We start from the raw sequence: 231,047 nt of genomic DNA, 5'->3' as shown, positions 1-231,047 counted from the left end.
AATCATAAAAGGCTGTAAATTTTATTCAACAAAGTAGCAGGAGACCGTCAGCATAATCATATGCATGGCTTGACCAGGTAAACCTTAAGGGGGATTTAACTCGGGTTTGCCTCTCACAAAAGGTAGATTTTTTCAATAGTGCGAGAAAGATGAAAGGTAATGTATTATGCGCGTGCAACATGTGTATTCATATTAGGTATTTGTGCAGGGGTCATGTACAATGTAATACACCACTTCATTAATCAATATCAAAACGAAAATGCTGAAGGGAAGAGTCCAGATCCTTATATACAGAGTGTGTAAATTATGCAGTTGTATTTTACTGAATGCTTCTTTGTGCTAGCGTTAAAAGATGTGTACATCTGTTAGCGGCCCACAATCTCAAGAGATGTTTGTTAGATTGTGTTCTGAATTGTTGGGCATGCTTGCAAGATCCACCCAGCTGTTATCTTGTGGACTACGAAATACTTGATCAATTACAACAAATTGATTTACAATTACTGAATTCATGATATACCCGAAAAAGTACCGTCAAATGTGGGAAAGATAATGTGGGAAGACATCCAGGCTTTTTCTCTTCAAAATGGCGATATTGGCGCAGAAGAAAAATCATGTCTAACTTTGCTTTCCTTGCAGGAATCATACCACAATGGATTCTCTCTTGCCACGATAAACCAGGCTCAATTAAACAAATCTTCTGACTTCTGAAATTCATCTGATTTATTTTTTCCTTTAGTCTCAGCAGTTTTCAGTGAATTCATCCGCAGCTGTTGTCCATATTCTTTAAAGGATCGTATTGTTTTGTCGTGCGTCCTATTTGCCGAAGAGCAGAAGAGTTTATCAAAGATGACACCTGTCACTGGTTTAATTTAGCGTTGGTGATAAAGAGTGGGAAAGATGAACGTGACGATAAGCGTTACAAATGTGTCATGTTCTTCCCTTGCTTACGTAATGGATCTAATTTTGGTTTTTACCACTTCAACCACGTCACAAGGCATGGAGTACGAGTGGTCTAAACGTCAAAATTTAGCTAATCAGCGTCCAGAAAAACGGTGCTACTAAAATAAGCTTAAAATAGAGTGAAGGGGGTACTGGAAGCTGAGGCAAACTACAACCTATACTTATTCCCTGACTCATCCAAAGACCGCACAATTGTCATGCCCAATTACTCAAATTGGTAAAGCAGACAATCTGCTAATTAGTATGGAATTCTGCATATTATAGTATACGATGTGTGTCACAAAATTAGAATGTAGTGCTTTTTTCACACACACCTTACCTCTCATACACACACACACACACACACACACACACACACACACATATATATATATATATATATATATATATATATATATACAGATAGATAGATAGTTCTATAGATCTTTATATATATTTGTGTGAGTGTATATCGGAGAAAGACCAATGCCAGTCATTACTGATTTTCGGCAATGCTAGGAGCAATGATTTCCTGCCAATACCTACTAGCAACATCTTACACTGTATTTGTCACTATTTGACACATCATTGTAGTCGTCGTCGTCGTCGTCGCCATCATCATCGCGTGTATGTATCACCGCTAAGCAACCTGTTCGGTCCCTGTAGCCCAGAAGAATCTGAAACTTTTTCAATCCTCCCACTCAACCCCCCTATCGTGTATACCATCCATCTTGTGGAAGTAGCAAGCCCGGTCCATGTTGTTCGTCAGCCACTTTCTCTGGTCTAGTGGATATTGCCTCCGCATTCCGAAACTGTAACGCTACTGTTTACCATTGGGAACAGCGATCAAAACAACAACAACAACAACAACAACAACACACACACACACACACAACAAAAAACATGTTCGATGTTCGAGTTATCACGTTTGATGCATATGTATAGTTCAGTCGTATCACAAAACATCCTACCATATAAAAATTCCACCATAAAGCCACAAATATAAGGAGATATCACTAATTCTCTCAATAACCATAGCTGTTGGTGGTTTATTCTAGAAATAATTTTTAATAAAACTATCCTTCATATTTTGTATATTTAACAATAATTAACAATGGTTATACTGATTAACAGTATTACTTTGGTTGTTTCTATCCCTAACTCTTTTGAAGTACTAAGGCTGGGTGTTTCCTTTTTTCATCTGCAAATGGTAAATAGTGGCATTGAGGTCTCCAGATCTAGGCTTGCCCTGTGCGAGCATTCACCACGGACAAGATAATTTATTCTGATATCCCGGGTCTCTTTCAAGCTCGGGATATAAAAGACAACATTTGGTATCTGTCCATACTGTGGTAATGATGCATACTGCTGTGTTGTGGTTCTCCTGTGACTGTGAGGCTGTCCTGATGGATGAAGTAAACCAAGTCATTAACAACGTCACTACTGTCTTACACTTCACATTCATGAAGCTCTTAATTCTACAGAGCTGTGGGAACTTTGGAGCCAAAGGAAGTGGACCAGTCTGACAAGGACTACGTACATGCTTTGTATCTTTAGCTAATGATCTGTGTGACAAATAGCTTCAAGTGATAGCCAAGTACAACTATCATAGATAGGGTAATTTCGTTTGCACGAACATGCTAGTTTTGATGCTTTAATCAGAGAACCTTGGATATCGCATGTTCTCTAATCAGAGAACCTAAGTTGGATGGTGATACTACTGAGTCGGATACACTGAATATTCGGAAGTGATGCCTTATGGGGGGGGGGGGGGGGTAGAGTTGTTATGGCATTCCGTCGCCAGCTACGCATGGTCTTGGCTTATTTCCATATCCACCTTCCGTGCCGACAGATACGGTCATTGCCACCAAGGCAGTATGGATGTAACCTACGGGGAGCACCGGTAATAGATCTCCATCCATGCCAGAACTCTTTTTACCCTGCAGACAATGGGCATCGATGGCAGAGCACACTTTCATAGTCAGTCATCGCTCAGTGATGAAGGCAGGACTAGGGCGGTGTGGGCAGCACTAATCGTTGACAAGGGAAAGGTGACGAATCCATCGTGATGAGAACTGTCTTATCTATTTCTGGTACAGGATGGATGCGTCGAATCGGCCAGTCGACACCGCCGAATGTTTTTCTTCTGCTTGTCATTTCGTCGTTCAGTCACCGTGAGGCTGAGGAACCCTGGTCCGCCGTAAATCTGTCAAGTGGCTAATTACTCTACGCCTAATTAAGTTGCTCCCTTCCCCCTCTTTCTCCTCTTTCTATCTCCCTAGAGCCGCCCTAGCTCTGCCTTTAGGCTCCTCTTAATTGAGACGAACTGACAGACTTGAGTGACACGGGATTCTGACACAGGCCAACATAATTCAGAAGCATTTGCTCGAACGACTCAAATTGATCTCCATCAGTGACTACGAGTGCCAGTCCGCTTTCTCAAGCGCAATCCTGCTTTGCAGAATCCCTTTGTATCCCCGTAACCCTTGATTGTATAGCCATACCGTATACCATGTAGTTGGAAAATGAGCTGCACTAAAATACACGAACGCACGAACCCATTCATCTCACCACTGAAGCAGCCTCAATTGTTTATCTGTGCAGATAGCTTGCATTCCTTTAATCGAGTATTACAAGTGTATTCCTATCGGACATCCCTGGCCTGTGTTAAGGCTGGACAGCCCCGGCTGAAGTTAAAGCTATAAATTGATATTTTGAGGGGAAATTTTACCCCAAGCAAATGTGTAAATACAGTGAATTAATGAACACATCAGTCATATTTGGCGAAAGATTTGGGACGAACGGACGCACGAAAGAACAGAGGTACGGATGAAATAATACCTTCGACACCCTTTGGGATAGAGACATGTTATGAGTGAAACAAGAGTCCCGCCAGTCTTGCGCTCATCCGCTCACACTTCGCCTTCATGACACTCTGAGGCAAACTGTTTACAAGAATCTTGATACACAACTGCATTCGGGGATTGCAATATAGGCCTCTTGGGCAATCAACATCCTGGTAATCATAGATTTGGGGTTTATGGGCGGTGCTACGGGCCCTACTGGAGGCACCGATCACCATTTGTACAAGCTTTTTTTAACCCCCATTGATGATTCCTGCCAAGTTTGATGAGCAAAATCCAGTCATCTGTATACAGTGGACTCCCGTTATAACAAAGTCCGCAGGACCGGCAGTTTTCTTTCGATGTATCGAAATTTCGTTGTAACCGAACATATAAACAGTAAAAATATATAGAGTAGTTAATGTTGCGGCCTGAATTTTTACTTTGTTGTAACCAAAATTTCTTCATAACCGTGTTCGTTATAACGGGAGTGCACTGTGCTAAAAGACAAAAGTGGAAAGTTTATGTATGATGAACAAGACGGACAGACGGGCAGTGCACAACAGCTCACTAAATTGAGCCATGCGGCCTATTTCTGAGCTTTCCAGGCACATTGCATGCTTACTACCGTCAGGAAACTTTCAGGGGGCATTTTGCAACAGATCACATGTACAGGACGTATTTCATTAGGCAGCGTCATGATATGGCGGTTTCCCTGGAAATGCGTGACTGCCACCGATACTTCAAAGTCGATCTGCCTTTGTAACATTTCGACACAACAATCAACACCTGTTGTTATCGCACAGAGTGCAGGGCGACAGTCATTGCATTGTGTGTGTGTGTGTGTGTGTGTGTGTGTGTCTGTGTGTGTGTGTTGTGAGTGTGTGTGTGTGTGTGCGTGTGTGTAGGTGTTTGCGCGCGGGCTCGTATGTGTATTATGTTGGTTGTTGGTTGTGTGTATTATGTTTTGAATTGTATTCATATTGTTTTTGTTCATGTTACATCCAGAATGGGTTGATTCATGACGGATTTGAATGAAATTAATAAATATCAAGGAAAAAAAAAATCAAGGATCTTTGGTTTTACACGTTTGGGGGGGGGGGGGGGGGGTGGGGGTGGGGGTGGGGGAATATGTGAATATCTGCTCATGTGTTCACCTGAGCATTCAAGTAGATTTATTTAAGTGTACTCTTTAAGACAGGAGATATTATGTTTGTTGATTTATTTGGTTTTTTCAAACAAAGTGGAATGTAAAGCGAGGAATGAAATCGAAATAAAAAAAAATGAAGAAAAAAAGGTATGGTGTATGCATCTTTGCATTTGGGCATCAATAGAGACAGGAGACCCGGGGAGGTGGGGGGGGGGGGGGAGGGTAGTAGCGCTCACCTGAGTGTCGCAAGTTCACTTTCCATGCAATCTAGACCTACCTAAGACATGATTGTAAGAAGAACATACCAAACTCGGAAAGCTGTAGGGGACCCTCATGGAGGCAAGATGTCCATTCGTATATTCTATCACACTGGAAATAGTAAGCGTCAATTTTTTTAGACAATTTTATCATGCGTCCCCCCCCCCCCCAAAAAAAAAGAACAATAAAGGAAAATGCGGAAAGTACCCCCAAGTATGGTCCCCGGCCCTAAGGGGCCACCCTAAGTCTGTCATAGACAAACTTGAAAGTAACTAACTCATGAACATCGTATTTACTCACAGCATGCAGGTTTTTATAGAAGATCTTTCAAGGATTCCCTAATTTGGTTGTTCTGGGCCCTGTTTCATAAAGCTGTTCGCAAAGTTACTCACGACTTTACGAACGACTTAAAGGGGAAGGCTAGTAACTGATCAGTAGGAATCAGTGGAAATGCTGGGAGATGATTGTTCCAATCCTTATGGGCTTCATTCAAGAGTTCATTGTATATCTATTGTTGTGTGAAAATGATTTGCTTCAGAATGGTCTCATATTCAAGTAATGTGCAGTTTAATGCTTCCAGGTTAGCGTCCCTAGTCAGTGACGGAGCATTAATCTGCACATTACTTGAATATGAGACCGTTCTGAAGCAAATCATTTTCACACAACAATAGATATACAATAAACTCTTGAATGAATCCCATAAGGATTGGAACAATCTCTCCCAGCATTTCCAATGATTCCCACTGATCAGTTACTAGCCTTCCCCTTTAAAGGGGCAAACCAAGTGGGTTTCCTAGTCATTGTTAATTTCAATAGCTGAAGTTGAAATTTGCAGATGATATTGATTATTCTTTCATGTTGATACACGTTTTTGGTTAAAAGTGTACTTTACCCCAATGTAGATGAAATATTGACGTACAATCGTACTTTGTTAAAACGTAAGGGGAAAAAATGGGCACACATATTGACACTTCATATTCCAATCGCTCGTAAAGTCATGCGTAACTTTAAGAACAGTTTTGTGAAACAGGGACCAGGACTTCCTGGGGCCCCCGAAGTACAGTGCATGGCGCCCATTTTGTGCTAAGATACATTCTATCATCCTAGCAATAAAACCTACGACCAAGTTTGGTAAAGATTTTTGATCATGTGCCTTCAAGAAGATGATTTGGTCCCATTCCCCAGGGCCCGAAGGGGCACAACGATTCTTCATGAACCAGGCAGCAGAAACTGAAAGAGAGCAGAAGAGGGTACTTCGCATAAGTATCCTACCTGACTTATGCTGGCTATGGTGACCTCCTTGGTTAACATTGATTTCGATCCCTCGCAGATATTCTAACACGTTTTGCAAAATCACTCTTAGCAATCTGCTTAGCATCTGCAAAATACCGCCATCTCTTGTCACAGTCCTGTCATGTTGAAACTGGTCGTAGTCTATGAAAATGCTCATCATTTGGCTTTACCACGTTGTAGAACAGTTACATCGGTCCACTGACTCCACAGTTCCCTCTCTAGTTATAGTCTGCTGAACTCAGTTACCTGAAATTACTGTTCCGTGAATGTGAAACATACCATTTTCTCTTTTTTTCTCTCTCCTTCTCTATTTGTCTCTCTCCGGCTATTCGTCTCTCCGTCTGTTTCTTTCTCTCTCTCTATCCATCTTTCCTTTATTTCTCCACTTTTTCTTTTCAATCTTTTGAATTGCAGAAAATTTCCAATTTAGGCCCCTATCACTTATCACGGTTTCCTATGGCAAAGAATTCCATGATTTAGGTTTAATCCATCAAATCGGAATGGTTAAATGTACAGTGTATACTGTTATTAGCAATAGCTTACATCAGTCTTCACTTTTTTTCTTCTTGAGAATGTAGGTCGCGGTATCCACATTTTGATGACCACTACGATATGCTTTTCTGTTTTTTTTTTCCTTCTATTCTCTTTTGCTGCGAATTTGGTATTTCGAATTTGTTGTTACTTCAGCTTCATTATGTGTGTGTGTGTGTGTGTGTGTGTGTGTGTGTGTGTGTGTGTGCTGTAATCGTTTCCACGAAACTGTCAACCGAGTATAGTTTCTGATCGCTTTTCCTGTTTTTTTTTGTTTCTTGTGCTTTACATATATATATATATATATATATATATATATATATACACACATATATATACATAAACATATATACATACATAAATATATATATATATGTATATATATATATATATATATATATATATATAAAACGAAGAATCAAGAAATAAACTAGTAATGCATTATTTCGCCAATAAGAATAGACTCCTGAAGAAGGTGGAGGCCACCGAAAATTTGAGTTGTTCAATAAACTCATTCTTATTGGCGAAATAATGCATTACTAGTTTATTTCTTGATTCTTCGTTATATTGGAGCCAATACGTGAATTCGCAACATATATATATATATATATATATATATATATATATATATATATATAATTTATATGTATATCGCTTCTGTCCTCTCCTTATCTTATTCGCTTTCACACCCGTCTCCCTTGTCCGACCCCCTCGATGTTTCCTCCCCTTTGTCTTTCTCCCTTTATTTTTTCAATACTGACAGCCATGATCTGGTGTCTTGCGTATTACGATGTTTGCACCATGTCTCGGTGTTGTAGTTTTTCTCGTCTTTAATTCTAATTAATCAGCTGTCGGTTGAAATTAATTCCAATATCTGTGAATCATTGTAATTGTATGTAACTGTTGGTATCCTAATGAAAATATTCATCTATTTGTAATATTCTCTTCAAAAATTTTAAGATATGAATTGTATATACACCAAATTATATATGAGGGTATGTGCAATTTGCCTTCTGTCATTGTTCTTCTTCTGTCGTAAGAATAGTTAAACTTGTTATTATCAATTTTTATGATAACGTAATTGGAATATTATTCATTTGTATTTATTTTTCAATTTTTCATATTTTCTGTGTGTGTGTGTGTGGGGGGGGGGGGGAACATGAAATATTTTCGGGTTGATGTGTCGAAAGTTTTTTTTTCCCCTCAACATAAAGTTTTCATTTTACGGATGTCCTCCAATGAGTATCTTTCATAGTATTTGGGAAAGAATTTGGTAATTGGCATCATGTACACACTTAAAGGCTCTTTTGAAATTTTGATGTGAAACAAAACATGGTCAGTCATCGCACTATATTTGACCTAAATTGAAATGAATATCATCCAGTCATCGATATACTTAGCTCTTTCACTTCTAGTGACAGAAAAGAAGATATTTAAACATCCCTTAATTTCATCGCTTTGAGTGTTTCCCCCCCCCCCTCCAGAAAAAACTTGAAGCTACAGTCTGACACTCGCCAAGTAGTTACGGGCACAGGCACGCAGTACGTAACGGGAAATAGGACCTTACTTTTATAGTTCAGTTCAATTTAGGTCAGTTCAATTTTATTTTCTAATTTCCATATTGTTCAAAGGAACAACACATTCTTTGACATTGATACAACAATTACAAGAATGCAATGTATAGCCTACAACCAGATCTTTGGACTTCGCTTTACAAAATTAATAACGTCCTAAACACAGATGTTAATGGCCATGTTATGCTACAAAGCTATATCAAAAAGTGACAGAAATAATGATGGGGCCTACATAAAAGCTAGCTCGTAAAACTGCAGGTCCCAAAATTCACGGAAGTGAAAATTACGGAGAACGGATATGAATGACTTGAATAACTAAACCATTCCAATAATAAAATTAGTATAAAGAATGGACTTGTATAAACCACATATTTCTTCGACTTTTCTGTTGAGTAAATCAATATGCATTTCGTGATATGTGATAAGAAAAATGTACTACATTGTAAGATATTAGATTGTCATATATTTTTCTCAGCCAGCATCCGTTTGTTAAAAAAATAAAGCAGTACAGAGAAGGTAGATTGTGGCATATAATACACAACAATTATACGATACCTAGTATTCATTGACGAAGTGATACGTATTAGTACGTTTATTGCGTGAAATATTTACATGTAACAAAATAGGGATTTTCTTTCGGTGCCATGAGGGTGATATCCCCTAGAGAAAGTACTCTTAACTGTGAATATCCAACAGTTTATCTCAGCCGATGTCCATTCATATCGAATATACTTCATTGCCCCATGATAGCGAATCTGATTAAGGCTGTCATTTTTGGTGGTAAAACCTGCAACTAGTGTACTATAGGTGATAATGATGCTTTCCTATTTTTTTTTTCATTCAGATCTCTGCAGTTCATCATTATTTACAGCAATCTTACAACAGCCATGATCGTAAACTGATTGAAAATCTTGCTTTTCCGAAAGACTTGTTGTCCTGTCACAGAGGGGTCAGAAGTTCTTTTTTTCCCATAGGAAGATGATGGTCTTTCCGACCTTGAAACATATGACTCACTTTGCTTTCTTTTTTGTGTGCTTCTCACCTTTTCACCTGAAACACATTTGCATGGTAAATTCGGGAAGACTTAGCAAATTAAGTAGTTTGAATTTGTTTCGCCTTTGTGTCTATACAATTGGTCATATAAACCAAATTACCTGCGTCTCTCAGGAACAATTTGCCAATTTGCTGTTGCTTTGGAGGGCCATGTTGGTATTCTGCAGATTCAGATCTGCCTGTAAGGCTGCCCTGTATCGATGTATAGCTTGGAGCCGGTGGCAGCTCATCGAGACAGAGAGGCATTCAATAGGTTAATGAAAAGGGCGAGGTTCTACGACGTTCTTATGTCCTTGCAGGAGTCATTGTATAGCAAGGCTGGTATATTCGTTAAACATCAGCTTCATTTCCTAGTCATATACTGTGGATGTGCATGTTGTGGATATCCTGTAGATATGCTGTGATCATCACTTTTGACCGTCCTGTCCGTTTGTCAGCAGTAACTATATGCGTTTTGCCCGGTAATTGTCATGTGGCTATGCCGTGGGTATGCGTGCGATGTGCTGTACATAGTCCTTCTATCCGTTCCGTTTCTTGCAGCAACGGACTTTACAGGAGGCCTAGCGGATCGAAACGCATAAAAAAACGACAAAGAATAGTACAGATACAGGAGAAAACGTGCAACTATAGGACAAGGGTTGGATCGCGCTATCCGTTTCTGACGGAAATCACCGGAAAATAAACGTCAATCCAAAGGATATAAAGGACATAAAACGCGATTTAACGGATATCAACGGATGCCAAAAATTGACCTTTGTTTCCGATGCGTTTGCCTTATCCGGCAAAGTGTGACAGGGGCATTCATTACATCAAGCGGCTTTACGGTAAAGCTACAATACTCGACGTACCCCGCCTTGAGAAACAGAGAGCGCTAATACCGCTATAGATACAAACATTATACAACGGAATGCATTCGGATATAAATAACTGGCTGCATAAAGAAACAAGGCTAGTTAACAAATTGCATTACGTTTCCAGAATATTCATTACTGACAATTTTATGGCAACGACATTTTGTTAAAGTTAAAGAATGTTCACACCGAACGATGAGAATGTATAATAACAGCAATAAAAACAGACTGCCGAAAGTGCAAAGAGGTAAATAGTTAAAATATCTAGGATCATAATTATCATGACCATCACATCTGCAAACCCCATGTCGTCGAGGTAATTGTTGTTTTATTATTATTACCACCATAACTATTAACGTCATCGATATAAGCATCAGTCATAATTATGATTTCATAATGAGTTTCATTGATACATACTACTTAACGTACACGATTTAATGATACGTTTACATACATGTAAATGCAATACCACATGTTCTAAACAAAAACATTTTAATCACAATAATACCTATTAAAGAAAATATATCATCTATATCTTTGTGTATATGCAGAATGGATTAGTGCGCACCCTTCCTTATGAGAACATTCTAGCGACTATTGAACTGCTATTTTTTGACAGTTTTTTTCTCATCTTAAATATATTTCAAATATTTTTGCACAAACAGTGATGATCAACTGTTTAACATCATACAAAGAACTTAACTCTTACCCTTATGACAAGAGTGTGTTGTTCTGTGCACATTAATAGTTAATGTAACAATATCTGTATTCCGAGGCATGTACTATAATAGTCTACAAAAGAAGGTCAAAAGTGATGACAAGATATATACTGTATTTTTTTTTTTAGTTACATATCCTGGTTTATGTAGTCGACGTTCCCGTCACGCTATCACTGTATCTTTTATATCTTTGTGTGGTTATGTATAATCTACAAGAATTGTATTTACTAGTCTGTTAAACTGTTATTTATATTCTATATTTGTTTGTACTTCCATACCCCGAGAGGGGGGGGGGGGGTCGAAAGAGTCAACAAAATTCTACACATTTTACAAATTCTTTAAATCGTATATGATACTGCTAGTACAAAACCAAACCACATCAGTTGTTGCTTCACAAAGATGAAAGGAATGAAGATTTCAAAGAAGGTACAGGTTGGATATCACATACTTCAAACATTCAAAAAAACGGGAAACATAATAAATGTCATGTACTTATAGTATTTGATTGGTGACTTTGTTGAAGAGTTGTGATGCACAAAGATAAAGGTAACTATGTCATGCATGAAGAAAGGTGAAGAAGGTGCAAATCAAGTTGCAAAATTACAGGAAACAACTCAACGATGGGATAAACAAGTAAACAAGACAGGGAGAATCAATACATCATACATTTCTTTAACTTACAAAAGACAAAGGTCTCGATAGTCATCAAGATCTGGGACTGAACATAGAAGAAGCATTAAAAAAAGAAAAGGGAGTAGATCAAAAGAAGCAGAAGAAGGAGGAAAACCGTCATGTCCATTTAGGAGACAGAGAAGGTCTTACGAAGGATGTACAAGTTGTCCTGGGTACAAAACGCCAGCTCCGCGGTCGAAAGCTCAAGCAGGTGATACCAATGATACCAATGATCATTTCGTTGACGAAATGACTGATTTCGTAACGAAATATGCCATGCGACATTTGGCGCTCTATACAATTTGTCCATGGTTTAAACCATGGTTTCAATTGTACCACCTTCGTGAATTCGGGCCTTTGTGCTTTTCAATATGGATTCGTTTATTTTATTCCCAATAGATATTGAAAGATTACTGCCTTTATTGTCATTTGGGGTTATAAGTTTTGTTCGCGTGTTGCAACTTATAAGCGGTAAAAACAATATGAAACACAAGGCAAGTGTTAATTGGTCTAAGAGGAAAGGTCTTAAGCTGGTTCGAGTCTTATTTGAGTGATCGGTACCAACTGGTGTGTGTCAATGAAGCAAAATCTGCTCAAGTTCACCTCAAAAGCGGAGTCCCCCAAGGATCTGTAGGAGGGCCCTTGCTTTTTTCTGTGTACCTCAGTCAACTCAGACATGTGTTACATAAGCACTCTGTTAAGTACCACTGTTATGCTGATGATGTGCAGTTGTATACATCTTTCGTACCTGGTCAAGAAAACACTGTATCTGCTATAAAGAAGCTTGAAAAATGTATTGAAGATGTTATAGCATGGATGCGCTCACACTCACTCAAAGTCAGTAATGCAAAGTCTGAATTTATATTGTTTGGTTCTAAGGCCCATCTGTCAAAGTCTGGAGCATGTGTTGTCAAAGTAGGGGACTCATTAATTCAACTGTCAAACAAATGCAGAAATCTTGGTGTTACTTTCGACTCTACTATGTCTATGTCATATCAAGTCTCTAGTATCTGTCAGTCTGTACGATACCAATTGCGTAACTTGGGATTTATCAGAAAGTACCTCACTCAGTCTAGTACAGAAAAGATAGTGCATGCACTTATTACTTCTCGTTTGGATTTCTGCAATGCTCTACTGTATAACACGTCAAAATTACAACTAGACCGCCTTCAAAAGCTTCAAAATAATGCTGCCCGTGTAGTTTCATTGTCACCTACAAGAAAACATGTAACGCCCTTACTTATCTCTCTACACTGGCTCCCCATTCATTATCGAATCATGTTCAAGTTACTGCTATTTGTTTTTCATTCATTAAATGGAACTGCTCCTCACTACAACTGTAGTTTGATTACCCCTTACAATCCTTCTAGGCGCCTTAGGTCTTCAAACTCATCTCTACTTGCCGTACCACAAACTCACAATTCTTGGGGTGATCGATCATTTCTGTATGCTGGCCCATTCCTATGGAATAGACTTCCACACAACATTCGCAATCTGTCCTCTCTAAGTGAGTTTAAGAGCTCACTTAAAACTTGGTTATTTAGACAAGCTTTTTCGTAAACATTTCCTTTATTCCTTTTCTCATACCTCCTTTTCACTGTTTTTTTCTCTCTGCCTCTCTTTCTTGCGCCATGAGCATCTTTTCATGATGGATACCGGCGCATTACAAGTGTTCATATTATTATTATTATTATTATTGATTGTGTCTCGCCCATTTGCGAAGAAGATTTTTTTTTTCAGGTGCTGTTCGTTATTCCGAAGGTTCGTTGATCCGAAACACAAACCCCCTATACCTGGAGGTTTGCTAACCCGAAAATGAAAAAGGGTTCGTTAATCGAACATTTGTGGCCTTATTCCGAAGGTTCGTTGTTTAGAAGGTTCGTTAATCCAAAAATGAAATAGGGTTCGTTGATCCGACATGCAATCATAGGGTCCATAACGAACCTTCGGAATAACAAGCTTTGTTTCATTTTCGGATGAACGATCGAATCTTCGGAATAACGAACCTTCGGAATAACGAACCTTCGGACTAAAGAACCTTCGGAATAACGAACTTTCGGAATTACGAATTGTAATCGTTTTTTTTTTTTCTTACTCCCGGAATTTCATTGACCCCGCCTATGACCTTTGATCTTGTGATGACCTTCAACTTCCCAAGGGACATTTACCAGCCAAGTTTGGTCACAAACTGACATATTGATCAAAAGTTATTATCCATAATCGAAACGCGCCGTAGAACCTTAACATTGGGCCCTACAGTTCGTTGACCTCTGTCTGTGATCTTTCACCTTGTGTTCAAGTTCAAGTTGATTTTATTTCACTTCCAACAAACAAATAAGAAATACAAAGAAACACTCATATACACAGACGTCATGAAATCAGTACCACAATGCGATGAACAGAATAACATTGTAAGAAAAATGTAGGTAAATTATCAACAGAGATACAAATATCTGTTACGTCGCTGTGGTAAATGCATAATCGATATTGCTGGAAATTGAGGGGACTGCTAAGAGGCAGAGCTTGTAGAATGCAGTCCCCTCATAAAGAAAAAAAATGCAAAAACAACAACAACAACAACAACAAATTTCCCTAAGCGGTAGCAAAAACAAAACAAAACAAAACAAAACAAAACAAAAGCAAAAACAAAAACAAAAAACAGACAAGACTAATACACACATACAAGCACACTTACGGACGCACATTAACAAACACATGGCGGCTCTCTTGTAAGGCAAAAATTGAGGAGGATAGAAAGATAGATATAATAGTGAAGAAGGTAGTAAGTCCGAGGTGGACAAGGGGGGGGGGGGGGGAGGAGGGGAGAGGAGAGGAAAATGGTGGGTCATATCCAGGGCACTGGAGGCACAAAAGCACGGGCTCGCTGATGAAGAAAGAGTAGTGAGAATAACGAAGCAACAACAACAACTTTGAAAATCAAAAGTAAAAAAAGAAAAATGAATTATGCTGCGTACGAAGTTTTTAGATGATTCTTTAACTTTAAAGAAAATGTATACAAACTTAAAGCTTCTTTTATATTATTCTCCAGAGAATTCCAGAATTTTGGTCCAGAAAAGGAGAATAAAGATTTTGCAAAAACCGTCCTAGTCAAAGGCAAATGATATTCATGGGATTGACGGGTTGGATATGCATGAACAGTTTCATTCTTTAAAAACATGGAATCAAACACAAGGGAAAGAGAATGGTTGGTGAGTTTATACATGAATTGTCCTAATTGCAAACGATAAAGATCATGAATTTTCAAAATATTATTTTCGAGGAATAAACTATTAGTATGACTTCTCCACGATTCGTGACAAATGACACGAAGAGCTTTTTTTCTGTAATAATAATAATATTCTTTCTGTATAAGTAGAAAAAGTGTTTCCCCATGCAAGTATCCCATAATTTAAGTAAGGTAGTATCAAAGTAGAATATAACATAAAAAGTACATTTTTGGGAAGATAGAATTTAACTTTGTTTATAACACCTATATTCCTTGAAATAACACGACATACAGAATCAATATGCGAACCCCAGGTAAGTTTATTGTCCAGGATCAAACCTAAGAATTTGATGGAGGAAACTTCTTCTATGACCGTGTCTTCCAGGAAAATATTTCTCGGTAAATTTTCCAGCGAATTACCGAACAACATGCATTTAGTTTTTTGCAAATTTATTGATAATTTGTTCGCTCTTATCCACTGAAGTAACTTCATTAATTCACTATTTAGAATATCAATTAATCGATCAGAATTAGAATCAGATAAAAACACATTGGTATCATCCGCAAATAATAAGAAAGAGAGGATGTTTGAAGAATTTGACATATCATTCACATAGAGAATAAATAAAAGGGGACCTAGTAAGCTTCCTTGAGGAACACCACAGTTAACATTTTGTGTAGTCGATGCATGTCCGTTGATAAATACAAAAGCACGAAAAACAATGAGCTTGGATTGGGGACTTCTAAATAATCTTGAAAATTCAGATGAATATGTGGAATATTTTGGGCAAGATTATTTCCTATTTGTGAAAAATACAGGTTGAAAATATCAACTATTGAGGAAACATCATCAACATATACATCACCATGTTTGATTGATGTAATACGGGGTTTATCCTTATTTTTGTTGATAGCCACATTGATAACTTTCCAAGTATTTTGAATATCATGTTTAAACAAACTTATCTGAGTAGTGAAATATTTCCGTTTCTCATAACGTAATATTTGAGTGAGGGCGTTTTTATATGAAGTGTATTTATCATGAGATTGCTGGGTACGTTTAATTTTGTCAGCATAATACAAATTATTCTTTCGATTGATTGATCGCAGTAAGGACTTAGATACCCATGGAAGTCTGGGGATCTTTTATAATTTCTGGATTTCTTTTTAACAACAGGAACATGCTTATCCATAACCGAAATTAAAGTACTCATAAACAAGTCATAAGCCTCATTTGTATTTTCGGTATTATATACAAAAGACCAATCCACATTACCGAGGTCATTTTGCAACCTCTCTATATTTCCAGGTGTCACTTTCCGGAAAGTTGACACCGGGTCGTTTATGGTGATTTTTTTCTGAAGGGGAATGTGAGTGAAAATAGGGTAATGATCTGATAAATCTGAAAGGATGATACCGGAGACCGGTAAGGGGTTAATATTACAAAATATATAATCAATAAGAGTTGCCGAGTGATTGGTTACTCCAGTTGGTTTGGTTATAAGGGGTAAAAAAGATGTGGACATCATAATATCGAGAAAAGATTGAGCAGTATTCATAATTTGAAACTTAACTAAATCTATATTGAAATCTCCCATAATATAACAGTCTTTATTATGAAATATTGGATTATGAAATAGAAATTGCAAATAATCCAAAAAATCTTGGGTGTTAGAATTAGGAGGTCTATACATTATAAATACAAGTATGTTTTTGGCATGGGCGACCTTAATTTCAACACATAGGCCCGAATTCACGAAGGTGGTACAAATGAAACCATGGTTTAAACCATGGACAAAATCTATGGAGCGCCAAGTGTCGCATGGAATATTTCGTTACGAAATCAGTCATTTCGTCAATGAAATGATTATTTTGTAACGAAATGACAACGTTTGGTAACTAAATGAACACTTCGTCCACGAAATGATAATTTCGTTAACGAAACGGTCATTTTGTCGACGAAATGACCAATTTCGTAACGAAATATTCCGTGCGACACTTGGCACTCCACAGTTTTTGTCCATGGTTTAAACCATGGTTTCATTTGTACCACCTTCGTGAATTCGGGCCATAATGATTCAACGATTCCGTTCATACAAATTAAATCTTTTTGTATAACGTAATCAAGGTTTTGTTTAACGTATAAACCAACACCTCCGCCCATTCTATCGCGTCTACTTTTCTCTATAAAATCATAGCCTGGAAGAGAATAACTAGTTATGCGGAAGCAGAATCCTGAGTAATCCATGTTTCAGCAAGACCTATTATAGAAAAAGATATGTCATGAGTATTATCCAAAAAACAACAGAATTTATCAAAATTCTTGTTCAAACTCCTTATGTTCAAATGCAATAATGAAAAACAATCGGTGAGTCCGGTTAAAGATTTGAATTGATTCATAGTATAACACTTGGAGTTTAAATATCGTTCATTATTATCCTCATCAAATTCTACATCTGTTTCACAGAAATCGAAATCATAAACAGCAGGATACTCATCATTTTGGGAGTCATTAACTGTGTATGATTCTGGATCTTGATGAAACATTTCACAAAATTCGTCGTTATTTAATGAACTGAAAGCGAAGTTTTCAATTCGCATCATCTAAAATATAAAGGATGAATGGCAAGACCGAACTCGAGTTTCAGCGAGAACCATGCAGAGTGTGTTCGAGTGAACAAGGCAATGACCCAAGGAACAGAAGAAAAGGGATAACGGAAGAATGCGAGCAACGCTGCGAAAAGAATGGAAAAGTAGAAGGGGGAGAGAGAAGCAGGAGAAGACAAGGTGCAAGGGTTACAAGAGAGCAGAGTACCGACGATAAACAAGGACAACACAAAGACAAGAAAAAAATACAGCTTGTTACATATAATTCTATAGCTCATATTCATGAGTAGTGAACAACATGCAAAAAAGAGAGCCCTTCCCACCCCATCAAGGTTTGCCGAACCCAAACTATAAATTCAATAAAAATCAAATTATTCGCCAACTCAGAGTTGAAACAAGAATTCTCCTAACAAAGGAGAAGGGATGAATTAAACCAATCCACGGAAAAAGCAACAAGATAGCAGTCAAACATCCATTACATTATAATATAATAGAATCTGGAAGCACCTCATCTTAAATGAAACAAGGCCTGCAGTTTGGTTACCCTAATTACAAAAGGAAAATGAAAGGAAAACCGAATTCATGGCGTGCCATTGCATCTTAAACAAAAGCATTAAGTCAATGCAATTCAAATTCAATTTGTTAAGAGTAAAGAGGGAAAATAAGTAACACCCGGTATAAAGACATGACACCTTACCAATTGAACTCGGGATTACAATACGCAACACTGCTACTTCCATTCTCCAAGATTCGTATTACAATATACGTGACATAGTTACACTACATTCGCAGTTCACTGAACTGACAGGCGATGTCACGCCACCTTTTCAGAGGATGAACAGAGGAAAAAAAATCCTACCTCATGTCACAAGTAATTGTCACGAAGATCATGGTCATAACAAGGTGCGAAAGAACCATTCAGATTGTCAGCTATTTCTTAATGAAAAGGAAGAGAGGGAGAACGAGAGAAAGAAAGCACGAACATAGCACGCTACATTGTGAATATCGTCTTGAAAAAAAAGGCAACGAAATGAACAAACAGAGGTATTTGGGTTATCATGCATGACACATTGCAGGGCAAATACGAAAATAAGGTCCTATAGTGTTATTGACCCATCAAAATAACAGAACTGTAGATCATCTGTCAAATATATGACGTGCTTCCAAGTCGAATTAACACATCCTAACAACAATAATGCCATGCAAATCAGATACGGTGTACCGGGAGTGAAAGTAACACCTACAACTGACAAAGCAAAACAGGATCAGTCAGAGCGATACCCCGCTCCATCAGGCTCGGGATTACATAACGTGTTAATTGAGTCAAACCTATTGAGTTGTCTACTTCCTCACCCCAAATGGTGTAAAGCGTGCCTCCCTGGGGGTAATGACCAAATGGAATCACCTGTTGCGTTTGTACAAATTACGGCTGGTTTCAATGAAAGAGAGAGAGAAAAGAAATAAAAGAAAACAATGAAGAAAAGCGAGGAAGCAGAAGAAATATATTTTCAATTGTTAGCTGAGCTAACCTATTAGCATAAGAATGTTAACAGGTGCCGGGTTCGAAGCTTTCGCAGGCGGAGAGAGCTGTGGAGCTCACTGACCTAGTTCGACACGCAGCAGAACGGACGTCTTATTCCTTCTCGCTTCTATTATTATCGTGCACTAGCGGCAATGTGACTCTGCTCTCCGAAATCAAAATGTCGGATCAGGAATTCAGCAGAGAGCAAGACCACACCCTGGGTTCTGAAGTCCCCACAGTTTCTCAACCCGCAACACTGACCTCGTCATTTGTGAGCAACGCCATTAAAGAGGCATTCGGTTCCTTTAAGGAGTATTTTGACTCTTCTATCGCCCAAGTGAAAGAGGAAAGCGAGAAAAAGCTCTCTGCCGCTTCCACGGAACTTCAACAACTAAAAAGGGCGTCGGAATTGTCATTTCGTTTCAAGGGCAACAGAGTTCAATTCGAATTCAACTCTAGTTTGCAGGAAAAGCTAGAGAAGGGCGTGGCCTTACTGGAGGAAGGCAAGCACGTTGCTGCCCTTTCCAAGTTGAAAGAGGGCATAGCCGACATCAGGAAAAGAAAGAAGTTAATCAGGCTTGCTGATAAATCTGATGCAGGTTAGTGTTTTAAAAGAATTATAAACATTCTTGGGAGAGGTTCTAATCGTTGGTGTGATAATGAGGAAAGCGAGGGCGCGGAGCGCCTGGGCTAGAATGTATGTACTTTTAGAAGTGAAATTGAGTGATTGTTGCACACTGTGAAAAATTGAGAAATTGTATGATTATGTATGGAAATACAGTATGGAAAAATTGTGTGTGTGTGTGTGTGGGGGGGGGGGGGGGGCAAATGCCCCCCCCCCCCCTACTGGGTACGCCGTAAGGCCATGGCGATAAGGGCTGAACACTCGTTACGGAAATTCCATGACATATTATATATATATATACAACCTGCAAATTGTATCGTGACAGAAATATGCATTACATTGAGCAGGCTGCTGCTATTATATAAATAAGTTTCAGTCTGTCAGCTTCGGTGAATTCTTGAATATGTGATTCTCTACAAATTATTTAATTGTTATGCAAGTAGCACTATCTCATTTTATAGGGTGGTCAGCAGTTGACGAATATCTGAGCGATGACCTTGCAAGCGATTCTGAGGATGAAAAACGTATCAGGCAGGCACAGGCAAGGGCGGCGAGAAAACGCAAATCGTCTCGGAACATCCCAGCCGCCAAGGGCAAACCTCCGAAGAGTGATGGATATCAGGACTGCAAGCCCTTCTTCTGGTCATTTTTTTCGCGGTTTTAGCGGAAAAAGTAGATACGCTTATGGGGGTACCGGTAACTCCCTCACCCTTGGTTGCGGCGCAGATTGAGGGGATTGGACGGCACCCACTTTCCTAACACTTTCCTAACATTGCTAACGCTTTCCTAACACTTTCCTAACACTTTCCTAACATTCCTAACACTTTCCTAACGTTTCCGAACTGATGCCCCTGTGTCAAAACCTTATCTGCGCATGCGGATACGTCCGTCGCCCGTGAATGGCTGCATCACAGTACTGTATTTGCATATGTAAATTACAGTCTTCGTATCATCGTCGCTCTCTCTCGCGCAACCAACACGCGCGAGACTCGCCGCGCGTCAGAGTGCAGGGCGACAGTCATTGCATTGTGTGTGTGTGTGTGTGTGTGTGTGTGTGTGTGTGTGTGTGTGCGTGTGTGTAGGTGTTTGCGCTCGGGTTCGTGTGTGTATTATGTTGGTTGTTGGTTGTGTGTATTATGTTTTGAATTGTATTCATATTGTGTTTGTTCATGTTACACCCAGAATGGGTTGATTCATGACGGATTTGAATGAAATCAATAAATATCAAGGAAAAAAAAATCAAGGATCTTTGCTTTTACACGTTGGGGGGGGGGGGGGTTGAGGTGGGGGTGGGGTGGGGATATATGTGAACATCTGCTCATGTGTTTACCTTAACATTCAAGTAGATTGATTTAAGTGTACTCTTAAGACAGGAGATATCATGTTTGTTGATTTATTTTGTTTTTTCAAACAAAGTGGAATGTAAAGCGAGGAATGAAATCGAAATAAAAAAAAAATGAAGAAAAAAGGTGTGGTGTATGCATCTTTGCATTTGGGCATCAATAGAGACAAGAGACCCGGGGAGGTGGGGGGGGGGGGGGTAGTATCGCTCACCTGAGTGTCGCAAGTTCACTTTCCATGCAATCTAGACCTACCTAAGACATGATTGTAAGAAGAACATGCCAAACTCGGAAAGCTTTAGGGGACCCCCATGGAGGCAAGATGTCCATTCGTATATTCTATCACACTGGAAATAGTAAGCGCCAATTTTGTAGAAAATTTTATCATGCGCCCACCCCCCCCCCCCAAGAAAAAAAGAACAATAAAGGAAAATGCCGAAACTACCCCCAAGCATGGTCCACAGCCCTAAGGGGCCACCCTTAGCCTGTCATAGACAAACTTGAGAGTAACCAACTCATGAACATCGTTATTTACTCACAGCATGCAGGTTTTTATTGAAGATCTTTCAAGGATTCCCTAATTTGGTTGTTCTGGGCCCTGTTTCATAAAGCTGTTCGTAAAGTTACTCACGACTTTACGAACGACTTAAATATGGCAAACCAAGTGGGTTTCCTAGTCATTGTTAATTTCAATAGCTAAAGTTGAAATTTGCAGATGATATTGATTATTCTTACATGTTAATACACGTTTTTGGTTAAAAGTGTACTTTACCCCAATGTAGATGAAATATTGACGTACAATCGTACTTTGTTAAAACGTAAGGGGGAAAATGGGCACACATATTGACACTTCATATTCCAGTCGTTCGTAAAGTCACGCGTAACTTTACGAACAGCTTTGTGAAACAGGGACCAGGACTTCCTGGGGCCCCGAAGTACAGTGCATGAAACAGTAAAAATTGGGCCCCACTTTGGTCCCATTCCCCAGGGCCCGAAGGGGCACAACGATTCGTCATGAACCAGGCAGCAGAAACTGAAAGAGAGCAGAAGAGGGTACTTCGCATAAATATCCTACCTGACTTATGCTGGCTATGGTGACCTCCTTGGTTAACATTGATTTCGATCCCTCGCAGATATTCTAACACGTTTTGCAAAATCACTCTTAGCAATCTGCTTAGCATCTGCAAAATACCGCCATCTCTTGTCACAGCCTTGTCATGTTGAAACTGGTCGTAGTCTATGAAAATGCTCATCAGTTGGCTTTACCACGTTGTAGAACAGTTACATCGGTCCACAGTTCCCTCTCTAGTTATAGTCTGCTGAACTCAGTTAACTGAAATTACTGTTCCGTGAATGTGAAACATACCATTTTTCTTTTTTTCTCTCTCCTTCTCTATTTGTCTCTCTCCGGCTATTCGTCTCTCCGTCTGTTTCTTTCTCTCTCTCTATCCATCTTTCCTTTATTTCTCCACTTTCTCTTTTCAATCTTTTGAATTGCAGAAAATTTCCAATTTAGGCCCCTATCACTTATCACGATCTCCTATGGCAAATAATTCCATGGTTTAAGTTTAATCCATCAAATCGGAATGGTTAAATGTACAGTGTAAAAATGTGGATACCGCGACATACATTCTCAAGAAGAAAGAAAGTGAAGACTGATGTAGTTATTGCTAATGACAGTTTACAATATAATGAAAATATTTATTTATTTATTTGTAATATTCTCTTCAAAAATTTTAAGATATGAATTGTATATACACCAATTACGGAGAACGGATATGAATGAATTGAATAGCTAAACCATTCCAATAATAAAATCAATATTGAAGAATGGACTTGTATAAACCACATGTTGCTTCGACTTATCTGTTGAGTAAATTCATATACGTTTCGTTATATATCATAATAAAAATGTACTACATTGTAAAATATCTGATTGTCATATATTTTTTTCTCAGCCAGCACCCGTTTGTTAAAAAAAGTAATATAAAGAAGGTAGATTGTGGCATATGAAACACAACAATTATACGATACCTAGTATTTATTGATGAAGTGATACATATTAGTACGTTTATTCCGTGAAATATTTACATGTAACAAAATAGGGATTGTCTTTCGGTGCCATGAGGGTGATATCCCCTAGAAAAAGTACTCTTAATCTACACTAAGTTCGTCCTCAAACTGATATCATTTACCCCAACATCACTCAGCATTCGGGCCCCAATTTAATTCTCTTGGAGTTATTTGTGTCAGCATAGAACCCTGCCAGCATGCAGTCTAAACCATCACTTCCTTCTCATTTACGTAAAAATATGAAGCCGGAAACTGTGATTGGACTTTTGCAGTATATATCTGCATCCAAAGATTAGAATAACAACCCCATCAGACTATATATGTTCATCAGTATACAAAATAGTGGTGCACAGGACAGAGTGGATCAGTGAGAATTGGATGCGCGAGTTTAACTTTAGAAATGTTTAAACTGACGAGCGTAGCTAGTGGGTTTGAGACTGTTTCCAAAGTTAAACAAGAGCATCTAATTCTTACCGATCCGAGAAAATTGTGAAATGTTAACATTTTCACCTGACCTTTGACCTTTTGAACTTTGACCTCATGACCTGAAACTCTCTCTGGAGAATCTTTATTATTTTGGTAGTACATGTATACACTAAGTTTCAAGAAAGTACCTTCAGGGTTCAGGCATTGCATATAAGACAACCCGAAAACATGATGCCTCCGGCACCCTTCGGGCGGAGGCATACAAATCGTTTTGAAATACAGGGAGGTAAAGGAATCGATGCAGTTCTATCAGCGCGATTCCCGATTAGGCTAGGGCATTCGCCAGCGTGCAATGCTAAATACGGTGTGATGTACTTGTGTGACGTTCAGTAACAAAAGATGACAGAGAATTTGACGAACTTATTTTAGATGTCGCGCCAATTAAAGATTCTGCGGAACCCTGATTACCCAGTGATTTAAAAAAAAATAATAATAATTTCCAGAAATTTCACCTTATTTCTTTTTTTTTTTCTGTCTCTAACACTCGTCATTCCTCGTTATGAAGTATATCTTTCCGACATTACCGGTTGTTTATAATGTCTAATCAAAATGTTTGGATTTTGTGTTTAATTCCGCCCAAAATATATTTCTTTCATATATGAAAAAGCCAAAATGTTCACATGCTCATCTAATGAAGTGTAAGCATTTTTTTTTTTTTTTTACACTGCAGCCTATAAGGTATAACAGTCTGTAGTGTAGCCAACATAAACATAACAGATTTTAAAAAATCCAGCCATAGCAGAAAATTTTACGGAGTGTATATTTCGTAGATTAGGACGTGGTAGGTCGTTTCTCCCTTTCATTCGAAAATCATCAAATTGATCTTCACTCTTGGAAAAAATGAAAGATACTTTTGTCCTATTTCATAAAAGTACGTAGGGAAATTGTGGAATATGCAATCTAATAAAAAGACCTCGTTATTAAAATCTCGGGGACCAATAGCTTAATTCGATTTCAGAATTTCATCCCTGTACATCGCCAACTCATAACTATGATGTAAGTCCCGACATTTTTGTAATGACTATACATGGCAATTGGCTTCATTTATTTTTTTAAACTTCGATAATTACTCTATTTAATATTCTGTTCATGAAAATATAATAAAGTGTCATAGTCGGTCAAAATACCGCCAACTTTTGATGTATGTAAACACTTAAACACCATACATAAATAAAAACAGTATGGCGTCGAGGCGTTGAGGGAAGTAAATATTTTCACGAACATTGTTCTCCGTATAAATGGCCTTGACACTTTGTGCTTTTCAATATGGATTCGTTTATTTCATTCCCAATAGATCCTGGAAGATTACTGCTTTTATAATCATTTTGGGATGTAAGTTTTGTTCGTGTGTTGCAACCTATGAGTGGAAAAATCAATATAAAAAAAAACAAGTTTAAACATCGTCTTCATTACAATTCATCTTGAGATGATCACTGATATAACAATTTTACGTTCTCCACCTTCTCAAAAAGTGTAGCTGCTTCATAATTTGATTAACATTGTGGGATTAACATCTGCAGGAAGAGAATTTCGAGCCTTCAAATGAAGCATTTTCGAAAATGGGGTTCAAGGCACTCAATTTTTCAGACTTCAGTCACTTGGCCAATTCATATAAACGAACGAAAGGAGAATTGTTGGCGATGTATTCAAAATTCCGCAAAACTTCCGATGAAGAATTTAAGAGATTCTATCAATTATAAGAATCCCCGGCCGTAAGGGACTTCGCGAACATTTCTCAGTATTCAGTATTTTCCAAGTCGCTACTTTGAAACTTGGTGGGTCCCCCCCCCCCCATTCAATGAAATCCTGGATCCGCCACTGGCAGCATAATTAAACAAAGTGCGGAGTCTAAATTTCACCATGCTCACCTCAATACGAGTTTTGAGAAAAAAAATAGGAACATTCAGTAAAGCAGATCCTTTCAAAAAAACATCCTTTCTGTGTATAAAAACGCACAAAGCGAGGGCGCTCTCATGAAAGTTTAATTAATGATACATCAGGGTATTTGCGAAAGAATATTTTGATATAATCCGTAAATATACGTGGCCAGTACTCAATTGTCCGCAACAACGACGGCGGCGGCTGCGTGGGAATCGCGTCAAAAGCAATGCAGAATGCAGAAATCAAATCAAATCAAATCAAATCAAATCAAATCAGATCAAATCAATTCAAATCAAATCAAATCAAATCAAATCAATTAAATCCTCGGCGGCGGCGGGGGACCTCTCACCGATGATGTCGGCGGCAGGGGGAACCCTCGGAGACGATGGCGGCGTCGGGGTACCCCTCGACGACTGCGGCGGTGGAGGCAGCTTCGGGGGCTGCGACGACAACAGCGGAGGCGGCAGCTTCGGGGGCTGCGGTAGAATAACAATCTTTCCAAGATCAAGCTCATTCAAACCTGTCCCTCCGCGTCTAATCTGCTGAAAAACGACGCGCTCTCCTTGCAAAGTCGTATTTCGTGGCTGTTCGTAATCGGGATCACTCTTTCCGAGAATGTCTACCAGTTTTTGACAACATGTTTCGTGCACAGTCAGCTCTTCGCCCTCTAGATTTTTCTTCATATTATTCTCAATAAGCTCGCTTACTTCCTTGATCTGACTGATCTGTAGCTTACTGGCACATCTCATGCCTTGCAGCTCTTTGTTAAATGCCTCGATACGCCTCGTACAGTCTTTGATCAGGTGGTCTCTTTTCTCTTGAAGCTGTTGGATCGACTCTTCGCACGTCTGTTCGATCTCTCGGGAGAGCTTCTCCAGGACTTGCTTCATCTTTGCCTCCTGTTCCTCGACGAACACGATGTATGCATCAATCTTCGACATCTTGTCGTCTGCTCGGCCACGCAGCTCGTCGATCTTCTCCTTCTGTTCATCTTCATGCTCTTTGCCGTCAAGGACCTTGTGCCCAGCTTGACTGTGTTCCATCATGCCACAACGGAAGCAGACGAACCTCTTACACTCGACGCAGAAACATTCCTCGTCCTCAGACTTGTGCTTCTTACATTTACGGCGCTTCTTTCTGGAAAATACCCCCGAAATAATGCCATCCACTTTCACAACCTCGTGTCCCGCAAACTTGTCCCACCTGTCGTGAGTTTTGTGGCAGTCGTCGCACATGTAGTCGTCGCATTCTTGGCAGTAGGTGATGGCTAGTGGCTTCTCGTTTCCTCGGCATACGGTGCAGGTTCCAGTCTGGGTCTTGACATCTTGGATTAGAGACTTGATTGGTTGATTACACTGCAGGAGATCAACATTTCCTTTAGGAACGATGGTGATCTGGCGGCAAATTGGACAGGTTATCTTCCGCCCTTTCTGAGATTTAGAGATTCGTTTCAGACAGTCTTTGCAGTAGGTGTGGGAGCAGGACATCAGTAGCCTTGGATCAACAAAGATGTTTTGGCAAATGGGGCACTGGAGGTTACATGTCACGAGGTCACTGACACTGGTTGCCATGGTGATGTTTCTGAGTAAAACGAAAAGAAATGAAAGAAAAGGTTTTGAAGAATTTCTTTGAATCTTTTGACCAGTTTCCTGACTACTTTGGTATTAGAATGTCAACGGCTGTCTCAGATTTCTCTTTACACGATTACATAGAAACTGGCGACATGCAAGTGGTTTATTAGATCGTTTTTATGCCTCGGCCACGAAGTGTCGCCGGAGGCATTATGTTTTCGGATTGTCCGTCCGTCCGTCCGTCCGTCCGTAATCAATTTCGTGAACAGCGTAACTAAAAAACCGTCTGAGGTATCCCAATGAAACTTGGCATGTATATGTATGAGTGGGCGAAGTTGTGCCTATTTGGGTGCACATGCTCAACGAAGACGTTTAGGCAAATTGGGCACTGGAGGTTACTTGTCACGAGGTCATTGACACTGGTTACCCTAGTGATGCTTCTGAATGAAACGAAAAAAAAATGAAAGAAATGATTTTGTAGAATTTCCATCTTTTTACCAGTTTAGTGACTAGTTTCAAGTCGTATCGAAAAAAAAAACTGCTCATCCAATATGGAGTCAAAAGGGGTCTGAGCTTTCTATCCTAGCAGAATCTTCGTCAGAGGCAAAATGACAAACGTGTAGGGAAAGCAATCACATTATGGACTACACACAACAAACACATTCTGTGGAGGACTTATAGGGACACAGAACAAAAATCCAGCCATAGCAGAAAATTTTACGGAGTGTATATTTCGTAGATTAGGACGTGGTAGGTCGTTTCTCCCTTTCATTCGAAAATCATCAAATTGATCTTCACTCTTGGAAAAAATGAAAGATACTTTTGTCCTATTTCATAAAAGTACGTAGGGAAATTGTGGAATATGCAATCTAATAAAAAGACCTCGTTATTAAAATCTCGGGGACCAATAGCTTAATTCGATTTCAGAATTTCATCCCTGTACATCGCCAACTCATAACTATGATGTAAGTCCCGACATTTTTGTAATGACTATACATGGCAATTGGCTTCATTTATTTTTTTAAACTTCGATAATTACTCTATTTAATATTCTGTTCATGAAAATATAATAAAGTGTCATAGTCGGTCAAAATACCGCCAACTTTTGATGTATGTAAACACTTAAACACCATACATAAATAAAAACAGTATGGCGTCGAGGCGTTGAGGGAAGTAAATATTTTCACGAACATTGTTCTCCGTATAAATGGCCTTGACACTTTGTGCTTTTCAATATGGATTCGTTTATTTCATTCCCAATAGATCCTGGAAGATTACTGCTTTTATAATCATTTTGGGATGTAAGTTTTGTTCGTGTGTTGCAACCTATGAGTGGAAAAATCAATATAAAAAAAAACAAGTTTAAACATCGTCTTCATTACAATTCATCTTGAGATGATCACTGATATAACAATTTTACGTTCTCCACCTTCTCAAAAAGTGTAGCTGCTTCATAATTTGATTAACATTGTGGGATTAACATCTGCAGGAAGAGAATTTCGAGCCTTCAAATGAAGCATTTTCGAAAATGGGGTTCAAGGCACTCAATTTTTCAGACTTCAGTCACTTGGCCAATTCATATAAACGAACGAAAGGAGAATTGTTGGCGATGTATTCAAAATTCCGCAAAACTTCCGATGAAGAATTTAAGAGATTCTATCAATTATAAGAATCCCCGGCCGTAAGGGACTTCGCGAACATTTCTCAGTATTCAGTATTTTCCAAGTCGCTACTTTGAAACTTGGTGGGTCCCCCCCCCCCCATTCAATGAAATCCTGGATCCGCCACTGGCAGCATAATTAAACAAAGTGCGGAGTCTAAATTTCACCATGCTCACCTCAATACGAGTTTTGAGAAAAAAAATAGGAACATTCAGTAAAGCAGATCCTTTCAAAAAAACATCCTTTCTGTGTATAAAAACGCACAAAGCGAGGGCGCTCTCATGAAAGTTTAATTAATGATACATCAGGGTATTTGCGAAAGAATATTTTGATATAATCCGTAAATATACGTGGCCAGTACTCAATTGTCCGCAACAACGACGGCGGCGGCTGCGTGGGAATCGCGTCAAAAGCAATGCAGAATGCAGAAATCAAATCAAATCAAATCAAATCAAATCAAATCAGATCAAATCAATTCAAATCAAATCAAATCAAATCAAATCAATTAAATCCTCGGCGGCGGCGGGGGACCTCTCACCGATGATGTCGGCGGCAGGGGGAACCCTCGGAGACGATGGCGGCGTCGGGGTACCCCTCGACGACTGCGGCGGTGGAGGCAGCTTCGGGGGCTGCGACGACAACAGCGGAGGCGGCAGCTTCGGGGGCTGCGGTAGAATAACAATCTTTCCAAGATCAAGCTCATTCAAACCTGTCCCTCCGCGTCTAATCTGCTGAAAAACGACGCGCTCTCCTTGCAAAGTCGTATTTCGTGGCTGTTCGTAATCGGGATCACTCTTTCCGAGAATGTCTACCAGTTTTTGACAACATGTTTCGTGCACAGTCAGCTCTTCGCCCTCTAGATTTTTCTTCATATTATTCTCAATAAGCTCGCTTACTTCCTTGATCTGACTGATCTGTAGCTTACTGGCACATCTCATGCCTTGCAGCTCTTTGTTAAATGCCTCGATACGCCTCGTACAGTCTTTGATCAGGTGGTCTCTTTTCTCTTGAAGCTGTTGGATCGACTCTTCGCACGTCTGTTCGATCTCTCGGGAGAGCTTCTCCAGGACTTTTCATTGACACTGGTTACCCTAGTGATGCTTCTGAATGAAACGAAAAAAAAATGAAAGAAATGATTTTGTAGAATTTCCATCTTTTTACCAGTTTAGTGACTAGTTTCAAGTCGTATCGAAAAAAAAAACTGCTCATCCAATATGGAGTCAAAAGGGGTCTGAGCTTTCTATCCTAGCAGAATCTTCGTCAGAGGCAAAATGACAAACGTGTAGGGAAAGCAATCACATTATGGACTACACACAACAAACACATTCTGTGGAGGACTTATAGGGACACAGAACAAAGGAAACAAAAAGGGTGGGTTAGAAGTCAAAGGCAGGGAGCCAAACAGGTAAGGAAGGGGGTTAAAGCAAGGGGGTGAACAGAAAAAAGGCAGAGGTGAGCCAGTGATGATCCCGAGACGCCAAGGATCATAGGGGGCAACCTGTGAAGGATAACGATGAATATATATAGGGAGGCAACATCATACAAGATAAGGAACAATAGAAGGATAAAGAATAGGAAAAGAGTGAAATAGCAACAGGATGAGTGAAGGGGGTGGGTGGGGCTGAACAAGCACCTAACCCGGAACCTGGTGTACGTAGCTGTAGAAAAAAAAAAGTGAGAGCTAACCAACAAATACAAAGTATAAAACAAATAAATGTATATATCAAAAGAAAAAAGACAGCACATACATATTGCTCCACTGCTCGGTCGTTGCCAAGGGAACAGCCTTGAGCATACATGTAGTTGCTTGCACTCTCAAATTCCTATACCGTGTTTTCCTTTCACTTCTCGTATAAGACTTCGGGTCGCAGGATTGTTGGTGCATGTCTTTCATTTTCCAACACTTCCCCAGTATTCTCAATGGAAGCCGTAATGAAAAACTCATGTAGCAATCACATTATCACACCTATGTCAATACTGCTATCATAGCAACCGCTAATTTATGTGCAGCATGTGGTTACTTGTTCTCCTTTGATTGTATTTGAGAAGAGTCTTCTGTACCCCGAGTATTAATGGTCTTTTTTTTTTTTTTTTTTTTTTGGTCTTGAGGTGTACCCGTGCTCCTCATCCTGTTCTTTACAGTATAGGCTTCTGCTGGGACCTACACTCAACAAGCTTGCTTTAGGTAGGTTCCATTATATTTCTCTATAGCATTATTTTACTTTGATTGAAACTGACACATCGACAGCTATGTTCTATGTATGTTTTTTTTTCTTCTCTTGTATATCCAAGGTTGACATTACATATTAACATATTTTGTTATACTTTGTGTATTTTCCATAGAGAAATACGAAAATAAAATTAGAATTGAAATTGAATGTAGGAGTGGGTCGATATAAACGCAAAAATCCAAAAGGGAGAAATATATAAATATGTATATATACACACTTTATGTATATATTCATGTAAACACAAACAAATACAAGTGCGTGTGTATGTGGAAGGGCTATATATAAAAGTAACTTTGACATGGAAGGAGGAACAAGCCGGGAATAAGACGTGTATATTGGGAAAATGCGTAGAGTAAGAAATTACAGAAAGTGTGTTAGTCATTTTTCCTCCTGGATGATGAGGCCATGGGGTTGGATTGTGTGAAGTCGTCTCGTGCAGAGCTTCTCTCTGCTGGTTCGGACTGTGTCTGGACGAGTGCCCAAAGATTTGATGCCCTGTAGAATCATGTCAGTGAGAGAGTGATTAGGGAGATTGAAACTGTGATCTGTGTCCACAGAAGCGTCTGTTGAGTGGGGTCTTGGTTTCCTCTACATATTGGATCCTACAAACTCTGCAAGTGATGAGATGCACGACATTATAGTGGTGGTACAAGTGATGTTGCCCTTGGAATGGTTAGAGAGGCCGGCCGATATAGAGTTGCTGGCGAAAGTGTCACCATCGTGGATGTGTATAATTATCACAGATGATACACCTACTTGTTGTGCATTTGAAGGTGCCATGCTGTATGGGAGAAAAATCGTCAGTGAGGGAGGGTATACTTCGCACGAACGATGAGATCCTTGAGGTTGTGGGGGCGTCGGTGTGCCAGGATGGGAGTACTAGGAACGGCGTGTAAGTGACGATCAGAAGTGTGAAGAATATGGTGACTGTCATGAAGAACATTGCTGAGAGGAGGTAGATGGGATGGAAAGAGGTCACGAGGGGTATTCTGTCAGTAGTGGCCTGTTTGTTAGTTTTCGGTTTCAGAACTTCAGATCTGGGGAGAGAACGGACTTTGTTCATGACTTGTTGAACTCTCCTGGTACCATAGCCCCTGGTTACAGGAAGAAAAGTTGGAATCTTCAGAGCAGATACGGCAAGGTCTGAGGGCTTGATGCCAGGGATACTGGTTTTGCAGTGACGGGGGTGGCAGCTGGCTGAGTGAATATAAGGTACTGACCGGTATCTGTGGGTTTAGTGTATGGTGGCGACATGATTAGATTCCTTCCTAACGGTGACATCAGGGAGGACGAGGTTGGTCTCCTCTTGGGAGAAATCAGAAGTGAATTTGATGGTTCTGTGGAAAGAATTAATGTGGTCAGTGAAAGCATGTAGGCTTTCTTCCATTCTTCATTTGTCTCTGACGAAGATTCTTCTAGGATCGAAAGCCCAGGCCCCCTTTGACTCCATTTTAGTTTCAAATTGGAATATCAACTGATGACTACTGATTGCATGGCAAATGATAACATGCTAAAGGCTTATAGGATTAATCCATACATACAGTAGTACAAAAAAAGATTCACGCAGTGTTTTTTTCTTTCTCTGATATGAGCCTGAGACTTCCTTAACTCATTATCAAAATTGGGTTTGTAAGTCGTCCCCACACACTTTTTCTTTCTTTCTGTTTAAACCTTGGCCACGTACCGAAGAAAGAAAATCAGTGTATACTTTAGTTAATTCATAATTATTCTTTATAATCTGACAGAAATAGTATTTTCCATGAGAAGAAAGTTGGCCCATTATAAGTACTCTCCAAGTGTCATGGTCTGACATTTAATTTCTCTGTCATGAGTTATGTAATGTGAAGGTATAATTTTCTACGAATTACCCCATTTAACGAGATCGGCCCACATTCTCACAATGTTAGGATCGTCTCATTGTTTAGAAAACAAACAAACAAACAGACATAATTAAATAATCGTTGCAAGTTGTTTGCAGATTTTGAAAATAGTGTCTACCGCTCACATGAAAATGTTAAAATGTCTTCCCTATATACATTCCAACATCAACGAATATTATTCTAAATAGCAACATCAGCCTCTAATACTTAGTAGTTGTATGAAGAGATGCAGCAAACCATGTAATTATTACATTTGTGCATTCACACATAGAGAATACAGTAATAATCTGTCCATCTAAGAGTTTACAATAAGATTAAAAATCCAGAAATGGTGAAATTTCTTCCCTTTGAGTATAAAGCTGTATAGGATTGTCAGTGCGACAAATTGACGAAAATTGATTTTGAATCAAGTGTTATACCTACGTCACAAAGACACACACAAAGACACACACACACGCACACACACACACACACACACACACACACACAACTAAGCAGTGTACCTCGGTCATTAATAGAAATTACTCTAAGAGTGAGTTATCTGAACACAAGACAATGAACACTTGATCGTGTTCACCAAAATGTTATAAACTTTCACTGAGATATCGGCATCTATATTTCATCTAACCGTCTTCTTTAATTCAACAGCATTTGATAAACACCGAGATCTGCTCACTTTTATGTCCTTAAAGAGCATTGTAGACAAGTGTAGGATCAAGAATATATTCAATAAAAAAATGATGAAAACCTGTATCGCATAAAAGGAAACAGAAGCATAATGCATTTTCAAGAAATATGATAAAGGCAGTTGTGTTGTTTAATGAATTTCTGAAGTAAATATACATACGCATATAAAAATCTACATGTATGTACACACGCACACACACACACACACACTATAATAATCACAATTTGAAAATGTAAAAAAAAAAACATTTTTTTTTTTTAATACAGCGATTACTACCTTTGACATAAGTCTCTTTAATGTAATCAAATGCACATGCGAAATAACAGTTAGAAAAAGTAAGTTTTCAAAGATCACATAATGTTCCATTCTGTCTGCGGGTTTAATAGCATTTTGGAGCATATTTATTGCATAATTCAGGAGCAGCGTAGCATGGGCGTAAATCCCGGGGGGGATGGGGGGATATATTCCCCCCCCCCCGAAATGGAGGAGGGGGGGATGGCCTGTACAATCATCCCCCCCCCCTGAATTTTGAGGGGAAAAAATGGAGGAAGCAGAAATGTGATTATATCAATTTTGGCATATTGCATGACGTTTGTACGCCGGCCTTCAGACAGGTAACAGAGCTGAACAGTATTCTATCTTGTAGGAAAATGTATAATTTTCTCAAGCGCTCGCTCGCTTCGCTCGCTCGCGAAGAAAGTAACATCGACATACACTGTAAGGTATGGCTCAGGCGTTGACAACGTCAAATAGTATAGGTCTACATGTAAACATGCTATGACGCAACTGGGGACCATCTGCAAAATATGTACGAAAACATACAAACAAACAATAACAACAACTTTATCGCCATAATTGAATCCCCTCCATTTCCTGAATCATTCCTGAGAAACGACAGTGACTGATGACTCAGTCAGGATACATCTATGGGCATACCAAGGGAAGATCAGGGACGTCGAATCTATGGGGGGCAAAGGGGCATTTGCCCCGATCCAAAGGAAGTGTTTAGACAGACAAATCATTTATCCCCCAAGCAATTCCCGAGATGAGGACAAATCTCGAACTTTCTTAATGGAAAATTGTCCAAATATCGCCAGAACTATGCACCAGATTGTTGTATTGCAATCATGAACATGCAAAAGGTCCGCTATACAGGATAAGGGATAAACTTTGTACACTTTTGACATAGACGTATATTCCCTAATTTATCAAAGAGTGTGCAGCAGATCTTTCACTTAACTAAAGCAACCTAATATGTATAGAGGCGTCGATGGGGGAGGGGGATGGTTCTCAAATAAAAATGGGACAAACAAAAGCGAAAAATATAGCTACAAACGGCAGTTTTTGGAGTGTAAAATTTTGAAATTTTAAAGCTCGCTCGCTCCGCTCGCTCGCATTTAACCGCTATGCCATTCTCCTGATGTTGCTGCCAGTGATTGACAGCAGGTGCACCCGGCGCGCCCCCCTTAATTTCCAAAGCGAAAATATAGCTACAAACGACAGTTTTTAGGACTGGAAATGTCAAAATGTTCAAGCTCACTCGCTTCGCTCGCTAGCATTTAATCAGTATGCCATTCTCCTGATGTTGCTGCCAGTAATTGCCGGCAGTTGCGCCCGGTGTGCCCCCTTAATTTCCAAAGCGAAAAAATACAGCCACAAACGGCAGTCTTTGGACTGTAAAATGTCAAAATTTTCAAGCTCGCTCGCTCCGCTCGCTCGCATTTACCCGCTATGCCATTCTCCTGATGTTGCTGCCAGTAATTGCCGGCAGTTGCACTCGGTGTGCCCCCTAAATTTCCAAAGCGAAAAAGTACACTGAGCTACAAACGGCAGTTTTTAGACTGTAAAATGTCAAAATTTTCAAGCTCGCTCGCTCCGCTCGCTCGCATTTAATCGCTATGCCATTCTCCTGATGTTGCTGCTAGTGATTGTGAGCAGGTGCGCCCCCCTTAATTTCCAAAGCGAAAAATATAGCTACAAACGGCAGTTTGGGGACTGTAAAATGTCAAATTTTTGAAGCTCGCTCGCTTCGCTCGCTCGCATTTAATTATTATTCCATTCTCCTGATGTTGCTGCCAGTAATTGCCAGCAGTTTTTGCCCGGTGCGCCCCCTGAATTTCCAAAGCGAAAAATATAGCTACAAACGGCAGTTTTTGGACTGTCAAATGTCAAAATTTTGAAGCCTGCATTCTCCTGATGTTGCTGCCAGTAATTGCCAACAGTTTTTGCCTGGTGCGCCCCCTTAATTTCCAAAGCGAAAAAATACAGCCACAAACGACAGTTTTTGGGACTGGAAAATGTCAATATTTTCAAGCTCATTCGCTTCGCTCGCTCGCATTTAATCATTATGCCATTCTCCTGATGTTGCTGCCAGTAATTGCCAGCAGTTTTCGCCCGGTGCGCCCCCCCCCTTAATTTCCAAAGCGAAAAAATACTAGTACAGCCACAAAGGACATGTGGGGCTGTAAAATATCAAAATTTTCAAGGCTTCGCTCGCTCGCATTTAATCGTTATGCCATTCTGATGTTGCTGCCCGATTGCCGACAGTTGCGCCCGGTGTGCCCCCATAATTTCCAAAGCGAAAAATACAGCCACAAACGGCAGTCTTTGGACGGTAAAATGTCAAAATTTTCAAGCTCGCTCGCATTTAACTGCTATGCCATTCTCCTGATGTTGCTGCCAGTATTTGCCAGCAGTTGCGCCTGATGCGGCCCCCCTTAATTTCCAAAGCGAAAAAGTATAGCTACAAACGGCAGTTTTTAGACTGTAAAATGTTAAAATTTTCATGCTCGCTCGCTCCGCTCGCTCGCATTTAATCGCTATGCCATTCTCCTGATGTTGCTGCCAGTGATTGACAGCAGTTGCGCCTGGTGTGCCCCCCTTCATTTCCAAAGCGAAGAATATAGCTACAAACGGCAGTTTTTGGACTGAAAAATGTCAAAATTTTCAACGCAAAGAGATTTCACCGTAAGAGGGGGAAACCCCCCTACCATACCCTCCCCCCTCGCTTTATTCGTTCCCTCACAAGTCATAACCGCTCCTCCTAAGATCAAATCCTGTCTACGCCGATGATAGGCCCCATTATTTAGTAGGCCTTCACAGTGATGTCGCACAGCAAGAGCTGAAATACCACGATTTTGTCATTCAATAATATATTGTGAATATTTCATTTTCTTATTGTTTTTTTAAAGAAAAGAAAACAAAATTTTCACCACAAGTGAGCACCAGATCGCTGAATTTCAGGTCTGAAAATGCAAAATCTTCCTCGTGTGGGAGAGGGATACCCCCCCCCCCCATACACATCCTTCCCCCGTTCGGTCGTTCCGCTCCCTCTCACAGATATTTCAAAAAAAAAAAATGTTTTCATACTTCTAAGGTCTGATTTTCCGCCGAAAGTCGTCTGACAAGCAAAAAAAAAAAAAAAAAAAAAGCAACAAGAACAAAAAGTCTTTATGTTGTTGCTGCCACTTTTCTCCCACTTTATATTTCATGCAAAAGAGTGGGGCGTCCGATCCCTGTAAAGTGTGTGTGTGTGTAGGGGGGGGGGGGGGAGAGGGGGGCACAAAGCTTCTCCCCCCCCCCCAAAAAAAAAAAAAAAAAAAAAAGGCTGCGCCGGTCCGGTTGTGGGCTTGTAATCGTGGTGATGGTGACCATCCCCCCCCCCCCCCCACTCGTCAGTATGGATTTACGCCGCATGAATTATAGGATCGGTCATGATTTAACTCCACATTGTTATAAACGCAATCATTTCTTGGGTCAAACGAGAAATAGTAATTGGTAAAACATCTTGTCTAAGAATGTACGAAGCGGACAGAAGTTGAACCCAGTTTTAATCCACAGCTCATCTCGACATGCAAATCATGAAACGAAAATAAGAGGATTACTTACCTAATCCTGTCAGAACCGAGAACAAAATGTACAAGAATTGTTGGAGCTTATCCCGAGTTTCTAAGTCAAGTGGTGTTTTCATTCTGACGTCGTAAATTTTTGGTATGATGTGATAATTATGTTTAAAGGACGAGTCCACCTTCATATATATGTGGATTGAGTGGATGCAACAATATTAGTAGAGCACATCAGTGAAAGTTTGGGGGAAAATCCAACAATCCGTTCCGAAGAACTTAGAACTGAGCAAATTCAATACACAGTTTAATAATATGTTCAAAAGGCAGTACAAGAAGTTATTGATTAGTAAGTATTGATTGGATTATTATGTATGGATGTATTAGTCTTTCTTCTATTTGTATTATGGTGTTTAATGTTTTTCTCTTTTTTGTTATGATTAATTTGATTTTTTTTTAAAGTAATTTTCAAATGATTATAACGCGGGGTATGTGCAACATAACAAGCCTATTCTGGCTTTCTACGCGCATACCATTTTCCGGTCAACCAAACACATAATGTTAATGAGTTTCTGTTCTCTATGTACTGTGATATCTGTTTTCCCGATGTGTTTTTTTATTCTTTTGTCTTTATCATAATCTCGCCTTGTTTTGTTGTCGTTTCCATTGTTTTTAAACTCACTTTTTGTACAATTTGCTCATATTCACATATACTTTGTATATTATATATTGAATCGGAAATAAAGATTGAATTGAATTGAATTGAAGTTATGAATTCTTAAAGTATTTGCGTAGTCACTGCTGGATGAGAAGACTAACTGCAGTGTATGATGTCACATGCGTACAACCATATAAGGAAAATAAAGAGAATTTCACAAAACTTTACTTTACTTACTTGAATAAAGTGTGCATTTCTTCAACTTATTACTGACGTATCTTCAGGGTAATATTATTCCCCCTGCCTTCTAAAAGAGAGAAATCGGGTGTTCTTTTGTTATGCAAGAAAAGTGAAAATATGTTTAATTTTCTTTATTCTTTCTTTATATCGTTGTACACATGTGACATCACAAGCTACAGTAGTCTTCTCATCCAGCCATGACTGGCAGAAACTTCAAAAATTCATAACTTTTGAACGGATTGTTCGATTTTACTCAAATTCTCACTGATGTGTCCTACTGATATTGCTGCATTCACTCAACCCACATGTCTATGAAGGTGAATTTGTCCTTTAACCAGCTAATCGGGAGAGGTGATAGGTATCACGTCACTGTTTTCGCAAATTGCAACAGAGTAAACAATCTGTCCTTCTCCTGATTTATAGTGCCATTGTACATGGAGATAATTAATTGATGTTCCTGTCACTAAACTTCCTACTTGTGAAGACCTTAGTCGAATGGCTGCAGAATTGACAAAATATTCCACAAATATGTCTCGGGCTCATCGCACTGGTCCATTGGGTGCACGCATACAATAAATATGGATATTTTTTTTCCCCGTTTTGGTGTCTTGGATTTTCCCACACATTATATTCGCTCAGAAGATAATGTTCCCAGTTGATCACGTGCAAAAGCTGTTTCTGCATGGCATTGATGTTCTTTCTTGCCTTGCCAAGTGTAGGATCAAGAATATATTCAATGAAAAAAAAATTATGAAAAAACTTGTATCGCATACGAGGAAACATGAAGCATAACGCATTTTCAAGAAATATGATAAAGACAGTTGTGTTGTATAAAGAATTAGGCCTACTGAAGTAAATAATTATACATACGAATATAAAATCTGCGTGTATGTACATACACACACACACACACACACACATTTTATTATAATCATTATTTCAGTTGGCACAACATACATGTGCAGTGTGTACAGTGCACATTTATACATTGAATACGATGGGGGGGGGGGGTCACGTGACCATCCAGGAGAAGACAATGGATGCACGGGTTCGCAAAGAGAAAGTAAAAGATAGTCATTCCAGGAATATCATACTGCCAATCGAATACACAGCAAGAACTGTTATACAGTATCTAATGATTATAATTGAATGTTGTAATCAACAATTTCAACACTTTCAGACACAGACTCAAAGCTCTATCATGCATGTGATGTATTGTGTGCGACGTTTCTATTTTTGGTACCCGGTTAAGTCACAGCAAAGACAATGGAATGAACAACGAAAGAATTGTTTGGGGCTTTCGGATTACATTAACATAAGAATCAATTTATCATTATTATTTTATTTTGTATAATATACTCCTAAAGGAGATGATCGGTGTCTCTTGTCCTCGGCAAGGAGGTTGATTTTTTTATTATGTTTTTGTTAATGAAAATTATCAAATGGTGTAAGTTCTGATTCATCCAGGTAACGATCAATAAAGGTACAAAATTAAATCAATTCATCTGGACTTACTGTTTTTATTCGTTCTCGGAATTCAAACAGTAAGTCCAGATGAATTGATTTAATTTTGTACCTTTATTAATGAAAAGTACACATTCTTAACCTGTTCCCGATGCAAGTCACTATCCACGCCTTCTGAAGGAGCTTCATTATGCACTAACAAAAAAGAAATGGACCCTGGAACTTATTTTTCTTATTCCCTGCACTTTTTCTTAATTTCATCCTACTACTGTAACATCATGAATCCACTGGTAAGAGTTTGCATTTTCTGAATGCAGCCCATGAAAGTAACCCCAAATTTACAAACGAATAAATTAAAAGCAGACTTTCTCAGAGACTGTAGCTGAGTTTTTCCATTTTTTTCTTTTAAATTTGCATCTGTACGCTTAACGCATTGCAAAATGTTTGGCGAAAACTTCCTGTCTGACATGATTACGACTATCTTTAGAAATCAAACTCTGAAAAATCAATAATGATTGATGGTGTCATGTTCGGCATGGAAGTAAAAGATTCTTTTTACTTCGATACTAAGATTTCATAGACACGTTCAGGTTCTCTAAGGACAATAATACCCTTCTCTTGGGGTTTTTGTTTACAATCCAATACGCAAATTTTAGGGTATGTGAGTGTGTTTGTGGGGGTAGATTTCAGTGGCGGATCCAGAGGGAGGCGCAAGAGGTGCACGCCCCCCTTTATTTATTGTTAAAAACAAAAGAAAAAAAAAATAATGAAACCCGGAAGTGGCACCAAAAATAATAGTTACGCCCCCCCCCCACCCTTTACAGAAGTCCTGGATCCGCCCCTGGATTTAAATGATTATTGCTAGCTTTTGTATGTCTTTCTAATTAAAGAGTCAACATGGGTGAGCATGGTACGTGTTCATTGCCGGTGAAACGACATACATGTACATTGTATATAATGTATATTGCTCGTGAGACAGTTGCTCTGTTCGTATTTTCTCCAAGGACTTACAGGATTAGGGTTAGGGTTGTGATTGGGCTTTAGGTTTGGTTTAACGCGAGGATTAGGGTAAGCGTTATGTTTTGGGGTACAATTTATGTTTGGCTTAGCGAGGAAATATTTAATGGGAGTTACTGTCGCAAGAGCAAATGCCATATGGAACCTCACTGCAATACATCGTGTGTCATGGAATACTGGTCGCAGTCCATTCCATCAGAAAAAGGCCAAGTTTGGTCCCGCGAAATCCCCTTCCGTGATGACGCCAATATCGCTAAGGTCAACACCAAATCGGGAATTCTTTTCAATCACAATATTTGTCAAATGTCTTTAAATGACCTTATTTCCCGCATTTTTTTTTCACCTACTCAACTTCCCCTAAAAGGTAAAGTAGATATTCTTTTTATGATGCAGCAACTGTGAAGTAAGCAGTGTGTGTGCAGTGTTGTGTGTGTGTGTGTGTGTGTGTGTGTGTGTGTGTGTGTGTGCGTGTGCGTGTGTGTGTGTTGATACATGAGTGAGAGTGTGTTCATACTTGGCGAGTTTGAGTGTTGAAGGTGGCGAGTATTTTGTGTGCAGGGGGTGGGGAGAGGATGTTGGTGGGGAGCACACTTCTGCAGATATGATAGTCTACTACACATATTATTGCGAAGTACAGTATATCACCATTGCTTTTTGAACATGTACATGTAGTTACGAACTTTGCAGGCACTGTCTGACTATATAATGAAACTGTTCATTGTTGAACTTTATTTCAAAAGTCAATTTTGATGATTTGGCCCAGTCGGGATGGTCGGTGGTGCATCTGCCTCCAGATCCAACGGACCCGGGTTTGAATCTCGAGTCTAACTGAGAAATGTATGTAATCATACCGTCCTCTCCAGTACAGTATAAGGCAAAACACTCTGTTCATCGGATAGGACATAAAATGACGGTCCCGTGTGTGAGAGAGTCACACCTCATGCACGTAAAAGATCCCGCTTGATTCATTCATCGCAAAGAGCAGGGTGTTTAACCCGGTGAAGTGGTCCCACCTCACATCCAACTGGACCCCATGGAAGACCATGCAGCTATATGTAATACTGTTGAATATGGGCTATCCAGCCACCTTCTCAGATTAAAAACAAAAACAAAAACAAATTGACAATTTCAGTACAAAGTTAATTCTCTCTTCAAAGCTCAGTCGCATCTGACACAAGAAAACAAAAGATATTCAAAGAGGCATTTAGAGTGTAAAAGAGGTGTATATTCTTTAGAGCATGCCGTGTGAAATCATTCTACATCACAAAAAGCTTTAAGGAAGTAATTTCAAACTAGAGTAGCACCATTTCACCTGAATTTTACTGAATTACAAGATATTACAAAATGAAATTCACAGAAAAAAAAAAATACTTGTCACAAGATTCAAAAAGTTTTCATTTGATGATAAGTTTTACTTGCAATACTGATCGGTCTGCAATCTCAGTTACATTCAATCTAACACTTCTTCTCATACTTTCCACTTCCAAGTAATTTGACCACAATTTTGTGTAACCTTGAGAAGTAATGTCCATTGAAAATGAAAGGAGATACAGTAATCACAACTTTTCATAAGAAAAAGGAACTGTACTGCACAAATCACACATGATAATCTATATATCACATAACTCTTTGGTTGGAAGATTGGTCATTCAGACTGCAGGGATTTTTCTTGGCAAGCGATCGGCTGAAGACACGTGCAGAGATTCAAACTACCTGGAATGCTTCAGAGGCTCAAAACATAACACATTACTGATTCTCATAATTCATCTTGTGCTCCATACACTCATTTGCATAATCCATTGACACATTGCAGAACGTGTGTTGTCGACCAACACAACGAAGTGTAACAAATTATAATTGAAGTCGATGTCGATATTTCAACCACACTTGAAATTCAACTTTGCAAATAATTGGAACCTTGCAAATTGAAATGGAAAATGGGAAGGCATGTGAAATTGACATTCCATACAAATCATGATGTGACCCCATCAACAGAAATGGCACATGTACATGTATTAGCCTTGATTTAAATACATGATAATACGTGTACATTGTAGAAGAAAATGTAACAGCTACCTTCAGTAATCAAATATATCATCAAAATCCATAACACTTCCTACGGCCTTGTTTCACGTCAGACGACATGTACACGTTTTTCACACTTGTCCGTTGTCAATTGCATGTAATAAGAATACACCTGTATATTACACTAACATAGATGTATTGCAAAATTGCATCAACAGCCTTTCTTGCTTTAATAAGAACCTCTTTAGATTTGTGTGTTTAGATTTGCGTGTTGTATCTACAGTTTATGTACAAAAATATGCCACCACTGTCGCATTTCATCAAAAAAAATCATCATATAATGATGTATTGGAAGAAATCCTGAACCTTCACATGAAATAAAATAGAAAATATGTTCCACATCCAGCTCTTTATACAGAGCTGCAGATGTGGATCATGACATCACACGAGTCATTCAAAATTTACATGAAAAAAGAAAAATTCTTAGTGGTAAACAACATTTGTGCCATGTACTGTGTATATGCTGCCATTTTTTTTTCTTTTGAATTGTAATATAATAAGGAAACAAAAAAGATATTAAAACTGTATCCTACGGCTAGTTACACTGACTCACTGCTAAAAATTACAATATATCGTACAATACTAACAAGAATTGTGGACCTTAATATCAAACGAGAAAGCCATGCTACCATTTCAGGAATCATTCTGCTTTCACACAACTGTGACACCTAGAACGTACACACACACACACACACACACACTTGTTAAAATCACTACAAAATCCGAGTAGAGGTCATCTCTGGAGGGCACATGATTTACATACTTTGGTACACACCACTTACGTGGTTTTAGTCTTAGACTTAGTAACTCTTACGTCATTGTCCAACCCATGAGGCAGTCAGCTTTCTCCAATTGGATTTGTCGATGGTTAGAGCTTTTATGGCACGATCCACAATAAGTACAGTTCAAAGCATGAATTTTTGCTAATTATCAAGTACAAAAAAGGAAGACGTACAAATATGTAGAGTTTCAGAAAAAAAAAGAGATAGATCTTATGTAGTATAAAACATGTATCTCTTTAAAACATATGATTTAAGAATGGTACAATTTCTTGAAAGGAAATAAGAAATTGACACCTTTACAAAACAAAGTATTTAACAAATTGCATAAGTATCAAATACAAAATGTGAATCATAAATGTCAGTCCATTCCAAAATTAGTAAAAAACATACAGAAAACCAACCTAAATATCAAACAAATAGAACCAATAGCATTACATGTAGAAATAGAGTTAGCCTGCAAATGGCAAATAAATACTCTTTTCACTCAAACCTCAAAGAACTACTACACAATGGAAAAAAAGTTTTCCATATTTTACATAATACAAATGTAAATATGTCATATTTAAGAGCATTCCAAATAGTTGTTTAAACAACAGCTGTGAAATATCATGTGTTAGACATGGAACCTTGTAATCTCGTCAGATTACTATTGTTATATTATTGTCCTTTGTTTGGGCAATAAAAGTGCAAACATATCAAAAGACAAATAACATGTAAATGCCCCTTGGAATAGGTAATCAATAGTAACATGCAATTCAAGCATTTAAGGGGAAACACACATATTTACAAACTATAAATATATATATGGACCATGCATGGTAACCACCATCTTGCTCATATGTGTCATAATGAGTTCAACTTGTCAACTGAAACAAACAAATCTTACCAGTGCACAAAACCATTTGTGCCATTTGCACTAAATGTGACCAAGCTAAGTGATTGACAGAGTATGAACAGTACTACTGAATGAATCTTGAAATGATGCTTTCTCGCGAAAGGACTATAAATGGAACATACAACACAATACTGCTCATGTCTCTTGCATTCCCTGACCTGACACTCACACAGAATCCTATACCAGGCAGTTGGGCATTACAATTACACAGCACATCTTCCAAGCACCAAAATAAGATGCTAAGTTGGATTTCAATGAAGGACTGTCACAATGTCACTAACAGATTTAAGCATTAAACAGAAAAAAAAAAAATGCCTAAAAGATAGTCAGACAGCCTTGGGCAACCCCCATGGTGTCCGAAAAGCTTTTTATGGAGTAACATTCATATGACAGCTAATGCCATATAAATTTTCAAACACACCGACACGTGATGTCGAATTGCTTTCAAACAAGTCCACTCACATCCAGTCTGAATGAATATCGAGCAGTATTACCATGTAGTTGCTAGATCTCATTCTCACAAAATCTCTTTGTTTGCAGTAATAGATCCAAAGACCCAAACATTCATTTAGTTGCTTGACATTTTCAAACATGAACAACTAAATTCAGAGGATAAAATTAGCGTGAAATAATAAAAACTTGGTCATTGCCAATTTGAAGACCAAACTAACAAGTTGGGTAACAGCAACCAAGAAGATCCTTTCTACAAACACTCTGTTTGCTAATCTACATACATACACACACAGACATACAGATAACACACAAAGAAACCTATAAAAAAATATATATTTATATAATCTTAAAGAGTCCATGGGCATTGCTGCTATGGACCTTGTTGCTATGAGCTTGGTTGCTAAGGGCAATGCTTCTAGCTTCACACTGAAGGTAGAAGCATATTCTGCCTTCACACACAGCATGTTACCTTTCTTTCGTATGTCTACTCATCCAGTCAAATCTTGTTACTGCAGTCTGTAGGCATGTTCCAATCAGACATAATCCCGATACAAAGATCATCCCATTTCCATTTTGGCGCAAATAGGGTCTACGAAGTGAATTTCCCATAGCTGCCTATAACTTTGTGTCTGCTTCGGACGCTGACACATCCCCTGCATTGTTTACTACAGCTACCTCCTCCTCTTGCGCCGGTGCTGAAGCACAGTCATTTTCGTTTGACCTTTCTCCTTCCTCGCTCTGGCTATTGTTGGACCCTTCGGTCGACGACGTGATCGTCTCATCCCCTCTCAACTCGATGCCCTCGTCAGCGAGAGACTCCGGAGGCAAGTTGTTATTCAATAAGGCGGGCTCGGTCAGAAATTCCGACTCCTGGTATTGCGGGGAGCAACGGGAAAGAAGGAACAGTGTCAGAGTCACACGGCTCACTGATTTCTATAGAATCCATCACATCATCAAGACGGAATCATTAACGGTGCATACAATATCGTACAAGCATCATCAATATCATTTTTCATGAGGGAGAAACAATATTTTGCTGGAGAAAGGGAAAGATTTCCTTATCTCTGAATTGTACTGAACTTCACGACTGAAACTGTAGTAACAGGCTATGACACATCAGAGTAAATTTGAAAGATGTTTTCATGGTAAAGGTTGAACTAGCTTTGCAATTATCCAGTGACATTTGCGTTGCATCCACAACTTCTGCAGTGGATGTAATTCCTGTCCGGCAAGACAGCAAAACTTAATAACCGATTCTAAGAATGAGACAGTTACATACTAAACAACATAGGAGCTGTTGCAAACTTTAAAAAACAGTATGAACCATTATCTGAAGGTTCATCATTGACAATGTCACAATTACCACTGGAATCTTTCTATATGCTGGTAAACCCAAGATATAAGCCAACACTCAATCGTAAATAATTTTTGAAGCTTTGACCCATTACAATTATGGTCCTTGCTGATTATCAATATGGTCCCTGCTGATTATCGCAATACTAGTACATTGTCTCCTATTTGTATTCTAGATGGTCAGTGCAATATAGAGAAGTGCTGAATATCCAACAATATTGCTCCTGCTTCAACCTTTGCCACTTCGTTGATCCAATCATCAAATGTAACATCTGTAGTTGTGCTGCTCGCATGACATAAAATAAGTAGATACTGTATACAATGTGCAAGAGATTCTGAAAAAGTGGTGTGTCATCAGCTTGTCAAAACTTTAGTAATGAAATGAACAAAGCAATGAGAAACCTGTGGATAAAGGCATAAATATAATTCTATAAACAGCCAGAAGATGAAGAATTAGTACCTGTGGATAAAAGGCTGATGTATTCTGTTACTCTGCAGCAAATAAGTACATGGCCCTTGTAATACATGTAATTCTTGGTGAAAACACTAAAACCTGCTGCACACTATACGACTCACAACTATAAAACTGACAGACTTAGGATCTGAAATAAATCACATAGCCTCAGGATAAACATGCTTATTTATTTCAAATCCAAAGTATGTCAGTCGTACAGTCTAGAGTCATATAGTGTGCAGTGGGCTTTACTCATCTTAAGTTTTGCAGTAATCCAATTTGTATGTGCTGTCAGTGGGCTTAGATCTACATGTATTTCGGGTGGGAATTCAGGGATCAGGAGGCACTTTTGTATAATTTTATGCTCATGAACAACCTTCCACGGGGCTGATGTCTGCAAGTTCCAACCAATGCACACGGCAATGCAGAAAAAGTGCCTAAGGACACAACAGCTGCTGCCAGGGGACTTGAACCAGGGATCTCCTGTTTGAGTTTCCCAGGCCTATCAACCAAGCTACAACCATTACGGCTCAGCAAATAAGACCCAGTTTGAAATAGTATGAAAGCGAGATTAGCAAACATGTAGTTGGTGTGAGAAAAAGATGTAGGGGGGAGAGAACTACTGTATACTTCAACATGACACTTCTAAAGGTGTCCGGGACATGGACCTATTCTTTGTAGATCTTCTCAATGAAAGAAGTAACTTGGGGGAGGAGTGGGGGGGGGGGGGGGATATCACACTGCAAGAAGCTATGCAGTGTCCCAACTGAGCTGAAAACTGGACAGATGGTTCGCAAATTCTATACAAGTGTGAGGTGCAACTTACATCATACATGTACTTCAGAAACTGACTGTATGGATTCAGAGCAAGTGAGAATCATATCTCTTTCCAATAAGATTGTCTGAACATGTTCCTACTGAAAAATTGCACCCCCCCCCCCAAACAAAAAAAAAAAAATGAAGCCCACAAAAGTAAACCTCACAACAACTTATGTAAACCTGGCCCAAAAGGGCCCTCAATGCTTTTACCTTGAAAATTGATCACAGTCAAGTCTTTTGAAAATAAAAATTTAGAATTACTCATTGGATTCATGATTTGCCCAGAATCCTGCCTAGGAGTTAGGTAGAAGTGACTGATATTAAAAAGCAAATCATAATCCAACACTCATGGTATCCATCTGTTTGTCAAAGACTGCATACTTCTGTTCATTTTTTTTTTTTCTGTGATCACAAATTTATGATCATGACTCTTTATGGAGGGAATTCTGACATTAGTTTTCCACAAAAGTTCCTTATGCTTTGGTCATTTAAATACTATACTGATATTAGTCAGAGGATAAACCTCAAAAAGGCAAACAAAGGACAAAAACAAAAAGGAGCAAAACAAAGGTTTCAATGAAAGCTAACTTTGCCAAGTTTTCATGACAATTCAATAAGCGCGAACCTAAATATATTTCAGTAAACAGACTGATCTGTTTGTGAAAGTCATGTGACAACAGACTGGTCTGTTTGGGAAAGTCATGTGACGAAAGTTTGTTTGGGGAAAGTCATGTGACGAAAGTTATGTGACAAACAGACTGGTCTGTTTGGGAATGTCATGTCACAAGCAGGTGAACACCTTGAGTAAAAGCATGGAAAAAACAGCATTATGTAAACTGTAAAGCACTTTACCGTCTGATGAATACATAATATAATACATTTCTATATATTTCTTTTTTTCGTCCTCATCTGTCCTGAAGAAAGAGTAATTTTAGGGAGTGCAGTAGATAGGCATTTGTTAAGTGTTACATCATGATCGAAAGCAGCAGCGTTAATCGGGAGATATGACTCCGAAGCAACGTGGTGTGAATCTGCCTGCCTGCATGCTGAGGCAGGCAGCCATTATACAATTACTGAGACCAATACCTGGATCATCATCATCATTATCATTATCATTATCATTGGAACCACTATGTGGGTCATGATAATGCCAGTTTCTCCAAGAGTGCTTGAGAAAGAAAAAGAGAAAAAATATCATTATCATTGAATCTTAAACATATTTGTGCTCCGTATTGTGCTGGCAGGAAAAGCCGTGAAATGAAAAATCCACTCATACAGCACATTGTAGTAGCCATGATAAAAAAAAAATCATGGGCGTACATACTCAAGCAGGATTCGAACATGACCTCCTGATCTCCGGACGGGCGTCATCTCCGCTAGACCACCGAGCTTCCGCCCGACAGCAAGTGCTGGTTCTAATCCTTACAGCATGCAGCGGGTACTACTGATCATTCAAATTCATGAATATCTGCTCAAAAATCTGTCTGATTCATATCTGCCCAAAAGTTTTGATTCACTTTATATGCCTCCCATCATCTTGGTGGGATGACTTCATCAATTCATAAATTGTAATAGTAGTATGTATATATTCTTTGAAGCTTTCCATGGTGGTAAAATGCTTAGTGGCAGATGGTTTTACAGTTTACTGTGTATTCTCTGTTAGAGTAGTCATGAAAAGGACTTCCTCTTTACATTTCAGAAAGCATGTTCCTACGTCCTCGGGGAATAAGTCCATTCTATTCAAATGAATGTATCGCATTCTGAATTCCATGTTTGGCTACTTTGCAATTATTCAATTTTCATTATGACAGGCTATATATCATCTTGTGGAGTGTTACTGCTAAGTAGCTCACAGGCATTCAGACAATTTTCTTTTGCTTAGCATGTGCATTGCATATATACATCCTTTAAACCATAAGCAAAATTTTCTCTTTATTTTTGCTATTGTTGTTATTCCAGTTATTACAGACAATACAGTAAATACTATATATTAGGAATATGGGATAAAAGTACCAGTTTTCATGTCTCAATTTTGAAACAACCTTCACAGTACACTTGCACCACTGTAAAACAGATACCTTTTGACATAATGTGCATGCTGAAAAATGCAAAATACTCATTGGACAAGAGTGAATGCACAAAAAAACAATGAAGAAGATATGTTGATTAAAGGGAAGGTACAATTTTGGTTGAGATGGGGCTTGATGATTTTTTGATGATAATTTTTGTTTTTTCTAGATAACGAGAAACCTCTTATAAAACATGAAAGAGCATATAAGTCTCAGAGGAATTCAAAGTGTATTTGATGAAAATTTGTTTCGAAATGGATGAGATATCCAAAACAAGGCGGTCCTAATAAAATGTGAGACCCAACTTTTATTGGGATCACTTTGCTTTACTTTTTTGAAGGATATCTCAGCCATTTAAAAAATGACTTCCATCGAATAAACTTTGAATACCTCTTAGAAATCTATGCTTTTTAACATTTCATGAAGTGGCTTCTAAGTATCTCACAAAGAAAGTTTAAAGCTGAATTCTCGCCTCAACCTGAACTAAACCATCCCCATAAGGCCTGAATTGAAGAAGGTCTAAGCAGTGTTCGACAAATTACTTCACTAATAGTGTGTACAAGTGTTAGGAATCATGATACAAAGCATCAACATAATCTTGATGTGACAGCAAATTGTTCACTGTCTTCACACATGGCCAGATTGTGGAAAGGGCTCTCTTTGAAGATGTATCCCTGAGTTTTGCTCTCTTCATTTTGTGATGCCCACGGCAAGATTGTTTACTTTACTTCTCTAACGCTAGGTGTGACATGGCGTAAACCCAGTGTGTGCGACAATATTCTGAGACTGCAATGTACAAGCGATTTCGAAGACATCTGCTTTTCACAGCCATGTAACTTTTCAAAGAAACATTTAAGCTAGACATGCAGTGAGCAAAGTTTTAAAGAAAATCAAAGCTTTGCTGTGATGTGAATCTTACAATAGAAAAGCTATGATATTCATTTTCCTTGCAAATGGTAAGAAGCTACATGATTGTTGAGAGGCATGACTTTTGCAAACATTATGCACAACCGCAACAGAAATGTAGAACCCCTATGGAACACCGCTTTCCCATCACCAAGCAACGCAAGCTCTCTGCATAAGAAATAAAATTGAGAGCAGTGAAGCTTTCATTGTACTGTGGCAATTGATGATCAATCGATTGGTTTGGGGAGGAATGTGCATGGAAACTTGGCACACCATCACCCGAGTCAGGTATGCAAACATGGGACATAAAGAGTTGATAGCAAAGATAGCACTTTTGACCCAGGATGTTACAAAGTTCAACTACAGTGTACTTTATACAGTCACAAATAACCTCATAGATGGGATGACTTACCTCTGTGTGCATGCCACCGCTGTTGTCATGGTAACTGGAGGATGTGCCATCCATGAGGCCTCCTTGAGTCTGGGCGGCCTTCCTGAATTTCTTGGTCCCCCTCCGGACGATGAGGGTCATCTCGGAGGAGTCCACGCTGAAGGCGCCCTCGATGTCGGTGGTGGAGAGGTTTCGCCTGCTCTTGCCATTCAGTGCCAAGACCTCATCATCGACCTTGTGTCATGTGGAAAAAAACGGGATTACAATGAAGAAAAAAAACTCACTAGAAAAATAACATCTAATATCCTGACTACTGCCATTCATAAAGCTCAAGATAAATAATTCTTCAACACTTGTGTATCAACATCCAGATCTTGACACGGGATCTGCTTTACATACCAGGAGATGAATGGGAAAGGTATATCGTTGTATTTGCCTTGTGAAATATTCCTGGGCCCCTCTCTCTTATACTATTTCTTTGTCCTCCCTTTCTTTTCTTCTCAGTTGAAGTCTGTACAGTACAGTGAAGTGCAATAATTACTGAAGTATGCAATAATTACACCATACTGAGTTTTGTTCATTGATTGGTATGTCCGGCTGGAGTGCTTTCTTAGCCAGGAAGTCTGGAAACTAATGGCTGATGATTAGAGATTGCTTAATCTCCTTAATCCCTGGTGTATTACCATGGCCTTCTTGCTGGTTAGAGGCACATTGCTACATCTGAGTTGGCTTGCTAACTTACAATTAGCTCCAGATTGGAGGTACAATGCATTAACTGAATTCTGATGAGAAAGAATGGTAAGTTACAGCAAAGTGTCTTGGCACATAAATGATTAACACACCTGGTAATTAAATGGCTAAGATTTCTCACCTCTAGTGCCCCAGGAGCATCAGCCGGAGTGCCCACCAGGATCTCATCCACCACGATGGGGGTGTGCAGGGACCCGTACTCGCCCCTCAGGGAGAACCCGAAGCCCTCCGAGGACCGCTTCAGGATGATGTACAGATAGTCACACTGGCTCTCCTGAAAGCAGAACAATGCACTCTGATTAGATAATGGCAGGAGACATCACCGTCTGGGGGCTTCTATGAGCGGCAGTAATTTCATGGTAAGATACTGAGTGGGAGGAGGTGTATCAAAGTTTGATTAAAAATTTGTCAGGTTCTAGGTTAAAAAAAGAAGAAGAAGAAGAAGAAGAAGAAGAAGTTTACTGATATCCTCTTGCAGTGGAAAACTCCATTGTCTTGGTTACACATTTTCCAACGTATATTCTGATTAATATTAGCAAACAGTTGTCACTAGAGTATAATCGCACAATATTGTACATTTTTAAAAAAAAAATTAAGTTATGAAACACAATATTGTTTTCTTACCAATGGTCCATACATTATGGCCTTCTTCGAAGAGCTGCAAAGCAAAAAGAACACATAAGAAATGATTAGAATTTGTTTAATTTCTTTATGATTTGCTTTATTCACATACAGTGTAAAGGAGGAAAAAATTCCAGTGCTTTCTGGTCATCTGAAATCAAAACAGTTTAAATTCTTTTCTTCTGCTAAAACCCCCAGTACTGGCCACATCAATAATCAACAAAGAATACCAACAATACTTAATTTATGCTAGGAAGTATTCAGGAATATTGGGCTTTGTAATGTAGAATAAACATTTTTTTTTTAAGCTTTCCCATCACTATCATTGATGAACTTGAAGCTGAATTGTGAGAAAATTAGAACTGAATGCCATCAGCATAAAACTGACTTGAGTATATGAATTAATTCAGATAAATTTATCCCAAGTTTGATATTCACAACGCACACTCTATATCATCACAACAGCATTTAAGGCGACATATCACGATTAAGAGGAATCAGACAAGTGTACTGTTAACATTAACATAGTGTAGATTGCTTATAAAATCAGTGAAAGATCTCAGCTAAGGAAAAAACACATGCAAATACACTAAAACAAACTCAAAACAAACTATGCTTTAGAATTTACACATCAAAGTTGGATAGGAGGGATAAAACTACAATTTCAACTCACAGCGACTTCTCGTAGTGGGCCTGCGCGATGCCAAACAGACTGGCAGCTTCTTTCTTGCCTGTCTGGTCGACAAGTTTGCTGAACAGGGTCTTGGGGTCCCTCAGAAGCTCGTAAGGGTGGTCCATCTCGATCAGCTCACCTGCATCCAGTACCTTGGGGAAGAATTTAGTAAAAAATTCACACCGCTATAACTTAATGCTTTTAAAAAAAGTACAGTGGATGTACATGTATATATGGATGTGATTGAAAAGTACTTCTAAAACTTGCACATATACTTTTACAGTTTCACCGTCAATACCACTAAAGAAGTGAGAAGCAAAATGGAATGAAATGGAAAGTTCTCTGATAAAGTGTAATTCTGGGAATTGTTAAGGAATCTCCTAGTCATTAATTAGTAGACATATAATTATAGTGCCATGACTGCTCTCCTTTAGTACCCAGCCATTATCATTACCCCAATGTTAGCAGGTACTCATTTGTACACCAGAGTCCAAAGACAGATATTGTGAGTACACATCTCGTCCAAAGATGAAAACACAGCGCAGGTTTTGAACCCAAGACCTTCTGCTTACAAATCCAGAACTTTACCCACTGTACCACTGTGCTTCCACCAAATGTTTGCTACATGTATGTACATCACATACAAGAATCTTTTGTGGGATTTACTGAATTTTGTAAAAAAACACAGTGGAGGCAACTTGTCTCACCATTATCCTGTCTGAGTCCATGATGGTGTGCAGACGATGTGCAATGGTCAGCACGGTGCAGTTTTGGAACTTTGACCGGATGGTCTCCTGGATCAGCGAATCCGTCCTTGAAAAGATGGGGTGAAAAAAGGAGTAGCTCAAAATGTTCATAAGTCAAATAGAAAACGAAATTAAAGAAATTACTACATGACGGGATAGTCTACATGACAAAGCAGGGCAAGGATACAATGTGGATGAATAATTCTTGGAGTTGATTTCCAACCAGTACACCTTTTACTGCCTGGTTAGATGTTTTGCATGTCTGTTTGAATGTAAGCCTAACCTCTTGTGTTTTGGAGATAATTCAGAAACCACTACTCCCCCCTACCCCTCCCCCCAGACTGTGAATTAAAATCATAATATCGATGGGTGTCATTAATACACACAGATGTAGCATACTCAATGAACTGCATACACTTTTAATGCTGAAAAATCCATTCCTTACTACCAAATAGCATTCTCCAATAAGATACACCTGTATCTATCGAAATGTGTGCGGACATTTGTTTGCGGTGTAGCACACTTTGCAGCGTTTCTGCATACCTTCCATTTAAAACTGCCTACATATTGTATATTGCAGAGGAAATACAATTCCTAGCATATGTTGCCGTCTACAAAAGAGACATTCTTTACTCCGTTTCAAAGTGCTGAATGAGGCATCAATCACCAACTGTGCCCTGTTTTTCCCCAAAATATGAAAAATAGGTAAAAATGGAGAGAAAATAATGCCTTAAGGACCCTATGAGAAGCACGCTGAAGAATTCTTACCTCGGATCCACATTGGCAGTGGCCTCGTCCAGAATCAGGACTTTGTTCTTTTTTAGGATGGCTCGGGCCAGGCACACCAGCTGCCGCTGCCCCACGCTGAAGTTGGACCCGCCCTCCCCTACCTCCATCTCCAGCTTGGCAGGGTTTTCCCTCACCGCCTGGTGGAGCTGCACCTGCATTGGCAAAGTCAAGTCAGGAAGGGTCAGATGAAACCAAGGATGGGTGTTTGCGAGAGCAGCATAGGGAAAGGTTTATTGCCACTTGGTCTTATATCAGATGGCCTACTTTCCAATTCGTCTAACACCACTACGGCTACACTCATTTGGTCTACTATCGATTTCGTCTAATGCCCATTTGGTCCAATCCTCACTTGGTCTAATGCCCAGTTTGGCTAGTTATTGTTTCGTCAAATAACCAGATGGTCTAATTGCAATTTTATATCCCTGGATTTTTTCTCCCATTTTGTCCAGTAAACCGTGGGTATTAGACGAAATGGGCATAGCTGCCCATCTGGAAGTAGCCCATCTGGAAGTTGACCAACTGGTAATGAGGCTAAGTGGCAATTGGACTAAATGGTCATTAGACAAACTGGTTGTAGATGAAATGGGATTAGACCATATGGGTTGAGACTAAATGGCTATTAGACAAAGTGGGAGAAGACCAAGTGATAGATTACCTGGGGATAGACCTCCCAACTGGTATTCTGTACTTTCCACTCAACACTGCCTGTCGCATGGAGAAGTTCAGAAACAAAATTCCTTATCCTAACTCTAACCACAATCCTATCTCACCTGTATGCCCATAATCCATATTCCAATAATGAACTGTTTTTACTACAAAAAGGTACTTGCAACACTACTTTTTGTTTCCTTTTTTTTTTCTAGTTCTGAAGATACATAAAGAAATAACTGCCACAAAATGGACAGATTTTTAGCATGCACTGTGTACAGACTAGGTCTCGTACCCTAATCATTACTGTGAGGAATAATCAACAAAATTCTCATTAAGTCACAGTCCTGCCAAAGTTGCCATTGCATTGCATACACAGTAAAAAAATACTTAATGCGTACAGTTCACAAGGGTAAGAAGTACAGCGGATGTAAGAAATTACTGGCTTGTTCATCATTTTCCAGAGCATGGGAAAGATTGAACCACACACACATTTCCATGCTCATGCTTGCCACTGACACACTCTAAAATGTCTACAAGATTTTTCCCCATCATCTTCTTACATCTTCGAGGGCGCTCCACAACGCCACATCCGAGTAGGCTGCAAAGGGGTCCAGGTTTCTGCGCAGGGAGCCGGTGAAGATGACAGGATCCTGCAAGTCAACAAAAGGCACACTCAGATGTCATTCCCCAATGCATTCTTTGCAGTGATTTTGAAGGTTTTACAGTTTGTACACTATTCATGCTTATCAGTGGAACTAAATACCTCAGGGCCTGTTTTTCAACACAGAAAGTTACGTGCGTGCTTATCAATTCTTGATTTGCCTGTCCATTGAGTCATGAGATCTTGTCCTTCTGTTATTACTGTTGTTGCATACCTTCCCCCACCCCACCCACATACACATTCAATGGGGCCATACACGCGTAGGCCTACAGTCTGTTTAACAAATTCATGTGGTAATAATGTAATCGCCCCACATATAGGTTGTGGTGCTGAAATAGTGACTACAAATACTATATAATCTATTCCCTTTCTTTTCTCATACAATATTGCTGATTATTTCCAAATATGGCTATCATAGTGCTTACATAACACGATCCAACCATTGCTATGACTTCAAACTACATAAAAGTTGTTACCACTGATACACTGTCAAAAAATACCGTATACACCAAATATTTTGCGAGGTTTTCATTTTTGCAAATTTCGCGAGTCAAATGCTTTTTGCAAAATCAAAGAGACATGAAAATAATTACTTTGATCCTGATATGAATGTGACAAACAAGTATACATTTCTCTATTCAGTACAGTACTCCACGATAGCGAATTTAACCACTCCCGAAAGCGTCACGAAGTCCCGTTTCGCGAGAATTTAGACTCCCTAAATATAAGGTGTATACAGCATTTGGTTTGAAGTCTAATCTAAAATTTGACATGTGGATGAGGTGATAACACTGCATCTGGTAATTACAACATATATAAGTTTGTTTATTTGTTTGCTTTAAAAAAAAAGCATAAACTTGGTAAATTTATTTTCGTTCGCCTTAAGGTATCTCCTTCCCCCTTCTTCTTGCTCGTTTGCAGTGAGCAGTAGTCAGTCAGGAGTTAATAGGATGTTATCCCCAAACACACCTGAGGAATGATGGAGACCTTCTTCCTGATGTCATGGAGACCGAGCTCCGTCGTCTGGACGTCGTCCAGTAGGAGGCCGCCGACAGGTTCAGCCAACCGGAAGAGGGCTGTGATGAGGGAGCTCTTCCCTGCCCCGGTACGTCCCACGATCCCGATCTGAGAACAGAGAAGAGAAGATGACTTGATTTGATTTGATTTGACTTTGGTTTTTTTTGCATAATTCTTATGGTGTAACAAGTGAATGGCAAGAGACACATAATACAACAAGATGACAAAGTATACAACAACAAAAGTGTGATACATATAGGGGACGAGATGAAAGACTTTTGGAAACAAGAAAACACAAATGACTGAACATGAAGAAACATCCACACAGACTTCCACCGATTTACTTTTTGCCACATAGATGAATAACAATGCATCTCTCTGGTAGAGCAAACACATTCAGTCAAAATTGTTTATGGGAATTGTGTATGCTAAACTGCTGAGATGAAGAAGAGAAAGATTAGTACTCAAACTGGTAAACAGCAGTCCTGTGAATGGGGAGCCTTGATATATACAAATCTTACATCCAAAGATCCAGTTTGATTTCTTGGAGGTAGATTGTGGATGAAATACAGGGGGAAACAAAACAGACAAAGCACTGTGGGTACACACCTATGAAACAGTAACATCTTTTAAAGGACAAGTCCACCTTCATATACATGTGGATTGAGTGAATGCAGCAATATTAGTAGAACACATTAGTGAAAGTTTGGGGAAAATTGGACAATCCGTTCAAAAGTTATGATTTTTTCAAGTATCTGCACAGTTACTGCTGGATGAGAAGACTACCACAGTGCATGATGTCACATGTGTACAACAATATAAGGAAAATATAAAGAGAATTTCACACAAAATTTTACTTTTTGAAAAAAGTTTGCATTTCCTCGACTCGTCACTGACGTATGTTAAGGGTTATATTATTCCCCTTGCCTCCTGAAAGAGGGAAGTCAGGTGTTCTTTTATTATGCAAGAAAAGTAAAAATATCTTGAATTTTCTTTATATTTTCTTTATATCGTTGTACACATGTGACATCACAAGCTGTAGTAGTCTTCTCATCCAGCAGTGACTAAGCAGAAACTTCAAAAATTCATAACTTTTAAACGGATTGTCCAATTTTCCTCAAACTCTCGCTGATGTGTTCTATTAATATTGCTGCATTCACTCAATCCACATGTCTATGAAGGTGAACTTGTCCTTTAAATTCACCCCTGACATGAAGCCATTGTCAAGTTCTGGAATTCATGGATCAACCAAGCATCTCATAATATGATAAAGATAACTTTTCTTTTCCTGGTCACATTCAATTTGAATACACGTTGTAGCTGAGAAATAAAGTTTGCAAGAAGCATTTTAAATTTGGAGTTTTCCTGGTCCATTTTGTGCATACCTTAACTTGAAAAATGGCATCGCTGTCTTTTGTGGCAACAACTGACGCATGCTTAAAATGTCAAAGGTTGAATAACACCACACCATCAGTTACAAACAAAAAGTTATCAATGATGTGGAACCTTTTCTTTTGGCTTGATTTCACAAGAGATGTCCTTCAGCACCCGAGGTGTGTCCTTGGAGTAGGCCAGCGACAGGCCGTCGAAGGTGATGGCGCCCTTTGGGGGCCAGCCGGGCGGGGGCTTCACATCCGGCTTTTCTAGTGGACCCTCGGGCTGGAGTTTGGTGTATTCCATCACACGTTCTACCGATGTCATCTGGTGGGACAGACGGATGAGGGGTCATAACACACAGGGTCAAAGGTCAACTGAGGTGAACTTTACTAGTGCAGTTATATCTTACAATATGTACAAGAACAGGCTTTAATACAAATAATAACCAGAAATAGCTGTAATCAATCTTTTCTGCATAATTATTCAGATACTATGTATGTCTGCCTTCATATATACATGTACATATATGTAGCTCTGGCAACAGTCTGAAGAAAAGTATTGACTACAATTACAGACTACAGTGTATGTCTGTCACATATTTTGTATACTGTGGAAATCTTTCAAGATTCTAACCCCCAAAATAAGCACAATCTACTTTCTTTCCTACAAAGTCTTGAAATGGTAGCTTGCTTGTTATGAATGCACTACACCACCTGACTGGCTTGCACAGGAAATTCCTGTCTTTGCCATGTTTTTGCAAAGAAAAGACCAAAATGAATAAAACAAAGAAAGTTATTGTCTTCAATACAATAACGTAATCTTTGACATTTCATTATCAACATGTATTCCAAATAGAATTGAAGTGGTGTACACACAAAACCAAGACAAGTTACTTCAAAACATGTACATGTATCTTACTTGGCTAATATGAATAGCAGTACACACACTACATTATAAGCTTTCCAAACATTATTTCAAAATGGATTCTTGCAAAAAGTTGGAGACATAGAAGTTGGTCAAGAAGAGAAAATGTTATTCATAACAGATTTGATTTATTCAATTCAATACACAGCTCTGTTTCTGATAACTCAACTTACACTCAACAGGCATTTTTGGGGATGAATTACACACTCTGGGCTATTTCAGAATGACATGCAGTAAAACAAAATGGAAGGGAAGATGAAGAAGAGCGATTATTGTGCTTCGCCACAGTACAGTGAAATGCAGATACATGTAAAAAGACTGGATATATGAATGGATTACTATAACGTCTGTCTACAGCAGCAATGACTGATGGCACGTGTCCTTCTGACTGTATACCTGATTTTCAACGAGGGCGCTCTGCCGGACACAGAACTGGAAGATGCCACCGAGGGCGACACAGTTGGTGAGAATGAGGCCCACCTGTCCCGCATCCAGGGCTGCAGCGGGGCGAGTCGGATGGGATGGGGGAAAGTGACAAGCGAGATGGGACAAGCGACAATTGAGATGGATGAGTAGAACGTATTGATGGTACATGTAAAGATCTCAGAACAAGGGACATGCTTCAACGCACAATCTCTGGCAACAATGAGTGATTTACACATATAAAGCAGAAGTGCTACAATGAGACAGCAAAGCTTCAATCTCTTCTCCCATCTTACTTCAATGCAGCAGGGAATAGTCCTCCTCCTTTCTCCCTTTCATTCTTTTTTCTATCCTCAGGTGTTACATAATATACACAGTGGCACATATTTCCAGGTGTCACACTCTGCAGCTAGCAGCTTTCTGTTAACCTCGGTCATGGAGGCTAGAGTTTTTGACAGCAATGATTCGTTTGTCTGTTTGTTTGCAACATTACCTGAAGAGTTATTAAGGGATTTGGATTAAATTTTCAGAAAAAAAAGTGACAATGACACGCAGATTAGGTGATTAAGTTCTGGTAGTGATGGGATCACCGTCTGGATCCAGGAATTTTGCTGAATTTTTGGAAGGACTCTTTATCATTGGGAAATAAAACTGCTTGGCAGAGGACTGTGCTCTCTGAGAGTGTTTTTCTCGTTTGTATTTCTTTCATGCACAAGTGTCAAAAACTGCACTTAATACAAGTAGGACAGGTCCAACCTCAATCCATACATATCATACTCAAGAATACTAACTGTAATGAGGATAGGTGTACACATGCTTTCTTGAACAAATGAAGACAAATGCTAGGAAACTTGTAACCAGTAATCGTCAACTTGACTGAAGATCACCAACTGATTGTCAAATATCATTTAAACAATAACACCTTACAACTTAACATTCCAATTTACTTAATAAATCCTTTCTAATACCTTTGAAGTATATTAGACACAAAGTGTTTTACAGGAAATCTGCTTTTTAAGAAATGCAAGCATTAAGAGAGATCTATTTGGCAAATATTGGGGAAACCACCCGAGCACCATCAAGCACTGTACACCATGTCTACTGCCACACATGAAATGGTTGTACAATGTCATGTAGTTTCCCACAAGTGCTGGGGACAAGTGAATGGGGGACTGAGATTTATCTTTTTCTCAGTTGAATATACACAATATCATGCAATTACCCATCACCGCCACAATTTCAGGCGAAACACATGCATCCAGTTTCTACATTTAACTGTTGAAAAGAAGCATGCTGACTTCTTTCCCTGTGGCTGGTGATATGAGGAGTGGGGTTACTAGGGTGTCAATATGCAGACAACATGAAGCAGAACAGCAAGTACAAGTGTACACACATTTACAAGCAGCAGAAATCTGATGCTGGCTCTACTCGGAAAATACTGTCACTTAACATTCTCTGCATGAAAAGTCTGTGAACTAGTGCTTTTTGACCATATAATTCAGTGATATTGTTTGGATGTGACAGAGAAGTTCAGATAGAGGCAGTGAACTAATGAAATTAAAAGCAAAAAACAAAAACAAAGTAAAGCACACATTTCCACACGCACCCTGTGTACCTTTGCATGCAGAACTGCTTTACGAGTCTAGGTTACAAAAGCAGACAATGTATACCACGTACTGTACAATACCAAAAGTGGATCCCTAGTTGTATTTCAATACATGATGCAGTTGGCATGAGACAGCATGCTGCCCTCTTATTGTAACATTTTCACTACACTCGGGTTCAGGCAACCAAATTCTCTTCTGAAAATTGAATATCTGCAGTGAGACTACAGATTTTCTCATTCAGTTGCATTTCATTAGCTTAATATCTTATCCTATTTCACTATCATCATTTCTTACTTTTATGTTCATTGCTCAGCATTGATCTCTTGCTTCAATATTGTTATATTAATTATTCATTCTTTCAATTATTCACCATTATATATTATTCCTATTATGCACTATCTATCATTTCAATTATTCATCTCTTATTATCATTATTGTAGTAAAAGTTTTTAGCAGGCTATGAAAATTGATGTTATAGTCTATTATTAAAATTCACACTGGTTTCTAGTTTCAACAAGTTTCACACTATAGAGAACATTCATATTGCCTAAGCATAGTGCTCACAGAAATGGACAAGCCTGTGAGAAGCCTGCTAGTAGATATTGGTCTGAACTCATGCTCTCCAGAAACCTGGCTAGATCCCATATACATGTAGTATCCATTAGGATTTCACAATCTTGTAGAGATTGAGTTTACATCTCACAGCATCCTATGAGGGGAATATGTGAATAAATCTATTCCCTGCTATTAAAACAAGTCCATCGACGTCTCTCAAACACTTGATGTTTATATGGAAAAAATAATAATTGATAAAAGAATGACTTACAAGATTGTACTAGTGTGTATCACAAAAACAAAAAGAGATGAAGAGTGGGATGCCTGCAACTGGTGTATGAACACTGTGATGCATAATATAATCCTTTACATCTGACATTTGCACATGTGAATATCAAACAATGTGAAACAACATTAAATGCACTTGTAAATATTATGTATCTCTATGTTTTATTTCTAATCGATGGAAACAGCATGTTCGTTGACTAAGCCTTGAGAATTGCTATTTGTTTCATTTCTTCTATTTTTTATTTGTGTGCGTGTGTGAGCAGTGCAGTATGTTTGATGGAACGAAGAGGCGCATTTGAGAGTCAAACTACATAACATTATACCTGGTTTTCCACTAGTGCACTCTGCCTGACACAGAATTGGAATATTGTCCCAAGACCAACACAATTTGTCAGCATTAGGGCAACCTGGCCGGCACCCAATACTATTAACACAAGGCAAACAAATAAAAGGAAATAATAACAAACACCAAGAACATGATAATGTGACATCTTACAATCATCTATCACTATAATGCCATTTACTACGTAATTATGTCTATTCTTTCCACATGTTCGTATCATTGAATCTTTTAATTGTTTTTTTTTTTCTTGCAAGCAGTTGCTGCACAAGATTCCACTAAGTTCTCAAAGCTTTACAGAGTTAGATGACTATCTTCGAGAGAACAGATGAAGAAGAGGAGAAAAAAAGAGGAAGAGGTGGAAGAGGAAGAAAGGAGGGAGAGGAAGAGGAAAAGGAGGAGGAAGAGGGGGAGGAGGCAGAAGAGGGGAGGAAGTGGAAGAGGAGGAAGAGGAGGAGGAGGGGTGAAAGAGAGGAGGAAGAGGATAAAGAGGAGGAAAAGGAAGAGGAGGAGGAGGAAGAGGAGGCCAAGAAGGAGGAAAAGGAGGAGGAGAAGGAAGCATATGGGGAGCAGGAAGATGAGATTTAGGAAGTGGAAGAGAAGGATAAGTGAGGCAAAAGGGGGAGAGTTGAGCAGGAAGATGAGATTTAGGAAGTGGAAGAGAAGGATAAGTGAGGCAAAAGGGAGCTCTGATTAATCACACAGAGGAGAAACTTAACCCGTTGAGGACGAGTCCCAAGTATACTCAGGCAGGTGTCTATGGGAAATGCGTGTTATAGCAAAATTAGTCCATCCTGAGGGGTTTAAGACTGAATTAAGAGCAGTACAATGTACAACTGGTGACTTTTAACATATTTCTCAGCATCTCTTCCTAAAAGGCAGGTAAGTGGGTACGGTTAGATCGGAGCATATGCAAGCATTTTGGTTTAATACAGTCAGGATCTCCAACAAATCTCACATGGCCTTCACATTTGCACCATGAAACCATACACCCTTCTCCAAAACAAAACCAGAAGCATGTGAAGTATGATACAGTGCACTTTTTTACCTTCATGTCCAAGAAACACAGCCTAATACAGAATAAAATGATGTTAATCTGTTATTCTGCCATTCACTCCATCGGCCTTTTCACAACATCATCTACTATAAATGAACAGATGGCACGGAAATCAAATGTACTGCATCTTAAAAACATCAATTTCTCTGCAACAATTTTGATGAGGAAGTATTAGTCACTGCATGTAGTAGCAGTTCTGCCTTTATATCTACAACTTTGTTTCATATCTTTGTATTGCAACTATTGTGATGAATAGACAGTAAAATTTCTGTCATTCCCTTAAATCTTTTAGAATGTAAGACTTGACATTAAATCTCATAACAGCTCTCACATTCCCATTAATATATTAATGTGCAAATATATAGCTTCAAAACATTCCATCTTTTAGCTTTATTTCTATACTTTACAGAGAGAGTGAGAAATATAGTAAAGAGAGAAACTGATATTAAAAAAAAAGAAAATAGACAGAATAAGCTTACCCGCAGACAGAGGTACACAGCTGAATGCTACAGTGGCTGTAAAGCAGACGACGATGAGGTCCAGGCGAAGGCCAAACCAGCGGTTGGTGGCGATGTACATGAACCAGGCCTCAGAGTGCCGGTCCTGGTAGTTGTAGAACTGGTGCTCGAAGTCCCTCTCCTTCTGGTAGGCCCGGATGGTCCAGAGTCCCTGGAGAGAGCTGGTGGTGTGTGAGAATACTGGGCTCCTTGCTGACAAAACAGAAAGGAATGGGAATTCACAATATCATCAAAGCATTTCAGTTTGCATCGAAGCAAGGATTCTTTACAACCTTTCATTTTAACCCAAGAGACAAAAATGCTTTGATAGGAAGAAAGATGATAAAATCATGCACTCATTCCTGCAGAAATTTTCGCATGCATCTTAATGTCACAAATTTTATGAGAGCCAAGATTCGCGAAATTAAAATGCACACAAAAGTTCTTGCCTACATTATAATGCATTGGTTGCCAGAAGCAATTTCCTGAAATTTCATGCCACAAAAAAGGCCTCCAGCCTCAATTCACAAAAATTTCATGCTGCAAATATTTTTCTTGATTTACAATACACTAAAGACAGACAGATAATGTCATTGGCATCACCACATGGACCAGCAAATTTGTGCTTCTTATAACTTCTTAAATGTCATCTGAGCCAAACAAAGCATATGAATCATCAATGAAAAATCTTTTTCTTCGTTTTAATTTATAAAGAACATGTGCATAGCAAACAAGCATACTAAAAATATAATTTGAATGTGCAAATGTGACAATGAAAAAAATATATGAATATACACTTTGTATTATCCAATATCTTATGGGGAACATGAATTGCAGTAAGACATCTTGCTCGAAAATAATAAAAATCTAATACATTGTACATGTGTGTTTAGGACTTAACATAGTGACAAAGCAATGAGAGAGAGAGAGAGAGAGAGAGAGAGAGAGAGAGATATTAGCAACTGAAAACATCTTATGGTTGGTAAGTGTGAGGAGGAGCATGATTACCAGTCCCATCCAGTCTCTTGATAGCTGTTGTCGACAGGAGGGCATAGCGAGTCAGGAAAATCAGGACGATAAACAGGGGTACTGCTGCAATAATGGTGTAGTAGCTGATGATGACAGTAATGAGCACAGTGCCTACAATTTGTAAAGATATCTGCGGAAGAAAACAAATCAGGAAAAAAAAAAATGAATATTGTCACATATTTCTTTGTGATCTGGTTAAGTATTGGTTAACACTGCTGCCAAGCCTTTCACTCTCCCATCCCTCCCAACCCCCCCCCCCAAAAAAAAAAAATCCAAAACAATTTTTGTATGGTACTTGGCATACTTCATTGATCATGAAACGATAAATGTGTTCATATTACATTAATGTACATTTGTATGTAGGTCATTACCAGAGAAGACATGAAAATAAAAGGTTTTCGCAACTATTTCTGACACATGTGATACAAAGTAATAACATATGATACAGTAATAAACACAGAAGTAAAGAATACATCCATCTTTACATTTCCAAAGCCAAAAAAAAAAATTTACATACTGCAGTTGTAAATGTTCAATAACAAAAATAAATACAGAACATATGAATGTATAGTTATACAACCAGTAAGATGTCATTTATCTTTACAGTGATAAATTATATCTTCCTTTTTTAAATGACACAAGAAAAAAAAAACCCACTGAAACATACATATTTAGATATATTGTAAAACACAATGAATATGGCAAATACACACTTCATAAGCAGCTCAAAGTCGAAAGTGAGCAAAATTTTCTGGGAATCTCATCAGGATGTACAGCATGTCCCCTAAAAATTACAATCGGATTTCCGCATTGATAACTTGATTGATAACATGATTAAACTGTCTGAATGCTATTTCAGGGTCTAAAAATATAACATCTTACCTACACTTTGCAGAAAACCCCATTCAATTTGGTAAAGCGGTCACAGAGAAATGTGGATCATTGTAAAGCATGTCATGAGTCTGATTCTTCCAAGTTTATCACTTGGATGCTCCTGGAACTGCAAAAGTGTGAACACAATGGACAAAACTTGGCAGGAAGGGATTCCTGACATGCTCTACAAAAATCCTCATTTCTCTTTGACCACTGAACCAAATCGGATGGGATTTCCTGTAAGATGTGGGTAATAAGCTATAGCTTCATGCCCTGAAATTGTATTTGGATTGATTCACTATTTTTGAAGTTATTGTTGCAGAGAGTCCTGTTGTAATTTTTCGGGGAACATACGGCATATCACTTGTACTCCAGAAATCTTTACCTGGAGGAAATCAAAGAAAGTAAGAGGAAGCTGGTCGTCCATGATGCCAATGTCTTTAGTAAAGCGATTTTGAATCCTCCCTAGGAACAATATAAACAAAATGAAGAAGATTTAAGAGGCACATCACATGTAGAGAAAGTGTTTCACACTTACATGACGTACATAGGGTGCAGTCCCCCTCCCCCCCCCCCCCCCCCCAAAAAAAAAAAAAAATATATATATATATATATACATATAAATGCATGCAGGTAATATTACATGAATTAAAAGATCTGTCCAAGTAAAGCTTATGGTTCAAAGCCATTGAACATTTCCTCACATGAGAGAGATTTGATTGTATTTTTGTGCAGATGGAATTTGTAGCAGATTTAGACTCACTTAAATCCACAATTTAATAACTTCATTCCTAGCAACATAAGTACCTGTTGTTTGCAAATGATGAATATCTATCTTTTGAAAGAGCATGTCATGAGGCACATGCAGTATCAAATCAGGGCATTCTACATGCTTTGTGTTCAAAAAGACATATATGACTTTCCCTGACATTTTGTTGTACAAATACATGTATGTGTATCAAATACGACATGAAATGATGAAAAAATAGAAACACTGCAAAGAACAACATACAAAATAAAATGAACTACTGCAAATTCTTTGCAAAGGCATGGGGCACAATTTCCTGATGGAGAAAAAGAGCACGATATGATCCTCACTCACCAGTTGGGGTGGTGTCAAAGAAGAGAACGGGTGATCTCGTCACGCTGGCAAACATGAGGTTGTGGAGGTTTCGCGCCGCTCGGATCATGATGCGGAACGTGATGAAGGCTCGGATGATGCCGAAGAACATCATCCCACCGATGAGACCGCCGTAAACACCGGCCGACTGCTCCGTTGTCAGGTTTACGTTCTTAAAGATTGGGTAGTTATCAACCTTAAAGGAAAAAACAGACCAAACAACAATAAAGAAATGTAATATTTTACCTTTTGAAGGTGCCCTAGCACAGGAAAGCTGGAAGACCTCATTACATGTGAGATATACATGTACCTCTATGATGTGACTGAATGCGGAAATAAATCAAATCAAATCAAACCTCTGAGATAACAAAACAATTACAATGGTATGCATGCTTCACATGTATAATGAATAGTTTACTTTAGAGATCAGTTTAAGCAGTACACATTGCAAGAAACATGTAAATGATTCCAGAAACACTTCAAAGATAAATCTGCATTCAAGTGGCTTGCAGGAAAGGACGGAATCAAATAACAGAAATCTGGTTTATTCTACATCTTTCACTCTAAGCAAACCAATTATGGATACAGACCATTATTGAGCTGTCTGTATGTGGAACATGCACATATTTATTGTCAAAACTAAAGGGTGCATTTATTAACTCACTTCTGGTGCAAAATAAAGGTTTCCAAACAACTTTCAGGGAGTTTTGGGCAGTTGATAAATACAAAGGTGTTCTGATTATGGGGTTAGAAACAAGTTTCTGAAAGGCCAAAAAAAAGTGTCATTATAAACGCATTTGAGCCAGAAACGTACAATGCATTTCTGTAGAGTAGAGAAACGCACAGTCATTTTGAAACGCATTTACAGCTTTGAACTGCTCATGCCGCCACTGCCAACTTCACATTTCCACTCCTTAGGTCAAACTGTGAAAAGGAGTTACGCAGTGACAAGGCCTCCCGATCGATTCACAGCAGAGTTCTGATAAATGCAACAACTTGAGAAATGCAAATGCATCTTGATAGTGGGTACTGAAACGTGTTTCAAACATGGGAAAGGTAATAAACGTAGCTTATGATGGACCAATGCAATGGTCAAAAAAATTGTTAATTAATCAGGCACACTGGACAACTCACTGGTACGTTATTTGCCCGCGCCTCCTCCGTGTCTGCCCAGTAGCCGAGCCAATAGTCCGCCATGAGATATATCACCTGTCAGTTCACACAACAATGAAATTCATGTACCCATAGCAACAGATGTATTGCACAATTGAGGACAATGAAGCAAGAACAACCAACAGACACAGTGTTACTGATTCCATATTTGTCATTACTTCTAGAATAGAATTATTTCTCTCTCCTTTTAGAATTTCTGCCGACTTTGTGGTCTAAAGTTTCATGAGTATAATCCACTCTTTGTGTGCTTTGAGTTCTGATAGGCACAGAAACCCCAGAGCATTTTACACATTATGCCTGGCACAGACAGGGTTAATGAATTGAACTGACTAGCCTCTGGCAAAGCAAAGTCTGAAAAATCAATCGCAGAAACTTGCCAGACTTCAAAAAGAAAGCTGATATCAAGCTCACAGTCAATATGATAAAAATAATGTAAAAGATTAGATCCAAGGCTAGTAGTACCTGGGCCCCAAAGAGGAAGAGCATCATCCAGAAGAGAGAAAAGGCATTGCCCCCGGCGATAAAGTACTTGAGGTACGTGGCATAGGTAATGTCCCCCTTGACAGTTGATTCATCCTTGAACAGTTTGCTGGTCTTGGTCTTGGCCTTGCAAATGAAATAAGGCAACATCTTTCAAACACACAAACCAGACAACAAGTTCATTTCGCCATGTGGTGGGGAAGATTAAAACATGATATCTGGAGAAAAAAAGTACTCTCCCTTGTTTAACAGAAGAGATACCGAAAGACTGAAGAACAGTTTTGGGAAACAGCTAAAAAAAAGAAGAAGAAAAACATCAAGTGTCTGTCATAAATTAAATTGGTAGTATTAGTATGTCATCAGATGCATGTAACTTGTACACAGTCATACTTCAGTATTCTCTAGTAAATTGAGAAAATGCGGTTCATTCTCCTTTTTTTCATCTCGGTACATTTTGTTTTTGTTTCCTTGGCAGAGGGAGGGCACTGATGAGTGTGAACACACAGATCTTTCCACAAGCTACACTGTACATTCACAAACAGCAATGGCTCTAGCCTAGCCTAGCCTACATGTAGACTAGCCTATTTGCATTGTGCTGACCAAATGATATTACAGATTGACTGCTTGGTAAGATTACACTTGTAATTACGCTTGTTTTTTATTCCACAGAATCAGGACATTTCATATAGTAGTACATATAACAAACCAAAAATAAATACATGCTTTTATTTTTGTGCTAGCCTCTGGTAGCGCAAAATGCACCAACCTTTCAACACTGCGAAAAAGTCCACTTTTGTAGTACAGCTACACTGTATGCGCACATTTCCTCCCCCCCCCCCCAAAAAAAAAAAAAAAAAAAAAACTCTCTCTATTCACCACCTTGGTCTCACCTAGCCGATAATCTAGGCAGAGGATGCAGCTACATGTATATACATATGTCTTTGCTGTTACGCTAAACATCTGATGTGGCGAGACTATATATCTTTGGTAAGCGATACGTCTGATGAAGCAAGACTATGGACAGTGGAAGCATCCACTACCTATATCCACTCATCTTGCTTTAGTCGCTGTTTTCTTACTATTGACTATGAATCAGTGGCAATTTTCATGCACATCCACTGTTCATATGTAGTCTCGCCGCATCAGACGAATCACTTAGCCAAGACAATAGTCTCGTCACATCGGCCGTTGGTTTAGGGTGACAGTAAAGACCATAACTCCATCCTCCGCCTAGATTATAGGCTACGCCTCACCTTCTCCTTGGTGCTGCTCCGGCGAGAAGAAGATGACCTCTTGAATGACCCCGAGGCGACCCTGGCCAGCGGAACATCGCTGGTGTCTGTCTCGTCATCGTCGGAGTCTTCAGTTTCCGGCTGCTGCATTAGACGGGAGAACTCCACCCCCTTCTCATGCAGCTCACTCAGGGTTCCCACGGCCTCCATGTGACCCTTTAAAAAAAAACATCGCAATGGGAATGAAAGACTAACTACAGCTGTGGGTCCTATCCGAGATTACCAGATTTATTGTGGGATGTACAGTATCAAAGAGAAACTGCTGCACAAAGAGATACACTTGTATGTTTTGAACATTTAGCCTATCACATTACTCAAATATTTCTCATTTCAACATTGGTTGGATGTGAGATGATAGATATGTGAAGCTTTTGGAACTGCTGGGAGATGCAATACACATACATGTACATAACAAAAAAATCAAGGAATTGTTTACACACTGTTTTATGTAATGCTCTCGATGCTAATATTCATGTAGAGTAAAAATCAAACTTCAAATGAAATCTTTCATGGAATCCCATTTTCTCTGCTCAATATTCCACTATGAAATCTTTCTTGCAACAAATATGCTATGTCATCATTTACTCACTTAATGTTCGACTTTGCACACCATAACTGTCCCAATTATGTCAAATATTTGCTTCGTGTGATGTGTACTTGCGTACATGTACATGCATGTGCCTTATCAAATTCACTAAACCTTACAAAGCAGAAAATTCACAGCACATTGGTGGAGGTCCCTGCAGTGCTGATTTCCATGAAAAGGAGGTCCTGGAGTTTTCATAATTTTAGTATAGAAATGGTAGGCTAAATCACAAAGTGTGATATAAATATGTGATACATGATGGCATGCAAAGAGTTAAACTCATCTCACTCATCTTCTTCCACTCACCTCCTTGAGAACCAGAATCTGATCTGCTGCACTCAGGAACTGGAGCTGATGGGTCACCAGGATGCGAGGTTTGTCAGCTAGATACTCCATGATACATCTTTCGAAAAAAAAAGAAAGGAAGGAGATGCAATGTTACACTCTTCATTCATCCTTGTGCCCATGTCGTAACCCGTTGAGGACGGACTGATTTAGCTCTAACATAGACACCTGCATTCTCAGGACTCGTCTTCAATGGGTTAAGCTTAACTTGCCAAGCGTTTTTTATCAGCATTCAGTAATCCATTCAAACTTGACTTCTCTTGTAAAGTTATCAAGTTCACTCAGGTGTAGCAATGTGCCTTGGTCTATTAAAGAAGACCATGGTGGCACAAAAGGGATTATGGAGATTGGGTGATCTCTATTCATGGACAGACATCTGGTGAAGAAAGCACTGCAGTCTGTGAGTCAATTGGTGAACAAAAACACAGTTAGGGCCAAAAAAGAATGCGATCTGCCCACTACCATCACACCTGCAAAAGGACAATACCATCTCAGGCACCCATGCCTAAATACAGCCAGCTACGATTAACCAGTTGAGGATGGGCTGATATTGCTACAACATGCATTTTCCATAGACACCTGCCCAAGTATACTCAGGATTAGTCTTCAAAAATTTAAAAAGCACCAGCAGATATAAATACATGTAGAAATGAAATGGCTATACATGATCCATGCATGATGATTACTTTATTCATCCACCTTCCTTGTCTCCCACGACACAAATTTTTTTGTTTCCCTCATCCAAATACAACAGTATTGATCGAAGAAGAAAAACGCAAATTCTTCAACCCTGTGAACACACAATTATAGTATGCTCTGTGGCATTCTTAGAGAAATGTGGAAAAAATTGTCTGCACTACTGAAAAATCATGCCTGTCTATAATGATGACAAACTGTAATCAATATCAACAGCAGTCATGCAGAAAAATCAATATCATATCACATTTTTTGACGACACAGTTTCTAATACTGTATGTACCCATGCACTTTACAGCAATTATTTTCAAAGCTTTTTTACTGGAAGTTCAGTTGATTCCTTCCAAACCCTGACTGTAAATCTGGCATCCCATTTACGTAAACATTTTGAAGTCAAAGGGGCCTGAGCTTTTGATCTTAGCAGAATCTTCATCAGAGGCAAAATGACACACATCTAGGGAAAGCAATCACATAAATTATATGGACTACATACAACAAGCACAGTCTGAGGAGGGCTAGGGACACAGAACAAAGAAAAGAACTGAGGAGTGAAAGGCAGGGAGCCAAAAGAAGGGGATTAAAGCAAAGGGGGTGGGCAGACAAAAGGCAGAGGTGGGCCAGTGATGATCCCAAGGATAAAAGGGGGCAACCTGTGAAGGATAAAGATGAATAGGGAGGCAACATCAAACAAGATAAGGAACACCATAAGGGTAAAGAAAAGGAAAGGAGTGAAATAGCAACAGCACGACTGAAGGGTGAGGGGGGCCTGAACAAGCAGTAAGCCTGAAGAAAACCTATCAGAAAGTATTCGTTCGGCCATGGGGTCATTCAAGATTGAAATAATCTCCCTCCAACAATAATGCACTAAATGTAACATCACTCCACAGTTTTAAAAGAGAGTTACAGTAATTTTAGAGTTACTAACAGTGAATAGCTCCCTCACCCTTGCTGCACTACAATCTACTTTGTAATTGGTACACTACCAAGATGGATGTACGGCACTTTCGAAAGTTCAGTATGTTCAGTGAGAGACACATAGGACCTACTATTCACATAACCTGTATTCATTCTGCAGATATTTGTAAGGACAGCTAGGACAGCTGTACTAATCAGTAAGGAAAATCAAGCCGGCGGATGTGCCAATCAACAATCACTAATTGGTGACGGTCAGTGAGATTGCGCTTCCCTGCGTCTGACTTACTTCTCAAATATGTGTCTGCTGACCTCACTGTCCACAGCGCTGAGAGGGTCATCCAGGAGGTATATGTCTGCATCGTCGTAGAGGGCTCTGGCCAAGTTGATCCTGGCCTTCTGACCTCCGCTAAGGGTCACGCCCCTTTCGCCTACCATGGTCATGTCACCATCGGGCAGTTGCTTGATGTCCTGGGCCGCAGACAAAAAAGGAACATTGATGGCACTCTCAGGGTGAGCATAGAATTGGCCATTAGACACTGCATGTATGCTTGATGATGAAGAGTTAACTGTTGTGTGACTGGGTGAGTTTTACCCAATATACTCATCATAAACAACAGGATGGTAGTGTTGTAAAATTCATAATTACAGCCTACCAGATATTTGTAAGGTTGGTTAAAATTGATCTTACATGTAGGAATCTAAAGTGGCTTTCTATTACTGGAATTATTTTGTGTTGAGACTCTTGAAAAATCAGTCACTGGAACTGGTGACATCTTATTCATTGCATCTATTCCTTCTAAACAATCTGATGTCTGTAAGCATCCTCACAAAGCTGAAAGGAATACACCCCAAGTCACTATGTGAGTTGGTTTGCCACTTTACCTCTTCAACCTCTGTTTGCAGAGGGCATCTTATTATGTCTTATTACATATTGATGGATACACAAGAATGGTGGTTGAGACTGGGTCAACGCACTAACCGTTGTGAGGGCACAGACCCTAATGATGCTACGGTACTTCCGCTCCACGTAGTCCCTCCCAAACGTGATGTTGTCCCTCACGGTGCCCCCAAAGACCCAGGGCTGCTGGGAGGCGTAGGCGATGCGCCCCTGGGTCTTGATAGACCCACTCAGTGCCGGCAGCTCCTTCAAGACTGCCATTAGCAGGGAGGACTGGAAGTGGGGGGGGGGGGGGGGAGAAAACCAAAACAAACAGAAATTTATTTCAACTTTCAAAAACTTGTCCGATTTCCTTCAGAATCATAATTTAAGATTGAGAACAGGTTTGTATTGTAACAAGCTCCATCTTACTTTATCACACAAAATGCAAATGACTATATGAGTTTTGTACATGTACTGTACAATGTATTTGCCAGTGTACTGAATACAGTCATGTTTAGGCTCAAAATCGAGTGACACAGTATAAGAGATGTACCAAATGAATGCAGCTCATTGGCACAACTCTGCAGGGCTTACAAAACATAACTGTCACTTTGAATGCCAACATTCCTACATCACAGTTTCAGAGACTCCAACCCCAAGCACCTTCTGATCTGGAGATTCTCCCGCCCGAAACTCCTAGCAAACGGGAGACTCCAAGTTGATGTGTGCGAAGCGTGAAGTTCCTAGGATTCTAGATGTTCTCTGGTGCTATCTAAGGCTTATTTTTTCAACATATACAATAGAAATACAATCTGTAAGTAAGAAATCCTTTCCACCGGGAGACACAGAGCCAGGGCGGGAGAAATCAAATCTCAAACGGGAGAACGGGAGATTGTGCAAAAATGGGCTTTCGGCGGGAGATCTCCCGTCGAAAACGGGAGAGTTGGAGTCTCTGCAGTGTCATAGAGATTCTGAGGCTCAATCAGGTAGATTCCTGTGTATTATGTGCATCTCAGTAGGCAAAGTAAAATAATTCCCTAATCAGGGAATGTTCTATATCTGCCTTTAATAGCCACATGTAAAAAGACATGTACATGTAAGTTTCCAGGAAGCTTCCTGCAGAATCACAAAGACTTGGCAGCTCTAAGCTCATTATTTAAGGGGTCCCAAACAAATTAAAGAAAGTCTAACAAGAGGTCCTCATTGCATAATATGGTATTGAAGGTCAATCCTTTTATATAAGGCTCTGTCAATCATCGACAATGGAAGAGACTGCATGGTGCAGTATCAAGTTAACCACTTCATGCCCTTATGTAATGACACCACAAACATACCTAACTTCATGAAGACACCATATAATCCAATCCATTTGACTGGGTGTACTTGTGCAAAATCACATAATATAGAGTACGGTTTCGAGACTCGTCTTTTAATAGTCATTTCATCAGCTCTGACTAATCAAAATCTGCATTGATATGCTAACTTCACTGAGTTTTCCTTAACAGCAATCATCCTGTGTTGATTACATGGTAGCCATGAATGATGGCAGAACAGATCTTTTTTATACCGAGCTTCCTTACATCTGTGGATAACATTACAAGAAGTCTTCTTTGTACTGGTTTGATGGTTACTATGTTTCAACTTTGAAGCCAAACTCATATACAAGAGTAATCTGGACACAATCCTTTTGACTCTCCTGCAGACACTAGTGCTCAATAATTAGTAGCAGGAAAACACAATAACATTTAAAGCCCTTTCCCATTTTGTGGCAATGTTCAACATTACGCTCTTGTATTCTTGTAATTGTGGCACTATACAGTGACATATAGGGTACACTCACAAACAAAAGACTTGAACAAAGGTTAGACTTACAATGTATGAGTAGAAATGCAAGTCATTCACCGGTAAATTGCTTAGGGAAAAAAAAATCGAATTACGACATACACACTTCAAGGATTTTTCATTCTGAAGCTGTCTCTAACGTCGAACAGCTTCTTATCATGGTTTATTTGCTCAGCAAAGAAGAGGAACGTAAACATTACTCACTGTATGTAAGGGACAACTACAGGATTGTTATTGTGGCTGCAACCATAGTTTGCCAATAAGTTGCACCATTTATTATTTACTTTATAGTTGCACAACAAGTTTTATGTACAGTAGGCACAGCATTACAGGGCAACAGTTACTATAGTGGGGCAGATATGTGAAAAAGATGCTCACATCCGGCGGAAAGTATGAAATTTTGCACATAGGGGTAGTTTGGAGCGCTGATTTCAAAAATTGCCGGATCCAAGAGATCTGGCCACGGGGTCGGCAGCCATTTTGAATTCCAATATGGCCGCCGTCAAAGATCCGTATCTTCAGTTCTGAATGACATAAGCCATTGAAATTTGATACATAAAAGCATGGTGTTATGGTGACTTCAATGACAGACTTATTTGATATGTCTGACAGGCTGCACGGCAGCCAATTTGAATTTTCCTACATAGTTGTCAAGTTGGAGTGTTGAAAATCTCTATCTCGGGTTTGAAAATTAGGCTACCTGATCGAGCGCGCGTTTATAACTGATTGAGTGCGCGCTGCTGTATTTACATTGTGACGTCAGTGAAAGGTGCATTATGCTTCATTTTTACTGCACTTTTTGGCATGTCAGTGAATGTTAGTCGTGATGTTTGTCTTCGCAGCCATATTGGAATTCAAAATAGCGGGCATTGCGTTTGCCAGACACATCACATTAGTCCATTCTTTAACTGAGTATGTTAAAATACTTGTTTGCACCTAATATCAGCATCACTCACCACTTAAAACTCGAGATACGGATTTTGAACATTTCGTCGAGGCGGCCTTATTGGAATTCACAATGGCAGCCATTCGATGTTTGTCAGACACTTCAAATTAATCTGTCATCAAATTCAAAATGTCAAAACGATCTTGTGTACCAAATTTTGGTGCCTCAGGTCATTCAGAACTGAAGATAGGGATCTTTACATTTGTTTTGTGATGGCGGCCATATTGGAATTCAAAATGGCGGCCGACCCCGTGGTCAAATCTCTTGGATCCGGCAATTTTTGAAATCAGCTCCCAAAAATACCCCTATATGCCAAATTTCACACTTTCCGCCGGATGTGAGCATCTCAACCAATTTTTGCTACATATCTGCCCCACTACTACTGGAGTGATCTCATTGGTTGGGTGGCACTTGGAAAAACACTTCTTGTGAAAGTAACAGATTCATATCTTCCACTCTTATTCCAGTAAAATCTATTGTCACTGCTAATGTGCACAACCCTATGCAATTGAACAGAATGCAACGTACCAACTTCATTTCGTGAGCCATTTAAATGAGATACTTCCTTGTTCAGCTCCAAATATTAGTTGCTGTCTTTTCTGGAATGTTTGTCTTATTTTTTTCTTTATTACTTTGTTTTATATTGGAGACAGAGGGGTTCAGACAAGCAAAACGTCACACCACATATATCTCTGCAATACGAAGTGGAAACACAACACATGTTTCTTCTCCTTGGGCATTGGATCATATCCTCTGCTAGTCTCAAGATCAAGACCTGAGCTTTTCCATTCTGACAAAACACACACTGGTGGAGTGTGATTCTATCTTTCTATAGTAAAATGATGACTTCAAAAACTTGGACTTCAAAAACTTGGACTTCAAAGTCATTGTGAAGTGTGTGTCTTCCAGAGCAAGACGGCCACAAGATCTTTACAGTTTGGTAATAGCATAATCATACTGAGAATCAGTCAGAATCAGTCAGACTGATTCAATATTGGCATGATTATGTACATATCCGTTTGGAGAGATACCAAAATGCAAACAACAGCAACAACAATCAAGAAGCCAATTCATATCAGCTCATGGGTGCATTCCCAACACAACCTTGCAATTTTTTTTTCTCAGTTTGTTGGGCACCTCACTAACTAACTAGCACGTACCATTCACAAGGGCAAGGCTTACATGAATCATCATTACATCAAAGATGCTTACTGGTATCTCAAATGAAACTAAACATCAACATGCCCAGCTGTTTTACCACAAATGACCTTTTCCCTGCTCATGCGTAAGGTGGAACTACAAACTGGCTTATATCACAAATTGGCAGCTGCAAAGGCAAAAATACATGACACTTGTGGCAAGAAGGAGATGGTATTATGTAAGACAGTCAGTACCTTGCCAGCTCCGACGGGTCCCACGACGGCAAGGAGCTTCTCTTTCTTCACTGTGAATGTTACATCCTTCAGCTGAGTCACTTCCATGTCCTGAAGGAGACAGAGAAAAAGGCAGAAACTTTAGCAAACTAGAAAAACATTTTGAGACCGCAGACCTGCACCAAGCAGCTCATTTCCACCTTTTTCAGCCATACACGCATGCTGAAAAATGCCCACTTTCCCAGTATAGAAGCCTTTTTGTTAACATCTTCAGCTTCCAGCTACATGGTGCCTTGCCCAAGCAGAGCACGCACTTTAGAGCGTGTATGCAAAGCTCAAATACGCGCAGCACGAACTTTCAAGTTCATTGACCCTTTCTGCCAAAAGAACAAAAGTCCTTCACAAATCCATAAAAATTCCCGAATCACTACCAAGATTTAATCACCTGTTCCCTGTACCATTATCAACTTTTCCTGCAAGTTTCATTCAAATCTGTTAACAACTTTTTCAGTTTACTTTGAACACAGCTAAACAAACAAACAAACCAACGCTGATGAAAACATAACCACCTTCCTTGGAGGAGGTAATTACTGCCTCTCTTTAGGAAAAGAGTATACAAATTTGCTGGTAGATAAACTTGTTGTTGTTGTTATTGTTGCTGCTGTTGTTGTTGTTGTTATTGTTGCTGCTGTTGTTGTTGATGGTGCTGCTGTTGTTGCTGCTGCTGTTGCTGCTGCTGTTGCTGCTGCTGTTGTTGTTGCTGCTGCTGCTGCTACTGCTGCTGCTGTTGTTGTTGTTGTTGTCCTTGTTTTTGTTTACTCTTTGTGTGTTACATTCGCACACCTGACCCTGCTGATGGCTTGCCAATTTCACATATTTTGCTCAGGCACACAACCCGCTCACAAATTGATTGATGAATCACAATATGCTATGGTGCATTATAAAGCCTTGTACAGGGTAGTTATAGGCAATCATAAGATTTACATCACAATAAACAAGGCATTTCTGGCACTGATGTTTCTTTAAAAAGTTACATGGCTTTAAAAAAAAAAAAAAAGAAGAAGAAGCTTTTCAACAGCGCTCTTGAGTTGTGGTCTCTAAACAATAAGGCACACAGGGGCTTTACACCATGGCACACAGAGTTACACAAAAGGTACAGTGAAAAACATATGTGACCCGCTACAACAAAAGGATCCTTAAGTCGCTGACGGGTGAGCCGAGAAAATCGAGTTTGAAGTCAGATCACCAAAATCTGTCAAAACGTTCAGATTTCTGTTTTAACATAATTTTGTAGTCTAATGTATCTTCTATCATCTGCCGAAATTTCGAAGCTAAATGATCAAAGGAAAGGCCTGAAAATAGCATTTTTCTGGGCCATGCTTGGCTTGCCCGTCAGCGACTTTAGGATCCTTTTGTTGTAGCAGGTCACATATGTATCAGACAGAATTCTGGTTGAAACTGAGGAAATAAAAGATTGACTCATAGCACATAGTTATGTCTCAAAAGAATAAACATACTTGAGTCACATTTCCTCCTCCCCCTCGTAAACCACTTCCTTCTCCTCATAAAATTCATGCACATGTCTCCCTGCACTCTTCTCTCACATCTACATGGAACATCTACAGTGTATACACTTTCAGACACAAGTTGCACATCCATGAAAATACAAAAGTGTAGTTATGTGATCTATGATCACAACGACTTCTGTATATCAGTACCATATATTCAGTGAGTCTAATTTTTCATGAATCAGGACTTCCCACCGACTTTGTGAGCGGTTGAATTTGGAGTACAGTAATGAATGGACAAATGTATGCTCGCACGTCCTATTTATGTTGTGATCAGAATTGATATTTCTGCATGTTGTTAAATCTGCATGACATAGCACTCGACTTAGCGAAATTCGACAATTTATGTTGCTTAACAAATTAGAAATGAATGCAATTTTATGAAAAAAACATAGAAATATCCTACCTCTTCCCAAGAACATGTGAGATCTTCTGCCACGATTCCATCATCCCGCGCAAGACCTTCACCATTTCTTGCTGCTTGCTCTGGATCCTTTTCTTCCAAGAGGAGATACTTCTACAGGGAGTGGAAAATTCATACAATAAATGGCTACTTTATAATATATGTGCATTTGGCAGAATCAAGAAAAGAAATGGACAATGGAAAAAAAACAACATACACTTGTATCTACAAAAATTAACATTATCCAATAAAAGTATTTCCTTATGTTCCCAGAAGTAGGAAGGTAAATTCTATCATTCAACTTTGAACTCTAAGAACTACAGTAGTAAGTGACAAATACTATGCATTTACTGCATAAAGAAGTTGGTCGACTAAATGGACTAAACTAAACGACACCAATTAACAACACCAACACCAACACCAAAAACCATCACCACCACCACCAACAACAACAACAACAACAACAAACTGCAAGAACAAGATCTGGGCTAGACAGATGGATGGACAACCCAGAGACATCATTAATGCCTAAAGCATCCCTGATGATGGTGGCACAAACATTTGCCACATACATTTCAGCCATATTCCTCATATGTACGTGCCACATGCTTGGCACATGTATCTTTAGCTGTTGTTACTTTGTCCCAATACCTCAATGCGACCAAGGGAAACCAGGCACTCGGAGCGGAACTGGATGGACCGCGGGAACATCCTCATGAAGGAGACGCGCAGGGAGTTGCAGTAGCTGACAATGGCAAAGATACTGGCCGTCCTGATCGTGTCCACCGTCAGGGCGTAGAAGATCACCATGCCAACGTCGAGAAGGCGGTTGCCAAAGAGGCCAAGGGTCACATTGAAGGCCAGTGGGTAGGATGCATTGATTACCTTCTTCACCTCGTTGCTAAAGATATAGAAAAAAAAGAAGAAGCCATTTTCAATTTTATAACTATAGGCCTACTGACATAAACAAAAACGTGATGCCAAACATAGCTTCACTTTAGAACCTATTGTGACCTTCTTATTTTCAACCTTTACTTGTGACATTGAGATGAATCATGCAAATTTGTAACTAACTGAATGATTATCTCTATTCTTCTTCCATATTTGCATCGATACGATCCTTGGGAGAAACTGGAGAGCAATCTATCAGCTGTGATTCGTGGAGAGTTTCTTTAAAACCAGTAATTTTCGAGTGCATGAAATTTTCGTGAATTTCACAAGCCAAGATTTGCAAAATTGAAATGCACATGAAAGTTCTTGTCTATCACTTTCATGAATTCAATGTCAGTGGCAATTTGCGAAAATTTCATGCTGCAAAAAAAACGCTGGCTCCAATTTGCGAACATTTCATGCCCTGAATATTTCAGGTTTCACAGTACTTAAAATACACTGGCTTCATTTCTTCATCAGTTGGCAAAAGAATCACCAAACAGACTGTCCATTAACAGGGATATAAATCTGTTGCCACTCTTTTATTTTGGCATTACGATACTCTCTCTGTGGGACTGTTGGTGTGTGGTATGGTGGTGTGAAATAGACTTGTCATTTTAGGCTTTCTGCACAGGCACACAGATGATTAATCCTCGGAAGTTCCAAGGCACGTTAACCCTATTCTAACTGGGCTATTTGAGACCAAGTTTTTACTGGGGGGGGGGGGGGGGGGGTCAATTTGACCCCCCCTTCAGATCTCGGCCGCCGATCGCGCGATCGCCGCAAAATTTTGCCTGAACATACATAGAGCCGGATGTCAACTACAAGATTACATGGTCATACAATAGAAAAATTTTGATTTCATATTTTTTAATGAATTAATTATGCAAATTAACGCATGAAATCATATTTTCACCTATAACTCCATCAAAAAGACTGAAGGATTATTAAATTTTTGTGTCAGAGTTCCTCAAGACACATCAAACAATTTTCTAGTAAAAAAATAGCGCAATCAAAATTATATTCTTTTGTTTTTTATTGTTTTGTTAATTTCTTATGTATTTTATTGTTTTTTCGATCTTTTGTTTTCTATTGTTTTTTTGCCAAAATTTGTTGGAGGCACTTTTTCAAGCTTATGTACATTAGAATTGATTTATTTCAATGGTTAAAAGTTGAAATAATCTAATTTATATCAATTAAACAAAAAAACACAGTTTGCATTGGATTTGCACACGAAATCATGAATTCGAGCGTTTTTCGGGTTGACATGCATATGCAAAACATTGCATAACTTCAGAACGGTGTACCCGGACGTCGCAAATTTGGTCTCAAAATATGCGGGAGACTCAAATGAAAAAAGTCATGAAACGATGCGGCAAAATCTTTGCGCGTTGCGGAATCATGGCGCGAAACGTCGAGGGGGGGGGGTCAATTTGACCCCCCCCCAGTTAGAATAGGGTTAAAGCTACATACAACTTTCCATGCTTGTATATCAGCATGCTGGTAATTCCCCCAAACTATTATGGTGTAACCCTTTGTGTGCTTCTAGTGCCACTGGACACTCAAGTTCCCATAACATTGTACTAACCAGCCATTTTCAGTCCCCAGCACAGAGAGGCTTACGAAAGGGGGAGCAGAAGGCCATTAACTTACCTCCTGATCTTCTTGATCAGTTCGCCAAACGGCTTCTCCCAGGCATACATCTTAATGACACGCATGGCCGTGATAACCTCGGTCATGACTGCCACCCTCTGGTCCGTGAACGCAGCCGTCTTTCGTCTGGAATCAAAAGAGAAAGAGAATATCATGTTTATGTTTCTCTTCCAGTTCATTCTTGATTTCAAATTGTATACCCTGTATACCCCAATGCAATAACATGTCTTTCACTAATTCCAAGGCATCATCATCTTGTAATATGCAAATGCATATACACTGTATGAAGAAGTTCTAGACTAATGAAGTCGTTTGGTCATTTATTGTTGAATTACTTTTTTTGTCCCTCCATATTATCACATGTATCATCAAAATGTCTGCACAACTTTACAAAATACTGAGTGTATAAATAGGTACACATGGTAACTGTAAATAGTTGTCATTGTTTTTGAGTGGGTTGAGAATGCCAATTCCCTTCAAGGGGATAGAGGAAGAATAAAAGCAGTTCAAGCTCTATGAATGCACTATAGCCTTTAACCTTTGAGTTATTTGGAATTCCATTTCTTCTACCCCCACCCCAATATAACAATGAGATTGCATACCATGTACACAACATTATCTCAGACTTTGGATGAAATGGGTGTGTCTAGAGAGTTTCATATCTGCTTGACAGTAAATGAACTATTTAATCATCAACCCATACCAGGAAACTCCTAGGAATTAACCTTCCTTCGATAACTGTGAAAACAGGTATTTATATGATCAGTCACTGAGCAAACAACCATCTTTATTTGACCATGACTCCCAACCTTATCGTGGTGGAACCCCCACTCTGGATGGTATTTATGACTCAAAGGTCATATATCCTGATTTCAAGGAAATTTACACATTGCCCCGCCTTTTCAGAAAACACACATTAGTACAGGCTATGTCTCTTATTTCACAATAAATAGCATACACACACACACACACACACACACAGACCAGAACACACACGACTGCACAATCACATACCGTCCAGATACATGTAAATGCACAATTATACACTTCCAGGCTACACACACACACACACACACACACACAATAAATGGCAAACAAATATTGCTCTTTCGCCACACATGTATAGGCACACACAGAGACACTACTGATCATACATACACACACATACACACACACACACACACACACACACACACGCACAAAGGATCCACTGCTATGCAGATTAAGAGATTTAGAATCTTAATCCTTGTTCTCTCCACACAGACACACAAACATATGCACACACACACACACACACACGCACGCATGCATACATGTCTATTTTCCTTCATTTGAAGTCTTTCCACACACAGAAATATAATCTTCATTAAACCCTTCATCTCTCCCCGACCCCACCCCTCTCTCCATCTCTTCTGACCCCATCCCACCCCCCCCCCCACCCCCCTCTTCTCTTTTCTCTCTCTGTGTCTAGGCAGTGTGCACTACATCCTTGACAAAGTTAACAACTTAATCTCTACCACCCAGTTACTGGATGTATGCACTACCAAGCATGTTCAAAGATGTTGTTGCTTGTTTGCATAATTGATGGCACTTCCTAAGTCTGTCGAGAAGTCAAATTCTGGTTGTAGGGGCGACCTTCCACTAACAGATGACGAGGCTGGTCTAAATTGACTTCATCCTCCACCTTCTTACCAAAGTGCAATTAAAATATTTCATGAATGTTACAGCATGGAGAAAAATCCTCACCATAGAGTTTGTGTTTTGCAAACTGTTTGGCAGCTGCATGCATTGTCTAAAGTGAACCGTGATGATCTACAATGTTTCTGTGTTCTTCTTATTTCTTTTTATTTGAATGTTTAACTTGTTTAACTGGTTTGAATTTATCTACCCTAACTTTTTTCTCCCCTCTGAATTTTCCTCCTACACTATCTTTTTTCCACCTTCTTTAACCTTTTTCATTTTCCTTTTCTTTTTCAACTTTTCTTGAATGCATTCTGGTATATTGTAATAATATTTCTACTTTTATACAAATACAAAATTGATTGTTGTAATAACAGCTTTCCAAAACCTACCAATTCCATTTGACTATTATCCTGTAACTTTAGACAGCTGACTGACTTTGCAATGATGAAAAACAAACAAACAAACAAACTAAGGTACACAAAATTTTTCTCCTCTAACATCTCCTTCTTTCTACCCTCCATTTTCATTTTGACAAAACTGTCACTAGTTGGCTGGCATTTATCTCTAAACCCTCAATATCTGTTAAATTCTTCTTCCTCCATGAATTGAAAGAGCGAGAGCACCACGTACCTGAGCTGGGTGAAGAGCTTCCCTAGAGCCACGTTGATGGGGATGAGGACGATCATGATGGCGTAGCCCGGCAGACTCCGGTAGCCGATTTCCAGCCAGAGTAGCCAGAGGACCATGCCCGCCTGGACCGGTCCCAGCCACAGGTAGTGTAAGAAGACGTAAAGCTGTGCATACCAAGGACGAGACATCATACCACATTTATAACATTTATATACAGTTGTAAATCGCAATCTTCGCTATTGATGGACAGAATGGTGTTTTCTTTTTCTTCTCTCTCTCTCTCTCTCTCTTTTTAATCAGCACACAATTACATAAGTGGTAACAGTTTATCTTTCACTGAAGAGTTTTTTTGTTTGTTTTTTTATTGTTCCTTCTTCTTTGTTCTCATAATTTGGATTTCATTTTGCTTTCCACATTTAAGGGCAAGTTTTTCTGAATATACCAAATACACACGTGGATTGACTGAATGCAGCAATATTAGCACAACACATCAGTGAAGTTTGAGAAATTTTCTACCTTCTGTTCAAAAGTAATGAATTTTCAAAGTTTTAGTGCTGCCACTGCTGGATGAGGAGACTACAACAGTTCATGATATCATGGTAGGACAACAACATAAAGAAGAATCTGATATAAAGATAATTCCATAAAAATCCATTTTTAAAGAAAAGTACACATTCCTTTGACTTGTGTAAGTACCCTGTTTAGGGTAATATCATTCTCCCTGCTTGCTGAAAGAGGTTAAGTTATCTGGTCTGTAATTATGCCAGAAAATTAAATTTTGTGAAAGGAAAAAACAGCACCTAGGATTGATAAAGCAGAGATATCACCAAAAAAAGCAGCTGATAAAGATGCATGGGCTGGCCATAAAAAAAGCATCACTATAGAGCATGGCTCAACATTAATGGTGGCCTGGGGTCACTAAATATTGATGTCAGGCCACCAAATTTACCTTTCGGTGGCTCGCTTCAAGGGCTACTAAGATTCAAAATGGTATGTTACTTTTGTGGCACTGCATTTTTTTTTTTGAAGGGGTCCCGCCCCACAAAATTTCAGATTTAAAGATTTTAATGGCCCGAACGGGCTGCCAGACAAAGAAGTTTAGTGTCGAGCCCTGTGGAGGTAGGAAAAGTTGTAGGTCACCTGATCAAATCGATTGACATCGTTCGTCATGAGATTGTTGACCTGTCCAGCTGTGGTCATCCGGAGGGATGAATTGTTCAACTTCAGGGTCTGTGGAGGGGAACAAGCGAGAGATACCAATTTGAAAGATTTAAAGGGAAACATTATCAGAATTTGATCAGTACGTACGCATTGATCAGCCAAACGGGCAACATCATTACCAAAGTCAGTAACACCACCCACCCATGTCCCCGATAAGGAAACTTCCTCCTGCTATCAAGGACCTAACACAATAGTGGCTGAGAGTAGTGATTGTAAAAGCACACTTGAAAACAATATGAAAGCAAACTGTCTCACAATGATATAATGTAACCAGGCATATGGAAGTTGACTGACTCCTCGATTGACTTTCATTATTCAAGTTAAATAATATACTGGGCTGAAATACTGAAACACAATGAGAGAAAGTGGATCACGGTACTACAGAATGCTGTGCAAGTATGCCACTACTATCACTGACCTCTCTATACAGCAAGCCAATAGGTATCTTTTAAAGTTTTTTTTAGGGGGTGGAGGATTTAATATCTCACCAATTGGAGCAAAATGTATCATCGGTATTTACCACGAACAAGTGCATAGAAAATTACACTGGAGATAAACTTTGCATCTGCTTCATGATTCATCTCCTTCAGTTATAATAATATTTAAAAAAAAACTCTCATTTTGATTGAAAGATATGATTCTAATAAAGGTAATTCAAATGTTCTCCTGAACACATATTTGGAAATGAGTGGCAATTCAAAGATAACACTGTAAAATGTTTTCACTTTAACACACAAAGGGAAAGACGTGACATTGTACCTGTTTCGTGCTCAGTTTTAAAAGAACTCATCATTGTTGATATATCACTTCATAGTTTCTCAGAAGAAGTTTGTGAATAAAGAAGATAGAAACTGTACATATCACACTGCTGTGATTGTAAGAAGAAAACAGTCGTGTGCAAGACCACTCTTCATTCAGTTCATTTCTGTTCTCATTCAAACTCTTTATGTGCCACATTTGCACACCCAACTTTCACATATTTTGCTCAAATGCATGAACCTGCCCAAACTGATGGATAAATTACCAAATTAAACAGTATAATCAAAGCTTTGCTCGTGATTCTGTTCCTCCTGCATGTAGCTTGCATTGTATGGTGATTAAATGTCAAGCAATGTTCTGCATTGGATTTTGGGGTAAATTCCAACTTTCTGTCATCGTATTGTTTGCAAAAGCCATGCCTGAACAATAATAATAGCTACTGGTCATTTGAAAAAATATATATATTCATAATATGTCATAAAATTTACATCATAGTGAAATATTGGATTTTCTTTTCATTACAACTTTGCTTACTGCATAACCAGCATAACAATACTGATAAAAAGTTACATAGATTCGAGAAACAGAATGTTATCTGAAAGCAAGCTTGCATTTCAGTCTCAGAATAATGTGGCATGCAGAGGTTTGCACTGTGGTGCATAAATAGTTAATCTCTTCACATTTTCACAGGGCTACATATGGTACATGTATTTGAGGTATTTAGTTGTCAACAGGAACTGAGGAGGAAAAACAGGGTCAAACACCACCCAACCTTCGAAAAAACTTTCCAAACTGCTGTTGTAAGAACAGAAGTTGCGCCCCTTCCACAACATTTAAAGATAAAAGAAAAGAAACAAACACATATAATACAATGAAAATTGATGCTTTTTTAGCTGAATTTCGAGGCGGATGATCATGTGACTAAACACGTGCAGCATGTGATCAATCTGTCATGTGATGTAATAAGGCAAACTATGTTGCCAACGCAGCACTACATTTTACAAACATGCCTCTTACGTGCACCTTCCTGCCAGTGAATGTCAGTCAAACTTTCAATATCTGCCAACCGGGCAGACCGACACAAAAAAAAATAAAGTGATTCTGTGTTTCTACTTTCCCAGGTCAGCGCTTTCCCATGGATCAATGAGCACAAGAAATCAGTTCTCTGCAAGTCTAGTCACCTTTTAAACTTCAATCACATTGCAATTACCTTCATATGGAAATGCTACTTTGTTTCACCCGATTTGACCTACAATGCTATGTCTCATTTCAATTAACATTGTCTTTGTTGTGAGGTCAGTTGCTTTGTTTTGTTATGGGTGTTTGTTTCATTCAACCCATTGAGAATGGGCTGATTTTGCTACAACACGCATTTCCCACAGACACTTGCCCAAGTACATTCGGGACTCGTCCTCAACAGGTTAGGGGCAAGGGAGTGAAAATGATACTGAATAACTGAGGAGTAACTTGGCAAGCTACGGTAAGGTAATGCAGTGGGGTGGGGGGAAGGCTTTTAATATGATTTCCCGGAAGCTAACCTCTGCTTGAAGAAAGAATATTATCCAGAAATCATGGCATGAAAACAAACCAAAGTCCTGAATACTTATTTCTGATTGGTTGTGAGACAAGCTCAAAACACATTTACTAAACTATTAGGTCATGAAACAATCTACAAGAGTGATCATGTATACCACACTGTCTCGCAACACAGAATGCTGTGTCACAAAATGCTCACTAAATGGAACATACTCTATATAAAAGTTGATTTTCACTGACCTTCAAAAGGTCACTAACCCTTATCCCCCGCAAGATCCTGATTTTTTTTTTTCCTGTACATACATTTGTAGTCTATGTGCATCAGAGAGCCTTGCGGGGGACGGGTAAATAGCCTTCCCACTTGTCCCATTTCCTGCATTTTTTTTTCCTGACCTAAAATTTTAACTTCCTCCAACTGTGGAAAATTACATGTCTCTTTTGCAGGAGTAACTTCCTCTTAGAAAACTGGTTTCTACATTCTGCAAGCTAATAGTCCCCTCTGATCAAATAATGTACATCAGTCTATCTACTTTGAATATGTTTTCTATTTTCTCCCTCATTCTCTTTCGCTATATACCTACCTACCTTCGTATATCTCATTCCATCTATTTCTACATTTGCATGTCCATCTATGTATCTGTCTATCTATCTCACTATCATCTAATTCTACTCACAGACAGGGGAATAGATTGATAGATAATCATGGTTAGCAAAGTGGTTTCAAAGAATGTCATATGATAACTGTAACTGTAACAGAAATTTGATTTTTCAATTCTTTAACTGAGATCAAATGATTGTTTTACTTTTTTCCATCCATATCTCTCTTTTTTTTCTTACTATTTCAACAAAGAAAACAATCCATATCCTAAAAAAAAAAGTCACTAGCCATTGACTGTATAACTCTGCTTTCTGCCAATGAGATTTATGCTAAGGTTTGAATTTTCTTCAGTTTGTCTCTCTCTAACAAAAGATTTATGCTGCTCACAAATATGATTGCTTTGTTCCATGGCAATCGATGTAAACCAAATGTAATTATGAGGACCAGCATTTAATCATACATGTAGTTAAGATTCCTGCAACTCATAGTCTTTCTCTTCAGACCCTTACTATGCTTTGCTTGAAACCCTGTATGTGCCTAGGCACTTTCTTTCAGCAGTGTTCAGTAATCTATCCAATCTCAGAGACTCCAACCCCAAGCACCTTCTGATCTGGAGATTCTCCCGCCCGAAACCCCTAGCAAACGGGAGACACCAAGTTGATGTGTGCGAAGCGCGAAGTTCCTAGGATTCTAGATGTTCTCTGGTGCTATCTAAGGCTTATTTTTTCAACATACGATAGAAATAAGTAAGAAATCCTTTCCACCGGGAGACACAGAGCCAGGGCGGGAGAAATCAAATCTCAAACGGGAGAACGGGAGATTACGCAAAAATGGGCTTTCGGCAGGAGATCTCCTGTCGAAAACGGGAGAGTTGGAGTCCCTGAATCTAAACCTTGCTGTGCATTCAGCAAGCTCACCTCCCTGCTCTGGTGTAGCAATGTGCCTCTGTCTAACAGGAAGGCTATGGTGACACAATAGGGCTAGGGAGATAAGGTTATCTCAATCTATTCATTGACTACCGGTATATAAGTTCCTAAACCTCTGTGCCAACTGGTAAAATACAGAAAGCACTCCAATGTGTCTGCCAGTCAGTAGACGAAGCACACTAAAGGTTAAAAGAAAAGGCATCTATTCTGAACTGCCATTGTGTTTTCATTCGGCCATTCCGGCCAATCAGTACAGACATTCGTCTCTACTCTCGATGAATAGGGATAATGTAAGTCTCCTTGGGCCTATTGTATTGTAATGACCTTCCCTGGGCAGACTGCTTTCATTGTTCAAATTGATTGGATTAGAGCACTTACCTGACTGCTAAGAGAACATTTCAATGCCAAGATGTAATAGCTTAGCAGCACTAACCCATCAAGGACGGTCTGATTTTGCTACAACACGCATTTCCCATAGACCCCTGCCCAAGTATACTCGGGACTCGTCCTCAACAGGTTAAAGAGATCATATAGTTTTGGTTGAGACCAACATTGTTGTGTATTATCAGGTTTCTAACATTTTTGGTGAGATTATGAGAACCCTTGTATGAAATATGAAAGAGCATGTAATTCTATGAAGAATTCAACATTTATTTCATGAAAATTGGTTTTGAAATGGCTGAGACATCCAAAAAAGAGGGATTCTAATAAAGTGTGGGACCCACACTTTGTTACGATCGCTTTGTTTTACTTTGTTTTTGGATGTTTCAGTCATTCCAAACCTGATTTTCATCAAACAAACTTTGAATTCCTCTTAAAACGGTATGCTCTGTACTATATCATAAGTGTTTTCTTGGTATCTCGCAAAAAGTTAAAAGCCCAATTCTCATCTCCACCAATACTGTACCATCCCTTTAAGGAATGTATTGTCCATGAGCACAGACAGGCTGATAGCCTCTTTCTCCTCTTGCTTCCCCGTCCCCCACCCCCACTTCCTCTAGTGCAATTCGCCACTGACATCAGAAATGCAAACTCTTTCTTCTGAACTGTTAAATTTCATTTGAATTCATTATTTCTTCTCTCAACTTGCATAAGTGGTAAGTCAATTTGTGCGGGAGAATGAATGAGGTTTTATGGAAATGGACTATCTCAATACTTACAGGGGCTTGTTCAGGAGATAAGAGAAGGAATATGCACAAAATGTTTTCACTTTTACTTAACTGCATTGTACAATGAACTGTCATGACACACATGCCACCACTTTCAACCATAACAAGCTCCTCCATCAATAAATGCATGCCAAATTAAATCTATGCCAAAGAAGTATATATTACACACAAAAAAGAAAGAAAGAATAGGGTACCGTTACAACTTTTTGAGAGCAGAGTAGGCTAAACTTTGCATGGGCTTGCCCGAGGCTTCAAAGTGGTGGTAATCTGTGGAAGATGCATCATAATACACATCAAGGAGAAGGTGCTTTAGGAGATTGAAATGAAAGAAAAAGCAATGTGTGCTTGTAAAAACAAGCTAGGAATCCACAATAACATGAGCCAATCACATTGATAGTACTATGAGGAAGATTAAGATAGAGACATGCAAAGAAGAGAGAGAGAAAGAGACAAAGAAAGACACAGAGACAAAGATGGGGGAAAGAGGGAGAGAGAAGGGGTGGGGAAGCAATATCAAGATACCGGTATATACCAACAAACCACTCACCTTCTTGTACATCAGCGTGCACAGCGCCACTCTGGACTGCATCCCCAGCCTCTGGATGCCAAAGAAGTTGACGCCGTGGACGAAGGCCAGGAGGAGGGCGGAGAGGCCCAGCCCCATGGCGTAGAGGTAGGCATCGCGTGTGGAGACGGTGGAATCCACCGAGAAGTACTCCGTCAGCCACTTGAGGAGGAGGGGTTGTATGAGACGCAGGCCTTCCTAGGGCAGCCAGAAAAGGAAGACAGGACCACTCAACTCAGATGGCACTGACAATTCTTCTTGAATACATTCAACCTGTTTCCCACGAAATTCTGATATCTCTCAAGCTTTGTACAGTTTGCAGTGTGTTGAAACTCTCATTTGTTTTTAAAGTTATCTTGCCATTTGCAGTTTTTCTTTGGGGGGAGGGGAGGGGAGGGGATGATAATAACACCACTATCATTTGTTTGGTTAGTATGTGTATAAATGTCAGTGTATTGTGTAATTGTATGTATTGGATTCAGCGGAATAATTGTACCTATGCACGTATAGTATGTTGCATTTAGTGTAAATGTCGTTGTTTTGTCATCTGCTATGCTTGTATGTGCAGGGCCCCCAGGAAGAACAGTACCTGCCTAATGATGGGGCCATCCCGTTGAAATAAGACTGAATAAATAAATATAAGTAAATAAAAACCATTCAAAAAAGGAACCACCATTAAACGATATTCAGCAAAATGGTATCACCACAAAATCTAGCCATTCAAATCTAGCAATCCAAATATACACCCTTCATTCAACACCGTCTAAAGATATACTTTACTCGATACTATAAAAAAAAATAATCACAATCATCAAAAAAAAAAAAAATATATATATATATATCATTTGCACTTTACATGGCTGTCGATGTCACATGCACCACATGTTTTTAATCACAAAGACCTGCTTTCTTGGTGGACGAACAAAAAGTAGAAAGGAACAGCAAAATTTCTCTCCATCATGCCCGAGATACCTACTGAGATGACAGAAGTATTCCATTACAAAGAATCAAATGTTGTGGTGCTGCTTTAAGTTTATGTTTGTTCAAATCTTACTAGACAACATATAGGATTTAAAGCCAAAATGGATACGTTCCCCATACCTAGTGCAATATACAAACTTTTCATACCCAGGACTTTCCATGACCAGTGTGAGAGACAAAAAATCCACTCTACCAATAAACATGCTTGTAACCAGATCCTATACAAATTAGAATAAATTTTTCTGGCAAGTATATAAAAAAAAAAAAATGATTATCAAAATAAAAAAGTAATGTGATACATGTTGATCAGTTCCATGTGTGCATGTTCACAAAAGAGATTAGACTAACAAAATAACAAAAGGACCTTGAATTCTCAAATCACATGCCAGTCACGAACATTGCCGTTTCCTTCCGTAGACCATGGTACCAAACGTTACTTTACATCTGGATAGAGGTAACATGCCAACTAATTGATACCGAGAGATTTTTTTTCTCTCTCTCTCACTCTGACTAAACAACAATGATTATGATGCACATACATGTACTTCAGGTAACCCAAACAATAAAATGTTGCAGTAGCCAATTTTGACACCAATCAATGCAAGAACAATACTTGCAGTAAATTTCTGACTGGTTTCAGGTTTGAAAAGGTTTGAGTTAAAGACCTGGCTTGTAATTGAGACGGGGCAAAACCAGAGCCACTTTCCAATTAGCAAGAACCTGACCATTTTTGGGAGACAAATTAATAAATTTTGTCAGGACAGGTAACATAAAATCAATGCATTCCATCCATATTTTAGTTGGTATGGGATTAACTGAACAGGATTCCCTTCTCAGCTTCAAAGTGAGTAGAGTTTCTACATCCTTTTCTGATAGAGCATTAAACTGAGTAAACCTATCACACTATAGAGCTACAGTAGACTGCAACATGCAGTATCAGATTCCAAAATGTCATTGAGATAAAAATCATCATATGAAATTGACTGAACACCATGTCAAAATTTTGAAATCTCATCAAGAAAATAATCATGTCAGTTATAAATAAATCTACATGAATCTACAGTGGGTGGTATCACAGGAAGCCTAAGGGACATATTCAACAGAGATTAGGCCTAAGTATAATCACTTTCACAATTTTTTCTGATCACCTTTATTTTTATCAATCAAGGCAACATAATGAGGGTTAAGAACCTAATCAATAACATGGTCTTAATATGGATTTGACTGTCCACGTCACATGTAGTACACTTGTACCTCAGCAGGACTATCAGAATGGTTATGTGTGGATGTTTGTGTACCGTTACCCCTACACTAATACGAAAAAAAAACCACACACACAAACACACGCAGACAGACAAATTAACAAATGACAAACCAACAAACAACATACGGAAAATGCATATCGACTCTAAACAATTACTTACCTCCCAGATAAACAGAATGCCATAAAGGCAGTATGTGAGGCCAAATGTTTTGAACATAGCCCTTGTCAGGCTTGCTCGCTTTCCCTTGGCTACATTCGCTTCTTCTTTTTTCCAGTTTCTGAAAAGTTTAAGAAGGAAGAAAAGGAAAATGGTACGAATGTCAGAAAATGTCATCAAGATTGCTCTGGACAATTATACAATAGGTTGATAATCATTTGACTTAAATTTTTCTGTGTTTGATTTTCTCTTTATGAGATCATTTTACAACAATGCCATGTGAGCTGATATTTGAAAAATGCTCTTTCCTCAACAAGTGTTGCAATTAACCTGTTTAAGGGGAGACCTTAATAGCCCTATAATTCAAGTAGTACTTGGATGGTTGTTCTATATCTTTATTGCCTGTGACATATCAATATGATAGGGAAACCAGTAAAATGATAACAGATGAACAGAGGTACATGTAGTACCATATTACAACAACAACAACAACAAAAACAACAAAGAGACAAAGTCCAATGTCTCACATGAAGGCTGATCAAATTGAGTCAGCAATCTGGCAAGAGCAGTGAACAAAGAGTGAGCATTGTGCATAATTACACGAAGCTCTGATTGTCTTCAGAAATGATGCCCTGTTGTATCTACCCTTGCTATTCTCATTCAAACTCTCACAGTGACAATGGAAACACAATATGTAGCTGGCCAGGTTTCATGTATTAAAGATTGAGATCAGAAAATGCAGTATAGAGATACTGCAAGACTGAAGAGTAATGCCTGCAAAGGGAATGGGAAGCATGGATTTTCTGTTTTGTAATTGAACACGCTTAAAGCATTTTCATGTACTTTTTGTTTTACATAATCAAAGTTCCAATCTTCAAACCCTGTTCCTCGCATAAATTTGTATTCCTTTCAGTGCTGTTACATTCATCAAACAACTATCAGTGTGTGGACTTTTCAAATAAAGAACATTGAGATCTGGCACCGTGGTACTTGGTAAAATATGCATACCTCTCTAATCGCCCTCCAAGAGTGTCAGATGAATCTTCCGGAAGACATTCGTAGAGGTCACTGGGTACCACCGTCTTCTTCTTGTATGCTGACTTGAAGATCGGCCGCGCCCAGCTGGAAGTTAAGTGACATAACATTAAAAAATTACAAAGCGCAGCTGCTCAGATTACGAGAACGTCACAGCACTCAACCTTCTGGATTTGTTGCCTTTCATACCTAAATTCTAAAACTTCCGATGCTTTGCTTTTCACTTTGTGAAAGACCTCTGCACCCAAAGGCAACAGCTCTTTATCATAGAACAGGAGACCTTTCCTCCTTGAACATTGGTTTGTCTGGAAGACCACTGAGCAGATCTTATGGGGCACTTGCATTGAGATCACCCAATGTATTCATGAATGTGACATTGTCAAATCTTTATTCAAAGATTCACCTGAAAGCATACTTGTTTCATTTGCCTTTGGCTTCTATATTCATGCCCTGTCTGTCTCTTTCATGTTATATCTTTTTTGAGCTGTTAAAGTAGACAACTTCTTCCTGTACCATAAGCAGCTTTTTTTTCTCTCTTTTTTTTTTTCTTTGTGGTAGAGTTGGAGTATTGTGATTTCACACAAATATTTTCCATCAAAATTATTGAAAAACTAGTTAATCACACTCAGTATGCAGCATTCATAATTTGAAGATCTATGTTTTCATCAATTCTGATTATTCATAATTAAAAAGGGGGTGTCAGAATTGTCTCAACACATTATTTGCCTGTCAACATCACATCCCTTCCTGTCATGCTTGGTCTACACCAGTTATACATTTACTCTACAAACTTACTAATAAATTTGGCAGCATAATAAAATTTATAAGTACATGTCAAGACAGCACCCCCCACCCCCACCCCCATAGATCAAGTGCCTATAAAGCAACTATGTACAGAATTGTACATGAGTGCCTATTATTTTTGCAGAATACTGTAAAATATGATATATTCGCGGCATGAAATTTTCGCGAATTGGAGCCGACAGCCTTTTTCATGGCATGAAATTTTTGCGAATTGCCACTGGCATTCAATGCATGTAGTGTAGACAAAAACTTTCGCATGCATTTTAATTTCGCGAATTGCCACTGGCGTTCAATGCATGTAGTGTAGACAAAAACTTTCGTGTGCATTTTAATTTCGCGAATTTTGGCGCTCGCGAAATTCGCAAAATTAAAATGCACGCGAAAATTTCTCGTTTGACAGTAATCAATATGACTGCATTTAAGATCTATTGCTATTTAATTGTGCACTGAACCACTTCATATATTTTTAGCTCTGTTTGACAGAGCCACGACCTTTGCTGACAGTACGAAGTTTGCAGATAATGTTGTTTGCACCAAATGTTATATCTATAGGCAAACATACACATTGTATCTTTGCATGCATATAAAATCTAACATAAAAACATACCCCTTAATAATAAAACAGTATAATGTGAACTGTTGACAGCCAAGATAGGTGTAGGTGTTGTTCTGGTTAACATGCTCTATTTTCCCATACATAACCAAATGTTATATCTAAAGGCAAACATACACATTGTATCTTTGCATGCATATAAAATCTAACATAAAAACATACCCCTTAATAATAAAAAGTATAATGTGAACTGTTGACAGCCAAGATACGTGTAGGTGTTGTTCTGGTTAACATGCTCTATTTTCCCATATTCCTATAATACATTGTAGATGAATCTGATTTCAGAGCACTGTAATTCATGGCAGCCATAAATGAACCCCATTTAGAAATCATCATTAAAAAAAAAAAAAAAACAGTACCCAAACTGAACTGGGGGGGGGGGGAATTTGATGAAGCTTTTTTGTTTAATATTTTGTCTGTCAAACTGTTAAAAGCTACTGAAATCCTTGCATCTGATTAGCTGAGAACAGATTTGTCTGACAAAATTGTCAGACAAAATGCTTCATGAAATGCCCCTCAGGTCTATACATCCAGTCTTTCTCCTCTGGAGCAAAAAGTGGTGCCACCCAAAATAAAGTCAGACTTGTGGGGACACACCACAGAACCTCAAAGCAGGGCATTGCAAGAGCAAAGATTTTCTCCCCTTGCCCACACTTGGGCATTTTCAGGCAATTCATCTATAATGCATATACTTTTCAAAGGCAATGGCTTCCATTTTTAATAGAAATTTGCCTATAATGGTGATTTCTAGTCACCCCGTATAAGGCTGTGTGACACCCTGCGAAAGATTCGTCAACTCCTTGATCTGATGTTTTGCTGCCCCATGCTATAGCATCATGATTCATGGCATGGCCTGATATTCTGCTCAATCAATTACTTTCAAATACTTCTTTAATTTCAGAATGAATGACAAAATTTATCCACCAAGTTGTAGAAAAGTGTCAGATATTCCACATGTTTTGCCCAACAGAGAATTGTGGTTGTTTACGGTGTACAGGCTTGGCATGTGTGTACAACACCAAGGATGGATACGTATAAAAACCACAATGGCCCGAATTCACGAAGGTGGTACAAACAAAACCATGGTTTAAACCATGGACAAAAACCATGGAGTGCCAAGTGTCGCATGGAATATTTCGTCACAAAATCAGTCATTTCGTCGATGAAATTATTATTTTGTAACAAAATGACAACATTTTGTAACTAAATGAACATTTCGTCCACGGAATGATAATTTTGATAACGAAACCTGCCATTTTATCGACGAAATGACCAATTTCGTAACGAAATATTCCGTGCGACACTTGGCGCTCCATGGTTTTTGTCCATGGTTTAAACCATGGTTTTGTTTGTACCACCTTCGTGAATTCGGGCCAATGAATCCAAAACAGACCTGCTTTAAGATAGACTGCAACTTTGGAAAGTGATATTAGTCAAATTACACCGTACATGATTGAGCTAAGTAATTGCATTTATTTCCAATGTGGGAATTGATATACAATATACGATGTAGATTTGCAGTCAGGTGATTTTTGCTTTCCTTAATTGTACGAAATTCAATAAAAACAAAATGATGCGTTCAGTTTATGTGAAAACAATTGCAAACAATCTCCCTTCTTTTAGCCCATAATGGATGGCACAGGATACTTAGTACATTGTACCACCATCTATTGAGTCACTGCTCAGACATGTATAAATACAGGCAATAAGATCTTGGTTGTACAATTTCTTTCCCCCCCCCCCCCTCCACCCCCCACCATAATGTGAATATTTTGTCCCTTCCCTCCCTGCCTTCCCCCTGTTACTATGCCTTGAAAATCAAGTTGTCAAAATTTTGATCCAATTTACCAATGCCCACTGGGTTTTAACCCGTTGAGGACGGCTTGATTTTGCTACAACACATATTTCCCATAGACACCTGCCCGAGTATGCTCAGGACTCGTCCTCAACAGGTTAACCCGTTAAGGACGGTTTGATTTCGCTACAGCACGCATTTCCCATAGACACCTGCCCGAGTATACTCGCGACTCGTCCTCAACGGGTGGCAATTCAGATGTGACCCACATGCACAGGAAGCGGTGTGATAGTTCACTCTCTCTGATTGAGAACATAAAGATTAGATTTCAGGCATCAGGTTACGACGACACCTCCTAAAACAAAATGCACCTTTCTGCTGGTAGCTGCTAGAAACACAAGGACAGCCCGACAAACTGATACAAGCTGTAAACTATTTAACCCATTGAGGACAAGTTTGATTTTGCTACAACACGCATTTGCCATAGACGCTCGCCATAGCATACTCGGGACTCGTCCTCGACGGATTAAAGATGAGATATCAATATGTTTGTGAAAAGTTGCAGCACCATTGTATAGCGTTTTCTACCACATCATATCACGCATTCCAAAGTTCTAAGAAGCAATCCAACTCAACATTTTGTTGCTTCAGAAAGATATGGGGGTCAATGCCATAGGGTTTATAGTGAAGCCTCAACACCCTTTTCTTTCTAAACCAACAATTTCTAGTTTTGCCTGAACAATTGAATTACAGTCTTACTGTTATGGAGAATTTGAAGTGTACATTTCCTCAGCCTTTAAAGCAGAAGTGTTACAAAACAGCAAGTATGGAAGAATATTATATAAACTTTTTAATATGCATGGATGAAACAAGTTTATGAAACATGAGAATGATACTTCATTTCAGTGCATCAATGGAATATTGCGCTGGCGATAACTGCGTTAATGAGCTGTGCTAAACACCAGTGGTCTGTCGTACCTGAAGAAGAGCTTGGAGATGGGGTTGGCTGTCGCCAGATGGTTTGGCTGGGCCCTTCGCTGCTGTGGCTCCACCGCGTTCGAGGTCGGCGACGTTTGCTGGGTGCTGTCAGCCATCTCTCCAATGATTCTTTTCCTTCCGACACGTTCTCTCAAAGGTTATCGCTGCAGATTTTCTGCATTAAAAAAAAGATTGCTTGCTCATTCACATAAAAAAGTGAATTCACAGCAGCCCCTGTAAAGAATAATTGGAGAAGAAAACAGGTATTGTTAAATGGTAAGCCACATATTCCATTTGATAACGAATTTGACAAAAATTGAGGAAATATTCAATTAAAACTAATGAGCAAAAGAAAGGTTTTTTTTAGAGTCTTGTGAATCTTAAGAGATAGACCATTACATACCAATACCTAGATTACTTTTTGATTGAATGAACATGGAATAAAAGAATCACACGCCATTCAATGAGGCTGAGTAAATGAACTACTTGATGTCATCGGACACAAAAAAGAAGAATGAATGTGCAAGGAGTGAGTCAAATTGACCTACAGACACTTGATGTTTACATTGTATCAACATAAAGGCCAGAAGCAGCTTAAGTGTGGAATCATTTATTAAAAAAAAAAAAAAAAAAAATGTGATTGTTGAATTGAATGACTTACAGTATTAGCAGAGAGAGGAATATCAGCAAGAGAGACAGAATCTGAGTCAAAAGCTAATAAAAAAGATACAGTTGCCAGGTATAGATCTCAGAATTATGGAATGCCTCAAATTGTCATCAGTCTCTAAGGGTTACACATTTACCAAGAAATTCAACAGTTTGAACACTAAATGGTTAATAAACACCGAGCACCAAAAGCAGACAGAAGTATTAAAAAAAAAAACAACAACAACTTTGAACAGCACTATTGCTTTGTTTGGATTATCTAAATGTTTTCCTTTTTGAGTCACCACAAATCACCTTATGCATGCCTCAAAAGAGGAAGTGGTTTATTGTTAAATTGGCATTGCGGTTGCAAATGACTTTCATTGTGTGAACCATACAAGTTCAATGAATTGATGGATTGTCGCTCATAATTTCACAAATTTTCGTCTTTAAAATCCTCCTGAGTGGCTTCCAGTGACCGTATGTGGCTTCATCACGGCTTCAAGCAATATGACAGAGGAGCACAGATTTCAAACAATTGTTTGCGAAATACATGTAGCTTGTAGCTTGTATCCATTATTTCTGAACATCATTTCAACAAATAAAGCTAGTGTTGCCTGCAGTAAAATTGGTCTCCTTGAACAGCTAATTTAGACATTCATGATTCATAATTCATAATTGTGACAAAAACATGATGGCGCGGTAATCGGACACACAAATCTCAATGACAATTAACACAGGTGAGCATGCAAGCACCAAGTGGAAGCTTAAGTGTTCATCCACGGTCAAGTTAAGGTCCACTGTGTCAGTACAGCCTAGATGAAGAATTCCAGAATATTGTTTGAGATATTTAAAGGCACATGGTCCCGGTGTTTTAGTCAAATGCGTACGCGGGCGCACGGCGTAAGTTTCATACAGAGACCTACGCTATCGACTTCTCTTTGGCGCTTACGCTTTGGCCCACTTTCCCCGAGTCCGAAGAAGTCCGATTCAGTGTAGTCAGTGGTCTGATCACAGTTCGGCTCATGAATCGGCTGAGGGGGATGACAGCTTTAGCAAACTTCTTTTGTGATGTCACAATAACAAGCACATATGCACGCACCCTGGCATTACTACAGACTGCGCGATGCGCAAAGAAGACAACAAAGGCAACGTTACTTAGCAACACCTACGCACTTTACTCTTGATGACAGCTCAACTTTGGTAATCTTCGTATCAATGTTAACGGTGATCGGCAGTATCATCAACAGCGCCATCTACACTACCGGGACTATGCCCCTGTAACAAAATATGGCTACGTTTATCAACTTTCCCATGCTTGAAACACATACCCACTATCAAAATGCCTATAGTTGCAAATGCCTTCGGATCACATTTCTCAAGTTGTTTCGTTTATCAACTCAGTCGTGAGTCGAGTGGGAGGCCTTGTCACTGCACAGCTCCATTGCTCAGTTTGACACGAGGAGCAGAGATGTGTAGTTGGCAGCGGTTGGCACGGGCAGGCCCCAGGTATGTACATGCATTTTAAAACTCTAATTTGAACCTCTACCTGATTTAAGCAGAACTCAATTGGAATCATCTCTGGTCTTACACTGGCCATACATATAATTGGTAAACTCATTTGGGAAAGATGTTTGGACAAATTTCATTCCAAATTTACTGTATTATTTGATCAGCATCATACATATTGCAGACTATTACCACAAACAAGAATGCAAAATGATATGATCTGCTCAAAAATTTAGCATTCAATACCTCTACACATATTCTTATTCTGTGCAAATGTCTAAATCTAGAAATGTTTTGAAATCTGAATCTTTTCAGTCTCGGTTTCAGGGCAAATGAATGTGAGGTATCAAATGTGTTACACTAGTTCCTACTATGTACTTGCCTGACCGTAACCGAACATCAAAGTTGATTTTCTCAAAACTGTACACTGATGACCAACTTTCTTTCTCTTTTAGTGGTAGTGGGTAAAACAAATTTTAATCACTGGAAAGCTTACAGGGTATGGAAGCCCTAAGAAATGGTAAAATAATAATGACGATGTCCACAATCTAAATCACACTTAAACCAAGCTAACAAACCATCATACAGAAAGGACAGGCTCTGATTTCATCAATTCCCTTTTAACCCGTTGAGGACGAGTCTCGAGTATACTCCGGCAAGTGTCTATGGGAAACGTGTGTTGTATCATACGGTACATAGCAAAATCTGCCTGTCCTCAATGGGTTAAAGGAAGTGTAAATCACACGGAAAACAGGCACTTTAGAAGGAAGATGATCTCTTTCGAGCAAACAAAAACCAAGGACGGCTGACTATGGAGCCATCACAATATATTTCTCAATTTGCAGAATTGTCAGATTTGCATTGTGCAGTATGTACTTTGCACATTATACAGTTTAAAGTTCAGTGTCTGGATCTCTGACTGTATGAAGCAATGACTGTAGATACAATGTGATTTGCCCTCTAGGTAACATTTCCTGCCTGCTGTAAATCTCAAATCTCTTCACCACCTGTTTACTTCCTCGCTTTCATACGCAAAGAGGGTACATGTACTTAATTTGAAATATGATTGCAATGACGCATAAACTAGAATCATGTTTCAAATTATTAAGCATTCTTGCTGTGTGAATGCCAACTGCAATCGCGGAGAGTGATGTGAATCATAATTCCAATCACTTTTCAAATCACGGTCCGGAGGTGTCTTCCAATCCATTTTTTCAGAATTAAGCAGCAATATGACCGTGTGAATGCAATTGACCTTCAATCCTGTTTGGGGGTTGGAGTTTACGGTGACCTTTCCACAACTTCGCAGAAAGACTGCACTCCTCAAATCCTTGCACTGCAGTCAAAGTGCGCGCTACTTACGTCTCAAGAGAGATTGATGGGATCTTGAAAAGAAGCCAAACCTCCCCTCCTCGCTCTAAAATTCAAAACCGCAGAATCCGCGAAGCCTTCTCAGTCATGTGAACAAACAATGATTTGAATTGTAATTGCAATCATGTCTGTAATTCAACAAATTAAGCCCTCTGGGTACGTGTGAAAGCACGGCTAACTGGCAGGAGTGCATGACACTGACCCCAAAGTGGAGGTTCAGAATGCTACACCCCTAAAAGCTAGTATTTTGAGTGCTTGAGCAGTGTTCCCAATTTTTGAAACTCACACCAGTATCACATGATACCCGGATTTTGGAAATAAACCAACAAACAGCTCTAGGCAGTTTTTCTTTGAAAAAAAAAAAGAATAGATAAAACAACAAAGTGTGAATGCTAGCAATACATTCAAGTATGGGGGCAGCCTCATTTATTTTGAGTGTGTGTGTGTGTGTGTGTGTGTGTGTGTGCACAGCCAAATGTATGTAGAATCTGACTGGCATGTGATTAAACAGTGCAGTAAAATCATATCTGATCAGCTACATTGCATTTCAACGAGTCACAGCTATGTAAAATGAGATTCACTCAGTTGTATGCTGACAAGTGGGAACTTTGACAAAGAGACTGTTAAAAGACGAAGGCAGAGAAATGAATGGCCCCACTGATCTCACACTCAATAATCTTCTCCCTTTCTCTCCTTGTCCTTCGACCACAATAGATCCATGGCTCGCACACTGTGAATCTGCCAACATTTGACTCACTATTCTCAGCACATCTCAATAGTAGAGAGAGCAAAGTGTGGATTGCTGTAGAATAGATGAAATGCCGCATACCATTATCTAGCGCTGGGCTAGTTGCTGATGAAGATCAAAGGGATGACATACAATATGTACTTGCAAGCCCTTCAAATTGTCAATCATTATGACAAACGCATCAGAATATGTACACACAATGCAGGGCTGCCAACCTTGAGTGAGAGTTTGGCGTGAGACACTGCGAGGGAGCGAAGCGACCTCCTGGCTAGCGCCTGGCGGCCTGCTGTGCGGCCATACGTACGTACTACGTACACAGTCAGTGTATGTAAAGCGATGTAAAGCACACGTCATAGCCATACATGTACAGTTGTAATTTGCCAAAAGTAAAAGCTACGCTAACGTGGTATAGGTAGAAACCGATCGTAATTCAATAGCTCGTCTTTGCGCGCGAACCGAAAACGATTATTATTGGTTAAGCTTTACATCTGCGCGGGAAAATCTCTAAATTTTGGGCCTACGCATATCGATATTCGGAATATCAGAGAATTTAGAGATAGGCCTAGGATCTATATATTTATTTTTGCAGTCATACATGTACATTCCATTTTAGGGGTTTAGCTTGAGATTTCGTTTATCAGAGTGAGACAGTCAAAATTGGTTGAATTGAGTCTCACGCTCAATGCGTGAGAGTTGGCAGCCCTGTGGTTGAACATCATGGTCTAACATCACAGGCCCGTATCGTCATTAAACAAGCTTCAGAACGGGTTTGGGGGAATGGGGTAATTGAAGTTGAACCAAGCAGAAAAGCTGAGCTTTGTCAAGAATCATGGTTCATTGCACAAGCCAGATCTTGTTCTTCTTTTTTTTTTTCTTTTTAAACCAAGACCATTCAACCACAAAACTACATACGTAGCCTTTCGTAAAGGACCTCATGAATGTGAATACAATTATATCTAGGAGCTGGGAGAAATCATCCAGTGAAGCAGCACTGAATGATTCTTTTGGTCACTTTGTCCATGCTTGCAGGTTGAGGATGGGCTGATTGTGATACTGTACGAGCTGAAATTTTCGCGGTGGTTTTATTTTCGCGAATTTCGCGAATCGCCTCTGAACCGCGAAAATAACAACACGCGAAAATAACAATGTGCGAATAGATAAGTACAGTTAGACCTCGCAACCGCGAAATTAACAACACGTGAAAATGTCCTCCTAGTAGCAATTCGCGAAAATATCTGTACGCGAAAATTTCAGCTCGTACAGTATTAACACACATTTCCCATTAATTTAGAGACGTTTTAAACCTGCTCAAGTGTACCTGGGTCTAGTCCAACTGTGATGTTACATTACTGCATACTTGCTAACAATTAGAAGGGGAAAATAACAAACTACAAGCAGCATTTTATTGAAAACAAAATAATAATTATAATGCATTTCACAAACTTTGTTCTGATAGCCCATGGGTGAATCAATTCCATTGCACAGGCCAGTTCACTGGGGTCTCCGGGACCTTGACTCTTTCTCCCTTGTGATGATCTTCTGCCCCCTTCTCTTGAAGCAATTGAATCCACAAACCCATCCTTAATACAACGAGAGCCTTTGACAAAGTCTACAAACAAGCCATATGGATAATCTTTTCTTCTCTTTATGCACCTTTACAATGCAAGTGACGGAAGGATACATTTTACATCATGGTAAGGGGTCTGAAGCAAACTGTAGTAAAGCTGTAATGCAATTTACAGTGTCCCATACTTCAAATACTACTACTGAAATATACTGTTAATTATATTTTAACTGTAAGATTTTGCAAAGAACTCATGGAAAATGTGGGTGGAATGGGGGACAAAAACAGATCTAGGTCCTACAATTGTACAAAATTGCACAATTTTGAATGTCATACTCAGAAGCTACTGTTAGTGTAAAGTTGTATTGTGTAGTGTGCAATATAAGTTATTCAGTCAAAAATCAGATCACACTTCAGCTATACAAAAACTTACTGTTTTGAAATCTGCAATTTATTGGCATGTTATGATACCCTGATTTCATATGTTCAAGAAAGAAATCATTTTAATGTCTTTTTCTTTAAAAAGTTGGTACAAATGTATACTGTTTAGCTCCTAGAACTGTACAAAGTTCTACAAACAAGTCTGGAGTAATGAAGGCATCATGTGACTTTCAAGGAGCAGTTTTGTAAACGAGAGAAACAGGGAGAACTGACCCCACATAGGACTGACAATAAAAAATGGCCGTGGCTTCTGATAACCAGTTGCATAATTCATTTCCTGACAGGCCTCAGGCACACGTGTTTGGCACACAGTCCAGCCGAGTTCAGCAAACTCTATGTGACATGTACAATATATCGCTAATAGTACAATTTGCAAGTCGATGTGCGTTAAAGCACCAGGTGTCAGTATATATGGATGATTCACAGCTTTCAAAACAAAACTGTAAAGTCAGGAAAGAGGTTGATTAGAGAATAATCACACAGCTCTAATGTATGGACGGTATCGCAATCTCATTTGGAAAGAGGTAATTTGTAAATCAAAGGTATACACCTAGACCCTGTGCTCATTAGCATGCTTGTACAGCCATGATAATCCATTTTTAGCCTCTTTTAAAAGGCAATACAAAAGAATTATAAATATTGCCACCATAAATTTCTACCAGTTGTGGGCAGACTATTAAAGTGAAACTATTTAAAGTTTTGCATTTTAGTTTACTGATGCCACACTTTTACCAATATGACCTTAACCTCTCTCATTCTGTTAAAGGTGCATAGTCCCGGTGTTTTAGTCAAATGCGTACGTAGGCGCACGGCGCAAGTTTCCTATAGAGACCTACGCTATTGACTCCTCTTTAGCGCTTACGCTTTGGCCCACTTTCCCCGAGTCCGAAGAAGTCCGAATCACTGTAGTCAGTGGTCGGATCACAGTTCGGCTCATGATTCGGCTGAGGGAGATGACAGCTTTAGCAAACTTCTTTTGTGATGTCATAATAACAAGCACATATGCACGCACCCTGGCATTACTACAGACTGCGCGATGCGCAGAGAAGACAACAAAGGCAACGTTACTTAGCAACACCTACGCACTTTACTCTTGATGACAGCTAAACTTCGGTAATCTTCGTATCAATGCTAACGGTGATCGGCAGTATCATCAAGAGCGCCCTCTACACTACCGGGACTATGCCCCTTTAATGACAATATTAGGATAATCAATATTCTGACATGCTCCCTCCATTTTATCTTGAACTCCATATGGACTGACTGAACATCAATCTATAGATCCAACTCTGCCCCCTGATCATGCTGATAATAATATAATTAACGATATATCAACTACCGGTACCTATGGAACAGGTGCACAAACCTGACTGAACACCTACGTTGTATTACAAGAAGAAGAAGAAGAAATTTTTTACCATGTCACACATGGTAGATAAACGTTCAAATTAGGCCTAGGCTAGGGCCTACTCATAACTATCACCCTGTCACAAGACAAATTAGACGCAAACAATAAAATTTCCACTGTCATTTTCACTAGTTAAATAAATAAGTGCTCATGATACTGTCATTGCTTCAACCAACCATTGTACAGAGATCACACCCACGAACCTAGTTAGTAAGATCCCTACCGCCAAGACCCTACCTTTCAACCGCGTTATACGGCTGGACACAGGTGTTATTTCCGATGGTTTTGTGCACGGGTCCCGATCCCGTGGCCGTGTCCAAATCGCCACACTAGGCGACGGCGTACACGCCGGGTCTGGCCGCCGGACGTCGCTGATGCAGTGATGGTGATGCAGGGAAACATACACCTGCACCTTGAAGTTTTAAGACACAAGTGTACTCACTTTAAGCATCATTTGTCACCACCTTCTCTCGGCAAATGGTATAAAGCAAAGATTCACGAGACCTTCGGGAACCTTGATGAACGCATTTCATTAGTAATCCTCCTTAAAGATCACCCGCTGCTTCTGTAGCAGGAGCTCCGCACACAGTCATCTACGGGACTCTGCAATTACGTAAACAATGAATGAAACCACTCACGTTCCGTTTCAGCGAATGCTTGGGATGGGATTTGGATGGGACACACACAGGCTAGACGAAGAGGAAGGGGGTGGGTGGCGCATACTAGTAGTACCAGTCGCGAGTCAATCGGTCCGTGCACGTGCGAAGCCGCTTGAATGGCAGATTCTTTGAAATCAACGTTGCGTCAACGCAGCAATGACGTTGCATCATGCCAAAGGCATGCTCTGCCTCAGTGACTACACTGGGTCCCCACCCCGGCTAGCATCAATGTGTATGGTGTTTTGTGATTATGCGATTGGTCTGCTAGTACTTTGATCGATGATAATTAAAGAGTACGTCGTCACTCGAAGCACGTAAAAAAACGTAAATATTCATACATAAAAATCCAAAAGGAGTGAGAAACTACGGAATGCGAGTGGAAGGGGGATCAGGAGGGGGAGCTAGGGATAGGGGAAGGGGAAGCAGGGGGAGAGAGTGTGAGAGAGTGTGAGAGAGAGAGAGGGTAAAAGGGGAGAACGAAACCAGAAAAGACTCACTTTCTTATATCGGACTAAAATTGTGGAATGCTTTGCCAGAAAATAAGTTATTTAAAGATAATAAAAAGTTTTGGTACCTCAAAAGCTTCCCTGAATTTCCTTGTCTTGGTTTGTGTTTCAGGTTAAAGTACGTTGTCTGTGAGAATTACTCGACCCAAAGTGCTCTCATGTCTTAGTAATCATGCAATAATGGTTTCGTACCAGAGCCGACGCTGTACAGCGTCGATAAATATTGTACGAAACCACTGACTGCGACCAGCAGCGTGCAGCCCATTGTACGCATAGCTAGTATAGCTAGTATAGTATTGATACCAGGAAAAATTTCCGAAGTAATAGCAAAACACATTAAATCTGTATAGACAATGGTACTATACAAATCAATAACGTTATAACAGTATTTTTTATATGTATTTTACTTGTTCATTATGTAATACGTGTTAAAGGACCAACACCTACTAGCACCTGTGCTACCTCTTTGTTCTTTTAGAAACCTCATTGTGTACAACATTGCCATATTGTAGCTCTTTTTTGATAAATAGTTTTAGATTACATAATCATTTAGATAATATTCAATATGTTTTTAGATCGTTTAGACAGTTATGTGTGCTATGTATTAATGTTGATGTATAAACATGTATTTAAACTTTCTTGTGCATACGTTGTTGTTATAAATAAACTCAAACTCAAACTCAACCTCAAACATGGCAGATAATAACAAAAGTGATGATAGGATACAACCAGGGGCCAAATCATAGACATCGTAGATGGGAAAAAAAAAATATGTATAAGGCCTGAACTGTAAAAAAAAATAATAATCATCGTAATGAATGCCCATGCAGATAACTGATGATGCAGTTGCTTGAACGATTTTTAAGTGCGGACTAACAACAAGTTAATAATATCATGCCCTCCCAAATTTTTAATGTAGGCCTGAAATTCGGGAAAAAAGTGTCATATTTAGCTAATACAAGTAAAAGCAAAGCATATTCCATACCAAGACATAAAAGATTTAAAATTTTGTCCTTTTTTATATTGAATGGTTTTAAGGCAAGTTTTATATTCAAACGGCTGGAATATGATATTTTTGTCATATCTGTACACGAAATGAATAAGAATTCGTGAAAGCATGACATCGTCAAATTGCTGATTTGAGTAGTCCAGGTCAAGATTTTTTTTTTTTTCGGGGAAAAAAATACTGAAATTTAAAAATGTCACTCTATCTTCCTTATTTCTTATCTCAAAGTGTTCTTTGTCATTTTTTGTATCGTTCTTTAGGGAACATTTTCTCTTTCTTTGGACGTTTATAGTTTATTTTGGGGATGGATTTCCTGTTTAAATACACCGATGTTCCCCGGGGATGTTCCCCACTCCCTCCCCTCCATCAGGCCCCTTCACCCTATCCCATCCGCTCGGGCCCGTTGCATAAAAGTTGCTATTATGGTAACTTTGCCATCCAATGGTAACTTCCATGGAGTTCTTGATTTTGATTGGCTGTTGAGTATTGTTGCCATGGTAGTTACCATTGGATGGCAAAGTTACCATAATAGTAACTTTTATGCAACGAGCCAAAAATGCAGAATCGTGCCAGAACATCGCGTGTGGACCATCAAAATCATGGAGCGACATAATCATATCTTAAAGTGCAGCGATGAATGAAATCACGTGATGTCGATTCTGCCCAGATGTGACGTGGATAAAACGTACACGTCTTTGAACTCGCCCCACTTATAGTATGATACATTTTTAAACAATGATCTCTAAAATACTAGTATTGGGTCGGTGCCAAATATCGGCATGTGATGGTGGGTAGCGTTGTTTCGACGTTTATAGTTTTCCAGCTATAGAAGATGACATCATCAAGAAAGGGGGATTGGGACGGCCGGATGTTGTTGAATGCGGGACGTGTTTGCCAAATATTGTTCTCTCTCTCTCTCTCTCTCTCTCTCTCTCTCTCTCTCTCTCTCTCTCTCTGTGTGTGTGTATGTTTATTTGTTTGTTTATTTGTTTTGGTTTTTTGCTTCCTTTCTCTATTCTCTGTCTTCATTGAATTCCTCCATGAATGTCCTTTCTTCAATCTCCCCACGTTTAGGCCTACTTCTTCTTACTCCTCTTCCTGTCTTTTTTTTTTTCTCTTCTTGCATTCGCTGCAGTTAAGCATATTTTTTTTTCATTGTAATGGAAATATAACAGTAAACTATCATACTATGCATACCTTTATGACGAAGGATGTCCCTGCTCCTTGCCCGACGTATGTAGCAAAAACTGATACAACAAACTGAATTCTAATTATTTACAATATCATGTATAAGTGTGTGGATGGCAAATGTTATGATGTCACTCTGATATTGGACTGGACCCTCAAAGAAGACCTGTTGGATTTAAATATGAATATAGTACCTCACCTAAAAAAAAAAAAAAAAAAAAAAAAAAAAAAAAAAAAAAAAATCACACGTACTTACTCAATACTTCCTTCAATACAATGTAAAATGAAATACGAATGATGATAATTTGTCTAGCTATAATACACATTAATATACGCACGCCAATCAGTAACTCCTATAAATGATTTACATCATGCATATTATATAGGGATGAGTGTCTGTTTTCATTACATAGTAAACTCCCCAATAACGTAATATTGAAGGGAAAATGCACGAAAGAAGATGGGGGATGCAAGGAATAAGGAATGTATGATAATAACAATGATGATGATATTAATGATGATGATAAAGATAACCGCAGTAATTACAATGATGATGATAACAATATATATGGTAATGATAATGATAACAGTTTACTATAGACAATCAGGAATAAAGGGAAGCAACCTCAAGGACAAAGTCCATCCTTATCCAATAAGACTTATAAACAAATGTGGGTAGAAATCTAGTATTTCCCCTTTTTTAAGTGGCATGCAAAATAAAGGAAGAACATACAAGGTTCTTAAAATTAAAAAGCACGGTCTGAGTGCACTGACTCTTCCCTGGGTCGTTGATAACTAGTAACATGCATATCTATATTAATGATAGTAGATAAACAATCTTATAGATGAAATGAGAAAGTCATAATCGATGTTCTTCTGTTGCCTATATTCATGACGTGTCTTTACTTTCGATACAATGAAAGCAAGGGGTGGAACTCTAGCTCTATGATACATGTCCTCTATCTGCTGTGTGGACGAGTATTAATACTGCAATCGTGATACCAATGGTTCTCGAATTTAAAGTTATCATTCGATAGCTTTGAATTATAATAGCTTTGAATTATAATAGCTTTATTATATCTGGACCAATTCAGGATACCCCCTTGATCCGACTCAACGTGAAGTCAACAATGTGACATAAAATGATGTGCACAGGCCCGTTGTTTTAAGTAATACGGAAGTTTGTAAAATAATAATTTCTCTTGTTTCAAACATTTTGTAGGGACTCCTCTTTTGCAAACTGATTACCATCTTACTCTGAATTTAAAAGCGATTTGAAAGAAATATTATGGGTTTGAGTGTACAGTATATTGCAGTCATGTCTTACAGCACATCGTTGAATGCTTTCATGAAGTGTTTTTCAGCGCATGTTCATGCTAACTCTTTGTGGAATTTGGAAATCATCTGCGTAAGTTTCACGATGATTTCTATTAGTTCATTTGGAACAACTGGGCCACCCTAGGTCCTTTGCTGTATCTATAGAGTCTAGTGAAATTTCAAATGTAATAGAAAGAAAATAGCTTTAGAATTTGTGGTTTCCATACATCTGCATGACAAATTTTGACATAATGTATATCGTATGATATGATGTGAAATGAAATGCGTGTTAATATTTGCGTGATAACGTTGTATCTTTTATTTCGTTCACATGCAATGCACTTGCTAAATGTCATTGTATGTCTCCAGTTATAGGCATATTTAATTTGTTTCACTGGAGTTGTCGTGATCGGTTGACATGAAACAACTGCTTTCTTTCTTTATTCATTCATTTCTCTCTTTTTCGTTTCTTTCTCTCTCATTGGTCAACACGTATGACGTAGGGGGCGTATCAATCTTTGCTGTACTAATGCCGGTCCAGAATGAAATTTATTAGAAGACTGATATAGAATTACAGTGGTGATATTTTGTTTAACATACTTAGAATTAAATATGAAAGGATTCATCTAATATTTTCAGTAAACATTCCCCTTCGCTCTAAGAAAAATAGGTTCAGCTTTGAACCTTTACCAGTGCCACATGGGGTGCACCTTTAAAGGTGCGCACTGTTCTGAAGGGTGCAAAGTTGCACTCGTAATGGTGCTCCCGGTGTGACGCTGGTAAAGGTGCAAAGTTGTACCTATTTTCCTTTTATAGAGTGCTGGGAGCGATAGTCTATCAGCAGATTAGTTGAAAGTGAAAGCCTATAGAAATAAGTAGAAGAAAGACGAAATACTAGAGAAACTACATAAATATTGACAGTGTTATAGCCAAATGAGATTCAGCAAATTTAATGGTACGACTACTTAATAAAAATGTAATTTTTGGTAGTGATCTTTGCTTGTGCATGCAACCTACTTCCCAAAAAGAAACGCTTGTACTTTTTTTTTGCTGCACTTAGACCTGTAACATCTTATACACGCACATTTCATGTTTTAACACGCTTTGCATTACAAAGGATGTTAACATTGTCATACATAATATAATACAACTGAAGGAAACTTATGACTTTGGCCAATATTGTGTACACAAAAACTTTAATCAGTGTGTGTCCTGAAACAACACAAGCGATAGGGCCTATAGCCGTAATCACAGTGACTGATCTTAAACGTCCATGAAGACACCTTGTATATGATAAATACTTTACTTGCATCTCTCTTAGAATTTGTGCATAACTTCACTCCACATGACAGTATAATCTCTAGTAGTCTCCTCATCCAGCGGTTCTAACACCAAAACTTAGCGTAAACAATAACTTTTGCATCGATTGTTCGATTTTCCTCAAACTTTCACTGATGTGTTCTATTAATATTCCACATTTCTCTTTGGGTTTTGGTTTCCTTTAAGTTAGGGTTCAGATTTTCCTCTACTTTCAACCCTCTGTACAAAACTTTAACTTTGCACAGGGATTGTTGGTGTGTGTAGGAGTGTGTTGTTGACACCCAGACACCCAGACCCAGACCTTAACAATGGTCAGGGTTTTAATGCTCTATTACATATTCATGAGAAATCCCACTATCACAAATAATCTTTATTCATCCTGAAATGTAGTGCATGCAAGCACATGCAAACATGTGCTTACTTTTTTCATGTGCATGGATTTTACCCTTTACCATGAATTCAGACTAGCAGCTACTGTCCAGGGCAATCCATCGTGTCTTGGAGCAAGAGACCAGAGGCCTAGCCAGCAGAGCTCTGAAAAGGTGGTATTCGACAAAATCGTGGTATTCATGTCTATTTTTCAGGGTCATTGCAAGCACACACTCACATACACATCATTGGTTCCTGTGTAAAGTTCAACTTTGTACAGGAGGTTCAAATTTGACCGAAATCTGGAAATTGATTTTAAAATTAATCATGGATGTAATGAAAATAATTCATGCTTTCATATTCAAATCACTTCCAACTAAATTATACAATATTAAGTTATTATTCATATTATCAATGATAGTGTTATCTGACATGTAGTTTTCGAACTATTAAGGATCAATTAATGTGGGAGATGTTTTTTGTAGCACTTAGTACATGCATTAGGATGGGCAATGTCAAAGCAGCGACAAATGAATGAGCTTGAGCACAACAAGGTTTACGAGAATGGGGTCACAACCGTCTCATTTCCTTTGCGAGATGATCGATGCAGCAACTCGAAAATATTTGAAGCATGTGCCAGATATTTTTAGGAAGACAATTGACTCGTGTCTCACGACATAATCACCAGCCATTTTCTAAGGGAGATCTGTCTTTGTGATGGTAATTACTTTTCGCCATCCCTACTTTTAAAGGATAGGTGATATATGATAGCAATTGGGGAAAAATGATGAAATAAAAATGAAAATTACTCGATTGGGCATGTCCGGGCACTAATCTGATATATCTGTAAATAAAGAATTTTACTAGAAGCCAGTTTTGTTTGTGGGCATTAAAGTGACAAGACCGGCTTTCCAGGATGGTACAGTTTTAATCGCTTTCACATGATACAGCTCTGATTTATACTTTTGCACAAGTTTCTGGACGGGATTGACTTTTGTTCATATACTTCATTATAAAGTCAGGTTTCATTTCATTTAAAGCCAGCATTAGATGTATGTTAACGCTCGAAATGAATTTTCAGATTGCTCAGCAAGACGGCGGCATGTAATATTGATCATCAAAGGCACACTATAATGCACCTGTGGAAGTCTTTTGTAACATCAATAAAAAAAAAAGACAAATGTTTGAATATTCATAGCCAGTTAGAACTCCACTTGAGCACAAAAACTGAAAGAGCGCATTCATCCGCTTGGATAAATCGCTTGGACCAATCGCAAGATGGCGCTAACCATATTACCGATGAGAGTTAGTTTGCATTGCAGGCTTCATTTCTAGAACTACGCGCAAGCGTGAAGCGTATTTAAGTATCCCAACTGACACCAATAGACCTATCATTCTTGCAGACAACATTAAAGAATGTCGACTGTCATTACATCGTATAGTTACGTTGTATTAGAGCGAGGGTAGAAGCGAAATAAATCCAAGGCAAAACTTAGAACAAACTAGGTCACAACCCCCAAAATCAGCCTGCTCTGCGACCGGTCGGCGAGTTTTTAGCCAAACCGGTCGGACAACGACCGGTGACCGACCGGTGACCGACCAGGCGCCACTGATTTTTGGGGCATCGGTCGGTCGCCGCTGAAGTTTTAGCGCGGAGTTAAAATTTCAGCGGCGACCGACCAGTTTTCACTCGCTGCCCAAAATACGATCGGTGTCCGAGCCGGAACCGCCCAGGCACTGATCTAATCGAGCGGTCGCTGCCGAGCGATTTAGGGAACAAAAATGATAGAGACAAAAATGACAACAGCACAGAAGAAAACCAAGAGAATAGATCGAGCGGTCGCCGTCGAGCGACTTAAGGACTAAAAATGTTAAGATAAAAATGACAGAAGCACTGAAGGCAACCAGGGACTAGATGGAGAAGATAATCTAACGCTATGTGGAAGAAGCAGGGGGAGGAATAAAAGGCAAAGAAACCCCACCAACATCTCAGCATCTCAACATCTCGGCAATCAACATGAGGGACATGGAAGTCACAGGCAACCACTTTGGGGCAAAAGAGATAAAAGCTAAAAGTTAGTGTTGATAATGTTGACGTAGTAAAATATGGTTTGGTTACCTTATCATTCATTTAAGGCCTATTGATTGAAGAAGAAATGAATGACAAGAGATGGGGAAAATCAAAATATAAAATTAAATAGGAATAGAAAAATACTGTAAAATATAAAAGATATTTTGGAGATTTTTTGAAGATGTTCTGGAAAAATCTAATCTATTCTAATCTTTGTTCCATCTTGGGTGTTCCTCAATTTTGTTTTATTTCCTAATTTCTAGTTATCTGTGGTATCACACAGCTGAGGTTTGTTAGTTGATAATTTAACTCTTAGATCTTTTTCCTCGAGTTTTATCTTAATTGATTAATTAATTAACACATCACAAATCACATAGGTACATTAATAAACACAGGTAGCTCGTGAGAAATTTCCGGCAGAGACCGGCGGGTGACCGTCGCTACTCCTACGGGTCACCGGTAGATGACCTATCGATCACCCGTCGGTCGCTGACCGATTTCGTAAAATTCGGCCGGTGACCGGTGGGAGATCGTCCAGTTGCCGATAGGGCATCGCTCGGTGACTGCTCGGACACTGCGCGTTGCAGATCCCCATATTTCGCCAAAATTTTTCTGAAAATCGATCGGTGACCGACGGGAAATCGACAGGGCACTGCTCGGCCATCGCTAGGGTTTTACAGCCTGCTCAGCATCTCCAAAAACTGTTGGGCGGTGCCAAAATTTCAGCAGCGACCGAGCAGGCTACAAATCGGTCGGTCGCCGCTCTGAGTTGTGACCGTAGCCGTAGGCACTCAGCTGGCGGCCGGGATGAAACTGATGGTGACAGATATCGTGAGTGTTTGGGTGTAACGTTTATTCATAATGTCAGTTTCGAAAGGGTTATATTTCAAAACGAATTAGTAACGCTGGACAAAATGGGGGCTTATATCTTAACCATTCTCTTGCACGTAAGCGAGTATGGGGTTTCGAATTGAGCAGTCATATTGAAGTTTTACCACAGGCCTATTCTATTCTTATTTTTTAAGATGATAATATTCATTGAGGGGGTAACACCTGATTCTATAATCTATGCTTACATTAAATTAAAGTTAATTAATTTTGAAATTAATGAACTGCATGTGGAATATAATTCACGACCGTTTGTAACGATCCATTACGAAAACTTATCAATCATGCCGGATTTGGAAGCGTATGGTAAAATAAACGTCACAGAGTGAGTTTTTTCCCCCACTTATATTTCTAAAGTGGATGGATGTCAGCAAAGTGGTCAAATTGTATTGGTATTCTTTTTGAAAATGAGGCTTTCACTATTTCAACGTGGATATATTTTAAATAAATATATTGCATATACGCAACATATAGTTATATACATGTATATATATATATATATATATGAAGAGTTTGTTCGCAAAAACCGATAAGTCCATTTTTGAAGATTTTGAAGTACGGTCTCTGTCATAAAGTACAAAATAATACCCTTTAAATGATATATTGGTCACTACATATAAAGGTACATTTTTGAAGTTATGGTCAAAAGAAGCAAAAGTTTTCTTATTATTCTCTTTATTTTTCTTGACCTTTAATCGCAAATATCTCCATTTGGCAAATATGGACTTATCGGTTTTTGCGAACAAACTCCTCATATATATATATATATATATATATATATATATATATTCACTTCTGTATTAGTGTGTCAATGTTACATAAATTTTCTTTTTGTGCTTTTTGACGCTGTTCCTCTTTTATCTTTTTTTTCTTTCTGGCCTTTTCTCTTAAAAAGTCTGAAATGAATATTTCAAACCTTATTTTCACAAGAAATATTGTGATTTTGGTTAAAAATGTATAGTGCATCTGACATTACCCTTTACATGATTCAAAGTACTGATCTAGGTAACCAAAAGATTGTTGTTTTTTTTTTGGTGGTGGTGGTGGTGGTGGTTTAATACCCTATTTCCAAGCATAAGGAAATTTGGAGACTTTAATCAAAGACATCATGATTGTCATTTTTTTTTTTTTTTTTTTTTTACCAACAGACACAATCATGTATACTGGAAGAGGTTCATTTGATTGGTAATTCTCTAATTAAGGCCAAATTTCTTTTGTACACAACCAAAGAAAACTATTTACCTTGCGTGAGCTTTCGCCTACTGTCTGTAGGCTTCATCAGACTGACGTTGACTCGCCGTAGATGGGGTGTAGGCAGTCTTACAGTCCGAGAGAATTCGTTGAGGAAAGAATTCGCTGAGGAAATCAGTGAATTGACCTTTGAACAAGGAGAGGCATTGGTATCTTTTGATGTGGTCAGCCTTTTCACCAACACTCCCATCAACCAATCCTTGGACATTGTCAAAGATCGTCTTCACAAGGATACTAGTCTGAAGGAAAGAACCAACCTGACTCCAGACAACATCATCGGGCTGTTGAATTTCATACTCACTACCACCTATTTCCAATTCAATGACCAGGTCTACCGCCAGAAGTTTGGTGCAGCGATGGGCAGCCCTGTCTCCCCTATTGTGGCGAACCTGTACATGGAAGATCTAGAACAGACAGTCCTTTCCACAGTACCCACTGCCATCAAACCCAGACTCTGGAAACGATATGTTGATGACATACTTGCTATCGTGAAGGAGGAATGTGTAGACCAACTCAAAGACCATCTTAACCAAGCAGATGTTACAGGGAGTATCAAGTTCACACATGAGATGGAAGAATCAAACTCAATCCCCTTTTTGGACACAAGAATCATCAAACATCCAGATGGCAAGGTCAAGTTAGTTGTACAGGAAGAAAGCACACACAGGCCAATATCTCAACTTTTCTTCACACCACCCTCTTCATGAGAAGCTTGGAGTTTACAGAACACTCATGGATAGGGCTCATGGTATCACCACAGACTCAGAGGATGCTCAGACTGAAGAAGAACAGTATATTATCAAGTCCTCCCTCAGATTATGTGGATACCCTGACTGGTCGTTTCGACAGGTCAACCAACAGATGACCCAAATGCCCAAGGATAAACCCAAGTCTACCCAGACCACCAAGAAGAAATGCATGGTCACGATCCCATACGTAAAGGGCACGTCTGAAGCACTCCAAAGGATCTTCACCAAATACAATGTTGCTACCACCATGCGCCCCCTCACCAAACTACGAGGACTGTTGGTTCACCCCAAGGACAAAAGATCACCTGAGGACTCGACAGGAGCAGTGTACAAAATACCTTGTAAGGATTGTGACAAGGTCTACATAGGGGAGACGGGCAGGAAATTCGGAGTCAGGAAGTCAGAACACCAAAAAGAGGCAGAGTCACTGGGAAAGACACATTACACAAGGGCCAAAAAGAAAGAGGCAGATCTCACTCCTAAAAAGTCAGCCATAAGTAATCACGTGGCGAATGAAAACCACATCATTGACTGGAAACAGAGCAAGATCGTGTCCAAAGACAGCAACAAATTCACACGGTGGATAAGAGAGGCGATCCACATACAACGGGGGCAGGAACGCATGATGAATCGTGACGAGGGGCAATACAAATTATCTTCAGCGTACATTCCCATTTTCTCGGACTGTAAGACTGCCTACACCCCATCTACGGCGAGTCAACGTCAGTCTGATGAAGCCTACAGACAGTAGGTGAAAGCTCACGCAAGGTAAATAGTTTTCTTTGGTTGTGTACAAAAGAAATTTCCCCTTAATTACAATCATGTATACTAGAGACATTCAAACTGTAGTTCTTTGTACACATATAGCAGCAGAATTATACATTGAAAGAACCTGACCAACTTGACATAGACATAAATGACTTATACTATATGTTTTAATTTGTCTTTTACAATCATATCGATAATAAGGTGACTACTCACATTCTTTTACATCTAAGAAAGGTGTTCACGTGGATGAATTAAAATCTTACAAGCTCGAATTAATTCTCTACAGAGTCTTCCGCAGCTGAGGGTATTGGACTTACTAATTATGGATTGTAATAAATAAAACAAAATGTGAACAGGCCTAACGATTTTCACAACACGTAACCATAGAAAGGGCAAAAGAAAACCACCAAAGCTATACTCAAGTATTTTGTAACCAATTAGTGCTTCAGTGACGTGGCACTTGAAAAAGTAACAGCCACAATCCTTAGATTTTCAAGCGAAAACTACTTTATGCTCAATCTCAGTACAGGGAAAATAGATCCCTTTACAGTCCGACCTCTCTTATTCGGCCTCCCTTTATCCGGATATCTCTATTATCCGGATGCGATCTCGGCGTGATTTTTTTTTTTCAATCTGATAATTACGGAAAAAGGGGGATTTCAAACTCAAACAAATTCCTACACACACTCCCATAAATTGCATATTATTCTTAACATGATTAACATACATTTACGTCTAATTTTCATCTAAATAACACCCATTAAGACATTAACTACCCCAAGTCACCGAAGGAACATGGGCAGAAAACTTATTCTTTAAATCAGGGCACGGTACAGGCGATCGTTCATTGACCAAATATTAATCAGAGAATTCTGAACGCAGACCAGTTGACGAGAACGGGACATGTTCACTCAAAATTCATACATGATCCATGTATACAATGTACATGTAGCTACCATTGGGTATATAGCTGCGTGTATTAAACATTGAGTCTTCCACATCCGGCCAATCCGGATGAGCTCCGGTCCCAACATGTCCGAATAGTGAGGTAGGACTGTAAAGTAAGGCCGACGATCAAAGACTCGGCTGCTGTTGATAAATCTCCTAGGCTTTGTTTTCCTTGAAAGGGGTGGCATAGAGTTCGGCGACGACATCGGTTTTACGCACATCGTCCTCATGAGCCTCCATGGCCGACATCGGAGTCTTCTTGCCGTTGACGTTGGAGTAGATCGTTGTCTCTTCCGGTTGGACGTCGAGTTCGTGGACGTCGGACGAGTCCGGGCGATGTGAATGTGCCACACTGAAGTAGACCAAATTGTTCTCATCGACCTGTAAAGTCAATTATTACATACGCATAAACAGGATTTATATCTTCACATTTTTATATAGAAAAAAAAAATCACGAAATTGTTCAAGGGACAAGGGTTCCGCGGACCCTGTGCCCAAGTTCCATAAGCTGTTTGTATTTGTCTTGTATAATACATGTACATAATCATATCTGATGTAACGGAATTAAGCAGAAATAAATCAAATCAAATCAAATCAAATAAAAAGATGTTAGGAGGGCAACTCTTGCTGGAATGACAACTTCCCATAGCAACAGCCATTCAGGAAACTGGATTCTTGTCGTTACCATGACAATTGCCATAGCACCCAGCAAGAGTTACTATCAACTTTTTTTTTTAATGAAACGGGGCCCTGATCAGGTGGCTGGCACTTTCTACTCACGCGGATTCTATTGCCTTCAGTTCTGACTGAGGAGTAGACGGTTTGATCTTCAGTTTGGATGGGTGTGGCCTGCTGGTTAGAGCGAGTTTCTTCGTGTGATACTGAGACGTATATCAAACCATCCTCGTCAACCTTACATCAGTGATAAGGATTAAGAAAATGATGTTGATGGTGGTAGTCATGGTGTATCAATACTGATGGTAATAATTCAGTCCACTTTTCTTCAGGCATTGACATCACTGAGTGATTGCAAGCTCTGCAAAATACGTAAGTAGCTGACTCAACAAACAGTGAATTTAACTGCAGTGTTGATGCAGGCCTAGCAAATCGTGTTATTCTCTTTCCATTTTAAATTGTTTACGAAGTTTAGGTTACTTTAGATTGATATTAGCATGGGAGAGGGAGAGAGAGAAAGAAAGGCAGACAGAGGTAGAAAAATAAGTGTAACAAAGCAGAATAGATATCATTGCAAGGAATTCCCGCTGGAGGTGGCTAAGTGTTCCATGTTTCTCTATGTTCCGCGTACCCCTTGTTACTTACCGTTCTTGCGTCGCCACGTTGATCCGGGCCATCAGCTCTTTGGTAAGTTGCAGAGGTTTCATCCTGTTTAGCACCTGTTTGCGGGAAAAAAGACCAATAAGCAAAAGAAAACAATAATTTCAAGCCTCTCTTTAACATTGTGTATTACGATAATTTATTTCATTTCATTTCAATTCATTTCATTTTATTTCATTCTTCTCCTTTTTCCAACAGAACATAACACAGTATAAATTAGGAATCATATCACAATCGTATACATACATCTTGCAAATGATATCAAATGATACAATAATAAAGTTACATATATATGCATGTATACGCAAAAAATACAAGGTTATGTTTCAGTTGGAAAAAAAAAAGAACTGAGAGGTCCACTAAAAAGCAAGCTTGTAGATTGTGAACCCCTCAAGAAAAATCTAACTTATGCCAACAAGTATTGGATGGGATAGCGTTGATAAAAAAGAGTAATGTTAAGAAATAAATAACAGTTATAAATGTAGGAAAACGGAATCTGTCCTAACAACTAGTAAGATCATTTTGTTCCATATTCTCCTGCCGATTTTTGTATTTCCTAGACGAAGGCACATCAAAGTAGTTGTTACATTATCGAACAGACAGATCGTGAAGTCAAAAGAAATGGACAATAACGGTCTTCTCCAACTACTTGTTCCTTAAAGGGTGTGTACAGTTCTGGTCGAGGTGTAGATTTAGCTTTTAAAATTTTGCGAGATATTCAGAAACCACTCTATGAGATGTAAGGGGGAATGCAGTTCTAAGGGGAATCAAAAGTTTATTCGATGAAAATCGGTTTTGAAATGGCTGAGATATCCAAAAACAAGGTGAAACAAAGAGATCCTAATAAAGTTGTGGCATGTCGCCTTTTATTATTAGCACTTTTTGGGATATCTCAGCCATTTGAAAACCAATTTTCATCAAATAAACGTTGAATCCTTCTTAAAATTACATGCTCTTTCATATTTCATAAGAGGCTTTTCATTATCTCACTTAGGAATGTTCAAAACATGAATCCGTACCTCAACCAGTACTGTACAGTCCCTTTAATGGAATATACGGCAAAAATGTACGTTTGTGTATACACGTTACTAGATGCTAGACATATTTCTTTTAAATTTACTCTTGAAGTACAATCATTTATATTTTGAGGTGAACGCTGCTGATTTGTCATAATGAATTAATTTGCGCAAGTGGAGAAACATTGAAATAATGAAACTGAAAAGGACAACAAAAAGAGATTGGGTATGACAGTGGGTAAATTATGAGGACAGACAGAGACAGAGAGACTGAGAAGATAAATACATACCAGAGAATTACAGTAACTCGGGGGATATACGAACAATGAATGTCTCACTGAAGGGATGGGATCGATCGAATGAAATTGGTCAAACAGGCCAGTCTGCATGACTGCATGTACGTGCTTACGGTTTCTTCTAACATTTTTAGGTCCATAACCTTCAACATGGCCATCGTTGTTAATAACTTCGTCACTCCCACAATGGCTAACACATTATCAATTTTTCTTTCTTTTCATACTCAAGACATGGTTTGTTGCTGCGAGCTATATGTTGAATATGAGCAGAGAAAAATGGACTGTGCGGGTTGGCCTTAGTTGGAGTGACCACGTTATCGGACAGGTGGCCATTAAAGGTTATGTACCATAAAAATGTTAGAAAAAAAAAAACCTAAACACAAATCTGCATCCGTTTTTCCTGTTTATTTGGCCACTTTCACTGACATTCTCATTGATTCAGTGAGACATTCATTGTTCCTTCATGTGACACTCAAACTTGGAAAAAGTGCAATTTGTCATTGTTGTCTTTAAAGTTCATGTGCTCAGTCATGCATGACATAATATTTGTCAATATTCAATTAGGTATCAATGGAAAGAGGAAGAGTTCCCCCGTCTTCACAATTAACACTGCACTCTCCACTGGAGACGATTATGAAATGGCAGCCCTCCAAAGTTGGATTACCTTTTTTTTTTTTTTTTTTTTGATACGCTCTGTAGAGAGAGAGAGAGAGAGAGACGGAAGGGGGTGGAGGGGTGGGGAGAAGAAAGAGATGGAGATGGAGAAAGGGGCTGAGGAGTGTTAAAAAAACCCATTAGATATTTTATTACAGGCCTACGACCGGGGTGAGGAACTGATGGGATGGGAACTTGAATAGATTATGTAATCGGTACCTTTTACATTAAGTTATAATTACCCCATAATTCACATTGAGTTTATACCTACCTTTCTTTCTACTGCACAGCCTGGCCAGTATCATGACACCAAACACCAAAACGAGAATCACAACAGTTACTCCGATTGTCGCACCCGTCACCGTCAATAGGAAAACTGAAGAGTTTGGATCCTTAACTGTCAAGGATATAAACTTTTATTTTCTGTAATCATTGCCTTCATAAATTGTGCGTTATATTCACATAAAATAATTTAAGCTCTAAGCTTGACAATAATAGAGAATCAGCATTATCAGCAATAACTGTATTAATTGTCATGTAACGAAACGTTCTCAGCTCTAAGCTTGACAATAATAGAGAATCAGCATTATCAGCAATAACTGTATCAATTGTCATGTAACGAAACGTTCTCAGCTCTAAGCTTGACAATAATAGAGAATCAGCATTATTAGCAATAACTGTATTAATTGTCATGTAACGAAACGTTTGAAATATAGAGTAATGTCATAGATAAAATATATAGCACCGATATGAGTGTTTGCAGATTAACTTTTTAGAACATGCACGTGTATAGTGACAGATGTAAACAGCGAGATACTAAATGTTAGACTGCCAAGCATTGTGCGAAGTGGATGAGGCTGCAGAGTAGATATGGACTTCTGAGTTTCACCTTGCTCACGGCATCTTGATTCATTGTGAATACAATAAGCGCAATTTAATCTAAAAAAACGAACCAGAGAACTTGTACTCGAGAATCCTTCAATTGAAATCTCTGGACAACAAAAGGTATGAAGTAAAGCTGGTTATGACTGTTGGGTATCAGCAATTTCGACAGCGCGCAGTCATCCGAGTCATCAAGGAACTAAAGTTCATAGCGGTGACGGGATACCGAACTTTATACACTATTAGGCGCGTTCGATACGGTTTCAAAAGAAACGCATAGATGATACATGTAATAGTGTCATGTAACACGATGGTTTCCTCATAACCTAATTCTACAGTATGCAGTTCTGCAGACAAACAGTCTTAGGGAAAGAAGCAGAAGGAAATCTTTAAACGCTATTGAAAAAAAAAATATGTATATAAGGGCTCTTGGGAATTTCAAAAGAAAGGGTTATAAAGTCTGCTGTTCAGCCATTTATAAATCTAACAAAAGATAAACAATATACTCCGAACAGAAAACGATCCAGTTTCATATCCGCAACTATAGAAGGCCCTCTCAACCCAGCCATGTATATAACGTGAATTATATCCACGAACTTGGGTGATACAAGCGTATAGATTTCCTCGTTAAGACCGGCGCTTATGTATTTCTCGATTCCTTTTGAACTAAGGAAGCTGTCTATCTTTGTTTCGCCTCGTCAAATAGAAGGTAATTTAAGTGAAACATCAGCATCCCCAAATGGTTTGGATGCTGTTTCAATTCGATGTCTTTGTTTCCATCGAACAAAAGGCGAAACAAAATACAAAGAAAAAATGCAAAAAGGAAAGAAGTATGCATATAAAGAATAGTGCTCAATGTATGTGCGAATGAATGTATAATAGTATAAAATCAAACAATGCATACTTAGCAGAAATGACACCAAAAACTAAATAGTGACATTAAGAAGTGAATTCCTGAGAAAGTTATCAAGATATCATCTAACCAGAGCCAACTATTTCTATTTTCTGCCAAGCCCCATTATTTGCTCCGTTATGTTTAAACGGCCGAGGGCTACGGCTCATCACAGGATGGTCCATTTCATTAACTAGTGTGAGATCAGTTTATGACGCTGTTATGAGGTGCAGAACAATGGAACTTTCAGTAATCTTCACCTCGTTTGAAAGACGGGACGCTGCAAGTTTGCCGACCGTAGCTCACGACACCTACAAATCCACTCTTCAGGGGAATCACTTTATGCAGAGTAGAGCCAACCGAAACGCATTGGTCCTCCTCAGGTCTTGAACAGTCTCTGAGATCTAAGGTCTCGAAAGGCTTAAAGCAGATCTCGTTTGGCACGGTGGGGTTCTCCGAAGATTTTAATACTTTCAACGTCTTTTTCTGCAAGTCGTACTCAAGTCTGATGCCTTGAAGAAGGATAATTATCATTAATATAGCCAAAAGATTGAAACATCAAATATCAAAGCACATAAACGTCAGTTCTAAGTCTTTTAGAATAGGGGCAACATCAAATACAGGAAAATAAAATCTTTGTAATGATATTGTACAATCGTTACATAACAAGGAGTTGCTTTGGAAGATGGTATTTAAAAATAATCATATGTATTCTCATTATTTTTTCTGTTTTTAAGCAGATTTAATCACAAGTATCTGTGTGTGTGTGTGTGTGTGTGTGTGTGTGTGTATCTGTGTGTGTATTTGTGTCCCCGTGAATCCGTATGTTTGATTCACGGGGGTCGCGCCTTTTGAATCAATGTGTGCATAAATCAGGGCTCTCATTAACTCAGTGCAATGCATTCTCAAATTTCTCAATACAGTATTCAATCAAATAGATTACCCATGTCACGGAGTGTACGTAGGAATTTAGTTCTGATCCTAACAGATCTGATCCTAACAGAGACGAAACTGATGTCCTGTGCTTCCCAGTATCTAACTTGCTTTCGTCTCAAGTGGTCAATAAAATGTATTTAAAGAGACAATGTCGATTATTAATTGCATACCGAACGTAAAATAAAAAAGAAAGAAAAAGAAATGAGTGATTCAAAACGCTTGTCTGGAAGCCAGTGTAACAGACCAGACCATATACCAGAGAAAGACACAACCAGGAACTATTGCACCGTTTTCTTGCAGTATGTAAGAGGGAAATTCCACCATACCATGAAAGCACTGGTGCTCTGTTAATAATTATGTACATAGGAAGTTGGTTCAGTGGGTAATCATATTTCGTTTACATTTGCATCATGCACAATGACGATATTATATATCAGTTAATCATCTCTCTCTTTCTATCATATACATATATATATACACATATATGTATATATATATACATATATATATATATATATATATATATATATGTATAATGAGAAGTCAGAAAGAGCGGTAGGCGTAGCTATATCCAGATTTCAACAGGTTTTATGCCGAGCTTTCGCTCCGTCCATAGCGATCGAAAGCTATGCATAAAACCTGTCTATAGCTCCGCCCACCGCTTCTTCCGACTTCTCACTATAGCTATTGTATGAAGAAACAATGCTGCGTCTGTACATGGTACATACCCTTTATTGCTCGATACATACATCTATATATATATATATATATATATATATATATATATATATATATATATATATATATATGTATATATATATATATATAGAGAGAGAGAGAGAGAGAGTATTTAGATATAGATAGCATTTTATGCATGTGTATGTATTTGAATTGCATAAGTAGAAATAACATGTTTTCTAGGGGAAGTGAAAATGGATTATTAAAAAAAAAAGAATACCTGCCCAATATATGGGTAATAGAACACTTACCATATTCGAAGGGTGACAGGGCTTGATCATTTTTATGGTGATGAAAAAGATGGAGGAAAAAAAATCCGAACAAATGGAATTAATTCAATCCCCTGCTTTGCATATCAGACATGACACAGTAATGTCGGTCTCAGTCAAACATGCGAATTGGACCTGGCGATGACGTCATTGTCTCTCAATATACCGTGGTACAGTCTGAACAATGTGATATCACTAGTGTTTTTGTAACAATAAATCCAGTAGAGGGCAGACAAATTGAAGAAAACCCATATATCACATATCTTCACCCCTCTGTTTCATAATCTCTTGATTTCAATCCAGTATAGGCATTTACGATTCCATCAACTTTGCACAGCTGCCATCCCTTATAATCTAACAATGTAGAAATTTTGATGTTATGTAGGATATAAATAATTTATTTCCTTTTTTTTCAATAAGCCAGTTCGGGGTTCCACTCTGAGCATGAGCAGAAAAAGGTCATTTGTACCAGCAGAGCATGTTGGTTTTTAAATTCACTGAGATAAGCATCTCTGATGCAATGATTATTCAAGTAACCCTTGTATTAAAGTGGTGCTTGCCATCACATCCACCTGGCAGCAAAAGCAGTATTTGGCAATATCAATAGAAGAAGATTGTCATTACATTCAATGCAAAATAAATGGATGTTTTCCGAAGTGTCAGTGATTGATGGATCATTCTGATCACCTGGTCTACGCGAGTACATCCTTTGTTTGAACATGACTGATGAATTCCATGAACAATTGTTACGTTGGGCAACCTAATGCATTCTGTTGCTTGAAGACTAGTGGAGTGCCTAATCAACTGAGAAAGAAGAAAGGTCATTTGTACCCATCTGTACATGAGCTAACCCCGAACTGGCTTATTCTCATCAATCGTTGAATATTTAACATTTGTTTTCAAAAGGATACTTCAATCATGATAATCATAGTACAGAAATCAAGTAATGTTAAACATAATATATTATCAAAGTTAAGCTAATGGCTAAGCATATCTATCTCCCTGAAATGCTTACAATGCATACACAGACAAAGACACAGACACGCAGACACACACACACACACACACACACACATATATATATATATATACATATATATATATATATAAATATATATAATCATGAAAACACGTTGATTGAAGCATGAAGGTTAGAATAATATTTGCTATCGTTTTACGATACATGTTGTTCGTGTGTAGTAATCAAAGGAAGAGAGTGTTTCTTACGAGCTGTCGATGCCAGCACGGGTTGAGTGCTGAAAGTCCCAGAGCAGTTTGTAAAGTTAAGAGTCAGTCGATACCAGGTGAATGACTGGAGTCCAGTCAAAGTGATATTTGCACCTGACGCACTGGTGGTGGTGTTGCAGTCCTCCTCTGACGTATTATCCCGGCAGTATTCTACTCTGCCAGTGCCATCCATGCTGCTATTGCGGTTTGGTTGCCAAGAAACGTGAATGGAGGATGCTGATGCTCTGTTGGGATACGCTGTGATGTTTGGTCGGTATAACTGGCCTTGGGGAAATCATCAAAATATAATCATTCGTATCGCCTTTGAAGGAAGAATTACTACGTTTGCTGTAAACAAATAATTATGTTATTTCCTCCTTGCAGAGTGTAATAAAACTAGTGTTCAAGATTTTACCTCATAGCTGAGATTTATATACCAAAAAAGTGCAGTAACAAGTATTCTAACATTATTTTGGCAATCACCATCGCCTGATCATTGTCCATTCTAGCTAATATCGCCATTATTGATAATGTCAAGCACGAAATCACCGATTTTTGTAAATTATGGGTTACGTCTTCCTCTTTAACATACATAAAACCAACCCCAAAGGACTATGTTTTCAAAACTATGTTTTCAAAAACATAGATATTTCCCCTTCTGGATTAAGTTAAAAATATTGATAGTAATACATTCTTCCATAATTCCCCCACCTCTATAATAAAATATTTTACATCTTGCCCTTACTGGGTTTAAGAAGAGATAGTGTTGCACTCGTCAAATTTCGCTCTCCGTCCTCGTCATAGGCTATGCACTGATACAGGCCGTAGTCGGAGGCTTGGACGTCTTCGATGAGAAGTGCTCCTATTCTCTCGTTGTCATCCAATCCTCCATCAGGAGCATGAATGAAGTGAGGAGTCTGACTTGAGTTGAAGACGCGTTCTGCTCCAACCTTGACCCAGCGGAAGTGATTAACTGGTGGGTTAGCTTCAGACGAGCACGACAGGGAGGCGGTACAACTCTCACCGTTCCAGTTTGTCGAAGCATTATGTCTAAAGATTATCGCTGGATCTACGAGAGAGTTCGGAGGTATAGCTAGATAGAAACTAGAGGTTTTTTTTTTTTTTTTTTTTTTTTTTTAATAAGGAAAAAGAAAACCTGTAATTCTTCTTTTTCTTGTACAACATGTATGGCATATTATTATAAGGCCATCTGTGTATAGTGTGTGTGTGTGTTAGTTTGTGTGTTTGTCAACCATCCCTTCTCAGGCATCCAAACTGCGCGCGCACGCACACACAACACTCACACACACACACACACACACAACATAATTATCTGTATGCTGCGTGAGTGGGAACTTCTGAAAAGCAACAATGAAAGGCGTGTTAACGGTATTGTTTTACATGAGTTAATGCGTCGACTAAAAATAGTTAAAATATTACGCGCCGTCATGAATATAACATTCCAGTTAACGTCTTAAATAAAAGGTTACCAAAAAATATAGACCAAAATGGTGTTCTGCACAATCGCCTCAGTATTTGCGTCGAGGATCTAATATTATCTTAATCTTATATTAATATGTATATCATTTCCTGCATGTGAAGCGATAAAGCAATAGAAGGACAGTGAAGATGTCGAAACTGACGTGACTTTCATATCAAGTAGTGCGAACGCTGAAAGGGAATCGTTAGTAAGCTCTTTCGTTCAATGATGCGGTTTTCGTAATTAAATACGTGTATATAGGGACAAACGTGACAGCGTTGCAATTCCGTATAGTGTACCTGTTTCCGTCGAAGTGACAGGGTTTGTACTTTCATTCAGATTCACATTTCAATGGGAATAATTACAGAACGCTTAGGACACTTGAACATGAGCCGCAGAACCACTTCTTTGTTTATTCGATTTTGATTCATAAAACAAAAGTAAGTAAACAGAACACTGTGAGGTTATAATCTGTAAGATCTGGCATTGGATGAAATCATCAGGTCGGTTTTAAACGTTTTTACTGAACGGAAACAAAACAGAAATAATGAAATAGTGACGATACCAAGGAATTGCAAGTCTCTAATAAATTGATCGAAACCTAATTTTGTTTTTAATGAAACAAAGATTAATTTCCCCATTCCATTAACGATTCAATGCTTGTTGTGATATAATTATGTTGGCCATAGTGAGTAAGAGGTCGTAGCAGCTAATTTTTATTATCTGACATGCTTACATTATAAATATTATGGAAGATAACATCGTGACTTCATTTAGGCCCCTATATGATTTTAGGTTATGAGTTTGCAAGCGATAGTACTGGTTCTCAACTCTGTATAGATATCGACTTAAACATTGAGTGACCCATCCCTTTAAAGAAATAATTGAGAAAAATGCATTCAAACTCACAGTGGATGTCGAGGATGACCGAAGAATTTAAAACAGTCGTGTTGGAAGGCGAGACGGAAAGACTCAGTTTGCAAACCAAACTTCTCCCGTGGTCCTCTCGAGATGGGCTGTAAGTAAGAATACTCGTTGCGTTGACGACCTCTCCACGGTCACCCTCCACATCGGTCTCGGATGATATGGTTACGGCGTCAGCAGTGACTTCTCGGGTATCAATGTACCAGCGGAAGGTGGGGACCGGAAAGCTGCCCGCGGAAGTGCAGGAGATCTCCTGAGATAGGTTAACTTGGAGGTTGTCAGCACCAGTCAACTCATGTGTATCTGGCAGCCCTACTCGTTTAAGGGGAAGAAGCATAAACAAAACCCAGTAAAAGCACAATCAAAAGAATCGGCAAAATCTGGCATTACAACTAGCAGTCAGGCAGTATGAACTAAATCTCGAGAGGGATAGGAAATAATATGATGTATGTAGGACCTATATGTATAATTATATGAATCTATATCATACGCGTACAAGTGCATAATCTATTCATATGCATGTGCATATACATACACTTGTATGTACATGCTACTTATATAACAACGTGATATAGACATTATACGTATACATACCCACATACATAATGTCCTTACACATTACATGGATGCAAGTAATTTATTTCACATGTCCTTTATTACCGGTACTCTTGTGACGCATGGCAGCTTTATGTAGGGATAGATCTCGTCGATGTAGATAGTGGCGAATACAATCTGTCTGACAGATTCACAGATATGATGGTACACGCATTATAAAAGTAGACTTATTATGTGTATCAACATACAAATATTCGCATGTCATATTTAGATATCTGTCTTTACTTATGCATTTATAAATGTATATACTGAATTACTTAGTAATGAAAAAAAATACCACATAGTGCAATGTGCATAGATATCAGGAGGGTTTATTTATTTTCTCTATAAATCTAACATGATAATAGACACGATTATGATACATAGAGAGATTTGGGGGGGGGGGCGATAGAGAGAAATCATATAAAGAGTGTAAACATAAAATTGCTCACCACAAGTTATTTCACAAATTACATCAATCGGGGGAGAATGATAAGGGCAATAAGGTGCCTCAAACACTATGGCTTTAGTGGTGACTTAACGTCCTTTAATGTTTCTGGACAATGCACCAGAGAGGTGCGAGTTCTCTTCCACTTCCCTGAACGACACCACTGATTATCCTAATGATGGGAATATGTCGCTTTAAAGGGATCGTATAGTTTTGGTTGAGACCTGATTTCAGGTTTCTAACATTTTTTTTTTTTTTGTGGGATAATGAGAAACCTCTTAAGAAATATGAAAGAACATGTAATTCCATGAGGAATTCAACGTTTGTTTGATGAAAATTGGTTTTGAAATGGCTGAGATATCCAAAAACAGAGCGATTCTAATAGCTTAAGGTGTGAGACCCACTTTTTTACGACTGCGTTATTCTACTTTGCTTGGGATGTTTCAGTCATGCCAAACCCGATTTTCATCAAATAAACTTTGAGTTTATCTTAAAATGGTATGCTCTGTGCTATTTCATAAGTCTTTTCTTGGTATCTCGCAAAAAGTTTAAAGCCCAATAGTATCCCCACCAATACTGTACCATCCTTTAACGTTGTTTCAGGTAATCATGATATAATAACCATGACATGATAAAGTAACAGTGAACCTACGGGGATGTATAATGGTGAGACTAGTGTCACTAGATCCAAGGCCATCCTCGGTGGTTGCCTGGCAGCGGTAAGTCTTTTCATCGTTTTTGGTGAGTCGTTTTATGGTAATATTCCCACAACATACGCCGTCGGCCTTGAATATGTACTTAGAAGTGTTCCTCTCTTGGGGGTTACACTTTATTCCAATGGAGTGGTCTTCCTGCGTGCAACCTCCCAAGTTGACATCATTATCCACAATCCACCCCAGGTAGAAATTCGCAGTATTGATGGACTGCGGACGATACGTGCAAGTAATGACCACATCAAATCCCTCCACTCCTTGTCCTTGGACGAAAGTTGACACTGTAAGCCCACTCGTTCCTGAAGACAAAAATCATATGAACTTGGCATGACTGATGACATTGTAATGAAATTTCCAGTATTAACCAGCTTTAATGTATACCCAACATTTCCACCATTATCACCATTACTTCCCTTTCCCGTGGGGTCTTTCATTGGTTGTTTTGTTTCCTATATTCTTGCAATTTTGTTTTAAATTTGTAAGACATTTTGAGGATTTATACGAAAGCAGTCACAAAATCTCTACGCTCCAAGAACGATACAAAAAGGAGGAAAGTTATGAAGCAAAATGTAGTTTGTCACAAAAGCTTTCTGACAGAACATACCTATCGTTACAGTCTGATATAAGTATTAAGTATAAAGCGTTTCCTATAGGGACATGAAACAGTTAAAAGATATGAGTTCATTTTTTTTTTTTGTATTTGATTTGATTTATTTCTGCTTAATTCCGTTACATCAGATATGATTATGTACACGTCCTTTATGACAAACAGTATATCGACACAATTATGCAAGACAAATATAAACAGCTTCGGGAACTTAAGCAGAAGGGTCTCCAAAATTTTACTTCTAACAGAGATAAAATTCTTATCGTATTTTTTTTTTCATTACGACTAGATCTAGTGACAAATAGGATGATCTACTAGGTCTTTTGATATTTTTTTTCTAAGTATCAAAAAGATAAGTTATCTTTAATTTACAATTTACCTTTTAGTGTTTGTTTTTTTTCATTCAACACGATTATGTCATGATATGCATAGCTATACCCATTCAGATTAGAATGGACGTTTTTTTTTTAATGGAATAAAGAAACATACTGGAATGCTTGTGGCTATCGCTAAACGTCAGCACGTGTGAACAATACAAAACCTCGCACTCGAACTGAAATTAAATCACAGTAGAAAATAGCATCTGAAATAATAGTAATGAAATAACATTTTAGCGCTTAATACTGACGTTTCTAAGGGCATTATTACGGAAAAAATAGGTATTTATATTGTATTATGTACATGATCGACAGTTAGTGGCATTTACCTTCCGAGACGTAGGATAAGATCAAAGAGACGAACAAACATAGTGCCAAAATAGGCCTCTTCGTCTTCATAATAACAGCTCAACGGTGTTTTATCCATCCACTGAGTGTGCGTTTCTGTGTGGTCTCAAGTAAACAAAGAGTAAGACTGCGCTGTAATGATTGCCTTCGCGTGTCTCTTCTCTTGACAGTGACCACTTCCTGCTCTCGATGAAATATGTTTGTTCGCAATGATTATTTTTCAGAATTCACTTAAAGGTATTAGCCCACATTTGTAAACCTGCAGCAATTGGTCTCATAGTTAGCATGGAGTTTGGGTATGATTGCAGTAAACCTGTGCAAAATTTCGTTCCAATCATTAGTCCATTACTTTCATAAAAATAAATGAAAATGCACCGTAATCCGTATGCATGCGTATAACGCTCGCTAGCTCCGGTCCACGTACGTGTTACATGTAAAATGTACGTAGCTATAGCCCGCGCTCGTAATTCGATTTTGGGTCGGGTTGACCCGGTTTGAAAATTGATTTTAAAACGATGATTTTCTCTCTTTTATCGAATGGTATAGACAAAGAGCGACAGGTGAGGTATGTTACTGTTATAACTTGTACTTGAAGTCATATTGGACCTGTTTTATGCAGTTTTGATTTTCGTGGGTTTGCAAATGTGGGCTAGTACCTTTAAGCTGCATTCATAAGTAATGCAAGCACTACAGTTTTATAGTGTAGGCCAATTTCACAGTACAGCCAATGTCGCATTGTGGTTTGAAAGAGAGCATGCGTTGTACAGCTGAAGGAGGTGTCGCAGCCCTCTCAACTGATCTCATAATTTGTTGCTTAGCATTCAAGAGCTTTAAAACAAATAATGGTATGCGTTCCGTCTGTAAAGAGGATGTATTTGTTTCAGGCGTTTGTATATGTACCGAAAAATTATAATGATGTCTACAGGCATGACAACAAACTCTGGCATGTTGTATTTCACCCCTGACATCATTATCTTCCTACTGAGTGCTCTTTTATGTATTGCACTGCCGGCGCCACGTTTTCTGAGGTTGGGGGGGGGGGGGGCACTTCCGGGTTTTATGAGTTAAAAAGAATATATATATATATATATATATATATATAGATAGATAGATAGATAGATAGATAAAGATAAAGGTCTTCAGCTCATCTTCCGCTTCCACTACCGGGTTTCTTCAGCTGGCATGCAAGCAAAAAAAAAAAAACCAAACAAAAAAAAAAACCCTTAGCACTTCCGGGGTAAAAAAAAAAGGGGGGGGGGGAAGGGCGTGGCCGAAAGTGGTGACGCCTTTAATGATATGTATTCCTTTGTATGATGCAAACAACGAAGGGGGGGGGGGGTGCCGAGCCCCCCCCCCCCCCCCCCCCCATCCCTCCGGTTCCGCCGGCCCTGGTCTGTACTGACCATTACCACAGTCAAACCTGTCTAATGGCTGTAATAGACAGGTAGTCACTACAAACAGGACCTTTACCATGGCTTTACTGTATAAAAGTCCACGAAGACACCTTGTATATGATTAATACTGACTGTCAAATCATTACTTGCATTTCTCTTATAATTTGTGCATAATTTCACTCCACATGACGGCATAATCTCTAGTAGTCTCCTCATCCAGTTCTAACATCAAAACTTTTATTCATAACTTTTGCATCGGGTTCCGATTTTCCTCAGGCTTTCAACGACTGATGTGTGCTACTAATGTTTCTGCTTTCACTCAATACACATGTCTCTTAGGGTTTTGGTTTCCTTTAAGTTAGGGTCCAGATTTTCCTCTACTTTCAACCCTCTGTACCAACTTTGCACAAGGGTCAATAAACTATTGGTGTGTGTGGGAGTGTGTAGTTGTAGTTGACACCCAGACAATGGTCCTACACAATGGTTAGGGTTTTAATGCCCTATTACATATTAATGAGAAATTCCACTATCACAGCTAATCTTTATTCATCCTGAAATGTTGTGCATGCAAGCACATGCAAACATAATTAGGCTTACTCTTTTTCGTATGCATGCATTTTAACCTTTACCATGTAATCAGACCAGCAGTGTCCAGGGCAATCCATCAGAACTTATTAATATGTCTTGGAGCAAGAGACCAGAGGTCTAGTCAGCAAGATCTCTGAAAAAGGTGATATTTATGGTATTCATGTCTATTGTTTAGGGTCATTGTAAGCACACACTCACATACACACCACTGATTCCTGCGTAAAGTTCAACTTTGTACAGAATGTTCAAATTTGACCAAAGTCTTGCACTTAACTTTAAAATAAACCATGGATTTAATGAAAATACTTCATGCTTTCATATTCAAATTACCTCCAACTAAATTGTACACTATTAAGCTATTACACAGTACTCATAGCAATGACAGTGTTATCTGATATGTAGTTTTCGAACTATTAAGGATCAAAAGTGGGAAATGTTTTTTTTTTTTTTTTTTTTGTAGCACCATGGACCTAATAAGCCAGTTCGGAGTTCCACTTTGCGCATGAGCAGAAAGAAGGTCATTCGGACCAACAGGCACGTTGGTTTTTTAAGTCACTGGGATAAGCGTCTGTGGTGTATTATTATGTATAATGATTATTCATGTAATCCTTATAAATGCTGCTTGCCAGCACATCCACCTGACAGCAAAAGTGGTATTTGGCAATATCGATAGAAAGAGGTTGTTCTTACATTCAATGTAAGATAATGAAATGGACGCTTTCCCAAATGTTAATTGACGGATCATCCTGGCCATCTGGTCTATGCGAGTTCATTCTTTGTTTAAGCAGGATTGATGAATACCATAAATCGCTTCGTAAAGCTTATGCATTATGTCGCTCTGAAAACGAGTGAAGAGCCCCTTAACCGACTGAGAAAAAAGAAAGGTCATTCGGACCAATGTGCCCATGAGCTAACTCCGAACTGGCTTATATACAAGGACATTCATCGTATCGTAATTAATTCATGCACCTGTACATCTCAAAAACCCCACAAAGACATTTTAAGCATACTTCACTGCTTTGATCCCATGATCGTCACCGCCAGTAAGCTGGGAGAATAACAAGACGGAGATTCGAGAAATCTAAAACAATATGCGCAGAAGAAAATAACTCACAAAAATCAAGTAAAGTGACTGTGCAGTTGTGGTGTATGTTAGGAAATCATGCCTCAAGTAATTTCGCTTGGGAGAAGCAGGCAATATTTTAAAAGAAAGTTAACATTTTGGCAGAATGATTGTCATTTATGATCTCAATATTTCACTTTTCCGCAGCTTATTCCAGAGCAAAATGGGGTGGTAATGGTAGAGAACAGGTGTGAAAATGTGCGAATCAGCAATTGCCCATCTTTTGACACAAAATTTGTCATGATCTCAGGTTTTGCCGCTCCTCATCATCTGTATTCATTCAAAAACATTTCCGTCAGAAAAAGGCACATCAGCGACACAAGATTGAAATGAGGGAAACGATACGATGCATGATCACACAATCGTTATTGTCAAGACATCTGAATGTACTCATTAAGATGCACATAATCATGTGTCAGTGACGATCATTACATCAGAGAATGACTGCCGTGAATATTCTATGGTATATTAGGTCCATGGTAGCACCTAGTACATACATTTGGGTGGGCAATATCATAGCAGTAACAAATGAATGAGTTTGAGCACAACATGGTTTACGAGAATGGAGTCACAACCGTCTTATTTCCTTTGAATCGAATAGTAACGCTGGACACACACAAAAAAGAAGGTTTATATCGAGCCTCACTGCCATTTGAATGAAATTTGATCTAATCCATTCTTTTGCACGTAAGCGAGTATGGGGTTATGAATTGAGCAGACATATTGAAGTTTTACCATAGTTTTTTTTTTTTTTAAATATAGCTTATAATGTTCACTGAAAGGGTAACACCTGATTTTATAATCTATGCTGAATCTTTATTGAAGTGACTTGACTGAAATTATCTTTTCATGTGAAAAGATTACAGACTGGTTAGGAATAATTACAGGTAAACGACATTCCAGTAAGATTTTTTTTTTTGAATTTTGTTAGTTTTGAAATTCAGTAATGAACCGCATGTGGGATATAATTCACGAACGTTACGATCCATCATGTCCATTGCGAAAACTTATCAATCATGCCGGATTTGGAAGCGTAAAATGGTAAAATAAACGTCATAGATTGAGGGTTTTTTCCCCATTTATATTTCTAAAGTGAATTGATGGCAGCAAAGTGGTCAAAATCGTATTTGTATTCTTTTGAAAATGAAACTTTCACTATTTCAACGTGGATATAATTTACAAAAATATCACTTATTGCATACGTAAAGTTTTTTTTTTTTTTTTTAATTTCACTTTTGTATTTGCGTGAATTGATGGCAGCAAAGTGGTCAAAATCGTATTTGTATTCTTTTGAAAATGAAACTTTCACTATTTCAACGTGGATATAATTTACAAAAATATCACTTATTGCATACGTAAAGTTTTTTTTTTTTAAATTTCACTTTTGTATTTGCGTGTCAATGTTGCATAAATTTTCGTATTGTGCTTTTTGACGCTGTTCCTCTTTCATCTTTTCCTCTGTCTGGCGTTTTCTTGTATAAAAAGTCTGAAATGAATATTGCAGTTTCAAACCTATATTGTCATGAGAAATATTGTGTCTGAAATGAATATTGCAGTTTCAAACCTTTATTTTCATGAGAAATATTGTGATTTTAGTCAGAAATGTAAAATGTATCTGACATTATCCATTACATGTTTCAAAGTAGTGCTTAAAGTAAAACAAAAAGTTTTTTGGTGGTTTAATACCATATTTCCAACCCTAAAAATTTGTAGACTTTAATCAAAGTCATCATGATTGTCATGTTCTCAAATACCAACAGACACGTTACATATTAGAGACATTCAAACTGTAGTTCTTAGTAGCAGCAGAATTATACACTGAAAGAACCCGACCAACTTGACATAGACTATAATAATAGTATTATGAATCATACGTATATGCTTTTGTCTTCAACAATAAATTAAAATACCGATAATTAGGTGACTACTCAAATCCTTTTTCATTTAAGAAAGTTGTTCAACTGAATGAATTACAATCTTACAAACTCGTGTTAATCTTCTACAGAGTCTACCGCAACTGAGGGTATTGGATTTAGGCCTACTAATTACTTATTGTAATAAATGAAACAAAATGTGAACAGACCTATCGATTTTCACAACACGTATAACCATTATGGGCAAAAGACATGAAAAAACTGTATATTTGTAACCAATCTGTGCTTAAGTGACATGCCACTTTGAAAAACAGCTGCAATCCTTAGATTTTCAAGCAAAAACTATTTTATGCTCAATCTCAGTACAGGCGAAAAAAAAAAAAAAAAACTTATACAGTCCGACCTCTCCTATCCGGCCTCCCTTTTCCGGATATCTCTATTATCCGGATGCGATCTCGGCTTGATTTTTTTTTTTTTCATTCTGATAAGTGATAATTACGGGAAAAGGAGTAATTTCAAACTCAATCATAATTCCTACAGTAACTCCAATGAATTACATATCATTCCCAACATTATTAACATACATTCACATCTAATTTTCATCTAAATAGCATGCATTCAGATATTTACTACTCTCATATCACCGCAGAAACATGAACAGATTTTTTTTTTTTACCAAAAAAGGGTACGGTACAGACGATCGTTCATTGAGCAAATAATCAGAGAATTCTGAACGCAGACCAGCTGACGAGGATGGGACATGTTCACTCAAAATTAATACATTATACATGTAGCTACCATTGGGTATACAGTTGCGTGTATTAAACACTGAGTCTCCCACATCTGGCCAAATCCCTTATCCGGAAGAGCGCCGGTCCCGACATGTCCGAATAGTGAGGTCGTACTGCCAAGTAAGGTAGACGATCAAAGACTCAGCTGCTGTTGATAAAAACCTCCTAGGCTTTGCATTCTTTGAAAGGGGTGGCATAGAGTTCAGCGACGACATCGGTTTTACGCACATCGTCCTCATGAGCGTCCGTAGCCGACACCGGAGTCTTCTTGCCGTTGACGTTGGAGTAGATCGTTGTCTCTTCCGGTTGGACGAGTTCGTGGACGTCGGACGAGTCCGGGCGATGTTGATGTGCCACACTGAAGTAGACCAAATTGTTCTCATCGACCTGTAAGGTCAGTTATTGCATACATAAAATAAGTTTTATATCTACATATTTTTACCCTTTCATACCGTTAATAGAAAAAGTGCCTCATTTTTTAAAGGGACAAAACGTATAAAACAGATACTGCATAATTTTACTCAGTAAATGCTCAAAACAAAGTAGAACTCTGTTTTACTGACTCTAAGTTTGGACCTATTTTTGTATGTTTTTTCTTGTTGGAAATATTGCGTACAGGTTAATAAATTTGAGGTCTTCGTAAGAGCTTTTTGAGGATGTCTTCTTAAAAGCACAATACGTAAAGTTCATTGAAGCACTTGGAAACATTGCGTTTTCCCAATATGATGTACTTCATCAAGGGGAAAGAAGAAAAAATATTTATATACTTACATACTTCTACTTTTATAACGTACATGTAAGTCAAAGAAAATCGCCGCATGAACTAAAAGAAAAAGAAACAAGGTGTCACTTAACTTAGTGACGAAAGAAAAAATATTAAACATATAGGTATGTCCACCTTTAGAGAAAGAGGAGCATCTCCGCAAATTATTTGAAATTTGATTTTATTTCTTTCTTCTCTTCTTTTTTTTTTTGGGGGGGGGTAATAATATGACTGTAAAAAGTTTTTATCCGATTTAGATGAAACTTCCATGAATATAATGATCTCATTTTGTTTTTATCGGTCAAAACATGAAAATGGGGCTGGAATTGCACATTCAGAGAGCGATATCCTCAAATAGGCTGACGAAAAAAGTTGTAACCTGTGGCCCATTTCATAAAAGATGTTAGGATGGCAACTCTTGCTGGAATGGCAACTTCTCATAGCAACAGCCAATCAGGAAACTGGATTCTTGTCGTTAACATGACAATTGCCATAGCACCCAGCAAGAGTCACTATCATATCGACTTTTTTTTTTTTTTTTTTTAATGAAACGGGGCCCTGGTCAGGTAACTGGCACTTTCTACTCACGTGGATTCCATTGTCTCCAGTTCTGACTGAGGAATAGACGATTTGATCTTCGGTTCGGATGGGCGTCGCTTGCTGGTTAGAGCGAGTTTCTTCGTGTGATACTGAGACGTATATCAAACCTTCCTCGTCAACCTTACAACATCAGTGATAAGGATTAAGATTAAGGTATTGATGACGGTGGTGGTAGTCATGGTGTATCAATAATGATTGTTATAATTCAGTCCAATTTCCTTCACGCATTGACATCACTGAGTGATTGCAAAACTCTGCAAAATGCGTTAGTAAGTAGCTGACTCAACATACAGTAAAGTATGTTAAATGCAATGTTGATGCAGGCTTAGCAAATCGTGATATTCTCTTTCCATTTTGAATTGGTTACGAAGTTTAGGTTACTTTAGATTGATTTAGCAAGAGAGATAGGGAGAGGGAGAGAGAGAGAGAGAGAAAGAAAGAAAGAAAGAAAGAGAGGGAGAGAGAAAGAAAGACAGACAGAGTTAGTGTAACAAAGCAGAATAGATATTATGATTGCAAGGAATCCCCGCTTGAGGTGGCTAAATGTTCCACATTTCTCATCGTGTTACGGGTACCTCGTGTTACTTACCGTTCTTGCGTCGCCACGTTGATCCGGGGCATCAGATCTTTGGTAAGTTGCAGAGGTTTCATCCTGTCTAGTAGCTGTTTGCGAGAAAAAAAGAGACCAACAAGTAAAGGAAAACAATAATTTCAAGCCTCTATTTACCATTGCGTATTACGATAACTTATGCCAACAAGTATTGGATGGGACAGCGTTGATAAAAAAAGAGAAATGTTAAGAAATGAATAACAATTACAAATGAATAGGAAACTGTCCTCACAACTAGCAAGATAATTTTGTTTTTCTATATTCTTCTGCCGATGTTGGTATATCCTAGACGAAAACAAAGTAGTTGTTATATGATTGAACAGACAGAACGTGAAGTCAAAAGAAATGGACAATAACGGTCTTCTCTACTTACTTGTTAGATAGAATATGCGGCAAAAATGAACTTTTTTGTATACACGTAATTGGATATTTTATACTTCTTTTAAATTTACTCTTCAAGTACAGTCATTTATATCTTAAGGTGATCGCTGCTGATTTTTCATAACGAATTAATTTGCGCAAGTGCATGGAGAAACATTGAAATAATGAAACTGAAGTGGACAATCTGTAAAAGAGATTGAGGATGACGGTGGGGAAAATTATGAGGAGAGACAGAGACAAAGAGACTGAGAAGATCAGGATATATATATATATATATATATATATATATATATATATATACATGCATGTATATCTCATATAGTAATAATCTCTCTCTCTCTCTCTCTCTATATATATATATATATATATGTTTATATATTATATGAATATATAAATATATATATATATATGGAGAGAGAGAGAGAGAGAGAGAGAGAGGGAGGGAGGGAGAGAGAAGGTGGACGGGTGGGGAGAAGAAAGAGAGGTCGATGGAGAAATGGAGAAAGAGTGTGAGGAACGATTTTTGGAAAATATTACCATATTAAGGCCTACGGTGGGGACAAGACGTTGGTAAGAAACTGATGGGATGGGAACATGAATAGGTAATGTAATCATAGGCCTACCTTTCTTTCTACTGCACAGCCTGGCCAGTATAATGACACCAAATACCAAAAAGAGAATCACAACAGTTCCTCCCACTGTCCCACCCATCACCGTCAGTAGGTTCACGTGTGGGGCTGAAGAGTGTTGATCCTTAACTGTGAAGGATATAAACTTTTATTTTCAATAATGGTTGCCTTTATAGATCACACATTAATGTATTCACATATACAGTTTTAAAGATAATTTGAGCTCTAAGCGCTTTGACAATAATAAAGAATCAGCATTATCGGCAATAACTGTATTAATTGTCATGTAACAAAACGTTTGAAATACGGAGTAATGTCGGAACTGAAATAGTTCCGATATGAGTGTTTGCAGATTTATCTTTCAGTACATGCACGTGTATAGTGACAGATGTAAACAACGAGATGCTAAATATAAGACTGCCAAGAAATGTGCGAAGTGGATGAGGTTGCAGAGTATAGATATGGACTTCTGAGTTTCACCTTGCTCATATCATCTTGATTCATTGTGAATGCGATAAGCACAATTTTTCTACAAAACGAACCAGAGAACTTGTACACGAGAATCCTTCAATAGAAAACTCTGGACGACAAAAGGTATGAAGTAAAGCTGACTATGACTGTTGGTTATCAGCTATTTCGACAGCACGCAGTCGAAAGTCATTCGACAGCCTTTAAGAATCAAGGATCTAAAGTTCATAATCATTGCGGTGACAGTATACTGAACTTTATACACTATTAGGCACGTTCGATACGGTTGCAAAAGAAACGCACTGACATGACTGATAATACACGTAACAGTATCATGTAACACAATGGTTTCCTCACAGCCTATTCCTACTATTGCAGTTCTACAGACAGTCTTAGGGAAAGAACCATAAGAAAATCTCTAAACGCTATTGACTGATGGGTGCTGTACAATAAAAAAACAACAACAACAAACAAACACTCTTTGGAATTATACAAGGAAGGGTTATGAATACGCCTCTTCAGCTATTTATAAATCTAACAAAAGATAAGCATTATACTCCTTAGAGAAAACGATTCAGTTTCATATCCGCAACTATAGAAGCCCTCTCTTCCCAGTCATGTAATTAGTGACTTATATCTACACAACTGATTGATACAAGCGTATAGATTTCCTTGTAACGACCAACGCTTATTTCCCTATTCCTTTTGAACTAAGGAAACTGTCTATCTTTGTTTTGCCTCTCAGTCAAGAACAGGGAAATTTAAGTGAAAAAATCAGCATCCGCCAATGGGTGGATACTGTTTCAATTCAATTTTTTTTTTTGTTTCCATCGAGCAAAAGGCAAACCAAAATACAAAGAAAAATGTTAAAAGGAAATACGTATGCATATTTAAAGAAAAATGCTTTTAATGTATGTGCGAAGGAATGTACAAAAAGGTACAAAAACAAACAATGCATACTTTACAGAAATAACATCTAGAACTAAATGGTGACATTAAGAAGTAAATTCCTGATAAAGTCATCAAGTCATCATCGACCCAAAGCCAATTATTTCTACTTTCTGGCAACCCCCACTATTTGCTCCATTATGTTTAAACAGCCGAGTGCCAGGGCTCATCACAGGAGGGTCCATTTCATTAACTGGTGTGAGATCAGTATGCGTTATATAAGATGCAGAACAACGAACTTTCAGTAATCTTCACCTCGTATGAAAGATGGGGCGCTGCAAATTTCCCGGCCGTAGCTGACGACGCCCACAAACCCACTCTTCAGGGGAACCACTTTGTGCAGAGTGGAGCCAGCCGAAACGCATTGGTCCTCCTTAGGTCTTGAACAGTCTATGGGATCTAATATCTTGAAAGGCTTAAAGCAGATGTCATTGGGCACGGTGAGGTTCTCCAAAGATTTTAATACTTCCAACGTCTCTGTCTGCCAGTCGTACTCAAGTCTGATGCCTTAAAGAAAGACAATTATCATTAATATCACCAAAAGTGTAAGGTGATTCCGCATCTTTCGTACTCGAAGTTTTGGATAAAGCCAGTTTCAAATCTTTTGAAATAGGGTCATCATCAAATACAGGAAAAGAATCTTTTTAATGATGCTGTATAGTCATTGCATAACAAGGAATATTTTTTTAAGCTACTTTATCAAAAATACTAGTAATCATATAATAAACTATATTATTATACATAATACATAATTATACATTAATGACTATATCAATGTTATAATCATATTTTTTAGAATTCAGTTATATATCAGGATCCTTATACATGGTATCTTATCCCGAGAGAAAAAGCGTCATCATCCATAAAAAAATCTTTGAAGATTATACACATAACTACCTAAAGGGGTATTTTTTTTTTGTTGCGTTATCGTTCATACCTTCGAAGTTTGTTTTGTAATGTCTGTATTATTTTGACTTTTCCTGTTTTGTCAACTACATTTTTTAAACTGTCAATGGTTTGTATACTAATGTTACAGCACATGGATCAGGTACTCACCACGTCTTTTCCCTTTCTTGCCGCTTCCTCTACTAATGGCATTGTCTTTGTTGTGTTCATACCTCCACATTGGATCTTGTATGATTTATGAACTTCATGTGTACCTTCTTGTTTTGTTGTATGTTCTGTATGTTTTTAATGCTTGGTGTAAAATAAACTGAACTGAAACTGAACCAATATATTCTCATTACAATCTCTATTTTTCAGCAGATTTCAGTTATAACATCTCTCTTTGTGTATTTGTGTCCCCTTGAATGTATATGTTTGATTGATGTACCTTTTCAATCAATGTGTGCATAAGTTAGTACAATGCTTTCTCAACTATCTCGATGCAGTACTTAACCAAATTGATTACTCACGTCACGCATAGTGCATTTAAAAATTTAGTTCTGATTCCATACAACAGAGACGAAACTGATATGTCCTCTGCTTCCAATTATCTAACTTGCTTTCATCTCAAGTGGTCGATAAAATGTATTTAAAGATAATATAACGTAAAATAGAATGACATAAGCCAAAGAAAAATAAACTACGGTGCTTCATGTTTATGTACCGATGTATCATGCAAGTATCTTTTCAGGAGAATACCAGTTGTGAGCCAATCACATTAATAGAGCATAATTATAGAGGAGTGACCACTGACGGAAAGATTATGATATTACTTTACATTAGGTAGGCCCATACGAAATGCAATGATAATTCAAGCATAACATTTTACCCACCAAGCCTAGGGGATTTTTGTTGGAGAAATTATGATTTCTCATCATCGAATTGACACCTTTAACTGCGTGACACTTACATTACAAAAAGAATGATAAAAATAGTTAAATTCATAAAATTAGCATGAAACGAGAAATTAAATTTAGACAATATCTTTGAATCTGAGGGGAGAAAATAGGAACTTAAAATCTCAAAATGGGTTGCCAATGAAAGGAATCGGTAATGAATTTAACAATTATAAGATGGTTTTATAATATTCTGCAATTGAAACACACACGAACACCAGACATAAAGGGAATATGAAAAAACCCTATTATGACAAACTTTAAATGAAAAATAAGATTTATGGTAAAGAGAGAAAAAAGTGGTTTAAAGAGTTGGTGAGCTAAATAAACAGGAGCAAAAGAAAAAAAAAAGAAAAAGAAATAAGTGATTCAAAACGCTTGTCTGGAAGCCAGTGTAACAGACCAGACCCTATACCAAAGAAAGTCACAACAAGGAACTAGTGCACCGTTCTCTTGCAGCATGTAAGAGGGAAATTCCACCATACCATGAAAGCACTGGTGCTCTGTTAATAATTATGTACATAGGAAATTGGTTCAATAGGTAAGGATATTATATTTCGTTTACATTTTGCATCAGGCACAATGATGATATTACATATCAATCAATCGTCTATCTCTTACTCTCTCTCTGTCATATATATATATATATATATATATATATATATATATATATACATATATATATATATATATATATATGTAACATTGTGGTTTTTGTCAAAACAAAGAGAAAGAAAGATTTCTAAATATCAAAAAATCAAAACAAAAAGTAACATAAAAATACATTTTCTGGAAAATGAGTCACCCTGCATCATTCAGGAAGTCCAATCCTTCCGGTCACATTCTCCACTTTTACTTGCCAAATTTGGGCATAATGTCCACTCTCTGCCCTCCTTGGGTCAAGCTAGAATGACCTCATAGCCAGACATAGCCCTCCACCCAAACAAAGTGGCAGTAAAAGTGACGTAGAACTGTGCGTCGGTGGATTGGAATTTAAAGTTAAAATATATCTTTGGGAAGGGCCCTAAACCCAATAAATAGAGAAAGTTTTCCTCTCCTCACTTCATATTGGAATCTTTGACAACGGGAAAGCATCGAGACATATTGTGAGCAGAATTCGTGAGAGTCAGCTATCTTTGTCTCCGGCAGGGGTAAGTTATCTTCTTTGTCAAGCTTAAACTGTGAAGTCTAGTTCGAGTCTAGTATGTTGTCCAGATAGTGTTAGGATTATCTATGAGCTGCTACTTGCGCTATAGATCAGTGATAACATTGTTGCTATTTCAAACTGAGTTGAAATAGGGATCCTCTGTTATGTTGAACAGTGTGATGCGAATGTGCATGGGCACATCATGAGATTTCATTGTCGTTCATATATATCTGACTTCTGAAACGTATGGCTCAAACCTGCCTCAGACTCAGATTGGTTGATATGACAATGTTTATCGGTTATCAAGCTCCTACATTATGTGAGTGGACGTTGAGTTGAGTTGACAAATAAGAAGAACTTGTTAGAAAGCTGGTGAAAAGATAGACTTGACAATTTGAAGATGTATGTTCATTGCTGCTTTCACAACATCTTGATCGATGCCATTGTGTATGTGCGTGATTACATTGCTGAGTAGACACTCGTGAATGTACTATTCTAGTCATATTGGTGTATGCACTAGGAGACCCCCCCCCCCTCTCTCTCTCTCTCTCTTCCTTTCCCTGTTTCCATATCTTGCCCATTGGAGATGATGAGAGTTTAGCAGTATAAGTTTATATAGAGAACTTATGTCCAGTATTGAATGCCTACTGTTTGTACCTTGAGAAAATGGAATCTGCTTTATTATGTTCAGTTGTATAAAAGAGTATTGGGATATTAATCTCTCCTTTGCTGGATTGAGTTGCAATCATGTATTAAATTCTTTATATGTGATGTCTGTTAATTACATTTGCTAATTATTCTGCTTTAAATGCACAATAGTCTGATTCAGTATATGTGACTACTTGCTCAGCTAGTTGTTACGACCAAAATCACTCTGAGAATGATCGCACAAAAGAAACAATCAACTAATGTTCAGGCGGTTTATTAACAGTGATATTGTGGGTACAGACTCGTAATCGGCTTTCACATCAGTACAATAATGATCAATAGAAACAATTACAAATCGGTAATAGAATCACTTACATATTATGTTATCAAGTAGTCCTTTGAAAATGTTCAGATACGATGTTCGATGCACCGATGAATGATCCTTGACGCACCGATGAATGATTCCTCCGCCGTAACTCCAAAGGCGCAGGTGCCCAGGTAACATGCCCATATGGGTTGCATATGGGCCCAATATGGGTTTGAATATGGGTCCCACATGGGTATGCCCATATGGGACCCCTAGGATTTTGCACCCAAGATTTACATGGGACCCATATGGGCTATCCCAGATGGCCCATATGAGTTCCCGATGGGGCCCATGTGGGTAATGTATGTGGTAAATATGTGGGCACTATGAGGGTTTTCCCATATGGGCTTTAGTTGGGAAATCATCATGGGTCCCACATAGGTATGCCCATATGGGGCCCCTAGGATTTTGCACTCAAGATTTACATGGGACCCATATGGGCAATCCCAAATGACACATATGGGTACCTTGTGGGACCCATCTGGGCAACGTATGTGGTAAATATGTGGGCACTGTGTGGGTTATCCCATATGGGCTTTGTGTGGGGTTTCATCATGGGTCCCACATGGGTATGACCATATGGGGCCCCTAGGATTTTGCACCCAAGATTTACATGGGACCCATATGGGCGATCCCAAATGACACATATGGGTTCCTTGTGGGACCCATCTGGGCAACGTATGTGGTAAATATGTGGGCACTGTGTGGGTTATCAAATATGGGCTTTGTGTGGGGTTTCATCATGGGTCCCACATGGGTATGCCCATACGGGCCCCCTAGGATTTTGCACCCTAGATTTACATGGGACCCATATGGGCAATCCAAAATGACCCATATTGGTTCCCAATGGGACCCATCTTGGTAATATATGTGGTAAATATGTGGGCACCATGTGGGTTTCCCATATGGGCTTCAGATGGGGTTTTATAATGGGTCCCACATGGGTATGCATATATGGGGCCCTAGGAATTTGCACCCAAGATTTACATGGAACCCATATGGGGGCTCCAAGATAGCACATATAGGTACACCGTGGGTCCCATCTGGGTAACGTGGGTAATATTTTTTGCCAAAGGTGAGTTTACCATATTGTGAATAGGCCTACCTCATTATGATTAACCACAGCTTAACCAGCAGCAATGGCAGGAGACACTGGCACACTGAGTTGATGGAAAACTGACATCAAACCTCTGTTATGAGCAGTCCACTTAGCGTGTAGAATGTTTGTTTATTTCTTCGATGAACAGCCCTAGTAAGGTGGCACATCTTCGAAAGCTACCTAATTACCATGTAAACATACTGTACATACACTGTACATCCACCACCACCAATGACCTACACATAGAGAAGTATTGTTCCCCTCAATTCACTCTTGAATGTATGTACTCCATAAATCAAATATCTCATTCTCAAAGTGGATATATTTGTGCATTGTTCTAATTGAAATCTGTTGTCCTGTGTCCCTCAGCAGAATATGGGCATTCAAATAATATTACTTGATAAACAAGCATAAAAGCTAGAAATGGTGAGATCTTTTTAACAGCTTCTGTAAGGGGAATACCCAAACTAAACGTTGATTGAGTGAATGCAGCAATATGAAAAGAACAGTTCAGTAAGGTTTGAAGAAAATTGCACAATTCTGTCAAAATTTATGCACTTTTGAAATTTAGGTGTTGCCATCTAATTCTCCCTGAACCTATGCTGCAAACTGCCTCTGTTTTTGTCCATCCAGCTATTTTATTCCACTGTTCTGATTTCTTATTGTGTAGACCTTAAAATGTATGCTGCGTGAAGTCTTGCTGTGTTTGTCCATCTTTTCTCTTCACCAGATCTGCAATGACAGAGGGAGAAATTTATTCATGGAATTACAATCTTCATATAAAATGTGTTACACATGTTATTCATCAGAAATATTGCTAGATTCAATTATTGAGAGATACAGGCATGCAACATTACATTGTACAGTATTTGAATACATGACTGTATAAAGGAATGCATAGTTACATGGGTTTAAAAAAATTCAGTATACAATTGTTAGCCTACTCTTACAGGATTTGTTCGACTTTCTTCATAACTAGAGGGTCATATACGTAGTTTAAAACTATCAAAATGAATAAGCCTCAAAGGGAAAGAGAGAGAGAAAGAGGAAGAGAGGGACAGAAATATTTTCGGTGTACATGTATTACCATTGGTTTTCATTTTCATATAATGGAAATGATATTGAATTATACACTAGAGAATCTTTTGCAAATGCAATGTATTTCAATCTTCATTTGATTATGAAACAAGAAAACAAAATCAGTCAAGGGATAAATATAGTTGTTATACATCCAGAGCAAAGGAAATGGCAACAATTACGAATTAGGATAAACGACTTAGAACATTGCAAAATAAGTAACTGCTTGAGGGTGAGTAGAAAGATATCAACTTACACCTCATCTCATTACGATTTTTTTTTGAATAAATCTTTAATTCATTTGATTGTAAAACAAACCCAGGAAGATCAAAGGACAAGTTTTGATTATCCATTAAACAGTAAATGACAATAAAGATTTAGGAGAAGCTATAATTTGAGTAAATTTTGATTATAATTTGATTAAGTGAACAGAAAGGCAGACACGGAGAAAGGAATATGTGTACACATAAAAAAAAAGATTGCGAGTGGTCAATAAATATTTTGGACAAACGATATGAAGTTAAACCTACAATTAATTGCTATTTACTCGATATTGACTACCAGTAGGGCCTATAAATTAAATCTATTTAAGCTCATAATCTGGTATGATTTATAAACCTATACATGACTTATTTCTTAGAAGGAATTTGAGACATAACAATACACTAGATAGCCTTTAAATCCCCAAACTATCTTACAATTGTACTTCTATCATAAGAGGGAAAATTATGCTTATCAATTACCTCTTTTGAGAAGGAGTAATACAACTTAAACAACATAAACTAAACATATTTACAGTAGATAGAAAAAAAATATGCCAACTAGAGCTATGATGACACAAATATCAGTAGGCCTAAATGTATATACTTCTTTTCATATATTTCCAAATGCCACTGCTATGCTGATTACTACTGTGAAACGTAGGCCTATATACGTGTGTTTATTTAAAGTGTTACGTACACGTTGTATATACACATCTCTGATAATACAGGAGCATGTTAATCGCAGTTAGGCTTCACTCACTCAGATCTCATCCTAAATACATTTTATGCATGTCACAGTAAAACTAATTGCAATATTTCAGAAGCTAAGACTCTTTCTCACACGCTTAGTATTTGGTTATGGTAACTGCAAAAATACTTGTGCTTTCCAGTTGTCAGGACGTACATTAATAGAGCCAAGTTTTAGGTAATATGCATATGTTGTCCACTCATTTGAGAATTGGTGTTTTCTTATGGAATCAGGGAGGTGAGTCTCCCTGATGGAATGTGACCTTTGTGACTTTATAACCAAAACAACTGACCACAGCCTTCTGCAGAGATGCTGTGGAGTTGGGGAGGTTGAATGACCTTGCAAGCTCCTCATACTAAGTACCGTACGGTGTGGGTGTGTTTAGATGGTTCAGGATTGAATACTAAAAAGCTGTATACTACCAATACTGCGTGGGACGTGTTCATACCAAACCATTACACAGTACTGCGCATAAACTTATTCTCCACTTGGGCTTTCGTGGTGAACCCGGATATAGCGAGTCTAGTTAAACATAAAAACATAATTTCTGATTTGATATCATCATAATGCACACTTTAAACTGTGAGTGAACTGCAATTACGATCACTGATCGAGTGCTTTCATCAGCTCCCTTTGTTTCAATGCATCTCACAGCTAGTGTTTTCCCTTATTGCAATTATTTGTAAAATTCTGTATGCGTAAATACTTTCTCAAATACTGTTACTCCATTTTGTTTAAATGAATCTCAATGATATGAAGTATTGAAATGAAAATGAAATAATGCTAAACAGCATTAATTTCTATACATAGAGTATGAGATTAAACCCCAAATCAAATCTATAAAGCAATATTCAGAATTAAACAAAATCATATAATATAGCAGGCCTACAACCTTTGAATACACCTATCACCATGTATAATAATTCTATGGATGATCCATGGAGGCAACATGCTCACTTATACCATCCCAACTTACATATTTGTTATTGCCTTTATAGCTTGCCGAATTGGGATTATCTTTTTCAATAACTTGCAATCAACATCTTAGGTACCTTAAATACAACATGCTGACAAAAATAAGTTTATCTACTTACCTAAAATGAGGCGAAGACAGATGATCACCAAGCTCTGACTGTACTGAAGGAGATCAATCAGTCCTAATGCCAATGCATATACTGCACTGCATAACGGGCATGAACCGGACCCTCTTTTCAAATTCTGGGTCAGTTCCATTTTCAGGTAGGGGTGTTATGATGAGCAGGTGGGTTTACCAAGTTCATTCCCATGTAAATCCCATATGGGCATTTGCATATCTTACCCAGATGGTTCTACCCAGGTTGACCCCATATGAAACCCATATAAGCATTTACATCTATTCCCCAGATGGGTTTGGCCAGGTCATTCCCCTATGATACCCAAATAGATATGCTCATCTATTCCCCAGATGGGTTTGCCCAGTTCATTCCAGTATGGTACCCACATCATCTCCTACCCAAATGGGTTTGCCCAGTTTATTCCAATATTTTACCCACATGAATATGTTGATCTGCCCAAATGGGTTTGCCCAGTTCATTCCCATAAGGTACCCAAATAGATATGTCCATCTCTAACCCAGATGGGTTTACCAAGTTCATTCCCGTATGGCACCCACATAGATATGTTCATCTCTTACCCAGATTGGTTGCCCAGTTCATTCCAATAATATGATACCCACATAGATATGTTCATCTATTACCCAGATGGGTTTGCCCAATTCTTTCCCAAATGGTAGCCAAAAAGATATGTTCAGCTCTTACTCAAGAGTTTACCCAGTTCATTCCAACGTGGTACCACATAGATATGTTTATCTCCTACCCAGATTTGTGCTCAGTTCATTCCCATATGGTACCCAAATAGATATGTTTATCTCCTACCCAGATGGGTTTGCCAAATTTATGCTCATATGGTACCCACATAATTTTGTTCATCTCTTGCCCAGATGGGTTGACCAGTTCACTCTAATATGGTATAGATATGTTCATCTATTACCAAGATGGGTTTGCCTACTTTTTTTTTTCATAAGGTTCCCAAAAAGATATGATCAGCTCTTAATACCCAGATGGGTTTGCTCACTTTATTCCCATATGGTACCCACATAGATAGGTTCATCCGTCACCCAGATGGGTTTGCCCAGTTCTTTCCCATATGTTACCAAAAAAAGATATGTTCATCTCTTGCCCAGATGGGTTGACCAGTTCACTCTAATATGGTGTAGATATGTTCATCTATTACCCAGATGGGTTTGGCTAGTTTTTTTTCTATAAGGTTCCCAAAAAGATATGGTCAGCTCTTACCCAGATGGGTTTGCTCACTTTATTCCCATATGATACCCACATAGATAGGTTCATCCGTCACCTAGATGGGTTTGCCCAGTTCTTTCCCATATGTTACCAAAAAAAGATATGTTCAGCTCTTACCCAGATGGGTTTACCCACTTCATATCCACATGAAACCCATATGTAAATTGACAGATCTCACACAGATCGGTTTGCCCAGTTGTATCCCATATGGTATGCATATGGGCATTTGTATATCTCATCCATATGGGTTTGCTCATGCCATGCCCATATGGAGCCCATATGGGCATATGGGCTACATGTATTACACAGGTGGGTTAACCCATTTACTTCCCATATGGAGTCCATATGGGCATTTACATGTACTGCCCAGACGGTTTTCCCCATTCATTTCCCATGTGAAACCCGTATGGTCATTTACTTATTTTACCCAGATGGGTTTGCCCAGCTCATTCCCATATGAAACCCATATGGGTATTTACATATCTCGCCCAGATGGGTTTACCCATTTATTTCACATATGTAACCCATACAGACATTTACTTGTCTTACCCAGATGGGTTTCCCCAGCTTATTCCCATATGAAACCCATATAGATATTTACATATCTCACCCAGATGGGTTCACCCAGAAGATTCCCATATGGAGCCCATATGGGCTTTGCATATTTTACCCAGATAGCTTTGCCCAATTTATACCCATATGAAATCCATATGGGCATTTACATATATCTCACCCAGATGGGTTTACCCATTTTGTTCACATGTGTAACCCATATGGACATTTACTTATTTTACCCAGATGGGTTTGCCCAGCTTATTCCCATATGAAACCCATGTAGATATTTACATATCTCACCCAGATAGGTTTGCCCATTTATTTCCCACACGAAACCCACATGGGCATTCACTTATTTTACCCAGATGGGTATGCCCAGCTCATTCCCATATGAAGCCCATATGGATATTTACATTTATTACCCAGATGGGTTCACCCAGTAGATTCCCATATGGTATGCATATGGGCATTGCATATTTTACCCAGGTAACTTTGCCCATTTTATACCCATATGAGACCCATATGGGTATTTACATATCTCACCCAGATGGGTCTACCCATTTTTTTCACATGTGTAACCCATATGGGCATTTAACAATCTTGCCCAGATGGGTTTGCGCAGTTCATTTCCATTATGATACCCACATGGGCAGTCCCATTAAAAAACCCATATGGGTTATCCCATATGGGTCTGATGCTAAATACATATGGGATTCACCCTAACCCAGATGGCCCACGTGGCCCGGAGTATGCCCATATGGGTCCCATATGGGCATGTTACCTGGGTGATAATCCTCCGTATTAATCCGGGGTAAAAATCCAGGATATACATCCACAGCGAAACGTGCAGAATCCACAGGAAACGGGCAGAATCCAAATGTTATGACGACCACGTCCAGTTGATGCGTTGAATGATGATTCACTTTATAATGTCCAGCAAGGAATCCAGCCCGTCACAGCTTTGCCGTAATAATGTCCGTTGACACTAAAATATGGAGTCTATCTCCAATGTAGGCAAATCAATTCTCTGCAGGCAAAATGTCTCCCAGGCCTTATCTCCACAAACACAGTTTGTATAGCAGGTCAGCAGGTAACACAGGACTGACTATAACAAGTCGCTTCAGAGCCAGAAGTGACGTAACTCTCAGAGCAGAGGTGTAATGTACTCTGCCTACTGCAGAATTTCTCCGGCTTATATACTATCCATTCACCCCTTTCTAGTACATTCTGTAATTTTCTCCAACCTGGGGCTACATACCTGAACATACTAGCAAGTCCAAATTCCAGGAATCCTGGATGACTCACTGCCTAATATGTGCATAACATCATTGCCAAAATTAACTACCAATCACATTGGGTTACAAGGGCAGTGCCTCACTCAACCAGCACTTCCTAGAATATTCTGGAATGGGTTAAATCATTCTAGATTGAGTGAGCTATAATGTATTTCCTGTCACATGCATACATGTACTGCAGCTACGTTGTATACCACATAGAAAATTCTCCACTGATGTGGTCAGCCTGTATGTACTATATCTAATTTGATTATAGAATGTTCTCCATGAATCTGATCCACCTGTGTACATACACATTAAAACAACCATGCATACAGCCTTGATACATGTACATAACTACTAGTGTGTAAATTTGTGACATAGTTATTTAGCAAGACATTTATGAACTTCAAGAACAATTCATTCGAGCAAGAAACACTGTGACGTCAAGATTCTAGAAAACAGAGCACATTCACTTTAACCTAGTGAACAGACTTTGGACCTAAGGTCATTCAATCCTCTCTGGTCAGTGAGAGAGCATTCTTGACGCATTTACGACCTAGGAGCTTTCACATGAAACACCTGTTAGAGAATTGTAGAGCTACAGTAAAGCCAATACAAACGCTTTCACATTGGAGTTTGTATCAGAACTTCTCACATAAAGTTAACTCTTTGGACTGTATGGAGAAACCTAATGCGAATTAGAGATTTGCTATTGTGAATATGTAAGCGCAAAGGAATAGCTATAATCAAGCAGTTGAAACGAGACTCAATGAGTATAGCATGAACTATCAGAATTAACCATTCACTGTTGAAATGTCAATAATCAATGACTATGTGCCAATTACAAGTTGCAGAAACTATGCTAATGAATGTCGGTACAGAGTGTATAACGATGCAATGACGCAACAAAGCAACGAATAAGAGTGAACACATAAGACTGTGTATGCTATATTAATGTCAAATATTCATTCATGTATTCAATGACAATACAATGTACTCATTACCCCGTGTACATAATGTTTACATCTTTCAGGGTTTGGGTTCAGGTTGACGATCAGAACCTGCGAATAATAAAGAACACCCGTAACCAACATTGCGAGTCCCGGCTCCATTTGTTGTCGTTACACATATATATATATGAGAAGTTGGAAGCAGCGGTAGGCGTAGCTATGGATTTCGACAGGTTTAATGATCGCCGAGCTTTCGGTCCGTCCGTCAGGCATCAGATGTCAGACGTCAGACGGTGCGAAAGCTTGGCATGAAACTGTTGAAATCTATAGCTATGCCTGATTCGCTCCTTCCGACTTCCGATACTGTGTCTGTACATGGTGTATATATATATATATATATATATATATATATATATATATATATATATACATATATATATATATATACGTATATATATTATATATATACATATATATATATATATATGTATATATGGATTGCAAAAAAAAAAAGAAATAGAAATTACATAATATTTTCTATAGGGGAAGTGGATATGGATTATAAAAAGGATACTGTACCTGTTTCTGTCTGTGTGTGCGTTTGTGTGCGTACTTGTTTTATGTTCTACTTCACGAGGAATATGTCAAATCGTTTTGTTTGATTACTACTACAATTTACTACTCACGAGGGGACTGCATTCTACAAGCTTGGCTTTTTAGCAGTCCCCTCCATTTCCGACTTTTTCTTTGTTATGATTCAGTGACATTTTGTCCATGTATATTTCTTCATCTAAAGTATGTTTATTGTCTCATTGTAAACAAATGACGTGCATTTAAATCTCATTTGGATATGTCAAAGTAACATTGTACTTTACTTTGTTTATACGCAATTGTCATAATTTCATTGTATACTTTCGAAATGAAATGAAATGAAATGAGTGAACTGCATGGGTAATAGAAACACTTACCATATTCGAAGGGTGACAAGGCTTCATCATGATCATGGTGAAGAAACAAATGCAGAAAAAATAAGAAATTAATTCAAACGTCTGTTTTACATGCCAGCAACAGTACTATCAGTCTCAATCGAACAGCATGCAAATTAGACCTGTCGATGACGTCATCGCCTCACAATAATCCTATCATACTTTGGTATAATAAATGATATCACCGGTCTTTTGCTAACAATCAGGCAGGCATAATAGATATGACCGTGACCCCCTCAACTTTGCACAGTCATCGCTTATTAATAGTTACCACTGTAGAATCCTTTGATATTGTATAGGACATAACTTGTATTTTGAAATTTCCATAAATAATTAAATATTCAGCATTTGTTTGCATAACGATACTCCAGTCGAAGCCTAATAATACTATTACAGAAATTAAGTATTGTTAAATATATCATCACAATCATTAAGTAAGTAAATCTAATATCTAACCATGTTATCTATCTCCCTTGATTCTTTTTTTTTTAATACACGATGACACACACACACACACACTACACACACACACACACAAACACATGATCAAGAAAACACGTTAATTCAAACATATTGGTTGGAATAATATTTGCTCTCATTTCACCATACATTTTGTTCGTTCATGTGTAGTAATCAAAAGTAGAGAATGTTTCTTACGAGCTGTCGATGCCAGCAGGGGTTGGGTGGTGAAAGTCCCAGAGCAATTTGTAAAGTTAAGAGTCAGTCGATACCAGGTGAACGACTGGAGTCCAGTCAAGGTGGTATTTGCACCTGATGCACTGGTGGTGGTGTTGCAGTCCTCCTCTGACGTATTAACAGGGCAGTATTCTACTCTGCCAGTGCCATCCATGCTGTCATTGCTGTTTGGTTGCCAAGCAACGTGGATGGAGGATGCTGACGCTCTGCCGGGATATGCTGTGATGTTTGGTCGGTATAACTGGCCTTGGGAAATCACAAGAATATAATCATTCGTATCGCCTTTGAAGGAAGAATTACTACATTTGCTGTAAATAACAAATAATTATGTTATTTCCTCCTTGCAGAGCGTAATAAAACTAGCATTCAAAGATTAATTAATAGCTGAGATTGATACACCAATGATTCTGTCTCGCGTAAAGTGCAATAACAAATATCCTGACATTACTTGACAATTGCGATCATTTGATCATTGTCCATTCCAGTCAATATCTCCATTATTGATAATGTCAAGCACGAAATCTCCGATTTTTGTATATGCGTTACGTCTTCCCATTAACATGCATAAAACCAACCCCGATGGACTTGTTCACTATGTTTTCGAAAACACAGATATTTCCCCTTCTGGATTAAGACAAGTTAAAAAAAAAATGATAGTAATACATTCTTCAAAACTTCCCCACCTCTATAATAACATATTTTATATTTTGCGTTTACTGGGTTTCAGAAGAGATAGCTTTGCACTCGTCAAATTTTGCTCCCCGTCCTCGTCATAGGCTATGCACTCATACGAGACGTAGTCGGAGGCCTGGACGTCATCGATGAGAAGTGTTCCGATTCTCTCGTTGTCATCCAATCCTCCAGGAGCATGAATGACGTGAAGAGTTCGACTTGAGTTGGAGATGCGTTCTGCCCCAACCTTGACCCAGCGGAAGTGATTAACTGGTGGGTTGGCGTCGGATGAGCACGACAGGGAGGCAGTACAACTCTCACCGGTCCAGTTCGTCGATGCTTTAGGTCTAAAGATTATCGCTGGATCTACGAGAGAGTTCGGAGGTATAGGAAGGATGAAATGAGGGTTGTTTTTCTAAAGGAATTTCTTGTACAATATGTATGGCATATTAGGTCATCTGTGTATTGTGGGTGTGTTTGTTTGTGTGTTTGTTAACCATCCGTTCTCAGACATCCAAACTGCACACACAAACACACACAAACACACACACACACACACACACACACAAATGATTATCTGTATGCTGCGTGAAAGGGAAGTTCTGAAAAGCAACAATGAAAGGCGTGCTAACGGTATTTTTTCACATGAGTTAATGCGTCGACAAAAAACAGTTAAAATATTACGCTCCGTCATGAATATAACATTCCAGTTAACGTCTTATATAAAAGGGTACCAAAAAATATAGACCAAAAATGGTGTTCTGCACATTCGCCTCAGTATTTGCGTCGAGGATCTAAAGATCGGTTATTATATCAATATGTATATCATTTCCTGCATGTGAAGCGACTAATAAGCAATAGAAGCACAGTGAAGATTTCGAAACTGACGTGACTTTCATATTATCAAGTAGTGCGAACACTGAAAGGGAATCGTTGGCAAGCTCATTCGTTCAATGGTGCGGTTTTCGTAGTTAAATACGTGTATGAATTATAGGAACAAACATGCCATCGTTGCAATTTAGTGTAGTAAATCTGTTTCCGTCGAGGTGACAGGGTTTTTACTTTCACTCAGATTCACATTTCAATGGGGAAAGTTACAGAACGCTTAGGACACTTGAACATGAGCCACAGAGCCACTTAATTGTTTATTCGGTTTTACTCATTTATTAAACAAATTTAAGTTAACAGAACAGTATGAAGTGATATTCTGTTATGATTTGGCATTGGATGATCAAATCAGGTCGGTTTTAAATGTTTTTACTGAACGTAAACATAATATATTAATGAAAATATAATTGAATTACAAGTCTCCAATTGATCGAAACCCAAATTTGTTTATTAATGAAAACAGATATTAATTTCCCCATTCCATCAACAATGGTATGGGTGTTGTGATATAACTATGTTGGCCATTGTGAGTAAGAGGTCGTAGTTGTTAATTTTGATTATCTTACATACTGACATTATAAATATTATGGAAGATAACATCGCGACTTCATTAAGGCCCCTATATAAGTTTAAGGTATGAATTTGCAAGACTGTGATATCACTGGTTCTCAACTAGATATAGATATCGACTTAAATATTGAGTGACCCCTCTCTCTGAAAAAGAATTGAGAAAAAAGCATTCAAGCTCACACTGGATGTCGAGGATGACCGAAGAATTTAAAACAGTGAGGTTTGAAGGCGAGACGCGAAGACTCAGGCTGCACACAAGGGTTCTCCTGTGGTCCCCTCGCGAAGGCCTGTAAGTGAGAATACTCGTTGCGTTAACGACCTCTCCACGCCCACCCTGCCCATCGGTCTCGGGTTGGAGGGTTACGGCGTCAGCAGTGACTTCTCGGGTATCAATGTACCAGCGGAAGGTCGGGGCCGGGTAGCTGCCCGCAGAAATGCACGAGATGTTCTGAGTTTGGTTAACTTGAAGGTTGTTAGTACCAGTCAACTCATGTGTATCTGGCAGCCCTACTCGTTTAAGGGGAAAAAGCATCAACAAACCCAGTAAAAGCACAATCGAAAGAATATGCAAAATCTGACATTACAACTAACAGTCAGACAGTATCAACTAAATTACATTTGAGAGGAATAGGTAATGATATATGTAAGTAGGGCCTATGGAATTGTATGAATCTTATCAATATACACGTACAAGTACGTAACCTATTCATATGCATGTGCACATATACAACTTTTTTTTTTATCATAGTGATATGTATACATGTACACATACATACGCATCTCATCTTGCATACATAAGCATCCTATACATAATCAAACATGGATGCAAGTAATCTTTTTCACTTGTCCCATTATAAAACTATTAGTGACGCATGGCAGCTTTATGTAGGAATAGATCTGTGTGATGTAGATAGTCAGTGTCGAATAAAATCTGTCTGAGCAATAATGTTTACAGATATAATTATTAGTACACGCATTATATACGTGAATATAATTGTTATGTGTGTCAACATGCATGTCATATCTAGATATCTGTCTTTACTTATACATTTATCAATATGCATGCTGAGGTACTAAGTAATGAAAAAAGTACAGTGTATTATCATTTAACTATTTTCTTTCCACGAAAATGAATATAACCAGTGTATTATGATATCATAAATCTAATATGATATACAATATAATACACACGATTATGATGCATAGAAAGAGATGGGGGGGGGGGGCGAGAGAGAGAAATCATAAGAGTGTAAACATACTGTTCACTACATGCTATTTCACAAATTGAATAAATCGGGTGAGAATGATAAGGGCGTTAAGGTATGCCTCGAACACAATGGCTTTAGAGGCAACTTAAACGTCCTTTAATGTTTCTGGATAATGCCGATCAGAGAGGTGCGAGTTCTCTTCCACTTCCCTACACAGCTACACGAATAACACCACTGATTATCGTAATCATGGGAATATGTCGCTTTAAAGGGATCGTATAGTTTTGGTTCAGACCTGATTTCAGGTTTCTAACATTTTTGTTTGGATAATGAGAAACCTCTTATGAAATATGAAAGAACAACGTTTGTTTGATGAAAATTGGTTTTGAAATGGCTGAGATATCCAAAACAGAGCGATTCTAATAAGTGCGGGACCCACGCTTTTTTACGATTGCTTTATTTTACTTTGTTTTTGCATGTTTCAGTCATGCCAAACCCGATTTTCATCAAATAAACTTTGAATTCCTCTTAAAATGGTATGCTCATTACTATTTCATAAGTGTTTTCTTGGTATCTCGCAAAAAGTTAAAAGCCCACTTTTCATCTCCACCAATACTGTACCATCCCTGTAATGTTGTTTCAGGTAAAAGGTAACCATGACATAATAAAGAAACAGTGAACATACGGGGATGTATAATGGTGAGACTAGTGTCACTAGATCCAAGGCCATCCTCGGTGGTTGCCTGGCAGCGGTAAGTCTTTTCATCGTTTTTGGTGAGTCGTTTTATGGTAATATTCCCACAGCATACGCCGTCGGCCTTGAATATGTACTTAGAAGTGTTCCTCTCTTGGGGGTTACATTGTATTCCAATAGAATGGTCTTCCTGCGTGCAACCTCCCAAGTTGACATCATTATCCACAATCCACCCCAGGTAGAATTTCCCAGTATTGATGGACTGCGGACGATACGTGCAAGTAATGACCACATCAAATCCCTCGACTCCTTGTCCTTGGACGAAAGTTGACATTGTAAGCTCACTCGTTCCTGAAGACAAAAATCGTATGAAATTGGCGTGACTGATGACATTGTACAGAACTTTCCAGTGTTAACCAGCTTTAATATCTATCTAACATTTCCACCATTATCATCCATCATTACTTCCCTCTTCCCTTGGGGTTTTGATTTGTTGTTTCGTTTCCTATATTCTTGCAATTTTGTTTTAAATTTGTAAGACATTTTGAGGATTTATACGAAAGCAGTCCCAAAATCTCTACGCTCAAATAACGATACAAAAAGGAGGAAAGTTATGAAGCAAAAACTAGTGTGTCACAAAAGCTTTCTGACAGAACACACCTATCGCTACAGTCTGGTATAAGTATTAAGTATAAAGCGTTTTCTATAGGGACATGAAACAGTCAAAAGATATGAGATTATTTTACTTCTAACAGAGATAAAATTCTTATTGTTCTTTTTTTTCCATTACGACTAGTGACAAATAGGATGATTACTATCAAAAAGTATCAAAAAGATCAGTTATCTTTAATTTAAAATTATTTTCAGTGATTTTTTTTTTTTCATTCAATACAATTATGTCATAAATTGCATAGCTATACTCATTCAGATTAGAATGGGCGGTCTTTTTTTATGGAATAAAGACACATACTGAAATGCGTGTGGCTATCGATAAACGTCAGCACGTGTCAACAATACAAAACCTCGCACTCGAACTGAAACAAAAACATAGGAGAAAATAGCTTCTGAAATAATAACAATTATGATAACGATATAACATTTATATAGCGCTTAATACTGACGTTTCTAAGGGCATTAACACGGAAAAATGGGTATCTATATATCGTATTATGTACATGATCGACAGTTAGTGGCCTTTACCTTCCGAGACGCAGGATAAGATCAAAGAGACGAACAAACAGAGTGCCAAGATAAGCCTATTCGTCTTCATAGTGATAGCTTCACGGTGCCTCATCGCCTCATCTTCTCAGTCTGCATAATACTGTGTGGTCTCAAGTAAGCAAAGCATACTAAGACTGCGCTGTATAATTGTCTTTGCGTGTCTCTTGGCAGTGACCACTTCCTGCTCTCGATTATGATATTTTTTCCGAATTCAATTAAGCTCCATTAATAGGTAATGCAAGCACTACAGTTTTATAATAGTGTAGGAATATTCCACAGCACAGCCAATGTCGCATTGTGGTTTGAAAGAGAGCATGCGTTGTACAGGTGAAGGAGGTGTCGCAGCCCTCTCAACTGATCTCATAATTTGTTGCTTAGCATTCAAGAGCTTTAAAACAAATAATGGTATGCGTTCCATCTGTAAAGAGGATGTATTTGTTTCAGGCGTTTGTATATGTACCGAAAAATTATAATGATGTCTACAGGCGTGACAACAAACTCTGGTATGTTGTATTTCACTCCTGACATCATTATCTTCCTACTGAGTGCTCTTTTATGTATTGTGCCGGCGCCACGTTTTCTGAAGTTGGGGGGGGGGGCACTTCCGGGTTTCATGAGTTAAAAAGCATAAATAAATATATATATATATATATATATATATATATATATATATATATAATATATATACATATATATATATATATATATATATATATATATATATATATATATATATGAAGAGTTTGTTTGCAAAAACCGATAAGTCCATTTTTGAAAATTTTGAAGTACGGTCTCTGTAATAAAGTACAAAATAATACCTTTTAAATGATATATTGGTCACTACATATAAAGGTACATTTTGGAAGTTATGGTCAAAAGAAGCACAAATTTTCTTATTATTCTCTTTATTTTTCTTGACCTTTAATCGCAAATATCTCCATTCGGCAAATATGGACTTATCGGTTTTTGCAAACAAACCCTTCATATATATATATATAAAGATAAAGGTCTTCAGCTCATCTTCCGCTTCCACATCCGGGTTTTCTTCAGCTGTAAAGCAAAAAAAAAAAACAAAACAAACAAAACAAACAAACCCCAAAACCAAAACCAAAAAAACAAAATACAAAAAACCACTTAGCACTTCCGGGGCGCGGTAAAAAAAAAAAAAAAGGGGGGGGGGGTGGCCGAAAGTGGTGACACCTTATGTATTCCTTTGTATGATGCAAACAACGGGGGGGGGGGGGGTGCCGAGCCCCCCCCCCCCCTCCGGTTCCGCCGGCCCTGGTCTGTACTGACCATTACTACAGTCAACCTGTCAAATGGCTGTAATGGACAGGTAGTCACTACAAACAGGGCCTTTACCATGGCTTTACTGTATAAAAGTCCACGATGACACTTTGTATATGATTAATACTGACTATCAAATCAGTACTTGCATCTCTCTTATAATTCGTGCATAATTTCACTCCACATGACGGCATAATCTCTAGTAGTCTCCTCATCCAGTTCTAACATCAAAACTTTTATTCATAACTTTTGCATCGGGTTCCGATTTTCCTCAGGCTTTCAACGACTGATGTGTGCTACTAATGTTTCTGCTTTCACTCAATACACATGTCTCTTAGGGTTTTGGTTTCCTTTAAGTTAGGGTCCAGATTTTCCTCTACTTTCAACCCTCTGTACCAACTTTGCACAAGGGTCAATAAACTATTGGTGTGTGTGGGAGTGTGTAGTTGTAGTTGACACCCAGACAATGGTCCTACACAATGGTTAGGGTTTTAATGCCCTATTACATATTAATGAGAAATTCCACTATCACAGCTAATCTTTATTCATCCTGAAATGTTGTGCATGCAAGCACATGCAAACATAATTAGGCTTACTCTTTTTCATATGCATGCATTTTAACCTTTACCATGTAATCAGACCAGCAGTGTCCAGGGCAATCCATCAGAACTTATTAATATGTCTTGGAGCAAGAGACCAGAGGTCTAGTCAGCAAGATCTCTGAAAAAGGTGATATTTATGGTATTCATGTCTATTGTTTAGGGTCATTGTAAGCACACACTCACATACACACCACTGATTCCTGCGTAAAGTTCAACTTTGTACAGAATGTTCAAATTTGACCAAAGTCTTGCACTTAACTTTAAAATAAACCATGGATTTAATGAAAATACTTCATGCTTTCATATTCAAATTACCTCCAACTAAATTGTACACTATTAAGCTATTACACAGTACTCATAGCAATGACAGTGTTATCTGATATGTAGTTTTCGAACTATTAAGGATCAAAAGTGGGAAATGTTTTTTTTTTTTTGTAGCACCATGGACCTAATAAGCCAGTTCGGAGTTCCACTTTGCGCATGAGCAGAAAGAAGGTCATTCGGACCAACAGGCACGTTGGTTTTTTAAGTCACTGGGATAAGCGTCTGTGGTGTATTATTATGTATAATGATTATTCATGTAATCCTTATAAATGCTGCTTGCCAGCACATCCACCTGACAGCAAAAGTGGTATTTGGCAATATCGATAGAAAGAGGTTGTTCTTACATTCAATGTAAGATAATGAAATGGACGCTTTCCCAAATGTTAATTGACGGATCATCCTGGCCATCTGGTCTATGCGAGTTCATTCTTTGTTTAAGCAGGATTGATGAATACCATAAATCGCTTCGTAAAGCTTATGCATTATGTCGCTCTGAAAACGAGTGAAGAGCCCCTTAACCGACTGAGAAAAAAGAAAGGTCATTCGGACCAATGTGCCCATGAGCTAACTCCGAACTGGCTTATATACAAGGACATTCATCGTATCGTAATTAATTCATGCACCTGTACATCTCAAAAACCCCACAAAGACATTTTAAGCATACTTCACTGCTTTGATCCCATGATCGTCACCGCCAGTAAGCCGGGAGAATAACAAGACGGAGATTCGAGACATCTAAAACAATATGCGCAGAAGAAAATAACTCACAAAAATCAAGTAAAGTGACTGTGCAGTTGTGGTGTATGTTAGGAAATCATGCCTCAAGTAATTTCGCTTGGGAGAAGCAGGCAATATTTTAAAAGAAAGTTAACATTTTGGCAGAATGATTGTCATTTATGATCTCAATATTTCACTTTTCCGCAGCTTATTCCAGAGCAAAATGGGGTGGTAATGGTAGAGAACAGGTGCGAAAATGTGCGAATCAGCAATTGCCCATCTTTTGACACAAAATTTGTCATGATCTCAGGTTTTGCCGCTCCTCATCATCTGTATTCATTCAAAAACATTTCCGTCAGAAAAAGGCACATCAGCGACACAAGATTGAAATGAGGGAAACGATACGATGCATGATCACACAATCGTTATTGTCAAGACATCTGAATGTACTCATTAAGATGCACATAATCATGTGTCAGTGACGATCATTACATCAGAGAATGACTGCCGTGAATATTCTATGGTATATTAGGTCCATGGTAGCACCTAGTACATACATTTGGGTGGGCAATATCATAGCAGTAACAAATGAATGAGTTTGAGCACAACATGGTTTACGAGAATGGAGTCACAACCGTCTTATTTCCTTTGGATCGAATAGTAACGCTGGACACACACAAAAAAGAAGGTTTATATCAAGCCTCACTGCCATTTGAATGAAATTTGATCTAATCCATTCTTTCGCACGTAAGCGAGTATGGGGTTATGAATTGAGCAGACATATTGAAGTTTTACCATAGTTTTTTTTTTAAATATAGCTTATAATGTTCACTGAAAGGGTAACACCTGATTTTATAATCTATGCTGAATCTTTATTGAAGTGACTTGACTGAAATTATCTTTTCATGTGAAAAGATTACAGACTGGTTAGGAATAATTACTGGTAAACGACATTCCAATAAGATTTTTTTTTTTTGAATTTTGTTAGTTTTGAAATTCAGTAATGAACCGCATGTGGGATATAATTCACGAACGTTACGATCCATCATGTCCATTGCGAAAACTTATCAATCATGCCGGATTTGGAAGCGTATGGTAAAATAAACGTCATAGATTGAGGGTTTTTTCCCCATTTATATTTCTCAAGTGAATTGATGGCAGCAAAGTGGTCAAAATCGTATTTGTATTCTTTTGAAAATGAAACTTTCACTATTTCAACGTGGATATAATTTACAAAACTATCACTTATTGCATACGTAAAGTTTTTTTTAAATTTCACTTTTGTATTTGCGTGTCAATGTTACATAAATTTTCGTATTGTGCTTTTTGACGCTGTTCCTCTTTCATCTTTTCCTCTGTCTGGCGTTTTCTTGTATAAAAAGTCTGAAATGAATATTGCAGTTTCAAACCTATATTGTCATGAGAAATATTGTGTCTGAAATGAATATTGCAGTTTCAAACCTTTATTGTCATGAGAAATATTGTGATTTTAGTCAGAAATGTAAAATGTATCTGACATTATCCATTACATGTTTCAAAGTAGTGCTTAAAGTAAAACAAAAAGTTTTTTGGTGGTTTAATACCATATTTCCAACCCTAAAAATTTGTAGACTTTAATCAAAGTCATCATGATTGTCATGTTCTCAAATACCAACAGACACGTTACATATTAGAGACATTCAAACTGTAGTTCTTAGTAGCAGCAGAATTATACACTGAAAGAACCCGACCAACTTGACATAGACTATAATAATAGTATTATGAATCATACGTATATGCTTTTGTCTTCAACAATAAATTAAAATACCGATAATTAGGTGACTACTCAAATCCTTTTTCATTTAAGAAAGGTGTTCAACTGAATGAATTACAATCTTACAAACTCGTGTTAATCTTCTACAGAGTCTACCGCAACTGAGGGTATTGGATTTAGGCCTACTAATTACTTATTGTAATAAATGAAACAAAATGTGAACAGACCTATCGATTTTCACAACACGTATAACCATTATGGGCAAAAGACATGAAAAAACTGTATATTTGTAACCAATCTGTGCTTTAGTGACGTGCCACTTTGAAAAACAGCTGCAATCCTTAGATTTTCAAGCAAAAACTATTTTATGCTCAATCTCAGTACAGGCGAAAAAAAAAAAAATATACAGTCCGACCTCTCCTATCCGGCCTCCCTTTTCCGGATATCTCTATTATCCGGATGCGATCTCGGCTTGATTTTTTTTTTTTTTTCATTCTGATAAGTGATAATTACGGGAAAAGAAGTAATTTCAAACTCAATCATAATTCCTACAGTAACTCCAATGAATTACATATCATTCCCAACATTATTAACATACATTCACATCTAATTTTCATCTAAATAGCATGCATTCAGATATTTACTACTCTCATATCACCGCAGAAACATGAACAGATTTTTTTTTTTTTTTTTATCAAAAAAGGGTACGGTACAGACGATCGTTCATTGAGCAAATAATCAGAGAATTCTGAACGCAGACCAGCTGACGAGGATGGGACATGTTCACTCAAAATTAATACATTATACATGTAGCTACCATTGGGTATACAGTTGCGTGTATTAAACACTGAGTCTCCCACATCTGGCCAAATCCCTTATCCGGAAGAGCGCCGGTCCCGACATGTCCGAATAGTGAGGTCGTACTGCCAAGTAAGGTAGACGATCAAAGACTCAGCTGCTGTTGATAAAAACCTCCTAGGCTTTGCATTCTTTGAAAGGGGTGGCATAGAGTTCAGCGACGACATCGGTTTTACGCACATCGTCCTCATGAGCGTCCGTGGCCGACACCGGAGTCTTCTTGCCGTTGACGTTGGAGTAGATCGTTGTCTCTTCCGGTTGGACGAGTTCGTGGACGTCGGACGAGTCCGGGCGATGTTGATGTGCCACACTGAAGTAGACCAAATTGTTCTCATCGACCTGTAAGGTCAGTTATTGCATACATAAAATAAGTTTTATATCTACATATTTTTACCCTTTCATACTGTTAATAGAAAAAGTGCCTCATTTTTTAAAGGGACAAAACGTATAAAACAGATACTGCATAATTTTACTCAGTAAATGCTCAAAACAAAGTAGAACTCTGTTTTACTGACTCTAAGTTTGGACATATTTTTGTATGTTTTTTCTTGTTGGAAATATTGCGTACAGGTTAATAAATTTGAGGTCTTCGTAAGAGCTTTTTGAGGATGTCTTCTTAAAAGCACAAAACGTAAAGTTCATTGAAGCACTTGCAAACATTGCGTTTTCCCAATATGATGTACTTCATCAAGGGGAAAGAAGAAAAAATATTTATATACTTACATACTTCTACTTTTATAACGTACATGTAAGTCAAAGAAAATCGCCGCATGAACTAAAAGAAAAAGAAACAAGGTGTCACTTAACTTAGTGACGAAAGAAAAAATATTAAACATATAGGTATGTCCACCTTTAGAGAAAGAGGAGCATCTCGGCAAATTATTTGAAATTTGATTTTATTTCTTTTTTTTTGGGGGGGGGGGGTAATAATATGACGGTAAAAAGTTTTTATCCGATTTAGATGAAACTTCCATGAATATAATGATCTCATTTTGTTTTTATCGGTCAAAACATGAAAATGGGGCTGGAATTGCACTTTCAGAGAGCGATATCCTCAAATAGGCTGACGAAAAAAGTTGTAACCTGTGGCCCATTTCATAAAAGATGTTAGGATGGCAACTCTTGCTGGAATGGCAACTTCCCATAGCAACAGCCAATCAGGAAACTGGATTCTTGTCGTTAACATGACAATTGCCATAGCACCCAGCAAGAGTCACTATCATATCGACTTTTTTTTTTTTAATGAAACGGGGCCCTGGTCAGGTAACTGGCACTTTCTACTCACGTGGATTCCATTGTCTCCAGTTCTGACTGAGGAATAGACGATTTGATCTTCGGTTCGGATGGGCGTCGCTTGCTGGTTAGAGCGAGTTTCTTCGTGTGATACTGAGACGTATATCAAACCTTCCTCGTCAACCTTACAACATCAGTGATAAGGATTAAGATTAAGGTAATGATGGCGGTGGTGGTAGTCATGGTGTATCAATAGTGATTGTTATAATTCAGTCCAATTTCCTTCACGCATTGACATCACTGAGTGATTGCAAGCTCTGCAAAATGCGTTAGTAAGTAGCTGACTCAACATACAGTAAAGTATGTTAAATGCAATGTTGATGCAGGCTTAGCAAGTCGTGATATTCTCTTTCCATTTTGAATTGGTTACGAAGTTTAGGTTACTTTAGATTGATTTAGCAAGAGAGATAGGGAGAGGGAGAGAGAGAGAGAGAGAGAAAGAAAGAAAGAAAGAGAGGGAGAGAGAAAGAAAGACAGACAGAGTTAGTGTAACAAAGCAGAATAGATATTATGATTGCAAGGAATTCCCGCTTGAGGTGGCTAAATGTTCCACATTTCTCATCGTGTTACGGGTACCTCGTGTTACTTACCGTTCTTGCGTCGCCACGTTGATCCGGGGCATCAGATCTTTGGTAAGTTGCAGAGGTTTCATCCTGTCTAGTAGCTGTTTGCGAGAAAAAAAGAGACTAACAAGTAAAGGAAAACAATAATTTCAAGCCTCTATTTAGCATTGCGTATTACGATAACTTATGCCAACAAGTATTGGATGGGACAGCGTTGATAAAAAAAAAGAGAAATGTTAAGAAATGAATAACATAGGAAACTGTCCTCACAACTAGCAAGATAATTTTGTTTTTCTATATTCTTCTGCCGATGTTGGTATATCCTAGACAAAAACAAAGTAGTTGTTATATGATTGAACAGACAGAACGTGAAGTCAAAAGAAATGGACAATAACGGTCTTCTCTACTTACTTGTTAGATAGAATATGCGGCAAAAATGAACTTTTTTGTATACACGTAATTGGATATTTTATACTTCTTTTAAATTTACTCTTCAAGTACAGTCATTTATATTTTAAGGTGATCGCTGCTGATTTTTCATAACGAATTAATTTGCGCAAGTGCATGGAGAAACATTGAAATAATGAAACTGAAATGGACAATAAAAAGAGATTGAGGATGACGGTGGGGAAAATTATGAGGAGAGACAGAGACAAAGAGACTGAGAAGATCAGGATATATATATATATATATATATATATATATATATATATATATATACATGCATGTATATCTCATATAGTAATAATCTCTCTCTCTCTCTCTCTCTCTCTCTCTCTCTCTATATATATATATGTATATATATGAATATATACATATATATATATATATATATGGAGAGAGAGAGAGAGAGAGAGAGAGGGAGGGAGGGAGAGAGAGAGAAGGTGGACGGGTGGGGAGAAGAAAGAGAGGTCGATGGAGAAATGAAGAAAGAGTGTGAGGAACGAGTTTTGGAAAATATTACCATATTAAGGCCTACGGTGGGGACAAGACGTTGGTAAGAAACTGATGGGATGGGAACATGAATAGGTAATGTAATCATAGGCCTACCTTTCTTTCTACTGCACAGCTTGGCCAGTATAATGACACCAAATACCAAAAAGAGAATCACAACAGTTCCTCCCACTGTCCCACCCATCACCGTCAGTAGGTTCACGTGTGGGGCTGAAGAGTGTTGATCCTTAACTGTGAAGGATATAAACTTTTATTTTCAATAATGGTTGCCTTTATAGATCATACATTAACGTATTCACATATACAGTTTTAAAGATAATTTGAGCTCTAAGCGCTTTGACAATAATAAAGAATCAGCCTTATCGGCAATAACTGTATTAATTGTCATGTAACAAAACGTTTGAAATACGGAGTAATGTCGGAACTGAAATAGTTCCGATATGAGTGTTTGCAGATTTATCTTTCAGTACATGCACGTGTATAGTGACAGATGTAAACAGCGAGATGCTAAATATAAGACTGCCAAGAAATGTGCGAAGTGGATGAGGTTGCAGAGTATAGATATGGACTTCTGAGTTTCACCTTGCTCATATCATCTTGATTCATTGTGAATGCGATAAGCACAATTTTTCTACAAAACGAACCAGAGAACTTGTACACGAGAATCCTTCAATAGAAAACTCTGGACGACAAAAGGTATGAAGTAAAGCTGACTATGACTGTTGGTTATCAGCTATTTCGACAGCACGCAGTCGAAAGTCATTCGACAGCCTTTAAGAATGAAGGATCTAAAGTTCATAATCATTGTGGTGACAGTATACTGAACTTTATACACTATTAGGCACGTTCGATACGGTTGCAAAAGAAACGCACTGACATGACTGATAATACACGTAACAGTATCATGTAACACAATGGTTTCCTCACAACCTATTCCTACTATTGCAGTTCTACAGACAGTCTTAGGGAAAGAACCATAAGAAAATCTCTAAACGCTATTGACTGATGGGTGCTGTACAATAAAAAACAACAACAACAAACAAACGCTCTTTGGAATTATACAAGGAAGGGTTATGAATACGCCTGTTCAGCTATTTATAAATCTAACAAAAGATAAGCATTATACTCCTTGGAGAAAACGATTCAGTTTCATATCCGCAACTATAGAAGCCCTCTCTTCCCAGTCATGTAATCAGTGACTTATATCTACACACCTGATTGATACAAGCGTATAGATTTCCTTGTAACGACCAACGCTTATTTCCCTATTCCTTTAGAACTATAAAGGAAACTGTCTATCTTTGTTTTGCCTCTCATAGTGGGGGGCCTTGCATGTGTTATTTTTGATTTTCAATTCAAGTTGATGTAAAAGTTTAATTTTTGGCACCATTGTAAAGGTAATTGTCTATAGATCAATTTTGGTTCGAGTGTCAAGCACACAAGTAAGAAATACTCAAAATGGCCGCCAAAATCCAAGATGGCGGCCAACTTCTAGACTTTTGTCAAAAAATTGGATAAAACTCTCCATTTGAAGTGATTTAAGTGCTGAACCTGATATTTTCAAGGGTAATGAGATTATTGGACACATTTAGAAATAAAAACAATTAATGCCTTTTGCTTAATTTGCATAAATTTACATAAATTCAATTTTTTAAGCTTTTTTCCTTAAAAAAATACAATTATTTAGATCAAAATGTATATGAAAAATGAAATAATCACAAGGAAATGATAATAAGGAAAGAATTATAGCGAAATCTTCCAGAAATGTCCTGAAATACATTTTCAGCACATCCGATGAATAGGGGGTCAATAGCTCCATGTTTTACAGAGGCATTATACTCCAAGGAAAGGTCTTGGAACTGCTAGCGCACCCATTTGAAGTGATTTAAGTGCTGAACCTGACATTTTCAAGGGTAATGAGATTATTGGACACATTTAGAAATAAAAACAATTAATGCCTTTCGCTTAATTTGCATAAATTTACATAAATTCCATTTTTAAGCTTTTTTCCTTAAAAGATAATTATTTAGAGACAAAATGTATATAAAAAATGAAATTATCACTTTCAAAGCAATGTATCAATACATTGCTTTGAAAGTGATTGCTATACAGAATCAGAGCGTATGTGAGTTTTGTCCTGGCAGCTCATATTACAGGATATAACAATAATTGTTGAATTCATGTTCATGGAATACAGCAGTGAACACAGAAATGTACACATGCAGGTTACATGATCAGGAGTTGATATTTTCACATGTTGTTAGATTTGCGAATAGTGCCCAGATCGCAGAATTCCCACAAATAACCCCAGGAAAATAGGTACGGTATGAAGTCTCATTAATAAAGATTGTCTTTGATGCGTTTGAGGTGACAAAAAATGATGTCAAGTATCAAAACTAAATGCAATCGTAGAATTTGCTTTGTGTTTGCTCTGTGTTGTGGGCTGCTCAGGTACAGCCCTGTCGCGATTCATACAGCGACTGGGCTGTGTATAGTTAGTGTACAGTGTATTTACATAATATGCACAGCCCTGTACAGTGTATTTACATAATATGTGTATGCACAGGCCTGTCACATCATTATCACAGCAAGTCATGACTGGTACTCTTAGTGGTCTCAGTCTGGTGGCCCCTGGCTGGGCCCCCTGCCTTGGGCCAGCACTTAGGCTCCTGGCCTCGGCCCGGCCTAGGGCCCCTGGGCCACCGGGCCCCTGGACCTGGGCCCCCGGGCCTGGGCCCACTTGGGCTCTGGGCCCCTGGTTCTGGGCTAAGGCCCGTGGCCTTGGGTCCGGCCTTAGGCCCCGCTTTTGGCCCGGCTGTACTTTGTGCATGGTCTATGTGAAATCAAGCTTGTCTGTAACTGTATAATTACAAATAATTACAAATAATCACAAATGATCAACAGGTCCATACTATGAATATATGAATATATAAATATATGAATATATGAATATATGATTATATGAATATATGAATATATATGTGAATATATATATTATTATATATGATTATATAAATGTGATCAGGCATTCTGTTACGGTGTCAGATCTGCAGTCATTCATATATAGCAAATTTTATGCATGTATAAATGGCATACATTCATGTGTACAGTATGCTACACTACCGCTATGAAGTATTAAAATGCTCTACCGGGAAAACCGTTCCTTACTGGTAAAATATTGTCTTACCGATCTGCTTTCATTCAGGCATTACCGTTTGAAAACCGTTGCAAAGCTGACATGACTACCGGGAAAATACTCACGTAAAGAGAGGGCTTACCGTTGGCACAACTTTTACCGTACCGTACCGTTGTTACCGTACCTTTACCGATAGCGCGCGAGTACTGCAGAGCGCGCGTGCCCGCAAATCTGTACTTCTACCAAAGATAGTAGATAACAAGATACGAAGGCGCGCGATAAAAATGGACACATTATGGCTACCCTACATGACGATACAAAAGAGAGCTAAGTACAAACCCAGTACACCTAGGAACATCATTCATTTCCAAAGGTAGTGGTATCTTTATTATCTTAAAAAGATTTAAAAATTATAGTCGTAGCTTTTTTTCGATTAAGGGGATTATTTTGAAGAACGAGATTTTAGAGTAATAAGGATTATTTTATGGAGGTAAAAATTTGGCAACAACATGATCTCACAATCAAAACGCTTGATAAACAACAACAACATCTTCAAAGGCAGCGCGTCTCAGGCAAAAGACACACATCACCAGAGACGCGCTGTCCCTGAAGCCGCTGCTGCTGTTTATCAAGCGTCAATGCAGCGCGTCTCAGGTGATGTGCGTAATAGTGGGGGACCTTGCATGTGTTATTTTTGATTTTCAGTTCAAGTTGATGTAAAAGTTAATTTTTGGTACCATTGTAAAGGTAATTGTCTATAGATCAATTTTGGTTTGAGTGTCAAGCACACAAGTAAGAAATACTCAAAATGGCCACCAAAATCCAAGATGGCCACCAACTTCTAGACTTTTGTCAAAAAATTGGATAAAACTCTCCATTTGAAGTGATTTAAGTGCTGAACCTGATATTTTCAAGGGTAATGAGATTATTGGACACATTTAGAAACAAAAACAATTAATGCCTTTGCTTAATTTGCATAAATTTACATAAATTCCATTTTTTAAGCTTTTTTCCAAAAAAAAAATACAATTATTTAGAGACAAAATGTATATAAAAAATGAAATAATCACAAGGAAATGATAATAAGGAAAGAATTACAGCGAAATCTTCCAGAAATGTCCTAAATTACATTTTCAGCACATTCGATGAATAGGGGGTCAATAGCTCCATGTTTTACAGAGGCATTATACTCCAAAGAAAGGTCTTGGAACTGCTAGCGCACCCACGTGACTATTGTGATAAAAAAACCTGCTTTCATCTATCTGAGACAACAAGTTGTACAAATCCTGATGTGACGGATATGATGACTGAAACATTAGAACAATATGTAATCAAGAAAACTGTCAACCATACACGCCTAGAGGAAAGAATACCAGAACACATCCCTAGTTTGACAGAGGAAAGACCTAGTTTAAATCGTTTGTTAAAAGATGCTAAAAAGGTCATATCAGATACAACTCGAACACCACGTGGATGAGGCAGTACGTATAGTATCAATGGCAGCATTTATTCTCAATAAAGCTGTTTGGGATGAAGAAACCGCATTCAGGTTTGATGATTTTTTTTTTTCCCCAAAAGGTTCCAAAGAACATCTGTATTTCTTCCGTCAACTCCTCTCAAAACCCAAATCAATGCCATAAAGAGAATTCCGGAAGATACTCTGTGAGTCAGAAAGCCATGCTAAATATAACTTCTCTTTCTGCGAATCTGAATTGTGAGCTGCCTCTTTCAGAGTTTTTGTTCCTCAGATTGCTTTCCCAAACAAGGAGCAAGAAGCTGGACTGTAGAACCAAGGAAGTTCAAGAGCATGGTGTTCCAACTGGCTTGAATTATATAATGAGCTGTCAGTTTTCAATAGATGGACAGTCAAATCATCAAAGACCTGAAATTTCACCTAATGATAAAACATAATCATATAACTAAAGTCAATCCTGTCCAGAAATATGTGAAAAAGGGTAAATCAGAGCTATATCATGCGAAATGTTTGAAACTGTGTCCTCCAGGAAAGCAGATTTTATCATTTTCTGCTTCATTCCGTGGTACAATGATCAAGTATAGTTCCTTATAGATTATCATGTAAGCTTAGTGGCAAGTCCAGTCGAGTAATTTTGATTCTTATTTCATCAATTCTTTCACAAACATTGTTTCAAAGAAAATAAGACAATGTGGCTCCATTCTCTCGAACCTCCTTAGTGGAACTACTTAACAAGTATAGTCTCAGCGTGTCACACAATAAAGTCCTTAGCACTGAATCTAGATTTGCAGAGGCTGTCGTTGGCTGTTGCAGATTAAACAAGGAACAAAACTTGTATAGACTGTGCTACAAATTGCATCAAGACATTTTCACAGTTTCAGTCCTGGATAACCTGGATCACAGTCCCACACCACGTACTGCAATAAAGCTCATCCTTCCAGGGAACTGGCGTCTTAATATTTCAGTTTAACTCATCACAAAAGCCTGGGTTGGACAGAGAATGCTTACGAATCAACTCATAGAAAGCAGGAACATGCAGCAGTGAACCCATCCTTCCTCGTTCGTACATGTTTGCACCACCAGTGGGCCAAAATTATGTCACCCAACCTCCCATGAAAGATGCGCAACCGTTTGCAGTAGTAACGAATTTGCTTGATGAGGAGAAACAGCACGAACAGGCATGGATGACTGCAGTTATATGACATCCTAAGATAAAGAAATACACACTCCAGCGTCATAGTCTTCCTACCATGCAGCTCAACACTGTTGGACAACCAGGGACCCCCCCCCCCCAAAAAAAAAAAGAAAAAAAGAAAAAGCAAAACATTGAAGCCTCCTTGCCACTTTACCATGAAAAGGCCGCCTCTCCATGAATGATTTCACATGGAGTGAAACGGGTGAAAGAGAAAACTGCGCACCACGACCTACACCAAGTCCCTGTGTTGGTAGTTAACCAAGCATTGTACAAGCTTGCATAAAAAGGCAGCTGACCTTTCCTACTATACTATCCGAGGCAACAACTTTTCATCAGATTTAAACAAGATGTTCTGCCCAGGTATTTGCCACAACTTGAAGTGATTGTCAAGATTAGAGATTGTCTGGGACCAGTATCAAGCAAAGGAGGGACAAGAGAATAACGTGGAAAGGGCACATGACGAGTATCTGGTTCCGCAATAATTCTGGGAAATTGTCATGTCAAAAGTTTCTAGCAACAAGGAGGATCTTTATTCTCATTCTTGTCCAGTAAGATCATAGGAGAGCATTTTGCTGATGACAGAGTGTCTATGTCATGTCAGGCAATCAAGTGCTCCATGCTGGCAACGGTTCACCGATAGATCAGTGCAAATTGACACACGTCATAGTACATCTGCCCAATGCTCTCTATTCTTCATCACTTGGAATGATGTATACTGGAGACACTATAAAAATGTTGTCACAATCCTTCTAAGTGATTTCCATCACATCAACGCTCTAGTCGAAACCGACTAAAGAAATCTGGATCTCCTTCAAAATGAGAAATACAACTAAATGATCTCCCTGAACAGTATAGCAACAAACCTGGGTGCGACAGTGTGCATACCATGACCCTTTTCCACGCATGAACTGGATCAGATAGTACTTCTTCCTTCAAGTTCAAGGGTAAGCGATCCCGCTGCATGTTGATGCATGAAATGCCGTTCCCATGGGACAATTTGCAAGTATTGTTGACAGTCCTTTACTTTACTGAATCACGTGAAGACAATGATGTTGACCTCGTCCAAGTAAAGTTGTTCTCACAGAAGACTATGGACGTGGAGAGAATTCCTCCATCCAGAGATGTTTTGTATCCACATCTAAGAGAATTATTTTTTAATCGAATGCCTGGGTAACAGCCCACATGTCTATCTTTTCTCCTGTCGTAGATGAGGGGTTATAGACTTATAGGTTGATATCTAAGATGCAGATCCAGTTCAGGGTAGCATCGCGTACTTGCTTGAATAAGTTCTGTGAGCCCTGATGGGAACTTCGGCAGGTGGCAGTCTTCCACAATGTGGCACAGAGTTTGGAAAGGATGGCCACAGTCACACGCTGGGCTAGCCAAGAACCCCATTTGTGTAGACGGTGACATATGTCCTTGCATGGAGGTTTCAGATGAGGTTTAGGGTGAGCCACTGTTTCTGAGGGAGGTTGAAGCCCTCTGGCTTTAAAGTCAGGTCAGTGATGGTGTTGCATGTGACTTGAGTTGTGTTCGAGACAGCAACAGACCAGCATCTGCGCCATTCACTTTTGGAGTCAATGTGTTCCAGCGTGATGGAAGGAAAATCTAGACTGGCTGCGTTATTTCAGGCGCATTGATGGCAAGTTGTTCAGGTCGTCGTGGATTTGGAGGTCAGGGTCAGCATTGATGGCATTGGCGACACTTACCATCCTTTCCATCCTGCGTAGGAAGGGGGGAGTGATGTGTGCCAAAACAGGTAGCCAGTGAAGAGGGTAGACTTGAGTGCACTCATTTCGTGTGGCAGCTTTTGGCCAACGAAGACGAGCAGTACTCTGCAGTTGAGTAGGCGAGGGCCAGTGTTACAGTACGGAGAGTACTGGCTTTTGAACCCCAAGTGTTTCCTGCGAGTTTCCTGATGATGTTGACCCATGATTTCAACTTGTCTGCAACTCTCTTTAGGTGTTCTTGGAAAGTGAGAGTGCGGTCTAACATCCAAGGTCCTTTGGAAACTCCTTAATGCTTCCAGGCTTGCCACAGAAGGCAACCTTCAGCTTAGCTTTGGCAAGATGGTTACTAAAATGGAAAGCAGTAATGGTAGTCTTCAAAGTGTTGGCGCTAAGTCTCTAGAAGGTGAAGTACTCCTCCATTGTCTTCAGACCTTGGGTTAGGACTTGGCTGATGTCATCCAAGGACCTTCCTTGAGATGTAAGGGCGAGGTCACCTGCATAAGTAAATTTCCTGGATGAAGTGGTGGGCATGTCACTCCTGTATGTGTTGAAAAGGAATGGAACCAACACAGAACCAACACAGAGCTGGTCTGTTTACCCAGAGTGACCCTGAATTTTAGACCAAAGACAAGCAGCGCAGAGTAGTCTGGCAATTCAGGATTTGAGAAAATTTCAGAAGGAGACCTCGTCTCCACACTGCCGTATGCTGATGAAAGATCCATGAGCACTAGGCCAGTTTTCAAGCGTCGTTGGAAGCCAGCCTTAATGTTAGTGATGCCTGCCAACAACCTGGCCAATGAACCATGGATGGAAAAAAGAAGACGGCAAGCTGCTTCCCATTTATTGGACCATGCTACTCCTCGTTAAGGATGTTTTTCACCTGGATGCGAAGTGCACCTGCCCAAATGCCTGCTCTCAGTGCAAATGTGTTAAGACAAAGCTGAAGTGCACATGTCAGATTGTGTTTACATGCCAGAAGTTGCTAGACTACAACATTTTCAATGCGACCACAAAAATATGTATATTTGGATAATTTGTCAACCATTCTGTTACTTTAATGCATTGTGGACAGATTTCTTAGAGCAACTGTTTATGTAATAATGAAAGAAGATATGCCCCCATGATGTCTATTTGTTTAGCAGTCAATTCCTCATACAAGTAAATAAAATGGGTGGAGAGACTGTTATTACCAATAGCATAAGTATGAATCTTATGAGGCATGATGCGGAAAAAAAGGAAACTTGAAAGTGGCAGCCATCTTGGATTTGGTTGGTATTTTGAATTGAATGCATGCACCAATTGTGTGGGTTTTTTTTTTTTTATTTGATTCCCCACACATGCAATCATAGGTATAGAGACCAAAATCTCCATTCTAGACTCAATAGTACAAAAGTTACGAGCACATTGCAAATAAGCTTGAAAATGGCAGCCATCTTCGATTTTGGCGACCATTTTGAATTGGAGATGTGCTCTAATTGTGTTCGTTTTATTTTCATTCAATTGATAATGCATGCAATCATAGGTATAGAGTCCAAAATGTAAATTCTAGACTTAATAGTACAAGAGTTACGAGTCATAAAGCAAATAAGCTTGAAATGGCAGCCATCTTGGATTTTGGCGGCCATTTTGAATAGAGGATGTGCTCTACTTGTGATCATTTTATTTCTATTCAATTCCTGCCACGTGCAATAATAGGCATAGCGACCAAAATCTAAAGTCTAGACTCAATAGTACAAGAGTTATGAGTCGCTATGCAAAGTAGCTTGAAAATGGCAGCCATCTTAGATTTTAGCAGCCATTTTGAATAGAAGATGTGCTCTAATGCGTTAATTCTATTCATATTCACTTCCTCACATGTGTAGTCAAAGGTGTAGAGACAAATATCTCCATTCCAGACTCAATAGTACAGGTGTTACGAGTCACAACGCAAAATAGCTTGAAAATGGCAGCCATCTTGGATTTTGGCGGCCATTTTGACTAGAAGATGTGCTCTAATTGTGTTCGTTTTATTTTTATTCAATTCCTCACATGTGTAATCATAGGTATAGAGACCAAAATCTCCATTCTACACTCAATACTACAAGAGTTACGAGTCATACTGCAAATAAGCTTGAAAACGGCAGCCATCTTGGATTTTGGTGGCCATTTTGAATTGAAGATGTGCTCTAAATGTGTTTATTTTACTCGTATTCAATTCCTGACATGTGCAATCATAGGTATAGAGAGCAAAATCTTCATTCTAGACTCAATAGTACAAGAGTTACGAGTCATAATGCGAAAAAAAACCTTGAAATTGGCGGCCATTTTGGATTTTGGCGGCCATTTTGAATTTTTTATGATACATGCTTGACACTCGAACCAAAATTGTTCTACAAATCATAACCTTCAATTTGGTACCAAAATTGAAACTTTTACATGAATTTGAAATGACTGAGTGCCAGGGCACCCCACTATCAGTCAAGAACAGGGAAATTTAAGTGAAAAAATCAGCATCCGCCAATGGGTGGATACTGTTTCAATTCAATTTTTTTTTTGTTTCCATCGAGCAAAAGACAAACCAAAATACAAAAAAAAATGTTAAAAGGAAATACGTATGCATATTTAAAGAAAAATGCTTTTAATGTATGTGCGAAGGAATGTAAAAAAAGGTACAAAAACAAACAATGCATACTTTACAGAAATAACATCTAGAACTAAATGGTGACATTAAGAAGTAAATTCCTGATAAAGTCATCAAGTCATCATCGACCCAAAGCCAATTATTTCTACTTTCTGGCAACCCCCACTATTTGCTCCATTATGTTTAAACAGCCGAGTGCCAGGGCTCATCACAGGAGGGTCCATTTCATTAACTGGTGTGAGATCAGTATGCGTTATATAAGATGCAGAACAACGAACTTTCAGTAATCTTCACCTCGTATGAAAGATGGGGCGCTGCAAATTTCCCGGCCGTAGCTGACGACGCCCACAAACCCACTCTTCAGGGGAACCACTTTGTGCAGAGTGGAGCCAGCCGAAACGCATTGGTCCTCCTTAGGTCTTGAACAGTCTATGGGATCTAATATCTTGAAAGGCTTAAAGCAGATGTCATTGGGCACGGTGAGGTTCTCCAAAGATTTTAATACTTCCAACGTCTCTGTCTGCCAGTCGTACTCAAGTCTGATGCCTTAAAGAAAGACAATTATCATTAATATCACCAAAAGTGTAAGGTGATTCCGCATCTTTCGTACTCGAAGTTTTGGATAAAGCCAGTTTCAAATCTTTTGAAATAGGGTCATCATCAAATACAGGAAAAGAATCTTTTTAATGATGCTGTATAGTCACTGCATTACAAGGAATATTTTTTTAAGCTACTTTATCAAAAATACTAGTAATCATATAATAAACTATATTATTATACATAATACATAATTATACATTAATGACTATATCAATGTTATAATCATATTTTTTAGAATTCAGTTATATATCAGGATCCTTATACATGGTATCTTATCCCGAGAGAAAAAGCGTCATCATCCATAAAAAAATCTTTGAAGATAATACACATAACTAACTAAAGGGGTATTTTTTTTTTGTTGCGTTGTTATCGTTCATACCTTCGAAGTTTGTTTTGTAATGTCTGTATTATTTTGACTTTTCCTGTTTTGTCAACTACATTTTTTAAACTGTCAATGGTTTGTATACTAATGTTACAGCACATGGATCAGGTACTCACCACGTCTTTTCCCTTTCTTGCCGCTTCCTCTACTAATGGCATTGTCTTTGTTGTGTTCATACCTCCACATTGGATCTTGTATGATTTATGAACTTCATGTGTACCTTCTTGTTTTGTTGTATGTTCTGTATGTTTTTAATGCTTGGTGTAAAATAAACTGAACTGAAACTGAACCAATATATTCTCATTACATTCTCTATTTTTCAGCAGATTTCAGTTATAACATCTCTCTTTGTGTATTTGTGTCCCCTTGAATGTATATGTTTGATTGATGTACCTTTTCAATCAATGTGTGCATAAGTTAGTACAATGCTTTCTCAACTATCTCGATGCAGTACTAAACCAAATTGATTACTCACGTCACGCATAGTGCATTTAAGAATTTAGTTCTGATTCCATACAACAGAGACGAAACTGATATGTCCTCTGCTTCCAATTATCTAACTTGCTTTCATCTCAAGTGGTCGATAAAATGTATTTAAAGATAATATAACGTAAAATAGAATGACATAAGCCAAAGAAAAATAAACTACGGTGCTTCATGTTTATGTACCGATGTATCATGCAAGTATCTTTTCAGGAGAATACCAGTTGTGAGCCAATCACATTAATAGAGCATAATTATAGAGGAATGACCACTGACGGAAAGATTATGATATTACTTTACATTAGGTAGGCCCATACGAAATGCAATGATAATTCAAGCATAACATTTTACCCACCAAGCCTAGGGGATTTTTGTTGGAGAAATTATGATTTCTCATCATCGAATTGACACCTTTAACTGCGTGACACTTACATTACAAAAAGAATGATAAAAATAGTTAAATTCATAAAATTAGCATGGAACGAGAAATTAAATTTAGACAATATCTTTGAATCTGAGGGGAGAAAATAGGAACTTAAAATCTCAAAATGGGTTGCCAATAAAAGGAATCGGTAATGAATTTAACAATTATAAGATGGTTTTAGAATATTCTGCAATTGAAACACACACGAACACCAGACAACAAGGGAATATGAAAAAACCCTATTATGACAAACTTTAAATGAAAAATAAGATTTATGGTAAAGAGAGAAAAAAGTGGTTTAAAGAGTTGGTGAGCTAAATAAACAGGAGCAAAAGAAAAAAAAAAGAAAAAGAAATGAGTGATTCAAAACGCTTGTCTGGAAGCCAGTGTAACAGACCAGACCCTATACCAAAGAAAGTCACAACAAGGAACTAGTGCACCGTTCTCTTGCAGTATGTAAGAGGGAAATTCCACCATACCATGAAAGCACTGGTGCTCTGTTAATAATTATGTACATAGGAAATTGGTTCAATAGGTAAGGATATTATATTTCGTTTACATTTTGCATCAGGCACAATGATGATATTACATATCAATCAATCGTCTATCTCTTACTCTCTCTCTATATATATAATGAGAAGTTGGAAGCAGCGGTAGGCGTAGCTATGGATTTCGACAGGTTTAATGATCGCCGAGCTTTCGGTCCGTCCGTCAGGCATCAGATGTCAGACGTCAGACGGTGCGAAAGCTTGGTATGAAACTGTTGAAATCTATAGCTATGTCTGATTCGCTCCTTCCGACTTCCGATACTGTGTCTGTACATGGTGTGTATATATATATATATATATATATATATATATATATATATATATATTTATATATATGTATATATGGATTGCAAAAAAAAAATAGAAATTACATAATATTTTCTATAGGGGAAGTGGATATGGATTATAAAAAGGATACTGTACCTGTTTCTGTCTGTGTGTGCGTTTGTGTGCGTACTTGTTTTATGTTCTACTTCACGAGGAATATGTCAAATCGTTTTGTTTGATTACTACTACAATTTACTACTCACGAGGGGACTGCATTCTACAAGCTTGGCTTTTTAGCAGTCCCCTCCATTTCCGACTTTTTCTTTGTTATGATTCAGTGACATTTTGTCCATGTATATTTCTTCATCTAAAGTATGTTTATTGTCTCATTGTAAACAAATGACGTGCATTTAAATCTCATTTGGATATGTCAAAGTAACATTGTACTTTACTTTGTTTATACGTAATTGTCATAATTTTATTGTATACTTTCGTCGGAAATGAAATGAAATGAAATGAAATGAGTGAACTGTATGGGTAATAGAAACACTTACCATATTCGAAGGGTGACAAGGCTTCATCATGATCATGGTGAAGAAACAAATGCAGAAAAAATAAGAAATTAATTCAAACGTCTGTTTTACATGCCAGCAACAGTACTATCAGTCTCAATCGAACAGCATGCAAATTAGACCTGTCGATGACGTCATCGCCTCACAATAATCCTATCATACTTTGGTATAATAAATGATATCACCGGTCTTTTGCTAACAATCAGGCAGGCATAATAGATATGACCGTGACCCCCTCAACTTTGCACAGTCATCGCTTATTAATAGTTACCACTGTAGAATACTTTGATATTGTATAGGACATAACTTGTATTTTTAAATTTCCATAAATAATTAAATATTCAGCATTTGTTTGCATAACGATACTCCAGTCGAAGCCTAATAATACTATTACAGAAATTAAGTATTGTTAAATATATCATCACAATCATTAAGTAAGTAAATCTAATATCTAACCATGTTATCTATCTCCCTTGATTCTTTTTTTTTAATACACGATGACACACACACACACACACTACACACACACACACACACAAACACATGATCAAGAAAACACGTTAATTCAAACATATTGGTTGGAATAATATTTGCTCTCATTTCACCATACATTTTGTTCGTTCATGTGTAGTAATCAAAAGTAGAGAATGTTTCATACGAGCTGTCGATGCCAGCAGGGGTTGGGTGGTGAAAGTCCCAGAGCAGTTTGTAAAGTTAAGAGTCAGTCGATACCAGGTGAACGACTGGAGTCCAGTCAAGGTGGTATTTGCACCTGATGCACTGGTGGTGGTGTTGCAGTCCTCCTCTGACGTATTAACAGGGCAGTATTCTACTCTGCCAGTGCCATCTATGTTGTCATTGCTGTTTGGTTGCCAAGCAACGTGGATGGAGGATGCTGACGCTCTGCCGGGATATGCTGTGATGTTTGGTCGGTATAACTGGCCTTGGGAAATCACAAGAATATAATCATTCGTATCGCCTTTGAAGGAAGAATTACTACATTTGCTGTAAATAACAAATAATTATGTTATTTCCTCCTTGCAGAGCGTAATAAAACTAGCATTCAAAGATTAATTAATAGCTGAGATTGATACACCAATGATTCTGTCTCGCGTAAAGTGCACTAACAAATATCCTGACATTACTTCATTGTCCATTCCAGTCAATATCTCCATTATTGATAATGTCAAGCACGAAATCTCCGATTTTTGTATATGCGTTACGTCTTCCCATTAACATGCATAAAACCAACCCCAATGGACTTGTTCACTATGTTTTCGAAAACACAGATATTTCCCCTTCTGGATTAAGACAAGTTAAAAAAAAAAATTGATAGTAATACATTCTTCAAAACTTCCCCACCTCTATAATAACATATTTTATATTTTGCGTTTACTGGGTTTCAGAAGAGATAGCTTTGCACTCGTCAAATTTTGCTCCCCGTCCTCGTCATAGGCTATGCACTCATACGAGGCGTAGTCGGAGGCCTGGACGTCATCGATGAGAAGTGTTCCGATTCTCTCGTTGTCATCCAATCCTCCAGGAGCATGAATGACGTGAAGAGTTCGACTTGAGTTGGAGATGCGTTCTGCCCCAACCTTGACCCAGCGGAAGTGATTAACTGGTGGGTTGGCGTCGGATGAGCATGACAGGGAGGCAGTACAACTCTCACCGGTCCAGTTCGTCGATGCTTTAGGTCTAAAGATTATCGCTGTATCTACGAGAGAGTTCGGAGGTATAGGAAGGATGAAATGAGGGTTGTTCTTCTAAAGAAATTTCTTGTACAATATGTATGGCATATTATTATAAGGTCATCTGTGTATTGTGGGTGTGTTTGTTTGTGTGTTTGTTAACCATCCGTTCTCAGACATCCAAACTGCACACACAAACACACACACAAACACACACACACACACACACACACACACACACACACACAAATGATTATCTGTATGCTGCGTGAAAGGGAAGTTCTGAAAAGCAACAATGAAAGGCGTGCTAACGGTATTTTTTCACATGAGTTAATGCGTCGACAAAAAACAGTTAAAATATTACGCTCCGTCATGAATATAACATTCCAGTTAACGTCTTATATAAAAGGGTACCAAAAAATATAGACCAAAAATGGTGTTCTGCACATTCGCCTCAGTATTTGCGTCGAGGATCTAAAGATCGGTTATTATATCAATATGTATATCATTTCCTGCATGTGAAGCGACTAAGCAATAGAAGCACAGTGAAGATTTCGAAAATGACGTGACTTTCATATATCAAGTAGTGCGAACACTGAAAGGGAATCGTTGGCAAGCTCATTCGTTCAATGGTGCGGTTTTCGTAGTTAAATACGTGTATGAATTATAGGAACAAACATGCCATCGTTGCAATTTAGTGTAGTAAATCTGTTTCCGTCGAGGTGACAGGGTTTTTACTTTCACTCAGATTCACATTTCAATGGGGAAAGTTACAGAACGCTTAGGACACTTGAACATGAGCCACAGAGCCACTTAATTGTATATTCGGTTTTACTCATTTATTAAACAAATTTAAGTTAGCAGAACAGTATGAAGTGATATTCTGTTATGATTTGGCATTGGATGATCAAATCAGGTCGGTTTTAAATGTTTTTACTGAACGTAAACATAATATATTAATGAAAATATAATTGAATTACAAGTCTCCAATTGATCGAAACCCAAATTTGTTTATTAATGAAAACAGATATTAATTTCCCCATTCCATCAACAATGGCATGGGTGTTGTGATATAACTATGTTGGCCATTGTGAGTAAGAGGTCGTAGTTGTTAATTTTGATTATCTTACATACTGACATTATAAATATTATGGAAGATAACATCGCGACTTCATTAAGGCCCCTATATAAGTTTAGGGTATGAATTTGCAAGACTGTGATATCACTGGTTCTCAACTAGATATAGATATCGACTTAAATATTGAGTGACCCCTCTCTCTGAAAAAGAATTGAGAAAAAAGCATTCAAGCTCACACTGGATGTCGAGGATGACCGAAGAATTTAAAACAGTGAGGTTTGAAGGCGAGACGCGAAGACTCAGGCTGCACACAAGGGTTCTCCTGTGGTCCCCTCGCGAAGGCCTGTAAGTGAGAATACTCGTTGCGTTAACGACCTCTCCACGCCCACCCTGCCCATCGGTCTCGGGTTGGAGGGTTACGGCGTCAGCAGTGACTTCTCGGGTATCAATGTACCAGCGGAAGGTCGGGGCCGGGTAGCTGCCCGCAGAAATGCACGAGATGTTCTGAGTTTGGTTAACTTGAAGGTTGTTAGTACCAGTCAACTCATGTGTATCTGGCAGCCCTACTCGTTTAAGGGGAAAAAGCATCAACAAACCCAGTAAAAGCACAATCGAAAGAATATGCAAAATCTGACATTACAACTAACAGTCAGACAGTATCAACTAAATTACATTTGAGAGGAATAGGCAATGATATATGTAAGTAGGGCCTATGGAATTGTATGAATCTTATCAATATACACGTACAAGTACGTAACCTATTCATATGCATGTGCACATATACAACTTTTTTTTTTTATCATAGTGGTATATGTATACATGTACACATACATACGCATCTCATCTTGCATACATAAGCATCCTATACATAATCAAACATGGATGCAAGTAATCTTTTTCACTTGTCCCATTATAAAACTATTAGTGACGCATGGCAGCTTTATGTAGGAATAGATCTGTGTGATGTAGATAGTCAGTGTCGAATAAAATCTGTCTGAGCAATAATGTTTACAGATATAATTATTAGTACACGCATTATATACGTGAATATAATTGTTATGTGTGTCAACATGCATGTCATATCTAGATATCTGTCTTTACTTATACATTTATCAATATGCATGCTGAGGTACTAAGTAATGAAAAAAAGTACAGTGTATTATCATTTAACTATTTTCTTTCCACGAAAATGAATATAACCAGTGTATTATAATATCATAAATCTAATATGATATACAATATAATACACACGATTATGATGCATAGAAAGAGATGGGGGGGGGGGGAGCGAGAGAGAGAGAAATCATAAGAGTGTAAACATACTGTTCACTACATGCTATTTCACAAATTGAATAAATCGGGTGAGAATGATAAGGGCGTTAAGGTATGCCTCGAACACAATGGCTTTAGAGGCAACTTAAACGTCCTTTAATGTTTCTGGATAATGCCGATCAGAGAGGTGCGAGTTCTCTTCCACTTCCCTACACAGCTACATGAATAACACCACTGATTATCGTAATCATGGGAATATGTCGCTTTAAAGGGATCGTATAGTTTTGGTTCAGACCTGATTTCAGGTTTCTAACATTTTTGTTTGGATAATGAGAAACCTCTTATGAAATATGAAAGAACAACGTTTGTTTGATGAAAATTGGTTTTGAAGTGGCTGAGATATCCAAAACAGAGCGATTCTAATAAGTGCGGGACCCACGCTTTTTTACGATTGCTTTATTTTACTTTGTTTTTGCATGTTTCAGTCATGCCAAACCCGATTTTCATCAAATAAACTTTGGATTCCTCTTAAAATGGTATGCTCATTACTATTTCATAAGTGTTTTCTTGGTATCTCGCAAAAAGTTAAAAGCCCACTTTTCACCTTCACCAATACTGTACCATCCCTTTAATGTTGTTTCAGGTAAAAGGTAACCATGACATAATAAAGAAACAGTGAACATACGGGGATGTATAATGGTGAGACTAGTGTCACTAGATCCAAGGCCATCCTCGGTGGTTGCCTGGCAGCGGTAAGTCTTTTCATCGTTTTTGGTGAGTCGTTTTATGGTAATATTCCCACAGCATACGCCATCGGCCGTAAATATGTACTTAGAAGTGTTCCTCTCTTGGGGGTTACACTGTATTCCAATAGAATGGTCTTCATGCCTGCAACCTCCCAATTTGACATCATTATCCACAAACCACCCCAGGTAGAATTTCCCAGTATTGATGGACTGCGGACGATACGTGCAAGTAATGACCACATCAAATCCCTCGACTCCTTGTCCTTGGACGAAAGTTGACATTGTAAGCTCACTCGTTCCTGAAGACAAAAATCATATGAAATTGGCGTGACTGATGACATTGTACAGAACTTTCCAGTGTTAACCAGCTTTAATATCTATCTAACATTTCCACCATTATCATCCATCATTACTTCCCTTTTCCCTTGGGGTTTTGATTTGTTGTTTCGTTTCCTATATTCTTGCAATTTTGTTTTAAATTTGTAAGACATTTTGAGGATTTATACGAAAGCAGTCCCAAAATCTCTACGCTCAAATAACGATACAAAAAGGAGGAAAGTTATGAAGCAAAAACTAGTGTGTCACAAAAGCTTTCTGACAGAACACACCTATCGCTACAGTCTGGTATAAGTATTAAGTATAAAGCGTTTTCTATAGGGACATGAAACAGTCAAAAGATATGAGATTATTTTACTTCTAACAGAGATAAAATTCTTATTGTTCTTTTTTTTCCATTACGACTAGTGACAAATAGGATGATTACTATCAAAAAGTATCAAAAAGATCAGTTATCTTTAATTTAAAATTATTTTCAGTGATTTTTTTTTTCATTCAATACAATTATGTCATAAATTGCATAGCTATACTCATTCAGATTAGAATGGGCGGTCTTTTTTTATGGAATAAAGACACATACTGAAATGCGTGTGGCTATCGATAAACGTCAGCACGTGTCAATAATACAAAACCTCGCACTCGAACTGAAACAAAAACATAGGAGAAAATAGCTTCTGAAATAATAACAATTATGATAACGATATAACATTTATATAGCGCTTAATACTGACGTTTCTAAGGGCATTAACACGGAAAAATGGGTATCTATATATCGTATTATGTACATGATCGACAGTTAGTGGCCTTTACCTTCCGAGACGCAGGATAAGATCAAAGAGACGAACAAACAGAGTGCCAAGATAAGCCTATTCGTCTTCATAGTGATAGCTTCACGGTGCCTCATCGCCTCATCTTCTCAGTCTGCATAATACTGTGTGGTCTCAAGTAAGCAAAGCATACTAAGTCTGCGCTGTATAATTGTCTTTGCGTGTCTCTTGGCAGTGACCACTTCCTGCTCTCGATTATGATATTTTTTCCGAATTCAATTAAGCTCCATTAATAGGTAATGCAAGCACTACAGTTTTATAATAGTGTAGGAATATTCCACAGCACAGCCAATGTCGCATTGTGGTTTGAAAGAGAGCATGCGTTGTACAGGTGAAGGAGGTGTCGCAGCCCTCTCAACTGATCTCATAATTTGTTGCTTAGCATTCAAGAGCTTTAAAACAAATAATGGTATGCGTTCCATCTGTAAAGAGGATGTATTTGTTTCAGGCGTTTGTATATGTACCGAAAAATTATAATGATGTCTACAGGCGTGACAACAAACTCTGGTATGTTGTATTTCACTCCTGACATCATTATCTTCCTACTGAGTGCTCTTTTATGTATTGTGCCGGCGCCACGTTTTCTGAAGTTGGGGGGGGGGGGGGGCACTTCCGGGTTTCATTAGTTAAAAAGCATAAATAAATATATATATATATATATAATATATATACATATATATATATATATATAATATATATATATATATATATATATATATATATATATATATATATAAAGATAAAGGTCTTCAGCTCATCTTCCGCTTCCACATCCGGGTTTTCTTCAGCTGTAAAGCAAAAAAAAAAAAAAACAAACAAACAAAACAAACAAACCCCAAAACCAAAACCAAAAAAACAAAATACAAAAAACCACTTAGCACTTCCGGGGCGCGGTAAAAGAAAAAAAAAAGGGGGGGGGGTGGCCGAAAGTGGTGACACCTTATGTATTCCTTTGTATGATGCAAACAACGGGGGGGGGGGGGGGGTGCCGAGCCCCCCCCCCCCCCCCCCTCCGGTTCCGCCGGCCCTGGTCTGTACTGACCATTACTACAGTCAACCTGTCAAATGGCTGTAATGGACAGGTAGTCACTACAAACAGGGCCTTTACCATGGCTTTACTGTATAAATGTCCACGAAGACACCTTGTATATGATTAATACTGACTATCAAATCAGTACTTGCATCTCTCTTATAATTCGTGCATAATTTCACTCCACATGACGGCATAATCTCTAGTAGTCTCCTCATCCAGTTCTAACATCAAAACTTTTATTCATAACTTTTGCATCGGGTTCCGATTTTCCTCAGGCTTTCAACGACTGATGTGTGCTACTAATGTTTCTGCTTTCACTCAATACACATGTCTCTTAGGGTTTTGGTTTCCTTTAAGTTAGGGTCCAGATTTTCCTCTACTTTCAACCCTCTGTACCAACTTTGCACAAGGGTCAATAAACTATTGGTGTGTGTGGGAGTGTGTAGTTGTAGTTGACACCCAGACAATGGTCCTACACAATAGTTAGGGTTTTAATGCCCTATTACATATTAATGAGAAATTCCACTATCACAGCTAATCTTTATTCATCCTGAAATGTTGTGCATGCAAGCACATGCAAACATAATTAGGCTTACTCTTTTTCATATGCATGCATTTTAACCTTTACCATGTAATCAGACCAGCAGTGTCCAGGGCAATCCATCAGAACTTATTAATATGTCTTGGAGCAAGAGACCAGAGGTCTAGTCAGCAAGATCTCTGAAAAAGGTGATATTTATGGTATTCATGTCTATTGTTTAGGGTCATTGTAAGCACACACTCACATACACACCACTGATTCCTGCGTAAAGTTCAACTTTGTACAGAATGTTCAAATTTGACCAAAGTCTTGCACTTAACTTTAAAATAAACCATGGATTTAATGAAAATACTTCATGCTTTCATATTCAAATTACCTCCAACTAAATTGTACACTATTAAGCTATTACACAGTACTCATAGCAATGACAGTGTTATCTGATATGTAGTTTTCGAACTATTAAGGATCAAAAGTGGGAAATGTTTTTTTTTTGTAGCACCATGGACCTAATAAGCCAGTTCGGAGTTCCACTTTGCGCATGAGCAGAAAGAAGGTCATTCGGACCAACAGGCACGTTGGTTTTTTAAGTCACTGGGATAAGCGTCTGTGGTGTATTATTATGTATAATGATTATTCATGTAATCCTTATAAATGCTGCTTGCCAGCACATCCACCTGACAGCAAAAGTGGTATTTGGCAATATCGATAGAAAGAGGTTGTTCTTACATTCAATGTAAGATAATGAAATGGACGCTTTCCCAAATGTTAATTGACGGATCATCCTGGCCATCTGGTCTATGCGAGTTCATTCTTTGTTTAAGCAGGATTGATGAATACCATAAATCGCTTCGTAAAGCTTATGCATTATGTCGCTCTGAAAACGAGTGAAGAGCCCCTTAACCGACTGAGAAAAAAGAAAGGTCATTCGGACCAATGTGCCCATGAGCTAACTCCGAACTGGCTTATATACAAGGACATTCATCGTATCGTAATTAATTCATGCACCTGTACATCTCAAAAACCCCACAAAGACATTTTAAGCATACTTCACTGCTTTGATCCCATGATCGTCACCGCCAGTAAGCCGGGAGAATAACAAGACGGAGATTCGAGAAATCTAAAACAATATGCGCAGAAGAAAATAACTCACAAAAATCAAGTAAAGTGACTGTGCAGTTGTGGTGTATGTTAGGAAATCATGCCTCAAGTAATTTCGCTTGGGAGAAGCAGGCAATATTTTAAAAGAAAGTTAACATTTTGGCAGAATGATTGTCATTTATGATCTCAATATTTCACTTTTCCGCAGCTTATTCCAGAGCAAAATGGGGTGGTAATGGTAGAGAACAGGTGCGAAAATGTGCGAATCAGCAATTGCCCATCTTTTGACACAAAATTTGTCATGATCTCAGGTTTTGCCGCTCCTCATCATCTGTATTCATTCAAAAACATTTCCGTCAGAAAAAGGCACATCAGCGACACAAGATTGAAATGAGGGAAACGATACGATGCATGATCACACAATCGTTATTGTCAAGACATCTGAATGTACTCATTAAGATGCACATAATCATGTGTCAGTGACGATCATTACATCAGAGAATGACTGCCGTGAATATTCTATGGTATATTAGGTCCATGGTAGCACCTAGTACATACATTTGGGTGGGCAATATCATAGCAGTAACAAATGAATGAGTTTGAGCACAACATGGTTTACGAGAATGGAGTCACAACCGTCTTATTTCCTTTGGATCGAATAGTAACGCTGGACACACACAAAAAAGAAGGTTTATATCAAGCCTCACTGCCATTTGAATGAAATTTGATCTAATCCATTCTTTCGCACGTAAGCGAGTATGGGGTTATGAATTGAGCAGACATATTGAAGTTTTACCATAGTTTTTTTTTTTAAATATAGCTTATAATGTTCACTGAAAGGGTAACACCTGATTTTATAATCTATGCTGAATCTTTATTGAAGTGACTTGACTGAAATTATCTTTTCATGTGAAAAGATTACAGACTGGTTAGGAATAATTACTGGTAAACGACATTCCAATAAGATTTTTTTTTTTTTTGAATTTTGTTAGTTTTGAAATTCAGTAATGAACCGCATGTGGGATATAATTCACGAACGTTACGATCCATCATGTCCATTGCGAAAACTTATCAATCATGCCGGATTTGGAAGCGTATGGTAAAATAAACGTCATAGATTGAGGGTTTTTTCCCCATTTATATTTCTAAAGTGAATTGATGGCAGCAAAGTGGTCAAAATCGTATTTGTATTCTTTTGAAAATGAAACTTTCACTATTTCAACGTGGATATAATTTACAAAACTATCACTTATTGCATACGTAAAGTTTTTTTTAAATTTCACTTTTGTATTTGCGTGTCAATGTTACATAAATTTTCGTATTGTGCTTTTTGACGCTGTTCCTCTTTCATCTTTTCCTCTGTCTGGCGTTTTCTTGTATAAAAAGTCTGAAATGAATATTGCAGTTTCAAACCTATATTGTCATGAGAAATATTGTGTCTGAAATGAATATTGCAGTTTCAAACCTTTATTGTCATGAGAAATATTGTGATTTTAGTCAGAAATGTAAAATGTATCTGACATTATCCATTACATGTTTCAAAGTAGTGCTTAAAGTAAAACAAAAAGTTTTTTGGTGGTTTAATACCATATTTCCAACCCTAAAAATTTGTAGACTTTAATCAAAGTCATCATGATTGTCATGTTCTCAAATACCAACAGACACGTTACATATTAGAGACATTCAAACTGTAGTTCTTAGTAGCAGCAGAATTATACACTGAAAGAACCCGACCAACTTGACATAGACTATAATAATAGTATTATGAATCATACGTATATGCTTTTGTCTTCAACAATAAATTAAAATACCGATAATTAGGTGACTACTCAAATCCTTTTTCATTTAAGAAAGGTGTTCAACTGAATGAATTACAATCTTACAAACTCGTGTTAATCTTCTACAGAGTCTACCGCAACTGAGGGTATTGGATTTAGGCCTACTAATTACTTATTGTAATAAATGAAACAAAATGTGAACAGACCTATCGATTTTCACAACACGTATAACCATTATGGGCAAAAGACATGAAAAAACTGTATATTTGTAACCAATCTGTGCTTTAGTGACGTGCCACTTTGAAAAACAGCTGCAATCCTTAGATTTTCAAGCAAAAACTATTTTATGCTCAATCTCAGTACAGGCGAAAAAAAAAAAAAAAATATACAGTCCGACCTCTCCTATCCGGCCTCCCTTTTCCGGATATCTCTATTATCCGGATGCGATCTCGGCTTGATTTTTTTTTTTCATTCTGATAAGTGATAATTACGGGAAAAGGAGTAATTTCAAACTCAATCATAATTCCTACAGTAACTCCAATGAATTACATATCATTCCCAACATTATTAACATACATTCACATCTAATTTTCATCTAAATAGCATGCATTCAGATATTTACTACTCTCATATCACCGCAGAAACATGAACAGATTTTTTTTTTTTTATCAAAAAAGGGTACGGTACAGACGATCGTTCATTGAGCAAATAATCAGAGAATTCTGAACGCAGACCAGCTGACGAGGATGGGACATGTTCACTCAAAATTAATACATTATACATGTAGCTACCATTGGGTATACAGTTGCGTGTATTAAACACTGAGTCTCCCACATCTGGCCAAATCCCTTATCCGGAAGAGCGCCGGTCCCGACATGTCCGAATAGTGAGGTCGTACTGCCAAGTAAGGTAGACGATCAAAGACTCAGCTGCTGTTGATAAAAACCTCCTAGGCTTTGCATTCTTTGAAAGGGGTGGCATAGAGTTCAGCGACGACATCGGTTTTACGCACATCGTCCTCATGAGCGTCCGTGGCCGACACCGGAGTCTTCTTGCCGTTGACGTTGGAGTAGATCGTTGTCTCTTCCGGTTGGACGAGTTCGTGGACGTCGGACGAGTCCGGGCGATGTTGATGTGCCACACTGAAGTAGACCAAATTGTTCTCATCGACCTGTAAGGTCAGTTATTGCATACATAAAATAAGTTTTATATCTACATATTTTTACCCTTTCATACTGTTAATAGAAAAAGTGCCTCATTTTTTAAAGGGACAAAACGTATAAAACAGATACTGCATAATTTTACTCAGTAAATGCTCAAAACAAAGTAGAACTCTGTTTTACTGACTCTAAGTTTGGACATATTTTTGTATGTTTTTTCTTGTTGGAAATATTGCGTACAGGTTAATAAATTTGAGGTCTTCGTAAGAGCTTTTTGAGGATGTCTTCTTAAAAGCACAAAACGTAAAGTTCATTGAAGCACTTGCAAACATTACGTTTTCCCAATATGATGTACTTCATCAAGGGGAAAGAAGAAAAAATATTTATATACTTACATACTTCTACTTTTATAACGTACATGTAAGTCAAAAAAAATCGCCGCATGAACTAAAAGAAAAAGAAACAAGGTGTCACTTAACTTAGTGACGAAAGAAAAAATATTAAACATATAGGTATGTCCACCTTTAGAGAAAGAGGAGCATCTCGGCAAATTATTTGAAATTTGATTTTATTTCTTTTTTTTTTTGGGGGGGGGGTAATAATATGACGGTAAAAAGTTTTTATCCGATTTAGATGAAACTTCCATGAATATAATGATCTCATTTTGTTTTTATCGGTCAAAACATGAAAATGGGGCTGGAATTGCACTTTCAGAGAGCGATATCCTCAAATAGGCTGACGAAAAAAGTTGTAACCTGTGGCCCATTTCATAAAAGATGTTAGGATGGCAACTCTTGCTGGAATGGCAACTTCCCATAGCAACAGCCAATCAGGAAACTGGATTCTTGTCGTTAACATGACAATTGCCATAGCACCCAGCAAGAGTCACTATCATATCGACTTTTTTTTTTTTTTTTAATGAAACGGGGCCCTGGTCAGGTAACTGGCACTTTCTACTCACGTGGATTCCATTGTCTCCAGTTCTGACTGAGGAATAGACGATTTGATCTTCGGTTCGGATGGGCGTCGCTTGCTGGTTAGAGCGAGTTTCTTCGTGTGATACTGAGACGTATATCAAACCTTCCTCGTCAACCTTACAACATCAGTGATAAGGATTAAGATTAAGGTAATGATGGCGGTGGTGGTAGTCATGGTGTATCAATAGTGATTGTTATAATTCAGTCCAATTTCCTTCACGCATTGACATCACTGAGTGATTGCAAGCTCTGCAAAATGCGTTAGTAAGTAGCTGACTCAACATACAGTAAAGTATGTTAAATGCAATGTTGATGCAGGCTTAGCAAATCGTGATATTCTCTTTCCATTTTGAATTGGTTACGAAGTTTAGGTTACTTTAGATTGATTTAGCAAGAGAGATAGGGAGAGGGAGAGAGAGAGAGAGAGAGAAAGAAAGAAAGAAAGAGAGGGAGAGAGAAAGAAAGACAGACAGAGTTAGTGTAACAAAGCAGAATAGATATTATGATTGCAAGGAATTCCCGCTTGAGGTGGCTAAATGTTCCACATTTCTCATCGTGTTACGGGTACCTCGTGTTACTTACCGTTCTTGCGTCGCCACGTTGATCCGGGGCATCAGATCTTTGGTAAGTTGCAGAGGTTTCATCCTGTCTCGTAGCTGTTTGCGAGAAAAAAAGAGACCAACAAGTAAAGGAAAACAATAATTTCAAGCCTCTATTTAGCATTGCGTATTACGATAACTTATGCCAACAAGTATTGGATGGGACAGCGTTGATAAAAAAAAAGAGAGAAATGTTAAGAAATGAATAACATAGGAAACTGTCCTCACAACTAGCAAGATAATTTTGTTTTTCTATATTCTTCTGCCGATGTTGGTATATCCTAGACAAAAACAAAGTAGTTGTTATATGATCGAACAGACAGAACGTGAAGTCAAAAGAAATGGACAATAATGGTCTTCTCTACTTACTTGTTAGATAGAATATGCGGCAAAAATGAACTTTTTTGTATACACGTAATTGGATATTTTATACTTCTTTTAAATTTACTCTTCAAGTACAGTCATTTATATTTTAAGGTGATCGCTGCTGATTTTCCTAAATATTGTACATGTTATATGTTGTTCTATAACTTGTCTCGTATATATATTACATGAATCTTTTGCAAACGTTTGAACAATATTTCATCACATGTATACTTTGTACTATGTTTTTTCTTTTTTGGATTTTCGTTGATTGGAAATAAACTATGATTGATTGATTGATTGATTGATTGATTTTTCATAACGAATTAATTTGCGCAAGTGCATGGAGAAACATTGAAATAATGAAACTGAAATGGACAATAAAAAGAGATTGAGGATGACGGTGGGGAAAATTATGAGGAGAGACAGAGACAAAGAGACTGAGAAGATCAGGATATATATATATATATATATATATATATATATATATACATGCATGTATATCTCATATAGTAATAATCTCTCTCTCTCTCTCTCTATATATATATATATATATATATATATGTATATATATGAATATATACATATATATATATATATATATGGAGAGAGAGAGAGAGAGAGAGGGAGGGAGGGAGAGAGAGAGAAGGTGGACGGGTGGGGAGAAGAAAGAGAGGTCGATGGAGAAATGGAGAAAGAGTGTGAGGAACGATTTTTGGAAAATATTACCATATTAAGGCCTACGGTGGGGACAAGACGTTGGTAAGAAACTGATGGGATGGGAACATGAATAGGTAATGTAATCATAGGCCTACCTTTCTTTCTACTGCACAGCTTGGCCAGTATAATGACACCAAATACCAAAAAGAGAATCACAACAGTTCCTCCCACTGTCCCACCCATCACCGTCAGTAGGTTCACGTGTGGGGCTGAAGAGTGTTGATCCTTAACTGTGAAGGATATAAACTTTTATTTTCAATAATGGTTGCCTTTATAGATCATACATTAAAGTATTCACATATACTGTTTTAAAGATAATTTGAGCTCTAAGCGCTTTGACAATAATAAAGAATCAGCCTTATCGGCAATAACTGTATTAATTGTCATGTAACAAAACGTTTGAAATACGGAGTAATGTCGGAACTGAAATAGTTCCGATATGAGTGTTTGCAGATTTATCTTTCAGTACATGCACGTGTATAGTGACAGATGTAAACAGCGAGATGCTAAATATAAGACTGCCAAGAAATGTGCGAAGTGGATGAGGTTGCAGAGTATAGATATGGACTTCTGAGTTTCACCTTGCTCATATCATCTTGATTCATTGTGAATGTGATAAGCACAATTTTTCTACAAAACGAACCAGAGAACTTGTACACGAGAATCCTTCAATAGAAAACTCTGGACGACAAAAGGTATGAAGTAAAGCTGACTATGACTGTTGGTTATCAGCTATTTCGACAGCACGCAGTCGAAAGTCATTCGACAGCCTTTAAGAATCAAGGATCTAAAGTTCATAATCATTGCGGTGACAGTATACTGAACTTTATACACTATTAGGCACGTTCGATACGGTTGCAAAAGAAACGCACTGACATGACTGATAATTTACACGTAACAGTATCATGTAACACAATGGTTTCCTCACAACCTATTCCTACTATTGCAGTTCTACAGACAGTCTTAGGGAAAGAACCATAAGAAAATCTCTAAACGCTATTGACTGATGGGTGCTGTACAATAAAAAACAACAACAACAAACAAACGCTCTTTGGAATTATACAAGGAAGGGTTATGAATACGCCTGTTCAGCTATTTATAAATCTAACAAAAGATAAGCATTATACTCCTAGAGAAAACGATTCAGTTTCATATCCGCAACTATAGAAGCCCTCTCTTCCCAGTCATGTAATTAGTGACTTATATCTACACAACTGATTGATACAAGCGTATAGATTTCCTTGTAACGACCAACGCTTATTTCCCTATTCCTTTTGAACTAAGGAAACTGTCTATCTTTGTTTTGCCTCTCAGTCAAGAACAGGGAAATTTAAGTGAAAAAATCAGCATCCGCCAATGGGTGGATACTGTTTCAATTCAATTTCTTTTTTTGTTCCCATCGAGCAAAAGGCAAACCAAAATACAAAGAAAAATGTTAAAAGGAAATACGTATGCATATTTAAAGAAAAATGCTTTTAATGTATGTGCGAAGGAATGTAAAAAAAGGTACAAAAACAAACAATGCATACTTTACAGAAATAACATCTAGAACTAAATGGTGACATTAAGAAGTAAATTCCTGATAAATTCATCAAGTCATCATCGACCCAAAGCCAATTATTTCTACTTTCTGGCAACCCCCACTATTTGCTCCATTATGTTTAAACAGCCGAGTGCCAGGGCTCATCACAGGAGGGTCCATTTCATTAACTGGTGTGAGATCAGTATGCGTTATATAAGATGCAGAACAACGAACTTTCAGTAATCTTCACCTCGTATGAAAGATGGGGGGCTGCAAATTTCCCGGCCGTAGCTGACGACGCCCACAAACCCACTCTTCAGGGGAACCACTTTGTGCAGAGTGGAGCCAGCCGAAACGCATTGGTCCTCCTTAGGTCTTGAACAGTCTATGGGATCTAATATCTTGAAAGGCTTAAAGCAGATGTCATTGGGCACGGTGAGGTTCTCCAAAGATTTTAATACTTCCAATGTCTCTGTCTGCCAGTCGTACTCAAGTCTGATGCCTTAAAGAAAGACAATTATCATTAATATCACCAAAAGTGTAAGGTGATTCCGCATCTTTCGTACTCGAAGTTTTGGATAAACGCCAATTTCGAATCTTTTGAAATAGGGTCATCATCAAATACAGGAAAAGAATCTTTTTAATGATGCTGTATAGTCATTGCATAACAAGGAATATTTTTTTAAGCTACTTTATCAAAAATACTAGTAATCATATAATAGACTATATTATTATACATAATACATAATTATACATTAATGACTATATCAATGTTATAATCATATTTTTTAGAATTCAGTTATATATCAGGATCCTTATACATGGTATCTTATCCCGAGAGAAAAAGCGTCATCATCCATAAAAAAATCTTTGAAGATTATACACATAACTAACTAAAGGGGTATTTTTTTTTTGTTGCGTTGTTATCGTTCATACCTTCGAAGTTTGTTTTGTAATGTCTGTATTATTTTGACTTTTCCTGTTTTGTCAACTACATTTTTTAAACTGTCAATGGTTTGTATACTAATGTTACAGCACATGGATCAGGTACTCACCACGTCTTTTCCCTTTCTTGCCGCTTCCTCTACTAATGGCATTGTCTTTGTTGTGTTCATACCTCCACATTGGATCTTGTATGATTTATGAACTTCATGTGTACCTTCTTGTTTTGTTGTATGTTCTGTATGTTTTTAATGCTTGGTGTAAAATAAACTGAACTGAAACTGAACCAATATATTCTCATTACATTCTCTATTTTTCAGCAGATTTCAGTTATAACATCTCTCTTTGTGTATTTGTGTCCCCTTGAATGTATATGTTTGATTGATGTACCTTTTCAATCAATGTGTGCATAAGTTAGTACAATGCTTTCTCAACTATCTCGATGCAGTACTTAACCAAATTGATTACTCACGTCACGCATAGTGCATTTAAAAATTTAGTTCTGATTCCATACAACAGAGACGAAACTGATATGTCCTCTGCTTCCAATTATCTAACTTGCTTTCATCTCAAGTGGTCGATAAAATGTATTTAAAGATAATATAACGTAAAATAGAATGACATAAGCCAAAGAAAAATAAACTACGGTGCTTCATGTTTATGTACCGATGTATCATGCAAGTATCTTTTCAGGAGAATACCAGTTGTGAGCCAATCACATTAATAGAGCATAATTATAGAGGAGTGACCACTGACGGAAAGATTATGATATTACTTTACATTAGGTAGGCCCATACGAAATGCAATGATAATTCAAGCATAACATTTTACCCACCAAGCCTAGGGGATTTTTGTTGGAGAAATTATGATTTCTCATCATCGAATTGACACCTTTAACTGCGTGACACTTACATTACAAAAAGAATGATAAAAATAGTTAAATTCATAAAATTAGCATGAAACGAGAAATTAAATTTAGACAATATCTTTGAATCTGAGGGGAGAAAATAGGAACTTAAAATCTCAAAATGGGTTGCCAATGAAAGGAATCGGTAATGAATTTAACAATTATAAGATGGTTTTATAATATTCTGCAATTGAAACACACACGAACACCAGACATAAAGGGAATATGAAAAAACCCTATTATGACAAACTTTAAATGAAAAATAAGATTTATGGTAAAGAGAGAAAAAAGTGGTTTAAAGAGTTGGTGAGCTAAATAAACAGGAGCAAAAGAAAAAAAAAAGAAAAAGAAATAAGTGATTCAAAACGCTTGTCTGGAAGCCAGTGTAACAGACCAGACCCTATACCAAAGAAAGTCACAACAAGGAACTAGTGCACCGTTCTCTTGCAGCATGTAAGAGGGAAATTCCACCATACCATGAAAGCACTGGTGCTCTGTTAATAATTATGTACATAGGAAATTGGTTCAATAGGTAAGGATATTATATTTCGTTTACATTTTGCATCAGGCACAATGATGATATTACATATCAATCAATCGTCTATCTCTTACTCTCTCTCTATATATATAATGAGAAGTTGGAAGCAGCGGTAGGCGTAGCTATGGATTTCGACAGGTTTAATGATCGCCGAGCTTTCGGTCCGTCCGTCAGGCATCAGATGTCAGACGTCAGACGGTGCGAAAGCTTGGTATGAAACTGTTGAAATCTATAGCTATGTCTGATTCGCTCCTTCCGACTTCCGATACTGTGTCTGTACATGGTGTGTATATATATATATATATATATATATATATATATATATATATATATATATTATATATATGTATATATGGATTGCAAAAAAAAAATAGAAATTACATAATATTTTCTATAGGGGAAGTGGATATGGATTATAAAAAGGATACTGTACCTGTTTCTGTCTGTGTGTGCGTTTGTGTGCGTACTTGTTTTATGTTCTACTTCACGAGGAATATGTCAAATCGTTTTGTTTGATTACTACTACAATTTACTACTCACGAGGGGACTGCATTCTACAAGCTTGGCTTTTTAGCAGTCCCCTCCATTTCCGACTTTTTCTTTGTTATGATTCAGTGACATTTTGTCCATGTATATTTCTTCATCTAAAGTATGTTTATTGTCTCATTGTAAACAAATGACGTGCATTTAAATCTCATTTGGATATGTCAAAGTAACATTGTACTTTACTTTGTTTATACGCAATTGTCATAATTTCATTGTATACTTTCGAAATGAAATGAAATGAAATGAGTGAACTGCATGGGTAATAGAAACACTTACCATATTCGAAGGGTGACAAGGCTTCATCGTGATCATGGTGAAGAAACAAATGCAGAAAAAATAAGAAATTAATTCAAACGTCTGTTTTACATGCCAGCAACAGTACTATCAGTCTCAATCGAACAGCATGCAAATTAGACCTGTCGATGACGTCATCGCCTCACAATAATCCTATCATACTTTGGTATAATAAATGATATCACCGGTCTTTTGCTAACAATCAGGCAGGCATAATAGATATGACCGTGACCCCCTCAACTTTGCACAGTCATCGCTTATTAATAGTTACCACTGTAGAATCCTTTGATATTGTATAGGACATAACTTGTATTTTTAAATTTCCATAAATAATTAAATATTCAGCATTTGTTTGCATAACGATACTCCAGTCGAAGCCTAATAATACTATTACAGAAATTAAGTATTGTTAAATATATCATCACAATCATTAAGTAAGTAAATCTAATATCTAACCATATTATCTATCTCCCTTGATTCTTTTTTTTTAATACACGATGACACACACACACACACACTACACACACACACACACAAACACATGATCAAGAAAACACGTTAATTCAAACATATTGGTTGGAATAATATTTGCTCTCATTTCACCATACATTTTGTTCGTTCATGTGTAGTAATCAAAAGTAGAGAATGTTTCTTACGAGCTGTCGATGCCAGCAGGGGTTGGGTGGTGAAAGTCCCAGAGCAATTTGTAAAGTTAAGAGTCAGTCGATACCAGGTGAACGACTGGAGTCCAGTCAAGGTGGTATTTGCACCTGATGCACTGGTGGTGGTGTTGCAGTCCTCCTCTGACGTATTAACAGGGCAGTATTCTACTCTGCCAGTGCCATCCATGCTGTCATTGCTGTTTGGTTGCCAAGCAACGTGGATGGAGGATGCTGACGCTCTGCCGGGATATGCTGTGATGTTTGGTCGGTATAACTGGCCTTGGGAAATCACAAGAATATAATCATTCGTATCGCCTTTGAAGGAAGAATTACTACATTTGCTGTAAATAACAAATAATTATGTTATTTCCTCCTTGCAGAGCGTAATAAAACTAGCATTCAAAGATTAATTAATAGCTGAGATTGATACACCAATGATTCTGTCTCGCGTAAAGTGCAGTAACAAATATCCTGACATTACTTGACAATTGCGATCATTTGATCATTGTCCATTCCAGTCAATATCTCCATTATTGATAATGTCAAGCACGAAATCTCCGATTTTTGTATATGCGTTACGTCTTCCCATTAACATGCATAAAACCAACCCCAATGGACTTGTTCACTATGTTTTCGAAAACACAGATATTTCCCCTTCTGGATTAAGACAAGTTAAAAAAAAAATGATAGTAATACATTCTTCAAAACTTCCCCACCTCTATAATAACATATTTTATATTTTGCGTTTACTGGGTTTCAGAAGAGATAGCTTTGCACTCGTCAAATTTTGCTCCCCGTCCTCGTCATAGGCTATGCACTCATACGAGACGTAGTCGGAGGCCTGGACGTCATCGATGAGAAGTGTTCCGATTCTCTCGTTGTCATCCAATCCTCCAGGAGCATGAATGACGTGAAGAGTTCGACTTGAGTTGGAGATGCGTTCTGCCCCAACCTTGACCCAGCGGAAGTGATTAACTGGTGGGTTGGCGTCGGATGAGCACGACAGGGAGGCAGTACAACTCTCACCGGTCCAGTTCGTCGATGCTTTAGGTCTAAAGATTATCGCTGGATCTACGAGAGAGTTCGGAGGTATAGGAAGGATGAAATGAGGGTTGTTTTTCTAAAGGAATTTCTTGTACAATATGTATGGCATATTAGGTCATCTGTGTATTGTGGGTGTGTTTGTTTGTGTGTTTGTTAACCATCCGTTCTCAGACATCCAAACTGCACATACAAACACACACAAACACACACACACACACACACACACAAATGATTATCTGTATGCTGCGTGAAAGGGAAGTTCTGAAAAGCAACAATGAAAGGCGTGCTAACGGTATTTTTTCACATGAGTTAATGCGTCGACAAAAAACAGTTAAAATATTACGCTCCGTCATGAATATAACATTCCAGTTAACGTCTTATACAAAAGGGTACCAAAAAATATAGACCAAAAATGGTGTTCTGCACATTCGCCTCAGTATTTGCGTCGAGGATCTAAAGATCGGTTATTATATCAATATGTATATCATTTCCTGCATGTGAAGCGACTAATAAGCAATAGAAGCACAGTGAAGATTTCGAAACTGACGTGACTTTCATATTATCAAGTAGTGCGAACACTGAAAGGGAATCGTTGGCAAGCTCATTCGTTCAATGGTGCGGTTTTCGTAGTTAAATACGTGTATGAATTATAGGAACAAACATGCCATCGTTGCAATTTAGTGTAGTAAATCTGTTTCCGTCGAGGTGACAGGGTTTTTACTTTCACTCAGATTCACATTTCAATGGGGAAAGTTACAGAACGCTTAGGACACTTGAACATGAGCCACAGAGCCACTTAATTGTTTATTCGGTTTTACTCATTTATTAAACAAATTTAAGTTAACAGAACAGTATGAAGTGATATTCTGTTATGATTTGGCATTGGATGATCAAATCAGGTCGGTTTTAAATGTTTTTACTGAACGTAAACATAATATATTAATGAAAATATAATTGAATTACAAGTCTCCAATTGATCGAAACCCAAATTTGTTTATTAATGAAAACAGATATTAATTTCCCCATTCCATCAACAATGGTATGGGTGTTGTGATATAACTATGTTGGCCATTGTGAGTAAGAGGTCGTAGTTGTTAATTTTGATTATCTTACATACTGACATTATAAATATTATGGAAGATAACATCGCGACTTCATTAAGGCCCCTATATAAGTTTAAGGTATGAATTTGCAAGACTGTGATATCACTGGTTCTCAACTAGATATAGATATCGACTTAAATATTGAGTGACCCCTCTCTCTGAAAAAGAATTGAGAAAAAAGCATTCAAGCTCACACTGGATGTCGAGGATGACCGAAGAATTTAAAACAGTGAGGTTTGAAGGCGAGACGCGAAGACTCAGGCTGCACACAAGGGTTCTCCTGTGGTCCCCTCGCGAAGGCCTGTAAGTGAGAATACTCGTTGCGTTAACGACCTCTCCACGCCCACCCTGCCCATCGGTCTCGGGTTGGAGGGTTACGGCGTCAGCAGTGACTTCTCGGGTATCAATGTACCAGCGGAAGGTCGGGGCCGGGTAGCTGCCCGCAGAAATGCACGAGATGTTCTGAGTTTGGTTAACTTGAAGGTTGTTAGTACCAGTCAACTCATGTGTATCTGGCAGCCCTACTCGTTTAAGGGGAAAAAGCATCAACAAACCCAGTAAAAGCACAATCGAAAGAATATGCAAAATCTGACATTACAACTAACAGTCAGACAGTATCAACTAAATTACATTTGAGAGGAATAGGTAATGATATATGTAAGTAGGGCCTATGGAATTGTATGAATCTTATCAATATACACGTACAAGTACGTAACCTATTCATATGCATGTGCACATATACAACTTTTTTTTTATCATAGTGATATATGTATACATGTACACATACATACGCATCTCATCTTGCATACATAAGCATCCTATACATAATCAAACATGGATGCAAGTAATCTTTTTCACTTGTCCCATTATAAAACTATTAGTGACGCATGGCAGCTTTATGTAGGAATAGATCTGTGTGATGTAGATAGTCAGTGTCGAATAAAATCTGTCTGAGCAATAATGTTTACAGATATAATTATTAGTACACGCATTATATACGTGAATATAATTGTTATGTGTGTCAACATGCATGTCATATCTAGATATCTGTCTTTACTTATACATTTATCAATATGCATGCTGAGGTACTAAGTAATGAAAAAAAGTACAGTGTATTATCATTTAACTATTTTCTTTCCACGAAAATGAATATAACCAGTGTATTATAATATCATAAATCTAATATGATATACAATATAATGCACACGATTATGATGCATAGAAAGAGATGGGGGGGGGGCGAGAGAGAGAAATCATAAGAGTGTAAACATACTGTTCACTACATGCTATTTCACAAATTGAATAAATCGGGTGAGAATGATAAGGGCGTTAAGGTATGCCTCGAACACAATGGCTTTAGAGGCAACTTAAACGTCCTTTAATGTTTCTGGATAATGCCGATCAGAGAGGTGCGAGTTCTCTTCCACTTCCCTACACAGCTACATGAATAACACCACTGATTATCGTAATCATGGGAATATGTCGCTTTAAAGGGATCGTATAGTTTTGGTTCAGACCTGATTTCAGGTTTCTAACATTTTTGTTTGGATAATGAGAAACCTCTTATGAAATATGAAAGAACAACGTTTGTTTGATGAAAATTGGTTTTGAAATGGCTGAGATATCCAAAACAGAGCGATTCTAATAAGTGCGGGACCCACGCTTTTTTACGATTGCTTTATTTTACTTTGTTTTTGCATGTTTCAGTCATGCCAAACCCGATTTTCATCAAATAAACTTTGAATTCCTCTTAAAATGGTATGCTCATTACTATTTCATAAGTGTTTTCTTGGTATCTCGCAAAAAGTTAAAAGCCCACTTTTCATCTCCACCAATACTGTACCATCCCTTTAATGTTGTTTCAGGTAAAAGGTAACCATGACATAATAAAGAAACAGTGAACATACGGGGATGTATAATGGTGAGACTAGTGTCACTAGATCCAAGGCCATCCTCGGTGGTTGCCTGGCAGCGGTAAGTCTTTTCATCGTTTTTGGTGAGTCGTTTTATGGTAATATTCCCACAGCATACGCCGTCGGCCTTGAATATGTACTTAGAAGTGTTCCTCTCTTGGGTGTTACACTTTATTCCAATGGAGTGGTCTTCCTGCGTGCAACCTCCCAAGTTGACATCATTATCCACAATCCACCCCAGGTAGAATTTCCCAGTATTGATGGACTGCGGACGATACGTGCAAGTAATGACCACATCAAATCCCTCGACTCCTTGTCCTTGGACGAAAGTTGACATTGTAAGCTTACTCGTTCCTGAAGACAAAAATCATATGAAATTGGCGTGACTGTTGACATTGTAATGAACTTTCCAGTGTTAACCAGCTTTAATGTATACCCAACATTTCCACAGTTATTACCATTACTTCCCTTTCCTGTGGGGTCTTTTATTTGTTGTTTCGTTTCCTATATTCTTGCAATTTTGTTTTTATTTTTGTAAGACATTTTGAGGATTTATACTAAAGCAGTCCCAAAATCTCTACGCTCCAATAACGATACAAAAAGGAGGAAAGTTATGAAGCAAAATATAGTATGTCACAAAAGCTTTCTGACAGAACATACCTATCGTTACAGTCTGATATAAGTATTAAGTATTAAGTGTTTCCCATAGGGACATGAAACAGTTAAAAGATATGAGTTTATTTTACTTCTAACAGAGATAAAATTCTTATCGTACTTTTTTCATTACGACTAGTGACAAATAGGATGATCTACTAGGTCTTTTGATATTTTTTTCTAAGCATCAAAAAGATAAGTTATCTTTAATTTACAATTTACCTTTTAGTGATTTTTTTTCCATTCAATACGATTATGTCATGATATGCATAGCTGTACCCATTCAGATTATGAGCGTTTTCAATGGAATATAATACATATACTGGAATGCGTGTGGCTATCGCACTCGAACTGAAATGAAATCACAGGAGAAAATAGCTTCTGAAATAATAATAATGATAATAATGAAATAACATTTATATAGCGCTTAATACTGACGTTTCTAAGGTCATTAATGCGGAAAAAGGGTATTTGTATCGTATTATGTACATGATCGACAGAGGCATTTACCTTCCGAGACGTAGGATAAGATCAAAGAGACGAACAAACTGAGTGCCAAAATAGGCCTCTTCGTCTTCGTAGTGATAGCTCGACGGTGCTTCATCCCCTCAGTGTACGTTTACTGTGTGGTCTCAAGTGGACAAAGCATACTAAGACTGCGCTGTATAATAATTGCCTTTGCGTATCTCTAACTTGACAGTGACCACTTCCTGCTCTCGATGAAATATGTTTGTTCGCAATGATATTTTTCTGAATAATCACTTAAGCTGCATTTATAGGTAATGCAAGCACTACAGTTTTATTATGTAGACCTATTCCACAGCACAGCCAATGTCGCATTGTGGTTTGAAAGAGAGCATGCGTCGTACAGGTGAAAGAGGTGTCGCAGCCCACTCAACTGATCTCATAATTTGTTGCTTAGCATTCAAGAGCTTGAAAAAATCATGGCCTGTGTTCCATCTGTAAAGAGGGTGTATTTGTTTCAGGCATTTGTATATGTACCGAAGAATTGTTATAATGTCTACAAGCGTGACAACAAATAGATAAAGATAAAGGTCTTCAGCTCATCTTCCGCTTCCACTTCTGGGTTTCTTCAGCTGTCAAACAAAAATGACGAGGATGACGTAACGAGGATGACGTTATGAGGATGACGTAACGACCGCGAACATGGAGGACGCATGAGTCTTGAGCTCTCCCACCACTTGTTCTTCGCCAACTTTAGGAAGCCAGCAACTAGAAACGTATGTACTGAAAGTATCTATTGAACTGTCTTTGCTTCAACTTCAGGTGTAAGAACATTTGAAACTAGATTTTTGCTCGCTTCTGATGGAAAACTCCTGGAAAACTTGAGAAGCAAATCTCACCAAACAGCCATGCCGAACGACAACCAACGCCCTGCACAGCAACGCGCAGCCACCACTGCAGCAGCCGGTGACAAAGGCACGTTCACACTCGCTGATGTCATGAGCTTACTCAAGGACTCGGAAACCAGAGTGTGTGCCAAACTCGAGCAAATGCATGCGGACATAACTGCGGTCAACCAGAAGGTAAATGATCTACAAGTGGCTGTGCAAGACAACTCGGCAAGAGTCTTAGAGATTGAAAACGTCAAGATACCGGAGGTAGAAGTTAAGCTTCAAGCCAGAATTGCTGACCTGGAAAAGAAGATCATGGCTGCCGAGATTTACCAGCGGAAGGCCAATCTCCTCTTCTATGGTGTGAAGACCACGGCCAACGAGGATGTCGACGCGGTTATTCGACACACGTTCACTTACCTCGGCATTCCCAAGGATGACGCCGATACCATCAGCCTTGTGAACGTCCATCGACTTCCGCAGCGCGAGGGAGACGACAGACCCCCACCGATCATCGCCAAATTCGTTTACATGTCTCAGCGAAACCGCGTGCTCACGGCATTCGAATCTACTGGTACGACGGGTGGAAACGAGCCTTCCACTGGAAAGAGGATCACTGTCCGATCAGACCTCCCCCATAGTCCATGGGCCAAGAGGCGAAAAATTGGTTATTGGTACCATCTCAGGTGGCAATACCTTTTTGGTGTCATTTTGTTTGTTGGGAATAGATATGCTTATCAAGCTATGACAGCATTTCCAAATGAGTAGCTTAGTCCTAATATAAATGAATTTTTAACCAATTTGGTCTCGTTTTTATATCCCCATACTTCTGAATCGAGGCTAACCGCTATAGAAACAATAAGCAGGCAAATAGACGTACCGACAGCTGACCAAGGATACTCATTACAATATTCTTTTTTGGAAAAAAAAAATGATAAAAGGAAAAGAAATCTATAGATAAGTGTTTGGCGTAAATATTCTAAAGAGAATGGAAAACGCCACTAAACACAAAACAACAACAACAACAACAACAACAACAACAAGAGCACGGTCTTCTGTATGTCCATGGAGCTCATGGTATGTCTACAGGTGTTCTGTTGTAAACGCGGTGCGCTTAGTATTTATTCAAGGCGGCGAAGGGAATATCCAAAGGGTGATGCTGTCCAAAGCTAAACGCGGTGCGTTTAGTCTTTATTCAAGACGGCGAAGGGAATATCCAAAGCCTATGATACAGTGTATATCACTTTATCTAAAAAACAAACAAAAAAGCAATTCTTCGTGGATTTTGCCGTATTTTTGATTATTCATCATTTTCCGGTGAAAACGCTGAGGTGAAAACACTAATGCCACGCCAATGTAGCTTTATTTCCATCAAACAATGAACTGGTACAATACAATACGTAATAATAAGTACTATTGTAAATGAGCAGAGTGATTTTTGTTTAAAACTGATGTATTTGTTGAGAGGGTAGTATAAAAACAGTATAGATAATTCCTTTTATTAGTAACTTTAGATATGATAACGGTACATTGTTTTGTTTTGTTGTTGTTTTTTTGCAGTGTTTACCAGAAGTGATATTGTTGTTAATCAGACAAACACACACACACACACACACACACAGACACGGAAACAATTGTCACACAATTAGTCCATGGGCCAAGACCCGGAAAAAAAAAAGGGTTACTGGTACCACCTGAGGTGCCAAGTTCTAGTTGTGCATTTTGAAATGGCATATATCTAAGGAATATTATTTTGCTATAAAAGTATAATAGCATTTCCAAAGTAGTAGCTTAGTCATAGATTTCAGCCATCAACCCGACCAATGCCAAATATTTTTGACGCTCTTTGACCAAAGACAGGCAGAGTGTGACCTTTGAAAATTTCCACTAGGAATTGTTTTTTTTTTTTTTCTTTTGCTTTTTAGATAAAGGGATATACACTGTATCATTAGCTTTGGATATTCCCTTCGCCGTCTTGAATAAAGACTAAGCGCTGTGGACATCATAACCCTTGGCTATTCCCTTCGCTGCCTTGAATAAAGACTAAGCGCACCGCGTTTACAACAGAACACCTGTGGACATACAGAAGACAGTGCTCTTCTTTCTATAGCGGTTAGTTTCGATTCAGAAGTAAAGGGATATAACAGCGAAACCAAACGGGTTAAAAATTCATTTATTAGGACTAAGCTACTCATTTGGAAATGCTATCATAGCTTGATAAGCATATCTATGCCCGACAAACAAAATGACACCAAAAAGGTTTTGCCACCTCAGATGGTACCAATATCTGGCCTGGCCCATGGACTACCAGCCCTAAAAGCCAAGCGGAGCAAGCTCGTCAACACTGCGTTCATACTTCGCAAGGAAAAAAACCTGTCAACGAAGATAGCCGTCGTCGGCACCGATGTGGTCTTGTTTTGCAAGGAGAAAGGTACGAGGAAATGGGAAACATACAGAGATTAGTCCTCTTAAACTTGTCTAATGTGTATGGTAGTAAATAATACAAATCTGTTTCTTCATTTGGTTGTAAACTCATCATGATAACCTAAGTCCAGGTTCAGTATCATCCTTTTTATTATTAGTTTTTTCTTGCTGGCATTTAACAGGCACCTTTACGAGAGAAATTTTGTGATTAAAATCATGCGTTTGTATATTCGGATAAATCCTGCTCCGAATTTGTCGTCTGAATATCATTGCCGACTTTTCTCTTTTCTTCATGTCAGAACATGCTTCACACGTGTGTATAGAACAAGCGGAAAGTGAATGTAAATAACTGCATTTCTCTGATATGTGGTTTGGTGCGATGTTAATGAACTTGGTGGTGGTGGGATTTCATTCCAGCCCAACTCTAGTCCTGTAGTTCTGTTTACGTCATTATATCAGTCACAACAGATGTGCGTTCACCGTTCCATAATTCCGTAGCTTTTGCCTTCATCCTATTGTTCCATTTATTTATAGCGTTAGCCAGTGTATACACAACACCGAGTCTGTTTCTGTGTAAACAGAGAATTCACTACATTGAAAGTTGTACGCCACATTTTTCTCATGCCTCCCTTTTTGTATCACGTCTTGTCGAGATAATTGTACTTGAGCTTTGGTATTCCCAAGTCACCCGTGCGACGCATCATGCGACTTATCATGTACTAAGCATTGAATTGTATGCCACGTCTCCTCAGCTCAAACCATATCCAGTCTTTTTCCCTCACATAGTGATTGTTGTCTTGTTAAGGAACTGGATGGTGGTGGGGTTCCGTTCCATTTACCCCCGAGTCCAATTTTGTAGCTTTTCATCGGTCACACCAAACAAATAGTTACTATTCCTTAATCTTCTCGCCCTCGGCTTCTTTAAAAAGTCATATGTATTCACAGCTACTGTATTCTTAATACTGAGTATATTTTTGTGGAAATCGAATACTAGTAGTCAGTTCATTGATAGTTCAAAGTTGCATCTTTCTCATGCTTTCTCTTTTGGAACTTGTGCATACCGTCGAGTGCATTGCACTACGGCTCTGATGTTGCAAAGTCATCCATGCGATACTCGTACAGTGTGCGTCTTCATATGTATTTTACATTGCAACAAATTGGTTGACCAAACCGAGATTTCTGATGTTATTGTATTCTCTTCTGAAGATGATTCCAACCAATGTTGCACCATCTTATTATCTTACCCATGTATGTCTGTTAAAAATGTTAGGTAATGTATCCAGTGGTATTGATGATATCAATACTCTTAATGATGATATGCCTTATCTTGACCTCATTCATGATGGCCATGACGCTTCATTCGATCCGAAACCAACAACATCTAGTTATATTTTACCGCAACACGTAGCACACCTTAAGTCTTTCAGAGCGGAGTATACTTTCTCAGTTTTGCATTATAATATAAGGAGTTTGATTAAAAATTTTGATCAATTACAATTATTTCTTGACACTTTGAATGTAAAACTTTCAGTTTTGGGATTATGTGAAAGTTGGATGGCTGAAAATTTCACTTCTCTTGTACAATTAGATGGTTACACACTGGTAACAAATAACAGAGTTTGTAAACGAGGTGGAGGTGTGGCATTTTATGTGAAGAATAATTTGAAATTTGAAATGATAACCCAGCTGAATTATATGTCTGATACAATTGAAAGTATTTTTATTGATATAAGTATGCCAAGTGGTAAAAATGTATTAATAGGAGAAATTTACAAGCCCCCAAACTGTAATCATTCTGACTTCATCTCAACTTTAGAAATTATTTTAGATTCGCCCTATTTCCGCAATAAACACGTGTATATAATGGGAGATTTTAATTTAGACTTACTTGATTATGGTAAGCCACAAACACGTGATTTTTTTGATACTATGGTATCACCCTCTTTCACTCCTTGTATTACCAAACCTACAAGATTATTTGGAGCCTCCGCAACACTGATCGATAACATATTTTTAAACAGCCATGATTATGTTGATCAATGTATCGTTGCTACGGACATATCAGATCATTTTCCCGTTATAGTTTCTTCCATTTCTACTATACCTGAATCGCATAAACAAAAGGTGTGTAAAAATTTATCGCAATCACGAGTGTTCTCCGATCATAATATCCAGCTGTTCAAACAAAGTTTATCCGAAATTGATTGGAATGACGTTTTTGACTCTACTGATCCGAATGATGCGTATGACAGATTTATGAATATCTTGGTACCTTTATATCACTTGCATTTCCCTATGAGAAATCAAAGAGGAAACTACAAAACAGTTCCGCGCTCACCTTGGATAACAAAAGCTTTACTTAGATCCATAAACAGGAAAAATACTTTGTTTTACAGATATAAATCACGTAATACAGCTTTGAATAAATCAAAGTACATTAGATATCGGAATACTCTTACCTCCCTGTTGCGTAAAGCAAAAACAGATTATTTTTGTTCTTTGTTTGAACAGCACAAGTCAGACTCAAAATCTACTTGGCATGTAATAAGTAGTGTTATTCATAAACGTGTAAATAAGGGTATTATTGATAATATCCTTTGTGAAGGGAAGAATTTAACAGATGATGTGGAAATTGCGGAAGCATTCAACTCTTTTTTTGTTAATATTGGTCCGAATCTGGCCCGCAATATTTCTCCTGCACACAGACCCTTTCATTCTTATCTACTCAATTCCAATCCACAGTCTTTATTTTTTCTCCCAGTACTTGAAATATAGGTCTTAGATATTGTCAATTATTTTAGTCCCAAGAAGAGTACAGGTAATGATGGGATTTCTAATCACCTCTAATGTATTGTGAATGAAATACTATCACCATTAGTTCACATTTTGAATTTATCTTTATTAACAGGTATTGTGCCCACTAAAATGAAAATTGCTAAAGTTATCCCAATTTATAAGAAAGGCAGAGAGGATGAGTTAGGAAATTATCGACCAATATCGCTTCGTCCTCCTTTTCTAAATTACTTGAGAAGATGGTTTATAATCGTTTAATCAAATTTGTAAACGAATGTGATATTTTAGCTGATAATCAATTCGGGTTCCGGAAAAAACATGCAACCACCCATGTTATATTATTACTGGTCGAGGAAGTTGTAAGAGCTATAGACACAAAGTCGCATACAGTCGGTCTGTTTCTGAACTACTCCAAGGCCTTTGACACAATAGATCACGAAATTCTTTTGTATAAACTAAATCATTACGGTATTCGTGGAAAGGCCTTGGAGTGGTTCAGAAGTTATCTTACCGGTCGAACTCAATTTGTTTCAGTAAATAATCATGACTCTGAAATAAACTCGATTTGTTGTGGTGTTCCACAGGGCTCCCTCTTAGGTCCTCTTTTATTCATTTTATATATTAATGACTTCCGGAACTCATCCTCTCTGCTGTCTTTCCTTCTGTTCGCAGATGATACAAGTCTCTTTTATTCTCACTCAGATCCTTATGTTTTGCTCGACTCTTTGAATAATGAACTTAAGCTGGTATTCGAGTGGATTCAGGCAAATAAATTGTCGCTTAACATAAATAAGACTAATTATATGGTTTTCAGTAACACAATGAAATCTCTTCCAGGTTTAGTTTTAGTGAACGGTTTACAGTTAAACCAAATAGATTCAATAAAATTTTTAGGTATTTATATTGACAGTAACCTTTCATGGAAGGTACATGTTGATTATTTATGCAAATTGTTGTGCAAGAATGTTGGAGTTATTCACAAACTGAAAGATCTCTTCCCAAAGCCAATATTGCATTCTTTTTTTTTTATGTGTTTTATTGGAGTAAAAAACAAATCAATACATACATGAACATGTATATAAGAACAATCATCGGGAAAAAGAGAAATACAATAAAAAAGGGGAAAAAAGGAAAAAAAGAGGCAGCACTACCCATGTAATAGCAAATAGTTCTAGATGTGCTTTAAAAGCAGTCACTTTGTCTCATACAAGATATTATCTATGTATAACAAATATGATACGATATATATTCTTAAAGAAAATTGGAAGTAGATAACACAAAAATAACATAGATTATAAATTTGTGTTACGTACCATTGATACGAGGAAATAATAAAATGCCAAAAGAACCGTTAATCAACACCCACAGGAGGGCACGGGACTGATTTCTATGCATTTTATCACAGAACTGAACAATTATATTCAAGACATAATTAATTCTAGTACATTTGGATATAACTGAAAAAAAAAAAAACCCATATCACTTGAAAGGAATCTCGGCCCATATACCCCCACGCGTGGTGTCCCTTGGTACATCAATTCAAACAAATAACAAATTGAACAACGTAACGATTATCATTATACATGTATTCAAAAAACAAATCTCCATTTCTGGAAATGTATAGGGAGCTTATTATTTTTCTTTGCGATACAATATTCAAGTTCTTTATTGGTCATAATAAGGCATTTATATCCTTCGAAGCTTAGTGGTTTATTTTGAAATTTACATACATAAATATAGTATTTAAGTAAAAGAAACAAATACGTAATAAATTTATCATGTTCAAAACCAAACATTTTTTCAAAAGTTGAAACATTTAGCGGTTTATGAGTTTTCTGAATAATGATGTTTATAGTTTCATTCCAGATGGGTTTAACAAGAGGACATTCAACAAAAAGATGTACATAGGTTTCAGGGTCAGTGTTACAAAATGAACAGTTTGGGGAGTCCTTTCTTTTAATTTTATACAGAAAATCATTCAAGGCAATGGCTCTATGAAATAACTTAAAATAAAAAGAACGCATTCGAGTACTTATTGTGCATTTAAAGTTATTCATATGAGTCTTTTTCCAATCAACTCCATCATGTTCATGGAGGGCATTCCAAAATGAAATTTGTCGTTCTGGAGTACATGATTCTAACATAATATTATATGCATATTTCGGAATTTTGGAAGTTTTCAAGAGCTTGCTTTTAGCGTCGTCAAATACATTGTCAGGGGTTAAGTCGGAAGTGACTAGCCAATCATCTGGTATATTTCTCAATAGGAAATTGTATTTACGCCTGTCTTTTTTACTAATATCATAATCAAGAATAAGTTCTTCAAATAATTTGTAACCGGGGTGGGGAGGATTAAGTAAATCACTAATATATACAATTCCTTTGTCTAACCACTCTTCATACAAAAAATACTGCTTAGACTTAGAGGAGATCTGTTTATTAAACCATATGCACTGACAAGAACCAAGTGCAGAGTAAATTGTATTAAACTCGTTTTTAACAAAATTTTCTCTAAATATGTACCATGTTTGAAGAGATTCAGCTAATTGAGTTGATCTCAATTTATTTAAGACACTTGTCGGAGCATGCGATTTCCATAATATATCTTTTATAGTAGAAAAATTATTTAAACTTGACAATTCAATTGACTTCCACATGCTTTGAAAGTTGTCATCAAGAAGCATTTTGACCCATGACATTTTTTGAGCAACTGAGTATGTGTACGGATCAATCATTTTCAAACCTGCTAAAGAATAGTCATTACACACCAGTTGTCTTTTGACCCTATCACTGCCACCATTCCACACAAATTTGTACAGTGTTGTATTCAGCTGTTTAAAAAATTTCTTAGGAATTCTAATACACAGCACTGAAAAAAAATAAAGAATTTGTGGCAGCAATAGGGTCTTTATGACACAGATCTTCCCAACCAGAGATAAATTTCTTGCGCGCCAACAATTTAAGGTATTTTCAATAGATTTAAGTTTTATCTTATGGTTAAGTTCATATAACTGGTCTAGATTTAAAGAAAAGTGAATGCCTAAAGTTTTAAAAGTAGACTTATTCCACTTAAGTCCTTTCTCGGAAAATGGAAATCTTTGAGAACCTTTCATAGAGCCAATCCATATTGCTTCGGATTTAGAAATATTAAGTTTACAGCCAGAGCACTCAGAAAATGAAGCAATAGTGTCAAATAATGCTCTAAAGGAGTTATCTGAGCCATCAATAAAACAAGTAGAGTCATCTGCTAACAAAGATATTTTCAGTTCGTTTTCTAAAACTAGGATACCTTTGATATTGGGGTTCTGTCGAATAGCAAGAGCCATAGATTCAATAACTAACAAACTTAGTAGGGACTGTAGTTCAGGATTTTCATTCGAGTTTCTCAACTTACTCCTAAATTTGTACTTTAACTACTAAAAAAAAAAAGAAGTTTTCATGTTCTCTAATCATCTACATCAATAATATATCTGCATAACTACATCATTTCTTGTATAAACTAAACTGATATAAGAAAAAAAAAGAAAAAGAAAACAAAAACAAAAACATATTACTTCATACAAAAGTAGCTCTCTGTTTTATTCACTGTAGCGTCTTTTATGCTCTTGTGATATCTGAGCTCTTGTATCCACGACTCAATCCTTTTCCTTTTTCAGAGTTTTACTTTACTTGAATGAGTTTGCCAGCAGGACTTCTGAAGCACAAATTGTCAGGGTATGTAAAGAAGGGCTTCTTGCCCTCCTCTTTCAGCTGTTGAAACTTTGTTTGCTTCTTTTTTCGGAGTTGGAGCACTCGCCTCGATAGATCTTCCGCTACAAAGACTCTGGCCTCTTGATTTTTTACTTGATATTTGGTGATCCTCAACTTCTCGATGCACTTCCTACGCACTCTCTCCTTTGCAGCAAAAGTGGCGAAAGCGATATGAAATCTTCTGGGTCCAGATGGTCCTGTGCTGGTCGAAAGGCGGGAAGGGGTTCTGTGACATCTTTCTATTTGTGCTGTGTCACCCTCTTCAACACCGACAAACTGTAAAAACTCAGCAACTGTCTTACGACAGTCCTCCTTCTCTGGTACTGGAGCTTCAGGTAATCCGAAGATTACCAGGTTGCTTCTCCGGCTTCGATTTTCAAGATCATCTACTTTCTTGACCAGCAGCTCATTTTCTTCTCTCAAAAGTTTCACCTCATCTTGAACATTACGAACATCAAAATCCATGCTCTTGATCCTTTCTTCATGATCATCAACTTTCAAGGAAAGGTCACCTAGCTGCTTGGTAATGACCCTTTCAAAACGGGCTTCGATACGGGCTTCAAATTCTGAGAAGAACTTTTGGAACCACTGAGGTGGAGCTTCTGAATATGACAACTCCTTTCTTGCACTGCCACTCATCTTCACGTTAGTGTCAACATTAACACTGTCACGATTTTCAGTATCACACAACACGCGCACACGATCCAGTGAGCTACTGCGACCACGTGAGCGGTCCATCGAGTGGCTACGAAATTCTCGGCCGGGTCCAGCCCGGGGAGTGTCACTCAGCTTATGTCTTTTAGGAACGGGCGAACTAGTCGACTTTGTTGGAGTACTTACTGACATGCTAGACTTCTGTGGTTGATCCGTCCTTGCTCAAAACTGTCTATGAAATATCACAATCCAGTATATGATAAGTCCAGGTTTTATCCCTTTGTTAATACATGTGAATTTTGGCTAAATTGAGATCGAACAAAATCTACGTCTTCGGCATGGTCCGTGAAGAGCGCCCTCCGCCAATATTGCATTCTCTTTATACAACTCTATTATTACCTTACTTGAATTACGGAATATTAGCCTGGGGGAATTGCTCAAAGACTAAAATCGATTCGTTATTTTTGATTCAGAAAAAGGCCTTGCGGACTATAAATCGTGCACACTTTTTTTATCACACTAATGAATTGTTTGTTTCAAGTAAATTGTTAAAAATTTCTGATTTGTATTTGTATCATGTTGGAATTTTTATGTATAAGTTGAATACTGGTGATCTTCCTAGTATATTTTCCTCAATGTTTGTTAAAAACAGTGATATCCATACTTACCCTACAAGACACAGTGAATCCTATCATTTTTCCCCTGTTCGTACAGTTTTAGCCCTTAAGACAATTACATCGACCGGCCCTTCTTTCTGGAATGAGTTAGATTCGGTTCGATTGCAATCAAGTTCTGTAAGTTCCTTTAAGCAAAATCTCAAAGCCAATTTACTAAAATCCTACATTTAATTATTTTGCCGTAATCATTTGAAAAATTTCTGCATACTCAAATGATGCCTCGCTCGGGTGACTTCATTAGGTTGATCAACTTGCTACTTTTCTAAGCATTGATACCATAAGTTTAATCAAAAACATCATACAATACTTTGTACATTCCTTAAACTTTATAATTTTCTCGATATCTTGTATTTTTGCATGTTACGTCACTTTTGACATTGATATACTGTACTAAAAGCCTATAATATTTGGAACCCACATCCTACAAGCTTTGCTTTTTAGTGGGTTCCTCATATTACACGTCAATTATACGTCCTTATACATTTGTTCAATTTTGGTTCATACAGTCCATTGTCTTAAAAAAAAAACAAACATTTCTTTTTCAAAATCAAATGGAATATGAAACTTGTACGAAATGTGGAATATGGAACATGAATTAAAAACAACAACAACAACAACAACAACAACAACAACAACAACAACAACAACCCCCCCCCCCCAAAAAAAAAAAAAAAAAAAAAAAAAAAAAACCACACTTAGCACTTCCGGGGTAAAAAAGGGGGGTGGCCCAAAGTGGTGACACCTTATGTATTCCTTTGTATGGTGCAAAAAAAAAAAAAAAAAAAAAACGGGGGGGGGGGGGGTGCCGAGCCCCCCTCCGGTTCCGCCGGCCCTGGTCTGTACTGACCATTACTACAGTCAAACCTGTCAAATTGCTGTAATAGACAGGTAGTCACTACAAACAGGGCCTTTACCATGGCTTTACTGTACCAAAGTCCATGAAGACACCTTGTATATGATTAATACTGACTGTCAAATCATTACTTCCATCTCTCTTAGAATTTGTGCATAATTTCACTCCACATGACGGCATAATCTCTAGTAGTCTCCTCATCCAGCGGTTCCAACATCAAAACTTTAAAAATTCATAACTTTTGCATCGATTGTCCGATTTTCCTCAAACTTTCACTGATGTGTGCTACTAATATTTCTGCTTTCACTCAATCCACATGTCTCTTTGGGTTTTGATTTCCTTTAAGTTAGGATTCAGATTTTCTTCTACTTTCAACCCTCTGTAAACTTTAACTTTGCACAATAGGGTCAATAAACCATTGGTGTGTGTGGGAGTGTGTTGTTGACACCCAGACAATGCTCCTGAACAATGGTTAGGGTTTGAATGTTCTTTTACATAATTAATGAAAAATTACACTATCACAGCTAATCTTTATTCATCCTGAAATGTAGTGCATGCAAGTACATGCAAACGTAATTATGCTTACTTTTTTCATGTGCATGCATTTTACCCTTTACCATGAATTCAGACTATCAGTGTCCAGGGCAATCCATCATTAATAGTATGTCTTGGAGCAACTAGAGACCACACTTATAGGCCTAGTTAGCAGAGCTCTGAAAAGGTAGTATTCGTGCCTTCGTGGTATTCATGTCTATACTGTCCAGGGTCATTGTAAGCACACACTCACATACACATCATTGGTTCCTGTGTAAAGTTCAACTTCGTACAGAAGGTTCAAATTTGACCAAAATCTGGAACTTAACATTAAAATAAATCATGGATTTAATGAAAATGATTCATGCTGTCATATCAAAATAACCTGCAACTAAATTGTACAATATCAAGCAATTACTCATATCAATGACAGTGTTATCTTGTATGTAGTTTTCGAACTATTAAGGATCAAAAGTGGAATTTTTTTGTATCACTTGGCACGTGCATTAGGGTGGGTAACATCATAGCAGCAACAAATGAATGAGCTTGAGCACAATAAGGTTTACGAGAATAGAGTCACAACCGTCTCATTTCCTTTGCTAGATGATCGATGCAGCCACTCGAAAATATTTGAAGCATGTGCCAGATATTTTTAGGAAGACAATTGTCTCACGTCTCACGACATAATCACCAGCCATTTTCTAAGGGAGATCTGTCTTTGTGATGGTAATTACTTTTCGCCATCCCTACTTTTAAAAGATAGGTGATATATGATAGCAATTGGGGAAAATGATGAAATAAAAATGACAATTACTCGATTGGGCATGTCCGGGCACTAATCTGATATATCTGTAAATAAAGAATTTTAGAAGCCAGTTTTGTTTGTGGGAATTAAAGGACAAGTTCACCTTCATTAACATAAGGATTAAGAGAATGCAGCAATATTAGTAGAACACATCAGTGAAAGTTTGAGGAAAATTGGACAATCGACGCAAAAGTTATGCATTTTTACAACTTTTGTGTTGGAACCGCTGGATGAGGAGAATACTAATGCTCGTGATGTCATATGAGTACAACAGTATAAAGAAAATGTAAAGAAAAATTCAACATATTTTCACTTTTTTCGCATAATAAAAGAGCACTTGACTTGCCTCTTTCTAAAGGCAATGGGAATAATATTACCCATGACATATGTCAGTAACGAGTCAAGAGAATGTGTACTTTTTTCAAAAGATGAAATTTTGTGAAATTCTCTTTATATTTTCCTTATATTGTTGTACGCATGTGACATCATACACTTCAGTAGTCTTCTCATCCAGCGGTGACTGCACAAAAACTTCAAAAATTCATAACTTTTGAACGGATTGTCTGATTTTCCTCAAACTTTCAATGATGTGTTCTACTAATATTTCTACATTCTCTCAATCCTTATGTTAATGAAGGTGAACTTGTCCTTTAAAGTGATAAGACCGGCTTTTCAGGATGGTACAGTTTTAATCGCTTTCACATGATACAGCTCTGATTTATACTTTTGCACAAGTTTCTGGACGGGATTGACTTTTGTTCAATATACTTCATTATAAAGTCAGGTTTCATTTCATTTAAAGCCAGCATTAGATGTATGTTAACGCTCGAAATGAATTTTCAGATTGCTCAGCAAGACGGCGGCATGTAATATCGATCATCAAAGGCACAAATGCACCTGTGGAAGTCTTTTGTACATCAATAAAAAAAGACAAATGTTTGAATATTCATAGCCAGTTGGAACTCCACTTGAGCACAAAAACTGAGAGAGCGCATTCATCCGCTTGGATAAATCGCTTGGACCAATCGCAAGATGGCGCTAACCATATTACCGATGAGAGTTAGTTGGCATTGCAGGCTTCATTTCCAGAACTACGCGCAAGCGTGAAGCGTATTTAAGTATCCCAACTGACACCAATAGACCTATCATTCTTGCAGACAACATTAAAGAATGTCGACTGTCATTACACCGTATAGTTACGTTGTATTAGAGCGAGGTAAAGCGAGGGTAGAAGCGAAATAAATCCAAGGCAAAACTTAAAGCAAACTAGGTCACAACCCCCCAAATCAGCCTGCTCGGCGACCGGTCGGCGAGTTTTTAGCCAAAACCGGTCGGACAACGACCGGTGACCGACTGGTGACCGACCAGGCGCCACTGATTTTGGGGGCATCGGTCGGTCGCCGCTGAAGTTTTAGCGTGGAGTTAAAATTTCAGCGGCGACCGACCAGTTTTCACTCGCTGCCCAAAATACGCTCGGTGTCCGAGCCGGAACCGCCCAGGCACTGATCTAATCGAGCAGTCGCTACCGAGCGATTTAGGGAACAAAAATAATAGAGACAAAAATGACAACAGCACAGAAGAAAACCAAGAGAATAGAATCGATCGGTTGCCGTCGAGCGATTTAGGGACTAAAAATGTTAAGATCAAAATGACAGAAGCACTGAAGGAAACCAGGGACTAGATGGAGATTAATCTAACGCTATGTGGAAGAAGCAGGGGGAGGAATAAAAGGCAAAGAAACCCCACCAACATCTCACCATTTCAACATCTCGGCAACCAACATGAGGGACATGGAAGTCACAGGCAACCACTTTGGGGCAAAAGAGATGAAAGCTAAAAGTTAGTGTTGATAATGTTGACGTAGTAAAATATGGTTTGGTTACCTTATCATTCATTTAAGGCCTATTGGTTGAAGAAGAAATGAAATACAAGAGATGGGGAAAATCAAAATATAAAATTAAATAGGAATAGAAAAATACTGTAAAATATAAAAGATATTTTGGAGATTTTTTGAAGATATTCTGGAAAAATCTAATCTATTCTAATCTTTGTCCCATCTTGGGTGTTCCTCCCTTTTGTTTTATTTCCTAATTTCTAGTTATCTATGGTATCACATAGCTGAGGTTTGTTAGTTGATAATTTAACTCTTAGATCTTTTGGCTCGAGTTTTATCTTAATTGATTAATTAATTAACACATCACAAATCACATAGGTACATTAATAAACACAGGTAGCTCGTGAGAAATTTCCGGCAGAGACCGGCGGGTGACCGTCGCTATGCCTACGGGTCACCGGTAGATGACCTATCGATCACCCGTCGGTCGCTGACCGATTTCGTAAAAATCGGCCGGTGACCGGTGGGAGATCGTCCAGTTGCCGATAGGGCATCGCTCGGTGACTGCTCGGACTCTGCGCGTTGCAGATCCCCATATTTCGCAAACATTTTTCTGAAAATCGATCGGTGACCGACGGGAAATCGACAGGGCACTGCTCGGCCATCGCTAGGGTTTTACAGCCTGCTCAGCATCTCCAAAAACTGCTGGGCGGTGCCAATCAGCAGCGACCGAGCAGCCTACAAATCGGTCGGTCGCCGCTCTGAGTTGTGACCGTAGCCGTAGGCACTCAGCTGGCGGCCGGGATGAAACTGATGGTGACAGATTTCGTGAGTGTTTGGGTGTAACGTTTATTCATAATGGTTATAGGGTTATATTTCAAAACGAATTAGTAACGCTGGACAAAAAGGGAGGCTTATATCGAGCCTCACTGCCGCTTGAATGAAATTTGATCTTAACCATTCTCTTGCACGTAAGCGAGTACAGGGTTTTGAATTGAGCAGTCATATTGGAGTTTTACCACAGGCCTATTCTATTCTTATTTTTTAAGATGATAACATTCATCGAGGGGGTAACACCTGATTCTATAGTCTATGCTGACATTAAATTAAAGTTAAGTAATTTTGAAATTAATGAACTGCATGTGGAATATAATTCACGACCGTTACGATCCATTACGAAAACTTATCAATCATGCCGGATTTGGAAGCGTATGGTAAAATAAACGTCACAGAGTGAGTTTTTTTCCCCCACTTATATTTCTAAAGTGGATGGATGTCAGCAAAGTGGTCAAGTTGTATTGTATTCTTTTTGAAAATGAGGCTTTCACTATTTCAACGGGGATATATTTTAAATAAATATCACTTTTTGCATATACGCAACATATAGTTTTATATATATATATATATATATATATATATATATAAATACATAAAATATATATTTTATGTTCTCATGAAACACGAAAGACGAACTCAAAATCATCCCGCCGGAAAAGCACCTTATGTGTTGGAGCCTGGAACATCAGGACACTTATGGATAACCAAAACTGTGACAGACCAGAACGTCGCACAGCACTTGTGGGTCGAGAACTGCTGAGATACAGCATCGATATTGCTGCCCTCAGCGAGACACGCCTTGCAGACACTGGGGAGATCACCGAGGCTGGAGCTGGATACACTTTCTTCTGGTCGGGAAAGGCACTAAATGAACGCAGGGAGGCAGGAGTTGGTTTTGCCATTCGCACCACCCTCGTCAAGAACTTGGGGTCCCTCCCAAGGGGTATCAGCGACCGCCTGATGGTGATGAGAATCCCTCTCCATGGCAAGACGCACTTGTCACTCATCAGTGTGTACGCCCCCACCATGACCTATACTCTGGAGGAGAAAGAGCTGTTCTATCAGAACCTCTCCAAAGTGCTTAGGTCAGTTCCTAAAGACGACAAGCTGCTGATACTAGGGGACTTCAATGCCCGGGTGGGTAGAGATGCCCAGTCTTGGCCAGATGTCATTGGACCACATGGCATTGGCCATGAGAACACCAACGGCCAACTGCTACTCACCCTCTGTGCTGAACATGGACTCACCATCACCAATACCCTGTTCCAACTGCCAGACATCCACAAAACTACCTGGATGCACCCAAGATCCAAGCACTGGCACTTGATTGATTATGTGATCACCAGGCGCCGTGACATCCAGGATGTTCGCATCACAAGAGCAATGAGGGGAGCTGACTGCTGGACAGACCACCTGCTGCTGAGGTGCAAACTGTCCTTTTCCATTGTCAGCAGGCATAGACGTCAGAAATCTGACCTTAAAAAGAAAATGGATGTCCAGAAGCTAAATGAACCAAACACAAAAGAAGCCCTCATCACCAACCTTGCAAACCAGCTTGAACATCTACCAGCAGAGGAAGACTACGAGAAGGCCTGGGCCAACTTCCGGGATGTGGTGTATGACTCTGCCAGTCTGACTCTTGGATATATGACAAGGAAACACCAAGACTGGTTCGACAACAACAACAAGGAGATCACCACCCTCCTCCAGGAGAAGAAAGAAGCCTTTACAGCCTGGCTCAATGACAAAGACTCCCAAGCGAAGCGTGACCGCCTCAAGAACATCAGAGGAAAGGTGCAGACCGAGCTGCGACAGATGAAAGACAAGTGGTGGGAGAACAAGGCTGCAGAACTACAGCAGTACGCAGACGAGCACAACTCAAAGAAATTCTTTGCCAGCCTGAAGGATGTGTATGGCTCCACGCCAAATGCAATGGCACCTGTGCGCTCTGCCAATGGAACCCTGCTTACTGAGAAAAGCAACATCATACAGCGTTGGAGTGAACACTTCAGCCAGCTACTAAACAGACCTTCTCAGATCGACCAGCAGGCCATTCAAGATATGCCACAGCGCCCAGTCCTGGCCTTCCTTGATGACCCCCCAATGCTGGCAGAAACCCTGAAGGCAATCAAGCAACTACATGCGGGGAAAGCACCTGGTCCTGACGGAATACCCCCAGAGATTTTCAAAGAGGGAGGTGCCGCCATTGCCATCAAGCTGACCGAGCTGATACAGCAATTCTGGGAAGAAGGATCGGTGCCGCAGGACTTCAAGGATGCCAACATTGTGCATCTGTACAAGAACAAAGGGGACAGAGCTTCATGTGACAACCACCGGGGCATATCACTATTGAGCATCGCAGGAAAGATTATGGCCCGTATTGTTCTGAACCGCATCTCACACCATCTGCTGGACGACGTGGTCTCTGAGAGCCAGTGTGGATTTAGGAGCAACAGGGGGACAATAGACATGATCTTCGCATTACGGCAGCTACAAGAGAAGTGCCGAGAACAAAACCAGAACTTATACATCCTCTTCGTAGATCTGACGAAGGCTTTTGACACCGTCAGCCGTGAGGGTCTGTGGGCTATCTTGACCAAGCTGGGCTGCCCACCTAAGTTTGTCAGGATCATCCAGTCCTTTCATGATGGCATGATGGCTCGCATTGTGGCAAACGGAGATATCTCTGACCCATTCCCAGTCTCCAATGGTGTAAAGCAAGGCTGTGTGATGGCTCCTACACTCTTCAGCCTCATGTTTGCTACCATGCTCTTCTGTGCCCTCTCCAAGTGTGATGCTGGTGTCAGTATTCGGTACAGATGTGATGGCCGATTCTTTGACCTTAGACGTCTGAAGGCAAAGACCAAAGTCCTGAAGACCCTTGTGAGAGACTTCCTGTTTGCAGACGATTGTGCGCTTGCAGCACTGAATGAACCAGACCTGTCAGAACTTGCCACTTGTTTTGCAGAAGCAGCAAAAGCCTTTGGACTGACCATCAGCCTGCAAAAAACAGAAGTGATGCTCCAGCCTGCACCTGGCCTGTCACCTTCAGAGCCTCAGATCGTGATCGAGGGCACAAAACTGAACAACGTGGAGAGCTTCACATACCTGGGAAGCTGCCTGTCTTCAAACTGCAGCATGGACAAGGAAGTCTCCAAGAGGCTCGCAAAAGCAGGAACTTCGTTTGGCAGACTTTGGACACGTGTGTGGGGTGAACGAGGCATCAGGCTTTCTACCAAGCTGGCAGTCTACAAGGCAGTCGTCGTCACATCCCTGCTTTATGGCTGTGAGACATGGACGCTGTACAGGAGGCAAAACCGTGCACTTGACCAGTTCCACCTCCGCTGCCTGCGACGAATCATGGGAATTTCCTGGCAGGATAGAGTCTCAAACACTGAGGTGCTTCGCAGAGCCAAAATGTCTGGGATCGAGGCCCTCATCATGAAGGCCCAGCTCCGATGGGTCGGACATGTCGTCCGTATGGATGATACTCGTCTACCAAAGATGATCTTCTTCTCTGAGCTGGCTTCTGGAGCAAGGAGCATTGGAAGGCCCCTGAAGCGATACAAAGACAGTCTGAAAACTTCCCTTGTTGCCTGTGGCATCTCAGCCCGTGACTGGCAGTCGCTTGCCTCTGACCGCACCGTCTGGCGTCCAGCTGTCCAAAGGGGTGCAAGACTGTTTGAGGAGAAGCGCCTCAGGAGCCTGGACCAGAAGCGAAAAGCCCGCAAAGAGAGGATCCCGGACCCTACTTCTGCTGTGGCATGCCCAACATGTGGCCGCGTCTGTGCGTCCGCCTTTGGGCTCCGCTCCCACCTCCGGCGTCACTGACGTCATTGTCGAACCCGACAGACTTCCATTATTATTATATGAAGAGTTTGTTTGCAAAAACCGATAAGTCCATATTTGCCAAATGGAGATATTTGTGATTAAAGGTCAAGAAAAATAAAGAGAATAATAAGAAAATTTTTGCTTCTTTTGACCATAACTTCAAAAAGATACCTTTATATGTAGTGACCAATATATCATTTAAAATGTATTATTTTGTACTTTAAGACAGAGATCGTACTTCAAAATCTTCAAAAATGGACTTATCGGTTTTTGCAAACAAACCCTTCATATATATATATATATATATTTCACTTCTGTATTAGTGTGTCAATGTTACATAAATTTTCTTTTTGTGCTTTTTGACGCTTTTTGACGCTGTTCCTCTTTTATCTTTTTTTCTTTCTGGCGTTTTCTCTTAAAAAGTCTGAAATGAATATTTCAAACCTTATTTTCATAAGAAATATTGTGATTTTGGTTAAAAATGTATAGTGCATCTTGCATTACTCTTTACATGTTTCAAAGTACTGATCTAGGTAAACAAAAGTTTGTTTGTTTTTTTGGTGGTGGTGGTGGTGGTGGTTTAATACCCTATTTCCAAGCATAAGAAAATTTGGAGACTTTAATCAAAAACATCATGATTGTCATTTTTTTTTTTTTTACCAACAGACACAATCATGTATACTGGAAGAGGTTCATCTGATTGGTAATTCTCTAATTAAGGCGAAATTTCTTTTGTACACAACCAAAGAAAACTATTTACCTTGCGTGAGCTTTCGCCTACTGTCTGTAGGCTTCATCAGACTGACGTTGACTCGCCGTAGATGGGGTGTAGGCACAGTCCGAGAGAATTCGCTGAGGAAAGAATTCGCTGAGGAAAGAATTCGCTGAGGAAATCAGTGAATTGACCTTTGAACAAGGAGAGGCATTGGTATCTTTTGATGTGGTCAGCCTTTTCACCAACACCCCCATCGACCAATCCTTGGACATTGTCAAAGATCGTCTTCACAAAGATACTAGTCTGAAGGAAAGAACCAACCTGACTCCAGACAACATCATCGAGGTGTTGAGTTTCATACTTACTACCACCTATTTCCAATTCAATGACCAGGTCTACCGCCAGAAGTTTGGTGCAGCGATGGGCAGCCCTGTCTCCCCTATTGTGGCGAACCTGTATATGGAAGATCTAGAACAGACAGTCCTTTCCACAGTACCCACTGCCATCAAACCCAGACTCTGGAAACGATATGTTGATGACATACTTGCTATCGTGAAGGAGGAATGTGTAGACCAACTCAAAGAACATCTTAATCAAGCAGTTGTTACAGGGAGTATCAAGTTCACACATGAGATGGAAGAATCAAACTCAATCCCCTTTTTGGACACAAGAATCATCAAACATCTAGACGGCAAGGTCAAGTTAGTTGTCTACAGGAAGAAAGCACACACATGCCAACTTTTCTTCACACCACCCTCTTCATCAGAAGCTTGGAGTTTACAGAACACTCATGGATAGGGCTCATGGTATCACCACAGACTCAGAGGATGCTCAGACTGAAGAAGAACATATCAAGTCCTCCCTCAGATTATGTGGATACCCTGACTGGTCGTTTCGACAGGTCAACCAACAGATGACCCAAATGCCCAAGGATAAACCCAAGTCTACCCAGACCACCAAGAAGAAATGCATGGTCACGATCCCATACGTAAAGGGCACGTCTGAAGCACTCCAAAGGATCTTCACCAAATACAATGTTGCTACCACCATGCGCCCCCTCACCAAACTACGAGGACTGTTGGTTCA

At 38.4% G+C, this 231,047-nt stretch overlaps 9 protein-coding genes and 1 pseudogene across 9 annotated transcripts; 2 read left to right on the top strand and 8 right to left on the bottom strand.

Annotated features, from left to right (window-relative positions):
• Positions 1-19,416: 19,416 nt before the first annotated feature.
• On the top strand, positions 19,417-20,594 carry LOC140240607 (uncharacterized; annotated as a pseudogene).
• Positions 20,595-25,945: 5,351 nt separating this feature from the next.
• On the bottom strand, positions 25,946-27,214 carry LOC140240606 (E3 ubiquitin-protein ligase TRIM56-like). The gene has a single exon (XM_072320364.1). The coding sequence runs from the start codon at positions 27,212-27,214 to the stop codon at positions 25,946-25,948; it is 1,269 nt and encodes a 422-aa protein (XP_072176465.1).
• A 17,617-nt stretch (positions 27,215-44,831) lies between these two features.
• On the bottom strand, positions 44,832-99,012 carry LOC140240604 (ATP-binding cassette sub-family C member 4-like). The gene is given in 30 exon segments (XM_072320363.1): positions 44,832-45,980; positions 51,124-51,336; positions 51,974-52,126; positions 53,131-53,298; positions 53,854-53,959; positions 54,661-54,833; positions 55,893-55,982; positions 56,963-57,118; positions 58,517-58,711; positions 59,708-59,808; positions 64,061-64,291; positions 65,087-65,237; positions 66,366-66,445; positions 67,083-67,296; positions 68,241-68,309; positions 68,736-68,879; positions 70,007-70,201; positions 70,938-71,034; positions 72,874-73,055; positions 73,567-73,758; positions 77,650-77,739; positions 79,603-79,713; positions 80,251-80,500; positions 82,183-82,308; positions 84,496-84,659; positions 85,636-85,725; positions 91,252-91,467; positions 93,675-93,792; positions 94,680-94,793; positions 98,897-99,012. Coding segments are annotated over 30 exon segments (4,560 nt in total). The 3' UTR covers positions 44,832-45,725.
• Positions 99,013-114,964: 15,952 nt separating this feature from the next.
• Positions 114,965-117,864, top strand: LOC140240603 (uncharacterized). Its single transcript, XM_072320362.1, has 2 exons — positions 114,965-115,022; positions 117,179-117,864. The coding sequence occupies exons 1-2, from the start codon at positions 114,965-114,967 to the stop codon at positions 117,862-117,864; spliced, it is 744 nt and encodes a 247-aa protein (XP_072176463.1).
• Positions 117,865-119,778: 1,914 nt separating this feature from the next.
• LOC140240438 (uncharacterized) lies at positions 119,779-128,060 on the bottom strand. Its single transcript, XM_072320206.1, has 7 exons — positions 127,868-128,060; positions 126,623-126,643; positions 124,958-125,209; positions 123,195-123,320; positions 120,943-121,016; positions 120,403-120,534; positions 119,779-120,003 (listed from the first exon to the last, which is right to left on the bottom strand). Exons 1-7 carry the CDS (start codon positions 128,058-128,060, stop codon positions 119,779-119,781), a joined length of 1,023 nt encoding a protein of 340 aa, XP_072176307.1.
• A 535-nt stretch (positions 128,061-128,595) lies between these two features.
• LOC140240602 (cell adhesion molecule 3-like) lies at positions 128,596-139,221 on the bottom strand. Its single transcript, XM_072320361.1, has 3 exons — positions 139,179-139,221; positions 130,257-130,583; positions 128,596-128,936 (listed from the first exon to the last, which is right to left on the bottom strand). Exons 1-3 carry the CDS (start codon positions 139,219-139,221, stop codon positions 128,596-128,598), a joined length of 711 nt encoding a protein of 236 aa, XP_072176462.1.
• Positions 139,222-139,293: 72 nt separating this feature from the next.
• On the bottom strand, positions 139,294-157,674 carry LOC140240430 (uncharacterized). Its single transcript, XM_072320198.1, has 7 exons — positions 157,482-157,674; positions 156,807-156,827; positions 143,783-144,034; positions 142,106-142,240; positions 141,081-141,154; positions 140,480-140,611; positions 139,294-139,515 (listed from the first exon to the last, which is right to left on the bottom strand). Exons 1-7 carry the CDS (start codon positions 157,672-157,674, stop codon positions 139,294-139,296), a joined length of 1,029 nt encoding a protein of 342 aa, XP_072176299.1.
• Positions 157,675-158,220: 546 nt separating this feature from the next.
• On the bottom strand, positions 158,221-168,359 carry LOC140240601 (cell adhesion molecule 4-like). Its single transcript, XM_072320360.1, has 3 exons — positions 168,317-168,359; positions 159,831-160,157; positions 158,221-158,558 (listed from the first exon to the last, which is right to left on the bottom strand). Exons 1-3 carry the CDS (start codon positions 168,357-168,359, stop codon positions 158,221-158,223), a joined length of 708 nt encoding a protein of 235 aa, XP_072176461.1.
• A 72-nt stretch (positions 168,360-168,431) lies between these two features.
• Positions 168,432-195,832, bottom strand: LOC140240600 (uncharacterized). Its single transcript, XM_072320359.1, has 10 exons — positions 195,790-195,832; positions 187,561-187,887; positions 185,952-186,272; positions 185,214-185,498; positions 184,538-184,558; positions 181,574-181,825; positions 171,221-171,355; positions 170,198-170,271; positions 169,600-169,731; positions 168,432-168,653 (listed from the first exon to the last, which is right to left on the bottom strand). Exons 1-10 carry the CDS (start codon positions 195,830-195,832, stop codon positions 168,432-168,434), a joined length of 1,812 nt encoding a protein of 603 aa, XP_072176460.1.
• A 72-nt stretch (positions 195,833-195,904) lies between these two features.
• Positions 195,905-204,372, bottom strand: LOC140240459 (uncharacterized). Its single transcript, XM_072320229.1, has 7 exons — positions 204,180-204,372; positions 203,506-203,526; positions 200,547-200,798; positions 198,870-199,004; positions 197,675-197,748; positions 197,077-197,208; positions 195,905-196,126 (listed from the first exon to the last, which is right to left on the bottom strand). Exons 1-7 carry the CDS (start codon positions 204,370-204,372, stop codon positions 195,905-195,907), a joined length of 1,029 nt encoding a protein of 342 aa, XP_072176330.1.
• Positions 204,373-231,047: the final 26,675 nt, after the last annotated feature.

Source organism: Diadema setosum, chromosome 17 (assembly GCF_964275005.1).
Source record: "Diadema setosum chromosome 17, eeDiaSeto1, whole genome shotgun sequence".
In the NCBI taxonomy this organism is placed as follows: Eukaryota; Metazoa; Echinodermata; class Echinoidea; order Diadematoida; family Diadematidae; genus Diadema; species Diadema setosum.
Note: the sequence above shows the minus strand (reverse complement) of the source record. Positions and strands in the feature narration are given on the sequence as shown.

Bases quoted from the DNA above. Each gene is read 5' to 3' on its own strand.
- LOC140240438 (XM_072320206.1), bottom strand. From the start codon at position 128,060: ATGGATGGCACTGGCAGAGTAGAATACTGCCGGGATAATACGTCAGAG. The intron at 123,321-124,957 runs GTGAAGATTACT...TATCCTTGACAG, and splicing joins CGTCCCGTCTTTCAAACGAG to TTAAGGATCCAAACTCTTCA. The intron at 120,535-120,942 runs GTAAGTAACAAG...CACTGATGTAAG, and splicing joins AACGTGGCGACGCAAGAACG to GTTGACGAGGATGGTTTGAT.
- LOC140240602 (XM_072320361.1), bottom strand. From the start codon at position 139,221: ATGTCGGGACCGGCGCTCTTCCGGATAAGGGATTTGGCCAGAT. The intron at 130,584-139,178 runs GTGGGAGACTCA...TTAAACGAGTAG, and splicing joins GATAAGGGATTTGGCCAGAT to GGCTGCCAGATACACATGAG. The intron at 128,937-130,256 runs GTGAGTTTGAAT...ACTCTCTCGTAG, and splicing joins GGTCATCCTCGACATCCACT to ATCCAGCGATAATCTTTAGA.
- LOC140240606 (XM_072320364.1), bottom strand. From the start codon at position 27,214: ATGGCAACCAGTGTCAGTGACCTCGTGACATGTAACCTCCAGTGCCCC.
- LOC140240603 (XM_072320362.1), top strand. From the start codon at position 114,965: ATGAGGGACATGGAAGTCACAGGCAACCACTTTGGGGCAAAAGAGATA. The intron at 115,023-117,178 runs GTTAGTGTTGAT...TACTGTCTGTAG, and splicing joins AAAAGAGATAAAAGCTAAAA to GCTTCATCAGACTGACGTTG.
- LOC140240600 (XM_072320359.1), bottom strand. From the start codon at position 195,832: ATGTCGGGACCGGCGCTCTTCCGGATAAGGGATTTGGCCAGAT. The intron at 186,273-187,560 runs GTGAGCTTGAAT...ACTCTCTCGTAG, and splicing joins GGTCATCCTCGACATCCAGT to ATACAGCGATAATCTTTAGA. The intron at 184,559-185,213 runs GTATGAAACATT...ATCATGATGAAG, and splicing joins CCTGCTGGCATCGACAGCTC to CCTTGTCACCCTTCGAATAT.
- LOC140240601 (XM_072320360.1), bottom strand. From the start codon at position 168,359: ATGTCGGGACCGGCGCTCTTCCGGATAAGGGATTTGGCCAGAT. The intron at 160,158-168,316 runs GTGGGAGACTCA...TTAAACGAGTAG, and splicing joins GATAAGGGATTTGGCCAGAT to GGCTGCCAGATACACATGAG. The intron at 158,559-159,830 runs GTGAGCTTGAAT...ACTCTCTCGTAG, and splicing joins GGTCATCCTCGACATCCAGT to ATCCAGCGATAATCTTTAGA.
- LOC140240430 (XM_072320198.1), bottom strand. From the start codon at position 157,674: ATGGATGGCACTGGCAGAGTAGAATACTGCCCTGTTAATACGTCAGAG. The intron at 156,828-157,481 runs GTAAGAAACATT...ATCATGATGAAG, and splicing joins CCTGCTGGCATCGACAGCTC to CCTTGTCACCCTTCGAATAT. The intron at 142,241-143,782 runs GTGAAGATTACT...TATCCTTCACAG, and splicing joins CGCCCCATCTTTCATACGAG to TTAAGGATCAACACTCTTCA.
- LOC140240459 (XM_072320229.1), bottom strand. From the start codon at position 204,372: ATGGATGGCACTGGCAGAGTAGAATACTGCCCTGTTAATACGTCAGAG. The intron at 203,527-204,179 runs GTAAGAAACATT...ATCACGATGAAG, and splicing joins CCTGCTGGCATCGACAGCTC to CCTTGTCACCCTTCGAATAT. The intron at 200,799-203,505 runs GTAAGTGTTTCT...TCTTTCTTTAAG, and splicing joins CTTGTCACCCTTCGAATATG to GCATCAGACTTGAGTACGAC.